This window comes from Hyperolius riggenbachi, chromosome 7 (assembly GCF_040937935.1).
Source record: "Hyperolius riggenbachi isolate aHypRig1 chromosome 7, aHypRig1.pri, whole genome shotgun sequence".
Classification (NCBI taxonomy): domain Eukaryota; kingdom Metazoa; phylum Chordata; class Amphibia; order Anura; family Hyperoliidae; genus Hyperolius; species Hyperolius riggenbachi.
Window position 1 is genome coordinate 120068449 of NC_090652.1, and position 288358 is coordinate 120356806.

Genomic DNA, 288358 nt, shown 5'->3' on the forward strand with positions numbered 1-288358 from the left:
GATCCTTTCACACCAGCCCTTTTTACCATTACGTCTTTCACTAACCATCCTACTGCTACATGATCTAACACTAATCTTCTTACCATGGCGCCTGACACTAACCTTCCTACCGCCATGCCTAACACTAACCTTTAAATCGCTACACCTAACACTAACCTTATAACCAATTCACATAAGGGACCATCCATACCAAATGTGAGTTTGGCTACACTGTAACCAAACTCTGTTATGCAGTCGTTGGCACCAAATGGGTCTTTGGCTACACTCAGTGTCCAACAGCCATAAAGTTATATTGCGGTCAATGGTGCTGCCTAAAATGCGGCAATACCTGTCCCACCAAACTGAACTGATTCATATTCCTTGCCTTGTATTTAGGCCTATGTGTACACAAGCTGGCATTGTGATGCTTAATTGTAACATTTAAAATTCAAAGCTAACCTTTCAGAACCACATAGGGTGCCTTGATCAAAGCAATATATGCTCTAGGGCTAGGCAATCATCTGTCTGCACATTAGATCAAAATGCTTAGTTAGCAGTTCTGGGTGTAATCACCCCCAAGCACTGAACTAGCGGCCTTACATTCTGTGCACATCACCTAGTGTGAGTGCTAGCAAGCTAGCAATGTGTTTGCTCACTATGGAGGTCGATATACAGACAATTTAAAGCACATGACAGAGGGGGCGGCCCAAGGGAAAAAGCAATAGAGTCTGGCTGTGTTCAGGATCTCTCGCCAACGTATCAGGATTACCATATATACACTAGATTCTCGACCATGGCGGTCTTTAGCCTTGGACAACTTTAATCCAAGTGTTACGGACCTTAAGTGGCTATGACTTTTCACTAGAGATGGCAGTCCCGAACCTCCGATTTTCGGTTTGCGAAGCGGGTTCGCGAACTTCCACGAAAGATCGGTTTGTGCGAACTTTCGCGCATGGCAATAGACTTCAATGGGGAGGCGAACTTTGAAAACTAGAAGAATGTATGCTGACCACAAAAGTGATGGAAAAGATGTTTCACGGGGTCTAACACCTGGAGGGGGGCATGGTGGAGTGGGATAGACGCCAAAAGTCCTGGGGGAAAATCTGGATTGGACGCAAAGCAGCTTTTTAAGGGAAGAAATCACATTGAATGCTAAATTGCAGGCCTAAAGTGCTGTAAAACATCTTGCATGTGTATACATCAATCAGGGAGTGTAATTAGAGTACTGCTTCACACTGACACACCAAACTCACTGTGTAACGCACCGCAAACAGAGTGGTGCGCACCATGGCCAGAGTGCAGGCCGTGGCGGTTTTCAAGCTCATATGGTCGCCGGGCTGAGGTAGCTGAATGACAGAACAGTGACTGTCCAGCTGATCAAATTTGGTCTGTTCACAATGAAGCAACAACCTAATTATCTTGGGTGTGTCCCCCCACCGAGACACTCATATAGCCGGCGGTCATTGCTTCATTGTGATACGCAAGCCCCTTCACCGCGGCAAGGTAATGATCACGAAGGAAAATTGGCACATGTACATGCCTTTTGGTTTGTTGTTGCAGCTGCAGTGCAACCAGAGAAATTAGGCAGGCATGTACAAGCACCAGAAAAATTAGTATAGCGGTCGCTGCTAGCAGCGGCCTTAAAAATTCAGGAATCCACCTGCAGTCCTGGACACTGTTGGTGGTGGCGGAGAAGGCAGTCAAGTGGCCTGTGGGCAGAGGTGCTGTGTGGGGAGCGACTTAGTCTTGGGGCAGGCAGTCACACAGCGTGCAGGCAGAGATGCTGTGTGTGGGGACTGACTTAGTCTTCTGGCGGGCAGTAGCCCTCCGGGATCCATGCCTCATTCATTTTGATAAAGGTCAGGTACTAAACACTTTTATGACTTAGGCGACTTCTTTTCTCAGTGACAATGCCTCCAGCTGCGCTGAAGGTCCTTTCTGATAGGACGCTTGAGGCAGGGCAAGACAGAATTTGGATGGCAAATTGGGACAGCTCTGGCCACAGGTCAAGCCTGCGCACCCAGTAGTCCAAGGGTTCATCGCTGCTCACAGTGTCTATATCCACACTTAAGGCTAGGTAGTCGGCTACCTGCCGGTCCAGGCGTTGGTGGAGGGTGGATCCGGAAGCGCTAAGGCGAGGCGTTGGACTAAAGAATGTCTGCATGTCCGACATCACCATGAAATTGCTGGAGCGTCCTGTCCTTGCCTGCGTAGACATGGGAGGAGGATTACTGGCAGCGGTACCTTTATTGCATTGTGCTGTGACATCACCCTTAAACGCATTGTAAAGCATAGTTGCCAGTTTGTTCTGCAAGTGCTGCATCCTTTCTGCCTTCAGGTGAGTTGGTAACATGTCCGCCACTTTGTGCCTATACCGAGGGTCTAGTAGCGTGGCCATCCAGTACAGCTCAACCCCTTTGAGTTTTTTTTATACGGGGGTCCCTCAACAGGCTGGACAGCATGAAAGACGCCATCTGCACAAAGTTGGATCCAGGCGTACTATCCATCTCCTCTTGCTCTTCCTCAGTGACGTCAGGTAAGTCCTCCTCCTCTCCCAAGCAACGAACAATACCAGGGAATGTTGAGCAGCACAAGCCCCCTGCGACACCTGCTGCGGTTGTTCTTCTGCCGCCTCCTCCTCATCCAAACAAACACCTTCCTCATCATCCGAGTCTGACTCCTGTTCCCCACATGACTCTTCCTCCTCCTCCCCCTCTGTGCTGCCACAGGTGTTGAGGAAACATGTGGTTCTGATGAGAATTGTTCCCACAACGCTTCCTCCCATAACTGTTGCTCTTCATGCTCCTCCACAGCTTGATCCACCACTCTATGCTCCAGGAATTAAGCGTGCGGGATCAAGTCGCTGATGGTGCCTTCACTGCGACTCACCAGGTTGGTCACCTCTTCAAATGGCCGCATGAGCCTGCATGCATTTCGCATGAGTGTTGTGATGATTTGCTCAGCTGCCTGTGCAGGCAGCCAGCCTTTTGACCATTGTGTAGGTTTGCATGCTGCAGGACTCTGGAAAGAAGAGCTTCTGTCAGTTTTGCAGCTTGTGCTTGCAGAGGAATTTGCATACGTTGTCATGCAAATTGCCTGGCCACATTCATTGGAGGCGTGTACTATAAGTACTATGTCTTTCCCACAATGCTTCGCTGTTCATAAGGATTTCGTCCTATGTAACACTCCTGGTGGGGTGTCAGCCTTGCTCTCTGTTTGAACATCAGCTTAGAGTAATTCCTGAATCTGTGCTAGGCAGATTTCCCTAGTGCAGTTAGGATTGTATTATCTGTATAGCCTGTTCTGTCTTGTCTTGCCTGTTGCCATTGTCCTGTCCCTATGGTGGTTGACAGGAAATGGTTCTGATCTCTGTTCTTGGAGTATAGCTGGTGCAGCGGTTGCTACCAGCTATCTCTTCTGTTCTGTCTACTGGGATCGCACTAGCTACTTTTTGCTAGCGCTGGGGATCCTTCTGTTCTGTCTCCTGGGATCGCGCTAGCTACTTTTCGCTAGCGCTGGTGATCCTTCTGTTCTGCTACTCTGTACCTGGATCGCGCTAGCCACTTTTCGCTAGTGCTGTGGATCCTATCTCTCGCTTGTCCCTGTTTTCGTGTGTCTGTCTTATCCGCTACGACCGCTTGCTGGAGGCTCGGTGAGGTACCGTTAAGCAAGTGTTCGCGTCCTCTGTTTCATGTTTGTCTGTCGATGGTTAGTTAGGCGTGCTTGTCTCTATTGTGCTTATCACGTGGAGACCGCGCATAACCGCGTGCACTGTTGCGAATGAGTGCGGTGTTCGCGGTTAGCTAGCGTTTGTTGTTTTCCGCATCTTCTCATTGTATTATTTACTGTGCCTTTGCTACCCTCGTATTCTGTCCTGATCTGCCTTGTATCACGTCTGGCGATCGCACCTCTCGCGATCGCGTTCCTATTTCATATCTGCTGTTGTGTGTGCGCGGTCGCGGGGTGGCGACTTGATTGGCGCACACACATACAACCTGTCCCTTTGCTCGTTCTCATTCGCAATCGCCTCTCTTGCGATTGCATTCTGCGCTTCGTACAAATTCCTGTCTGGCATTTGTGGAGGTACAGAGGATTGGTTCCTCTGCACTCCCCAGCGCCATCTGCCAACAGGAATTTTCCCTCTACGGGTGCGTAGCACCTTTTGCTGGGTGCCTGCAAATATACGCTTGTGGAGGATTTCCGCCGTATCAGCGCACGCGTTGTGCGCTGATCACGGAGAAAGTTCCACAATCGTTACAAGTGTCCAGTTGTTGGGCCAGAACATCCCCATCTCCCCAGATTGTGTCCTACTGAAATAGTAGAGGTACTGGGTGATGGCTTTCTCCTGTTCTAGCAGGCGAGAGACCATAAGGAGGGTCGAATTCCAGCGAGTCGGGCTATCGCAAATGAGGCGTCTCACTGGCAACTTGTTTCTCCGCTGAATCTCGGCAAAGTGTGCCATGGCCGTGTAAGACCGCCTGCAATGCCCACACAACTTCCTGGCCTGTTTCAGGAGGACGTCCTCTAAGCCTGGGTACTTTGACACAAATCTTTGAATGACTAGACTCAGCACATGTGCCATGCAGGGTACATGTGTCAGCTTTCCAAAATTCAAAGCGGAAATGAGATTGCTGCCGTTGTCACACACCACGTTGCCGATCTCCAGCTGGTGCGGGGTCAGCCACTGATCCACCTGTTTGTTAAGAACAGCCAGCAGAGCTGCTCCAGTGTGACTCTCCGCTTTGAGGCAAGACATGTCTAAGATGGCGTGACACCGTCGTACCTGGCATGCAGCATAGGCCCCAGAGAGCTGGGGCTGTGTAGCTGCAGAGGAGATCGCAGCACCAGTAGAGTTGAACTGCTACTCAGCCAAGAAGGAGGAGGATGACGACAGTGAAGAGGATGTAGCAGGAGGAGAGGAGGTGGCAGGAGGCCTTCCTGCAAGCCGTGGAGGTGTCACAAGTTGGTCCGCTGCACAGCCACATACTCCCTGCTTGCCATCGGTCACCAGGTTGACCCAATGGGCTGTGCAAGTAATGTACTTGCCCTGACCGTGCTTGGCAGACCAGGCATCCATGGTCAGGTGGACCCTTGACCCAACGCTGTGTGCTAGAGATGACACCAATTGCCTCTCAACTTCACGGTACAGTTTGGGTATCGCCTCTTTAGAGAAATAATTGCGGCCTGGCATCTTCCACTGTGGTGTCTCAATGGCCACAAATTTACGGAAGGCCTCAGAGTCCACCAGCTGGTATGGTAACAGCTGGCGAGCTAACAGTTCCACCAAGCCAGCTGTCAGACGCCGGGCAAGGGGATGACTGGCAGAAATTTGCTTCTTCTGCTCATAGATTTCCTTCACAGACACCTGGCTGCTGTGGGCAGAGGAGCAGGAACCGCTCAAGGTCAGAGGCGGAGGAGTGGAGGAGGGTGGCTGTGAAGGTGCAAGGGAGAAAGCGGCTGAAGATGATGCACCTGAAGGAGGAAGAGGAGAAGGCTTTTCTTTTGTGTGCTGATTTTGCTCAGGTGCTCTTCCCATTGCAGTTTGTGCCTTTTCTCCATGTGTCTTCGTAAGGCACTTGTCCCTACGTGGGTGTTGGCCATTCCACGGCTCAATTTTTGGAGGCAGAGAGAACAGATGGCATTGCTCTGATCTGAGGCAGACACATTAAAAAACTTCCAAACTGCTGAGCCCCCCTGGGGTGATGGCACTATGGTGGCATCAGTAGCTGACGTTGAAGGGCATGTTGGCTGGCTGTACATAGGTGGCGATACATGGCGCCGGACACTGCCACCAGCTGTTTCTGATGACGAGCTCCCCCTGCTTCTTTCAGGAACTTGTCTCCTTCTACTCCTCTCTGACTCCCCCTCTGAGCTGTCCCCCTGTTCATCTCCTCTATTGGGAACATACGTGGGATCCGTATCATCGTCATCATCATAATCATCCTGCCCAGCTTCGCTTGCCTCAGACACCTCCAAAACTGCACCAACAGCAGGTATTTCATCCTCCTCCTCCTCACACATTACGTCCATAGTGTCGCCTAACTCAGACATATGAGGTGGTGTAACTTGCTTAGCTCCTTCATCTGGTTGTAACAATAATGGCTGTGCATCCGTGATTTCACCACCAAATAACTCCTGCAAACTGTCAAATGGAATGGATGTGGTGCTAGTAGTAGCGCTGGTGGCTGCGGAAGATGAGGTGTTCTGTGTTAAATAGCCAACCACGTCCTGACAATCTTGGGAGTTGATGGGACGTGCCTTCTTCTGAGCACTGTACTTTGGTCCAGGGCCGCATGAAATCACATCAGCACGACCTCGCACAGACCTGCCGGGTGGCCTTCCTCTGGGTCTGCCTCTACCTGTTTTGTCCGTTTTGTCCATATCGGTGGGGGGATGAAGTGAAAGGTATGCACTGACTTGAGTAATACAATGTGCAGTCACACAGGTGCAGTTAACAGGTATGCACGGAGTGGTATATCACACTGCGTGCGCTCACGTAGGTAGGTGGGTGCACTAAAGTGAACAACAGGTAGTAGGTATATGCAGTGATGGGTATTACAATGTGCACCTGTCACACACACACACAGGTACCGGACAGGCACAGTAACACTGCGTGCACTCACGTAGGTAGGTGCGTGCACTGACTGAAGTGAACAACAGGTAGGTATATGCAGTGATGGGTATTACAATGTGCACCTGTCACACACACACAGGTACCAGACAGGCACAGTGACACTGTGTGCGCTCACGTAGGTACTTGGGTGCACAGTGAACAAAAAGTAGGTGTATGCAGTGATGGGTATTACAATGTGCACCTGTCACACACAGACAGGTACCGGACAGGCACAGTGACACTGCATGCGCTCACGTAGGTAGGTGGGTGCACTAAAGTGAACAACAGGTAGTAGGTATATGCAGTGATGGGTATTACAATGTGCACCTGTCACACACAGACAGGTACCGGACAGGCACAGTGACACTGCGTGCGCTCACGTAGGTAGGTGGGTGCACAGTGAACAACAGGTAGGTATATGCAGTGATGGGTATTACAATGTGCACCTGGCACACACACAGGTAGTCACTGAATGTGCTGGGCCTGGCAGTGGCACATACAGTAGGAATTACCAAGGCTGTCTATGCAACACAAGTGTCAGTGGGACACTCACAAAAAAAAATAGATCACAAGAACAAGATTTAGCTCTCAAAAGAGCTGTTGAGGGGTGCTTTTTTAGCAATAAGAATTAGCAAGGAGCAAGCTAAGAAGCCTACAAGAGCCTAACTAAGCTTTTCCTATGAGAGTCTGCAGCAGCTTTCCCTTCTCTAATTAATGCAGGTACACAAGTGAGTCCAATGCCTGCCGCTGCCTGCATTTTATAAGGGGGGTGGGGCTCCAGGAGGGAGTGTAGCCTGATTGGCTACAATGTGCCTGCTGACTGTGATGTAGAGGGTCAAAGTTGACCCTCATGATGCACTATGGGGGCGAACCGAACTTCCGGAAAAGTTTGCGGTTCTCCGCGATTGCGAACCCCGGAAGTTCGCCGGGTACCGTTCGCCGGCAAACCGTTCGGACCATCTCTACTCTTCACCAAAGCCTCCTTGCAAGGCTTATGGGCTGCTACTTCTAGTGCTGTCAGGTTGCAGATCTCTTCGAATTGCCCTACCAGTGACGAGAAGAAGAGTGAGTACCAGGATGCGGTTAACTGGTGGTAAGTGCAGATTTTCGAATTAAATCAATTTTTATTGATCATTAGAGACATACAAAAACAAACACATAGTGCACGTATAAAGCATGGAATGCACAACAGTATACACATATTACAAAGATAAGAACAGTCAATAACGTTCCACATCAAGGGTCTGAGCATAATTTGACCTCTCATTAACCAGAGAATATAAAGAAATCAGTGGGATGAGGGCGTACCGGCCAGCATTACTCAACCCCTTTCTGGTAGAGTAGTCCCATGAGTGGCAACAAGAGACTTGTGAAAAGTCAGAGTCCTCGTTTAGAATGCAAAACTACTATGGAACGCAAAGGTTAGATAAAAAGTGAGTGCAAATTTTTATCCAAAGTCAAAGCCAAAAAAAGTCAGGGCAGGCAGCAAGCAGGTGTAGTTTGATGTCAGGGCAGTTGGATTTCAATCAGAAATAACAGTAAGGTCGAGGTCAGGGCAGCCAAAGTTCAACTGAGGTCAAGAAGGCAAGGTAAAGCTGTCAACATCTTACAACTACCCTTATCAAGTGCTTCCCAGCACCTGGCAGGTGCATGGGAGCAGCTGACAGGTGAAGATTTCCCTGCCTTCTGCCTACCCTGTGAAGGAGGCCTACATAAGTTAGCTAAAAGATTTTTTGTGTTGAGAAACTATTAACCTCCCTGGCGGTAAGGCACCGTTCAGGCCCCGCTGGGCCAATCACAATTTTTTTTTTGCTACACGCAGCTAGCACTTTGCTAGCTGCGTGTGCAATGTGATCGCCGCCGCTACCCGCCGATCCGCCGCTATTCGTTGCGGCGCGGCCGCCCCCCCCCCCCCCCCCCCCCCCCGTGCACTGCCAGGCCAATAGGCCAGGCAGAGCTGTGGGGTGGATCGGAGCCATGGCGATGGGGGAAGCCTTCCAGGAGATCCCGTTCTTCGGGGCTGGGGGGATGCCGCTGAGCAGCGGCTATCATGTAGCGAGACTTTGTCTCGCTACATGAAAAAGAAAACATTTTTTTTAAAAACGCATTTGCTGCCCCCTGGCGGATTTTTAGCAAACCGCCAGGAGGGTTAACATATGTTCAATGAAGCTCTCTAATGCTGGGAATACACGGCTCATTTTTGAGCCATTTAGAAGACTCGATAGATAATTTCCGACATGTCCGATCTCCCGCTGGATCGTTTCGCCACTCGATTCCTGATTGCAGTGAATGGCAAAAGATAAAGAAAAACGAGCGGAAGATAGAATTGACTAAAGAATTGAGCAGCGAAGCAATCGAACGGTAGAATCAAGCGGCAAAAACGAGCCGTGTATGCACACCAGAAGGCCGGGTTTACACTGGCAATTAAGTGGAAAAGGGATCCGTTTCCACCCTGGTTGTCACTAAGCTGCTTCCATCCCATTTCCCCACATCCCCCCAGACCCTCATCACCAAAGTGAATTTTGCTGGCTAGAACGGTCCGTTTCTTCACTTGTACTCATTGTCCCCAATGCAGCGCTTCAGCTTCTGTTTCCGTTCCACTTGGCTCAGCAGTCCGGAAAAATTGCTGCAGAACAAAATTTGCGGACCGTTCAGTGGATCGTGTGGAATGGATTCATTCTAACAGACCAATGTAAATGGATCCATAGGTTAAGATTGGATCTGTTCGCATCCGTAAGGACCCACGAATGGACCTTTTTCCCGCCAGTGTGAACCGGGCCTAATTATCAGAAAGCTGTGGACTGGGTTATCAGCTTTATACAACATCGATGTGCCTTTGGTTTGAGCATTGTGGTGTTCCGTGTATCAGAAGAGTTAAATCATGATTATTATCAGGCACAGTCTTTTAGATTGGCGGTGAAATTATTAGTGCAGAGCAAAGCAGGAGCAGGAGCCCATTTGGATTTACCTTGGCATTGTCACTCTAATCCCTTCTCTGTACTGTTCCTCGTACATAAATTCTAAAGAAATATGTTATGATTACAATGAGATTGTCGTGTGCTTTTATTTCTCCCGGAGATTAAAATGTGAAAACCTATTAAATTTTTAAAATATATGTCAACCGGTGTATGTACTCACAGCGCATAATGCCGTATATAAATATCAGCAGCTATATCATATTTCTCCAGCAATGAAAACACTTTTTGTCACATCTTTGAAAATATATATAAATAAAAAGGTTTCCTTTCATCTCTGTGTACCTTATTATGACTTATTCAGCATACCTCTTCCATTGAGGGGTTATTTATTTAAGGTGTGTGCTTCTGTACCTGCCTTCAGTATGTCCAATTCCTAGAATCCTGCCATTAGATGTATCTAGGTCAGTGTTTCTCAAACTTGTCCTCTTGACTCCACAACGGTGCATGTTTTGCAGACAACCTCACCTTTGCACAGGTGGGGTAATAAGTGCCTCAGCTACATGGAATCCACTTAGCTGAGAAACGAATTACCCCACTTGTGCATAGGTGAGGTTGCTTGCAAAATATGCACCGTTGGGGAGTCATGAGGACAGGTGTAACGCTGGCTGTGATGCAGGCTATGAAGTGTACACTGAATATACGATAATCAAGATCAGATCGTCAACTGAGGTCATACACGAAGTCAGAGATATGCTATACACACGGAATGAGCCAGAGCAAGGTCAATAACAGACTAGGATCATACACTGGTAATCAGATGGCTAAAGTACTGTAGGCTTAAGACAGGTGAAAAAACGTTATACAGGCCGAAGTCATACACATAGGTCAGATGTCAGTCGTATTAGAAGGATCAAACAGGAGCGAAGTCGGGGACAGGCCGAGTCATACACAGTTATCAGATGGCAGTAATACAGAGGGGCTAGGCAGATTTGAGGTCAAGAGGCTGGCAAAGGTCGATACACAGAACAATATACAATATTACAATAATACAATACTGACTGACTAGAGTACATATATATCACGCTGATGTTCAATATATGAAATGTAGCTCTCCGGAACTTTAACTAGACCAAGTAGTAGAGCAACGTCCAGCGCTCAGAGAACTGAAAGCTATAACGGAAAGCAAGTAACTGAATGCTCAGGGTTTATATAGCAGGAATAGAGCACAGACCAAGCCCCCAGGAAAATCAGACCAATCAGCAACATCCCTGCAGCAAGTGTCAGCTGACTGCAGGAATCAGCTGACACACTTCAGACATGCCTCCTTAACCTATAAAGGCAGTTCTGAGCTGTGCGCGTCCTCCTAGAGAGACTGCTAGAAACAACATGTTGACCCACATCTACAGGGGAGCCGGGGATGCGAACATGCTGACTCACGTCTACAGAGGAGCCAGGGGGAGCGACCGACCAAAGAGGAAGCGGAAGCTTCCTCCAGCTGCTCAGAGCAGCCTCCAGAGACAACACCAGGTAAGTTTGTTCCAACAGGTTATGATGAGAAACACTCATCTAGGTGTTGGGCCTCACATTGGGAAAAGTGTTTAAGTGCATAATAAAAAAATGCATGTGTTGATATTTTTTAAGCGGACCCATGCGTTTTACATGCTCTTAAACGCGCTTGAATGCATTTTTGTTCAGCATGCGTTTTGCCTAGTTGATGTAGCAGTTGTCAATAAAGATATGTTTTCATTTGAAATTAAAAAAAAAAAAAATAGGGGTAAAAAATGACTTTCCAGAGCACATTGTTATGCACTTTTATGCACTAAAATGCGCACCCATTCATTCGCATTGCAGTGCGCTTCACAGGGCAATGTGCAGAAATGCATGCAACAACATGTTTCTCAAACAGACAGTAACGCAGCGCATACAGTAGATGTAAATGTGGTACATTGCAATCAATGGAAAACACTGTACCTAGCAAAACGCACAGCACAATGTGCAACATCTCTAGTGTGAACGAGGCCTTATGCATTAATGGGGAACTTTCGCCGAGATGCTCAGTTCAATTTCTCCGTACCCCAGGATTACCGGGTGTACACAATACTAGCAAATCTCAAATGTCCTGCTTTGCTCGCCTGTCCCGCTCTAGGCAGTACACAACTGCCCTTTCTTACTCAGATGCCCCCAATCAACAATTCAACTGTGCTGTTAGAGTCCAAGATGTCACTAGAATCTAATACATTCATACAATGGGCTCGATTCACAAAGCGGTGCTAACCCAGTTAGAGACTTTAGGCATGATAACCATTGCACCACGCTGGTGAAAAGCCAGTTTAGGTGTGATAAGTTTAGGCATGATAAGTTTAGGTGTGATAAGTTTAGGCATGCTAAGTTTAGATAAGTTTAGATCGCTTGCAAAGTCCCGCACGCAAAGCAGCGCCATTAAACTTTATACGAAGTGCACCAGTCTTTGCTAGCGCAAAACTTTTGATCAGCTGTGCACTGCGGTGCTAACGCAGTTGGCGCTTAAACTTATCATGCCTAAACTTATCACACCTAAACTTATCATGCCTAAACTTATCACACCTAAACTTATCACACCTAAACTTATCATGCCTAAACTGAGTTTAGGCGTGATAAAGGGCTTTTCACCAGGGTGCTAACTGTTAGCACCGCTTTGTGAATCAGGCCCAATGGCTTGTAAAATGGTTTCTGGGCAGAAGGGGAGGGAGTTATTAGCATATATTCAGAAACTAAAGATCAATTTGTATATTGTGAGCTATTGACAAGGCATTATTTTCCTTTTGAACCAACAGTTTAACCCCTGCAGCACTTCCAGGTCTCTTTAATACCTTAAAGAAAACCTGTACTGAAAATTAAAAGCCAAAATAAACATACACAAGTCATACTTACCTCCCATGTAGTCTACTCCTCAATCTCTTTCTCCTCTCCTGTGTCCTGTTTGTCCACTGTGATCAAAGACATTCTCTGTACTCCATTTTGAAAATGGCCATTACCCCATAACAGCTTTCTGGTCACCACTTTTAAACTGTAACATCGCCCACTTGAGCCATAGGGAAACATGGACACATCCGTACTCCTCTCAGCTGAAACTGACAGCAACTGATATATTTCAGTTCTGACAAAATGTTGTCAGAACTGGAAGGGATTATTGTCATGAGAAAATGGTGAGCTTCTGAAAGCAACTGATGGCAAGGTAACTATGTAATGTTCATTTGAAGTTACCTCATGTGTTTATTTTAAATAATTTCACTCAGTACAGGTTCCCTTTAAAGTGAAAATAAACAATTGTATCTATCCTGGTACGCTTGAAAATGACTTTTAGATATCCCACAGTTTTAGGTTATTTTTAAACATTTGCAGCCTTCTCTTTCCAATGTAGTAACTCCTATTTCATGTCCAGGTGCCTCCTTGGGCTCCTTTGTGGCCTTTCCAGAAATCTGGCCCTGATCCTCTAATGCCTAATCTTTTCTGTGTCACCTTCCTACAGTTTCATACTGACACTATTCACAACCAGCTCACCTTTTTCTTGACACTTTTGTCTTTCTCAATCATATCGTGTTCCCATCTTCTGAGCCTCTGAACTATGAGGAGGAAATAAGGCCATGCTCATCTACTGAATCAGCAAGGGATGTGATACACAGCTTACTATAACAACTAACCACCTCAGTCATTTATTTCCACCTCAAGCAGCAACCTTGGTTACTATGACAATAGAAATATGATTAGCATAACAATAGCATAGCAGGAGCTTTTAATGTGCTAATTAAACTATTAATTGTTTTATATTTCTCCTTTGTTAATTGTGTCAATATCTGGATTCCTAAGGTAATATTGAGCAAACTAGAGCTGTATAATCTTATGTTTTGGTGTCCTCGTAGAATAATGGAAAGGAGACAGTACGTTTCTTTCATAGGGCACATAGTTCACTAATGTCTGCACAATGCCCCAGCTGTTGTTTAAGAACTTGGCTATACAGTCATCTACCAGTGGGAGAAATTAAATGTCTATTTGCTAATGAAAGTTAAAGACGTAAAAAATAGTTTTGCTCTTTTAATGCACAGTCTGTTTGACAACCTGTTTTAAAAGTGGATGTACTTTGCTAGTACTACAATCCCTTTCCCAGATTAGATTTGCCACACCAGAGAAGTCAAGCCCTGTCAACCAATCACACCAGTGTTTTCAGAGGAAGTAGGATGTTGCGCTGCCCCTTCTCACACAGCTCCCAGCTGTCCCTCTTTTGGAGGGACTGTTCCTCTTTGTGAACCCAATCCCTCTTTCTTCTTATTTACAGTTCTATGTAAATATATGTATTTTTTCTACTGAAAAAATGTGTTTCATTAACTCTAAACTGTATTCCCTTCCTTTAAATAGTTATATTTCTTATTTTCAAATGTTAATTTGAAGGAAAATGAACCAGGATAGAAAGGACAAGTGTGGTTTGAATTAAAAAACAACATATTTTTCCTATGAAATCTTTATGGTATGCATGACTAGGGGGTGTAAGCACAGGTGCGATTAGGGGCGTGGCTTGTGTCCCTCTTTCTCATCTCAAAAGGTTGGGAGGTATGCGCTCGGTTGGACATTTTGAGACACTTCTGCACATCATTGTTACATGGTTACATAGTTAATTGGGTTGAAAAAATACATACGTCCATCGAGTTCAACCAGAGAACAAAGTACAACACCAGCCTACTCATTCACATATCCCTGTTGATCCAGAGGAAGGTGAAAACCCCTTACAAGGCATGGTCCAATTAGCCCCAAAAGGGAAAAAATTCCTTTCCGACTCTAGATGGCAATCAGATAAAATTCCTGGATCAACATCACTGGGCATTCCTAGTAATTGTAGCCATGGATGTCTTTCAATGCAAAGAAAGCATCTAACCCCCCTTTAAATGCAGGTATAGAATTTGCCATAACTACTTCCTGTGGCAATGCATTCCACATCTTAATCACTCTTACTGTAAAGAACCCTTTCCTAAATAAATGGCTAAACCATTTTTCCTCCATGCGCAGATCATGTCCTCTAGTCCTTTGAGAAGGCCTAGGGACAAAAAGCTCATCCGCCAAGCTTTTATATTGCCCTCTGATGTATTTATACATGTTAATTAGATCCCCTCTAAGGCGTCTTTTCTCTAGACTAAATAAACCCAGTTTATATAACCTTTCTTGGTAAGTGAGACCTTCCAGCCCACGTATCAATTTTGTTGCTCGTCTCTGCACCTGCTCTAAAACTGCAATATCTTTCCTGTAATGTGGTGCCCAGAACTGAATTCTATATTCCAGATGTGGCCTTACTCCAGATGTGGCCTTACATAATGTGATATTTATTGCAAATATTCTATGCATATTTTTAAATATGACTTTGTGAAGTGCTACAACATAAAGCAAAGTGTATTACATCCTACAGTAGAACAATGGATTCTCTCATTCATCTATAGTTATTACAATAATTAAATTGTAATTTAACCACAAAGGGGTCCAGCAACATTCAAGTTATGACTTTGTTATTTTTCTTTACACAGCTGCTGTGTGGTGCCAAAGACTAGTCTATAAAATACTGGCTAACGTTCCATGTAGGTGTCAAACTTGTTTCAGTCAAGAACCTCAGTGGCCAACACAGAGCCTTCCTATTGGATAGTGGAATCCAGCTGGTGTCAGGAAATTCCAGATCACAAATAGGATGGTTTGTGAGGAGTCGTTTGTGTGTTTTTTTCCATATTAATGGAAAACTGTAGACATAGGGATATTGTGACTGTTACTATTAAGAACTTGTTGCTATATTAGCCCCAGCATATTTGTGCTGCTTTACAAGGTGCATGGCAGAAAAGACAAGACATTGTACAGTACAGCTACACTGACACATTTGTAAGGATCGCCCTTCTCATACAAACAGTCTAAACAAATAAAGGTGTAAAACATTTGGTGAAGGGAGTCAGTTAGCTAAGGTGTCCTGACTGGTTAATAGAGAATGAGACGAAGCTGGATCAAACCTAAAGTGACCCTGAGCAGTACCTCTGCGTATGCAGTTACGCATACCCATGTATAATTAGATATTCCCCATGACTCACTCTGCCCCTGCGGTATTATTTGGGCCTGCCAGTTCTTCTGTGTCAAAATGCATTACAGCAGCGACTCTGTCAAAAGTCGCACTGTGATCCCCGGAACAGGAAGCCTGTGGGTCCTCTCTGCATGCGCAGGCTTCCTGGCTTTTTCCTCCCCTCCGCTTGTATAATGACGTGCAGTAGAGGGAGGAAGTAGAAGCCAGGAAGTCTGTGCATGCGCAGAGAGGACGCGCAGGCTTCCTGGTCCGGGGCACAGCACGATTTTTGTTCATAGTCGCTGGTTTCAATGGAATTTATAGCGGCCACCCGGGAAGCAGGAGCTCTTACTAAAGGGGTCGGTGAGTGTCTCCTCTTTACTAAATAGCCGTGGGTGAAAAACACTGTCCTTTCCTAACATCTCTTTATTCCAAAATGATGGCCAATACTTTAATTTTCACTCTGTTTATGCAGCTGTTATATGACTTAGCTACTAGACAAGAAACTTCACTCTTCTAGTTTAAAACCTGAGCCTTATAACTAATTCCTAAGAAAAGTGACACAGGAGATGCCCAAGGGATCCAACATGTCGCTGAGCTGGACAGGGGTTGCCAGGCAACCAGAGAAGTTGAACATGAAGATGACATGACCTGGGGGATACTGATAATCAGGTAACATCCTAACTTTGACCGGCAATGGATGAACTTTAGTAATGCATTTCTTAGTCTTGCTGATTGTTTTGTATCACTACAGTTATAGCTAAAGTATCTTAATGACTGAATTATTTTAAAGTGGCACTACAGTCTAACACACAATTAGAAACCTGTCTCCCACCTCCTTTCTAACTGATAAATGTATCCAGTCTGCCTCTGACCTAAAAGTAATATCATCTGAGTAAAACACAGAATTCCTCCTGGTCACGTTCATCTAGAGTGGATGCTGCCATCTCAAAACAGATCATGTAATATAATATTTATTTCAATGTGTAAACAAAGCACAGCACAGCTATTTTTAGTCTGTACAGCTTTCTCTTTGGACTCTTTTTCTCTAGCAACGTTTTGCAATGCGATTCTGATCTCTATTGGATCGCAAATGCTGGAAACTGCACTGGCATGTTTCCATTAGTGTGATGCATATGTGACTTGATTTTTCCTGATCGCAATCATTGTTCCTGCTACATTTTCTGTGCGCTTGTGCTAAGTTTAGGAGTGCAGGAAAATTGCATTGCAATCATGCAGCTATGTGATTTTTGTTTTTCCAAAATTCAGCAATTCAAAATATTGTTCTGCCTGTTTTTTATCTTTTCTTACCATTGGAAATTGCAAATGTTCCGCAATTGTGGCGTACAGTGGGTGGATCAGACGAAAATCATTGCCTTAAAAACATCCTTAGAGGTAACCCCGAGTCAAGCTCGGGCCGGAAATACGCAGCTCAGGTTGGTAACCCCGAGCTGGATCCATGGGAGGTGTGTAATGTGCAGGGTTGCCAAAGATCTATCTAGCATTTAGCAGTAGGATTTTTAGGGTCTAAAAGCTTGTGAAAAAATTGCACCGCTTTTAGACAATAAAACTTGGAAATAATCATAAGACCAGGGAGGTTAATGGAAAATAGGAGAAACGTGATCGAATTGCAGAGTGATTGCACGTTTCTCAGTGGAAAACAGCCCTTTTTACCTTGCACACACAAAGTCTAACTGAAACTCTCTCATCTCCTGTATTCAGAGATAAGAGAAATTTTAGTATCCTGGAGAGCTCTGTGAGCGTCTATCCCTACGCAGCATATTCACTAATAAGCATACATGAAAAAATGTGGTATATTCACAAAACCAGCAAATTTAATGTGGGCATATAATCCGAGTTATGCACGTTACAAAAACAACAACAACAAATAACATTTGTAGAGCGCTTTTCTCCCATAGGACTCAAAGCGCATAAGCATGGCTCAGACCTTCGTGGTACAGAGGAAGAATTTTATAAGTCCGGAAATGCCAGGCTAAACAGGTGGCTTATCAGTCTGGATTTGAATAGCTCCAGGGATGGTGCTGTCTTTACTGGGTGTGGCAGGAAGTTTCAAAGAGTAGGGCAGCATGACAGAAGGCTCTATCTCCAAATTTTTAAACGCACACATAAACGCAACGTGTTACGTAATTTACTTAACATGCACTTCTTAAACATGTTAAGTTTCTTATGGTTCAATAAGTAAATCCTAATGAAACTTAAATAATTATACTTTTTCAGACACTTAAAAAGAAAAAAAAACGGTTTGCGTTATTACTTATACTAGTAAATGGCCAATAGCTGAAAGGTATCTGGAAGATACTGGTGGTTAAAAAAAAACAGCAGTTTAACTTACTTGATGCTTCTTCCAGCCCTCTCCCTGATTCTGCGATCTTCTAGTTAGCAGGTGAACCCCTCTGCCAGCTGTGTGCGCAATCAAGGACTGCATGCCTCCTGGTCATGCTCCCGTAGCTGGGATCGCTCTCCACATGCGATTGAAGATGCGCACAGCCATCACCACGCATGCACAGTGGCCGGTGACTTGCTGACTTGCTCAGCTGGCAGGGGGGTGCTGACTGAAAGATTGCGTAATGTCAAGGGCATAGATGGACAGCAGGGGCCTTGAGGAAGCCCCAGGTAAGTTCAACTGCAGAGGTTTTTTTTTCATTTTAGGTTCCCATTAAAGGGCAGCTGAAGTGAGAAGAATATGGAGGCTGCCATATTTATTTCCTTTCAAACAATACCAGTTGCCCAGCAGCCATGCTGATCTATCTGACTGCAGCAGTGTCTGAATAACACCAGTAGCAGGCATGCAGGCTTTGCAGCTAATCTTTTCATATCTGACAACAATGTCAGAAACACCTGATCTGCTGCATGCTTGTTCATGGTCTATGGCTGAAAGTATTAGAAGCAATGAATCAACTGGAGAGCCAGGCAACTGGTATTACTTAAAAGGAAATAAATATGGCAGCCTCCATATCCCTCTCTCTTCAGTTGACCTTAAATAAGTCGTATAATAATTTCCCATTCCAACCTGACTATAAGTGATCAGACTGCGCAACAATCATCTAATATCTGTATGGAGCTTTAGGCTGTTATTTATACAGTAGCAAATGATGCTGCCACATCTATCACTCATACAAGATGTCTGTCTGTGCCGGGCCTTAGGCTGGCCAAACACTTGCAAATTTGGAATACATTTCAATAAGTTATGAGAAATCTACAAACCCTTCCCTCTGTAGTTCTCAGAGTAATAGTTTGTGCAGTTCAGAATCAGAATGTGGCAGAAGGATACAGAACTGCCAGAGGCTTTCTAGGAAGTGTGCTGAATCTCGCCGTTATGTGTTTTCAGATCCACTTTCATATCTTGTAAGCCTGTCAGCTGTCTTCCAAGGTCATATTTTGAGCACATATGCGTTTCCCAATCGGCTTAATTGGAAGGGTATTGGGGACAAATTACTGTCAGTGTATTGATAATGTTCAGGTTGTGCTGAACAACTAATGGCAAGCACTTTTAACAGCAAACTAAAAATGATTTTCATCAGCCCTCATTTTAAGTGATTATTGTCATTTTACCTGAAACTACTATTTAATGTGATTTTCAAATTTTCACTTACTTGTATTATGTATTCATAACCATATTTCATAGACAGACTCGCTATGGTGATCATCTGGGTATCAGGAAATGCTAAATTGCTGGGATCAAGTCAGATACTGTGTAAGGTTAGGTTCACACTGCGCTAAAAACTGGACCATTTTCTGCAAAAAAGATCAACGGATAAACAAAAATGTTGATGGTTTTGGATATGTTATCCATAGGATCCCTTGAGACATGTTCCTTTTCAATGTATCTGTTATCTCGATGTGGTAAAACAATGCGAAGTCCCACCTTGCACAATTTTTTTTCCAGACGCCTCTTGGAAAACGGGCAAGACAATGGAAGCATGTATGCAGAGCAACACATACCAAAATGGTAGTAAATAGATGGATTGTACATTGGATCTGGCATATTGTGAACTTAACCCAGGGCTGGGCAAATTTTGCACGACCTGGGCCATTGACTGCAGGCCGCATTCCTCTCCTCTTTTTCTCCCTGTTCCAAGCCATCAGTACGTGCCAGCTGGTGCATACTGACAGTGCGTCACGACGCCGCTGTGGTCATGGAGACTCGACGCTGGAAGAGGTGATTAGGTGAATTAACCTTCTTGTTTAAGCCTGCTCACAGCTCTGCATGGAGAAAGAGAGTGAGGAAAGGAACCCGGCCACCCAGTGGTGTGCCGGATTCACATCCTATGTGGACTGGATATGGCCCGCGGGCCATAGTTTGCCTGGCACTGCCCTGACCTAAAGGTGGCCGCACATGTTATAATTTTTTATATTTTTTTTAAGATTCGAGAATTCCTATCTTTTTTTTTCAGTCGACTCATTAAACCAATGTACCACACACGTGTATTCGATTTTAAAATCAACACAAGACAAAGGATCAAATAAATAAATAACATAAAAATTGGGTTAGAAGTAGAAATCTAGAGAAAAAAGTCTTTAGATTGGATCGGAAATGACGTTTATGCGAAAAGAGCAGTCTTTTTTGCATGCATCATTGGGAGTATCATATTTTTCGGATCATAAGATGCACTTAGGTTTAGAGGAAAAAAAACCTGGTGCTCCATGGTGCAGGGGCATAGTGTGGATTTTCTCCCCTCTATCCCCCCAATTATGATGTCCCCCTTATACCTCTTGTGTCCCGATTGTGCCTTCTTTGTATCTCTTGTGTCACTCTCTGTTCCTCCTGTGCCCCTTTATGACCTCCTCTGTCCCCCTGTGTCTCCTCTGTTCCCCTGGGGTGTCCTACTATGTCCCCATTTGCCCCTCTTATAACCTCTTCTATTCCTGTGTCTCCTCTGTTCCCCTGTTTTGTCCTCCTATGTCCCCCTGTGATGTCCTCCTATGTCCCCCTGTAATGTCCTACTATGTCCACTCAGTGCCCTCCTTTGCCCCACTTATGATCTCTTCTGTCCCCCTGTGTCTCCTCTGTTCCTCTGTGCTGTCTTACCTTTAAAAAGTCAGAAGTCTTACCTATTTTTGAATACTTGTGACCTCTATAGTTTGGCCTTGTGGTCACAAATCTATTCCCCATCAACTTTTCTCAAAACATTATATCTATCACAATGATCACATTCTTCTTTATTACTGTAGTGTGTTTCACTTCTACTACAAATTGTTTCTTTCAACTTGAATTTGGTTATACAAATTATTTGCTTGAAAGAATTCCATACAACCTTTCACACACCATTCACTTTCTGGACAAATTGAGAAAAATGGCAATTCTGATCAAATTTCTTTAATGAACAGAAAAAAAAATTCAATTTTTTCATGCCAATCATGGAATCCTTTTTAATGAATTAAGGAATTTAATTAATTAATATAATCTAATGTTTTTGGTTGTAACGTGTGTGGCCACCTTAAGCCACATGAAGTGTATAATCATTTCATCAAAGACCTCTGTTTAAAAAAGAACACAGAGTTAAAGCCCATCTACACTAAAATAAACAAAAATGTTAACAAGAGGCTGAGGCCTAGGGGCTGGATAGTACTGCTTTGGTCTATAATTCTTATCACCCTCAGCACCTATATTTTGTAGGTAAGTATATCGATCCGCTCTGCCTAGCCCTGGGCCGCCCATGAGGCTGGGTGAGGCAGGTTTATCAAGCGGCGGTGCCTGCCTGGCCGTGGGTGGGGGGGGGACACGCCAAACTGGAGGGGGTAGCAGCCAGGAAGGGGGGCAGCTACCTTCTCCCTCACCTGGGTCCCCCCCCCCGGTCCGCTCTCCCCCACCAGCTATTAGCGCAGTGTGCAAGTATCAGGCAGCAGGCGGGGAAGCGATGACTCACCTCCTTACGTTCCACCGCTTGTCACTTCCTGCAATGCCGCCCACTGTAGTTGCGGAAGTACAGTGGGCGGTATTGCAGAAAGTGACGAGCGGTGGAACGCAACGCTGGAACATGGAAGGAGGTGAGTCATCGCTTCCCCGCCCGCTGCCTGATACTTGTACACTGTACTAATAGCTGGAGGGGGAGCGCAGACCTGGGGACCCAGGTGAGGGGGGGTCCGACCCCCCTCCCCACTGCTGCAACCCACTGCCCCCCTTCCGGCTGCTACCCCCCCCCCCCCCCAGGCTACCTATACTGCGGGAAACTATACTACCTATCAGGGGGGAGCATCTTCACAAGTGTGCCTCAGGCAGAAAATAATCTAAAACTGGCCCTGGCTCTGCCTCACTGTCAGGACAAAGTTACTGTTTCTTTAGTTGGTGGCTCCAGTAACTCCAGTAGTTCCCTTAGGTGGCATTAGGTGACCATGCATCATCTGCCTAACAGTTATCTATGGGAATTGCTAGGAAGCATATTGAACAATTAAATTCTAAACATTATGCTTGTTCTTTTTTTACTTTCATTTATTTTCTTAAAAACTCCCTACGCTAAAACCAAGTTACCAGCAGATAAATCTGTTACATTTAATAAAACTGTAATAAAAATGCATAGTTGGATGTTTACCAACATGTTCAGGTCTAAATGGCAAATCTCGCCCACACACATCATTTCACGAGCTGGCATTCTAACTGAATCAAGTCTCAAATTGGCTGCAAATATCCCCAAAAAACCCCAATGTCTTCTTGTTAATTAAAACAGCACTGCAGCTAATATACAGTATCATCAAAAATAAAGGCTGATAGGAGAATCTTCAGGTTGTATTTCTACTTACTTTTCAGTGTTGCGTTCAACAGCAGTTGGACTATTTACATTTGCATACACAAAGTGTGTACATTGATTTAAATATGTGCTCCCTCGTAAAGCAATGCGATCAGGTGGAGGGGGCTTTTTAGTGGCACACAGAGACCGTTTATTGATTTAAATATTCCCTCTTCTCTCTCACTTTAAGCGCTGCAGGGGGGGGGGATCCAATAGTTTGGCATGGGGGACCCAGTGCTTTCTAGTCATGTCCTAAGTACCTCTGCCCTCCACAAGAAACAGCTCCTAACACCATGCATACAAGACTTCTCACAAACTCCTTCCATTTTCTGGAATTCCCTGTCAAAACACATTCATCACTCTCCAACCCTTAAATATGCATACACCTCACCTTTTTCAAGCCAACATACAATCTAAGCAAAGCCATTTCCTTACCCCACTGGTCATACTCTACTTCTTACAGTATCGTAATTCACACTACAATGCAGCCACAATGTGAATGCTCTAATCAAATCCACTGTAATGTAGTCACTGTGTCCTTTGTAACGGACATGTCATAGATATCATGTTATCTATGATATGTCTGTTTTCTGTGTGGTCTATGTAAAAGTCAGTTGGGACTTTACATTCTGCTACCGCAAAGGACACAACAAATAACTTTACAACAGACTTGTCTAAACGGATCCTAAAAATAACATAGTATCCGTTCAGTTGACATTTGTATGTTGGCGTACCTTGCAGAAAATGATCTGGTGTTGCCCCCAGTGCAAGTGTGGACCTTATTTCAGTACTCATTGCCTTAGGTATGAAGTTTTCTTACCCTTATTTTCTCCTTAGAAATGGTTTATAGTCCCTGTCACACTTACAATGTTTGCCACACCTTTCTATGTGTCTGTCACTTTGCACAACACCATGATAGATTATGATGTTATGTAAATTAACTCTTCCCACTGACACTGATGCACTTGGTCCTACGGTGGAGCGTGAGCGTACTCCCCAACACCCCAGGTGTATTTGGGCTGCAGCTGGCTGTGTTGCAGTCAAATCTGGTCTGACATAGTATCAGGCCACTCTGATCAAAATGTTGGACTTGGATCTAGTCTAAGAAGGCATCAGGTCCCTCTGATCAAATCTGATCCATTCCAGCAGCACACTGTGCAGCATAATTACCTTTCACTTTGCCGCATGTACACTGTGGAGCTACAGCACATGCCGGACTTTGCCCCTCCCCCATTTGAGTGAAAGACATGGTTTGTAGGGGTCAGGAACAGAAGTTGGCACAAGGGGAGGTAAGGAGGCACAAAGGAGGACAGAAAGTGGCAGAAGAGGGCAGAAGGAGGCACATAGGGGGACAGAAGGATGCACAGGGGGACAGAGAGACACAGTGGAGACACAGGGGACAGATGTGGCACAGAGGGACACAGAGTGTGATATTTGCACAACAGAAGAAACCATAAATCTCAGCTGCATCTTTAATTCCTACTGACCGATCCACACTACATTATCTGGGAAAGAGAGATGTACGAGGGACAAGCAGGAACATATTATCTGAATGTCTTTATGTATTGCTATCAGTGACTACACATTTGCCAGAAGGTTGTTCTACCTTGTCAGAAACAAACCCACAAATAAGGCTAGCAGAAGACAGAATCAAAGCTGAAGGCTGCTGTCATGCATTTAGATGTGATGTGATATGCCAAGCTATGGATGTGAAGCCTACTCATTAAATCCAGCAAAATGGTATAATATTTATGCAGGGATCTATTTTTAGACTCTATTTATCAGTTTATCTTTCATATGTCTTGGTTCTTACTTGGTAAAGGGCAATAGGTAAAATGCAGAACCCAACAGCAGCCAATTAGAAATCACTCTGAGCTGGCATTTGTGCCATGCTATCACTCAGTTAAAGTAGAACATTGGGCATAACAGTTACACTATTTAAAATTTCCTTTAGACTGTAAGGCCTTTTGGCCAGGGCTCTCTTCCCCTTTTGTCTCACAATGCTGTGTAATGGGTGTACATACCTCCCACCCATGTGTAAAAATATGTAGTTAATTTGTTCACTGCATTAGTTGTTATCCACTCGTCTTGTATCTGCTGTATTGTATACTTTGTATGCGTGCATGAAAAAAGGGGGCTGTGAAAAAAGGGCCCGACTTGATAACGAAATGGCGCCAGTGGATAACGAAATCTGATAACGATAAACATTGTTGTCAAACTTGGTTAGCGATAAATACCGTTGTAAAAACAGACGAGAAATAATAACGAAAATATATTAACGTTAAATATCGATACGTAATTCAACAATACAGCTTAACCCAACCCTACCCTCACACAGAACCCTCCCCTGGTGGTGCCTAAAACTAAGCACTCCCCTGGTGGCACCAAACTCTAACCACCCCACCCCCGGTGCCTAGCCCTAACCACCTCCCCCTGGTGGTGCCTAACCCTAACCTCCCTGGTGGTGCCTAACCCTAACCACCTCCCCTGGAGTTGCCTATCCCTAACTACCTCCCCTGGTGTTGCCTAAAACTAACCACCGCCCGGGTGGTGCCAAACCCTAACCACTCCCCCTAGTGGTGCCTAACCCTAACCACTCCCTCTGCAGAAACACCCTTTCACACATAAAAATGATAATATCTTTGAAAACATAAAATCTATACAAACAAATGAAATAATATGACAAAAACTATAACGTTGCAAGCTTCTAAAATGATAACACACTTCAAAAACTATAGTGTTCTAATGTTGTTAACAATATTTATCGCGGCACGCTTTTTTCTGCTTTTTTCGCTGTATTAACGCTGCATTAAAGTCTAAGGCAGCGCCCTTTTCGTCCACCCTCAGCCGGCGCCCTTTTTTCCTGCTACCCTTTGTATTGCTATACCCTGTATGCTATTGTACAGCACCACAGAAGATGCTGGCGCTATATAAATCAATAATAATCATTTAAAATGATGTAGGCCCTTTTTACACTTGCGTGGCAAGTGTGCGTTGAGTTACCTTGTTTTACCGCAGAGTAACACAGACAACAATGGAAGGCATTGGGGCCTAGCACACTTACCGCATTGTGTTGGAAGTGCCCAATTAGTCACCGCCATCAAGTCAACAGGACGTTACCATCGGACTTCCACAGTGATGCAGTTGCAGCAGAAGTAATGGAATTCAATGGGTGACACAGAAATGTGAAATGTTAGTTGTGGCGGTGGAGCACATGTGCAGAATATTGGGAATACGACAGGGAAACGCAGGAATCACTGTAACGTACTTCCTGTCCAGCAGGGTGCACTACACAAGGTGGGGGGCAAGGGGAGTGGGCGTCGCCATATATATGACCCTGTCAGCACACTCTTCCGCAAGAGTCATATGAACATCGCACCGCAAACGCAATGGCCAGGTGTAAAACCGGCCTAAATCTTTTAAATTAGTCAATAAATGCTGTTAGGCTGGATTCACATTGGTCCACTTTATAACGCACACGTTATAATGAATGTGAACTGTAATAGAGACTGGACATAGACTTTAATACAATACTTGCATGCAGCGAATTAGAATAACACGATCCGTTACAACTCAGTACTGTGACTAGCCTCATAAATTTGTATGGGCAATGGGTTGACATGCAGAATAATTCTACAATACAACTGAGCACTGTGAATTACCTAGGGGTGTTTCTAGCCTTTTTGTCACTCCAGGCAAGAAGTCCTGTGTCACACCCCCCCCCCCCCCCAAAAAAAAATAAAATAAAATAAAAATGGGGGGATGAATAATACAGAGAGTCCCTGATATACAAACAACCTGCCAATCCTGTCACATTTTGTTGCACACCCCCAGCTTAGTGTGTAAATGCAAAAGTTGTGCTCTCTTCTCTTCCCTCGGAGTCCAGTATTGCGCTTCCACTGTGCACTCACCACTCATCCTAGTGCCCAGCATCTCCTACCACATGTAGCGTGCTACGTGAGGAGAGCCAGCACTAGAGGGAGCAGAAAACAGACTCAGGATGGTCCCACAGGCACAGCACTGGATTCCAGAGGGGAAGTTAAAGGGAACCTAAACTGTGAAGGCTATGGTTTTTTCCTTTTAAAATAATACCGGTTGCCTGACTCTCCTGCTGATCCTGTGTCTCTAATACTTTGAGCCACAGCCCCTCAACAAGCATGTAGATCAGGTGCTCTGACTTAAGTCAGGCTGGATTAGCTGCGTGCTTGTTTCAGGTGTGTGATTCAGCCAATACTGCAGTCAAAGATCAGCAGAACTTCCAAGCAACTGGTATTGTTTAAAAGGAAACATCCATATTCCTCTCGGTTAAGGTTCCCTTTAAAGCACAGGATCTGCAGTGCTATACTCTGCATTTTCACACTGGACTGGGGAGGGCAGGAGGGGGACAGGAACAGATAGTGGGACAAGGGGACAGAAGGAGGCACAAAGGAGGACAGAAGGAGGCACAGTGGGACAGAAGGAGGCACAGAGGGATGTTCACAGAGCTGGATCATCCACAAGCCAACTTAGGCAGATTCCCAGGCCCTGGAGCGAGTCTAGGGCCCCAGTTTATGCTAGCCCCCAACAAATATTGCCAAAAAAGCTTGGTGGCCATCAAGGGTGGGCCCAAAATCGTTGCTTGCCTAGGGCACCATTTCACCTTAATCCAGCTCTGGACACACAGGGGGGCAGAGGTGACACAGAGGGCCACCCAGGGGGGCAGAGGCGGCACAGGGTGACTGAAGGGGGCACAAGGAGACAAAAGGAGGAACAAAGGAGGACAGAAGGAGTCAAACACCCACAGGAGGTGGGGCTTATTTTGGGGTGTGGCTTAGTTTGGGGTGGGGTTTAATCAGGGGCATGGTGCTCCCAGGACCAATGGCACTTCAGGCCTGGAGTGCCTATGCCTAGAAACGCCCCTGGAATTAGTTCTTATGGTTATTTTAAACTCCCTGCTCTAAACTGAGGAAAGGAAATCTGATTGGATGCTGGGGGAAGCCCTAGGCCATTTTTTTTTTCAAATTTTGTTTTTATTATTTTCCAAACAAATAACAAAAGTACAGCATTGTTCATTATACAATGGTGATATCATAGGTTTTTTAAACTTTGTTTTTATTATTGCCCTAGGCCATTTTTGTTGCTTTTTTTTTTTACAAATTAAAGACTTAAAAGGTATGTAGGGCTTGGTGCACAAACTTGCGGTAATATTGCACAGACAGGCTATTAGCCTGTGGTAGTCAACTAGCATGACCATTTCTATGGAAATGTGTGCTACTAATGGTACAGCCAGTTAGTAATGCACATTACCATAGCAACAGTTCCACTAGTAAGAGTTTGGAGGGTTGCAGTAATAGAGTAACCTTGGTACCGCCGGTAGTAAGGGTAATATTGCCATATGGTGCGATATACGTGCATGGCAATATTACCACAAATTTGTGCATCAACTCCGTAGTTCCTGATCATATAGCTGTTATGGGCTTCAGTTGGGTAATGCTTATTCCGGAAGCCAGAGATGGATTAAGATGTAATGGGGCCCTAGACAAGGTAGTAGATTTGGGGCCTCCTTATGGTCCTTTTCAGTAAGGAAAAGTGGAGAGAGGTCGAACAAGGTGGCAGGTAGGCCCCTTAACACCCACTAGGCCCCAAGCTCCTGCCTTGGTTGCCTGGTGGATGATCCTGCTCTGCTGGAAGCATTTGTTCATGAAATCATAGTCAAATAGTTATAGAGGGACCCTGCACTGCAAGGGTGGGCTGTAGGAGAATCTGTGAAGCCCAGAGCAGGGACAAGGTCCTCCAGCACCCAAGGCCGAGACACCAAAGTGCGCCCCTCCATCCCTTTTTCTTATTTCTCTCTGCTTCAAACACAATAGGGGAATGATAGCTGAGTGAGTTGTGCGCCCCCTCGTACACTGCGCCCTGAGGCTGGAGCCTCTCTCGCCTCTGCCTCGGCCCAGCCCTGGTGAAGCCTCCGACCATCTAGAGGATTCACACTACTAGTACTTAAAGCGGAATATAACCCTGCATTTCAACTTTGCTCTAAAACATTGCTGGTTGCATATAATATGCTGTAAATAATGTTTTAGAGCAAAGTTGAAATGCAGGGTTATATTCCGACTTAAGTAACTATCTAACTTTTTTTTATAATTCAGTTGAGGTACATTTTAGGCCCCTTGTATACCAGGCTAGTTTCACTGCGTTGTGTCACCCTTTATGGGTATAATACGCCTTAAGGGTGTATTATATCCAAAGAGTAGAGATGGCCCAAACTTCAGATTTTGGGTGTGGGAACTGCGAACTCGAACTTCCGAAAAAGTTTGTGTTCGTGCAAACCGGGACGAACCGCCATAGACTTCAACGGGCAGGCGCATTTTAAAACATACAGGGACTATTTCTGGCCACAAAAGTGATGGAAAAGTTGTTTCAAGGGGTCTAACACCTTTAGGGGGGCATGGCGGAGTGGGATACATGCCAAAAGTCTCTGGGAAAATTACGTATTTGACGCAGAGCAGGGTTATAATCCCTAAATGCAGAAATCACATTGCATTCCTAAATTGGAGGCATAAAGTGCTTTAAAACATCTTGCAGGTGTATACATTAATCAGGTAGTGTAGTGTACTGCTTCATACTGACAGACCAAACTCACTGTTTAACGCACCTCCGCAAACAGCTGTTTGTGTAGTGAAGGTCGTGCTGGTGCGCACATTGGCAAGAGTGCAGGCAATGGCGGTCTTCCAGCCCATATAGTCGTGCTAACTTTCTCTGTCTGTCTGTTGGCTGTATGCAGTCACCCACAAAGAGAGCTATGATATAGTACATTCAATCACAAATACAGTGGAAAGATATGCACTGGTGGTAATACAGTGTGCTGCCAGTGGGACTGTGGGCTGTATCTATGGAGTGTCACCCACAAAGAGAGCTAAGCTTTAGGAAGTTCAACAAAAAATACAGTGGAAAAATATGCACTGGTGGTAATACAGTGTGCTGGCAGACTACAGCAAGGGCCAGCTGAGACTGTGGGCTGTATCTATGCAGTGTCACCCACAAAGAGAGCTATGGTATAGTAAGTTCAATCAGAAATACAGTGGAAAGATATGCACTGGTATAATACACTGTGCTGCCAGTGGCAGACTACAGCAGGGGCCAGCTGAGACTGCGGGCTGTATCTATGCAGTGTCACCCACAAATACATCTATGCTTTAGTAATTTCAATCACAAATATAGTGGAAATATATGCATTTGTGGTATTACAGTGTGTTAGCGGACTATAGCAAAGGCCAGCAGAGACTGTGAGCTGTATATATGCAGTATCACCCACAAAAAGAGCGCTGGTATAGTATGTTCAATCACAAATGCAGTGGAAAGATATGCACTGGTAATACAGTGTGCTGGCACTGTACAGCAAGGGCCAGCTGCGACAGACAGGGCTGTATCTATGTAGTTTCAGTGTCACACACCAAGAAAAAAAAATCAGAAGAATATTAGCTTTTAAAAGAGCTTTTTTGGGGTGATTTCAGCAACAAATTTCAGTGAGGAGCAAGCTAACAAGAGCCTAACTAACGCTTTCCCTATCTCCAACAAGGTCTCTCACTACAGCAGCAAACAGAGACTGAAAACATGGCCGACGCTGCTGCATTTTTATAGGGGGAGGCGGGGGTCCGTGGGTAAGTGCAGTGTGATTGGCTGCAATGTGTCTAGTGACTGTGATGTAGGGGGTCAAAGTTTAGCCCAATGACGAGGTATAGGGGGCAGATTGAACCGCCCTATCTGTTTGCTATCCGTCGCAGACTCAAACAGCTGATATTCACCTGGAACTGTCTGCCGGCGATCTATTCGGGCCATCTCTACCAAAGAGATATCGCATTACAGCCAGAGCACTAACACCCTGTTGATAAGATCAGGAATGGCAGTCTCCATATTTTTCTCATGCCATATTTAAGTTAGGAAAGAAGGACAGAAGTACATACAATACCTATCATTCCTACAGAACCCATATATTTTCCACATATACAATACAGGTTCTCTTTAATGGCATCTCACACAAATAGTTCCTGTGCGAATAGCAGAACTGACAGCACTATCACAAAAGCAAATGATTTACTGCTGTTTGCTTTGATGTTGCCGAATATCTTAAAATCTTTCATTACAAGGCAATTTTTCCTTCCTCAGAAGAAAAGAGGAGACATTGGCGGCACATAACACCGCCACGAGAGAATAGCTCTGGAACTTTGTTTAGCGGAGCTGTGAGCGTCGCTCCCTGTGGCAATAAGTGGGGCCGAGCACAAAATAATTCAAGCATTTTCCCAGCTTTCATAAAGGAGAAGGAACAAGTTGTCACTCCTCACACACAACCTGCCCGAGGGAGTCCACAATCATTACAGTTATATGTATAATATATGTTGTGTTTTAGCCGCGTCGCAGCAAGGAATTAAAGAGCCAGGGTAAAGGATAATAGGCAATGTCACCTTAAACTAAGCAATAAGCCTGATGAATTTCTTTGTAGCGCCATCAGAAGTTGCCGAGCATTTTAATTCTTTCAGTCTGCAAGAGCCAAAAAACTGCCAGACACGGCGAGGTCTCAGCGGGACTCATTAGCAACATGCTGTTGTTGCTTCAGCAAATGCTGGTGCCTGCCTCTGGGCTCACGTGCAGAATTTAGCCTTATCCACTCAGGGACAAGGCTCTGATGACAGGTAGTGCAGTGTGGGAAAGGCTCTGGAGGCCGAAGCATTACAAACCTACTTGTTAGCATCTAGATCTGGATGGAAGCTGGGCAGGGGCTGTCAGTGGAATGTAAAATAGGTTGTGTGAATTGTCTGTGATGGAAGACCAGAGGGGCCCATGAGGGTTCGCACACCGGGGCGGGATCCAGCCACATTATTGGAGATTTAAAGCAACTTATTTATTATGATCTGCACTAAAAGCAAGAGTATTTCCGTTAGGAAATATGAGATGTGTCATATGAATATGTCATATTACTGCTTCCCATCAGCATGTGGTGAATTGAGATAGCCAATGACATGTTAATTAGGGATTGTCAATGAGATGCAAATCATTTTGAGTTGATGCAGGATTATGCAAATTGTGTATGCAGATTTATGCAGCTTGAAAATGGACCAATCAGATTTTACCTCAGAAGGGTTTGATTTGTTCATTTTCAAGCTACATAAATGTGCATCAAAAATATGCATAGCGCTGTATCAACTCGAAATTATTTGCATTTCATTGACCATCCCTAATGTTAACGTGTTTTGGTTTCTGGACGTAGAAACTACGTCCAGAAACCATGTGCGCTACCGCGCGCCCCCGCGGCCGATCGCGCGCGTGCACGCGCACTCCCGGCCGCGGATTCGGTAGTCAGGGAATCAATGTATCGGACTATGAAGTCCGATCACTGATTCCTCTCCCCCGCTGAAAAAGCGACAGCTTCTCTCGGAAGCTGCGCCTTTTCTGGCCATTCACTTCCTGATGCGCCACTCTAAGCGTGTGTTACGCTTAGAGTGACGTCATGTAAACAAACTCATGGCCGCCATCTTGTGGCCAAAAAGTAATACTACACCTGAAAATAAAAATGAATTAAAATCAACACACATTTACATTATAAATCTATTGTTTACCCCCCACCCTCCCAAAACTACCCAAATAAAATGTTTACTATAAATAAAAAAAACCATTACAATTAAAAAAAAAAAAAACATGTAAATATTTACCTAAGGGTCTAAACTTTTTAAATATCAATGTAAAGATGAAATATTTCTATATTTTTTTTATTTTAAACTTGTTAATAGTGATGGATGCAAAATGGAAAAAATGCACCTTTATTTCCAAATAAAATATTGTCGCCATACATTGTGATAGGGACATAATTTTAATGGTGTAATAACCGGGACATATGGGCATATACAATACGTGAGTTTTAATTATGGAGGCATGTATTATTTTAAAACTATAATGGCTGAAAACTGAGAAATAATGAATTTTTCCATTTTTTTCTTATTCTTCCTGTTAAAATGCGTTTACAGTAAAGTGGCTCTTAGCAAAATGTACCCCCCAAAGAAAGCCTAATTGGTGGCGGAAAAAACAAGATATAGATCAGTTCATTGTGATAAGTAGTGATAAAGTTATAGGCTAATGAATGGGAGGTGAACATTTCTCTCGTGAAAACCACGGAACCTGAATGGGTTAATGATTCCAGCTAACATGCAAGATAAATGCAAATCATATGCAACTCATAAGTGGACCAATCAAAATCAACAGCAAGTGCATTTGACTGGCTCCATTCCAAGCTGTGTACAGTTTTCATTAAATATGCACATGACAAAGAACTATTAGCATTTAAACACTGGCCAAAGATAAGCTTGAAATAGGACCAGCAACTATGTGCAGGCTAAGGCTACGTTCACAGTGGAGCATTGCGGTGCAAATCCTGCAGACTGTTAAAGGGGAACTTCAGCCTAAACAAACATACTGTCATTAAGTTACATTAGTTATGTTAATTAGAATAGATAGGTAATATATATTTTTACCCACCCTGTTTTAAAAGAACAGGCAAATGTTTGTGATTCATGGGGGCTGCCATCTTTGTCATGGGGGCAGCCATCTTTTTGGTTGAAAGGAGGTGACAGGGAGCATAAGACACAGTTCCAACTGTCCTGTGTCCTGATGACCCCTCCCAGCTGCACACACTAGGCTTCAAATGTCAAATTCAAAATGTAAAAAAAAAAAAATTGCACCAAAACAGCAGAACGAGAACAACAACATCAGAAATCCCATCATGCTTTGCACAGCATCAGGGGAAAAATGCCCGGGCAGTTTTCTTCTGTGCAGCTAAAAATGAGGCTTGTATAAGAGAAACAAAGTTCTGATGCTGTGAAACTGTTAAAGAAACACCAAGGGCTTGATTCACAAAGCGGTGCTAACCCAGTTAGCACGCCTAAAATACTTTAGGCATGATAACCATTGCACCATGCTGGTGAAAAGCCAGTTTAGGCGTGATAAGTTTAGGCGTGATAAGTGTAGGTGTGATAAGTTTAGGCATGCTAAGTTTAGATAAGTTTAGATCGCTTGCAAAGTCCCGCACGCAAAGCAGCGCCATTAAACTTTATACGAAGTGCACCAGTCTTTGCTAGCGTAAAACTTTTGATCAGCTGTGCACTGCGGTGCTAACGCAGTTGGCGCTTAAACTTATCACACCTAAACTTATCACACCTAAACTTATCATGCCTAAACTTATCACACCTAAACTTATCACACCTAAACTTATCATGCCTAAACTGAGTTTAGGCATGATAAAGGGCTTTTCACCAGCGTGCTAACTGTTAGCACCGCTTTGTGAATCAAGCCCCAAGCCTTTTCAGTGCTGCTGAGTCGATTTTTAGTCTGGAGGTTCACTTTAACCACTTGAAGTCCGTAGGCTTACACCCCCCTAGTGACCAGGCTATGTTTTACAATTCAGGCCACTGAAGCTTTCTCGCTGCAGGGCCGTACAACTCAGCACACCCCCTCCCCCGTTTCTGCCCGCCAACAGAGATTTCTGTTGGTGGGCTCTGATCACTCCTGCAATGTTTGTTTGTTTTTTATTTATTTGTTTATTTTTTTGAATAAATTTGTCTTTTTTTTAGTATTTTTTTTACACCCTCCCTACCCCAGCCTATGAGAGCCGATTGCTCTTGTGCCTCCCCAGGGGACAGCCGAGTGGTTTCGCCATCTAGCAGTCTGCTAGTGGCGATCGCTGCTGGTAGATTGATGAGGAATCCCCTGCAAACTACGCCCCCAGGGCTTAATTGGCGTTATGCAGTTCTGGGGTCGTAAGGTAGTTAAAGGACAACTAAAGTGAGACGAGTATGGAGGCTGCCATATTTATTTCCTTCTAAACAATACCAGTTGCCTGGCAGTCTTGCTGATTTATTTGGCTGCAGTAATGTCAGAAACAGGAAACAAGCATGCAGCTAATTCAGTCAGATCTGGCAATGTCAGAAACGCATTCAGTTTAGAGGCAGTGGGGGTGAGTTCCCTGGAGGTTAGAGGTCCAGTGATTGCCCGCACTTCACTCTAGGTGTCGCATGGTGGTTTGGGGCCCCAGCGAGTGAGAGAGACCTGGGGCCCCCGGCTGTCGTGCGGACCAGTGTTTGTGATATTAAATTTCTTTTTTGCAGCTTCCAGGATGCGGTTGACAGGTGAGTGGTTAGGGAGGGGACCGTGTGGGAGATGTGCCTACACGGGGCGTCCCTGTAACCGATGCAATCACCGATTGCGTCCATCTGAAGCCTCCCACCTGAATGCTAATTTATGAAATTCCTGCTAGATTTGGTACAGCAGGCAACGGGTGTATAATAGTACACCTGATTGGCTGACTGGTGTCTGCTGACCAGATAAAGGCAGGAAATTGCTCTAGCTGGGAATTAGCAATTGTGTTTGTTGCAGTTAGCATTCAGTTTAGAGGCAGTGGGGGTGAGTTCTCTGGAGGTGAGAGGTCCAGGGCTTGCCCGACTTCCCTCTAGGTATCGCATGGTGATTTGGGGCTCCAGCCAGTGAGAGAGACTGGGGCCCCCAGCTGTCGTGCGGACCAGTGTTTGTGATTTTAAATGTCAGAAACACCTAATCTGCTGCATGCTTGTTCAGGGTGTATGGCTAAAAGTATCAGAGGCAGAGGATAAGCGGGACCAAATTGTGCATTGTTTAAAAGCAAATAAATATGGCAGCCTCCATATAACACTCACTTCAGTTGTCCTTTAAAGAACACCTGTAATATTTCCCCTCGAAAAAGTTACTGAGCTCAGTAGGGGGAAATCTCTAGATGATCTAGAGCAGCGATGGCGAACCTATGGCACGCGTGTCAGACCCGGCACGCGTAGCCTCATCTGCAGGCACGCCATCGCTGCGCTATGTCCCGGGAAATTTAACTGGCCGCGGCGTCTAATAGACACTGTGCCAGTTCATAGCACGCAGCCCCGCTCCAGCCTGCATAGTCTTCCGGCAGGCAGAGCAGGGCTACGGGAAGATGGCGTCCGAAGCCCTGTACTGGAGACTATTTGTGTCTCCAGTACAGGGCTTCGGGTGCCATCTTCCCATAGCCCTGCTATTCTATTCAGCGCGGGTGAAATGCTGCCCTCATTGCGTTATTTTCTGCTAAAATGCTGCACTCATTGCGTTTATTTTCTGAAAAGCTGCCCCTCATTGCGTTTATTTTCTGGTGAAATGCTGCACTCATTGCGTTTATTTTCTGGTAAAAAGCTGCCCTCATTGCGTTTATTTTCTGGTGAAAAGCTGCCATCATTGCGTTTATTTTCTGGTGAAAAGCTGCCCTCAGTGAGTTATTTTCTGCTGAAATACTGCACTCATTGCGTTTATTTTCTGCTGAAATACTGCACTCATTGCGTTTATGGTCTGCTGAAATACTGCACTCATTGCGTTTATTTTCTGGTGAAAAGCTGCCCTCATTGCGTTGATTTTCTGGTGAAAAGCTGCACTCGTGTTTATTTTCTGATGAAAAGCTGCACTCGTGTTTATTTTCTTCTGAAAAGCTGCCCTCATTGCGTTTATTTTCTGGTGAAATGCTGCACTCATTGCGTTTATTTTATGGTGAAATGCTGCCCTCATTGCGTTTATTTTCTGAAAAGCTGCCCTCATTGCATTTATTTTCTGGTGAAATGCTGCCCTCATTGCGTTAATTTTCTGGTAAAAAGCTGCCCTCATTGCATTTATTTTCTGGTGAAATGCTGCCCTCATTGCGTTTATTTTCTGGTGAAAAGGAGGCATCATTGTGTTTAGTTTCTGGTGAAAAGCTGCCCTCAGTGCGTTATTTTCTGCTGAAATACTGCACTCATTGCGTTTATTTTCTGCTGAAATACTGCACTCATTGCGTTTATTTTCTGCTGAAATACTGCACTCATTGCGTTTATTTTCTGGTGAAAAGCTGCCCTCAGTGCGTTGATTTTCTGGTGAAAAGCTTCACTTGTGTTTATTTTCTTCTGAAAAGCTGCCCTCATTGCGTTTATTTTCTGGTGAAATGCTGCGCTCATTGCGTTTATTTTCTGGTGAAATGCTGCCCTCATTGCGTTTATTTTCTGGTGAAATGCTGCATTCATTGCGTTTATTTTCTGGTGAAATGCTGCATTCATTGCGTTTATTTTCCGGTGAAATGCTGCCCACATTGCGTTTATTTTCTGGTGAAATGCTGCCCACATTGCGTTTATTTTCTGGTGTCTGGGGTAACTGTTGCTGCATTTATTATTTAATGGTCATAGTTGGCTATATTTGCTGCTTTGGGGTTACGGTATACTAATAAATAGCATCACACAGTTTCTGCACACCCACGATGCGAATCCATAGCGCACAGGTTATAATGTGTGTGAACTGCAATGGACACAGCATGTTATAAGATACATGTCAATTTAAAGCCTGCGTGCAGCGAATTAGAATACTGCAATCCGTTACAATGCAGGTATGTAACTATGCCAGGCATGGGTAAGATTGGCCCTCCAGCTGTTGAGGAACTACAAGTCCCACAATGCATTGCAGGAGTCTGACAGCCACAGTCATGACTCATAAAGGCAAATGCATTGTGGGATTTGTAGTTCCTTAACAGCTGGAGGGCCAAGTTTGCCCGTGCCTCAACTATGCCCATAGAATTGTATGGGCATTGAGTTGACATGAAGAATTATTATTCAATGCAACATATTCTAAACCTGGTGCATCCATGGTGAAGGGACATCTTGTGGATTATGCCCCCTTTGTACCTCATGCCCCCTTGTACCTATTGTGTCTCCCTGTGTCCTCCTCTGTCCCCTTTGTGTCCTCCTGTGTCCCCCATGTGTCCGTCTTTCTCCTCATTGTGTCTTCATCTAAGCCCCTTTGTGTCCTCCTCTATCCTCCTTGTGTCCTGTTCTATGCCCCTTTGTGTCCCTGTGTGTCCTCCGTTTGTCCCCCTGTGTCCTCCTCTATGCCCCTTTGTGTCCCCCTGTGTCCTCTGTTTGTCCCCCTGTATCCTCCTCTGCATGGACGCAGTACAGGGCGTCCCCGACATTGCGGTGGGTTGGAGGTTCCTATTGGCAATCCTCCACAAGTCAGGAACTCCCTGCATTTGGACTATAAGACGTAGTGACTTTTTCCCCACTTTTGGGGAGAAAAAGTGAGTCTTATAGTCCAAAAAATACAGTATATATATTCCGAAAAATATGGGTAGTATGAATGCACCATTATAAAACAGCTGTCGCTATGAAACAAGCAAGAATCCCTTTCACTCTCAAGCCTTACTACTGTTTCTTCAAAGTAAAGCTGTACTAAGACTAGGCATTAGCTTGTATTTTCGCCAAAGTCATCCATTTTCACATCGAAATATAGAATGGAATTTTCTCAAGATACACATTTTCACAAAAATAAGAACTTTCTTGAAAATATGTTTTCTTGCACCCATTGGGCTTGATTCACAAAGCGGTGCTAACCTACTTAGTACGTCTAAAGTCTTTAGGCGCGCTAACCAGGGTGCTAAGTAGGTTAGCACCGGTTTTCTCAATCAGATTGCGCGCTAAGTACCGCGCGCAAAGTTTTGCGTGCGCTAAGTCCCATAGGCTTTAATGGGCACTTCGCGCGGAGCGTCCTGCGCCCTGTGCAGTGCGCGCATAAAGTTTTACGTGCATAAAGTTTTGCGCGAAACGCTAGTTTAGACGTGCTAAGGGGGTTTTCACAGGCGTGCTAACAGTTAGCACCGCTTTGTGAATCAAGCCCATTGACTTTAATACATTTAGAAAAAAAATTGTTTTTGCATGCATGGACATACATTTATGTGTGTTTACTCATGTGCGAAAATGTGTTTTCTCATTCCCATTGACTTGGATGCATTTGGTGAAAATAAGTTTTCTCATTTGCATGTAATTTCATAAACATTCACATTTTGTATGAAAATGTGACATTTTTGTCAAAATTATAGCCAAGCAAAAATGGCCATATGTGGTCATCACTAAGTGCATATACACTCTTCCTATTTTGATTGGCCAATTTTACCACTTCTATGTAGTATGCTATGAACAGATTGTGTAGGTCGAAGCAGGTCATCTGGGCGAATGCACGGAGGTGCGTAGCACTAGATGACAGCATGGCTATAGCTGCAATGCTATAGGCCACACCCCACATAAGAGTAATTTGGAGATCCAATGATGGCTGAACCCCAAATTACTACTCACTTCAAGTTGCTACAACTCGGAGGGGGAATAATATTTGACGCAGCCCGGTGATTCAGCGGCAGCATCGTGAGCTGTAACTCAGCTCGCCCTGAGCCCAACTGACCGGGCGGCACACTAAGATGTATGCTGTGTAGGTTACTGCTCATACTACATGGAGGTAGTAAAAATGGCCAGTGATTGGCCAAATAAAATTGGATGTGTGTAGCATACATAGGCTTCCATAGGAACACACATTTTAATAAATGCTCTCCTTCTGACTGTCACAGTGATTCCTTTGTGTCATTGGAACATGTGTGCAGCAGTGAGCAGCAAGTTGATTCTGGGCCATTGTAACAGGAAAATGGGCCAGTACACACAAGGTAATATTTTCTCCTGATTGATGAATGATACAATCAAAATGATCAAACTGGTCTTTGACCCAGAGTGGATTCCTTTGCCACTAGATTGCAAACAACACAGAAACAATTGCTTTCTAAGTCACTTTACAGTTGAATGTGACGGTTGATATACTATGTTGAACTTGTACATAACACGTCATGCATTCCTCCAAGGGATCAATCAATATAGTAGAAAAAAAAAACACAGACAGAACGTGCTGGTGACAAAAGAAAGGATAGGAGGGCCAATGCACACTTTTACTCATTGGTTTGGCAATCCTGCCAAACTGTTTACTGATCTAGCAGTGGCGTAACTAAGGAGCTATGTGCCCAAGTGCAATTTTTACATTGCCCCCCCCCCCCTCCCAAGAACTTTAAACATACAATTGACAACCACAGTGTCTGAGGTGCAAGAAGGGGTGGTGAACAGTCTGTTAAAGGGACTCCGAGCACCTCTCATGGGCATGCCTTTAAGCCAGATGACTTCCAACAAAGTCGTGCTATGACCCCTCTGGAGGAGCCTCTTGCAATGGCCATGTGTGTCACTTCCTCTTCCTGCTTCATTCAGTGATGCACTTCTCTAACAGGGGTGACACGGAAGTTATAACATAGCCTAGATGGCAGTCGTGATTTAAAAATTGAAATCAAATGAAAACTGTTTGGTGTAGAATGGTGATTCAGGCATCAAATGAAAGAGGAGAGCACAAGCTACAGAAAGGTATGCATCTTTAAGTACTTTGCATTACTGGTCGGAGTCTCTAGGCTTACCCATGAGAGGTGCTCAGAGTCCCTTTAATGATAACTACTATTCAAAGCATCTATAGAAGTTATTATTACAAGCACAGGACCAATAAAGAGCTAATACTGCAAGGGGGACCCTATGGGGCCCCTCAAGATACACATTTGTATTAAGGAAGAAAAATGCTTGCTGAAGAATTGTTAAAATAAAGAAAATTGGCTGTGTATTACTTTGTTTCAAGAACACTTTTTTTTGGATTCTCTTCTAAAATGATACCTAAGTGGGTACCTAATTCACAGGCTTACATCAGATAATTTTTCACCATTGTAAAAAAATAGATAATATAGATTAAAGAATATGTCATAATGAATGTGACTGAGAAGAGGAAGGTACTCTTTTATATCACAACATGAAAGATGCTATTGCTAAGATTCTTCTGAATGATGCCATTTATTTCTTGACTGTTTTGCAGGTCCGTGGTCATGGCACAGGTTAAAAAAAAATAATAGATGTACAGGTAAAGTTATAATGCCCTGCTGGGGATAGAGAAAAGGCCAAGGCCTTTTTCTTCAATGGGGAGGAGCTACAAATACAAATATATATGTATATATATATATATATATATATATACTTATATATACATAAATGCTTGATGAAGAATTGCTAAAATGAAGAAAAATTGGCTGTGTATCACCTTGTGTAAGTGTACCCAAATTAGGCCGGAAAAAATTGTGTTAAGGTAAGAACACTAGGTTGTTTGGAGGCTGAGCTGACTTTTCATTAGACCATAAAATACCAATAAGAGGCTATGTCCAATAAATCACATGCTCTCAAGACTGCAGAAAATGGCAAAAAAAATATAACAGCGTCTTCAGTGGTGTTGGATCATGGACCATAATATGGCTGTGAGTTAGCATTGTTCCCCTTGCCATTTTGGGATATAAGTTGATTCTCTGCCTTATCAGTTGAGTCCATGATCTATTGAATGAGAGTACTCAAATCTTACTTTTTTTTGTGTAAATTGAGTCTTCAAGTCATTAAAAATATTGCATAGCTCCCAACTGTCCCTCTTTCGGAGGGACAGTCCCTTTTTGGGAGCCCTGTCCCTCTGTCCCTCTTTTCTCCTCATTTGTCCCTCTTTCAGGACTATATCCCTCTTTCTTTATAAATATACAGTGGGTTGCAAAAGTATTCGGCCCCCTTGAAGTTTTCCACATTTTATCATATTACTGCCACAAACATGAATCAATTTTATTTGAATTCCACATGAAAGACCAACACAAAGTGGTGTACACATGAGAAGTGGAACGAAAATCATACATGATTTCAAACATTTTTTACAAATAAATAACTGCAAAGTGGTGTGTGCATAATTATTCGGCCCCCTTTGATCTGAGTGCAGTCAGTTGCCTATAGACATTGAATGATAAATGCTAATGACTAAATAGAGTGCACCTGTGTGTAATCTCATGTCAGTACAAATACAGCTGCTCTGTGAGGGCCTCAGAGGTTATCTAAGAGAATATTGGGAGCAACAACACCGTGAAGTCCAAAGAACACACAAGACAGGTCAGGGATCAAGTTATTGAGAAATTTAAAGCAGGCTTAGGCTACAAAAAGATTTCCAAAGCCTTGAACATCCCACGGAGCACTGTTCAAGTGATCATTCAGAAATGGAAGGAGTATGGCACAACTGTAATCCTACCAAGACAAGGCCATCCACCTAATCTCACAGGCCGAACAAGGAGAGTGCTGATCAGAAATGCAGTCAAGAGGCCCATGGTGACTCTGGACGAGCTGCAGAGATCTACAGCTCAGGTGGGAGACTCTGTCCATAGGACAACTATTAGTCATGCACTGTACAAAGTTGGTCTTTATGGAAGAGTGGCAAGAAGAAAGGCATTGTTAACAGAAAGCATAAGAAGTCCCGTTTGCAGTTTGCCACAAGTCATGTGGGGGACACAGCAACCATGTGGAAGAAGGTGCTCTGGTCAGATGAGACCAAAACTGAACTTTTTGGCCAAAATGCAAAACGCTATGTGTGGCGGAAAACTAACACTGCACATCACTCTGAACACACCATCCCCACTGTCAAATATGGTGGTGGCAGCATCATGCTCGGGGGTGCATCTCTTCAGCAGGGACAGGGAAGCTGGTCAGAGTTGATGGGAAGATGGATGGAGCCAAATACAGGGCAATCTTGGAAGAAAACCTCTTGGAGTCTGCAAAAGACTTGAGACTGGGGCGGAGGTTCACCTTCCAGCAGGACAATGACACTAAACATAAAGCTAGGGCAACAATGGAATGGTTTAACCACTTCCCGACCGCCCACTACACAGGGGCGGCGGGGAAGTGGAGCCCTTCAGAACGGCCTCACCCACAGAGGCGGCGGTCCATTTAAGGGCATGGGCGGAGCGATCGCGTCATCCGTGACGCGATCCTCCGCCGGCGCCTGTCACCGCTCGCTCGCCGCAACATCCCGCCGGCTATACGGAAGCGCCGGCGGGATGTTAACCCCGCGATCGCCGCATACAAAGTGTATAATACACTTTGTAATGTTTACAAAGTGTATTATACAGGCTGCCTCCTGCCCTGGTGGTCCCAGTGTCCGAGGGACCACCAGGGCAGGCTGCAGCCACCCTAGTCTGCACCCAAGCACACTGATTTCTCCCCCCCCTGCCCCAGATCGCCCACAGCACCCATCAGACCCCCCCCCTGCCCACCCCCCAGACCCCTGTTTGCACCCAATCACCCCCCTAATCACCCATCAATCACTCCCTGTCACTATCTGTCAACGCTATTTTTTTTTATCCCCCCCCCTGCTCCCTGCCCCCTCCTGATCACCCCCCACCCCTCAGATTCTCCCCAGACCCCCCCCCCAGACCACCCCCCCCTGTTTACTGTATGCATCTATCCCCCTGATCACCTGTCAATCACCTGTCAATCACCTGTCAATCACCCGTCAATCACCCATCAATCACCCGTCAATCACCCCCTGTCACTGCCACCCATCAATCAGCCCCTAACCTGCCCCTTGCGGGCAATCTGATCACCCCCCCACACCAATAGATCGCCCACAGATCCGACATCAGATCACCTCCCAAATCCATTGTTTACATCTATTCTCTCCTCTAAACACCCACTAATTACCCATCAATCACCCATCAATCACCCCCTATCACCACCTGTCACTTTTACCTATCAGATCAGACCCTAATCTGCCCCTTGCGGGCACCCAATCACCCGCCCACACGCTCAGATTGCCCTCTGACCCCCCCTTATCAATTCACCAGTGCATTAATTACATCTGTTCTTCCCTGTAATAACCCACTGATCACCTGCCAATCACCTGCCAATCACCTATCACCCATCAATCACCCCCTGTCACCCCCTGTCACTGCCACCCATCAATCAGCCCCTAACCTGCCCCTTGCGGGCAATCTGATCACCCACCCACACCATTAGATCGCCCGCAAACCCGCCGTCAGATTACCTCCCAAATGTATCGTTTACATCTGTTATCTTCTCTAAACACCCACTAATTACCCATCAATCACCCATCAATCACCCCCTATCACCACCTGTCACTGTTACCTATCAGATCAGACCCTAATCTGCCCCTTGCGGGCACCCAATCACCCGCCCACACGCTCAGATTGCCCTCAGACCCCCCCCCCCCCCTTATCAATTCGCCAGTGCATTAATTACATCTGTCCTTCCCTGTAAAAACCCACTGATCACCTGTCAATCACCTGCCAATCACCTATCACCCATCAATCACCCCCTGTCACCCCCTGTCACTGCCACCCATCAATCAGCCCCTAACCTGCCCCTTGCGGGCAATCTGATCACCCACCCACACCAATAGATCGCCCGCAGATCCGACATCAGATCACCACCCAAGCGCAGTGTTTCCATCTATTCTCTCCTCTAAACACCCACTAATTACCCATCAATCACTCCCTATCACCACCTGTCACTGTTACCTATCAGATCAGACCCTAATCTGCCCCTTGCGGGCACCCAATCGCCCGCCTACACGCTCAGATTGCCCTCAGACCCCCCCTTATCAATTCGCCAGTGCAATATTTACATCTGTTCTCCCCTGTAATAACCCACTGATTACCTGTCAATCACCTATCAATCACCCATCAATCACCCCCTGTCACTGCCACCCATCAATCACCCCCTGTCACTGCCACCCATCAATCACCCGCTGTCACTGCCACCCATCAATCAGCCCCTAACCTGCCCCTTGCGGGCAAACTGATCACCCACCCACACCAATAGATCGCCCGCAGATCCGACATCAGATCACCACCCAAGCGCAGTGTTTCCATCTATTCTCTACCCTAAACACCCACTAATTACCCATCAATCACCCCCTGTCACTGCTACCTATCAGATTAGACCCCTATCTGCCCCTAGGGCACTCAATCACCCGCCCACACCCTCAGAATGCCCTCAGACCCCAGCCCTGATCACCTCGCCAGTGCATTGCTTGCATCTATTCCCCCCTCTAATCACACCTTGAGACACCCATCAATCACCTCCTGTCACCCCCTAGCACACCTACCCATCAGATCAGGCCCCAATTTGCCCCGTGTGGGCTCCTGATCACTCGGCCAAACCCTCAGACCCCCTTCCGATCACCTCCCCAGTGCATGGATTGCATCTATTTTCCCCTCTAACCACCCCCTGAGACACCCATCAATCACCTCCTGTCACCCCCCTAGCACTCCTATCCATCAGATCAGGCCCAATACAACCTGTCATCTAAAAGGCCACCCTGCTTATGACCGGTTCCACAAAATTCGCCCCCTCATAGACCACCTGTCATCAAAATTTGCAGATGCTTATACCCCTGAACAGTCATTTTGAGACATTTGGTTTCCAGACTACTCACGGTTTTGGGCCTGTAAAATGCCAGGGCGGTATAGGAACCCCACAAGTGACCCCATTTTAGAAAAAAAAGACACCCCAAGGTATTATGTTAGGTGTATGACGAGTTCATAGAAGATTTTATTTTTTGTCAAAAGTTAGCGGAAATTAATTTTTATTGTTTTTTTTTCACAAAGTGTCATTTTTCACTAACTTGTGACAAAAAATAAAATCTTCTATGAACTCGCCATACACCTAACGGAATACCTTGGGGTGTCTTCTTTCTAAAATGGGGTCACTTGTGGGGTTCCTATACTGCCCTGGCATTTTAGGGGCCCTAAACCGCGAGGAGTAGTCTAGAAAACAAATGCTTCAAAATGACCTGTGAATAGGACGTTGGGCCCCTTAGCGCACCTAGGCTGCAAAAAAGTGTCACACATGTGGTACCGCCGTACTCAGGAAAAGTAGTATAATGTGTTTTGGGGTGTATTTTTACACATACCCATGCTGGGTGGGAGAAATTTCTATGTAAATGGACAATTGTGTGTAAAAAAATCAAACAATTGTCATTTACAGAGATATTTCTCCCACTTAGCATGGGTATGTGTAAAAATACACCCCAAAACGCATTATACTACTTCTCCTGAGTACAGCGGTACCACATGTGTGGCACTTTTTTACACCCTAAGTACGCTAAGGGGCCCAAAGTCCAATGAGTACCTTTAGGATTTCACAGGTCATTTTGCGACATTTGGTTTCAAGACTACTCCTCACGGTTTAGGGACCCTAAAATGCCAGGGCAGTATAGGAACCCCACAAATGACCCCATTCTATAAAGAAGACACCCAAAGGTATTCCGTACGGAGTATGGTGAGTTCATAGAAGATTTTATTTTTTGTCACAAGTTAGCGGAAAATGACACTTTGTGAAAAAAAACTATTAAAATCAATTTCCGCTAACTTGTGACAAAAAAATAAAAACTTCTATGAACTCACCATACTCCTAACGGAATACCTTGGGGTGTCTTCTTTCTAAAATGGGGTCATTAGTGGGGTTCCTATACTGCCCTGGCATTTTAGGGGCCCTAAACCGTGAGGAGTAGTCTTGAAACAAAAATGACCTGTGAAATCCTAAAGGTACTCATTGGACTTTGGGCCCCTTAGTGCAGTTAGGGTGCAAAAAAGTGCCACACATGTGGTATCGCCGTACTCGGGAGAAGTAGTACAATGTGTTTTGGGGTGTATTTTTACACATACCCATGCTGGGTGGGAGAAATACCTCTGTAAATGACAATCTTTTGATTTTTTTACACACAATTGTCCATTTACAGAGGTATTTCTCCCACCCAGCATGGGTATGTGTAAAAATACACCCCAAAACACATTGTACTACTTCTCCCGAGTATGGCGATACCACATGTGTGGCACTTTTTTGCACCCTAACTGCGCTAAAGGGCCCAAAGTCCAATGAGTACCTTTAGGATTTCACAGGTCATTTTGAGAAATTTCGTTTCAAGACTACTCCTCACGGTTTAGGGCCCCTAAAATACCAGGGCAGTATAGGAACCCCACAAATGACCCCATTTTAGAAAGAAGACACCCCAAGGTATTCCGTTAGGAGTATGGTGAGTTCATAGAAGATTTTATTTTTTTGTCAAAAATTAGCGGAAATTGATTTTAATTGTGTTTTTTCACAAAGTGTCATTTTCCGCTAACTTGTGACAAAAAATAAAATCTTCTATGAACTCGCCATACTCCTAACGGAATACCTTGGGGTGTCTTCTTTCTAAAATGGGGTCATTTGTGGGGTTCCTATACTGCCCTGGCATTTTAGGGGCCCTAAACCGTGAGGAGTAGTCTTGAAACGAAATTTCTCAAAATGACCTGTGAAATCCTAAAGGTACTCATTGGACTTTGGGCCCTTTAGCGCAGTTAGGGTGCAAAAAAGTGCCACACATGTGGTATCGCCGTACTCAGGAGAAGTAGTATAATGTGTTTTGTGGTGTATTTTTACACATACCCATGCTGAGTGGGAGAAATATCTCTGTAAATGGACAATTGTGTGTAAAAAAAATTAACAAATTGTCATTTACAGAGATATTTCTCCCACCCAGCATGGGTATGTGTAAAAATACACCCCAAAACACATTATACTACTTCTCCTGAGTACGGCAATACCACATGTGTGGCACTTTTTTGCAGCCTAACTGCGCTAAGGGGTCCAAAGTCCAATGAGCACCTTTAGGCTTTACAGGGGTGCTTACAATTTAGCACCCCCCAAAATGTCAGGACAGTAAACACACCCCACAAATGATCCCATTTTGGAAAGTAGACCCTTCAAGGTATTCAGAGAGGGGCATGGTGAGTCCGTGGCAGATTTCATTTTTTTTTGTCGCAAGTTAGAAGAAATGGAAACTTTTTTTTTTTTTTTTTTTTCTCACAAAGTGTCATTTTCCGCTTACTTGTGACAAAAAATAATATCTTCTATGAACTCACTATGCCTCTCAGTGAATACTTTGGGATGTCTTCTTTCCAAAATGGGGTCATTTGGGGGGTATTTATACTATCCTGGAATTCTAGCCCCTCATGAAACATGACAGGGGGTCAGAAAAGTCAGAGATGCTTGAAAATGGGAAAATTCACTTTTTGCACCATAGTTTGTAAACGCTATAACTTTTACCCAAACCAATAAATATACACTGAATGGGGTTTTTTTTTATCAAAAACATGTTTGTCCACATTTTTCGCGCTGCATGTATACAGAAATTTTACTTTATTTGAAAACTGTCAGCACAGAAAGTTAAAAAAATCATTTTTTTGCCAAAATTCATGTCTTTTTTGCTGAATATAATAAAAAGTAAAAATCGCAGGAGCAATCAAATAGCACCAAAAGAAAGCTTTATTAGTGACAAGAAAAGGAGCCAAAATTCATTTAGGTGGTAGGTTGTATGAGCGAGCAATAAACCGTGAAAGCTGCAGTGGTCTGAATGGAAAAAAAGTGGCCGGTCCTTAAGGGGTAGAAAGCCCTAGGTCCTCAAGTGGTTAAAACAAAACATATTCATGTGTTAGAATGGCCCAGTCAAAGTCCAGATCTAAATCCAATCGAGAATCTGTAGCAAGATCTGAGCACTACTGTTCACAAACGCTGTCTGTCTAATCTGACTGAGCTGGAGCTGTTTTGCAAAGAAGAATGGGCAAGGATTTCAGTCTCTAAATGTGCAAAGCTGGTAGAGACATACCCTAAAAGACTGGCAGCTGTAAATGCAGCAAAAGGTGGTTCTACAAAGTATTGGCTCAGGGGGCCGAATAATTACGGACACCTAATTACAAATAACTATTTATTTGTAAAAAATGTTTGGAATCATGTATGATTTTCATTTTCGATCCACTTCTCAGTTCTCACATGTACACCACTTTGTATTGGTCTTTGACGTGGAATTCCAATAAAATTGATGCATGTTTGTGGCAGTAATGTGACAAAATGTGGAAAACTTCAAGGGGGCCGAATACTTTTGCAACCCACTGTATATATTTCTATACTAAAAATGTGTTTATTGACTCTAAACTTTATTCCCATCCTTTAAATTGATATATTACTAATTTTAAAATGTTACTAGGAAGGAAAATGTTCCAGGATAGAAAGGACCGGTGTGGTTTGAATTATAAAACAACATATTTTTCTTATGAAATATTTATGGTATGCGTAACTAGGGGCGTGGTGGAGGCATGATCAGGGTGTGGCAGGGGCGTGGCTTAAGTGTCCATTTTTCTCATCTCAAAAAGTTGAGAGGTATGATATTGCCTAAGGCCTTGTTCACATTATAAATCGCCAGCACTATTGCAAGCGCTGAGCGATTCATTGAGCTTTTTTTTAAAGTGCTTTTCTGTACGCTTTGCACTTAGAAAAGCGCTTTTGTAAGCGCTTTTGCTCAGCGATGATTTTTTTTCACTTCCTGACGTCAGTAAAATCGAAACACACACATGTGAACACTGTCATAGGGAATCATTGCACAAGCGCTTTTGGGGCGATTTCAAAAATCGCCAGCGCTTAAAAAAACCTGCAAACGCTCATAGTGTGAATGAGTGTACCTGAGAGGAAGCAATGATCAGTATTTTTAGTTACCTGGGGCTTCCTCCAGCCCCATACGCTTGCTCGCCGTCCTCCAGTCCAGGTGGCTTCGTCTGTATTTGGGTCTCAGTCGCATCAGTCTGGCTGCACTGCGCATGCACCACTTGGCTGCGTGCCACCATTGCACTACCGTTGCAAGGTGCGTTCTACACCAGCGTAGGGGCAGAATGCTCCCAGTGACAGTAGTGCGCGTGGGCGGCCGGGAGACTCATGCACAGTCGGGCCTACTGGTACTATATGCTGTGTGTATATATATATATATATATATATATATATAATATATATCATAGTTCCGTTAGTAGCTAGTAGAAGGTGAGGTGTTTTTAATTTCATTTCTTCCATTTAGTTGACCCTTGGGCTTTTGACATGGTTCCCACTAGAACGCTGGTAATAACTAGCATTTTTGCCTGGTTAGAGTAGGACTCACCAGATTGGGGACACTTTGGAGCAGTTGGTAAGCTTAAAGGGAACCTGTACTGAGTAAAATTATTTAAAATAAACACAAGGTAACTTCAAATGAACATTACATAGTTACCTTGCCATCAGTTCCTCTCAGAAGCTCACCATTTTCTTCTGGCAATGATCCCTTCCAGTTCTGACAACATTTTGTCAGAACTGAAATATATCAGTTGCTGTCAGTTACATATCAGTTGCTGTCAGTTAAAGCTGAGAGGAGAACTGATGTGTCCATGTTTCTCTATGGCTCAAGTGAGCGATGTTACAGTTTAACTGTAGCCAGGAAGCTGTTATGGGGTAATGGCCATTTTCAAAATGGAGGACGGAGAAATCTATAGATCACAGTGGACAAACAGGACGCAGAAGAGGAGAAAAAGATTGATAAGTAGACTACACGGGAAGCAAGTATGACTTGTGCATGTTTATTTTGACTTTTAATTTTCAGTTCAGGTTTTCTTGAAACGCGTTAAAGCGTAACCAAGAGCCCCTGTCACTGTTTTCCTGTTGTGTGCTGCAGCCCCTCTGTGTTTGTATATATATATATATATATATATATATATATATATATATATATATATATCATGTCTCTTCTGCCCCTGCATCTCAGAATCATCATGGTCAGCAGGCAGCAGGAGTTTCCAATCTGCAGGCACTGCCAACTCTGCTTGTGGAGTGAAACATGGGGAAGGAGGAGTTGCTGAGCCATGAGCACTACTGGAGGTATATATTACAATATTGAAGGTACACTAGATGGGGATACTTGGTATTGAACTGCTTGGGCATCCTCTCCCTCCCTTCTTCACAGAACAGTACATGTTGCTTGGCCAGAAGCTAAGTCGCATCTCTGTGCAGCAATCATTGCTGAACTGTTGCGCAAAAGGTGGATCAGCGCAACACCAGGCCGCCTCCGAATGGCCTCAAATCAGAGATGCGCTGAGCCCTCCCAGGAACTACAAACGCACCTTGAACCCAAACAGAAGCTCTGCATATACACCATTTGGTGTATATGCAGAGCTTCTGTTTGGGTTCAAGGTGCGTTTGTAGTTCCTGGGAGGGCTCAGCACATCTCTGATTGGAGGCCATTTGGAGGCGGCCTGGTGTTGCGCTGATCCACCTTTTGCGCAATTTTCGATTTTTCAATTTTACTTGGTAGCGCACCCAGGCTATGCATATACATAGGTTAGGATTTAGTTAGTGTTAGGCCCCTCCCATGGAGGATTGACTTCTTCGCAGTGGGAGGGACAAGTACTTAATAGGTTGCATGCAAGCTGTTACAGGAAACCAACATCCTCCAGTGGTAGACAGGTCATGTGTATGCTCGGTGTGTATTCGACCCCACAAGTGGGGCTTGCACTCTTTTGCAGGTAGGCACTAGTCTGTTTTGAAGTAGCGCTGCTCATTTCCTTGCTATTGCTGAACTGTTGCTGAAATGATCAGGGACATTCACTTTGTGTTACAAATGTCCACCCTGGATTTAATAACAGCCATATTATTTCTACTGTTCAGCCGCCACAACTTTGTAATAGTCCATTCAGCTAGTATAGATAAGGACATAACATGTTAACGTGTTCTCATCATGAAAACAATTAACATTCTCATGTGTCAGCCCGTTCCACCTTTTGTTTTCTACAGAGCTCAGTTTTGACATTGTTCATTTCTCGCACACCCTGTTCTTCAATCGGTTTCCAATGGTAACCTCACATCTTTCCCTCCGCTCAGTTCTCGCTTTGTTTTCCCCACACAAAGCACTTTCAAGAGATGTAAGAGAAGCACATGGGAAGGTCTATGACAATATTTTGGCAGCTGCATTCAATAAAAAAACTGCAGCTGGAAACATTGAGACACAACCTTTGAAGCCGCATTCAATGGATCTGCGGAGAGGTGCTCTGTTACTATGGCAGCTCTCGTGCTAAACCTTGAACGAAGAAAACGGTTCCGTGTGTTTATGGAATTCATATATTTACTGGAAGCAAGAGGCCAAAGCGCTGCTATAATACTGTATGAAACGCCAGGAGCACAAGTTAGAGGTAACCTGCGAAGCGTGACGCAGTGCTGCAATATAAACCTGCTTTATTGACACGTTTCACTGAAGGACATGTTATTCTCTGCATTCTTCATGCGACAGAGATCTCAACGTGACTTGGTCAGGAGAGGCTAATGCTGACGCAAGGACACAGGATGTCCAGCAAAGCTGTACCTGAAAGCTAGCAATTTCAATTCCCGGTAAACTCCAGCCGCAGAGAAATAAATACCTTCCAGGTGAACTATACACATTGCAAGGATTCTAACCACTTCATGGTCTGGAGGTTTTTACACCTTAACCCATTCAGGTTCCGTCGTTTTCACTTGAGAAATGTTCACCTCCCATTCATTAGCCTATAACTTTATCACTACTTATCACAATGAACTGATCTATATCTTGTTTTTTCCGCCACCAATTAGGCTTTCTTTGGGGGGTACATTTTGCTAAGAGCCACTTTACTGTAAATGCATTTTAACAGGAAGAATAAGAAAAAAACTGAAAAAATCATTATTTCTCAGTTTTCAGCCATTATAGTTTTAAAATAATACATGCCTCCATAATTAAAACTCACGTATTGTATTTGCCCATATGTCCCGGTTATTACACCGTTAAAATTATGTCCCTATCACAATGTATGGCGACAATATTTTATTTGGAAATAAAGGTGCATTTTTTCCGTTTTGCATCTATCACTATTTACAAGTTTAAAATAAAAAAAATATAGAAATATTTCATCTTTACATTGATATTTAAAAAGTTTAGACCCTTAGGTAAATATTAACATGTTTTTTTTTTTTTTATTGTAATGGTTTTTTTTTTATATATTAAACATTTTATTTGGGTATTTTTGGGAGGGTGGGATGTAAAGTATAGTTTTATAATGTAATTGTGTGTTATGTTTAATTTTTTTTTAATTTTAGTTGTAGTTTTACTTTTTGGCCACAAGATGGCGGCCATGAGTTTGTTTACATGACGTCACTCTAAGCGTAACACACGCTTAGAGTGACTCATCGGGGAGGGAATGGCCAGAAAAGGCGCAGCTTCCGAGAGAAGCTGTCGCTTTTTCAGCGGGGGAGAGGAATCAGTGATTGGGCACCATAGCCCGATACATTGATTCCTTGGCTACCGAATCCGCGGCCGGGAGTGCGCGTGCACGCGTGCGATCGGCCGCGGGAGCGCGCATGGTTCCTGGACGTAGTTTCTACGTCCAGGAACCAAAATAGGTTAAAGTGAACTTCCAGACTAAAAATCTACTCAGCAGCACTGAAAAGGCTTGGCGTTTCTTTAACAGTTTCACAGCATCAGAACTTTGTTTTTTTCTACCCAAGCCTCATTTTTAGCTGCACAGAAGCTAAGCTCTGCCCCATTAAAGAAATCTGCCGGGGCATTTCTCCCTTGATGCTGTGCAAAGCATGATAGGATTTATGATGTTGTTGTTCTCATTGCCTATCGCGAGCAGCTGGGAGGGGTGATCAGGACACAGGACAGTTGGAACTGTGTCTCAAGCTCCCTGTCACCTCCTTTCAACTAAAAAGATGGCTGCCCCCATGAAATCACAAACATCAGCCTGTTCTTTTAAAACAGGGTGGGTAAGAGATTATATTACCTATCTGTTTTAATTAACATAACGTCTGCTTGTTAGCATCAATCTAGTCAGGGATATATTAGTAGATCATATAGTCAGCATGACCTTGGTCAGCAGGGTATAAATTTAAAGGGTATTCATTTTAAGGGTACTTTAGACAAACCGAATTATACCAGAATTATTAATCTACACTTGGAAATCTCCATGTTCATCTGTACTGACCTCATGACACTCTTCTCTTCCAGGTATGCAACTGATTGAATTTCCTGGCTGTATGCTTAAAATCTAAATTCTGCATCAATCTGCTTTATTGGTATGCAACTGATTGAATTTCCTGGCTGTATGCTTAAAATCTAAATTCTGCATCAATCTGCTTTATTGGTATGCAACTGATTGAATTTCCTGGCTGTATGCTTAAAATCTAAATTCTGCATCAATCTGCTTTATTGGTATGCAACTGATTGAATTTCCTGGCTGTATGCTTAAAATCTAAATTCTGCATCAATCTGCTTAATTATAAGTGTTATTAATTGGGGCTTCTTCCTGTGTTACCATTTGCCTACTTAATTTCATTAGTCACAATTTGCATATCTTTAGACTGGCCCTGCCCCTGTGTGGCTAGAGTCTAGTGTCTAGTATATTCACAGCTGCAAGCAGTCTGCTTGTTAGCATCAATCTAGTCAGGGATATATTAGTAGATCATATAGTCAGCATGACCTTGGTCAGCAGGGTATAAATTTAAAGGGTATTCATTTTAAGGGTACTTTAGACAAACCGAATTATACCAGAATTGAGCCAGAAGGGAACAGAAGTGAACTAGCACAGAACTCTGGGCTGTTGTTCATCTGCTGATTTTCTACACCCTGCATAGAAGTACCTTCAATACCATATTGAATATACACCAGCTAAATTTAAGCACTGCACACCCTCTTACCAAACTACTGATGGTTTCACCGTGCCTCACCAACCAATCTTCGCTAACTGCTCCACTGCTGAACTCCCTATCAGCTGATCCATCGCCGACCTCCAGACAAGCTACGTCATTACCAACCAGACACCCCATCTACCAATCACACACAGCTGGAATTTTTTTTTTTTTTTTGCCATCATTGATGTTCTGCCAACTTCACTGCTGATCTCCTGTGGACTACTCCTTACCAGATTGATTACTGATGCAACTTTGCTGAACCCCTTCAGCCACATCATTGGTGACATTTATCTCATCTTGGTCTAACTGCTGTCCCCCTGTCTATGCTTCCACTCTCCACACCCCATCCTACCTTATCCCATCAGTACAAAATGTTCCCTCCTATTCACTCCCTTACCCCTCCACCATTTCCAAGCTATCTCCCTCCCCATCTCGCTCTCCCCCATCACCACATGCTCTACCTCCACCTCCTTCTACACCTTGTCCCCCTTCTGTTTCCCCGCACCCTCTCCCCTTTTGTCCTTAGACTTCCTTTTGGCCCTCAACCCCCATGCACCTCCCTTCCCTCCCCCCCAAACTCTACCCACACACCCCCTTGGCATAACCTTATTTCTATCCATCCTACCCCTAGGCATTCGCTCCGTGTTTCCTGTGGCCTCTGGAATGCCAGGTCCACCCGCAATAAGCTGCTCTCTGGAACTCGCTCCCTCCAGCCACCGGACTCGCCCCCACCTTTAATACCTTCACACAAGCTCTCAAGACTCACCCTTTCATGCTCGCATACCCCCCTACTCCAGCACCATAATATGTTCTGTTAGACACCCTCTCAACAGATACACCTATTGTCTCCACCCCCACCCTTTAGATTGTAAGCCTCTGGCAGGGCCATCTCCCTTAGTGTTTCCAGCTTGATTATGCAATCTTACTGACAATCACCCTCTTGTGGACTAGAACAGTCTCTATTTTGACCTATGACACTGTATTATCAAATCATTTGCATGATCTTGTTTTGTTGTGAGTTTCCTGTATGTCCTACCTTGTATGTTAACCCTTTTATCTATTGTGCAGCGCTGCGTAATATGTTGGCGCTATATAAATACAATAAATAATAATAATAATAATAATAACATAACTAATGTAACTTTATGACAGTATGTTTGTTTAGGCTGAAGTTCCTCTTCAAGCTCCAAGACAATTCTGACATTTCAGCTGTGCTGATGTTGATACAATAATAACGGTTTCATTACTTATGACATCTAAGTGATATATAATGTTTTTCAGGGCAATCTAGGCTTACTTTGTGGTGACAGGAATTGGGGGAAGCAGAAGATTTGGGCGCATGAGACAAGTGGACAAAAAGGGCGCCCCATTCACTCCCATTATAAATATCGTTTAATGGGCGCCAAACAGGGAAAAAAAGGCGCCGGAGATTATTAACGTTTTACAAACGGCGCCCGGAGATTTTTAAGGTTTTATAACTATGTTTGTGATGATTTAACTTTACAAAATGAGCCCGTGACGAATAACGTTTATAAAGATACTAAATCACTATTTCTAAAACATTTCTAAAACATTATTATCCACCCAAAAAAATTATTTACATTTTTTTATTTACATTTTTTATTTATTAATGTTTGTAAAACATTATTATCCATAGGGGGTCTTAGGTTTAGGCACCACCAGGGGGGTCTTATGTTTAGGCACCAACAGGGGGGTCTTAGGTTTAGGCACCAACAGGGGGGTCTTAGGTTTAGGCACCAACAGGGGGGTCTTAGGTTTAGGCACCAACAGGGGGGTCTTAGGTTTAGGCACTACCAGGGGGGTCTTAGGTTTAGGCACCAACAGGGGGGTCTTAGGTTTAGGCACCAACAGGGGGGTCTTTGGTTTAGGCACCACCAGGGGGGGTCTTAGGTTTAGGCACCACCAGGGGGGTCTTAGGTTTAGGCACCAACAAGGGGGTCTTAGGTTTAGGCACCAACAGGGGGGTCTTAGGTTTAGGCACCAACAGAGGGGTCTTAGGTTTAGGCACCAACAGGGGGGTCTTAGGTTTAGGCACCAACAGGGGGGGTCTTAGGTTTAGGCACCACCAGGGGGGTCTTAGGTTTAGGCACCAACAAGGGGGTCTTAGGTTTAGGCACCAACAGGGGGATCTTAGGTTTAGGCACCAACAGAGGGGTCTTAGGTTTAGGCACCAACAGGGGGGTCTTAGGTTTAGGCACCAACAGGGGGGTCTTAGATTTAGGCACCACCAGGGGGGTCTTAGGTTTAGGCACCAACAGGGGGGTCTTAGGTTTAGGCACCAACAGAGGGGTCTTAGGTTTAGGCACCAACAGGGGGGTCTTAGGTTTAGGCACTACCAGGGGGGTCTTAGGTTTAGGCACCACCAGGGGGGTCTTAGGTTTAGGCACCACCAGGGGGGGTCTTAGGTTTTAGGCACCAACAGGGGGGTCTTAGGTTTAGGCACCAACAGGGGGGTCTTAGGTTTAGGCACCACCAGGGGGGTCTTAGGTTTAGGCACCAACAGGGGGTCTAGGGGTTAGGGATAGGTACAGGGAGGGTTTTTAATAAACGTAAATATAAGTTTCAGTTTAGAAACAGGGAAGATTAACGTTTTAAGAATTGCCGATCTCATACACATTATTTAATGATTTATAAATTCTTAAAACACTATTTGTAAGCGAAATTCTACACAATATTTCTATAAACGATAATACTGCTTATCGTTTACACCACGCGCCCTTTTTTCCCGACGCCCTTTTTTGATGTACGCAAATTGGGAGCTGTATGGTGTACAGTGGCTGTAATGATAGTGGAGGACAGCATCCAGTGCTGTGGTATGTCTGCTCTGCTGCTCACTGCTCTGCATACTTGAGATGGAGAGAGAGGCAGGGGCCGAGTGGATCAACACCACCTACGCACTGGCACTGTTCTATGGACCGGGGGTTGGGGACCCTGCATTAGGTAATGAGAAAGTCTATGGAGACTTTCACACTTACTGCGGTCCCTTGTGGTGTGCTGGGAGAATCCAATGCGACGCTAGGGCAACGGCGCGTTACCGAAAACACCTCGCATACCGCATGGTGCTTGGGGTAATGTTAGTCCATGGGCGATGCACATAGTGTACGCACATACTGTAGGCCTCAACCAAACACTTTATCGAACATTTGATAATTTACCTCATGGGCAAAATCTAATTTTTAATTCACTAAGGTGTTATAGATTTATCGAATGGTTTATCAATAAAACGTTCAATAAATCTATAACACCTTAGTGAATTCAAAATTAGATTTTACCCATGAGGTAAATTATCAAGCGTTCGATAAGGTGTTTGATAAAGCGTAGTGAATTGAGGCCATAGTGTGCCCCGCAAGAAGTACGTCACTAAGCGGGGGGCGGCGCTATGCATATGAGCCTGACGGCGCACTCTGCCGTAGAGTCATATGTTTGTCATGTTTTGCTCTGCGGTGGGATGCGTCAGGGGCATCGCAGCCGCACCGCAATGCAAAAAATAGATGCAAAACCAGCTTAAAAGTGGGTGTTGAGTGGCAGAGCTCAGTCCCAATGTAATAACAGGAAATGCTGAGGTTCCATCATGCTTGTAAAAATGCAGTGCAAGCAGTGGTGTAACTACAATCCCTTGGGGCCCCCCAGCGTGTCGCTGATGGGGCCCTCCCAATGTTCACACCCCTTCCCATGTATCCCCTTGGTGCCCTTCATGGCCTTGGGGACCACCTCACAAGGGTCATAAAACAAGTGTGGCCATCATGAGCTTAACACCTATAATCAGTGTAGCCACAAAAACATCTGATCGGAAGTATAGCCCCCTGTATCGGAGGAAGGGAAGGTTAGTAGTTGGGGCCCCTACAGCTCTGGGCTCCCCTGCGATTGCAGGAGCTGCACCCCTCTAATTCTGCCCCTGAGTGCAAGTATATGTAACTTGTCAATAAGATGTAAATAATTACAGCTTGCAGGCAAATTTAATGCAAATGATATGCAGCTTGGAATGGACCAATCAAAATGGACAGGAACAGCATCTCTACTTTTTAAGAAATGAAAGCCAAATTCCAGAAAAATGTCATATTGAATACCTTGAAAACAGTGGTGTAGCTAGGGAGCTTTGGGCCCCAGAGCAAGTTTTACATTAAGCCCCCCCAAGCACTCTATACATAACAATTCGTAAGGCACAACAAGACCTGCCAAGGACAACCACAGTGTTAGAGGTGTAAGCAGAGGAGAGAGACAGTCTGTTAATGCTTACCAATTTTCAAAGCATGTATAGAAGTGATCATTACCAGCATAGCACCATTGCAGAGCTAATACTGTGGTCGAGGGAAAGCTCCTAGTGGGGCAAAATGGCTGTGCTTTGCTGTGCACTGCAGTATTAACAAGCAGCCTCCTGTGCTTTCTGGTGGGAACAAGCCCTAATATGAAAACTGATAGTCCAAGGGATGGAAAATGATGGGCAGGAAAAAAAACTGGTCAGGAAAATCTTTATACTTTTTCTAGTTTCCCATTCAGAGAGATTTCCCTACTTCCTATCTGGACAGGAAGTGCTTGAAATTTTCACAGATGGGGACACAACAGCAATTAAAATCTAAAAGATGTTCTTAACGTTTACACCTCCTTTTTAAAACTAAAATATTTTATTTCCTGCACCTGGGATTAGGGATCATGTCCTCTAAATTGTCACTGTAGCTTGGTTGCAAGGAAGAGACGTTTGCAGTTTTGGCAAGAAAAGAAAATCATGATTAATCTCTGGAAAGGTCTTTCTTTGTAACACTGAAGCATCATGTGGATTAGGTGGCAGTTAATTATTATATATCTTTTCTCCAATTGGTGTTTCACTGTCAAAACTAAAGGTGCGATCATTATGATTGCAATGTAGCCACCGGATTGTAATTTTGATCAACTTCCAGCCTAAATCACTTGAAACTATCGGATGCACAGGCTGGAAAGCACAGTTCCATTTCCGGACTGCATGAACTTGAACCCTTGGCCAGTCTTCCCTTATCTAAAAAGTGCTCCCCCATGCCGAGCAGAGTCTATGTAGAGGAGTTTACGCTCCTCCTGTGTCTTCTCTCCATCGCTGCCGGGGTGCCTGTACCCTGTGACCTGACGGCATGGTTACATAATGTATGTGCCAATAATGTAAAGTGAAAACAAGGCTCCTGTTTATCCCCTGAAGACGGCATTAGCCGAAACTAGTCGGGACAGGAGCGGGCAGCACGGACACAGGTTCGAGTTGAGGGGTCATAGTACCACTTTAGGTGGGAAGCGATACCAGCCAGGGAGGGTCCTAAGTGGATTAGGACCCTCTTAGAGTAAGTGCCTATCCTCGGATTGCCTGTAATTGCCTATTTATCCAGTAATAAAAGTTCGTATACATTCCACTAAAAGCCTCCCTGTCTGTTCTATTTGCACATTGAGTGCATACAGGTGGAGGAGTGGAGAAGTATATCTTTTACCCAGAAGAGTATATATGCGCCGTGTTCACTTTACATTATTGACTGTTTGGATGCGAGGATTCGTCTACACACGGCAGCACTGTACTCATAAATAATTGGGGCGCCACGGTTATTATCTTTGAATAATGTATGTGCCGTCAGGTTAAGAGGTGCAGGCACCCCAGCACCAACGGATAGATGGCACAGGACACAAGAGAAATACACCGGTGGATGGGCAGCACGGTGGGCAGCACGGTGGCGTAGTGGTTAGCTCTCTTGCCTTGCAGCACTGGGTCCCTGGTTCGAATCCCAGCCAGGGCACTATCTGCAAAAGAGTTTGTATGTTCTCTCCGTGTCTGCGTGGGTTTCCTCCGGGCACTCCGGTTTCCTCCCACATTCCAAAAACATACGGATAAGTTAATTGGCTCCCCCTAAAAAAAATTGGCCCTAGACTACAGTACTTACTCTACATAATATAGACATATGGCAATGGTAGGGATTAGATTGTGAGCTCCTTTGAGGGACAGTTAGTGACAAGACAATATATATATATATATATATATATATATATATATATATATATATATACACTGTACAGCGCTGCGTAATATGTCGGCGCTATATAAATAATAAATAATAATAATAATAATAGGCATGGGAAACTCTGCTACAAAACTCTACATGCTGAAATCTATTGAAAATCTGTGTACAGTGTGTGGCAATAATGGACCCCTCTAGATCAGAGAGGGATCTATTTGTTGGTCGAATCTGGTGGCTATCTATAAGTGTATGGCCAACTTAACATAAACCAGCATAGGAAAACAATTTGCAGGTAGAATTACAGTTCAGTTTCAAAGCATCATTGAAACAATTACATAAACCATTTGGGGACCAGGTGATTTTTTTTCATGCAGGGGGGCGTTTGGGAGGGGGGGTCAGGCATCCTCACTTTTGATAGCTGGTCATGGTGTCCCCCCTATAGCCAGATGTCCCCCCCTTTAGCCAGCAGCATTTACTCACCTCCCAGGCTCCGGCAATGAGCCGCTGTGGACCCCTCCGCTCTGGCCGGCATCCCCGCTCGTACTGATGCTAAGTTCTGGGTCATAGCTTAATGACGTCACCAAGCCGGGACTCGGCACTTATGTCAGAGCAAGCAGGGATGCCGGTCAGAGTGGAGGGGAGCACCGATCGCCGGGGGAACGGCAGGAAGGGGAGTGTCTCCTCTTCTTCCCCATCCCCCCCCCCCCCCCCACATCAGTAACAGGGATCACTACGATCCGCCGCCGATCGTAATGATCAAGTGATCAGAAGCCATATGTGATGGCTTCTGATCACTGAGAGGATCACTGTCAGCTGTCATATGACAGCTTAATCTCCCCCTCGGGTGCGCACGATCGCGTCGGGAGTGGAAACAGCGGGTGGCGTAAATCCTACACCACATCAGCCTAGAGCAGCCACAAGTGCGGTGTAGGATTTTATTGCATCAGTCCACAAAAGATTAAAGAGAGATTGTCATCCACAGAAACAAATTCCATTTGCTCACTGCACTATGTACATTATGCAGCCTGGAGCATCACCTAAGCACTCCATTTTATTTAGGAATGTTTCTGCTGTAATAAATCTTATCTGTCAGCCTGGCTCTATTAGGTACATTATCGACGAGAAGGAAGCTTGTCATCACCCCTCCCACCTTCCTGCTCCTCAATGATTGGCTGAGGGCAGTTCAGTGTGACATGAGACTGAAATCTGATCTTGCTGTGCTCACATGTATACAGAGCAAGCAGCTATGACAATGCAGATTCTAGGAGGGAAAAAAAGAGTAAGGCTTAGTGCACACCGAGCGGTTTTTGGAGCGATCCGCCGGCCGCATCTGCCTGTAAAAACGCTTGGCTAATGTATTGCAATGGGATGGTGCACACCGGCGGTTTGAGGTTTTTGCCCAGCCGCAAACGTGCCTCCTACTGCACGTTTGCGGTTTTCTGAAGCGGTTCGCCCTCAATGTAAAGTATAGGAAAACCGCAAACTGTTCTGAAAAACGCAACTTCAGAGCGGTTTGCCAGGCGTTTTTGTTACAGAAGCTGTTCAGTAACAGCTTTTACAGTAACAATATTTGAAATCTGCTACCCAAAAACGCACCCAAAACCGCTAGGTATGTTTAGAAAACCTCTCTAAACATACCTAGAATCGCTCTGAAATCAGCTCCCAAAACCGCTAGCATATTGCGTATCTGCTAGCGGTTTTGGTGTGCACTGGGCCTAAGGGAGGAAATTACATCGGGATTGGATTCAGTCAGAGGGAACCAAGGTGGCAAATGCCTGGGAAAGAATTCTCTTTATTTACTAAATAAAATTCACTGAAATAAAGAAAAAATGGACACAACAATACAATACATATATTACGTAAGTACGTAGAATAATAATGAGTCTGACGAAGGCACAAAAGCTGAAAGCTTACTCTTATATAGATTTTTAAGTTAGTCAATAAATGGTTTTATCCTGATTCAAAACTTCTTGCTTGTAAAGAACAAGTAGTTATCTACTTACATATGTGTTTTTTTTTCCTGGCATAGTATGGCCGACCCTGCTGCTTTAATAACTGACACATCTATGCATTTCTACATGAAATATTTTCAGTTAACACTACTGCCTTGCCTTTTAATGTTATGCCTATATACAGTATATTCTCTTCTCTACTAGACTCTCCCCCTATCAGCATCCAGATAGAACCATGACTCTCTGCCTTTTTTCTTTCATTTTCCCCTTTCTTTTTCCTCCTGATCCCAGTCCACCCAAACCAACATCACTAGGCTATATTAATGTTATATTTATAGATCTCTCCATCTTCTGAGCTCCCTCTCCCTCAGTTATTGAGATGACTGCATGTCCACTGGTCCCATACTGAATTGCTCTGTATGTTTGGCTCATTGCATATAAAACCTAAATATCCATCATATCTGGTTTCTTCCTATTTTGCATTGGTCTGTTCTAGTGACAAGGTTGATTTGCGCAATGATATTGCTGTTGTCCATCGTGCTGCTGCTGTAATAGGGGAAGTCACTTTCTGCAGGGTTTTGATATGGTAAGATATGTTTATCCCTAGTATGGTGTTTGCAAGTATTCTTCAGGAGGGGAGTGTTGTGTGAACTTTAGTAATGGATAATGTCTAAAATGCCTCTCCTGTCAGTAGGTTCATTACCTTATTTAGCTCCAATAATTTCTACCATTTAAAGTCAACCAAAGGTGGACATAAGATCAAAAAAGAGATATCTAAGAAGAGGGAAACCTCTGGATCTTCCAGAGGTTTCCCACCGTGGGCGTAACAAACACCCCTGCGACCCCTGCCACCGCAGAGGGCCCAGAGGCTTGCAGGCTCCTCCTCTTCCCCCTCCCCAACCGCCAGTGCAGCCAATTAGCAAAAAAATCTCAGTGTGTTTACAAAAACTGTGTGCAGGAGAATGTGTAATGAACAGCAGAACACTCTCTGCTGCCATATGCAGGCTTCCGATCACGTGATCTGTATGGGGTTAAGGGACCAAGGGGGCCCCATGCTACCATTTTTGCAGGCAGTCATATTAAGTCTAGATACGCCTCTGCTTCCCACGTCCTTTCCCAAACAACCAGTGCTGCTCGAGACCCTCCTGAAGATTGCGACCGCACTCCTCATCACGCACGAGGGCAGTCGTGCTGCACCCGTGCAAGTATAGTCGCACCTGCACAGTAGCATGGAGCCGCTTGTGTACAGGATTTTTTTTAAATCAGGGCCACAATTGGTCACATTAAGCATCAGACATGCAGCAAGCTGTCGAGCCGCCGTGGTCGGTCAGGTGCATGGTGGTAACAGCGAGTGATATTGGGACAAGCGACAAACGTGACAAATCACCCAATGCTCCCCCAATGCTGCCCCATAATGTTCAGCGTGCCCCCTGCCTGGTGCCCAGAGCGTTATACATTATCTGTCCACATTCGCTGCCTGCTCTGTGATCTGTCCATGCATGTGCCCCACATTTGTTTTAACCCTTTGAATATGGCTGTATATTATATGCTCTAAATAATCTTTTAGAGCACAGAAGAAATGTTGGGTTTTATACCACTTTAATTTCAATCACGAATGGTGTAACAACACATGGCTCAATGCTAGCCAAAACTTTAAACAATGACCAATAATTCTGACTGTTACATTTTAAAAACAAAAGCCTTGAGAAAGCTTTCCCTCTAGGCATTTTATGCATTAAGGTTGGAACGACTAAGTGCATGGTAATGATATGTTGCAGTGACACACAATGAGACCCTTTTGGTAATGATACAGCGATGAAAGAGTGAAAGCATCAAATACTTGGAATCTATTATTACAGGTGATAGAAGCTATTTTAGCTTACAACACCTTCCACAATTACGTTTCCTCTAAAGAAAAAGTAAAAAAGAAAAACAGTTTACAAAACCATTACTCATCAAGCTGTCACCTACGACAGCAAAAGCAGCATTACCACAAAGAGTATGGAATGCAAAGTATTAAGAAGACTCTATGGACCTCTTCATAAAGCAATGTATGGTGAATTAGAATGATTGCTGAGCTGTTTCACCTATAGAAAGAACTTTAGCTCCCAAGTGAACCTAACTTGCCTAATATCCATGCTCCCATCCACTGACTGACTGAGCATTACCTGGTACTCATACTGTGCGATCTGGTTTTTGTTGTATTCCTCTATGTCTTATTGCTGTATGTCACCCCTAAATATTGTCTGTAACCTAAAATAATGTCCAGCGCTGCGTAATATGTTGGCACTTTATAAATACAATAAATACATAAATTAATAATAATGATCACTTATGTAAATAGTTCAGTAACTGCCCTAAAGCTCGGGCAAAAACCATAAGAAAAGTGACTTATTGAATAATCAGGGGTTGATGGAGTTGGTCTGACGATGAGACGAAAGATATGCAGTATTTAGGATTAGAGTGCGATGCTGGAGACAGGAGACCCAAGATAGGGGTCACTGGTAAATCTTGGTAGACCAGAGTCTTCTTGGGCTATAGTGTTATGGGGTAGTAGGAATAGTAATTTTATCATTGTGTCCATTGCAGGGCAGCTGCAGCAGTGGCGCCCCCCCCCCCCCCCCGACGATTGCTATGCCCCCCCCTTGTGCCACCCCACCAAGAATCAGAGTACTGCTCTGGACACAGCAGGGGCATATAGATGAAGTGTGGATGCAGCACACAATACCATGCTGCTGTCTACAGTGTGCCTGGCTGGCTGGCTGCCACCTCTCTCTCCCAGCAGAGGGGTAACATTTGAATGTGTGTCTCTGACACACAGCCTCCTGCTTGTCTGGACCATCACTTCTTGTCTTCAGCGTACCACCAGCAGATGGGGAGCAGAGGAGGTGCGGCTGCCTGCAGCATTGCTGACCATGGAGAATAAGGTCAGTGTACCCCTGCTCTGTTCAATTCAGCTAAAGAGTCTCTAAAGCTGTAACGCTGACACCATCCTCAGGGCCCAGATCACGTCATATCGTGTGACTGGAAGCCAGAAGGCATACGAGAGATAACGGCGCGGGAGACTTGGGCGCAGGATACAGCCGGTATATGGCTGATCCTGCTACCGCACAAGTCCCGGCCGTATTAAATACTATTCCCCCTCCAGGCCGCCATGGATAGTGGGGAATGAAGCCGAATTATTTTGTTTTAAGTAACTTCAGCTCCGTCTTCTGACGGCGCTGAAGTTACTCCCTGTGCCTGCTATAGCCGTAATCCCTATTACGGCCTAAGGCGGCGCCGGCTGCGCCCAAATCTTCTGCACTGCGCCCAAATCTCCTGCACTGCGCCCAAATCTCCTGCGCTGGATTCAGCGTGTTCGGCTAGAAGATGATGTCGGCATTGCAGTCAGTGCTGCTCCGGATGGAGGAGAATGAAAAATGATCCAGCTGTCTGGACAGATAATTATGACAGTTCCCTGTTTAGCCAGTTTAGCTGGCAGTGGATGCCCTGCCACGAGTTGTCTAAAAGGAGGCAACTCTAGCTGGCCAGCAAAAAGGTTAAACATAAAACTTTGCTGCAAGTGAGTAATGTTATGTCAATAAATGATTCTTCATGTTGTAAGTGCCCACTGATTAGTCTTTAGTGTCTGGTATTAAAGACGACCCCTTGAGTGCTGCTCTAGAATCACTTTTGCCTGACACCATGCCATATGCAATTCACCTTTCACCCTAGTTTTCTCCTAGGAGATCATTTTTCAACTTCTATTTAAAACAACTTTCCAGCACTTTTCAACTAAAAAAGTACCAAAAAAAGTAAATGAAAAAGTACTATCAAAATTAATTTGAGTATTTTCTTGCTTTCTGGTAGCTTAAAAGGCATTTTATTGACAAGTTTAAAAATATCACCTAGGAGAAAACTCAGGAGAAAAAGTTAATTGCATATGAGTCGAAGGCACTATTGTCACAATCTTACCACTTTTATAAGATAAATCGTCACCTCCTCTAACAGAGCTGTCCACAACTGCAGTTCTTTGGGCTGTAGGCAGGTTCATCATTTGGAAGAGTTCTGATTGTTATACTATGCACCATCTAATACACAGTATGCTAATGAATGGAGTGTTCAAACTGAGGATACTTGTGGACTGGGGTGTACCTCTCTCCAAGAGCGGCTCCAACCTATGCAAGTATCACCAGTGCATGCCGTGAATCACAGGGTAAGCTAGTCCCCCATGTCACCCCCCAACTTAGTTGTGGTCTCCTGGACCCAAGCAGAATCATGAGCAGAGTAGCATCTCACTTGTCCTGGCGGACATGTTGATCCTCTGTTAGTCTCTGGTAGAGTTGGGCCGAACCTCCGATTTTAGGTTCGCGAACCGGGTTCGCGAACTTTCGCGGAAGGTTCGGTTCGCGTTAAAGTTCGCGAACCGCAATAGACTTCAATGGGGATGCGAACTTTGAAAAAAAAATTTATGCTGGCCACAAAAGTGATGGAAAAGATGTTTCAAGGGGTCTAACACCTGGAGGGGGGCATGGCGGAGTGGGATACATGCCAAAAGTCCCTGGGAAAAATCTGGATTTGACGCAAAGCAGCGTTTTAAGGGCAGAAATCATATTGAATGCTAAATGACAGGCCTAAAGTGCTTTAAAACATCTTGCATGTGTATACATCAATCAGGTAGTGTAATTAAGGTACTGCTTCACACTGACACACCAAACTGTTCACTGAACAGAACAGGTATACAGTGGCGGGTTCACTGAACAGAACAGGTATGCAGTGGCGGGTTCACTGAACAGTACAGGTATGCAGTGGCAGGTTCACTGAACAGGTATGCAGTGGTGGGTTCACAGTACAGGTATGCAGTGGTGGGTTCACAGAACAGGTATGCAGTGGTGGGTTCACAGTACAGGTATGCAGTGGTGGGTTCACAGAACAGGTATGCAGTGGTGAGTTCACAGTACAGGTATGCAGTGGTGGGTTCACAGAACAGGTATGCAGTGGTGGGTTCACAGTACAGGTATGCAGTGGTAGGTTCACAGAACAGGTATGCAGTGGTGGGTTCACAGAACAGGTATGCAGTGGCGGGTTCACTGAACAGGTATGCAGTGGTGGGTTCACAGTACAGGTATGCAGTGGTGGGTTCACAGAACAGGTATGCAGTGGTGGGTTCACAGTACAGGTATGCAGTGGTGGGTTCACAGTACAGGTATGCAGTGGTGGGTTCACAGAACAGGTATGCAGTGGTGGGTTCACAGTACAGGTATGCAGTGGTGGGTTCACAGAACAGGTATGCAGTGGTGGGTTCACAGTACAGGTATGCAGTGGTGGGTTTACAGAACAGGTATGCAGTGGTGGGTTCACAGAACAGGTATGCAGTGGCGGGTTCACTGAACAGGTATGCAGTGGCGGGTTCACTGAACAGGTATGCAGTGGTGGGTTCACAGAACAGGTATGCAGTGGTGGGTTCACAGAACAGGTATGCAGTGGTGGGTTCACAGAACAGGTATGCAGTGGTGGGTTCACAGAACAGGTATGCAGTGGTGGGTTCACAGAACAGGTATGCAGCCAGGGACAAGCTAAGCCTAACTAATCTTTCCCTATGAGAGAGAGTGTGCAGCAGCTCGCCCTACTCTCACTAATGCAGGCAGGCAGTGGCACACGAGTGACCGTAATGGCCGCCGCTGCCTGCCTTATATAAGGGGGGTGGGGCTCCAGGGGCTAGTGTAGCCTAATTGGCTACACTGGGCCTGCTGACTGTGATGTAGAGGGTCAAAGTTGACCCTCATGGTGCATTATGGGGCGAACCGAACTTCCGCAAAAGTTCGCCTGCGGGACGCGAACGCGAACCACGGAAGTTCGCATGGAACCGTTCGCAGGCGAACTGTTCGGCCCAACTCTAGTCTCTGGTTCCATGACCATGTGCTCCCATCTTCTCTGTGACCTGAGGCTTGTTATTACGTAATAATATGTGCCAGGTCATGGAGGAGAGGCGCCCCTATAAGGATGAAGACGGTAAAAACACAGAGCCACGGACTGACAGAAGAGCAGCAGACACCCGCTGACACGGTGAGACGCTACTTTGCCAAAAATTCTGTGGAGGGGCTGGCAGCTGTCTCGGGCCCTTGGGCAATTGCCCAGGTTGCCTTTATGGTAGTGTCAACTATGCATCGGTAACAGTTCCTCTCTGTATTCTCCTGTCATAGCATGTGGCTGCCTAGTTTATGACCTGTGACCAGCACATCACCAATATTCTACTATTGCCTATTCTTACCTCTAAGGCCCGGTTCACATTAGCGTTCGCTATCCGGATTTTCCGGATCTGATCCGGGCCGCATATTGTACAAACGGAACGTACGTTCCGCATAGCAATGTAAAGTCTATGCGGACGTTTACACGCGTCCGTCCCGTACAGTACGGAGCCGGATCGGATCCGGAATCCGGACTCTTTTCCAACATGCGCTATTTTTTGGGTCCGGATCTCCGGCCCACGCACCCGGACCGGAGCCGGACCGGAGCCTGACAGCACCATCAGGAACACAGAAACCAATGTGGAACAGAAGGCACAGAACACACTGCCTACAAAAACTTGACGTTCTACCCCACTTCCTATGCGTATGCAAGCGGCCATTTCGGATGGGGACACATGGGCCAAGCATGTCTGGAGTGGAGCAGCAGTGACAGACGTGCTGGAGCTGTTTGGCAGAATGTCGGAGGTGGAGGTGAGGCCTACAGCGGAGGAACCTGATTCTACACGTGCACCAGGTGCACCTTCTGCTGGCCCCAACATTTTTTTTTTCAAATTTCGCTATTTTTTGCCCACGGATCTGGATGGCAGCCTGATGCATGCCTGATACAAACGGACCGGATCCGGATCGGAACCGTACGGTTCTGATCAGGATCAGGTCAGGATCCGATCAGGATCCGGTCCGTTTATTTGCCAAAACGCAAGTGTGAACGGGGCCTTACATCAACCCTGCCCTAGCACTCCTAACACTAAACCCTCCCACATACACACCTATGCCTAACACTTCCCCAACCCCCCCCCCCCCCCACACACACACACACACACACACACCTAAAGTATGCCTAACACTCATTATCAGTGTCTAACACCCCCCCTCCCCCCCCCACACACACACAAACACACCTATGCCTAATATTAATCCCCCCCCCAAACACACGCGCACACTAACCCCCACCAGCATCCAACACTACCTCCCCACCTATGCTTAGCACCCCCCCCCCCCCCGCGTTTAACACTACCACACCCAGACAGGGTCTAATACTCCCCCTCACACATACATATGCCTAACACTAACCCCCTCCCACTAGCATCTAACAGGACACCACACACATACATGTGCCTAACACTAACTCCACTAACTCCAGACTTACAAAGAAGAAATGTTTAGCTATAGATAATTTAGAAAATTTGTTGCTGGCCTCAAAATTGGAATGGAAACATACTTTGTAATAACATTAATTACTCAACTAATTGTTCAGCACTGACATAGGAATGCTTATGCAATGAGAGCAGAGGTTTACTTTAAGCTTTGTCTTTGGATGAGTACCTTGAACTTGCTCTGTTGTGTACGCTTCTCAATTTTGTTCGCATTAGTCAAATACATAGTTAATATCTGTTAATTACACTTATATTACCAGAGAATGTCTGTCAGATACTGACGTGGCATCTGTTAATAGCTACAGATGATAGGTTCAGTTTCACTTTGTCTAGACAGTATTGATGTGACAGATCATACGTCAACATTCACTCAACTTAAATAGCGCAAACTAATTTCACATGAAAAAAGAGGTTATGCTGACAACACAATGTCAGAATGAATTGATATTAATAGGCTATTAGTAGAAAACAGAACACATAGGAAAATAATGGTACGAGGAACCATTTTTTTAAAGCATACCTCCCAATCTGAAAATTATAATGTACAATACCTATACCCCCGCCTCTAGTAAGCTATATCCCATTCCAGGGTCAAGGACAATTCTACTTAAGGACAGGTGGGAGGTGTAAAAAAAAACAAGTTCTACTTACCTGGGGCTTCCTCCAACCCCTGGCAGCCAATCTGTCCCATAAACCCCTCACCAGGTCGGCATCTTCTGTGCCTGCACGAGCACACGGCCTGACGCATTCTTCACAGGCATAGTACTTCTGCACCTGTGCAGAATGCTCCAGGCCACGTGAGCACGATCACAGTGACAGAAGATGCCAACCTGGCGAGGTTAGCATCTGCAATGAAGGGGTTCCTTGGACACTGGAGCTGCACTAAGGGACAGATAGGCTGCCAGGGGCTGGAGATAGCCCCAGGTAAGTAGAACTTTTTTTTTTTTTTTTACACCTCGCACCTGTCCTTTAAGGCACCTCTCACACATAATGGGTTTGATTCACCAAACTGTGATAACTCATATCACGGCCATTTTCGTGCGCATTTTTGTGTTTTCCCACGATCGTGAATTATTGTGCGCAATCGCGAATTATCACATGAAAATTCGCGATTGCGTGCGATAATTCGCGAAAATGCGCAGGAAATCACTAGGCACATGCCCACAATCGCTACTGCAAATCGCTAAGCATTTGCAATTACGCCTTTTTTGAGGGGGGAGGGGCACTAGGCCTGAGAGACCATTTACTGCCATGGCAGAGAGGGCAGATAAGCTCATTTGAAAGCACAGGATGTTAACAATATAGCCATTTCAGGGGAGCCTCTAGGCATAGGCAGTACAGGCCATTGCCTGGAGTGCCATTGGTCCTGGGGGTCGCCATGTTGCTGGATTAAGCCCCGCCCCAAAAATTCAGCTCCTCCCGGACTAAGCCCTGCCCCATGGGTGTTCTATTTCTTGCTTCTGCTGCATCTACTTAGCGTAAGTTGCAGGCAGCTGCCACCTCTGTGCCTTGTGCATCCTTCTTTCCGCACTTGGGCCTCCTTCTGTCCCTTTTGTGCCTCCTTCAGTCCCATGTGCCATGTCTGACCCCCTGTTTGTCCTTCTGTCTCCCTTTTTGCCTCCTTCAGTCCCCTGTGCCACCTCTGCCTCCTTCTGTGCCTCTTTATGCCTCCTTCTGTCCCCCTATGCCTCCTTGTGTCCCCTTTGCCTTTATTTGTCCCCTTCTGCTACCTCTGCCCCCTGTTTCTCCTTCAGTCCCACTCTGCCTCCTTCTGTGCCTCCTGTCTCCCTTTGTGCCTCCTTCCATCTCCATGTGCCACCTCTGTCCCCTGTGCCTTCCTCTGTCCCCCTGTGCGCCTTCTTCTGTCTCCCTGTGGCTCTTTCTGTCCCCCTCTGCCTCCTTCTGTCTCCCTGTGCCTCCTTACATCCCCCACTGCAATCTTCTGTCCCCCTTAGTGCATACTTCTGCCCCCCCTTTGTGCCTCCTACTGTTTCCGTGTTTACTTCTGCCCATCTTTGTGCTTTTATTCTGTCCCCCATTGTGCATCCTTCTGTCCCCTTTGTGCCTCCTTCTGTCCCCTGTGTGCCTCCTTCAGTCCCCCTGTGCCTCAATCTGTCCCCATTTTGCCACCTCCTGCCCTACTTTGTGCCTCCTGTCTCCCTGTGTGCATCCTTCAGTCCCCCTGTGCCTCCTTCTAGCCTCTTGTGTGCCTCCTTCTGGCCCTGACACCTTCTTCTGCCCCCTGTACCTCCTGCTTCCCCTCTGTGTACTTCCTTCTGTCCTCTTTTGTGTCTCATTCTGTCCCCCATTGTGTCTCCTTTTGTCCCCCATTGTGCCTCATTCTGTCCCCCTGTGTGCCTCCTTCTGTCCCCTTGTGTCTCCTTCTGTCCTACTTTGTGACTTCTTCTGACCCTCGTGCCTCCTTCTGTCCCTCTGTGCCTCCCCATGTGCCTTCTTCAGTCCCCCTTTGTACCTCCTTCTTTCCCCCTTTGTACCTCCTTCTGTCCCCCTTTTTGCCTCCTTCTGTCCACCTGTGTGCCTCCTTCTGTCCCCCCTGAATGCCTCCTTCTGTCCTCATTTGTGACTCCTTGAGTCCCCTTTGTGCCTCCTTCTGACCCTCTTGCACCAGGCCGACCAGGCGGCCACGAGTGCCACCCCCCCCCTCCCCCCCCAAGTTTAACAATTGATATGGTGCACCAAAACCTGCCAAGGACAACCACAGTGTCAGAGGTGCAAGAAGGGTATGGGAAACAGTTTGTTAATGATTACCACTATTCAAAGTATCTATAGAAGTTATTATTATGAGCACACAGAACCAATAGAGAGATAATACTACTGCGTTGAGGAAGGGTCCATCTAGGCCCCTCTGGCCCAAGGGCCCCGATGCGGTTGCAACCTCAGGCAACCCCTGTTGCTACGCCCCTGCATACACAACCCTTTTGGAAGGCAACCCTGGTATTATTTGAGAATCCCCTGGATTGTAATTTTCCCTTGGGTTTCCCATATTTACTGTTTTTATGTCTAAATATTGTGTGTTTTCACCCTTACTGCATCTGTAGCTTATTTATTTCCAGCAGCCATTGCTGGTGAATCATCTGGCTTTAGTCTTAATAGTATTTCAGCTGATATAAAGCATGATTACTAATAGAATAAACAATGTAATAAAAGGCCCTTTTCCGCTGAACATTACAATCACGATCGCTAATGCACTACGATCTCTGTTTTATTAGATCAACAATCTTGTGATTGTTCATTTTTGTGTTTTGTTTGCATTTCGCAGTCAATTCTGCTAAAAATAAATACATTACAAGAATATTGGACAGCACCATGGTTGATTTGCGACTGTCTTGCACTCGCTTTGACTTTAACCCAAATGCAAAGACATAAGAAATCAGCATGCGCTAGGTTTGTGCTTGCGTAAGATCACATCAGTGGAAATGGGTCGTTGCGATAATGATCATTTTGGTGCCCTTGAGATCAGCAAAGCACAGGCATTGGAAAAAGAGCTTTAATTGCCTATTCTCTCCAGATCTCTTCACATAACTACTGCTGTTTTTTGCAGCCAAACCTGAAAATCCAAGCAATCTCCAGTGCAGACTGGGACCCTGACAGTCGGGGCCACGCCCTCTCCTATTAATTCCCACGGGGCGTGGGTCACACTTCCATTATCATGATTGCTGCCCTTAAAGGGAACCGAAAGTGTCTTTAAAAAAGCAAGTTTACCTTACCTGGGGCTTCTACCGGCCCCCTGTGCCAGCATTGTGAAAAAAATGATCCTCCGGTCCCGCGCCGCAGCTGAGTTTCAATTTCCTGTGACTGAGCCAGTCATTGGCCACTGTGCCTGCGCGACCACTGTGCCTGCACAGCCCTGGCCTCCAGGAGGGTCCCGCACAGGCGCTGTACGAGAAAATCTCTTCTGCGCCTGCACAGGACGCTCTTAGCGGCAGGAGCAAAAAGTAGGACGCGTGCGGCTAAGGTCGGGCAGGGGCAGTGGCTCAGTTGCAGGAAAATGAAACTCAGCTGCAGCAGGGGACCAGAGGATCGTTTTTTCATGACACGGGGACAGGATGGCTGCAGGGGGCGGTAGAAGCCCCAGGTAAGGTAAACTTGCTTTTTTTTTAAAAAAACAATTTAAGTTCCTTTTAAAGAGCCTCGGGCAAAAATAAATGTAAAATAGCTGCTTGGTCATTCCTTAGGCTCTTAGGACACTTGTTGGCCCCCTTGTGGCCAGCCTCTCCTACGTGCTCCCGCCGAAACACCCAGGGGCGAAGTAATAGGGGTTGCAAAGGTTGCGACCGCATCGGAGCCCGAAGGGCCCTCCCTCAACTACAGTATTAGCTCTCTATTGGTCCTATGCTTATAATAATCACTTCTATAGATACTTTGAATTGTGGTAATCATTAACAAACTGTCTCCCACCCCTTCTTGTACCTCTGACACTGTAGTTGCCATTGGCAGGTTTTAGTGCCCCATATCAATTGTTATGTATAGAGTGCTTGGGGGGCCCCATTGTAAAACTTGCATCGGGGCCCACAGCTCCTTAGCTAAGCCACTGGAAACACCCATTGTTTCCACTCCACACATCCTCTTTGTGTGCACTCCTGCATGACTGTGCACAGCGACCGCTGCCAGGAGCATAACAGGTATGTGCTGCTACTACTATTTCCGAACTGTGCATGCCCAGAATGCTCTTGGCTGCTGTACACTGCCATTCGAATTCCCAAGAGCTGCCCACTTCACAGACAGAGATGTAAACGGGGGCTACAGCAGCAATACAGAGGGGAAGACGTGCACCTGGAATAGAATAAAATAAATATGGAAGCCTCCATATCACTTTAACTTCAGGTGTCCTTTAAAGGAGGTGAGAGGTATATAAAGGTTGCCATATTAATTTCCTTTTAAGCAATACCAGATGCCTGGCACCCGGCTGATCTTTCATGTATCAGTAGAACCTGAATCACACACCTGAAACAAGCATGCAGCTAATCCAGTCAGACGTTAGTCAGAACAGAATTGCCTACAATCGTCTTACCAAGAAAAGGGAGGATGGAGGTTTGACTGCTCCGGACCTGATGAGATACTATCAGGCAAACCTCCTACGGTTTGTGCTGGAATGGGGTATTTTGCAGGAAGAGAAGACATGGGTTGGGATGGAGGCTACGTATGTAGACTTTAACCACTTTGTCCTCCTTGACGTATAAAAACGTCAAGGAGGACATGCGCGCTCCCGCGGCCGATCGTGCGCGTGCACGCGCACTCCCGGCTGCGGATTCGTTAGCCCAGGAATCAATGTATCGGGCTATGGTGCCCGATCACTGATTCCTCTCCCCCGCTGAAAAATCGACAGCTTCTCTCGGAAGCTACGCTTTTTCTGACGCTATGTCCCTCTAAGCGTACATTGTACGCTTAGAGTGACGTCATGTAAACAAACTCGAGATTGCCATCTTGTGGCCAAAAAGTAAAACTACATCTAAAAGTAAAAAAACATTACAATACACAAATATTTCCCCAAATAAAACACTATTTATATCCCACCCTCCCAAAAATACCCACATAAAATGCTTAATAAAAAAAACAAAACATTACTATAAAAAAAAAACATAAATATTTACCTAAGGGTCTAAACTTTTTAAATATCTATGTAAAAATGAAATATTTCTATATATTTTTTTTTTTATAATCTTGTAAATAGTGATGGATGCAAAACGGAAAAAAAATGTTCTTTTACTTCCAAATAAAATATTGTCGCGATACATTGTGATAGGGACATAATTTAAACGGTGAAGTAACTGTGACAAATGGGCAAATACAATACGTGGGTTTTAATTGTGGAGGCATGTATTATTTTAAAACTATAATGGCCGAAAACTGACAAATAATGAATTTTTTCATTTTTTTTCTTATTCTTACTGTTAAAATGCATTTACAGTAAGGTAGCTCTTAGCAAAATGTACCACCCAAAGAAAGCCTAATTGGTGGCGGAAAAAACAAGATATTTATCAGTTAATTGTGATAAGTAGTGATAAAGTTATAGGCTAATGAATGGGAGGTGAACATTGCTCAGATGCATAAAGTGAAAACGACTGAGGGCAACAAATTAGATAATGATATTAGAATAATGCATCTTCTTAATGGCTCTGCTGTGCCAGCTACACCATTGGGTAAACTATAGGTAGGCAATTTTATTATGATAACAAAAAAGAAAGCAATAATAACATGAAGCCTGAATGAATTTGAGTCATATTGCATGGTGGGTAAAGTGCCAAGTAAAGTCTTGTACAGGGTATGTACGTTTTTAGATCATTTTGAGGAGGGGAGTCCATCTAAAACGCTGATTGGGTGGGGGGAGGAACAACAGTGTTGCCCATAATTATTCATACCCCTGGCAAATTTTGACTTACAATTACTTTTATTCAACCAGCAAGTAATTTTTTGACGGGAAATGACATAGGTGTCTCCCAAAAGATAATAAGACGGTATACAAGAGGAATTATTGTGGAAAAAAAAATTTCTCAGCTTTTACTTACATTTGTGCAAAAAGTGTCCAGTCCAAAATTATTTATACCCTTCTCAATAATCAATAGAAAAGCCTTTATTAGCTATTACAGCAATCAAACGCTTCCTATAATTGCAGACCAGCTTTTTGCATGTCTCCATGGGTATTTTTGCCCATTCAAGTCAAGTCAAAATTTGCCAGGGGTATGAATAATTATGGGCAGCTCTGTAGGTCCAAGGGCAAAGAATGTGGATTAGCTGCGTGTTTATAGGGACATCTGTCTCCGGCCAGTACCAATGTTCAATTACCCCAGTTTAAACTGGCGTCAAGCTGGTACTTCATACCTCAGAGATATGAAGTCCAGGGCAGATGGGATAAGAGGGGCTGTTGGAGATGCGAGAAGAAGAAACAACGGAGCGCTCCTTGGTGCATTAACTTTTTAATCTTGAAAAACACGCAACATAAATACACTTACAATGTGTTGATGAAAAGTGCGCTTGTCAGGCCTGCGGGCGGTCCTCTCTCTGCTCCTGTGCCTGGCCGGGACAGCAAGAGCGGTGGTATCGGCGGGAGTGACACGCGGTGAGCGGAGCCTGGTGCGCTGGAGCCGTATGACGTCACGACGCGATCTCTGTTGGAGATGCGGTATACCTCTTACACCCATTGGTTTTGGGTTTGCAAAATGATCTTCCCCTTCTGGGCAAAACTCAGAATGGAGGTCTAAAATTACATTCTTTCTTAAAGAGAACCCGAGGTGGGTTTGAAGAATATTATCTACATACAGAGGCTGGATCTGCCTATACAGCCCAGCCTCTGTTGCTATCCCAAACCCCCCTAAGGTCCCCCTGCACTCTGCAATCCCTCATAAATCACAGCCACGCTGCTGACAAACAGCTTGTCAGAGCTGGCTGTGTTTATCTCTATAGTGTCAGTCTGCTGCTCTCCCCGCCTCCTGCAGAACTCCAGTCCCCGCCTGCATCCCTTCCCTCCCTGCTGATTGGAGGGAAGGGACGGGGGCAGGGACCGGAGCTATGCAGGAGGCGGGGGAGCAGCTGAGACTGACACTACAGATGTAAACACAGCCTCACAACACAGCTGTGATTTATGAGGGATTGCAGAGTGCAGGGGGACCTTAGTGGGGTTTGGGATAGCAACAGAGGCTGGGCTGTATAGGCAGATCCAGCCTCTGTATGCAGATAATATTCTTTAAACACACCTCGGGTTCTCTTTAATATAGAAACTGGTGCTGAACTTAGCGCTCAGAAAGATTCAGCCATGGAGCAGGTTAGGGATATGTGGGTTAGCGTGTGTGTGCCTGCCTGTGGCCTAGGCCCTATTAACCCTTTAAGAGACAACATAAAGCGCCAATGACCCGACTTAGCTCCTCTTTTTTTCTTGTCCTTTTGTTAAATAGGTGACTAGTATACAAGTTTCTTTTTCTTTCTTTTTCTGTTTCATCTCTGTCATTTCTGTTTTTATCATTTCTATTGCTTCTCTTTCTTTTTTGTTTTTTCTCCCTCTCCCTTTTTTTCCCCTTCATTTCTCTTTTCTCTTCTTTTGCACATCTACTGTTAAAGGGGCACTCTGGCGAAGATTTAATAAAAAATTAAAATATGTGCAAACATAGACAAATAAGAAGTAATGTTTTTTCCAGCGTAAAATGAGCCATAAATTACTTTTCTCCTATATTGCTGTCACTTACAGTAGGTTGTAGAAATCTGACAGAAGCGACAGGTTTTGGACTAGTCCATCTCTTCATAGGGGATTCTCAGAAAGGCATTTATTCTTTATAAAGATATTCCCTAAAAAGGATTTAAACAATGAGGCTGGCCAGCTTCCCTGCTCGCTACACAGTTTTTTGGCAGTTGGACAGAGCAAGTGCCATTCACTAAGTGCTTTTGAAAATAAATAAATCCCTGAGAATCCCCCATGAAGAGATGGACTAGTCCAAAACTTGTCGCTTCTGTCAAATTTATACTACCTACTGTAAGTGACTGCAACATAGGAGAAAAGTAATTTTTGGCTCATTTTACTCTGGAAAAAAACGTACTTCTTATTTATTTATTTATGTTTGCACATATTTTAAATTTTACAATTTTTCGCCATAGTGCCCCTTTAATTACTTTTCTTTCGCTGCTCTATGGGACAATGATGTAAGCGTTTGCCTAGGGACGCAGGAGCATGGCTGTGAAGTTATTAATTTCTAGTCCGGGCTAAGACAAAGCTGATGTAGCCCCCCCTTCCTCCCCCTCCCCCCAAAAGACTTTAGTCAGAGCACCTGATCTGCACGCCTGCTCAGGGTCTATGGATAAAAGTATTCAAGGCAGAGGATCAGCAGGATAGCCAGACAACTGGTATTGTTTAAAAGGATATAAATATTCCAGACATTTAGCAGGTAAGACCCAATGTACCTTACACAGTTTAGGACCATTTCATTTTGCCATACAAGGCAAGACAGCTGTTGCTCAACTAAAAAAAAATAAGGACCGGAAAACATATGCATAGGAAATCTGTAGCCTACATTAATATGCTCTGCAGACAGGAATGACAAATTGCTGGATAAGATACAAAAATATTGTTTCTCAAAGCAAGTCTGTAAAGGATATACACATTATTATCAGGCCAGATAAACTTCACTAGCTCAGACACACTCAACCCACAGAACAAATCCTTCCTATACAGGTTAACCACTTCGGTACCAGCAGCCTCTACCTCCTTAAAGGGACACTTAAGTCAAACAAAAAAAATGAGTTTTACTCACCTAGGGCTTCCAATAGCCCCCTGCAGCTGTCCGGTGCCCTCGCCGTCTCTCTCCAATCCTTCTGGCCCCGCCGGCAGCCACTTCCTGTTTGGGTGACAGGAGCTGACAGGCTGGGGACGCGAGTGATTCTTCGCGTTCCCAGGCACATTAGCACCCTCTATGCTGCTATATGGTATATGATATATGCTATAGCAGCATAGATTGCGCTATTGTGGCCAGGAACGCAAAGAATCACTCGCGTCCCCAGCCTGTCAGCTCCTGTCACCGAAACAGGAAGTGGCTGCCAGCGGGGCCAGGAGGATTGGAGGGAGACGGCGAGGGCACCGGACAGCTGCAGGGGGCTATTGGAAGCCCCAGGTGAGCAAAACTCATTTTTTTTTGTTTGACTTAAGTGTCCCTTTAAGAACCAGAGCCTGCTGGTACACTAAAACTCCACTTCCCGAGGAATCGCCGCAAAAATCACGCTGTTCTGTCCCAGGCGCAGGATCCTCTCTCTGCCGTCTCTATGACGGCAGAGCGCTGTGCGCCTGTCAGGAGCCGCTTTCATTGGCTTCTGACCCTGTCAATCAATGTAAGCCAATGGGGTTGGCTTATAGTGATGACAGGGCCAGGAGCCAATGAAAACAGCTCCTGACCTGCACACGAATTGCGGCTGGGTCAAAGCAGTAAGGTCGGCAGTAACGGCGGGAACACGCGGTTAATGGGACGTTGAACCTACGTCCAGTCAGGGCCACAGCGCCACCTGCTGGACGTAGATTCAACCTATGTCGGTCCGGATCCGGTTAAGTGAGTAGAGATGTGGTGAACGGTTCCCGAACCGTTTGCTGGCGAACATCTCTGAATCCCTAGGGGTTTGACTACTTCCAGGTCGCTCTAACCCGGAGAAGCTGCCCGCTGCCTGCACTGCCCGTACGCCTGCACGTCACGCTCATGCGCAGAAAGTGCCCAGCAAAAGGAGTGCGATCTAGGACGCGCTCCGCCGGGCAGCGCAGGCGTACTACTCCGGGTCAGAGCGACCTGGAAGTAGTCAAACCCTCAGGGATTCAGAGATGTTTGCCGGCGAACGGTTCGGGAACCTTTCGCCACATCTCTAGGATAGATCACTTTAACCATAACCCAGAAAGAAATACATTCCTGCTTTCTCTGTAGCAAGGAAAAAACTTTCACTCCATTTACTGTAACTCCATAGCTTTGTAAATAAAACTAAATACGATCATTGACAAAAAATGTTAATGTCACGGTGAAGATGTACTTTCACAGAGAACTACTCTATTTACTGACATCTCTCTCAGCAGAAGATTGGAATGTTTCCCAAGGTCTCATATAAACCAATGCATTGGGCGCCATCTGCTGGAAAATGTTATGAAATAACCAGAAAAGCAACAGTATTCGTCCAAGATCAGCACCCACTCACTATACACCAGTCAAAACTTTTGAACCACCTACCTAATATAGTGTAGGTTGAATAAGTTCCCCATGTGCTGTTACAGACTACACAACACTGTCCAGGAATTAACTTCCAATTCTGCTGCAGAATTACTGGATACTGGATTTTAATAAATTAGTTATAACCACTTTACCTCCAAGTGTTTTCCCCTTAAAAAACAGAGCAATTTTCACCTTTCAGCGCTCCTTCAATTCATCCGCCTATAACTTTATTACTACTTATCACAACGAAACAATCTATATCTATATCAATCTATAAGCTTTCTTTGGGTGATACTTTTTGCTAAAAATTATTTGGAGGGGTTGCAATAGGAGATGGGACACGGGAGAAAAATACTGACAGCGGATGGAGCAATCTTGGGCATTTCAGACCCGGAGGATAATAGAGCTGTTAGGTTTGTTTCTAAAGGAAATCATTGCTTGTCCAATATAAAAGTAGCCTAATCCCAACTATAGAGGAATGGTGTAATTATATGAATAACACCTTGGGAACTCATGAGGAAGTGGTGGCAGGAGAGGGGTGTAGAATGAAGGAATCCAGAGAAATTTGGGAAAAACTGCTGCATGATTGAGGGGTTGGCAAGTAATAAAGAGACCGAAGAACATTGGTAGTCTAAAACAAAACCCATTAATAAATTAAGATTCTGTAAAAAAAAGAAAAAAGGGGGGGGGGGAGAGAGAATAGGTCCTTGTGTGTGGGTAGAGGGTATTTTCACTCTCCCCGTTTCCCACGTTGAATAGGTTGGCAGGCATGGTAGGCAGCAAACTTAATGCATAGTCTGTGATGGATGGAAAATACAGTGGGATGTGAAAGTTTGGGCAACCTTGTTAATCGTCGTGATTTTCCTGTATAAATCGTTGATTGTTACGATAAAAAATGTCAGTTAAATATCTCATATAGAAGACACACAAAGTCATATTTGAGAAGTGAAATGAAGTTTATAAGATTTACAGAAAGTGCACAATAACTGTTTAAATAAGATTAGGCAGGTGCATAAATTTGGGCACAGTTGTCATTTTATTGATTCCAAAACCATTAGAACTAACTATTGGAACTCAAATTGGCTTAGTAAGCTCAGTGACCCCTGACCTACACACAGGTGAATCCAATTATGAGAGAGTATTTAAGGGGGTCAATTGTAAGTTTCCTTCCTCTTTTCATTTTCTCTGAAGAGTAGCAACATGGGGGTCTCAAAACAATTCTCAAATGACCTGAAGACAAAGATTGTTCACCATCATGGTTTAGGGGAAGGATACAGAAAACAGTCTCAGAGAATTCAGCTGTTTCCACAGTTAGGAACATATTGAGGCCACAGGCTCAGTTCAAGTTAAGGCTTGAAGTGGCAGACCAAAAAAAATCTCGGATAGACAGAAGCGACGAATGGTGAGAACAGTCAGAGTCAACCCACAGACCAGCACCAAAGCCCTACAACATCATCTTGCTGCAGATGGATTCACTGTGCATCGTTCAACTATTCGGCGCACCTTACACAAGGACATGCTGTATGCGAGAGTGAAGCAGAGGAAGCCTTTTCTCCACCCACAGCACAAACAGAGCCGCTTGAGTTATGCTAAAGCACATTTGGACAAGCCAGCTTCATTTTGGAATAAGGTGTTGTGGACCAATGAAAATAAAATGAAGTTATTTGGGCATAACAAGAGACATTATTCATGGAGGAAAAAGAACACAGCATTCCAAGAAAAATATCTGCTACCCACAGTAAAAAAAGGTGGTGGTTCCATCATGCTGTGGGGCTGTGTGGCCAGTGCAGGGACTGGGAATCTTGTCAGAGTTAAGGGCCGCATGGATTCCACTCATTATCAGCAGACTCTGGAGACCAATGTCCAGGAATCAGTAACAAAGCTGAAGCTGCGCCGGGGCTGGATCTTTTAACAAAACAACGACCCTAAACACTGCTCAAACTCCACTAAGGCATTCATGCAGAGGAACAAATACAACATTCTGGAATGGCCATCTCAGTCCCCAGACCTGAATAAAATTTAAAATATGTGATGTTAAAGAAAGCTGTCCATGCTCGGAAGCCATCAAACCTGAATGAACTAGAGATGTTTTGTAAAGAGAAATGGTCCAAAATACATTCAACCAGAATCCAGACTCTCATTGGAACCTACAGGAAGCGTTTAGCGTCTGTAATTTCTGCAAAAGGAGGATCAACTAAATATTGATTTCATTTCTTTCTTGTGGTGCCCAAATGTACAGTATGCACCTGCCTAATTTTGTTTAAACAATTATTGCACACTTTCTGTAAATCCAATAAACTTCATTTCACTTCTCAAATATCACTGTGTGTGTCTCCTATATGATATATTTAACCATTTCAGCCCGTGGGGATTTTTCACCTTATGCATCGGAGCAATTTTCACCTCCCATTCATTCGCTAATATCTTTATCACTACTTATCACAATTGATCTATATCTTGTTTTTTCCGCCACTAATTAGGTTTTCTGTGGGTGGTAAATTTTGCTAAGAGCCACTTTTCCGTAAATGCATTTTAACAGGATTAATAAGAAAAAAATTCATTATTTCTCAGTTTTCGGCCATTATAGCTTTAAAATAATCCATGCTACCATAATTAAAACCTATGTATTTTATTTGCCCGTATGTCTCGGTTATTATACCATTTAAATTTTGTCCCTATCACAATGTATGGCACCAATATTTTATTTGGAAATAAAGGTGCATTGTTTCCGTTTTGCGCCCATCACTATTTACAAGCTTATAATTTAAAAAACGTTTGAAGTATACCCCCTTCAAAAGCATATTTAAAAAGTTCAGACCCTTAGGTATCTATTTATGTCCTTTTTTTTTTATTGTAATTTTTTTTTCCATTAACAAATTTATTTGGGGAATATTTTGGTGTGGGGCATAAACAGTTAATTTTTAATGTTGCCATGTATGTAAATTGAAATGTAAAAAATGTGTAGCTGTAGTTTTACTATTTGGCCACAAGATGGCCACTTTCATTTTTGTTTACCCTCCTTGTACTTCTCGCTAAGCGGAAGTACAAGGGGGATGCGGAAATCTGTCCGGGCAGAAGAACTGAAGCCTCACAGGTGAGCGCTTCGGTTTTTCTGCGGGGAAGAGGGATTGGTGATCGGGAACCATGTTCCCTTTCACTGATCCCAGGGCTACCAGGGGACACAACGCGAACACAGGGGCGCACCCAAGCGGGAGCGCGCCCAAGCACGCCCGGACGTGAGCTTCACGTCCGGGCGGCGGAAATGGTTAACTGACATCATTTTTTTATCGTAACAAACAACGATTTATACAGAAAAATCATGATGATTAACAAGGTTGCCCAAGCTTTCGCATCCCACTGTATAAGGGGTTTGCTTCTCGAGTCCCTGTTCCCTTGATCAAGGGATATCATTGCTTGGTTTTGGCTGGGTTAAATTGGTATTCTGGATGATGGATGGGTTTTGGAAGTTAAAGGTAGAGTGCTTGAGATCTACATGTTGTATAGCGTATGAAATTTATGAGTGTGGTATGTTGGTACCTTTTGGAGAGCGAGAGGGGGAAAAGACCTATTAATAGGATTATCTATATTTTTTCATTTTCGTTTTGTGCTTTTGTATGTATTTAGTACGTGTTCTGTATTATGAAAAGGAAAGTAATAAAAGAAAAATCAAACGATGATGCAAACTATACCCAAATATGGGAGTGCTTCAATGAAGCATATAATTCTCCTGGGTGCAGTACCATGGGTATGCTGAGTTTGAAAAAAAAATTACTATTTTATTCTTACTGCATTGTAGAATAATTAAAAAAAAATGTGGAAAAAAAATCATTATTTCTCGGTTTTGCCCATTATAGTTTTAAAATAAAATGTTCTACTGTGGATGAAACTGACGCATTTTATTTGTCCATTTGTCCCGGTTAATGCAATGTTTAAAATATTTCCCTAGTACAATGTATGGCACCAATATTTTATTTGGAAATAAAGGTGCATTTTTTTCAGTTTTGCATCCATCACTAATTACAAGGCCATAATTTAAAAAAATAACAGTAATACCCTCTTGACATACATATTAAAAAAAGTTCAGTCCCTAAGGTAACTATTTATGGATTTTTAATGCATAAATGTATTTGGGCACTATGGGAGAGTGTGGGAGGAAAGGAGTTCATTTTAAGGGCTTGATTCACTAAAGCGTGATAAGTGCTATCACAGCAGTTATTATGTGATAAGTGCTATCACAGCATTTATTACATGATAAGTGCTATCACAGCAGTTATCACATGATAACTGTTATCACATATCATAGCACTTATCACGTGATAACTGCTGTAATAGCACCATATGCCCAGTTTTTGTCTCACCGCATGCGACGTTATTGTCGCATCGCGTGCCGTTTTCGGTGCACCGCGGTACCGCGCACAGTGTGACGTTTTCGGCACATAAAGTCGTTTGCACTGCAGTTGGACGTCTTAACCTTTAAGACATCCAAACTGCCATACCGCTGCTTTGTGAATCGAGCCGTATACCTGTTGCATTGTGTAATAATTCTGATTGTGAACTCACTGCACACACAATAGCATGATGGGCATGTGCACTTCTCTGTGTTTGAATGAATCACGTTCTTCTCACTTGCTGTATGCAGTGGGTTTCTGGATAATGTATACAGATATGTGCCCATTGCAGGGACATTGACTAGGCTTTGGAATAATGTGTGCCTTATAACCCTTGCAGTGTCCATTACAGAACATGCACATTATAACACCCATATTATGCAACGCGCTTAATGTGAACCCAGCCTTTGTGCTGGGACCCACTGGCAGCTCTTTTAGGGCGCACATCACTCAAGTGGGATCACACCCATAGCATTACATTACCAAGAGCTTTTCAAATCACAAAGCGCTCAGAAAAGCTCTCCTAGTGGGTTCCAGGCTTAAGAATTGCTGATTCCTGGCAATTGGCAAAAAGCTGCAACACTGAAACCCTCTGAAGGTGGTTCCACTTGCAGCATTGCAATTGTAGAGCGATCATACAGCATTTTGAAAAGAATTATATTTAAAAATGTGGGACATTAGTCAATCAAAAAGCTTAAGCATTTTTGCGCTTTCCAAATAGTACTGCCAGGGGGTAGGTGAGGAAGAAATGAGAAGCTAAAAGCACTGAGGCAGAGAATCAGCGGGACTGCCAGGCAACTGGTATTGCTCGAAAGGAAATAAATATGAGAGCCTCCATATCCCTCTCGCTTCAGTTGCCCTTCAAAGTGAGCATTCAGTGAGCAAGAATAATTGCAACACAGAAGTATGAACAGCCCTTTAGAATTTTATCGGCAGTTAGCATTCCCTCATACTTGAGACGTTAAATTCCAGCTTCAGAGGGTCAAATATTGGGGTCGACTATACATAAGGTCGACTTATATTCGAGGATATACTGTAAATTTTTTTACATAACTGCTCTTCTAAAGAAAGTTTGTTATCACTGCATAATGCCTACGCTTCGGGCTCATTAAAGACTTACGAGGCCAAAATGGCTAAAAAAAGCCAAGTACCTGCAAGATGTTTCAATGCACGGAGGACGCCGTCCGTGCAGTTCCGTCGGGTCCCCTTCCTGAGATCTCCCCCCGTGCCGATCGCGACCCCACAGGCCGGGTCGGGCTCTCGTGCCGCTCCCAATATGGCCGCTTCCTCTGGCCCCGGCTGCGCAGTCCGCCTGGCCGCGAGTGCGGCTGCGCAGCTCTAGGGCCAACCCCCCGAACCACGCACTGTAGCGTGGATCGGAGGGGTTGGCCCTAGAGCTGCGCAGCCGCACTTGCGGCCAGGCGGACTGCGCAGCCGCGGCCAGAGGAAGCGGCCATATTGGGAGCGGCACGAGAGCCCGACCCGGCCTGTGGGGTCGCGATCGGCACGGGGGGCGATCTCAGGAAGGGGACCCGGCGGAACTGCACTGAGGGCACGGACGGCGTCCTCCGTGCATTGAAACATCTTGCAGGTACTTGGCTTTTTTAGCCATTTTGGCCTCGTAAGTCCTTTAAGGAACACACTTGTCTTTCAATTTTCTGCGTATGTTTTCTGCACACCAGGGGCTTAATTCACAAAGCCGTGATAACTCATATCTCAGTCACGCTAGCGTTTTCCGTGCGCTATAATGTGCATAACGGTTTTGAGCGCAATCGTGAATTTTTGCACAAAAATGCGCATTCATTTTCGCGGAAAAATGTGTTTTGCATGTGCATTATTATAGCGCGCGCAAAATGCAAGAGACCGTAATATGAGTTATCACGGCTTTGTGAAACAAGCCCCAAGTGTGTTTCTATGAAGAAAAATGCACGTGTTTTTTCACAGCAGCTAATGTAATTGATACAGAAAACTGACAAAATGTGCAGAATCATGATGCATGTCAGTTTTTTTTGTGTGTGTGAAAAACACAATGGCCTCAATTCACTAAGCTTTATCAAACACTTGATCAAACGTTTGATAATGTACCTCATGGGCAAAATCTAATTTTGAATTCACTAAGGTGTTATAGATTTTTTGAACGTTTTATCAATAAAACGTTTAGTGAATTCAAAATTAGATTTTACCCATGAGGTAAATTATCAAACGTTTGATAAAGTGTTTGATAAAGCTTAGTGAATTGAGGCCAAAAAGTGTGAACTAGCCCATTAGTTAATGATTTCTCAGTTTTGTTGAGCAGGAAACGCGCATAAAACAGTCAAGTGTGTTCCCTGCCTCACGCTGCATAACGCATGCACAAACGCGTTTTGGTGCAAGCGCTTGCGATACACGTGCAAGTCACAGTGTGTTAAAGTGCACATGTCGGCAGCCACAAAACAATAAAACCAAAAGGGAAATTGCATGTGTTGTGTGATAAAATGTTCCCGGCTGCATTACATTGCAAAGTGCAGGAACATACAACTGTACTGTGAACGGTAATGTTTTCATGTTACCATGAGGATCACACACTATGGGGTTGATTCACTAACCAGTATAATAAGCGCTACATCAGCAGCACTTAATAAACAATTAGCGGACGCTATAGAGGCTACGTTCGCTCCTAGCATAGTACCCTGATAGTATTATGGTCGCGATACTTCACAGAGGTGGCCGCTATTAGAACGAGCATACGTTGCTAAGGAAGCAATGCACGTTACCAAGTATAAGGCACGCTATGCTGCAAGCAGCGAGCGTAGCCACTAATTGTTTAACGAGCACTGCTGAAGCAGTGCTCGTTATGCTGGTTAGTAAATCAACCCCTATGTGTGGTGCATCGTGACTGATAGCATCACACAGTGTGAATGAGCCTTAGCAAGATTTATTTTTGTTATTTTGTCGGTTTAACTCTTCTGTCAATTTACAAGCACTGCAGTCTGGTGTGACTTGTACAGGAGGAATGTCTCAGTTGGGTATAATGTGAATGTCACACACATGTGTAGTCTGAACTAGATGTGAACGCGTGCAAGTCATGTGGAATTCAATCAGCTTGTGGTCTCTTATTTACTCACCTTCTCTGTATATCATGCAAACCACAGGCTACACCAGAGATGTTCCACAATTGCTAAGATACTCTCCAGAAGTCACATTCTCATATAATGGTTTGTTATGATTATCTGCCTACCAACTTAACCACTTAACGACTTCACCACTGAGGGGTTTTACCCCTTGAGCACCAGAGCAATTTTCACCTTTCAGCGCTCCTTCCATTCATTTGTCTATAACTTTATTATTACTTATCGCAATGAAATTAACTATATCTTGTTTTTTTCGCCACCAATTAGGCTTTCTTTAGGTGGGACATTATGCCAAGAATTATTTTATTCTAAATGTGTTTTAATGGGAAAATAGGAAAAAAATGTGGGAAAAAAATCATTATTTTTCAGTTTTCGGCCATTATAGTTTTTAAATAATGCATGCTACTGTAAATAAAATCCATGAAATGTATTTGTCCATTTGTCCCGGTTATTACACCGTTTAAATTATGTCCCTATCACAATGTTTGGCACCAATATTTTATTTTCAAATAAAGGTGCATTTTTTTCAGTTTTGCGTCCATCCCTAATTACAAGCTGTAATGATCTGCTCAGCTGCCTTGTAGTGCTGATGGACATGTTTCGGTGGCTTCTGTTTCCGATGAGGTCGGTTTCGGGTGGACTGACTCTGGAATTGGACCTTGTCGGGCTGTCCCGACCTTCATGAGTCTTCAGTTGGAGTCTTTTGCTAATAGCAGTTTTGAGGGTCGTCTGGAATTCGACCCTGGAGGGGGGGTACTGTAATGATCTGCTCAGCTGCCTGTGCAGGCAGGCAGCTTTTTGACCATTGTTTAGGTTTGCATGCTGCAGGACTCTGGAAAGAAGAGCTTCTGTCAGTTTTGCAGCTTGTGCTTGCTGAGGAATTTGCATACGTTGTCATGCAAATTGCCTGGCCACATTCATTGGAGGCGTGTACTATAAGTACTATGTGTTTCCCACAATGCTTGGCTGGTCATAAGGATTTAGTCCTGTGTAACACTCCTGGCGGGGTGTCAGCCTTACTCTCTGAAGATCAGCTTAGAGTAATTCCTGGAAAACTGCACTAGGCAGGTTTCCTTAGTGCAGTTAGGATTGCTTATCTGTTTGTTTGTTCTGTTGCTATTGTCCTGTCCCAGCGGTGGTCGACAGGAAATGGTTCTGATCTCTGTTCTTGGAGTATAGCTGGTGCAGCGGTTGCTACCAGCTATCTCTTCTGATCTGTCTCACTTGGATCGCACTAGCATCTTGCGCTAGCGCTGTGGATCCTTCTGTTCTGTCTCCTTGGATCGCACTAGCCACTTTCCGCTAGTGCTGTGGATCCTTCTGTTCTGCTACTCTGTCTGCCTGGATCGCACTCGCCTAGCGCTAGTGCTGTGGATCCTTCTGTTCTGTCTTCCTGGATCGCGCTAGCCACTTTCGCTAGTGCTGTGGATCCTATCTCTCGCTTGTCCCTGTTTTCGTGTGTCTGTCTTGTCTGCTACGAACGCTTGCTGGAGGCTCGGTGAGGTAACCGTTAAGCAAGCGCTCGCGTCCTCTGTTACATGTTTGTCTGTTGATGGTTAGTTAGGCGTGCTTGTCTCTATTGTGCTTATCACGTGGAGACCGCGCATGAACGCGTGCACTGTTGCAAATGAGTGCGGTATTCGCGTTCAGTTAGCGTTTGTTATTTTCCGTATCTCCTCATTGTATGATTTGCTGTGCCTTTGCTATCCTCGTATTCTGTTCTGATCTGCCTTCTCTCACTTTTGGCAATCGCCTTTCTTGCGGTTGCGTTTCTGTTTCGTATCTGCTGTTGTGTGTGCGCTGTCGCGGGGTGGCGACTAGATTGGCGCACACACATACAACCTGTCCCTTTGCTCTGCTCCCTGTGGGCTATCCACCCCTGCCTGATTGTACCTTGTCCTGGATCTGTACAATTCCCATTTGGCATCTGTGGCTGTGCAGCGGCTGTGTTTGCCTGCACTCCACAGCGCCATCTGCCGACAGGAATTTCCCTCTACGGGTGCGTAGCACCTTTTGCTGGGTTCCTGCAATTATACGCTTGTGGAGGATTTCTGCCTTATCAGCGCACGCGCTGTGCGCTGGTCACGGATAAAGTTCCACAATCGTTACAGTATGACCAGCCCAACCCAAAACCCCAGTGTAGACGGAATTTCTGATTTGTACGATTTTGTCGAGTTTGGGTCCTGTGTCTTTAAGAGCTTTAAAAGGCTAAACTCAGAGACCAAAGCGGAATTTCTTTCTGAATGTGTGAGGTTTTGTCTGAATCCCACCTTTCAGATTACTGATCCGTCTACGTCGGCCCTTCAGTTTGCCTATGTGCTCTTAAAAGACGATTTGTTCATCTGGGCATATGATGTGCTAAAAAATAATTCTTGGAATGGTAATCTGTATCAGTTGCTTGCAGTGATATTCTCTCACTGGTTTAAACTGCCTGGCTTACCACCTGCTCTGATTGAATGTGTAGCTGCTGATAAGTCAGCTGATCTTTCCCTTCCATGCAAAACTTTTCAGTATGACAATCAGTTCAATGTGTCTGTTGCCACTTCAGGTTTTAAACAGCAGACATGCAAAGTGGCCCTGCCTGATTGTACCTTGTCCTGGATCTGTACAATTCCCATTTGGCATCTGTGGCTGTGCAGCGGCTGTGTTCGCCTGCACTCCACAGCGCCATCTGCCGACAGGAATTTCCCTCTACGGGTACGTAGCACCTTTTGCTGGGTTCCTGCAATTATACGCTTGTGGAGAATTTCCGCCTTATCAGCGCACGCGTTGTGCGCTGGTCACGGAGAAAGTTCCACAATCGTTACACAAGCCCATAGTTTCTAAAGTAACAGTGTTGTACGCTCTTGACATAAATATTTAAAGAGTTCAGTCCCTAAGGTAACTATTTATGTTTTTTTTTTATTGTAATTTTTTTTTCTTTTTATTACAAAATAAATAAATAAATTGGGGAGTGTGGGAGGTAATGAGTTAATTTATAGTGTAAAAGTATGTATTTGTATATGAAAAATGTTTTGGATGTAGTTTTACTATTTGGCCACAAGATGGCCACAGTAATTTTTTGTTTATGCGACCTGTAAGCGTCGGAAGTACGCTTACAGCACGTTCAATGAGGCTGGGAAACTTTTTTTTTTCTCACAATGATCGCGCTGCTTCTCATAGAAGCAGCCGATCATTGCTGGGGGCTGAGATCAACGAACGGGAACAGTTTTTCCCGTTCATTGATCTCCGGGCGATTGGCCGGCGGCGCGCACGAGCACGGAAGCACGTGCACGAGCGAGTGGGAGTGCGGACAGCGGCGGGAGGTGCGTATATCTACGCTCCTGGTGGGCGAAGGGTGTAAAAAGGAGCGTAGATATACGCAGCGCTGGTGGTAAAGTGGTTAAAGAAAAGAAATATGGTGGCCTTCATATCTCTCTCACTTCAGGTGTCCTTTAAAATAACTTTTCAGGACTCTATAATTGAAAAATCATCAAAAACTAGGTGACAAAGAGAGTTCTTCCTGGAGAGGTCATACACAAGTGAGCATGTTCATACACAAGTGAGATGTTCCATTCATCTAATCTTTACAATCACCTGTGATGTGTACAGTATAGTCACTGCAATCTGATGCTACACTCAAACCTGAAACACACAGACACGTAATCTCTATTATTTAAATGCACTACTTACCGGTACTTCTCAAGGTCTCTTCCATTACTACCAGAGTTGACTCATTTCCGATTCCATTGTTCACAATACTATTGATGCAGTAGTATAGGAATATGCGTCAGTCACTATTCAGTATTTCCAATACAAAACATTGTATCATACTTAATCTATTCAAAATGCATGTCCTCTCGACTGATGCTTTTTTATTGGTTGATCATTGACCAGGAAAGGGGGTGCCTCAATTCTTCGGGTGGACGAGTGTGTGCAGCCAGTAACAATATGTGACAATATGTACTCATAAGCTGTATTATCTTTGTACCGCATTTGGCAGCTAAGTGAATAATATGAGATGCTGAGACATTATTTAATACTGAGTGATACCATCTTGCATGGAGGTAAACAATGAAAATCAGGTGCATATAGCATACAGTAGCTCATAACCCACAAGTGAAGGCACTGGATATACATTCTAAAGCCCTTCATTTAGACACCAGCCAAAATAAGGTAAGTGAGCAGAGGGTATGTTGGAAACCAGACCTGACCAGAGATGGTCAATGAGATACAAATAACTTCAACTTCCATGTAACTTCCATTTAATCCAAACTGCTTGTAGTTTCAAACTGGACCAATCAGTTTCACCGGGAAAAGAATCTGATTGGTCCAATTTCATTTGGCATACAATATACAGTACATAGAATCTGAATGAAAGCTGGAATTGTTTGCATCTTATTCTTCTGTTTGCGTCTCTTCAGGTGGCCACACACACCATACAATAAAATGATCCGATTTTACGGCAATTCGATAAAAACGATCGGATCTCCCGAAAAAAATCGAAAGCTTTTTTTTTTCATTCAACTGAAAAATCCGCTCGGATTTCCCGCTTTCTTCGATTTTTATCGATCCGGAATGCCAGATATTTTTCTTCAATCTTTATAAAGATTGTACGGTGTATGTTAGATTGTCAATTTATTTCTATACACACCCTAGCAATTTTCACCGCGTTTCCAATCATTTTTATCATAATTGGGGAAAAATTAAACACAGGTGTGTGGTACATTGGTCATATTTTTGAAATGTTACAATCAGTCAGAAAAATTGATTGCAATTCTTAAATTGAACAGATTTTTTAAAAATTGTATGGTGTGTGGCCACCTTACTTATGACATGACAGTTTCCTTTCCTTGAACCTTGATGCACTGTGGGAAATAACGACTGTTTCCAACTCCCAAGCAAACAGTATCTCCCTCTGTGCATATGTATGTCTATAAAAAAAAGACCTTTTAGCCTATCGCAGCGTTAGTGGGTATGGTTAGATAACGGCAGTTGGCAGGGGCGGATCTACCATGAAGCCACCTGAATCACATTAGTCAGGCGGCAAAATCTAGGGGGCGGCATTTAGTCAGTTTTGGCCACCTGGCTACTGCCTTCTCTTCATTTTTCCACCCGATTTTCTGGCACACACACTACCCTCCACATCCACCCATCCCTGTCCTCATTCGACCGGTGGCACCTGACCCCATTCCCTATTACATCATAGGGCATGCTAAGGTAAAACCCTATCACCGGCGAGAGGGAAGCTTTGGCATGTGACCAGCAGGTGGAGGTGCTGGCACCAGACCAGCCAATCTAACTCGCCCACTGCTCCTTTTGCAGATTGGTGCCGATGGTCTCGCAGGTGAGACCACGGCAATGTCATTGGGCCAATCACTGCACTGCACTCAATCAGTAGTAGTGACTGCTACTGATCAAGTGAAGGCTACTGATCGAGTGCAGTGATTGGCCCAATGACGGTGCCGTAGTCCCGCCTGCGAGACCATCAGCACCACTTAGCAAAAGGAGCAGAATGAATGAGATTGGCTGGTCTTGTGCCAGCACCCCTGGCTGATTGGTCATGTGCCAATTTCCTACTCCAAAGTTTTTTTACTTCAGACTGCTGAAAGTCTAGAACCAGCCATGGCAGTTGGTACTGTTTTCATTTTGTCTGCCAGTAATAAATATGATGTATACAGTGGTCGACTAGCACTCCTGTAGGTAGAAACTGTGATGTGCCAGGCTAATGGGGCTCACAGCACTTGAGTCCCAATCACGTCTTCAAACAAGGATTCAGGCCGGCACCATCATTGTATTCTGCTCTTTTAGTTTATTAAAAGACACAGACACTACTTGATAAAGGAGGTTCACCTCCGAAACGTTGTGCATTTCATGTCTGTTTGTCTTTTAATCAACTAAAAGAGCAGAATACAATGATGGTGCCGGCCTGAGTGCATTGGGCAGCATATACTTTCCGTATAAAGGGGAACATGCAACTCTTTTTTAATTGTAAGTCTAGCGTTGTAGCTAACTGTCCCTCAGAGAAGCTCACAATATATTCCCTAGCACAGTCATAGTTAAATGTCCCTATCCAGGACCAAGGACAATTTTTTGGTGAAACCATTTAACTTCTCTGCGGATCAGTTAATTTCGGGGCGCGCGGCTCTGAGAGGCGAGCGCCGAAGCTGGGCGCCCCATAGCGGCAATGTTATGCTGCGCGAGGCGCGTAGTATTAATTCGGGGCTCCGGCGGCTGCCAGAGCCCGAATTACATCTCCCTCCGAGTTGCGACAACTCGGAGGGGGAATAGTATTTAACGCCGCCTCAGAGTTTTGCGTCAGCGGTAAGAGCCGTCATTCGGCTCTCCCCGTGCCGAACTGAGCGGCGTTGAGTGCCATCCAGCTCACCACCGTGCCACCCACAAGTTTACCTCATCTTCAAGTTTATATCATTCAAATCATTCCCATAAGAAGTCTAATTCGAACTCCATTAAAGTCAATGGGAGAAATGATTTAGGTTAGAGTTTTGGTCTCTGTGGAGTTCGTAAATCAGGAAATAAAATAAAAAGACATGGAAAGACCACTACATGTGTGAAGAACGCTATGCTACTATAGAATCCCTTTATAGTAAACTCCAAGGGAAGTTGTTTATTATATCAGAAGTTTACTATATCAGGATGCGTCATACACTGTATATTCACTTAGCCTAGTGGCTGGGACCTCGGGACTGACTTTCCTATACCAGAGGTTTACTATATTAGAGTTTACTAGAACCATATTCTACTGTATTTCAAAAAATTGGCAATTTACAGTTCAGTAAAACAAAGATCTATAGAGAACGACAGGACCCAGTTCAGTTTTCTGGGGACCTGGCTCTTGTAATGTAACAGACCTGTAAACTCCAACAGTAAAGAAACACTCTCTTCTGCCCACAAAACATTAACAGGTTGAGCTTAAAATTATTATTTAGCATTAAAAACAAATAAAATGCTACAAAAACACTATGCATTCCCTTTAATATATCAACAGTAGTAATATGTAATCTCTTGTCATTATCCATGTTTAATCACAAGGTCAAACATACATTTATTGTACATTGAGTGAGAAGAGTACTGGTTTGTCTGTAAACACTGAGCTCATTAAGGCAACTCTGGTACACATGATGCAATTTTCTGTCAGATTGACAGTTGAATCAATTATTTCCAACAGGTTTCCAAACAATCGGAATTCTGACCGTTTTTCTAATCAATTTTGTATGGAAGGGATCAGGAAATAGATCAGAAAAAAACGATCGGAAATCACATCGGAGCTGTCATAAATAATCAATTCGACTATCAATCTGATGGAAAATTGCATCAAGTCTACCAGGCATTAGGCTGGGTTCACACTGGGTGTGTCACATAAGTTGCACATTATAATATGTGTGTACTGCAATGCACACTGCACACACAGGGGTGTATTCTTTAAACCGCTGTAAGCAGAATAACATTCTTAAAGTTTTACCACACGATGAGGAGAGCTTAATGAAATACATACATACATACTATACGCATGTTCTTCTGCTTAGCGCAGTTTAGTGAATATGCCCAATAGTGTGAACCCTAAAGGGAACCCAAAGTAAGAGGTGCTGTGGAGGCTGCCATATTTATTTCCTTTTAAACAATGCAATTAACCTGGCAGTCCCCCGATCCTGTGTTTATAATACTTTTAGTCACAGACCCTAAACAAGCATGCTGATCAAATGTTTCTGCTTCCATATCCCTTCACTTCAGGTGTCCTTTGCATGCAGATCAGGTGGCCTGACTCAAGTCTGACTGGATTAGCCACATGCTTGTTTTAGGGTTGTGACTCAGACACTACTGATACAATTAGATCAACAGGACTGTCAGGCAACCGGTATTATTTCCAAGCAAACAAATATGGCAGCCTCCATATCCTGCTCACCTCAGATTCTCTTTAAAGAGCACCACCAGCATGTTCAAGAATAAATTACCTGCACGCTTAGTGTCCCTATAAAGCATAATGAACAATTACAAGAAAATGTACTCACCCGCTAGCCTGTTAGCACCTTGGCGGTTTTGCCCGAAGCATTTCTGTAAAAGTCTAGAGCTCTGAAAACCACGCCCACCTGTGTTGCCGCAGCTGGCCCCTAGCTTGGTGGCTGCCTATTAGGCCTTGGCTGCCGAGCTGGGGACGGGCCAGGACAACAGGGGAGGGCGTAGCCACAGAGCTTCGGACTTCTATGGAAAGGCTTCAGGAAAAAACGCTACAGCAGTTTTGTCAACAGAAGGGAAGGGTTTCAAGATGTTAATTTATGACAAGAGTGTGAATAGATTTACTTTTTAATCGCCTATATTGATTTTTTTAGGACACTGGGCAGGAATTTATTCAAAAGCATCCTGAAGGTGCTCATTAAGGTGCCCATGCATGGGGAAAGAAGTATACTAAATGCCACTGAAACGTTTGTCTGACTATTTCCACTAAGTGCAATTGGATGTGCTTTTTGTAACACAAGCAAATTGCCAGTTGCTGGGACACTTGCTTTATCAGGCAAATCGCAGCGCTCCCTTTCCAATGCTGGTGTTGCAATAAGATGCAATGCTAGTTGAATCGCAGCGCACTGCCTGCAGCATTCTGGTGCAATTGTCTGTCAGTGCAATTGAATGGGACTTTTCAATTACTCCGCAGAGCAAAAATAAATAGCAAGTGACAATGACGTTCTTCCCTCTGTACTGTGCATGGGAAAAAAGGAAAACAGAGAAATGCACCCTGTATGTATTTAGAGAGTTTAGCCTGTTTAATTCCCCCTCATTTGTGCCTAATCACAGGTTGTAATTTGATCTCTCCCTGTGTCACATGACTGCCAATGGCAAATAAGCCCATTTGAAAGCACAGGCTGTTAACAATATGTCTGCTTCCATGAATCAGGAAGTAGAAACAGTGCAGATTTATTGTAGAATTTGTATCAGCTGTAACAAAGAAACTTGTTTTATGTAAAGGTAATTATGCTGTTGCGTATCTTTTAGAGTAGAGAGGACGTTCTAAGTTTAGGTCCACTTTAACCTATTGGGGACCGGCTGCCTAACCCCCCCTTAAAGAGACTCCGTAACAAAAATTGCATCCTGTTTTTTATCATCCTACAAGTTCAAAAAGCTATTCTAATGTGTTCTGGCTTACTGCAGCACTTTATACTATCACTGTCTCTGTAATAAATCAATGTATCTTTCCCCTGTCAGACTTGTCGGCCTGTGTCTGGAAGGCTGCCAAGTTCTTCAGTGTTGTGGTTCTGCTATGAACTCCCCCTTCCAGGCCCCTCTATGCACACTGCCTGTGTGTTATTTAGGATTAGAGCAGCTTCTCTCTTATCTTTTACAAGCTGGATAAATCGTCCTCTGAGCTGGCTGGGCTTTCACATACTGAAGAATTACAGACAAGGGCAAAGCTGTTTGCAGGAAGAAACAAGCAGCCTGAAACTTCAGTGCATGAGGACAGGGGGAAAGAAACACACAAATGATCTCTTGAGATTCAAAATGAAGGCTGTATACAGCCTGCTTGTGTATGGATGTATTTTCTATGTGTGGACATACTGTACATCAACCTACTTCCTGTTTTGGTGGCCATTTTGTTTGTTTATAAACAAACTTTTTAAAACTGTTTTTAACCACTTTTAATGCGGCGAGGAGCGGCGAAATTGTGTCAGAGGGTAATAGGAGATGTCCCCTAATGCACTGGTATGTTTACTTTTGTGCGATTTTAACAATACAGATTCTCTTTAAGGACCAGGCGAATTTGCGTGGGGGGATGGACGCATTTGGGGGGGTCAGGCAGCCAGATCCCCAGTGTGGCATGCTGGGCCAGATGTCCCCCCTTTAGCCAGATGTCCCCCCTTTTGCCAGAAACATTTACTCACCTCCCAGGCTCCAGCGATGAGCCGCAGTAGCCCCCTCCGCTCTCGCTGGCTTCCCAGCCGGGACCCGGCACTGACGTCAGAGCGAGCGGAGATGCCGGCCAGAGCAGAGGGGGGCTCCGATCATCAAGGGAACAGAAGGAAGGTGAGTGGATCCTCTTTCCCCCCCTACCGCCGCAGCTGTAGCAGTGGTCACTACGATCCACCGGTGACCGTAGTGATCACGTGATCAGAAGCCATACACTATGTGACAGCTTAATCTTCCCTCTCGGGTGCGCACGATTGCGTCGGGAGCGGAAACGGTAGGTGGCGTAGATCCTATGCCGCATCAGGCTAGAACAGCCACAAGTGCGGCATAGAATCTAATAGAGGCGGTCCCCAAAAGGTTAAAGAAAACCTTCTATGACATCCCAGTGCTACACAAGTCATTAAAGCGGAACTGTAGATACATTTTAAACACACTGGTTTACTTACCTGGGGCTTCTGCAAGCCCCCAGCAGCCGTCCTGTCCAGCGCCGGTCCTACATGAGCCTCCTTTCTCCCGCTCAATACAAATTATATTAGCGCTCACAATGTAGGAATCTAAAAGTATTATAAATAAGCATCAGAGTAATATAAGCAAAACACCAATTCATAGAATGCTGGGATGCGCACAGCTCTGTGGCAGCCTGCTAGCCTGTGAAGGCTGCTCCGGCTCAATTCCCCGCAACCGCCGCTGATGTATATGGAACGCGTGTATCAGTAGTCACCGCGTCCGGTGACGTCACCCACACAGCGCCGCTCTGTAGCTCCGGCCAATGCGTTTCGTTGCTATGGCAACTCATCAGGGGCCTGATGAGTTGCCATAGCAATGAAACGCATATACATCAGCGGCGCATTCTATCATTCCTCATGCAACATCTGATGTGGACTTTGCACATGTTTTTAACTTTTTAAATAAATGTGGGTGTAAATCCCTTGCACTTTTACGCTATATTGAGGCATTCTTTTTGGAGGTGACGAACACTGGAGTACAAGTGCCTGCTGTGGTTGCCTGAAGTGGCTGAGGGGTGGCCAATACCCCTACTGCGCAGACGGGCCCATTTGGCCAGCTGATCCGGTGTGTCCTTTCATATTGGGGGGAGTGTTTTGATCTAAACCCCCCCTATGCCTATGAAGTGTCAACCATTGTATATTACTTTACAGAGAGACTGATATACGCTGAGCGCTGTACCCAAAAAATGTTCTATCCTTTCTCCCGCTGCCGCTCCGTTCCTCGACTTGTAAGTCAAGGCTAGCGCAGCCCTGCCACGTGTATCTTTTCTTCGCGTTCCCCGCTGCAATAGCGCTATTGCGGACTGGAACGCGAAGAAAGGATACGCGTGGCCAGAGCCGCGCAGGCGCAGTGGCCCAGCGGCAAAACCGAAAGTACCTGGCAGCCGGAGAACGGAGGCTCATGGAGGACCGGCGCGGGACAGGATGGCTGCTGGGGGCTTGCAGAAGACCCAGGCAAGTGAATCAGTGTGTTTAAAATGTATCTACAGTTCCACTTTAAGTATTTTACCTTAGATAAAACAATTTTTTTCAAATTTCTATAAATGTTTACAATTGCTGGAAAGCTTAAATATTTGTTTTCCCCAACCATGAAAAAAGTACTTTTTTGGTGTACTCCTTATTCCACATAAAAGCGCTTAGAAAAGTGCTTAGAAAAGTGCTTTTCTAAGCGCAAACTGCTCTGAACAAAATCGCTCAGAGCGATTGCGCTGGCGATTTATAATGTGAACAAGGCCTAACAGCAAAACAGATTGCTGTATTAAAGTAAACCTGAAGCTATAAATAAAAGCTTCATACTTATGTCAGTAGGAGGAAGGCTCTATATGCTCCAGAGGCTTTCCCAATCTACCATGACCCCTTTGCTGCAGGCCACAACCCTCTTAAGGGGCCCATACACCTAACAATTTTCCCGCCGATATACAGCAGATTTGATCACTGTGATCGAATCTGCTGTGAAATCGTTGACCGAACGATCGATTTCCGACCAAAATCGATTGTTCCTGTCGATTCCCGTCGTTCCTGTCCATGCGGAAGAATTCGCTTGATCGCCGACGGCTCGGGAGTGTGTCGATAGTGGAGTTCGAATGCCCGAAGGCCGACGCAATACAGCGGCAATACATTACTTGTTCCGCCGACGTGTTTCCCCGCTGCTCCTTCTCCGCTGGGCTCCGAGTCCGGCAGGCTTCACTTCTTTCTGTCCTGGCAGGAAGTTTAAACAGTAGAGCGCCCTCTACTGTTTAAGCTTCCCTGGACAGGAAGTGAAGCTGGAGCCGAGCGTGGAGAAGACAGCGGAGACCGGGGTATTTGCACCGGAGGGATCAGGTAATGTATGCAGGGGGGGTGGCGGCAGCTTCACTGATGGTGATCGGTTTCATGCTAAAATCAATTCACAATCTGTTTGCAGTAAAGGCAGCCATACAATCCCTCTCTGATCAGATTCGATCAGAGAGGGATCTATCTGTTGGTCGATCTGATGGCAAATCGACTAGTGTATAGCCCCCTTTAGTGTATTAATGGCCGCGATCCTTCCCTCCTCCATGTATGAGCACAGCTGCACTGTGCATGCACACTGACGGCCACGCCTGTGCAGTAACTCGGAGTCGCTCATGCATGCAGAAAAACAGTTTTGTACAAGTGGTTCTGTGATACTGCACAGTGCAGCCATGCTCATACATAAAGGGGAGCAGGGCCACGAGCAATCTTCGACCTTAATGTTAAAGAGTTCAAAAGGGGTCCTAGCGCAGAACTTTGGAAGAGAGTGGAAACCTCTGGACCACCCAGAGTCTTCCACTTACTGAGGTAAGTATCTAACTTTTTAATGTGACCAGGGGCATAGCAATAGCCATAGCAACTGCTATGAGGCCCTGGAGCATAGGAAGCCCAAGTGGTGATGTATTAACTATTAATTTTCCTGTGTTTCTCCACCCTCTGACTTTATGTTAGTGCCTATAGACTGTTGGCAGTGTACATTGTATAGGAATGTACATTGCCTAGTCAGCTCATATCCCACAGGGTAGAGGCAGGTGGCATTGTTCAAGATTGCCTAGATCTGATGGCCCCATCTAAATTCTGCTATGGGGCCTCATAATCTCTAGCTACACCTCTGTATGTGACTTTAGGTTTACTGTAAAGGAAGTCTGAAGCTAAAATAAAAAAAACAGATTCTTACCTAAGGAGATGAAAGGCTATGGGTCCTATAGAGCCTTCCAGTTCTTCTCACGTTCCCCTCTTTCCAGAGCTGGCTCCCCACTCAAATCTCTCAGCGTGGGAGGCTTCGGAAGTCTTCGGGAGCCCGAGTGCTTCCAAAGACAGGCAGTTCCATATTGCCCATGCCCGAGCGAGCGTGAGAGGGCGCTTGCGCATACATACTATGGAGCTGTCCATCTTCGGGAGCACTTGGGCCCCCGAACGCTTCTGAAGCCTCCTGTGATGGAAGTGAGCAGTCGGGACACAGCGCTAGAACGAAGGAACCGTAGGAGGTACTAGAAGTCTCTATAGGACCCAGAGCCTTTCCTCTCCTTAGGTAAGTATATAAAGCTAACTGTCAAGAAATATCTCTTCCCTCACTACATTTGTGAACTGTGCCATTCAGCCAGCAGGCAGCTCCATACATTGCCAGCCACAAACAAACATCTCAAATTCCAGCTGGTCCTAGACTCTTCAGTGCTTATGCTCTGATGACTGCACATGCCTACACAGTTAGGTAGCCATCCTGGATGATTCAATTTGTCCATACTGGACGTACCTTCGTACCTCATGCATGAGTACCTTTATATAAGCAGAGGCATTAAACATGAGTTACATCATGTAACTTCTGATTGATGGAGATAAAGAATGTAATAGTGGCTTTGTCTCAGCTCCCCCCTCACTGTCATCCACAGTTCTGTCATTTCTGCAGTAAGTACTTTTCCTTCTTTCAGGGATTTCCTTGTATTCTGGAAATGGCTCATACTTAGCAGATTCTGGGGAGAAATCAAAATTTGCCGCCTGCAAAGAGAGAGAGAGAGAGAGACAAAAAAGTTAGAACCACATAACTCTAATGCCAATGACTTTCATTGTGTAAGGAAACCACACCAGCATGCCATAGAGATCGCATTCACCTTATATACTGACCACTGCACCGGTCACTGACTCAGGAAGACATACAGTGGGTTGCAAAAGTATTCGGCCCCCTTGAAGTTTTCCACATTTTGTCACATTACTGCCACAAACATGAATCAATTTTATTGGAATTCCACATGAAAGACCAATACAAAGTGGTGTACATGTGAGAAGTGGATCGAAAATCATACATCATTCCAAACATTTTTTACAAATAAATGACTGCAAAGTGGGGTGTGCGTAGTTATTCGGCCCCCTGAGTCAATACTTTGTAGAACCACCTTTTGCTGCAATTATAGCTGCTAGTCTTTTAGGGTATGTCTCTACCAGCTTTGCACATCTAGAGACTGAAATCCTTGCCCATTCTTCTTTGTAAAACAGCTCCAGCTCAGTCAGATTAGATGGACAGCGTTTGTGAACAGCAGTTTTCAGATCTTGCCACAGATTCTCGATTGTATTTAGATCTGGACTTTGACTGGGCCATTCTAACACACAGATATGTTTTTTTTAAACCATTCCATTGTTGCCCTGGCTTTATGTTTAGGGTCATTGTCCTGCTGGAAGGCGAACCTCCGCCACAGTCTCAAGTCTTTTGCAGTCTCCAAGAGGTTTTCTTCCAAGTTTGCCCTGTATTTGGCCTCATCCATCTTCCCATCAACTCTGACCAGCTTCCCTGTCCCTGCTGAAGAGATGCACCCCCCCCCCCCCCCCCCAAGCCTGATGCTGCCACCACCATATTTGACAGTGGGGATGGTGTGTTTAGAGTGATGTGCAGTGTTAGTTTTCCGCCACACATAGCGATTTGCATTTTGGCCAAAAAGTTCCATTTTGGACTCATCTGACCAGAGCACCTTCTTCCACATGGTTGCTGTGTCCCCCACATGGCTTATGGCAAACTGCAAACGGGACTTCTTATGCTTTCTGTTAACAATGCCTTTCTTCTTGCCACTCTTCCATAAAGGCCAACTTTGTACAGTGCATGACTAATAGTTGTCCTATGGACAGAGTCTCCCACCTGAGCTGTAGATCTCTGCAGCTCGTCCAGAGTCACCATGGGCCTCTTGACTGCATTTCTGATCAGCGCTCTCCTTGTTCGGCCTGTGAGTTTAGGTGGATGGCCTTGTCTTGGTAGGTGTACAGTTGTGCCATACTCCTTCCATTTCTGAATGATCACTTGAACAGTGCTCCGTGGGATGTTCAAGGCTTTGGAAAACTTTTTGTAGCCTAAGCCTGCTTTAAATTTCTCAATAACTCGATCCCTGAACTGTCTTGTGTGTTCTTTGGACTTCACGGTGTTGTTGCTCCCAATATTCTCTTAGACAACCTCTAAGGCCCTCACAGAGCAGCTGTATTTGTACTGACATTAGATTACACACAGGTGCACTCTATTTAGTCATTAGCACTCATCAGGCAATGTCTATAGGCAACTGACTGCACTCAGATCAAAGGGGGATGAATAATTATGCACACACCACTTTGCAGTTATTTATTTGTAAAAAATGTTTGGAATCATATATGATTTTCGTTCCACTTCTCATGTGTACACCACTTTGTATTGGTCTTTCACGTGGAATTCCAATAAAATTGATTCATGTTTGTGGTGGTAATATGACAAAATGTGGAAAACTTCAAGGGGGCTGAATACTTTTGCAACCCCCTTACCTCTTTGGCATATCCAGGACCCCTTTAGCCTGCTACAATCACAACAATCACTAACCTGAAGTAAGAGAGATACGGAGGCGGAAACAATTAATAAATTAAATTAATTTAATCTAAACAATACCAGTTGCCTGGCAGTCCTGCTGAACCTCTGACTTCAATACATTCATGCTGGGACTATACGTTGAATATATACGTTGAAGTGAAAGAAGGATAAGTGATGCATGGTGCTGAAGACAGCTCCACAAAAGGAATAGAAATCTCCAAAAATCCCCCATCACCTTACCTACTGCCAACACTAAAACCGATCAGCTGCCAGGCATAGTAAAATTTGCACCGGCATTGGGACCGTTAAATTTGGAATTGAATTAGCTGGTAACATTTGTGCAGGTTAGGCGCTGTACTGCTACAGCACATACACAATCAGCTGAAAGCACTGTATTTGGAAGATTAACAAAAAACAGTAGCCAGTAACCACAACTACAATTGAGATTAGCAGCTAATTTATAATGTGAAAAGCTCACAGATGAAGTCAGTTTGCATTTAAAGGGTACCGGTTTAAGGATAAAGCAATGGAATCAAATGAGGAACTTACTACATTGTGTGACAGACAGGACTGCTGCATTTCATGACTCAACAACTCTTCACATCTCCTGACCATCTCGACCTCTATCCTCACAGGTATGTCATATACCACCTGACTGCACACAAACCAACTGCACGTTACAAGAAATGCCTGTGTATGTCCCATTTCATCTGTTATGAACATTCTTAGCCATATTTATCAATTGCTGAATTGTGTACAGTGATTTTCACTACTAACTGTGATTTTTAAATCTGGCATTCATTTGCTTCACACTTATTACCTAGCAGCTTATGTGTAACTTCTAAGCTATCCATACACTGTGTCGTTTTCCCGCCGATATACAGGTGATTCAATCACTGTGATCAAATCTGCTGTGAAATTGATAACGCAAATGTTGAACAATTTCCATCCAAAATCGGTGGATTCCATCGATCTGAAGATTTTGCTTGATCGCAGACAGGTCGGGAGAGTGTTGTTAGCGGCGATCGTCCGAAGCAGCATAGCGGCAGTGATAGATTACCTGTCCGCCGGCGTGAGTCCCCAGTCCCTGCTGACACTTTCTCCGGCTGGCCTGTCTCCTCAGTACTTCCTGTCTCCTCCTGTGACAAGCCGAAGTTTAAACAGAAGAGCGCCCTCTACTGTTTGTATTTCTGCTCGTCGCAGGACAGGACAGGAAGTGAAGAGGAGACATGCCAGGCATAGAAAGTGTCAGCAGGGACCAGGGGCTCACGCCGGCGGACAGGTAATGTATCACTGCTGGCCAGGGAGCACACGGGGGTGGCGAGCACGCGGCAGGCAACAGCTCCACAGGTTGTGAATCGATTTCAAGCTGAAATCGATTCAAAATCTGTGTGCAGTAATGGGCAGCCAATAGATCCCTCTGAAATCAGATTCGATCAGAGAGGGATCTATCTGTTGGTCGATCTGGTGGCAATCGACCAGTGTATGGCTGCCTTAACATAATAATAAGTCTGTTATCACTACAATACTGATTGTTATGCATGAGCCTTGTAGAGACTACCTCCCACTGCTGATATGCTAACTCACTCAGCTGAGTAGACCATCCTGATCTGCTCTGGCTGTGTGGCTGTGTACATAAGGAAGGCCTATAGTCAATTTCTCAGCTGGCGTCAGTTCGAGTTTAAAGGGTAGCGGTTTAAAGGTAAAGCAATCGAATTTACCAGAATTCACCAGCCATTTGACATTACACCATGGTAATTTCCACTCAGCCCCCTCCTATTGTGTTACCACCTCCTCCTTTTAGATTGTAAGAATTTGGAAGGACCCCCCTCCTTGTGTGTCTGTGCACTCTGCTCACAGAGTAACATGAGCCTGAATTCCTGAGAATATTACTCCAGTGTATGATCTGGCATTGTGTACCATATTGCTTCTTGTCTGTAGTGTGTTGACTGTCAGCCCATTGTCTGTAACCTTTGTTTATTGCACAGCACTGCATAATATGTTGGAGCTATATAAATCCAATTGATCATAATAAGCTATATTCAAAATTTGCAAAGTAGGTGGATGTCTTAAACTAGCTGATAAATAGTGACGTCCGTGACCAAATTAGCAACGAGTCATTTAGAATGCTCATGAAGTGTTGAAGTTGTTTCTTATTTGTTAGCTGTGTGGATATTAGTGTTGAGCTGTGCTCTGGAAATTATGATTTGAATTGCACTTCAAGCATGCTCTTTGTATTCTGCTATGTTTTCCAACAATGTCTTCAATTTAATAGGCTCCTTCTAAAAGCATGTCAACCGAACGCATAAATGCCTTTGTTCCTGAAGTGAATAAGCATAGCTATTTGCATAATCAAAGCAATCCTCAGCAAGTGTCAGCCAATTTGTGTCAAATCCAGCTTTTATTTAGCTGCGTTTGAATAATCAAGGCTGCTGCCTCTTTAAAGGATACCTTAGCCTATAAAAGACATCTAAAGCAAGCAGGCATGTGTGGTGGGCTCTCCTCATGCCCACCGCTCCCCCATTATCCTCCTTCACCCTCTGTTTTCGTGCATCCACCCTCTGAAGCTACTTCCTGGTCAGGAAGGTTGGTGAAAACTGCTCAGGTACTGCCTGGCAACGCACATCCCTGATCATACGCCCACAACCGGGAGTGCTCTGTGCACTACGTCACAACTAAGTAGTGCGCATGCGCAGAGCACTTCCGGCCGCGCGATCGGGGATGCATGCGCAGTCTTCACTAACCCTTCTGACCAGGAAATAACTCCGGAGGATGGTGCATGAAAACGGATGGGGACGGAGAACGGGGGAGCAGTGGGCATGAGGAGAGCCCATCACACGCTACCCCCCGTTTTGATAGGCTAAGGTACCCTTTAAATAATTAGCACTGTAAATACAAATCAGATAATCCACTACTGTTTGCCATCAAACTTTGATTGCTTACCTTCTCACAATAAACTCTCTACTGTCATAAGCGTGACCTTGATAAAGCTGAATGTTGTAACTGCTGCAGTATATATTTATGTATGAAAATTACATATGGTGCGTTTTTGAACATAGCCATCTTTATTTCAACCCACATAAATTGTCACCTCCAGCAGTACAGAATGAAAACTAGTAATACAGCATCCTTTCTCCCCCGGTGTTGCTCAGCAAGTCAGAAGTTTGGAACCGCCTGTACTCATTATAGAACAAAAGGTCCAAGCACACAGCTGTGAGTTTTGTTATTTTAGCAAAATCTGACACATTTCTTCTCTCCATTCAACGCCTTCACAGATATGAACAATCCGTCCCCACACTGCCAGCAGATGCGCACTGACAGAATATGAAAGGCTCGCTTGTTAATATTCCACGCAGAGCTAGGATCAACCTTTACAATAACACTGTACAACATATGGCAGCTTCTTACTGAGATATATATACACATTTGCAGCAATGATAGCATGTGGGAACACTATGGGACATGACTTTTAATCTAAAAACCGTTCAGTTTTGCATCCCATACATAGAGTGATTTACTAAAAGAAGCTAAACTATGAAGACCAGAGATCTCAGACTATGTATAGTTTGAACTAGCAATCACATGAAAGGAAATTCAAGACACAAATAGGCAGAGCTCTTCTAATGTGACTTCAAATACCGTATTTTCTGGACTATAAGATGCACTTTTTCTCCTTTTCTCCCCCAAAGAGTGGGAAGAAAAAGTCCCTGTTTCTTATAGTCCAATAGTCCCTGTACTATCCCCGGTGTCTTCCTTTGCTCCCTCTGTGGGATGTAGTTAGCAGCGACAGCCGCAGGTTCACTCATCTCATCCTTGGAGCCCGTGGCAATCAGCTGCTGCCCCCCTCCGTGTCCTCGGTGTCCTCCTCTGTGTCCCAGCTCTGCTCTCCCTCTGCAAATGTAATTAGTGGCAGCAGCCGCGGGTATCACTCAAGCAGCGATCATCTGCCTCACTCACTCCTTCCCCCTAGTGCAGGCACTTCCTTGTCGTGTCATTACACATGTGACCAGCACAAGGGGGAAGGAGTAAGTGAGTGAAGCAGCTGATTGTTGCTGGCTCCCAGGATGAGGTGAGTGATACCTGCAGCTGCCGCCGTGGATTACATCTACGGAGGGGGTGCGGAGCAGGACAATGGGGATACGGAGGAGAACACAGAGGTTTGACAGCAGCAGATTGCCGCATGCTCCCAGGATGAAGCGGGTAATACCCATTTACAGAGGGGGAGCACCGTAGACACGGAGAGAGGTAGGAAAACACCCCAGGGACGTGTGACACCACAAGGTTGCACCTCAGACTGTCTAGGTGCTGATTGATGCCATAGTCTAGCTCTGGGAGGAGATCCTCCAGGACACCACCCTCCATCTCATTAAAAATTTGGGCAAAGTGGACTACCCAGCCGCATAATTTTTTTTGTACTTTCAGGCTTCTTTTTAATTTAGTACTTTGTAGGTTGATAATTTTCATTTCCATCAAATGATTCGGCATCCTTTTGATCCCATCACGTCACCCCTAACAGTTTTTTTTTCTATCATTGAGATCTAATGCGTTTTCAAAGTGTTCTTTTCAAATTTTTGAGCAGTGTATATAAGGGTATACCCTCTTGCTTCTTGCTTTGTACATAAAAAAACATAAATTTGCTTATTGACAGCAAGGGATCAGTCTCATGTCAGAATGACTCCGTGGATTTGTTGGGTTGCTGAGTTTGTAAGCATTCACTCAAATGGAGGTAATACATTTTCACATCAAATGAAGTTTTATATAAAAAAAAATAAATTTTAGGATAAAATGAGACCAAGTCTTCAAAAAAATTATTTGTGGAGAATTCTTATTAATATTCTACCTCTGTTCCATCTACGGTGATAGCATCAATGTATGCAACACAGACTCACTTTTCTAATTTACTTAATTTTCCATGTTTGGTTCTCAAAGTCCATTTCTTGAATGTAAGGGAAAGAGGGAAAGGAATCAGTATCCTGTTCTTATATCAAATTATGTGAGAAGCACTGGTAATTTCCACCAAGGATATTTCTTTATTAAATAATCAAAATTATAATAAAATTAGCATATCAGAAGAGCAATCCATATAGTTTTCACACACACTCTTTTCATACATTCACACATACACAACCCTGGGAGTATGTTGATGAGCTTTCCAAAAAATTGTTGTGTGCACCTAAAAAATGGGAATATTTATAAAAAAAACCCTCTACAATTGGTAAAAAACGTATTTGCATAAAAGCTGGACAATCCCTGTTTCCTGTTTCAACAGTCCCTGTATCAGTTGCAATAATATCCAGGGTAGTATCCTGTTCTTCTGGGTGTGCATGTTATGTTATCCTTCTACTCCTCTGTGTTGAATGAAAAAGTTGAGGAGTGCTGGAATATTCCAAATTGGACTGTTACCCCATAAAAATAGGACGAGCCATCTCATGGCAACTCACAAGTGCAAAAAATGTGAAAAACCATGGATGTCTACTACAACAGATACCACATTTTATTGATGAACAACAAGAATTGCACAACCATAGAAAACCCCTTATCCCCCCTTAAAAATGTGACAACACGGCCATGTGTCAAAACAGACATCAGCTGATATGCAAAAAACCTCACCACTCATGCAAAACCATAACTACACATACACTTCTCATAATAACTAGGAGCATTGCTTGCAGGATCTCAAAGAAACACAGCTAGGATGCTGATAAATCCATGCTTTGTGTAATTGCTGAAGTCCAACAATATGCCACTGGAAGCAGAGTAGCAGTTAAGCAGCATAGGTTAGTCCGTATCAATTGCAAATAGTCCACATACTCTGCTCTGAAATAAGCCACAGGCTGTTAGGACACTTAGAGGCACAATCCCCAAACCTACATCATTTGTATCATTAGACAATGAGTGATTATTGTCCCAAGAGGGTTTCAAACTTCAAACTGGCCAGTAAACATGGCACGCCAGCCGGATGGTGCACACGCCAGCCAGAAAATGTCCATAGGAACAGCTGCCCAGTGGGCTCTCACCAGTACTTGGCCACAGTGTCCTGGGTTCCTGGCCACGCCAGAGACAGCATAATTGGTGGTCCGTTTCCACTACAGTGTTCGTGTACCAATTCAGTGTTAGATGTATGCTGGATACATGGGCTCACATGGATAGGTGTAATGCCTGGCAGATCTCCTGCTTTCTTTTCAGCTGCTATGCCCCAATCTATCACCACCTTTTTCACCCTATGTGGCGCCTCCCCGCTTGAACGGGAGGTGAGGAAATTGGGAGGTATGGTAACATTGTTTGGACAAGGAGCTTTTTTTTTTACAGATTTATTGCTGTGTTTATAGAAACTGAAATGTCCAAGTGTTTTCTGTAGAGGGAAGGTGGTCAGATAACATATTTATCAAGACTAAAGCATGGTCAGATATAGTATATTATAATATATTATCAACAGCAAGAAAAGCTCAATTCAAGAAAATGACTTATGTGGCAGTGAACGTTAAGGTGGCCATACATCAGGCAACTTGGCGGCTGATCGACCATCCATTTTGATTGTTATAAAATAATAATATTAGAAAATAGGTGCTGCCAAAAAGAAGCATGCCCAATCGACGCTGCGACCAATTTCAGGCCAAAATTGGTGGCATGTATTGATCAGACACGCTGCAAGATGTAGGGCTGACACGTTCAATCAGGTGCGCGGCAGTAATGGCATGCTATATCGGAATGATCGATGAACACGATGGAATCCCCTATGCTCTCCCCCCAGTGTAAAATGTGCCTCTCGATGCAGTATACTTTACTTGCCAGTGGCTCCTGCTGGCTCCGTCCGCATACATGGCCGGCCACGTGTGGTTGTCGGCCTATATGTGGGCAGGAGGAAAATTTTACATTGGGGGGGACAGCGCCGGGCCGATGTATGCGGCCTGCAGTGTATGGGCAGGCAACATATCTCTCTCCAATCAGATTCGATCAGAGAGAGATCGGTTTCTTAATCGATCTGCCCATACATCGTCTGATGTATGGGCATCTTTAGAGAATGATGGATGGATGATCTCTATATGTCAACTCAAGTCATAGGAGTTCATAAAGCAATGAAAATGATTTTCATTTAAAGAAAAAGTAGCACTATTTGATGTGCTTGGGGATATGTCAGGCGTTATATACAGTATGTGGTCCCTTGGAGGTGCTGATCCTGGGAGATTTCTTGTCTTCAATACTATTTACAATAGCACTGAAGTCACCTTCGATTAAATTGATAGAATGATGTATAATGTACTTGTTAAATGCAGTCCTGTAAGAAACGAGTGTTGTTACAGCTGGGTCTATAGATACTGAGAATATTCCCATTTTGAAGTTAAAAAAATAAATTAGATTAGAGCTCTGCAATACTCTTTTCTATCAAAATGAGATTTAATAAAGGTATTTTGAAGTGATTTCCTGAACATGGATGGCTACATCAGCTTTTTTACCACAGGATGGAGATCAAATAGCTTTGCTGACCCAGGATTTCTTGTAGAATTTGTATTCTTCTAAGTTTACATGGGTTTTCTGAAATACAGAATTATGTGTTCTCAGTTACTTGAGGAGGCAGAGAATGTGTGATTTTTGTAGAGAGTTCTACAGCCTCATACATCTGTTAGATGGTTCTTGGCAGGGGCAGCTGCTGTACGAAGTGCCTGATTGCCATGGCTGAGTGCTGTCTGAGCCTGAACTTCTATTTACTCTCTCCACTTGCTTAAAATCGCCCTATAATGCACCCCGCTGTCGTCTTTCCTCAATAACAACAGAATGCAGCACTGGTCTGTTGGCTGGACATGCATCTGTAAAGCACTAGGGCCTGAACAGTTGCCAAGGGAACAAGTCAAGATCACTGTCGGTGACAGTAATAGTGTTTCTATATGCATCCTAATCCATTAGCAGCTTCAATAGTTATCTCATTTGAGATAAGTGCATTGCTTTTGACCTCAGTTGACAGAACTCGTTGTGCTGTAAATTTTTGGAATGCTTTGATCTCTCTCTGCTAGTAGAAAATATAGAAACTGAAAGCAGAAGTCCTCTGTTATTGTCTCACACTGCCCCCTAGTAACAAGTGGCCATAAATACATGTTACAGTAGTACTAATTAGAAGCAGGAAATGTAACAAAAATTAAAACATGTGCTAAAATAAATTGGCCTGGAGAACTTGCACACTTTTAAATAAATTGGCTGCTAAAGGGTTAAGTCTCTTCACATTGCAGGTGGTGATATTTAGATGGCAAATGTTTATTTGTTATTAAGAAGTGAGTAGTATGGTGATAAGAAGGATGGAGGCAAGTTCTCAGATGATTCTTTTTCAGGAAAAGGAGTGGACCTGAGCTCCCACCGGATGATATATTTCCCATAGCTTGATGTAGCATTTAGCAGGACAAGCAACACAATGATTTGCTGTATATATGGAAGGACAATAGAAAAAAGTTCCATACAAATAGTAGTAGTCAACTTAACATCAGGAGTATGAGCTGGATAGCGTACTGGTAAGGCTGCTGCTGCTGATGCAGGAATTAAACCTTTAACCAAGTCTCAAGCCAGTACATATAACAACACACCTTAGTTAAAATATTCAGTGGCATACCTAGGGTATTTGGCAACCCCCCCATTCAAAATATATTTTTTAGGGGGACGCTAAGTGCATTATGGCATAATTTTCTAGAAAGGGAGTGAGTGCATCAAAAAATTGGTGTGACCGGATGTAGGTGGAAGCTAGCTGTAATGTAACAGAGTCACCCATGACCAGGGAACCTAATCACAGTAAGCGGCACCATGAAGAAAAGAGTAATACATGGGGATTCTCAATGGCAACATCAGGTAATCTACAGAGAAACTTGGCCGTGACCACCAGTGGACATTTCAGCATGGCTATGACACAAAACACACAGCAAAAGTGGTAAAGAAATGGTTATAAGACAACAACATTAACGTTTTGGAGTGGCCCAGCCAGAGTCCTGACTTGAATCCAATTGAGAATCTGTGGAGGGGGCTAAAGATCAGAGTGATGGCAAGAAGACTCTCCAACCTGAAAGATTTGGAGCTCATTGCTAAAGATGAATGTGCAAAAATACCCGTGGAGACATGCAAAAAGCTGGTCTGCAATTATAGGAAGTGTTTGATTGCTGTAATAGCTAATAAAGGCTTTTCTATTGATTCTTGAGAAGGGTAAGAATAATTTTGGACTAGACACTTTTTGCTCAAATGTAATATGTAAATAAAAGCTGAGAAATGTTTTTTACACAATAATTCCTCTTGTACACCGTCTTATTATCTTTTGGGAGACACCTATTTCATTTACCGTCAAAAAATTACTTGCTGATTGAATAAAAGTAACTTTAAGTCAAAATTTGCCAGGGGTATGAATAATTATGGGCAGCCCTGTATGTTTTAATGGAAGTATGAAGTTTGTTAAAATCGGGGTGACCCTTATACAGTAGTTATTTAGTTATGTAGCACTATCTTCAACCGCTGAATTAATTTCAATAAGCTGTTCCTTGTCTTCATCAATCACCATCTGTCCTACCTACAAACCTCTTTCCAATGCCTTTACATGACATTTTCTACAAAACGCTCAGTATGTACCAGCTGGGTTGACTCTCTCCCTCAAGCCATAATTCCTGCCTTGTGATACGATTCCAAAAAAACAATATTCCATTTACGTTTCACCTGCTTAATCAATAAGTTCTGATGGTTCTTAAAGAGACCATCCATTTCTGCTCCATCAACCACCCCTACATTAAGTTTAAAGATCGCCGTTACATTTTGATCTGAATCATAACAAATAACATAAGTCATGGTTTATAGTTAGTTTGAGATCACAACAGAGTTGCTGGATAGATCTAAAGACACATTTGGCATTCTTTCATAGGTAGCAGATCAAAAATATAGGGTGGAGCATATAATAATTAGAGAAAGGGTAAATTGGAAAGTGCATGTTTCATACTAGTCCAACCACACTTATGAGAAAGGACATTTCTCAAGGTATAAAGGTCTCAATTTTATTGGAATCAACGGAAGGTTTACTCATTCTCCCTGCAGCATTCCCGTACAGTCAGCTGACGTCACTGTATTGGCCGGGTGGGTAGGAGAACTGGATGCTCCCGGCCCCCCCATATGTAAGCAACTGGAAAGATTGTTAATTATCTCGCTAATGTGTCAAGACGCCATACCGACGCAAAACGGCCCTAGTAACTACCACTCACCTCCTACACCGATGACTTTGCTACTGGACACGTAAGCTATGATATGGTATTACGTTGCTGTTGCACCTGAAATATGTTTGGCTGTACGCCGCGGTTTGTATTATAGACTGTCACATCACCTAAATACATCTGTGGGATGGAAGGTGCACGCCTGTTCTACTTTTTCTACGCTGTGCTGTGATGAACTATTTGTTCTTTCTATGTGTTGTGTGGCACATGTCCAAGTGACTGTCTATTACAACAATATGGTGCTGCAAGGTCACGGAATATAAGTACCTGTGCTTTTTGCTAAGCTCACGAAGAAAATTAATAGGAAGTGCCACACAAAACTGCTCTCTTCTTGACTTATAAAATATGTATGCCACTGCATGCATTTTATTTTTGTCCAATAAATGATTGTAACTTACCTGTTGGTACCAATAGCCCATGATTTACTAATATCCCAAACCAGCGGAGGACTCACCTGGAGACCTTCAATAGCTTCCATATTGGAACCCTATACTGTGCTTCCAAACAGACAGGACGATCGAGGACAGATCAACAGTGGTGTATTCCTTAATATGCTTGTATGCTGAACGGTCAATATTGACATTTTCAGCCATCTAACAAGGTGAGCCGCTCTCTGCATAGAGGTGAGGATCTAGTTTACAATTGCCAGGTCAATGAGCTTTGAAAGAGCTGGGTAGACTGACATATTGTAATTTCAAAACATGTTTTTTTAGCTGCAGCAGTCTAATTTCGCTAAAAAGTGTGTACTCTAAAGTATTCATGCAAAACCGGCACTGAGAATTTGGGCACAGGGTGAAGCTGAAAAGCGTCTCACACTGTTCCTGCAAAAGTCCTGGCAGCGTTAATTATTATTCCTCCTACAGGTCGTCATAGACTCGGAAGTTAGGTGTAATTCGGCCGCCAACAATAGCAAATTACGCCGTTTTTAATGTAATTTGGGCACCATTTTTTAACAGCGCCCAAATCGCTTTCTAAGCCTCGCTATAGCTGTAATTCACATTACAGCCTATGGTGGCGCATGGTGCACCCAAATTTCCCAGCACGATTTTGTGCAATTTCATACTCTGATACTTAGGCTATCAGATGGTATTTTTAGATCTGTGCCTGTAGATGGTTGGGTTTTAATTAAACCTACTAACCCCAGGTTTCTTGTTCTTTTCCACCACAGATTGTGATAACTACATTTTTCGCCGATAAAGATGTCTCAGATTTTTAAGCAGGTCTAAACTTTTTCTACACAATCAAAAGACCCCACATGTACAAATGAAATCATAATACCATTGCTTTTCTTTCATCCCTTGTGTTCCTTGTCATTTTTTCTCTGCCTTTGATTCAGCGCAAATCTACGTCATTCCAATTTGTTTTTATACCCGCTGCTTCCTGTGCGAACATACAAGCCTATTCTTCCAATAATAACGTTCAGATTCTGCAACGGCTCAAACCACAAACTGTCTTTTCTGTACATCACATCACAAGTGTAAATTACTTTCCGCTACTGTGAAGAGACCTTCTCATTCATCTCCCTGCCATGCCAGCCTGAAAACGCGTGGTGCTGTGTGCTGTACCTACGCGTTTATCCACAGCCAGGAATATCAGAACGGGTTTCATGAAATGATGTTGTAATTGTAGGGAGAGGGCATGTTGTCTCAAAGCAATGTTACATCCCGAAAAACTAGCCTGACAAAGAAAGGAAATAACAGCTAGCATTCAAATTATATACTCCAGCTTTAATTCGTTGCTGTTGGTTCATTGTAGCCAATTTCAAACTATTTATGCTATTCATTGGTCTTTCTATGCGATGACTCATGCCAGAACACGGAAATATGTAGGGAGGACAATTTAGGGGCAGTAGTGACTCATTTCTGTAAATTGGAAAGAGACAAGTGAATGGATTCTAAGCTGTGAGTGTAAATAAATGTTACTCCGATGTTATATCTCATGTTCTGACCTTTTGAAAACGCCATTCTATTAAGTCGTGTTGCAATCAAATAATGGAGTTTTTTTTCTTCTTTACTTCCCTTTTAAAACCAATATGCAGTCCCTGAATATCGAGTGACATTTTCATGTCACGCTTCCATGAGTGGACATCTTTAGGTACCATTCACATCTTCATGTTGGATTTGCATCACAAATGAAAAACATTACGGCAAGAAGATCAAGGCAACGGTATAAGTGGCTGGTGGGTTTCGTCAGCACAGAACGCATTCTTTAAAGCTAGCATACTTATTGGATTGTATTATCTGTAGAAGATGTAAGCTAACATTTAAAAATTGACTCATCAGTAAGGTTGTTTGATTTCTTTATCTTCCTAAACACAAAAGCACTCGTACACACGCCTGACATAATTTGACTGGGGAGGCAGATAACGCCCGCCTCAGCTGACAATCAGGCGTGTGTACGACACCCGACGAGCCCCTACGCCCAACCCCGAGCGACCCCCTTGACGGATCTACCCAACCCCAGCAATGCCAACCATACCACCAAATCCCATTGTTCTCGCCACTCCCTTGACCTCTGCGTGACGTCACACATACACTGCTCATCATCCCTCCATTGTCCCCCTGCCCCCCCCCCCCCGATAGCAACACAGCACATTGTCACCTACACTGTAGGATGTACAGTATGTGGCCCAGCCCAGCGATGCCGCCCAAGGGGATCAGCTCCTGATCCCCAATTGGCGACATCAGTTAAGTATGTGTATGGGCTCTTAAAGGAAACCAGAGCTAATCAACTCTTACAATTTTATACATACCTGGGGCTTCCTCCAGCCCCATGCACAAGGATCGCTCCCACGCCACCATCCTCAGTCTTCTCCCTCTTCAGTCCCGGGTCCCGTCACTTTAGCCAGTCGCGGCCATTCTGCGCAAAAGAAATACGCCCTCTGAGATGCGTAAAGAGCGCACTTCTTTTACGTCAGACTGGCCGTGACTGGCTTAAGTGACGGGACCCGGGACTGAAGAGGGAGAAGACTGAGGACGGTGGTGTGGGAGCGGTCCGTGTGATTGGGCCGGAGGAAGCCCCGGGTATGTATAAAACTGTTAGAGTTGCTCAGCTCTGGTACACTTTAAAAGGAAGCCTGAAGTGAGAGGGCTAAGGTGGCTGCCATACTTATTTCCTTTTAAACAATACCAGTTGCCTGGCAGTCCTGTTGATCTATTTGGTTATAGTAGTGTCAGATTCACACACCTGAAAAAGCATGCAGCTAATCTAGTAAAACGTCAAGCAGAGCACCTGATTTGCATGAATGTTCGGGTGTATGGCTTAAAGAGGAACTGAAGAGAGAGGTATATGGAGGCTGCCATGTTTATTTCCTTTTAAGCAATACCAGTTACCTGGCTGCCTTTGTTGCAGGGTTTGAACCTTTGACAAGGGTTGGAATCCCAGCTTAAAGAGACACTGAAGCGAAAAAAAATGATATAGTGAATTGGTTGTGTACTATGAATAATTACTAGAAGATTAGCAGCAAAGAAAATATTCTCATACTTTTATTTTCAGGTATATAGTGTTTTTTGTAACATTGCATCATTCTATAATATGTGCAGATTACACAACACTCAGCAGTCAAAATGAGTCTTTCAGAGCAGTCTGGGAAGTAATGACCTCTCCTCTAGCAGAGGAAAAGTAAATAGTCCAGGAACAGTTGAGATAATAAAAGTCAGATAACAGCCCTCTCCATGACCTACTTAGTCGGAGAGCTTAATGGCTTGTTTGCATAGAGATAACAACTGGAGTTTCTCAACTCTTCCTGTACTGGAAACAATTACACTGATGTATCTGATCTTAATGTTTTATTTCTTAGCTGTGTTACACATACAAATCAAAATATCATCATTTTTTTTTTCCGCTTCAGTGTCTCTTTAAGCCAGTATGTAAAACAGTAAGGGCAAGGCTCTCTAATAATCCTATTTTCAAATTTCCAGTTATAGCCACAAGTCACAGCCATTAACATGAGCAGCTATGGTGGCACTCAAACTTCCCCTGCAGCTATTTAATGGCAAATTGACATGGATATTAGCAGGGATTGTGGTTGTGAATTTTAACAATGTTTAATTGGCCCTAGGGGGCCCAAAATGTGGTAGAGATATGTCTCATCCACCATAACACCACCACAAGCCTAAACTGTAGGTACAAGGCAGGATGGATTAATGCTTTCATGTTGTTTATGCTAAATGTCTGTCTCCCAACATCTGAATGTCGAGATTCATCAGACCAGGCAACATTTTTCCAGTCCTGTAACTGCAAAATATATTGCTTTACTCTACCATTTATGAATTTGCACACAATAAAGATATCACAATAGGGAGAAGAGGCATCCAGGGTTATATAAAACTAACTATATATAAGCACTAAAATCGAAAAAGGGGCTTACCTCAATAGCGACAGTCACATATGTTAATAATATTTAGTAAGCACAGGCAATGCATTTCGTAGGTCTAAGTCAACTCCATCATAGAGTGCCAAAGGGTTAAAGAGCCCGGGTATTGAGCGCCTCAATACCGGGGAGGCGATCAATACCCTGGCTTTTTTCAATTTTAGTGCTTTTAAGCTAGTTTTATATATCCCTAGGCACCTCTTCTGCCCATTGTCCTATTACACCCCACAACCTTCCAAGTTTGGAGGGGTACTTCCTAGCCCCACCTGGGTTATACCACAGTGTAGGCCAGTAAGTGTATTTTTTTTTCCAAGAGAGCGACCGTATCCAGTCCAGGTTGGACACCCCGAGTGGAGTCGGGTAAAACATCTCCACCTGCTTCAAGCAGTTGGTTGCCCCTTATGCAACCTACCTTTGTGAGTATTTTTCAGTTACACTTATTACATCTCCTCTGATACAGGCAGGGCTGAGCGGATCAGGTAGCCGCAAAAAACTGCTGCTCCCCACCGCTCCTGCGGGCCGCACTGGCCCACTTTCGCTTTTGTGACCTCTGGGGCACGACGCTGGAAGGAGAGACTGTCTCTCTTTCATAGCATGCAGGGAGGCGGTGGGGCAGCAGGGGGCATGGCCAGGGAGAGAGAGCTGCCCGATGGCAGCTCAGGAAAACCTCCAGGAATGCCCCTTTTGAACAGGGAATTGATCTCCTTAATGTTTACCTCCAAGATAGCAACAAAAATTGTTGCTAATCTCGAGGGGCTACAGCACGGCGGTGGGGGGCATAGAGCGCCGTCTGGAGGACACTGAGGCATATCAGGAGGCAGAGTAGGGCTTGCTGGCAGCTGTGGTGCTTCTATGAAGGGGGAAAGGGTAGTCCAGGGGCTTCCTGTATATTCCTATACCCCACCTTTCCAGTGGTGAGTTTCTCTGGTTAAAAAGGTTTCTTCAGTATGCAACTGCGACAGTGGGCGAGTGTATCTGTACTGGGCATGGCTGCACAAGTAAGGTCCGCACATGCCCAGTAATGTGCACAAAAAGTAAAGTAAAATAAAAAGCCTTGCACAAGTGCCTTAGTTCTACAGGGCATGCACAGACCTTACTTGTGCATGATCTGTATGGACACGCTCGCCCATGCCTGCACAATGAAGAAACCTATTCAAGCAGAGAGTGACCCAGTGCTGGAACAATGTGGTGTAAGACGTTTCCTTTAGTAGTTTTAGGTACTGTTCTTTTTTATGCTGGGGAGGGGAGGGGGGGGGGGGGGCGGTGGTGGAATTTGTTGTGTACTGATATATATATGGGGGGGGGGGGGGGGCGGCTGGTGACAGACGGCCTAGGGCGGTAGAAAGTACAAATCCGGCCCTGCCCGCTAAGGTCCACAAAAGTCATTATCAGGACTGCTCCTGCTCCTATATTTATTGTTACAGCTGCAGAATGTTATATTACTAGAGTACTCAGTGTTATGCCCACACTGCTGTATTTGATTGCTTTAGTATCGAGTTCACTGGCACAAAGAAAAAAAATATTTACTGACTTTTTGGTAAATCCCCGAGGTCTTCAGGTTTTGGGACAAATGGAAAAACAATGCATGCAAGTTCTCTTTAACTGCTTCCCAGGCTCTCTTGTATACTCCCAATGATGATGTCCCTGGTACTCATCGCCAGGGCCGGCCTTAGGTTTCACAGCGCCCTGAGCGAAACCTGATTGTGGTGCCCCTCCTTCATCATACACACACACACTTTGCACCGTGTGTTATAGCCGCGGTCTGTCTGTCCCCCCCCCCCGCAAAAAAACCCCACCCTCAGACTCAGGTAGGTAACCAGGTATAGGTGCTCTCAGTATAGGATCTCATTTGTAGATGTCCTAAATATAGGTAGCAAAGCATAGGTGCTCCAGTATAGGAAGTAAGGAGTAGGTCCCCCCATAGGTAGCCAGGCGTAGGTGCCACCAGTATAGGTAGCCAGGTGTTGGTGCCCTTAGTAGAGGTAGCCAGGTGTAGGTGCCTCCAATATAGGTAGCCAGGTGTTGGTGCCCTCAGTATAGGTGTAGCCAGGTATAGGTGCCCCAAGAATAGGTAGCCAGGTGTTGGTGCCCTCAATATAGGTAGCCAGGTGTTGGTGCCCTCAGTATAGGTAGCCAGGTGTTGGTGCCCTCAGTATATGTAGCCAGCTATAGGTGCCCCCAGTATAAGAAGTCAGGCATAGGTCCCCTCTGTATAGGTAACCAGCTATAGGTGCCCCCTGTATAGGAAGTCAATGTGTAGGTCCCCCTCAGTATAGGTAGCCAAGCATAGTAGGCACAGTAGGAATGAACATGATAACACGGTACCATAAACATGAAATATATACTATATATATATATATATATATATATATATATATATATATATATATATATATATATATATATATATATACACACACATACATATATATATATATATATATACATATATACACACACATACATATATATATATATATATATATATATATATATATACACACACATACATATATATATATATATATATATATACATATACACACACATACATATATATATATATATATATATATATATATATATACACACACATACATATATATATATATATATATACATATACACACACACATACATACATATATATATATACACACACATACATATATATATATATATATATATACACACACACATACATACACACACACACACACACACACACACACACACACACACACACACACACACACACACACATATACACACACATACATACGTATATACATACATACATATATACACATACATACATGCATACATACATACATACATATATATATATATATATATATATATATATATATATATATATATATATATATATATATATATATATGTATGTATCACAACAATCCCATAATTAAGGCCAAGCAGGCAAGCAGAAAAGGGTATAGTGACTAACAGCAGAAGTGAGGTAAGATGTATGCAGAGGATGCCTAAAGGAAGCAAACAGTGTGTGGAGATGCCGAGATGGCTAAGTGTGCAGTAGTTACTGCATGACCTGTGAAGGCAGAGGAAGAGCAGAGGAGCAATCATGTGGGGAGGCATAGGGGCTTACCGGCAGCAGGCACGGAGGAAGAGTGGACCACCCAACGTCAATGTCACTCTTCTCTCGCTGATCTCCACGCCTCCTCCATCTGTAGTTTGAGTAGGTCTACAACAAAATGGCCGCCGATGTCCGCATTTGTGGACATCGGCGGCCATTTTCTTGCAGTCCTGCTTTAATTACAAACGGAGCGACGGTAGCGGGGAGAGACAGAGTGGGCGGCAAGAGGGCGGCGAGCGGCGGCTGTACTGTGTGCCCTTGTAAGCTGGCGCCCTGAGCGAACGCTCCGGTTGCTCAGGTCAAAGGCCGGCCGTGCTCATCGAATTTTGTATAGATACATGCTTCTTGCTGCTCAGTGGTGTATTGCCTTCCAATGGAAATCCTCTAGTCTAGATTTTGCTTTGGTATTGCATAGGCTAGATATACTTATGCTCATGGACAGAGTATATTACTATAGTGTTGATAATTTGGCTAGGTTTGAGTCTATCTGGGATAACTGGAAGTCCTACAGTTACAGTAAACCTATCTGCTGCTCTTTGCCATAGGTGATCAATGTTTCCTGGACTTCTCTTTTATTTTATTTTTTCTTTCCATGTTCATTTGATTTTTGTTAGTTGTCATCATTCCAGGGCCCATATGTTGCTCTGTTTGTTATGTTCTGTTTTTGTTTTGTTTTTAACCTTTTCTTCTACACAGGTTGGTGGGACTTAATGGACTTTGTAGGACTTGGTGCTGGTGGATCTCCCTGAAATCTCAGTAGGGTGGTCTGGAACCCCCATTTTCCAGGTTGAGATCCTTGACACCTCATTTTGACATGTGGAGCTTGCCACAGCTGTGACTGTTTAGCTGTATGTGTTTGCCTTCTGTTTTAGGCATATTTTTGACAGTTTGTATCCAACACATTTCCTGTTGTTCCTACTTTGCTATGTGTACTGCTTTTCCTAATAAAAAAAAATAAAATAAATAATTACTGACATCACTTAAGACACTGACTGTTGCACGCACGTCACTCAGTGTGTATATCTGACAGCTAGTGCAGCAGCATCTGATTGCCTACCATATTATTGAGCTCACTCTCGCAAAAAAAACCAAAAAACATTACAGATATCACTAGTTTTGTGAGAGCAACTGTTGCAGGCACATCACTCCTGGGGCCTGATTCACAAAGCGGTGATAACTCAGTTATCACGCCTAAAAGACTTTAGGCGTGATAACCTTTGCACCACACTGGTGAAAAGCCAGTTTAGGCGTGATAAGTTTAGGTGTGATAAGTTTAGGCATGATAAGTTTAGGCATGCTAAGTTTAGATAAGTTTAGATCGGACGCAAAGTCCCGCACGCAAAGCAGTGCCATTAAACTCTATGCGAAGTGCACCAGACTTTGCTAGCGCAAAACTTTTGATCAGCTGTGCACTGCGGTGCTAACCCAGTTGGTGCTTAAACTTATCACGCCTAAACTTATCACACCTAAACTTAACATGCCTAAACTTATCATGCCTAAACTGAGTTTAGGCATGATAAAGGGCTTTTCACCAGCGTGCTAACTGTTAGCACCGCTTTGTGAATCAGGCCCCTTGTGTTGTATATTTTTCTGGCCTCTGCTAGAGTGGTTGCAACTACAACTTAATGGCATGTTCCTGCGTTTAGGCATAAATAAAAAATAAAGATAAGGGGTTGCCTTATCTGCGAGTCAGTCCTTAATATCTCCACTTACAGCCAGGATGGGGGGACTGCCTCCCTTTCTCCCCCTCCCTGCAGCGCTTGCGTTGGACTGCACAGCGTAGCTCCCAATGTCACATTACATCGGCAACCAAAGGCACGCTATGCAGTCCAGCATGAGCAAAGGACGTAAGAGGGTTCAGACCCAGCACTAGAGTGGTGAGCGACAGGACTCCCGTGTTGGGCACACTACGTTGTGTTACCCAGGGGGGGAGAGTGAGAGGCAGACACTATTAAGTTTGTGGTGGGTGGGTGGGAGGAACGAGGCATAGAAGCTAATGGCTTCAGCGCCTCGGGGAGGGGGGTTTCCATGGGGGGGGCGGGGAGGTTTAGCATTCCTTTAAGTATAGGAAGAGAGGGGGTCATAAAAGCTCACAACTGGCACCGCTGGGAGGGGGATTTGCACAGGGGCACAGTGAGAGACAGCATTCCTTTAAGTGGCAGGAGGGGGATCAGAGAAGCTGACAACTGGCATTGTGGGGGTGGAGAGTTTATACGGGGGGGGGGGGGGGGACAGCAGCACAGCAGCACCCCTTTAGGTAGTGGTGGCTGGGAGGGGCGTCAAAACAGGATAGGGTTAATGGCTGCATATGGGGGCCTGGAGGCGTTATAAGCTGCACTTGGGGACTAGGAGGGGTTAATAGCTGCAATACTTTATGAAGTGCAGCCATTAACTCCTCCTGGTCCTCAAGTGCAGCCATTAACTTTGCTAGATAGACTTATATTTGAGTCATTAATATATTCCAGCTTAAGAGGGTCAAATATTGGGGTCGACTTATACACAAAGTTGACTTACATCAGTATATCAGAGTATATATGGTACGTATTTTGGGGGGAAACTTTTACCATTGATCCCCCTTCCCCCATGCCACTGCCTAGGCTTTTGGACACTTAGTACGCTTTTTTTAAAATAAATTGTGGCTGCAAATATGCCCTACCGGTTTTGCAGAAATGGTCAAGAACAAACGTTCCTTCACTGAAGAAGCAGCTTTTGGCCAGAAAAATTGCATCAGTGTTTGTTTAATGACCCACCATCACATTAACTATATGAAATGGTAAAAATGGAAAATAGCAAGAATTCCTTCATACTCACAATATTGCGGTTTTCTATTTGCAGGCAAGTAATAATAACTAAAATCAGTACCTTTAATTGGATCCAATTAAGAGTATACTGTATAAAGATATTTGTATAATTAAAGGATACCTTAGTTCTAAAAATATGGCAAACATAATGCCCTGTGTGTGTATGGGGAGTAGTGCAGAGGCTTACCGCACCTCCCTTGCCCCAGCGTCAGCCTCCATTTTCCTGCAAAGCAGCCCGTTCTGAAGTCCTCGTCCACAGGAAGACATACCAGTCGCATGCATACTGGACTTGAGGTCAGCGGGAAGCGCGGTTACAAGGTGCACAAGCAGACATGCTGCACATGTGCAGCATGTCCAGGTCAGACGACACAAGTGTCCCATACGTCTGCGGGAGTGCGCACGTACTCCTGCGGACATACTGCACATGCGCCGACCACGACTTCGGAAAGTGCCGCTTTGCTGCAAAGGCAAGGGAGATGCCAGGGCAAGGGGGGTGCGGTAAGCTTTGGCACTACTCCCCATACACACACAGGGTGTCATTTTTGCCATTTTTTTAGGACTAAGATATCCTTGTGTCCATCCCATTTTACATTTTAATTTTTTGCTAAGGTTTATTATATTTACATTATGCACACTGCCATATATCAGTACTTTGTTCATTCATTTAACAATTATACAACAAATAAGCCTGTCTGAAAACAAAGTCAACATGACTGACAACGTTGCTGCAATGGTTGGCCCAAAATCAAACGCTGCTAGTGATGCGCTTTTGACCACCAGTCAAGCAAAATACTTCATCTGGCTACTGTATTTTCGGACATATAAGACACACATTTTCTCCCCAAAAAATGGGGAGAAAAAGTCCCAGCGCCTTATACGGCAGAGGCAAGGAATCCCCGACTTGCCTGCCGACACAAACTGCCAACACACCGCCACGTCCGGTATTCCCTGCCTGTGTGCGCCTGCTTCCCCGCGTGCCTCCACTCACTCCGCATGTCTCCTGGCCCCCCATGGGTCCACCTGTGTCCCCTTCTGTCTGTTGCCCTCCAAAACTGGGTGCATCTTATATATTGGAGCGCCTTATACGGCGGAAAATACGGTATCCCCTTTTTTGTTGCATATAGCTGTCAGCTCCAACATCTTGTAAGCAAACAGGATTCAGTCTGACAAAGTCTGCCTGGCCGAAAGCTTGCTTACTCTTATGCTGGATACACACCATGCGTTTCCGCGTCGAAAGCGTCCGTCGATACGCGTCGATTCGATTATTTCCGAGCATTTCCGAACGAATTTCGATGATTTTTAGGTCGATTGCCATGTAAAGTATGGCAAATCGACCTAACAATCCATCGAAGCTTGAATCGGACATGTCGGAAATAATCGAATCGATGCGTATCGACGGACACATCGGACGCGGAAACGCATGGTGTGTATCCACCATTAACCTCCTTGGCGGTAATCCCGAGCTGAGCTCGGGGTATGCCGCCGGAGGTCGCCGCTCAGGCCCTGCTGGGCCGATTTGGATTCTGAAAAAAGCAGCACACGCAGCCGGCACTTTGCCAGCCGCGTGTGCTGCCCGATCGCCGCCGCTCCGCGGCGATCCGCCGCGTGCAGCGGCGAAAGAGGGTCCCCCCAGCCGCCCGAGCCCAGTGCAGCCGGAACAAACAGTTCCGGCCGGCGCTAGGGGCTGGATCGGGCGGCTCTGACGTCAGGACGTCGACTGACGTCCATGACGTCACTCCGCTCGTCGCCATGGCGACGAGGAAAGCGAAACAAGATAGGCCGCTCATTGCGGCCTATCTTGTTACTTTCGATTGCCGGAGGCGATCGAAAGTACGCTTCCGGAGCGCCCTCTAGTGGGCTTTCATGCAGCCAACTTTCAGTTGGCTGCATGAAATAGTTTTTTTTTAATTTAAAAAAAACCCTCCCGCAGCCTCCCTGGCGATTTTAATAGAACGCCAGGGAGGTTAAGGTGACCACACACGATACAATAAAATGATCCGATTTTACGGCAATCCAATAAAAACGATCGGATCTCCCGAAAAAATCTAAAGCTTTTTTTTTCATTCAACTGGAAAAGCCGATCAGATTTCCGGTTTTCTTCGATTTTTATCGATCCGAATGCCAGATATTTTTCTTCAAAGTTTGTAAAGATTGTATGGTGTGTGTTAGATTGTCAATTTATTAATATACACACCCTAGCAATTTTCTCTGATTTTCCAATCATTTTTATCATAATTGGGGACAAAATTGAACATAGGTGTGTGGTACATTGGTCAGATTTTTGAAATGTTACAATCAGTCAGAAAAATTGGTTGCAATTCTTAAATTGAACAGATATTTAAAAAATGGTATGGTGTGTGGCCATCTTTATTCTTTTAAGTTAGCCAATAAATGGTATAATCCTGATTCAAAACTTCTTGCTTTGAGAATCTGTCATCCATCTCTTAATATGGTCAGTTTTCTTTTTTAGTATTACACATTTCAGTGACTCAAATCCCCTCCACTGCAGTATTATCATTACTACTACTACTACTATATACTGTATATTACTGTTTATTTTAACACCACACATCTATAACAAAGGCAAATCCCTTTGCCAGGATTTAACCTCTTGCTGACCGCGTAACGCCAACGCGACGGCAGCCCCAGGACCGCTCCACACCAATTTGCGTGAAGTCCTGGGGGCGTGTTTTGCAGGAGATCGCATGCTCTGCTCCGTTATCAGTCTTCCAGCAGCGATCGCCGCTAGGAGACTGTTATACTCTGTACACCGTTGCGATCTACAGCAGTGCTGTACTGGGGACAGCCGTGTGACACAGCTGTCCCCCTGGGCCACAGGGAAGCGATCCACTGAAGCCTATGACAGCCGATCGCGCTGATTGGCGGGCGGGGGAGGGAGGAGTAAATTAAAATAAAAAAAAAAATAGGCACATTTATTTTAAAAAAAGAGAAATATTTATAAAAAAATAAATAAAAATCCTGGGAGCGATCATAGCCCACCAACAGAAAGCTCTGTTGGTGGGAAGAAAAGGGGGGGATCACTTGTGTGCTGAGTTGTGTGGCCCTGCAGCAAGCCCTTAAAGCTGCAGTTGCCTTAATTGTAAAAAATAGCCTTGTCACTAGGGGCGGGGGGATTAAGACCGAGGTCCTCAAGTGGTTAAAACACCATGCAAGGTAAAAGATAACAAGATTAAATATTAAAATCACACACATATAACTCACTGTTTACTGTAAATGATGTGCTATAATGTATTGCAATTGGGACATACCTCCACCAAGGCCTTTGGATGTGTTTTTTTAGTGGGTGCTCTGAAAAGTCTGAAGCAGATGATGCCAAGAACCAAAACTAAGAGGGTGACGCATGGAAGGACAAACCACAGTGGGTGCACACCTGCAAAGCAGAACAATACATTACTGTGACAAGCTGCAGAGTAATAAAACGTTATGCTATGGATAAGAAGCACAAATGACCCTTTAGGTCCGTACACACGCCGGACTGCAGGCAACGACGGGTCCGTTGTCACCTCCCGCTGGGTGGGCGTTCCAGTGACAGTCCGGCGTGTGTACAGTCTGTCTGCAGACTGATACGACTGTTTCTGATCGATCCGCCCGGCGTATCAGTCCGCCGACAGACTGTACACACGCCGGACTGTCTGCTGAAAACCCACCCAGCGGGAGGGGACGACGGACCAGTCGTTGCCTGCAGTCCGGCGTGTGTACGGACCTTTTAACTCACCCGCATAACAAATCAGTTTGGGACACAGAGAGACTATGTAAATCATTCCATTAAGTTCGTGATAAGCCAGGCATGGATTCAGAACCACTGGTTTATAGCTAGTGATGATCAATGATGTGCAAATATTTCTGAGTTTATGCAAATGTATGTAAATTTGTATGCACATATATGTAGCTTGAAAATGGACCAATCAATTTAAACCTGGGTGGGACTTGATTGGTCCATTTTCAAGCTGCATATATTTGCATAAAAATGTACATAAAGTTTCAGAAACTCGGAAATATTTGCATTTCATTGATCATCCCTATTTATAGCAATCTCTAGCTAAATTATTTCACAGAGCCATACTGTATAATCCATGACAGCTGTTTCAGGCTGTTTTGGCCTTCATCAGCGATAAAGTTTGAAATGGGCTCTATGATAGGACTTGCAAAGTAAGGGCTGATTTATACTGGAAATCGCTAAACACAAGCGCCTAGCGATTTTGTGAATTTTCTAGCGCTTCCGGGGTGATTTTGTGTCCAGTACAAAAGTGATTTTTGAGCGATTTTAGAGTGTAGCGATCAGCCAGTGATTGGTGGGTAGTAGTTTTTATTTGAAAAATGATGGGAGAAGCGCTCAAAAATTGATGCACTTAAAAAAAATAAAAAGCGATTTTGAAGTGATTATATAATTATAATGGAAGCGCTATTGCTTCAAAAATGCTGCATGCACCGCGTTTGCGATTCCTAAAATCGCAAATCGCTTAAATAAGAACAGCTCCATTGAAATATATTGATGTGGCGCTTTTCCAGCGATTTGCCTGATCGCCAGCATCTGAACTGCTGCCAAAATCGCTAGAAAAGCGCCCAGTGTAAACTAGCCAAAAAAGAGGTTAAAGAAGAACCCAGACAAAGCAGAAAATAATTTAAATAATGTAGTCCTGTCAGGTATTCTCTGCAAAATGTTTGTTTACTGAGAGTCAGTACAAAATATACCTGGCCTTCTAGAATGCCTGGGGGGAGGGGGGGAATTCCACATAGCTAATCAGCCTAGGCTAAACATCACTGGAAGGCAAGGGTTTCATTCACTATAAAGCAATATGTACTGTAGATATAGGTAGTGTTTCTCATGCTGAAACCAGGAAACTTACAGTAAAATTAAGTATCCTGAATAATTTACTGCATTCTAATATAAGTCACTACAGTGCCTCTTAGTTTAGTTTAGTGAATGTACCCCATTGTGAGGAACCATGAAAACGATGTCTTTGTTCTCCTGTTCAAGATATGGCCTACACCTATGGGATTTGGAAACCCTGGCTTCTGTAGAGTTGCAAGTAGCAAAGCAGAGGATACAAAACGCTAAATTTTATACTTACCTACCTCTAATTTTCCTTTCCTGGTGCATCTCCATGGCAATATACTAATAGTTGACTCTGCCCTCCTCAACCCTGATAGGACCATGTCTGTAAAAGTTTTGAACTGTCGGCTCTAGGTAATTCTTTTGAATATTATTTCTCCACTAGGGAGGGTAAGTATATTGCCATGGAGATGCACCAGGAAAGGAAAATTACCGGTAGGTAAGTATACAATTTTCTGTTTTCCTGGTGCCTCCATGGCAATATACTAATGGGATATACATAGCGAACAAATAACGGTGGGTAATGCTGAAAACTTATCATAAATTTTATTGACTAACAATGTCATTTCACAGACAATACAGCTTTTCCAAGCTCTGCTCTAGTTAAGGCCATCGGGTCCACCCAGTAATGAGAAATTAAAGTGTGCACTGTTGCCCAACTTGCTGCTTGACAAATAGTGTCGGCCAGCACTCTTGCATGCGCTGCCCAAGAAGCAGTTATTCCTCTCGTGGAATGTCCTGTTATTTCTTTAGGAGGTTCCAATCCCTTTGCTTTATAAGCCCTCTGAATAAGCTTTACTATCCAATTTGATAATGTGCGTGTAGACGCTACTTGTCCTTTTTTGTAACCCAAAGGTATTACAAAGAGTTGATCTGATCTTCTGAAATCTTCCGTCTCTGCAATATAAGTCTTCAAAACATGAGCAATATCTAACAGATGATTTCTACCCAACAAATGATTTCAAGCTTGTAAATCTAAATCTTCTTCTATATGCAATATCGGTAATGAAATTTCTCGATTGACATGAAAGTTCGGCACTACTTTAGGCAAAAACTGTGGGCAAGGTCTGAGTACTACACGATCATTGAAGAATGATGTATAAGGCTCCTTGACCATGAACGATTGTATTTCGGAAACTTTACTGGATGATGCTATTGCCACCAAAAATACAGCCTTTTGTGTCAAATTATATAGCGAGCACTCCTCCATGGGTATGAATGGTTCTTGTTCCATAAACCTTAGTATTAATGGCAACTCCCACTTCAGAAACATATTCTTTTTTGGAGGTCTTATCTTGATCACAGCTCCTAGGAATTATTGTATTAACTGATCTTTAGACCATTCCATTCCTGGTGCCTCTCCACCAAGATAGGGATGCTCTCATCGGAGGCGTAATTTGTATTACGTAATTGCTGATAATCCGTTTTCTTCCATTGTTGTACAAAACCAAACTGGAACGGTCTGATGTGCCATCTGCTCCATCTGATTATTGGAATTGTAGAAGTTAATACTTCCGGAAGGTGAAGGCATTGGGCCTGATTCACAAAGCGGTGCTAACAGTTAGCACGCTGGTGAAAAGCCCTTTATCACGCCTAAACTCAGTTTAGGCATGATAAGTTTAGGTGTGATAAGTTTAGGCGTGATAAGTTTAGGTGTGATAAGTTTAGGCATGATAAGTTTAAGCACCAACTGCGTTAGCACCGTAGTGCACAGCTGATCAAAAGTTTTGCGCTAGCAAAGTCTGGTGCACTTCGCATAGAGTCTAATGGCGCTTCTTTGCGTGCGGGACTTTGCACGCTATCTACACTTATCTAAACTTAGCATGCCTAAACTTATCACGCCTAAACTGGCTTTTCACCAGCGTGGTGCAATGGTTATCATGCCTAAAGTCTCTAACTGGGTTAGCACCGCTTTGTGAATCGAGCCCATTGTCTTGCCGTCATCGATTGTAACCTCTGTACCTCCTTCTCTCGACCAGGCTTATTATCTTGTCTGACGGTAAAGCCACTATGTTTCTTTGCGTATCGAACTGGGCTCCTAAGTATATCAATTGTTTTGAAGGAGACCACTAACTATGTAACTGTCAGGTTAGCTGCTCCCAGCCCCTCCTCCTGAGTTTCCTGTTTGCATGATAAGTAGTAGCAGATTTGCATATGATTTGCATCTGAATTGAATGCGAAGTGTGTAGAAAGTCTATATAGGTGTTACACACTGAGCTGGTGGTCATTTCAGATGCAGCCTTAGTGGTATGCGCTGGCGTTCTCCTCCCTGTTCTATCAAATGTAAGTTACACATTTTTTTCTGCTTAGCTGCTCCCGAGGTTTTAAATTTAGGTTAGGTCACTTGCCCGGAGGTCTGCCTCACTGTGGCGCAAGTGTCTAGTATAATATACTTTGCATGCAAACCATATTGGAGGCTAAAGTACCTCCTAGTTTAATAAATGTTAGCACTTGTCTTGGATGCAGGGCATGCATTTTTCAGTCTGGCAGAGGCGGTGTATGCCTGTGCGATTAACCATTCAATTGCAGCATGTGTTTAGGGATGCGCAGCTTCCCCCCCCCCCCCCCCCCCCCCCCACCTTTCCTTAACTTTGTAACTTTGTAACTATGTAACTGTCAGGTTAGCTGCTCCCAGCCCCTCCTCCTGAGTTTCCTGTTTGCAATGATAAGTAGTAGCAGATTTGCATATGATTTGCATCTGAATTGAATGCGAAGTGTGTAGAAAGTCTATATAGGTGCTACACACTGAGCTGGTGGTCATTTCAGATGCAGCCTTAGTGGTATGCGCTGGCGTTCTCCTCGCTGTTCTACAAAATATGTATGGTCACTATTTGTGCATACAGATAGAGGTATTTATACCCCCTCCTTTGTGAATCAAGCCCATTGTATTTATTCATTTCTGGCTGAAAGTGTTCAATGAAAAAAAGAATTGCTCTGCAAAAGCGCCCAGAAAAGCACTTTATTAAAAAATCGCAATACGCAAGTAAGCACCAGGAGGCCATAAAAAAGTAACACACAAAATTGCAAAACGCTGGCATCAGTGATTGCGATTTGTGATGTGAACAATGCTTAAAAGGGAACTCAAATGAGCAACATACGGAGGGTGAAATATTTATATTTATTTTCTTTTCAACAATGCACATTGCCTAGCTGTCCTACTGATCCACTGCCTCTGATACGTTTAGCCCTGAACGAGCATGCAGATCGGGTGTTACTGACTAAAGTCTGACTGGATTAGGTGCATGCTTGTTTCAGGTGTGTGTTTAAGACACTATTGCAGCCAAAGAGATCAGGAGGACTGCCAGGCAACTAGTATGGTTTGAAATGAATTAAGTATGGTGATGCAAAGCAGTAAACTAAAATGTAATTAGATGATGAGAGTTTTTCATTTTGCAAATAATCAAATTTCTTAACAGCTCGTGTGGATGTTTCCATTGAGCTTTCTCTTTCAAAATACGGTGAGTGTAAAGTTGTAAAATTGTGACTTACCTGTAGACTCCACATCAATGTCATAATGCTTCACCAGCATGCTGACTTCATTGCTGGCTTTCACACTCAGACAGTAACTTCCTGCTGACTGGAATGTGTGATTTATAATGTAGAAGGTGTCATTTACTACCACTGGGTGGCACTCTTCTCCATCCAGAGATACACAGTCAGCCTTTATAAGCCAACATACAGTCAATGGTGGGCTGAAACAGAAAAAATTATACAATTAGTAGACACTAAATAAAAAATAATTATAAAAAAATGTTAGACCGTATTTGTTTTATTAATATTTTTATTTCAAATAATCTGCTTTATTTCATGCAGCCATTCATTTTAAGGGAAACTAAAGCGAGAGCTATGTGGAAGCTGCCATATTTATTTCCTTTTAAACAATGCCAGTTGCCTGGCATTCCTGCTGATCTATTTTGGCTACAGTAGTTTCTGAATAACATCAGAAACAAGCAGGCCCGGATTCTCCTCACAGGAGCCTATAGGCACTGACTCCTGGCACCCTAGACTTTGCCCTCCACGAACCTACAAACCCCCGCCGAACTGCACTGCAAGTGTGCTGGCTGTCCCAGCAGTCACTTCTCCCTTACTTCCCTTGTCCATCTTAGGTAGCTACAGGTGCCCCATAATATTAGGTAGCCAGCGGTACTCTCAGTATTAAGTAGCTAGAGGTGCTTCCGACTGAAAGGAGATCTCATCAGTGGAATGCCGACACCCGGGTTAGTAACCACTCATTTACTCTCTGCTCAGGACTCTGCATAGGGAAGGCGTGAGGGAGGCACTCGGGGAGGGTAGTGATCCGCCTTTCCATCATCAGGCGCATGTAGGCACGTGCCTGCAGTGCCTTATGGTAAATCCAGCCCTGGGAACAAGCATACGGCTAATCTTGTCAGATCTGACAATGTCAGAAACATCTTATGATTGAAAGTGTGACCATATGAAATCATGTGGTACCTGCACAATCTTTGAATAACCAATGGACTTTTGATAATACTCTATAAAACAAGCTTTAGGCCTTTTACACAGTAAGGCCTCTTGCACACTGCAAGCGATTCCGATTCAGATTCCGCTTTTTAATCAGTTTTTACATCCGATTCCGATTTGCAGTTTGCTCCCTGCACACTGCAAATCTGAATCTGAATCGGATGTAAAAACAGATTAAAAAGCGGAATCTGAATCGGAATCGCTTTCAGTGTGCAAGAGGCCTAAGACATTGCGTTTGATGCGATGTGTGCCCCTAATGCAACGCATTGAAAGACTATAACTTGGACGTTATTTAGCCCTGCGTTTGGTGCGCCGTTTTCGCCGCACAGTGATAGAACGAAAACGGCGCATGCGTTAAAAAAAAATTACTGAGCATGTGCAAACAGTCTAACGCAGCTAAAAACGTGTATAACGCATAGCATACAGCACTTTCATTTAACGTGCAGCATTAGACACCAACGCAACGTCTGCACTGTGAACAGCCAATTGATTTTTCATTGCTGTAAGTTATTGTGCGTTACATGTTGTTGTAACGTGCAACTTTAACGTCGCACTGTGAAAGAGCCCTTAAAGGACACCTGAACTGAGAGATATATGGAGGCCATATTTATTTCCTTATAAACCGTTCCAGTTGCCCAGCTGTCCTGCTGATCTCTTTGGCTGCATCTGTATTTGGATCACAGACCTGAAATAAACATGCAGCTTGCAAATGAAGTCTGGCTAGATTAAGTTGGACTTCAGTCAGATATACAGTATCTGCTTGCTTGTTCAGAGTCTATGGCTAAAAGTTATAGAGACAGAGGATCAGCAAGACAGCCAGGCAACTGGTATGGTTTAAAAGGAAATAAATATGTCAGTCTCAATATGTGCCTCACTTCAGGGGTCCTTTAACTTTCCTGTCTTGGAGCTACTCCCCACCCTACCTGCCCAGTAGTCCAGTTTGAGAGCCCCCACTGACTGGGGCTGGGCTTAGCTGCAGGTTGGGCAGAACTAGTCTCCATGTCATACAAGTCACGACTCTAATGTATAGTCCTGAAAAGCCAGTCATTATTAGTTGCACACAAATCAATCTGAAGATTAACAGGGTCTCTCAGAAACTTCAAGGCACTAATTTTAGCAGTTGTGTATTGTATGGTCATATTTTATGACATGTTTTATTGCAATCTATCATTAGGCACTAATAGTGTCACCTGTTTCATCTAAGTATGGGCACATAACAATTACACAGATTATATCTTGGCTGAATAGAACTGGTCATAGAACGTGTACATCTCTAATGGATATACAGTATCAGTGATTAAAGACAACCTGAAAATAGGAAGCCTGTGGACGCTGGTTGCTCATGCTATATTTGCCATAGTGAAGAAAGAGCGGCACAGAAGAGAGAGATTATATTAGAAAATGAGAAATTGATAAAAGATACATTTATGGAGTTTTTCCCCACATTTCCTTTCAAATCTCCCAGAAGAAGGGCTCAGACTATACCTTCAGCCTGGGGCCTTTGTCATGCATTTGTAAGCATTCCTAAATTAGGCCCTCAGTGCATTGTTACCGCACTTCTCCACACTGCACAGTGAAAGGAATAGTTACAGTATATTGGCCATTACAAGCCTAGCTTCTGGCTCCACATTCTTCGACTTTAGAGAAATTACGTTCAGAACTCTAACCACAAGCTTGATTGGCACTGAGCATTGTCCAAGGAATACTGCAGCTCTGCTCTCGTTGTTAAATCTCTGATCGGTTTATTGGTACAGGAATCTAGGGAGGTTGCAACCACTTTTCTTATATATTTTCTTTATGGTTTAATTTTAAAACAACTATTTATTTAGGTCAAGTAATTATCAAAGTGTACGTAAAATTTCATATATAAACCACCTGCACTAAGCAAAGGAAGAGCTATAAGTAAGATCAGCAGTAGTTGCGGTTGAGTAAACCTTTCACACTTATGTGTGGTGCTGTCAGTAATGGCGCACCGCACATCCTTCGACATGCGTGGTGACTTGAAAGTCCATTGGCTTACATGTTACCCTTCATACTACAGAAAACATTCCTGCACGTTGTACTGTCACGCGCTTGGGAACATTTTATCACAGGACACGCGTGATTTCCCCTTGGGCTGTGTTAGATCTCATTTTCATAGTAGACGACGCTTGCACAAATGTGATTTTGATCACGCCATGTGCAGCGGGGTCAGGTTGAGTGCGAACACTGACAGCTCTAACACAATTAAACCAACAGGAAATCAAGTGCATAATGCGATATAGTGTTTCCGGGTGTGTTATGTTGCAATGTATGGACTGCTTTCTGTACTGAGTACGGTAACATGAAAGCCAATAGACTTTCATGTTACCATGCCTGTCGCACACAATGGGGTTGAGTCACTAAACAGTGCTATTTCATAACACGCAGCGCTATTTCATAACACGCGTACGGCGTAACGATGTGTGCGCTATCGGCATAACGATACAAGTGCTATCAGCGCGTTCATTAGATAGGGGTTGGTAGGGAAATAATCAAGAGTGGTGATGTTTTCAATGCACGTAATACTTTGCGCCATTAAAGAATTACGGGCATACAAACTGATGTGTTATTAATGTAACCACTTACCGACCGCCCACTGCACAGGGGCGGCCGGAAAGTGGATCCCGCAAGGACCGCCGCATGCACAGAGGCGGCGGTCCTTGTAGGGGCATGGGCGGAGCGATCGCGTCATCCGTGACGCGATCCTCCGCCGGGGACTGGCTCCGCCCCCTCGCGCTGTAACCCGCCGGCCGTTCGGAAGCGCCGGCGGGTTACTAGCACCCGGATCACCGCATACAAAGTGTATAATACACTTTGTAATGTATACAAAGTGTATTATACAGGCTGCCTCCTGCCCTGGTGGTCCCAGTGTCCGAGGGACCACCAGGGCAGGCTGCAGCCACCCTAGTCTGCACCCAAGCATACTGATTTCCCCCCCCCTGCCCCCTGATCGCCCACAGCACCCCTCAGACCCCCCCCCTGCCCACCCCCCAGACCACTGTTTGCACCCAATCACCCCCCCTAATCACCCATCAATCACTCCCTGTCACTATCTGTCAACGCTATTTTTTTTATGCCCTAAACTGCCCCCTGCTCCCTCCTGATCACCCCCCCCCCCACCCCTCAGATTCTCCCAAGACCCCCCGCCAGACCCCCCCCCCCCCCCCCCCGTGTACTGTATGCATCTATCCCCCTGATCACCTGTCAATCACCCATCAATCACCCCCTGTCACTGCCACCCATCAATCAGCCCCTAACCTGGCCCTTGCGGGCAATCTGATCACCCACCCACACCAATAGATCGCCCGCAGATCCGACGTCAGATCACCTCCCAAGTGCAGTGTTTACATCTGTTCTCTACCCTAAACACCCACTAATTACCCATCAATCACCCTCTATCACCACCTGTCACTGTTACCCATCAGATCAGACCCTAATCTGCCCCTTGCGGGCACCCAATCACCCGCCTACATGCTCAGATTGCCCTCAGACCCCCCCCTTATCAATTCGCCAGTGCAATATTTACATCTGTTCTTCCCTGTAATAACCCACTGATCACCTGTCAATCACCCATCAATCACCCCCTGTCACTGCCACCCATCAATCACCCCCTGTCACTGCCACCCATCAATCAGCCCCTAACCTGCCCCTTGAGGGCAATCTGATCACCCACCCACACCAATAGATCGCCCGCAGATCCGACGTCAGATCACCTCCCAAGTGCAGTGTTTACATCTGTTCTCTACCCTAAACACCCACTAATTACCCATCAATCACCCCCTGTCACTGCTACCTATCAGATTAGACCCCTATCTCCCTCAATCACCCGCCCACACCCTCAGAACGCCCTCAGACCCCAGCCCTGATCACCTCGCCAGTGCATTGCTTGCATCTATTCCCCCCTCTAATCACACATTGAGACACCCATCAATCACCCCCTAGCACACCTACCCATCAGATCAGGCCCTAATTTGCCCCGTGTGGGCTCCTGATCACTCGGCCAAACCCTTAGATCCCCCTCAGACCCCCTTCCGATCACCTCCCCAGTGCATTGATTGCATCTATTTTCCCCTCTAACCACCCCCTGAGACACCCATCAATCACCTTCTGTCACCCCCCCTAGCACTCCTATCCATCCGATCAGGCCCAATACAACCTGTCATCTAAAAGGCCACCCTGCTTATGACCGGTTCCACACAAAATTCGCCCCCTCATAGACCACCTGTCATCAAAATTTGCAAATGCTTATACCCCTGAACAGTCATTTTGAGACATTTGGTTTCCAGACTACTCACGGTTTTGGGCCCGTAAAATGCCAGGGCGGTATAGGAACCCCACAAGTGACCCCATTTTAGAAAAAAAGACACCCCAAGGTATTCTGTTAGGTGTATGACAAGTTCATAGAAGATTTTATTTTTTGTCAAAAGTTAGCGGAAATTGATTTTTATTGTTTTTTTTTTTCACAAAGTGTCATTTTTCACTAACTTGTGACAAAAAATAAAATCTTCTATGAACTCGCCATACACCTAACGGAATACCTTGGGGTGTCTTCTTTCTAAAATGGGGTCACTTGTGGGGTTCCTTTACTGCCCTGGCATTTTAGGGGCCCTAAACCGTGAGGAGTAGTCTAGAAAACAAATGCCTCAAAATGACCTGTGAATAGGACGTTGGGCCCCTTAGCACACCTAGGCTGCAAAAAAGTGTCACACATGTGGTACCGCCGTACTCAGGAAAAGTAGTATAATGTGTTTTGTGGTGTATTTTTACACATACCCATGCTGGGTGGGAGAAATCTCTCTGTAAATGGACAATTGTGTGTAAAAAAAAAAAAAACAATTGTCATTTACAGAGATATTTCTCCCACCCAGCATGGGTATGTGTAAAAATACACCCCAAAACACATTATACTACTTCTCCTGAGTACGGCGGTACCACATGTGTGGCACTTTTTTACACCCAAAGTACGCTAAGGGGCCCAAAGTCCAATGAGTACCTTTAGGATTTCACAGGTCATTTTTGTTTCAAGACTACTCCTCACGGTTTAGGGCCCCTAAAATGCCAGGGCAGTATAGGAACCCCACTAATGACCCCATTTTAGAAAGAAGACACCCCAAGGTATTCCGTTAGGAGTATGGTGAGTTCATAGAAGATTTTATTTTTTGTCACAAGTTAGCGGAAAATGACACTTTGTGAAAAAAAAAACAATTAAAATCAATTTCCGCTAACTTGTGACAAAGAAATAAATCTTCTATGAACTCACCATACTCCTAACGGAATACCTTGGGGTGTCTTCTTTCTAAAATGGGGTCATTAGTGGGGTTCCTATACTGCCCTGGCATTTTAGGGGCCCTAAACTGTGAGGAGTAGTCTTGAAACAAAAATGACCTGTGAAATCCTAAAGGTACTCATTGGACTTTGGGCCCCTTAGCGCAGTTAGGGTGCAAAAAAGTGCCACACATGTGGTATCGCCGTACTCAGGAGAAGTAGTATAATGTGTTTTGGGGTGTATTTGTACACATACCCATGCTGAGTGGGAGAAATTTCTATGTAAATGGACAATTGTGTGTAAAAAAATCAAATAATTGTCATTTATAGAGATATTTCTCCCACCCAGCATGGGTATGTGTAAAAATACACCCCAAAACACATTATACTACTTCTCTTGAGTACGGCGGTACCACATGTGTGGCACTTTTTTACACCCTAAGTGCACTAAGGGGCGCAAAGTCCAATGAGTACCTTTAGGATTTCACAGGTCATTTTGCAACATTTGGTTTCAAGACTACTCCTCACGGTTTAGGGCCCCTAAAATGCCAGGGCAGTATAGGAACCCCACTAATGACCCCATTCTAGAAAGAAGACACCCAAAGGTATTCCGTTAGAAGTATGGTGAGTTCATAGAAGATTTTATTTTTTGTCACAAATTAGCAGAAAAAGACACTTTGTGAAAAAAAACAATTAAAATCAATTTCCGCTAACTTAGGGTGCAAAAAAGTGCCACACATGTGGTATCGCCGTACTCAGGATAAGTAGTATAATGTGTTTTGGGGTGTATTTTTACACATACCCATGCTGAGTGGGAGAAATATCTCTGTAAATGGACAATTGTGTGTAAATGACAATTTTTTGATTATTTTTACAGAGATATTTCTCCCACCCCAAAAATACACCCCAAAACACATTATACTACTTCTCCTGAGTAGGGCGATACCACATGTGTGGCACTTTTTTGCAGCCTAACTGCGCTAAGGGGCCCAAAGTCCAATGAGCACCTTTAGGCTTTACAGGGGTGCTTACAAATTAGCACCCCCCAAAATGCCAGGACAGTAAACACACCCCACAAATGACCCCATTTAGGAAAGTAGACACTTCAAGGTATTTAGAGGGGCATGGTGAGTCCGTGGCAGATTTCATTTTTTTTTTTTGTCACAAGTTAGCAGAAATGGAAACTTTTTTTTTTTTCTTGTCAAACTGTCATTTTCCGCTAACTTGTGACAAAAAATAATATTTTCTATGAACTCACTATGCCTCTCAGTGAATACTTTGGGATGTCTTCTTTCCAAAATGGGGTCATTTGGGGGGTATTTATACTATCCTGGAATTCTATCCCCTCATGAAACATGACAGGGGGTCAGAAAAGTCAGAGATGCTTGAAAATGGGAAAATTCACTTTTTGCACCATAGTTTGTAAACGCTATAACTTTTACCCAAACCAATAAATATAGGCTGAATGGTTTTTTTTTTAATCAAAAACATGTTTGTCCACATTTTTCGTGCTGCATGTATACAGAAATTTTACTTTATTTGAAAAATGTCAGCACAGAAAGTTAAAAAATCATTTTTTTGACAAAATTCATGTCTTTTTTGATGAATATAATAAAAAGTAAAAATCGCAGCAGCAATCAAATAGCACCAAAAGAAAGCTTTATTAGTGACAAGAAAAGGAGCCAAAATTCATTTAGGTGGTAGGTTGTATGAGCGAGCAATAAACCGTGAAAGTTGCAGTGATCTGAATGGAAAAAAAGTGCCTGGTCCTTAAAGGGACACTTAAGTAAAAAAAAAAAAAAAAAAAATGAGTTTTCCTCACCTGGGGGCGCTTCCAATAGCCCCCTGCAGCTGTCCGGTGCCCTCGCTGTCTCCCTCCGATCCTCCTGGCCCTGCCGGCAGCCACTTCCTGTTTCGGTGACAGGAGCTGACAGGCTGGGGAAGCAAGTGATTCTTCGCGTTCCTGGCCACAATAGCGCCATCTATGCTGCTATAGCATATATCATATACCATATAGCAGCATAGAGGGTGCTAATGTGTCTGGGAACGCGAAGCATCACTCGCGTCCCCAGCCTGTCAGCTCCTGTCACCGAAACAGGAAGTGGCTGCCGGCGGGGCCAGGAGGATCAGAGGGAGACGGCGAGGGCACCGGACAGCTGCAGGGGGCTATTGGAAGCCCTAGGTGAGTAAAACTCATTTTTTTTGTTTGACTTAAGTGTCCCTTTAAGGGGGGTAAAGCCCACGGTCCTCAAGTGGTTAAAGAGTGTGTAATTTAATAGTGTATGCTTTAAAAACATAGCAAAGTTAGCATTCATTACCTAACATGCACTAACAAACCTCAAACGGTCCCATCACTGAAGGAAAATTTAAGCAAAAATATATAAAAAAAAATATTAACATTTGTCCACTATTATTCATACTTTTTAAATGTCATAAATACTAATTTATGTGATCAAGCACATTAGAGCATCTGTAAGGGGCCAACAACACCATGTAAATACATGTTCCCTATGGGGGGAACCTGTGGTGCAGCAGGGGGAGGGAGAGGCAACTTGGGGTCCAGCAGTGCAGGTGCCCCTGCAGAGCTCAGGGACCCTGGGCCAATTGTCCCCTTTACCTCTGTCAGCTCCAGCACACACTGTGTCCCAGCTTCACAGTGTCCCCAGCAGTGTGCTGCAGCTTCAGTGTCCCCAGCTTTGTGCTGCAGCTTCACAGTGCACACACATTACACAGCACACAACACAAGTCACACTACACAGTATCCACATGTTACAATGCATACAGTGAGATACAATTAATAAGTTATGGTTGCTTGGCATTGTACATATGACCAACACAATTTAATTACTACTTTAAAAAAAAATGAAAAGCTGCACAGAGGCCAAAAACAGCTGAAAATTGTAAAGGACACATACAAACTAATTTCTTTTTTTAATTTATATAGCGCCAACATATTCCGCAGCGCTTTACAAAGCACAATAAGACGACAAGGGAAACATAGATACAACTAACACATGTACAGCAGAGTTCCAAGCAGCACAAATATTGTTACAAAAACAGTAAACATTAGGAGGATGACCCTGCCCTTGCGCTCTTACAATCTAATGGGTAGTGGGGGACACACACTAGGTAAGGGGGTGGAGGATGGATGAGGCAGTGACCCTTTGCCTCTGATTACATTGTGACAGATAAGTAAATAAGGGCTATAGAATGTTATAAGCTTGTCTGAAAAGGTGTGTTTTAAGAGTGCGTTTGAAGATGTCCAGGTTTGGAGCATGACACACAGGCTGTGGAAGAGAGTTCCAGATAAGGGATGATGCTCGTGTAAAGTCCTGGATGCGAGCATGAGAGGAGGTGATCAGCTGAGAGGCCAGGATAATTTCTTGGGAGGAGCGAAGGTTGTGGGAGGGACAATATCTTGAGATTAGTGAGGAGATGTATGGAGGAGACAACTCGTGGAGGGCTTTGTATGTTAGAGTCAGGAGTTTGAACTGGATCCTCTGGGTAATGGGTAACTAGTGGAGAGAACGGCACAGTGGGGCTGCATCGAAGAGCGTGTGGAAAGGTGAATGAGGCCGCTGAATTTAGAAGGGATTGGAGAGGTGCTAGCCTGTTTTTTGGTAGACCACAGAGCAGGGTGTTGCAGTAGTCTAGGCGGGAGATAATTAAGGCATGAACAAGCATTTTGGTGGCCTCTTGTGTGAGGAAGGGATGGATACGGAATATATTTTTGAGCTGGAAATAGCAGGCGGTGGTTAATGAGGCAATGTAAGGTTTAAAGGAGAGCTCTGAAGTATAACCCCCAAGCAGCGGGCCTTAGTGGTTGAGGTTATTGGGGTGTTGTCTACAGTTATGGTTGCAATTGGTGGGGGTGTAGATAGCGATGGTGGAAAAATCACAATTTCCATTTTAGTCATGTTGAGTTTGAGGAAGCGGGAGGACATGAATGTAGAAACGGCACGTAGACAGTCGGGGACTCTAGATAGTAGTGATGACAGATCAGGAGCTGAGAGATAGATTTGGGTGTCATCCGCATAGAGGTGATACTGGAAGCCAAAAGCGTTAATTAGTTGTCCCAGGCCATGAGTGTAGCTTGAGAAAAGAAGTGGCCCAAGAACAGAGCCTTGAGGTACACCAACAGACAGTGGGTGTGGGGAGGAATTCGTGTTAGAGAAGGATACAGTGTAAGAGCTCCAGAGAGATAAGAGGAGATCCAGGAATGTGCTTGTCCCTTGATTCCTAAAGATGACAGTGTCTGCAGAAGCAGAGCATGATCAACAGTGTCAAAGGCAGAGGAAAGGTCAAGGAGTATTAGAATGGAGAACTGGCCTTTGGAATTAGCTACCAGTAGGTCATTAGCAACTTTCATGAGGACAGTTTCAGTGGAATGGTGTGTGTGGAATCGAGATTGAAAGGGGTCAAGTAAGGAGTTGGTAGAGAGAAAGGCAGACAATTCTGAATGGATGTGACGTTCCAGCAGTTTAGAAGCAAAGGGGAGGAGCGAGACAGGAAGGTAATTGGATAGAGAAGTTGGATCAAGAGAGGGTTTTTTGATAAGTGGTGTGATGTCTGCTTGTTTGAATAAGGAAGGAAAAGTGCCAGTGGAGATAGAAAGGTTGAATAGAGTTGTTAGAGCGGGATTAAAGGAGGAGGAAAGCTGGGGGATTAGATGAGAGGAAATAGGATCCAGGGCACAGGTAGTGAGATGCGCTTTGGAGATTACTGAGGAAAGACACTGGTCAGTGAGTGTGGTGAAAGATGTTAGAGTGGGAGATTGATCTTGTGGAGCGGGGGGAAGGCAGTTAGTAGTGAGCGAGGGTGCAGGCGGACAGAAGGAATTTACAGGTAATGGTTGAGCTGGTAAAAATGGTTGCGTGTTGAAGCTATTACGTATTGCATCAATCTCGCTTGTAAAGTATGATGAAGTCGTCAGCTCACAGACATGTGGTAGGGGGAGGAGGTGGGGGAAGAAGTAGGGAGTTAAAGGTGTTGAACAATTGTTTTGGGTTGTGGGACTGTGAGGAAATGAGCGAGGAGAAATAAGACTGCTTAGCAGAGGTGAGGGCATCCCTGAGCTCCTGCATAGTTTGTTTATAGTGATTGAAGTCCTCTACAGCAGTGCTCTTTCTCCAGCACCTTTCTGCCACCCTGGAGCGCCTTTTCAGCTGTTTGATCTGTTCAGTGAGCCAGGGCTGCCGGTTAGTTTGGCGGGGGCAGGTGGTGGTGAGTGGAGCAGCTGAATTCATGGCAGAGGAGACTACACTAAATAAGTAACTGGATGCTGCTTCAGGGTCAGTGTAGGAAGACAGAGTACTTAGAGGTTACAAGGCCTCAGTCAGGGAATTCAGATCCAGGTTGCGGTAATTCCTGTGCGTGACTGTATGGTGTAGTGTTGGAGGAGTTGACGGTAGAGAAGAATTGATTGAGAAGGTAAGAAGGTTGTGGTCTGAGAGGGGAAGCGGAGTGTTATGGAAGCTTGAAATAGAACAGAGGCGGGTAAAGACAAAGTCAAGAGTGTGGCAGTCTTTGTGGGTGGAAGTGGAGGACCATTGGGCGAGGTCAAACGAGGAGTTGAGAGAGAGCAGTTTGGTGGCAGTAGGGCAATTAGTATCGATGGGTATATTAAAATCTCCAATGATGATAGAGGGTATATCAGTGGAGAGGAACTAGAGAAGCCATGCTGAAAAGTGATCAATAAAAGTAGAGGCTGGACCGGGTGGGCGGTAGACAACTGCAATCTGGATGTGGTATGGATAGAGACGGACAGCATGAACTTCAAAGGATGAGAGTGAGAGTGCTGGCAGTGGTGTGAGTGGTTTAAAGAAACAGTGTTCAGAGAGGAGGATCCCCACCCCGCCTCCATGTTTGTGGCCAGGTCTAGGGGCATGACTGAATTTTAGACCATCATATGATAGAGCAGCTGGAGACACCGTGTCTGATGAAGTTAGCCATGTCTCAGAGAGCCCCAGGAAGGTGAAAGTGTTGGAGATAAACATGTCATGAATAAGAGCCAGTTTATTACAAACGGAGCGGGAGTTCCATAGAGCCCCAGACATGGGGAGGGGAGAGCTGGGAAGAAGGGGGATGTCAATAAGGTTGTAGGTGTTCTGGGAGGGGAGGTGGTGAGGTTTGTTATTGGTGGAATGAGTTGTAATCTGAGCAGTGTGAGGTCTAGGAGTGGGCCCTGGGTTTGGTGATATGCCCCCAGAAGCCAGGAGGAGTAGTAGGCAGAGCAGAGAGATGTGAGGGTAGGACTTGTGTGTATGCAAGTTAGGTTTAGTGAGAGCAGAGGAGGGGAAGTGTGAGCAGAGAAATAGGAATAGTTCGTGCCTAGAGAGAAGGAGAGACGATAGCAGAGAGGGAGCAATGTGTATGGTGTTGCTGACAGTGGGGGGATGAAGTGACATGTGAATTTTCAGGAACAGAAGGCAAAAAGAAGTGGTTGAGAGAGACATTTTAAACATTCTGAAGTGGTCTATAGGGAGATCGATAGCTAACACCAGGAGGGTGGAGTGTGTTTAGATACAGGAATTGCAGAAACAAGCAAGCATATGGTGAAACAGATAACAGTTAAGTAGCAAACCATGTGACTGAAGTGCAAATAACACTTACTTGCCCAGTCTCAAACTATTCTGAAGCAAGTGCTGTTGAGCAAAGCTTATATAGGCAAACAGCTGACAAATGTTAACATTACGCTGTAAACTTCTACGCTCTAATTAATGCGGGCTATCAGTTTTACCGCGTTTAAAGTTTTACGTGCACAATGACGCGTGTAATTCATGTAGCGGTATTCAATAGCACTGTTTACTGAATCAACCGCGTGTATGAAAAAAGGGCGCCGTGAAAAAGGGCCCGACTTATTAACGAATTTGGCACCAGGTATTAACGAAATTTGATAACGAGAACCATCGTTGTTAAGCTTTATTAACGATATTTACTGTTGCAAAAAATGAAAAAAAAATGAATATTAACGTTAAATGTTGTTGCGTTTTTCGTCAATACTGCTTAACCCAATCCCACCCTCACACAGAACCCTCCCCTGGTGGTGCCTAAAACTCACCACTCCCCTAGTGGTGCCTAACACTAACCACCCCCACCCCTCCCCCGGTGGTGCCTAACCCTAACCACCCCCCCGATGGTGCCTAACCCTAACCCCCTCAGTGGTGCCTAACCATAACCCCCAGGTGGTGCCTAACCCTAACCACCACCCCTGGTGTTGCCTAAAACTAACCGCCGCCTAGGTGGTGCCTAACCCTAACCACTCCCCCTGGTGGTGCCTAACCCTAACCACTCCCCCTGGAAGAACACCCTTTTATATATATTAACGATAATACCTTTGAAAACGTAAAATCTGTACTTATTAACAAAATAATATGCCAAAAACTATGATGTTTGAAACTTCTAAAACAATAACTACTTCAAAAACTATAATGTTTTAATATTATTAACAAAATTTTTCGCGGCACTCTTTTTCTGCATTTTTTCGCCCTATTAACGATAATTGCATTAAATTCTATAGAGGCGCCCTTTTCGTCCACCCTCAGCCGGCACCCTTTTTTCCTGCTACCAATCAACCCCAATGTGCAGTACGTCATAACTGACAGCACCGTACATAAGTGTGAAAGGGCCCTCGAAAGTCGCTGATGTTGATATTACACCAGACCGCGATACGTATGGCGTTTATCAGGGACGTGTTCACAGAATTGCGTTTGTCCCCACGTCTAGTATGAATGAGCCCTAAATATCAGATTATGTTTGCTGCAGGCTATCGGACACAAGATGTGCCTTATTGCCTGCTCCTAGCAAAGTAAACCAGATGATCCATAGTGGCTAATTAAAGCGATCCACAGAGAGACTCGATGCATGTAGGCAGAAATGATACCAGTATGCTTACAGTAGGGATGCTTTGTGTAGTAAAGTGCCTATGCTTTGTCTAGGTGTGCAAGCATGTGCAAACTGTGCAGCTACCTACAGGTCCCTGAAAGTTCCATTTCCTTTTACAGCATCTTAGCAGTCCCTAACCCGGGTGCCCTGATATACAAACTCCTTTTTTCTTGAAACATGACCATGGTCCTTCTATCATGTCTATAGGGGAGTTCTGGTGGCAGACACCTGTGTTACAGCTTTAGTGGTGCGGATACAACTAGCCGTCCTGGAACCTATCCATTTGAGCATTGATGATAAAGGGAACTGGCTGGAGAAATGGAAGTGCAAGTAGTTTTGCAAGCAAATATATAGAACTTGGTTTCAGACACCGGAATAAAGCAGAAATCATTTGAACAATTCAGTTTTAAAGCACACGTATCATATGTTTATACATTAGAATCTCAGTTCAGTAAACGCTGATATAGTAAACCTCTGGATAAACAGAATAATCTCGGGTATAGTAAACATCTGGTTATAGTAAACTACCTCTCCAGGTCCTGGCCAATGTCCATCATAAGTCTATAGGAGCAATGCCTGGTATAGTAAAGTCAGATATAATAAACTAGGTTTTGGCCTCTATGTGACGCTGACTCGGATATAGTGAAAAGTGGGCAGTGCATGTGTCATATGTTAGTGTGAAACCAATGAACTTGGCTGCTCTCTTCAGGCTGGCAGGTGATCTGATGCCTGAATGGGTTGCAATGAATACAGCCGCTGTTACTATTTAGCAAGGATGCACATGTGGTAGACAGACTACAAGGTCTAGAATACTTTAAGGCTGCATAGCCAGGGGAATCCCAATACGTATCCAGGCTGGACAAATTCAAGCATGGGTCTGATAACTTAGCACGGGTTGGACTGCATGATAATTGGCTGCATTTTGGAGAGAATCAGAATCACTTTATTTTGCCAAGTACAGCAAGAGCTGTAATCGGAATTATTTGTGGTGCACATGGCATAGACAGAGTGTGAGACAGACATACACATGGCATAGACAGAGTGTGAGACAGACGCACAACACGTACAATAGAAATGCATTAATCAGTTCGTATCTCGTATCGGCCATTTCACTGCTGTGCAAATACAGTCCTAGTAACTGGTAATAAGGTGCAGGTAATGGCCCAGAGTCCATTTTGGGTATCAGTCAGTCAAGGCAGGCATCAGCGGGCACCGGGTGACCGACCCGGCTGGAGCACGCTGGTGTGCGGGCCAGACAGGGGGAGGTTGGAGTTCAGTAGCCGAACAGCTTGGGGGAAGAAGGTGTTCCTCCGCCTGGTGGTTTTGGATGGTATAGTCCTGTAGCGACGGCACAGCGGGAGGAGCTTGAAGTAGTGGCTGCCTGGGTGAGAGAGTTCACGGGAAATCATGGCGGCTCTCTTCCTCATCCTAGCGGAGTGGAGGAGATCAAGAGGTGGAAGAGGAGATCCGATGATCTTCTCCATGTCCATTATGACTCTCTGCAGTTTGCGTTTGTCGCTGGCCGATGCGCCAGCGTACCAGACAATGACTGGTACGCTGGCCGATGCGCCAGCGTACCAGACCATTCTATGGTGGTGGTATAGAAGCTGGTCAGCAGCTCCCTGGGCATGCCAAATCTCTTCAGTTGCCGCAGGAAGAACAGCCTCTGCTGGGATTTCTTCTGAATTCTGATGGTGTTTGCCCCATTTCAGGTTGTTTGTGAGAGTCGTGCCGAGGAACCGAACAGATGTCACCGTAGAGACTTCTGTACCTCCAATGAGGACTGGAGGGAGGGGAGGGTGGTTCCTCCTGAAATCAACGACTAGTTCAACAGTCTTTGCTGCGTTGAGGACTAGGTTGTCTTTGCACCAGTCACATATTCTCTCGACTTCGCTGCGGTACTCCTGCTCCCCGTTGCTTCCAATTAGGCCGATGATAGTGGTGTCGTCTGCAAATTTGATGACTCGCACAGAGTCAGTGGATGAGATGCAGTTATTGGTATAGAGGGAGAACAGTAGAGACAGAACACAGCCTTGTGGAGCCCCTGTATTGGTGGTTCGAACGCTGGAGTGATGGTTGCCGAGCTTCACATGTTGCGTTCTGTTTGTCAGGAAGAGGCTGCACGATTGGCCTAAGTGTGAACAGGAAGTTATTTCTTATCAGGACGCATGCTGTGATTTCTTGCCAGGGATTAATGTTGCCAGGCTAGTCCGCCCACCAAATCTGCATCCTTGCTAAAAAGAGTAACAGCGACGCTATTGTACGCTACAAGTAAGGCAAAGCGGGCCACCCAGCCTGCCCAAAATGTCAGAGCTCTGGCCGGCTGCCACCTGCGTATCTCTGTGTGTGGTCTGACTGACTCTGGGGTGCCGATTGCTGGTGGTCCATTTTTGCCATTGTACAAGAAAATAATGTTTGTAAAACAGTTGTTTTAGGTTTTCACTTTCAATAAATGCCGTAAGAAAAGAAAAAATGACTCCCAATTATTGACTGAAATAAAATCCAGTACTACAGTATAGTAGAAATCCTTTATAGTGAGCTCTAAAGCCTAGGTTCTCAACATGCGGTACGCGTACCCCAGGGGGTACTTCTGATGGGTCCAGGGGGTACTCGGGCTTGATATGCTTAACCAAGAATAACAAATTTAGAGATTTAGAAAATTATAATTCTTATTTAAACAACATCAAATTAGTATTTTAGCTAATTAAAAGCAATAATAAATGCTTGCACATTGTTTAGAACCAATTATCATGTACTACGATTAAATATATATTTGTCAAGGGGTACTTGTGATCATGTTTACTATGCTAGGGGGTACTCGATGAGTACAGGGTTTTAAAAGGGGTACACACTTATAAAATGTTGAGAAACACTGCTCTAAAGGACTGGAAAAAGTTTACTACATCAGAAATAGATTCCAAAAGATATATCCCGCTACACCAGATGGCAGTAAAAACGTCCAAATCTTTATTCAATACATCACAGGACACACAGGTGCAAGCTCACGTGTATCGGAGCTCTAAATGGCTCCTTAATCATAGCAAACAAACAGGTGTATACCACGGGTTTATATAGGCAGGTTCCCGCCCTCTAAGAGTATGGTTCCTGTCTTAAAGCAGTACATACATTCAGTGGGTTGCAAACGTATTCGGCCCCCTTGAAGTTTTCCACATTTTGTCACATTACTGCCACAAACATGCATCAATTTTATTGGAATTCCACGTGAAAGACCAATACAAAGTGGTGTACATGTGAGAAGTGGATCAAAAATCATACATCAATCCAAACATTTTTTTTACAAATAAATAACTGCAAAGTGGGGTGTGCGTAATTGTTCGGCCCCCTGAGTCAATACTTTGTAGAACCACCTTTTGCTGCAATTACTGCTGCAAGTCTTTTAGGGTCTGTCTCTACCAGCTTTGCACATCTAGAGACTGAAATCCTTGCCCATTCTTCTTTGCAAAACAGCTTCAGCTCAGTCAGATTAGATGGACAGCAGTGAATAGCAGTTTTCAGATCTTGCCACAGATTCTCGTTTGGATTTAGATCTGGACTTTGACTGAGCCGTTCTAACACAGATATGTTTTGTTTTAAACCATTCCATTGTTGCCCTGGCTTTATGTTTAGGGTCATTGTCCTGCTGGAAGGTGAACCTCCGCCCCAGTCTCAAGTCTTTTGCAGTCTCCATGAGGTTTTCTTCCAAGTTTGCCCTGTATTTGGCTCCATCCATCTTCCCATCAACTCTGACCAGCTTCCCTGTCCCTGCTGAAGAGATGCACCCCCGAGCATGATGCTGCCACCACCATATTTGACAGTGGGGATGGTGTGTTCAGAGATGTGCAGTGTTTTCTGCCACATATAGCGTTTTGCATTTTGGCCAAAAAGTTCCATTTTGGTCTCATCTGACCAGAGCACCTTCTTCCACATGGTTGCTGTGTCCCCCACATGGCTTGTGGCAAACTGCAAACGGGACTTCTTATGCTTTCTGCTTTCTGTTAACAATGCCTTTCTTCTTGCCACTCTTCCATAAAGGCAAACTTTGTACAGTGCATGACTAATAGTTGTCCTATTGTAACGATTGTGGAATCGTCTCTGTGGTCAGCGCACCAGACGTGCGCTGATGCGGCGGATTTCCTCCACAAGCGTATAATTGAGGACACCCAGGCTAGGTGCTATGCACCCACAGAGGGCAATTCCCACCGGCAGATGGCGCTGTGGAGTGCAGGCGAACACAGCCGCTGCACAGTCACAGATGCCAAATGGGAATTGTACAGATCCAGGACAAGGTACAATCAGGCAGGGCTGGATAGCCCACAGGGAACAGAGCAAAGGGACAGAACCAATGTGTGCCCACCAAACCAGTCGCCACCCAGCAACGGCGAACACACAACGGCGGAAACGAAGTAGGAAACGCAATCGCAAGAATGGCGATTGCCAATAGCGACACAAGACTGAGCAGGACAGAGCACAAGGGTAGCAAAGGCACAGCAAATCATACAAAGAGAAAGATAAGGAAAATAACAAACGCTAGCTGAACGCGAACACCGCACTCATTCGCAACAGTGCACGCGTTCGTGCGCGGTCTCCGCGTGTTACACACAACAGAGAAAAGCACGCCTAACTAACCAAAGACAGACAAACACGAAACAGAGAACGCGAGCTCTTGCTTAACGGTTACCTCACCGAGCCTACAGCAAGCGTTCGTATCAGACAAGACAGACAAACGTGAAACAGGAACTAGGCAGAAAGGATCCACCGCTCTTCCGTCAGAGCAAGTGTGATCCAAGCAGAAACACAGATCAGAAAGATCCACAGCCGCTACCGCTAGTGGTTAGTGTGATCCAGGAAGACAGATCAGAAGGATCCACAGCACTAGCGGAAAGTGGCCAGCGCGATCCAAGGAGACAGAACAGAAGGATCCACAGCGCTAGCGCAAGATGCTAGTGCGATCCAAGTGAGACAGATCAGAAGAGATAGCTGGTAGCAACCGCTGCACCAGTTATACTCCAAGAACAGAGATCAGAACCATTTCCTGTCGACCACCGCTGGGACAGGACAATCACAACAGAACAAACAAACAGATAAGCAATCCTAACTGCACTAAGGAAACCTGCCTAGTGCAGTTTTCCAGGAATTACTCTAAGATAACTTCAACAAGAAGTAGCATGGCTGACACTCTCTAGGAGTGTTTACTACAAACCCTGAAGGAATGACCAGCAAAGGACTGTGGGTAATCCCAACCTTTATACAGCCAGTCATCACAGGAGGCAGGTAGGGGATTTGCATAACGAATGTATGCAAATTCCTCAGCAGCAAGCTGCAATACTGACAAAAGTCTCTCTTAAAGAGACCTGCAGAATGCAGACCTGAACAGTGGTCAAAAAGCTGCCTGTCTGCACAGGCAGCTGAGCAGATTCTCACACCTATGGACAGAGTCTCCCACCTGAGCTGTAGATCTCTGCATCTCGTCCAGAGTCACCATGGGCCTCTTGACTGCATTTCTGATCAGCGCTCTCCTTGTTCGGCCTGTGAGTTTAGGTGGATGGCCTTGTCTTGGTAGGTGTACAGTTGTGCCATACTCCTTCCATTTCTGAATGATTGCTTGAACAGTGCTCTGTGGGATGTTCAAGGCTTTGGAAATATTTTTGTAGCCTAAGCCTGCTTAAAATTTCTCAATAACTTGATCCCTGACCTGTCTTGTGTGTTCTTTGGACTTCATGGTGTTGTTGCTCCCAATATTCTCTTAGACAACCTCTGAGGCCCTCACAGAGCAGCTGTATTTGTACTGACATTAGATTACACACAGGTGAACTCTATTTAGTCATTAGCACTCATCAGGCAATGTCTATAGGCAACTGACTGCACTCAGATCAAAGGGGGACGAATAATTATGCACACACCACTTTGCAGTTATGTATTTGTAAAAAATGTTTGGAATCATGTACGATTTTCGTTCCACTTCTCACGTGTACACCACTTTGTGTTGGTCTTTCATGTGGAATTCCAATAAAATTGATTCATGTTTGTGGCGGTAATATGACAAAATGTGGAAAACTTCAAGAGGGCCGAATACTTTTGCAACCCACTGTATAAAATGGCTAGGCCAAATACAAAAATGTAGCGAATTTTAAAAACCATAGATAAACAGTATACAATTAAGTACCATAACAATGAGGAGACAGCAGCATAAATAAGTGTAGTTTCCATGAACTTGAAAAATCAGCATTAAGGAAACATGAAAATGAAGTTGAGGAAGATAAGCAAAGGAAGGAAACAAATGGAGCATATAGTCGTACACAGTTATGTGAGGCCTTCTGGATTTGGAAGTTAGGTATTCGGGTTCCAGCTGGACTCAATTCTAGGCTGGATATTACCTTGACCTATGATATAAGATCTTCATAACTGTGTACGACTATATGCCACAGATGATGGGCAATTCCCTCAGTAATCAGGCAGCAGCTTACACAGGAAGTATAGGTCTCAGCAGCAGGTGCTTTTGAGGTAATCCAGGCAGGCCCAGAGTTGTGTGCAGATAGCGAGCAGGCTACAAGCCTGCCCATGGCTCATGGGTCTCTGACTGATGTATGATGCATGTACCATTTTCCACTATAGCCGGATGCAGAATACCAAAGGGGCCACAAAACAGGTTTACTATAACAAATGTTCTACTATATCAGAGTTTACTATATTAGGTGTTGCTCCCATATACTCATAAAAGGAATTATCCAGGACCTGTACATTTAGTTTACTATACCCAAATGTTTACTTTATCAGAGTTTACTATAACAATATTATACTGTATATTTTATGTGCATGAAAATGACCATTTCTGATATAGTAAATCATTTTTCCTGGTCCCTTGTCTTGTAGTTTACTATAACGAGCTTCTGCAGTAGCAAACTCAGTCCTCAGGTCCCAGCAACTGCGTCTGTATAAATATGCAACGTATGACCAATTCTGATATTATAAACTTATGGTATAGTCAACTACTGTACTTTCTCTGGTTCCTTGGAGTTTACTATAAATAGATTCTACTGTAAAAATCAACCAATGATCTAAAATTCAGAGGTTCCTAAACTGCCTAAAGGTGCCCATTAATGGTGCCATTTTTATGACATTTTCCGATTTCTCAGATCAGAGAAGCTGGTGGGCCTAATCAATCCATAAAGATCCCATGTCGTTTGGCTTGAGGGATTTTTACTTACAGTAGATACGATCACAAGTTTTTTTCATGGTGTAGGTCAATTAAATACGATTTTTTCTTTAAATCTGAATGGCCTTATTGAAATTGCATTAATTTACTAAACATTCCAATGTTAATAGGCACCTTAAAGGAAATCTAAAGTAAAACGTATTTTTCCAGTTTAACTTAATTGGGGCATCTTCAACCTCCTGTAGTTCTTCAGGTCCCACACGGTCATTCCGTTCCCTTCAGCAGCTTTACCCCTTCGACAGCTGCATGAGCGACCTTGGGCTGCGTGCCACCTCATTCACACTTCTGTGGCTGGGTGCAGTTCATAAAAATTCCAACTGTGCATACACTGAACTCTCCTGACTATGGGAGCTCTATTGAGGAGGCGTTTGGCCTGAGGCCACATATACGCAGCAGCTGGCAACTGTCGGACAGCTTTCAGAGGGAAACAGCTGCTGAAAAAGGCCCAGTGAACACCAAAAACTGCTAGCATATCCCGCAAACCCTTAGCGCTTTTTGAAGCATTTTTTCAGAGCAATTCTAGGCATGTGCAGAGCGATTTTTTACACATGCCTAGTGTTTTTTGGAGCATTTTGGTGTAGTATATTTTATTTTTTGTCACAGTAGAAATGTTACTGAACAGCTTCTGTAACAAAAATGCTTGGAAAATCTCTGTGTTGTAAACTTTCCTAAACTTAAGAGGCAAAATCGCCTCAGAAATTCGCAAAAATGCTGCAGGACCCGAGTTTGTGTTTGGGGAAAAAAATAATTTCTCTGGTGAGCACCATCCCATTGAAATACATTAGCCAATCGCTGTTTAAAGCGCAAGCGTTTTTACGCGGCCATTTTCGCGCAAATGTGTGCAAAAATTCGCGATTGCACACTGTCAGGAACCGGCCCACGGCACACCTGAATATACGGTTCCCGACTGCGGGTTTGACCAGAGGGGAAGCAGCCTTAGTTGAGCTACCACAAGGCTGTGACCCCTCAAACACTTCTCACTGCCACCACTAGCTGTTGCTAGACACGTCCACTCGGCTGCCGAGTTACTTGCACTGGCGTTTTCGTATGTTGGGTCAGCTGCGCGCTTTAGGCCAACGTATGACAAACGCCCCACACACACGCACAATTGCAATCTTACACTGTAGTGAAGCAAAACCACTAACAGTCGTTCCGAACGACACTGTTAGCCACTCCGAGACTTCCCACTCTGCTGTCGAGCGCAGAAGTGCCCCATACACACAATGCAATTACAATCTTATACGGTAGTGTTGCTCAATCATACAATCAGGCATGGACTCTGTGCAAAAGGGGGGTTCTGGTGGGCCTCCAGGGGCTACGGACTGTATACTAGGAGCCAGCCCTAGTGAGTCTCTAGTGCCTAGGCCTGGAGTGGGACCTGGTGATACCGAGAATGCAGAAACTGATGATGTCATTTATGATGCATGGACTATCGAAGCGATCGATGCAGGAACTGTTGATGCTACTTGTGAAGTGCTGAGTAGCAATGTGTGTAATGATACAGATAATGTTGATGTTTCAGGTGATGTTCCAAATGACAATACATGTAGGGCTGATAATGCTGATGTCATATGTGTTGTGCTACATAATGCTGTATGTCATGTGGACACTCCGTCAGCTGCAGGAGTAACCAGCAGTGTTCGTTGGGCTGCAACGTATACGGTTCCCGACTGCGGATTTGACCAGATCGAGAGGGGAAGGAGCCTTGGTCGAGCTACCACAAGGCTGTGACCCCTCAAACACTTCTCACTGCCACCACTAGCTGTTGCTAGACACGTCCACTTGGCTGCTGAGTTACTCGCTCTGGAGTTTTCGTACGTTGGGTCAGCTGCGCACTTTAGGCCAACGTATGACAAAAGCTCCACACACATGCACAATTGCAATCTTACATTGTAGTGAAGCAAAACCACTAACAGTTGTTCCGAACGATACTGTTAGCCACTCAGAGACTTCCCACTCTGCTGTCGAGCGCAGAAGTGCCCCATACACACAATGCAATTACAATCTTATACGGTAGTGTTGCTCAATCATACAATCAGGCATGGACACAGTTACACTTCAGTCTCTTCTAGGCTATGGGCCTGATTCACAAAGCGGTGATAACTCAGTTATCACGCCTAAAAGACTTTAGGCGTGATAAGCCGTGCACTGCTGAGTTAGCACCGCTTTTGCTCTTTATCGCGCGCAAAGTCCCGCGCGCAGCGCCCATAGGGTTTAATGGGCACATAGCGCAAACTGCACCGTGTGCCGGGCGATTGCGCGTGCAAAACTTTGCGCGCGGAATTTCGCGTGAGTTTCATTTTATCACACCTAAACTGAGTTTAGGCATGATAAAGGGCTTTTCACAGGCGTGCAAACACTTTGCACCGCTTTGTGAATCAGGCCCTATGAGTGTTAGTTTAGTACAGCAGAAGTCAAACTTATTAAATAACGATTTAATATTCCAGGAAAAAAGTGGAACAATGCAGAAAATAATATACACAAAAGATTTACAAAACCAAAGTAAAAAAGTTACAAAATAAAAGTTACAAGGATACACACAAGGATATTTGCATAAAAACAACGGGAATCAAAAACGTTACCAACTTGAAGGTCTAATCATTGTTTGCGGGAGAACGCAGCTTCTGGTCAGACCAGGATAGCTGTAACGATCGGTGTCAGCACACAGAGAGAATCTGATCGTTGATGATCTGCAGAATCATCAACGATACAGATGTATACCTGATTATGGATGATCTGCAGAATCACCAATAATACAGGTATGACTAACCTCTGGACACCTGGGGCTTGATTCACAAAGCGGTGCTAACCTACTTAGCACGTCTAAAGTCTTTAGACGCGCTAACCAGGGTGCTAAGTAGGTTAGCACCGGATTTCTCAATCAGATCGCGCGCTAACTTTGCGCGCGCAAAGTTTTACGCGCACAAAGTTTTATGCGCGCTAAGTCCCATAGGCTTTAATGGGCACTTCGCGCGGAGCGCCCTGCGCTCTGTGCAGTACGCGCGTAAAGTTTTACGCGCATAAAGTTTTGCGCGCGTAAAGTTTTATGCGCGAAAAGCTTGTTTAGCCGTGCTAAGGGGGTTTTCACAGGCGTGCTAACAGTTAGCACCGCTTTGTGAATCAAACCCCTAATGAGTAATGTGTTGGATGAACTGTAGGCTATCTCCTGAGGAGCAGGAGATAAAGGACTAGGCCAAGAGCCACCTGGGAGACAGGTGGCTCTGGGCAGTGCGGAACCTATCTCTGGATAGAAAGGACCTGGTAACCATGGAAGCAGTATTAGATGGTGAACTGTACTGCAGCCAAAGGAGAAGACCACTGGCTGCTAACAGACCGGACTCTCTGAGGTGCAGGAGTCCTGGTTGCAGCTGACACCTGGTGGAATTGTGTCACTGCTAATACTGATCAGCTCTCAGGGAGAGTGACAGCTAAGATGGTCGGGCAGACCAGGTCGGCAACACACAAGCAGATGAGGGACAGAGACAGGAGACTGATTCGGTAACCGGGTACAGGCCGGGTCTGGCAACAGATAGACAGATATGCGAGGTACCGAATCAGAAAGCAAGAGAAAGGTCGACAGAGCAAAAGGTCATAACATATAACTATCACAGAATCCTAGACTGGGGTGTGAGCTCCTTGATCTCGACACTTGGGAACTAGTCTAGAGTATAACACAGTATAGACACAAAGTCCCTAAGCTTGGGTGTGAGGTCCTTGGTCACAACACCCTGGAACTGGTCTAAGATATAACACAGCAATGACACAGTATTCCTAAGCTTGGGTGTGAGGGCCGTGGTCTCAACACCCCGGAACTGGTCTAAAGTATAACACAGCAATGTCACAGTATTCCTAAGCTTGGGTGTGAAGTCCGTGGTCTCAACACCCTGGAACTGGTCTAAAGTATAACACAGCAATGTCACAGTATTCCTAAGCTTGGGTGTGAGGTCCGTGGTCTCAACACCCTGGAACTGTTCTAACATATAACACAATAGTAATCTGGCTCCGTGTGAATTCCCAGGTCCTCCTGGTTCTAACACACTGTGGGATCTGGCTGGTCTGAGTGTTCACACGTTAGTATTCGCAACGGCAGACAACCAGCAACTGACAGGCAAGAAGTATATATAGAGCAGCGCTCCTCAGCGCCGCCCAGCCCCACTCAGCCAATCACCTACTGCGCTGGGATCAGCTGATCGTCCTGATCAGCTGATCCCTCTCCTATTGGCATAAAGGGCCTGCCTCCTAGCGCGCGCACGCGTAGCTCTCCATCTGTGTGCACTACTAGGCTCAGACACACCAGACGCATGCTGCTGTGCGGAAACCGCCGGTCTGAACGCGGAGACAGCCGCCCCGCTGCCAGACCGCGCGGCGGTGTCTCCGCAATCCTTTACAATAGCCCTAGCGTTTGCTATCTCCAAAGAGCTACAAGTTGTGAAGGACCTGTGCAGGTTCTTATAGGCACATTTGGGGCCTGAGGGTACAAGTCCCAAAACTAATGCAATCTCTCAGATCGTCATATCCTTCCTGTGATATGCGACCTTCAAAGCTTTCCTGTTTTAGTGTTTAATCTTTTCAGAGATTTCAGAACACTTCCATAAAATCCAATTTCCACAGGTAACCATAGTCTAGTCCATACATCAAAAGATTGTATTTTGGTTACAGGTAGCAGTTTGCATGTAATTACCTGTAAACAGACACAGGCAATCACATCTGAGACAGCCCATCCAAGGTGAAGACCTGACTGCTATTGTTCCCCCTCAAATGCAAATGTACTACAGGAGATTCAATTAGCAGTATCCAACTTCCAGAGGAACTGAATGCAAAAGCTCAAAGTACTTCATTCTACCATACAAACAAACACAGCTTTCCCCAAAGCCAGAATGGCTGTAGCCGACATCACATATGATACAGTCAGAAAAATGAAAAATATGCTTCTGTATTATCCCAACATCATAACTAGCTGCCATATTCCTGACACACATGGAAAACGCTACGTGCGTTAAAGAGAATCTGTATTGTTAAAATCGCACAAAAGTAAACATACCAGTGCGTTAGGGGACATCTCCTATTACCCTCTGACACAATTTCGCCGCTCCTCGCCGCATTAAAAGTGGTTAAAAACAGTTTTAAAAAGTTTGTTTATAAACAAACAAAATGGCCACCAAAACAGGAAGTAGGTTGCTGTACAGTATGTCCACACATAGAAAATACATCCATACACAAGCAGGCTGTATACAGCCTTCCTTTTGAATCTCAAGAGATCATTTGTGTGTTTCTTTCCCCCTGTTCTCATGCACTGAAGTTTCAGGCTGCTTGTTTCTTCCTGCAAACAGCTTTGCCCTTGTCTGTAATTCTTCAGTATGTGAAAGCCCAGCCAGCTCAGAGGACGATTTATCCAGCTTGTAAAAGATAAGAGAGAAGAGAGAAGCTGCTCTAATCCTAAATAACACACAGGCAGTGTGCATAAAGGGGCCTGGAAGGGGGAGTTCATAGCAGAACCACAACACTGAAGAACTTGGCAGCCTTCCAGACACAGGCTGACAAGTCTAACAGGGGAAAGATACATTGATTTATTACAGAGACAGTATAAAGTGCTGCAGTAAGCCAGAACACATTAGAATAGCTTTTTGAAATTGTAGGATGATAAAAAACAGGATGCAATTTTTGTTACGGAGTCTCTTTAAAACACGCACAAAATGCTAGCGTGACCGTGATGTCAGTTATCACAGTTAATGAATCAAGCCCTTGGTGTGTACCAGCCCTGAAACAGAGTGGAATGACTACGTGGTAAGAAGCAGGGCTGTAAAGTCGGTAAAAAAATCATCCAACTCTGACGCCTCCATTTATGAAACCCTGAATCCAGGTACCCAAAATGTGCCCTTGCACTATGGAGTGAGTACAAAAATCATCCGAGTCAGACGCCTCGGTTTATGTAACCACCGACTCCAAATCCAGGTACCCAAACATTGTTCAGACTTCTCAGCCCTGGGAGGAAGCCCTGGTTAAGATAAACTGGGCAAATTTGTATTACTTGTTACCCTTTAAGTTTTTTAGCATTGTCTGCACTGGAAAAACAACTGTTCAAAGAAAGATCATCTAACAATTCTGCAGAAATGAAAGTTATTTAAAAAAAAAATATGAATATTCTGAGAAAGGCTGAGAACTGTCAATATAAATCAGGCTTACCTGCCAGAGAAATGCAGAGATATGCTGACATTTTGCTTAGCGGTGGTTTCTGAAGGACCAGTAATTATGATATTGCGTATAATATCTAAAAATAAAATAAAGAGAACGTCCCAAAGAAGTATTAATATAGGAATAATCTTCTAAAACTATTTCATAAGTTATTCATCAGTCATATGAGCCGATCATAATGCCTCTGACTATTGTAAGGACCTGCTGGGAATAACAAAGTGATTTTCTCGATTAAAATATTATTTCGTAATTCTACCAATTCAAGCAAGACAAAATTCTGCATTAAAAGTTTCTCCCAACACTCTGAGTCTACATGGATCTCTCTTTAACCCTCCTGGCGGTATGAAAAATTCCGCCAGGCGGCAGTTTTTTTTTTTTTTTTAAATCATGTAGCGAGCCCAGGGCCCGCTACATGATAGCCGCTGCTCAGCGGCATCCCCCCGCCCGCTTCGATCGCCTACGGCGATCTCCGATCAGGAAATCCCGTTCCTGGAGGGTTTCCCCCGTCGCCATGGCGACGGGCCGGGATGACGTCATTGGGAGTCCCGATCCACCCCTCGGCGCTGCCTGACACTGATTGGCCAGGCAGCGCACGGGGTCTGGGGGGGGGGGTGGCGCGCCGCAACGGATAGCGGCGATCGGGCACGGGGCGGCGGCGACGAGTGTGCTGGCGCAGCTAGCAAAGTGCTAGCTGCGTCCAGCAAAAAAAAAAATTATGAAAATCGGCCGAGCAGGGCCGGAGAAAACCTCCTGCGCGGCTGGGGTTACCGCCAGGAAGGTTAAAAGGGAATCTGAGGTGAGAAACATATGGAGGCTAAGGCCATGTTTACAGTGACCGTTGTGTTCCCTGTGACAACAGATCGGTACCACGTTACTTGCACGTTGTGTTGTGTACGGTGAAGCATACAGTCAATAAAAAGTATGCTTCACTTTTACTGTTTAACACATATGTTTAGCAGTAACACACAGCCATTATACTGCACTGCAAGATACCACTGTGAATGTGGCCTGACCTATTTATTTTCTTTTAAACGATGCACAATGCCTGGCTGTCCTGCTGATCCACTACCTCTAATACTTTTTATCCATAGACCCTGAGCAAGCATATGCAGATCAGTGTTTGTCAAAAATCTGACATTAGCTGCATGCTTGTTTCAGGTGTTTGATACAGACACCACTGACCAGAAAGAACAGCAGGACAGCCAGGCAACGGTTATTGTTTAAAAGGAAATACATATGGCAACCTCCATACCCTTCTCACTTTGGGTTTCTTTTAAATGCCTTCCCTCCTATCACAAATGATCATGGCATAATGTGTACTATATAATGTTGTGCGCACATAGAAGATAACAGGCCAAGGTGGTTAAACTTTTGAGCCTCAGTTCAGGCTTATTTTGTTATGCATATTACTGTACATATCATGATTTACAATGCACATAGTTTCAGGCATTGTACAAAAAACAGGTTTGCATTATTTTTTTTTTATTACCTGGCTGGCTAGGTGGCATTCTGCTTGCTGTTGAATTCCTGCTGAAGGCAGCATTGTTAACTTTACATGAACTTCCGCTGTCCACCAGCAGAGTTCTCACCTCATGTTTGGGACTCTGTGAATACCTGACCATTGTGCAGTATTTAATCCCCTTGGCGGTAATCCCGAGTTAGGGTCAGGACGGAAAACTGCAGCTCAGAGCGGTAATCCCGACCTCTGCTCGGGGTAGCTGCTGGAGGCTCTGTGCAGATCAATGCGCACAGTGGGCGTTTCTACATACCTCCCGGGGATCCCGACGTCGGACACCATTCTTCTTCCACTCCTCCAAGGCTCTGCTTCCTCCTGGTGAGATTGCCGGGTGTCGTCATGACTTTAGAGTTCCAGCGCCATCTGGAGGATGGAGGGATAACAGCAGCGCTGGAGCCAGGGAGGTGAATGATTGTGGAACTGCTGCAGATCTCCTTAGCAGCATGATTTTTCCAGGTTTTGGGGTCTGAAAGGGTACAAAAAATTGCACCACTTTTGGACCCTAAAATCTGGAATGAATCATAACGCCAGGGGGGTTAAAGGAAACCTAAGCCGATAAAAAAATCAAAGTTTTATACATACCTGGGGCATCCTTCAGCCCCATGCGCACAGATCGCTTCCATGCCGCCGTCCTCAACCTTCTGTATCACAGAGCCAGCGTCAGCCGGCGGAGAGATACGTAGAGTGCGCACTTCTCTTGCGCAGACTGGCCACGACTGGCCGAAGTTACGGGACCCGGTACCAGCAATACAGAAGGCTGAGGACGATGGTGTGAGAGCAATCCGTGCGCATGGGGCTGGAGGAAGCCCCAGGTATGTATAACACTTATAGTTTATCGTCTCTGGTACACTTGAGGCCTCTTTCACAATAGGACGTTGCGTTTTGATGCGACGTTTAAGTCACAACGCAAATTACAATGCACCACCCCAAAAAAGTCGCACCGCAATTTAATGCCCCGTTATCATCGCATACAGTGGAGCATACAGGCAATGAAAGCTATGCTTTACGTCATTACTGAGCATGTGCAAACAGTCTAACACAGCTAATAACGTGTATAACGCACTGCATGCAGTACTTTCACTTAACATGCAGCGCTAGACACCAACTCAGCCTGTGCACTGTGAACAGGGCATTGATTTTTCATTGCAGTGAGTTATCCTGCGTTAAATGTTGTTTTAACGTGCGACTTTAACGTCACACTGTAAAAGAGGCCTTAAGGCTGCTAGCAAAAGAACATCACTAGACCATTTTGTCCTAGCAGGCCTTGTGTTCTGGTCACCTTTCCTTGTTCCTTGCTCCTAGCCTCCTGTATTTTTGCATTGATTTCCTGGTATCGACCTCCTGCTTTGTCTGACCACTTTCTTGCTCACTTCCTATATTCAACACGTTACAAATAAAACCAGATAGTGCAGTTCCACCCCTGAGTTAAATGCCAACTTTCCAAACACATAAATATGGGGCTTTAAATGAACAAATACAGTCTTTTTATTCTTGTAATCAAAAGTCTTCACAGTTGCGGACACACGGTTAAGCACAGTTTCCAGAAATCCAAATCACAGATACACGATTGCCTGACACGTGTTTCACGATCAAAGATCGCTTCTTCAGAGGCATACAGTATACATGTACACTTGTGTAGCATGGAACCGCAATCTGCGGTTCCTCCGCACTTGTGGAGTCGGCGGTGGCGTTGTTTTGGATCCGAGTCTTCACGTCTTTACAGATTGCGGTCCCATGCTACACAAGGGTCCATATATGATGTACATGTATACTGTATGCCTCTGAAGAAGCGATCTTTGATCGTGAAACACGTGTCAGGCAATTGGTCACTTCCTATATTACTTCTGATATTCTGATTACTGATCCTGGCCTGTTTGACGATTCTTCTGTGTGCTGATTTTGTTGATACGTTTCTGTGTGTGTGTGTATATATATATAAATATTTATATACATTATCATATAATGCTAAGCTACACCTCTGAGATCAGCCCTTTTAGTTTACCCTGTAGACAATATTAAAGTGAAACACCACTTGCTTCATTAAAGGAGCACTATGGCGAAAAATTTTAAAATATGTGCAAACATAGACAAATAAGAAGTATGTTTTTACCAGAGTAAAATGAGCCATAAATTACTTTTTTCCTATAATGCGGTCACTTACAGTAGGAAGTAGAAATCTGACAGAAGCGACAGGTTTTGGACTAGTCCATCTCTTCATAGGGGATTCTCAGCAAGGCTTTTATTCCTTATAAAGATATTCCCTAAAAAGGATTTAAACAATGATGCTGGTCAGCTTCCCTGCTTGCTACACCGTTTTTTTGGCAGTTGGACAGAGCAATTGCCATTCACTAAGTGCTTTTGAAAAATAAATGAATCCCTGAGAATCCCCCATGAAGAGATGGACCAACCCAAAGCCTGTGGCTTCTGTCAGATTTCTACTACCTACTATAAGTGACAGCAACATAGGAGAAAAGTAATTTATGACTCATTTTACTCTGGAAAAAACATACTTCTTATTTGTATATGTTTGGACATATTTTAACTTTTACAATTTTTCACCATAGTGCCCCTTTAAACTGCCATAATTATAGATAGGTGCTACTCAAGTATTTTAGTAATGTAATTTGAATAAAAATGATCTCTCCATTCCAGCAAGATATAAACTGTTCTTCTTAGCATCCATGACAGCAGTACCCCGGAGCTACCATAAGATGGACCGGAATCTGCCGCAGGAGAAGTTATCTGCATGGAGCAGCAGGTATTGTTGTTCATTATCAACCCCCGCATTAATCTATTGACTGGAAGCAAACTTTGACATTCCTACCCACTAGTTTTTGTTAAGGTGGCCATACACTTAGATTGCCACCTGATGTAAAAAAAAGGTTGATTTTATCCTTATTCCTACCACACACAGGACATACATTTTCATAAAATTTCAGCAGGGAATCCATTGAAAAAAATCAATGAACTGCAGTGCTGTACTGTTCAATGTCATGCAATGCTATGATCTATTGATACACTACGACTCTTCCCCCACCCCCAGTCGACATAGATTTTCCAACCTGTTCAAACAATACTTTTTGGTCAAAATCAAATTAATTTGATTTATTCATTCGACTCTGCTGGGAATTGAGTGCAACATTTGATGAGTGTATGGGTATCTTTAGACCCACATTGGAAAATATGTTTTTTGTATGCACATAAACACAAAGGTGAGCAGAGTGAAATCTTTGCCGTTAAACATTGCAATATATAGAGACAAACTCGTGTTTACAATAAAAAGTGCCATTTCCCCTTATTGGGTAGCTAAACTTTGAGGAATACAGGGTCGGCCATGTTTATTTCAATTTATAAACAGTCAGTGTTTTGGATGTCTCCCATCAAAGGGACAGACCAGTGTGTGGTGGTAGGATTCACCATTTATTTTTTCTTTTATGTTCAGTTTCTGTTGGATGTACTTCATTTACAAACAGTAATTACTAGTAGTAAGTACCTTGTAATATTAATGTGGCTTGGAAGGTCCCTGTTTTCTTCCTCGGATGCCATTCATACTGAGAGTGGAGGTGAGCAGTGACTTGGAGTACAGCACTGTAGTTCCCTGGTTTAGAGTAGCTGTGATTGGTAAAAGGCTCCGCGGTCATCAATGAGGTGCTGTTAAATAACGAAAGCATTAATAAAATTAAAGAAAATCTCTATACTGAGGTGAGGTTCTGCTACAAGAAATCAACCACACTAATAATTTTAGGCTCCATGCAGACTATGTTTATTTCTATGCCACCCTCACTGTGTTGCTGCAGCCCACCCCCAGCTCAATGGCTGCCTATCGGACTGTGGTTGATGAGTTGGGGGCAGGCCACAGCAACACCGTGGGGGTGGTCACAGAGTTAAAAACTTTTTGTCAGGCTTCAGACAAAAGCTGCCACAGTGGTTTTTTTTAGGTGGGGGCGGGGTTTACCAAATATGGTCATTTCCTGTCGAACAGGTGATTTACATGCCGATTAATTTGTTGGACCTACTTTAAGGTAGTATATAGGGAAGATTTGTTGCACTTTAGTTTACACTGGAGGTACTCTAATCTAGTTAGAAACAGGCCTGGTATCTCGACATAACATCATACAGGTAGTTCCCGGTTAACAAACCAGATAGAGACTGTAGGTTTGTTCTTAACCTGAATCTGTTCTTAAGTTGGAACACATTTCTGTCCGCTGTACCTCCTCTGTACCCCTTGTGCCACTAGTGTCCCCCTCTGAGCCACTTCTGCCTCCCCACCTTGTCAACTCCTTCCCCCTGCGCCCTCAGTATGCCACAGCAAAATGTTATTTTACTATTTTAAACATGTTTTCTTTGAATTTTTTTTAATTGATTTTCTCAAAAGCTTCAAAGAATTTTTGCAAAAAAAAATAATTTTTGGCTCGTTCCAACAGAATCAAGTTTCACATTTTCAAACCATTCGTATTGGCAGGTCATTTGTAAGTTGGGGACTACCTTTTTTTTTTTAAAACCGACATCCAGACTAGCAAGTGTTCGTAATAGCCCTGCCACCAGGCTACATTTTTTGGAACTCGCAAATCACTAGGATAGCATCTTGTTAGAGAATTACCAATTTAAGGGACGCTCAACTACCATATGCTTGTACAATGCCCATGGCAGCAGAGTATGTAAATAGTAAGCAGAAAGTGCACTCAAAAGTATTTCATTTTACAAAAATCATTACATTATAATCATGAAAACAAAAAGGACATCATCAATACACAGTAACAGAAATGTCCATATCTTCGGTAATATCACACAGTAATATGAAACACCGCAGTGTGGTATGATGCACATACTGGCAAATCTGCACAAATAGCTCTGGTTTGGCTCAAGAAATGAAAACTGCGCAAAGCATAAACAATTGCAAAGTTAAAGCACAGTAAGGGTAGTGGACTATAACAAGCAATACACTAACAGACAAAAGGAAAGGGAATATTAGTAGGACAGATACAGTTATGATGTCAATGAGTAACTATGCTTGAACTGCACTGGAAATCTTTGTGTAGAGACCTGCCAGTGTGTTGATGTGTTTCAATAATACACATTTGTCTACCTGTGAACCATACACAGCTCCTCTATTTATAGTAAGCAGTATGACTGGTATTACTGAAGAACTGATGTCACTTTTATTAGGTATTTTCAATATCCTTTAGGCCTTGTTTCAACTACAGGCTAGCGTTTTTACACGCAAATTTTCACAAGGAAAGAAAGACAAATGTGCAAATTTTATGTGAATTTCCGCATGCTGCTAGCAAGAATGACAATTTTCTCCTCCTCTATTTTCATTGCAGAAACGTATGAGAATTTTCGCATTTCACATGCAAAGCCATTGAGAACCATTATGTGCAGTTCAGACATTAATAGGTACGGCATTCGAACAAAAATGCAGCAGATCGTCATTTTTTATACCACAGAAAAAGTGAATGAAAATTTGACTTTCATTAGCATTTGAATTTTAGTTCCAGAAAAAAAGCTAAATACAGTAACACATAAATGGAGACTAGACCTTTAAGCCTGGTACACACTTTCAATTATGATTGGTCAATCACTGACCAATTTCACCATCTCCATGTAGTATGAGGGTCAACAGATATTAAATACTATGAGCAGATTGTGTAGATAAACCCTCATACTACAGGGAGGTGGTAAAACTGGTAAGTGACTGGCCAATCTGCACATCCAATTACACACATCCAATTTTGATTGCCAATCAATGGACAGTTTTACCACATCTATGTGGTATGAGGGCTTATTAACATAATCTGTTCATAGTATTCAAAATCTGTTGGCCATCATACTATGGAAATAGTAAAATTGGCCAGTCATTGGCCAATCAAAATTCTTAGGATCCTAATATATGTGATTGGGTGGATGGCACCTCTCAAACTTTTAGGTTTCAGATAGGCTGTAGTGAGGTACACCTACACTATTCGACCAATCACAGTCAGCAAACTTGCTGTGTCGGTTTTATCTCAGTAAAGGTTCATACACTTTTGGAACATTGTGCGGAACCCCACTTTTTGATTTCTGCTGTTCAGTGACTGAGTAACCTGGTTCCTGCACTAATCATCTCAAGCAAAGGTTGAGCGGATTTCACCTTAAAACTTCTTGGCCAATGACAACACTTCAAGCTGTATAGCTTGCTGTGATTGGACAACTGTCCCTATGAGGTTTCTTGCTGGGTCCCCTGAAGCAGACTAGCCCCAAAGTTGCTTTCCTATGAAAACACAGACTCAGCTACAACACTTTCCCCAAAAAAACTTGCCTAATTACAATATGCTATCATGTATCCCAGCATTCCCTGCCACAAAGCTGGGCATATAACACAGCTAAGTATTGATAACCATGTCATTTAAAAAGACCTATAGGGGCCCAGTAGGGGTACTCCTTCAATGGGTTTATTAGCTCTTATTGGCGCTAAGCTGGTGATGATCACCTCTATATGTCCTTTGATTAGTTGCAACCAAACCATTAATAGACTCCCCAGCCTACTCCTCTCTGACACTGCAGCGGTCCTTGGCATGCTCTGGTTCTCCATATCAATAACAGTTAAGTGCTTGAGGAGGCCCAAAGTAAAACTTGCACTGGGGCCCAGAGCTCCCAAACTACTCTACTGCTCTGATTTCAGGATGTGTCCACAGGTGAGCTGTGGGACGTATTAACTAGGGCTTTTCAACCAATGGTACGTGTACAACCAGTGGTACTTTGCTGTTGGCCAGGTGGTAAACTCCAAGTTTGCCTGCCGCTTAATTGCCTGCCTGCCTGCCACTTGTCAAGTCCTGCCTCCACAAAGTTTGGCCACCCCTCACTCACTCCTCACTGTGCTGCCCTGCAGCATACTTCAGACCTCAGATCAACGGTGAGGAGACAGTCAAGCTAATGTTGTACAGTGACAATGGGTATACTTCAAACACAGGAAGTGACATCACTGCTCACTTCCTGTATTTGTAGTATACGTGCCGTCACTGTGCGCTGTTCGCCTGGATGTCTCTTCACTGCGGCCGGGTTACTGCTGATCTGAGGTCTGAACTATTCCGCAGGGCAGCACAGCGAGGAGTGATCGACGGAGAACCGAACTTTGTGGTGAGTCACTGCCTAGCTCTTTATTGGTAGGTGAGGCTACCTATATTGAAGCAGGGGAGGGAGGAACTGGAAAAGCTACCTATACTGACAATCTACCTACAGACTGACAATAATTACAATCTGTAGGCTAGCAATCTACTGTAATTTTAAACCTTTTCCCCACCAATGCCTGCTGCTATTCCCCTCCCATATGCCCCCCATTTTCTTAAAGTGTACCTGTAAGGAAAAAGTGCTCTTGGGAGGTACTTGCCTTTAGAGGGGGAAGCCTCTGGATCCTAAAGAGGCTTTACCCTTCCTCCTCAGTAGAGGGGATCCAGCGCTGGGACCCCTCAAAGATCTCCTTGTCAGCGTGCTCGCATGCGAATTAGCCGCTCTCTGGCTCTGGTGGAAACAGCCGAGCCTGATCGGGTCAGATCTACTGCGCAGGTACACTGGTGGTGTTTTACATTTTTCAAGTAGCAAAAGTGGTACAATTAGTGAAGAGGTTGAAAAGCCCTGGTATAAACCACTGAGCTGCTGACTCTATGCAGCCTAAGTAGCTTGTCTAGGAGCTGTCCAGCTCAAGCAGACAGTCATTCCTCTAGCTCAGGGGTGTCCAAACTTTTCAGGCCAAGGGAAATATCGCTGTTCTTGAGAGTGCTAGGGGGCCCGCACTAGCAAAATTAAACACAATTTTTGCTGATTGCCATTACGTACACTATGCCTGTGACATTTTGTCAAAGAATACATTTCCATGGGAAATAACCCATATACCATGTGCAGACAGAACATTGGTGGCTGCTATAAACAGTGTATGTTACTGTTCCTGGCAAAGTGGCAGCTGCTAATAAGTGGCTGCTACTGCTACAGTGGTGGCTGACAGCCTACAGGTGAGCAAAGGGAGAAGTAGAGTGGCAACACACGGTGTCCCCTTTCATGCGGCACAGCAGCTATGGCCTGCAGGCCACATGGAATTAACAACTGTAGAGAGCTTTGGGGGTCACTAGAAAAGGCTTGGCGGGATGCATTTGCCCCCCACCACCACCTTTTAGATAGAAAGATAACAAAAGTGATGGGAAGTAAAAATGTTGATAAACATTATTGTGCAGTACATAGCAGTGGGTACAAAAAATGTATTTTACCACTTTCCACCCCCTTTAAAAAGGCGACAGGTGCTATTCTAAAGTAGGGATGCAACGCAGCATTTATAAATAGCAATGTGGCATTTTCTCACATTAAGAATGTGACCCCATTATCAGATACTTTTGGGCAATCTTTTGGCTGGCTGAATATTAATAAAATGCTACCTTTGTTCTGAGTAACATAGATAATCATTATTTGGATTTCCGTAAAGAGGTCATTTTTGGTCTCCATGCACTTTCATTACTAAAGGTATTCTTCTCTGTCAACTTTTCTGCAGAAGCATGAAAGCATTCATTATTAAATATTAGAATTTTTACCGATCCCCAAAGTTCCAAGCGTAGCTGAAGTCAGCTGATCTGAAGAAGTGGCTTGGGTCATGAATCAGGAAGTAAAATCTCACGGTGCTGTTGGTGGCCAGGAAAATGCCGCTTTGTAGAGACGTGCCATTATTTTGTATCTGTGTTGCTGTGAGTTGTCCTACAATGTCTTCTGCAGGAGGAAATTGCAATTTTGTTACTGTTTTTGCTTTTCTGTAGCACTGAGAATGAAGACATTAAATGTATAGACAGTTTTATACAAAACAACCAACACGTTCTATGCTATTAAAGTGAGCCCGAGTTTAATAAAAAAAAAAAACAGATACATACCTAAGGAGAGGGTAGCCTGGGTCCTATAGTGCCTTCCTGATCCTCTCACGGTTCCCGCGTTCCAGCCCTGGCTCCCCCGTCAGCAGTCTCCGACTGATGGGTCGGAGGCGGCTCTCTGCTCCTGTGAGAGGCTTTGGAAGTCTTCGGGAGCCTGAAGTAAGAGGGATATGGAGGCTGCCACATTTATTGCTTTTTGAACAATGCCAGTTGCCTGGCTGTCCTGCTGATCATTCTGGCATCAAGTAGTGGCTGAATCACACACCTGTAACAAGCATGCGGCTAATCCAGTCAGATTTGTGTCAGAAACTTCTTATCTGCATTCTTGTGCAGGGTCTATAGCTAAAAGTGAATGAGTGAGTCAACTGAGCACTATGAACTAGCTCTTAAAGGACAGCTGAAGTGAGCGGTATATGGAGGTTGCCATATATATATTTCCTTATAAGCAATAGCAGTTGCCTGGCAATCCTGCTGATCCTCTGCATCAAATACTTTTAGACACAGACTCCGAACGAGCATACAGCAGATCAAGTGTTTCTGACATTATTGTCAGATCTGACAAGATTAACGGAATGCTTGTTTCTGGTATTCTTCAGACACTACTAAAGCCAAATAGATCAGCAGGGGTGCCAGGTAACTAGTATTGTTTAAGAGGAATTAAATATGGCAGCCTCCATATTCTTCTCACTACAATTATCCTTTAAGGTGGCTATTAATGGTACAATTCCATGGCCGATCGATTGCTTTCGAAGAAATCGGCCATGCCCATTAACAGACGAATACCCGCTAATCAATCTGATCAGATCAATAGGATCGATCCAAAAACTAGACAGATTCCATTAATCTGATCGAATTAGCCATCAATGGACATGACTGACTGATTACAGCGGCAATCGGAAATGATCAATCGCCTGTGGAAATATACCGTTAATGGACTACGTTAAGGCCTATTTTTAAAAGGGAACAATTAAATGTATTAGGAACCCACGCACCCGGAGGAAACCCATACAAACACAGTGAGAACATACAGACTCTGTGCAAATGGTGTCCTGGCCCAGATTTGAAGATGAGAATTTGGCACTATCTACTATGCTACCATACTATTGCATATACAATGTTAAACAAAAGCACATGCACTGGTCTAAGTGGCTCTAAATGCGCTAAAGCAAATATTTTTCCCCAGTTCTGCTAACTAGGAAGGTACTGGGAAGAATACCTTTGTCCAAGCCATTGCCCTAGTGTGTATATAAAAATACACAGTCCAAAGTGAGTGAGTGTTCAAATAAAAAGTGAGTGATACAGTTTTAAATCATAAAGAGACCATTACATTATCTGCTATCTATAACCAAGAAAACAAGGAAATACCTTACAAAGCTAATCTCACAACACTATGACAGGCAACTAGGTATGAAGGGAAAATAGGAACACACATTGCAAACTGCCCTACATTGCAATACACACACACAACAAAAGTATTCCCCGGGAATCCGTGAAGGCATTAATTGATGAAGTTGGTCCTCTATACACTGAAGTCATTGTACAGTTTACTAACAATCTTGTTGCTCAGGAGTATGTTGAGATTGATACTCTGGAAGTCACCGCTGGGCATCTCTCCCTCTTCATCTCCTGAGATGTGACCTCTTTACCAGATGCATTGCCGGCTATCTATCCTCCTCTCTGCTGGGGAGCACTGCAAGATCCAAAATATGGTAAATGACTTCCAAGATGGATTACTAAAGAAAGAGCTGTCCGAAATGCTCAAACTGCTTGCAATTTCACCATTACAGGGAGTCAACCAGTCTGCACCTGGATCCCACAGGGTGTGAAGGTTCACAACAGGAATAGAAATTGGTCTTGGTCTCTACCTTGGTTTAGCAGTTATGGCTTAGTTAACTAAGCTATAACGGCTAAACTCAAGTAGAGACCTAGTGGCTGGAAAGTGTAATGGTTAAGGGCTCTGCCTCTGACACAGTAGACCAGGGTTAGAATCTCAGCTCCTCGTTTTCAGTAAGCCAGCACCTATTCAGTAGGAGACCTTGGGCAAGACTCCCTAACACTGCTACTGCCTACTGAGCGTGCCTAGTGGCTGCAGCTCTGGCGCTTTGAGTCAGCCAGGAGAAAAGCAGGATATAAATGTTCTGTGTCTGTCTTTGCTACTGTTAGTCGATTTTTTTCCGGTTGCAAGAGTGATCACAAAGATGTCTAATAAAGACACAGCACTGGTTTGGATAGCTGGAACATGCAATCATAAAGACCAGCAGGGAACAGAAGTGAATGGGGTAAATTTCATCTCTTTCTTAGAAAACTCTATATAGACGATTATTGGCCAACACACGTCATGGCATAACATCTAGCTGTACCACATGATGGCCCTTTGATGACGTTCCAGATGAACGCTACGGATGGAGAAATGTACTGAGAAAAAGTGGACATTCTCCCATTTGAAGATCTTTCCACCAAATAAAAAATCCCAAATAATTATACCTTTCAGTAAATACTATTTACACACAATTACCTAACTGGACCATACAAATCCCCTCCTTGCCCATTCTAGAGCTTTCAGTACATCCAGAAAGTATTCCCCGCACATCACTTTTTCCACATTTTGCTATGTTACAGCCTTATTCAAAAATGGATTCAATTCATTTTTTCCCTCAGAATTATACACACAACACCCCATAATGACAGTGTGAAACAATTTTACTTGAGGTTTTGGCAAATTTATGAAAAATAAAAAAAATTGAGAAAGCCCATGTACATAAGTTCACAGCCTTTGCCATGAAGCTCAAAATTGAGCTCAAGTACATCCTGTTTCCCCTGATCATCCTTGGGTGTTTCTGCAGCTTAATTGGAGTCCATCTGTGGTAAATTCAGTTGATTGGACAGGATTTGAAAAAACACACACCTGTCTATATAAAGGTCCCACGGTTATCAGTTCAGCACAAACCAGGAATCGTCTGTAGACCTTCGAGACAGGATTGTCTCGAGGCACAAATTTAGTGATGGGTACAGAAACTTTCTGCTGCTTTGAAGGTCCCAATGAGCACAGTGGCCTCCATCATTCATAAGTGGAAGACGTTCAAAACCACCAGGACTCTTCCTAGAGCTCGCCGGCAATCTAAACTGAGCAATCGGGGAGAAGGGCCATAGTCAGGGAGGTGACCAAGAACCCAATGCTCACTCTGTCAGAGCTCCAGAGGTCCTCTGTAGAGAGAGAGAGAACCTTCAGGCCCCATTCACACTAGAATGTTTTGCCACAATTTCGGCAAAACACTCAAACACTAGCGCTTTTTAAAAGCGCTAGCGTAATGAAACCCTATGGGCCCGTTCTTACTTGGGCAGTTTGCACTAATCGCCGCAAATCGCCCAAAAACGGGAAAAAACGCCAAACTCAAATGCGTAGCCTGCACCATTTTCAGGTGATTTCCCGGCATCACGTTTCAGTGCTATAGAAGCGCTAAACGCGATCGCCACAAAATTGCCGCACTGTTCAGTGATTTTTCCGCATGAAATCGCGGAAAAATCACTCCTGCAAGATGCCGGCAAAAATTGCCGGCGTTTTGAAATCGCAGGTGTGAATAGAGCCTCAAGGACAACCATCTCTGCAGCAATCCATTAATCAGGCCTGTATGGTAGAGTGGGCAGATGGAAGCCACTCCTTAATAACTACACGGCATCCAACCTCAAGGAGCTTGAGAGGTGTTGCAAAGAAGAAAGGGTAAAACTGGCCAAGGATTGGTGTTTCAAGCATGAGGCATCATATTCAAAAAAACTTGAGGCTGTAATTGCTGCCAAAGGAGCATCGTCATATTGTGATAAAGTTCATTATTTTCTGTAATGTACTGATAAACATTAGACTTTCATATATTTTAGATTCAAATACACACAACTGAAGTAGTTCAAGCCTTTTATTGTTTTAATATTGATGATTTTGGCATACAGCTCATGAAAACTCAAATTTCCTATCTCAAAATATTAGCATATTTCATCCGACCAATAAAAGAAAAGTGTTTTTAAAACAAAAAAAGTCAACCTTCAAATAATTATGTTCAGTTATGCACTCAATACTTGGTCGGGAATCCTTTTGCAGAAATGACTGCTTCAATGCGGCGTGGCATGGAGGCAATCAGCCTGTGGCACTGCTCAGGTGTTATGGAGGCCCAGGATGCTTCGATAGCGGCCTTAAGCTCATCCAGAGTGTTGGGTCTTGCGTCTCTCAACTTTCTCTTCACAATATCCCACAGATTCTCTATGGGGTTCAGGTCAGGAGAGTTGGCAGGCCAATTGAGCACAGTAATACCATGATCAGTAAACTATTTACCAGTGGTTTTGGCACTGTGAGCAGGTGCCAGGTCGTGCTGAAAAATGAAATCTTCATCTTTTATAAAGCTTTTCAGCAGATGGAAGCATGAAGTGCGCCAAAATCTCCTGATAGCTAGCTGCATTGACCCTGCCCTTGATAAAACACAGTGGCCCAACACCAGCAGCTGACATGGCACCCCAGACCATCACTGACTGTGGGTATTTGACACTGGACTTCAGGCATTTTGGCATTTCCCTCTCCCGAGTCTTCCTCCAGACTCTGGCACCTTGATTTCCGAATGACATGTAAAAGTTGCTTTCATCCTAAAAAAGTACTTTGGACCACTGAGCAACAGTCCAGTGCTGCTTCTCTGTAGCCAAGGTCAGGCGCTTCTGCCGCTGTTTCTGGTTCAAAAGTGGGTTCATGCTTCCATCTGCTGAAAAGCTTTATGGAGATGAAGATTTCATTTTTCAGCACGACCTGGCACCTGCTCACAGTGCCAAAACCACTGGTAAATGGTTTACTGACCATAGTATTACGGTGCTCAATTGGCCTGCCAACTCTCCTGACCTGAACCCCATAGAGAATCTGTGGGATATTGTGAAGAGAAAGTTGAGAAACGCAAGACCCAACACTCTGGATGAGCTTAAAGAGAACCCGAGGTGGGAATCTTAGAGTTAAATCTATACACAGAGGCTGGGTCTGGCTATAGTGCCCAGCCTCTGTTGCTAGTTGAATATTCCCTAAATCCCCCCTGTGCTCTGCACGAGCCCATAAATTACAGCCGCGCTGTCTGGCTCTGTTTACTTTTCTAGTGTCACTCACGCTGCTCCCCCGCCTCCTGCAGAGCGCAGTTCCCTGCCCGAGTCCCTTCTCTCTAATCAGCGGCGAGGGAAGAGACGTGGGCGGGGATCGGCGCTCTGCAGGAGGCGGGGGAGCGGCATGAGTGGCACTAGAATGGTAAACAGAGCCTGCTGCGACACGCTTAGTGTCGCCAGCGCGGCTGTAAATTATGGGCTTGTGCAGAGAGCAGGGGGGATTTAGGGAATATTCAACTAGCAACAGAGGCTGGGCACTATAGCCAGACCCAGCCTCTGTGTATAGATTTAACTCTAAGATTCCCACCTCGGGTTCTCTTTAAGGCCGCTATCGAAGCATCCTGGGCCTCCATAACACCTGAGCAGTGCCACAGGCTGATTGCCTCCATGCCACGCCGCATTGAAGCAGTCATTTCTGCAAAAGGATTCCCGACCAAGTATTGAGTGCATAACTGAACATAATTATTTGAAGGTTGACTTTTTTTGTTTTAAAAACACTTTTCTTTTATTGGTCGGAAGAAATATGCTAATATTTTGAGATAGGAAATTTGGGTTTTCATGAGCTGTATGCCAAAATCATCAATATTACAACAATAAAAGGCTTGAACTACTTCAGTTGTGTGTATTTGAATCTAAAATATATGAAAGTCTAATGTTTATCAGTACATTACAGAAAATAATGAACTGTATCACAATATGCTAATTTTTTGAGAAGATCCTGTACATGTAATTTCTCAGTTTTTTTATTTTTAATACATTTGACAAAACCTCAAGTAAACTTTTTTCATGTTGTCATTATGGGATGCTGTGTGTAGAATTCTGAGGAGAAAATGAATTTCATCCATTTTGGAATGTGCTTTTTAGAAATGTGGAAAATGTGATGTGAATACTTTCCAGATGCACTGTAGCAAAGAAGGTCCATGCAGACACCTCACCAGACAGCTATATGTTCCGCACTTACTGGGGTGAATGCTGATGAAATAGTCCTCCCATGTGGAAGAGTGGGATAATGCTTTATTAGCAGTTAAACTTTTCTCTCCAAATTTAAGAGAATGCCTCATCCAACTATACCATCAGTATCATTCTGCCATTAATCCTACCTCACTCATTACAGAATTTACAAAGAGAAAAGCCTCTCTAATGTCCCATATATATTAGCAGAACTCCTCCTTCAGGGGTGCAGGAAATAGAGCCGCTGTGAAGAGTGCAGGAATCATTATTTTTCGGTAAGGACTACAATAATATCGATTCACAAAGAAATATGGTTAAAAATTAGCAATTGTTTCTAAAGGGATTTTTAATGATTTTAAGTATTGCAAAGCCATATATTTTAGGTGTAATCCTGTATATGTCTTACATGTGGCTGAAAAAGATTACTGATATCTTACTACTACTAAACCTATCCCTACTCTCACACAGAACTCTCCCTCTACTGATACCTAACCCTAAAGGTGGCCACACACCATACAATTTTTAAATATCTGTTTAATTCAAGAATTGCAATCAATTTCTCTGACTGATTGTAACATTTCAAAAATTTGACCAATGTACCACGCACCTATGTTAAATTTTTCCCCAAATATGATAAAAACGATTGGAAACTCTGAGAAAATTGCTTGGGTGTATATATTAATAAACTGGCAATCTACCACACACACCATTCAATTTTCATAAAAATTGATCAGAAAAATCAAGCACTCCCATTCAACTTTTATCGGATAAAAATGGGAAATCCAATCGGATTTTTCGCTCGAATGACAAAAAAGCTTTAGATTTTTTGGGAAATTTGATCTTATTTATCGAATTGCTGTAAAATCGGATCATTTTATTGTATCATGTGTGGCCAACTTTAGGCCTCCCTACCCTCCCCCCCCCCCCCCCCCCCCCGGCGTACCTAGCCTAATACACCCCTGGTTTTGCCTAACCCTAAGATCCCCTGGTGGTGACTAAACCTCCCCTGGTGGTGCCTAAACCTAAGACCCCCTGGTGGTGCCTAAGACCAGCCCCTCTGGTGGTACCTAGCCTCACCCCCCCCCCCCCCTCGGTGGTGGGTAACCCCCCTTCCTAATGCCTCTTCATAAAGGCCCCTTTCTCCGCTGTGTATAATGTAAACACAAAAAGTGATACATTTCTCTGATAATACATTTCAGAACAAAAATGAATGAATTATGATTCTCAAAACGATTGAAAAATGACTTTTTATAAAGTCGAATTTCAAAAACGATAATTTGCAAAAATGATAATTGTCAAAACAAATTTCATAATAATATTTTTCAGACCACTAATTCTGAAAACAAAAAATTCTGGTTTGACGGCCGGGGTGCCTGGCACCCAAAATCGTCCAGTTTTGCGCCAAATAGCCGATATTTAACATTAGGGTGAATGGCGGCGCTCCATTTGTCCACTCCTCATATGCGCCCAATTTTTCATATGCTTCACAAGCCAATCAGTGGCTACATGACCTAGTGCTGAAGAAGGGGACTCGCTCTGGGAAAGGTAACAGCATTCCCACTCCTGTGGGGTTATGACGAAATGTTACAAATGTTTAGTATAAGGTCATGGTGCTTACTTGTAACTTGCAGTTCTGTAAAGCTCCTGGCAACTGGCTCACACTGAGAACAATGTCTTTCAGTAACCCAGACTGAAACGGTGTAAGCTCCTGGGGTATCACACTGCACTGTGATGGAAGAGCTGGAGTCATTCTCAGAGCGATGGGTGAGCAGCAGTGGTGAGTACTCCCAGTGAAAATGGTAAAGTCTGGGATCTGGAAGAAAAGTCATACTGCCATTCACTAGCAGCAGACTGGTGTTTATATTAGCCAGGGCCCCTGAGGTCACTGGACCATCTGATGTCATCCTTAGGAAGTAAGATTCATCTGAAAACAAAAACACAGAAAATTAGAAAACAATAGATGTAAGAGAAAAAAAAGTTGTCTTGAATGATTGCTTAATTGTGTTAAAAATGCACATTATTCATGAAATCTTTAGAATGAAAGAACAAGAGTGGTTTTACACAGGTTAGAGTTTACATCATCAAATAAAGATTATTATCTTAATTGTCATGATGCTCTTCCAACCATGTAACCCAACTGAGGCAATGTTACATATCGGAACTTGAAGAGTTTATATATACGCATTAAAAAAGATACATGGATGCTAAAATTGCTAAGCTCCTAAAGCTGTAATCTGCATCCATTCCTCACTACTCAGCATGTCACTGACCTGAAATAAACATTCATAAAATGAACATACAGGCAAAGTGTCCAGACCTTAGACAGAAGTTTCTTCTGGCTAATGGGGCCGGAGCAAGCGTAATAAGCAGTAGAGCAAGGAAATGGTGTCAGACCAAGAGCTTGAACTTTAAAAATAATTTTAAACTTTTCTCCACTGAAAACTTTTTTTTATTTAGCTTTGGACAAAATGAAAAGGTCTTATAACCATAATTTTGTATATACCAGTATATCTCTGTTGATGTCCCTAATAGCAGTGGAAAAAATGTTCCACAGAGGTGTTTAAAGGGGCCCATACACTCAGCCGATTTTTGGCCGATCGATCGATCAAAATCGATCGATCGATTGCAAATCGATTGACCAATCGACCGATTTGCGGCCGATTTCAATCGATCTGGCAGGCTGGAAAATCTAGGTCGATCTGTTGAGATTGCTTATCATTTTGCATTGGCCCTAATGGAAATCTGATGGCAAAAAAATGCCAACAGATCGATTTTCAATTGATTTCAAACTAAAATCTATTGGAAATCTGTTCCTAGTATAATATGTTCCTAAAAACATCAGATAGATCAGAAATCTATCTGATGATCTATCTGCTGCTAATCTAACGAGTGTATGGCCACCTTAAATGTCAACAGAGAAAGAAGCAGCACTGAAGAACATGTTTTTAAAGTAGTCGGGGAAGAGTTAAAATCTCTGAAGTTTTTCTTCTGGTACTCATTTCCTTCCTGTGTGGAACCACAGGCTGAAATTCAATTATGTGACACAGGGCAGGAAGTCAGTGTATTTTTCCCAATTCAATATACAGTCCATGCGGTGGTTTCCAATCCTTGCCCTTGCAGTCTTTGTGGTGGTCTCTTGTCCTGGCCATTGCAGTCTCTGTTGTGGTCTCCTGTCCTGGCCCTTGCAGTCTCTGTGGTGGGCACCTGTCCTGGTCCTTGCAGTTCCTGTCGTGGTCTCCTGCTCTGGTCATTGCAGTCTCTGTAGTGGTGTACTGTCTTGACCCTTGCAGTTTCTGTGGTGGTCTCCTGTCCTGGCCCTTGCAGTCTCTGTGCTGGTCTACTGTCCATGAACTTGCAGTTCCTGTGGTGGTCTCCTGCTTTGGCCTGGGCAGTCTCTGTGGTGGTGTACTGTATTGACCCTTGCAGTCTCTGTGGTGGTCATCTGTTCTGGCCCGTGCAGTGTCTGTGGTGGTCTTATGATAAGGCTATCACAGGGACTGAAAACATCAGGACATTAGACCACCATAGAAGCCGCAAGGGCTAGGACAGTGAACACAAAAGAGTAGAGACAGCAAAGCCCAGAACAGGAGACTACCAGGCAATGCAAATCCTGGACAGGAAATAACCACAGCAGCTGGCAGCATTGCATCGTGCACAGTGAGATTTTTAACTACACTTAAACTCACTGTGAGGTAAGCCAATGCCAGGCCAGCTGCTCTCCTGCTGAGCTCCGTACTTACTCTAGCACTGGCTGGCTGCCCTCAACTCCCCAGTGATGTAGGAACATCCTCCTTCTCACTGTCTGGCTGCAGATACTGGGCCTGGGCTACAAACCTTATACTGAGAGTCTGGATGAGAGGCAAGAAGCTGGTCTGGCACACACAGTGAGACTGAAGTGGTGGCATGGGTGCTTGTGTCAAACAGCTAATTGACACACTGCCGCCCAAGCAGAAGAAATGGGGCAGGCAGTGCGGCCTAAGGTTTAGTCAGCACACAGCGCCTCTTTGTAGGAATTTGGTAAAAACTGGAGGAAAAATGTACAATACACTAGGGATGGTCGGAAAATTCCACGGAATTATTAATTCCGTGATTCCGGCCAGAATTAGCTGATTCCGGTGGTCGGAACGGAATTCTTATACCTCTTAAACGGAATTCCGCGAAAATTTTATAATTCCGACGGAATTTTCCGGAATAACACCCAAAAAATCTCTCTCTCTCTCTCTCTCTCTCCATCCATCCATCCTCTTATATAATCAAGTAGTAGCAGTAGGGTATTGTACCGTGTTAGCCATCAGTAAAAGCAAGAAGTTTTAAATCAGGATGATACCATTTATTGGCTAACTACAAATGAATAAGAATGAACAAGCTTTCGGCCTTGCAGCCTTCGTCAGGTTTACATCCTGTTAGTTTGCAAGCTGGTGGTACAGACAGCTTATATACATGCAACATCAAAAGGGAAAACAGATATTTTTTTCAAGCATAAATACATCATGAAGATGCCTTAAAGGGACTCCGAGCTCACGAAAAAAAGAAAAGTTGTACTCACCAGGGGCTTTCTCCAGCCCAGTGCTGGTCGGGAGGTCCCACGCCGGCGTCCTGGCTCCTCTCCTTCTCCCCGCTCCGGTATAGCTGACAGGCCGCAGCCCGGGCGACACTCGGTGGAGTGTCGGGCTGCAGCTTCCGCGTATGACGCGGATTACGTCACACGCCGGCCGCCTCGCGTCATCACGGCGGCCGGCGTGAAAGTACTGCGCATGCGCGCTTTAATCGCGCATGCGCAGTACTTTCACGCCGGCCGCCGTGATGACGCGAGGCGGCCGGCGTGTGACGTAATCCGCGTCATACGCGGAAGCTGCAGCCCGACACTCCGAGTGTCGCCCGGGCTGCGGCCTGTCAGCTATACCGGAGCGGGGAGAAGGAGAGGAGCCAGGACGCCGGCGTGGGACCTCCCGACCAGCACTGGGCTGGAGAAAGCCCCTGGTGAGTACAACTTTTCTTTTTTTCGTGAGCTCGGAGTCCCTTTAATACAAACAGACCATCTAAATGGGGTAAGATAAGGATCCTTGTTTACTTTATTGCTCACAGACCTGGTACTAGGATTGACCCAGAGGTATCGTAAATTCTTAGTTCACAAGTTCAGCTAGGGTGGCTGAGACAGTTCATATATCATCAATCTCATACCAATATAGAAAGTTGTTGTCCTTATTCAAACCCTTCTGTACAGCTTTGAAACAATTTATGAATTTTGTTTCTGCTATTAATCGGTCATTTGACGTTTTGAAGCCGCCCTTCAGGGCAGTGACACGAAGATCATCCATGCTGTGTCCGTTGGACCAAAAGTGTGTAGCAACTGGGAGTCCAGATTTGGTATCCATTCATGTGTCCATTCATACGTTTGCGCAGAGTTTGTCCAGTTTCTCCCACGTACATAACATTGGGGCATTTAGCACACATGATCAGATATACCAGATTGGTGGACCCACAAGAAAATTTACCTTGTACTCTGTACTCCTGTTGTGAACCTGGTATCGTTACCCTGTCAGTGGAGTAAATGTGTCTGCAGGTCCCACATATTTTTTGTCGGCAGGGTGATGTTCCGTTTTGTTGAGGCCTATTCAAAGAGCTCCTGACAATCATCTGTTTTAGATTGTGTGGTTGCCGATATGACAAGAGTGGAGGTTTAGGGAATATCGTTCTCAGTCTGTGATCCTTGTGTAAAATGGGATGAAGTTCCTTAGCAATCCTCCTTAAAGAGAATCTGTATTGTTAAAATTGCACAAGAGTAAACATACCAGTGTGTTAGGGGACATCTCCTATTACCCTCTGTCACAATTTTGCCGCTCCTCGCCGTATTAAAAGTGGTTAAAAACAGTTTTAAAAAGTTTGTTTATAAACAAACAAAATGGCCACCAAAACAGGAAGTAGGTTGATGTACAGTATGTCCACACATAGAAAATACATTCATACACAAGCAGGCTGTATACACCCTTCCTTTTGAATCTCAAGAGATCATTTGTGTGTTTCTTTCCCCCTGCAGTTATCTTCCACTGAAGTGTCAGGCTGTTTCTTCCTGCAGAGTGCAGACAGCTCTGCCTGTATGTAATTCCTCAGTATGTGAAAGCCCAGCCAGCTCAGAGGAGGATTTATCCAGCTTGTAAAAGATAAGAGAGAAGAGAGAAGATGCTCTAATCCTAAATAACACACAGGCAGTGTGCAGAGAGGGGCCTGGAAGGGGGAGTTCATAGCAGAACCACAACACTGAAGAACTTGGCAGCCTTCCAGACACAGGCTGACAAGTCTGACAAGAGAGAGATAAGTTGATTTATTACAGAGATGGTGATAGTAGAACGTGATGCAGTAAGCCAGAACACATTAGAATAGCTTTTGGAACTTGTAGGATGATAAAAAACAGGATGCAATTTTTGTTACGGAGTCTCTTTAAGATTTCCAGGTGTGGGTTGTAGGTGACAACCAAAGGGACACGTTCCTCTTTCTGGTTTTGCTTATATTTCAGGAGTTCAGTCCTGGGGATGTTGCTGGCTTTCCTGATTTGGGCCTCAGCCATGGGAGGACTGTAACCTTGTTTAATGAAAGTGTTCTTAAGGTGATCCAGGTGCTTGTCTCTGTCCATCCTGTCAGAACAAATCCGGTTGTACCTTATAGCTTGGCTGTAAATTATAGAGTTCTTAATGTGCTTGGGATGAAAACTGTCATATCTTAGGTATGTGGGACGGTCTGTAGGTTTGCGATACACAGAGGTTTGTATGTTGTTACCCCTGATGTATATGGTGGTGTCCAGAAAGTTAATCTCTGTGTGAGAGTAGGTAAGTTTCAATTTGATTGTAGGATGGAAGGCATTGAAGTTCCTGTGGAACTGGAGAAGATCATCCTCACTTGCGGACCAGATGATTAAGATATCATCAATGAAGCGGAAGTAGGCCAAGGGTTTTATGCCACATGCATTGAGGTATTCCTCTTCGATTTTGGCCATGAATAGATTTGCATACTGTGGAGCGAATCGCGAACCCATTGCCACGCCCATCTGCTGTAAATAGAGGTCCTGTCCAAAAGTGAAATAATTATGAGTGAGAATGAATTTGATCAGTCCCGTAATAGGCTTTACAGGTATGCCCTGACCCTGAAGATATTTACGGCAGGCCGCAATACCATCATCATGGGGAATGTTCGTGTACAGGGACTCCACGTCCATCGTGGCCAGTATGGTTCCCTCAGGTACTGGGCCGATGGCTGACAGTTTGTTCAGGATGTGGGTGGTATCCTGTAAGTAGCTGGGTCTTTTACAGACAAGAGGTTTCAAGATGTTTTCCAGCCACCCTGAGATGTTCTCTGTAAGAGTTCCGCTCCCTGAGATTATGGGCCTGCCTGGGTTTCCCTCTTTGTGGATCTTGGGAAGCATGTAAAAGCAGGCTGTTCTAGGCTCTTCAGGGATAAGGGTCCTTACATGTAGTCTGATGTTTGCAGGCAATCTGTTAACCATCCTATTAAGTGCCATCCTGTAGCCTTTTGTGGGGTCCCCCTGTAATTTGGCATAGTGAGCGGTATTGGATAATTGTCTTTGTGCCTCCTGGATGTAGTCACTGGTGTTCATTATGACTATGGCACCACCTTTATCCGCTGGTTTAATAATATTGTCCTTATTCTCCTTAAGGGATCTGATGGCCTGTCGCTCTTGTGGTGTTACGTTCTGGGCCAGTGTCTTTCTTTTACTCAGGATCCTGTCAGAGATTCTGCGTCTGAATTTGTTGATGTATTTATCCAGGGCCGGGTTTTTTCCTTCTTTGGGGGTCCATCTTTTTTTCTTTTTTTTCTTTTTAGATCTGGTGCGTTTTGGTCCATTATCCATTGTATCACAGGCTTCCTTATCATGGTAGTGTTCCTTGAGTCGCAGCTTTCTGAAAAATTCCTCCATATCTCCACAGAGTGCAATCCTGTCTATGGGTCTCGCAGGGCAGAATGACAGGCCTTTGGAGAGTACTGACATTTCAGCTTCAGTAGCCTGATAAGAGGAAAGATTCATTACACCTGTGGGTTGCTCTTTTTCTGCTGCTTGTGCATCCAGGCGTCCACTCTTAATTCTAAGTCTCTGAAGTTTTTTCTTTTTGTTGTTAATTAGGAATCTCTGTAGTTTCCCATAGAAGGTCGGTAGTTGATCCCATGTATATCCAGTGTGGTCATCATTCAGAGACAGTTTCAGGCTTTGTATCTCATCCTTTGTAATCCTTTTACGGTTATAGCAGACTCTTAAAAGGTTATTCCGTATTCTCTCCGAGCTCCTCCTGCAGATTTCTTCCGCAAACCTGCTATTGTATGTATGCAGGGTGGGATTCTGTATCCTTAGTCCTTGAGGTATAAGTTTTTCCTTTTTGCATGTAGTCAAGAAAAAGATGTCGCTGTCCAGTTGTGCAAGTTTCTTCAGGTCTTTCTTTAGTTCCAGGAAAGTGCGATACATTGCGGTATCTTCAAGCATAGTAGTAGCAGTAGGGTATTGTACCGTGTTAGCCATCAGTAAAAGCAAGAAGTTTTAAATCAGGATGATACCATTTATTGGCTAACTACAAATGAATAAGAATGAACAAGCTTTCGGCCTTGCAGCCTTCGTCAGGTTTACATCCTGTTAGTTTGCAAGCTGGTGGTACAGACAGCTTATATACATGCAACATCAAAAGGGAAAACAGATATTTTTTTCAAGCATAAATACATCATGAAGATGCCTTAATACAAACAGACCATCTAAATGGGGTAAGATAAGGATCCTTGTTTACTTTATTGCTCACAGACCTGGTATTAGGATTGACCCAGAGGTATCGTAAATTCTTAGTTCACAAGTTCAGCTAGGGTGGCTGAGACAGTTCATATATCATCAATCTCATACCAATATAGAAAGTTGTTGTCCTTATTCAAACCCTTCTGCACAGCTTTGAAACAATTTATGAATTTTGTTTCTGCTATTAATCGGTCATTTGACGTTTTGAAGCAGCCCTATATAACTATACTACTATAATCAAGTAGGGAATCATGCTACTTTTTCTATTGAATTGATCATAATGGAAGTATGGTTTATGCTAGGCCAGCTTTAGCATGTAGTGTGGTTCATGGTCTAGAGGGTAAGACAGAGACCTACTACACACTGAGTCCTGGGTTCAAATCCCAGCTATGGTATATAAGCTGTTTTGAAAATCTGCAATTCCCTACTTGATTATATGGATGGATGGATGGATGGATGGTTGGATGGTGAGGAGGAGGAGGAGGAGGAGGAGGAGGAGGAGGAGGAGAGAAAGAGAGAGAGAAAGAGAGAGAGAATAGAAGCGATACACACCCTCTGCAGGCCCCCTGCAGGCTCTGTACGACTTACACGCTCTGCTTATGTGAGCCTATCACAAGCTGGTTAGTTTGTTTGTAAACACTGCCTAAAACTGGCAATTACAAGCCATAATTGCAGCAGGGAGTAGCAGAAACAGCACAGAGGGGCCCAGGAGAACATAATGAATAGAATGGTATGCTTTTTATTGTAAGAATTTTAGAGTACAGATTCTCTTTAAGCATTAATGGCATTCTTTGCCTGGAATGGCTGTCTGAGTACATTTGAAATCGGCGCCGGTAGACTTGGGCGCAGGATACAGCGGTATATGGCTGATCCTGCTTCTTGCACAAGTCCAGGCCGTTTTAATTACTATTCTCCCTGCAGGCCGCCATGGATAGTGAGGGAATGAAATAATTCGGCTTCCAGCGATTGCTGGAAGCCGAATTATTGTGTTTTTTAAGCAACTTCTCACTGAGCGCCGCTATAGACTGATTGCCATTACAGTCTATGGCGGCGCTGACTGCGCCCAAATCTAGCAGCACTAAAAAACACTGCTCCGGGCTGTCTTCTCTTGCTCTGCATAGTAGTGTGCCAAATCTTGATGGTCTTGTATTGGGACTATAATTTACCACTTGCCAACTAGAAGTTGTTTTCACCTTACAAAAATCATTTGGACAACGAGTGGTAACTGAGCACTTGAATATTCAACCAATATTCAACCAACTTCATGTTGGGGAGTGCCGAGAGTTGACCTTTTTAACCACTTGAGGACCGTAGGCTTACACCCCCCATTGACCATGCAATTTTTTACAGTTTAGCCTTCTGTAGCTTTAAGGCCTCACTGCGGAGCAGTACAACCTAGCACACAAGTGATTCCCCCCCCCCTTTTCTGCCCACCAACAGAGCTTTCTGTTGGTGGGCTCTAATCCTTGTCAGCATGTTTTTATTATTATTAATATTATTTCTTTATTTGTCATAATTTTTTTTTTTAATTCCTCTTTTTTTAAATTATTTTATTTCCCCTCCCTCCGCCAGGCAATCACAGTGATCGGCTGTCGTAGGCATCAGCCTATGACAGCCGATCCCTTCTGTGCCTCCCTGGGGGACAACCGCATCAGCGCGCGCAAGCGCCTGCAAAACACGCCCCAGGACTGCACGCCAATTGGCGTTAGGCGGTCCTGGGGCTGCGGCCGCTTCCATGCCGCTTGGCGTGCAGCGGTCTTTAAGTAGTTAAAATCAGAGGACAACAACAAGATGGAAAAAAAATTCAGGTTCCCCCGCATGTCTGTGAAGGCAGTGGATGCACTGACACATTTTAGGCCTGCGGGTCTTTTCTACGCCTTTCCTCCTGTTCCGCTGATGCACAAACTGAAGAGGGAGCAGGAGACAGTAATTGTGATAATTCCCTACTGGCCCAAAAGGGTTTGATTTCCACTGCTTGTCTAGTTGAATGCTTGTCAGGCAATGTTACTATCAGTGTTTCGGGATCTACTAGTCCAAGGCAAAATTTACCATCCACATCCAGAGAATCTACATTTGAACCCTTAGCTATTAAAACATTAGGATTAGAAGTGATAGGATGTCCTCAAGCAATCATTGTGGCAAGTGATTGATTGCTAACCTGATTATGTCCCTATCAACCCATGTATGGCAAAGCTTTGGACCTTTCCTGGCACAGACTATAGGGTTGATTTCCTGGATATCTATTTTGCCTTCCATTTGTATCAAACAGTGATAGAGAACCATCAGGTGGGCTTGTCTAAGCCCACCAGTGACCTGAAAATGAAAGGGGACACATTGGGAGAGTGAGAATTCCATAGCCTACCCTTGGCGGTAACACAGCATGCAGTGGTCTAGCATTGGGGAAGTCAAGTAATACTTCATGTAATAAAGCTATTCTTGTAACAGGCAGCGGGGATACCGCCGCGGCGGAGAGCAGCATGTCTGCCTCTTCCACACCTCAGCCGGCGGCGATCCCCGTCGCACACTCGCATGGCACGCTGCGGCCAGGTCCTTCGGCCGCACATAGGGTAAGGGCTGCAGGACCTTTATGCCAGCAGAAGGGGAGTCAGCTGACTCGCCGTTCAGCTGACTCCAGCTGGCTGTCTGATTGGCTGGGTGGCTCTGCAGAGCGTTTCCAGCATAAAAGGAGCTGGCTGTCAGTTGCTCCTTGTCTGCTGTTGCAAATACTTCGTGTTAGCGCTCAGACCTTAGATAGTTCCGGTGTGCTTTGATCCGGGAGGAAACCGGGGATTTCACACAAGATAGGAATTGTTTGATAGCTGTAAATATACTGTATATTATTGTTGATTTATTGTGTATGATCCTCTGCTCGTTTTTTCTGACTCCGACTCCTGCCTCCTGATTCTGTACTTAGCTATCTGATCTGTTGCCGAATTCCTGCCTGTACCTTTGACTCTGATTTGTGCCTCCTTATTCTGTACCTTATCTGTCCGACCCGTTGCTGACCTCAGCTTTCCATTGCCTTACGATTCTGTACTGCTGCTGACCGATCCGTTACCGACTTTGCCTGTACGACCATTCTCTGAGTGATAGTCCCTACTGTCAGGGGGCTATCACATAGGAGTACTCCTGCATACTGTGCACTAATCATCTGTGATCACACTCTTATTAAAGTACTGATTTGGTGCTAGTGAGCCTTCCGCTGATATACTATCAGGAAGATACTGATTACTTTGCTTAGGATATATCTGCATTAGTGGTGATTCTGCAGATCACCACGTAATCAGATATTTGTGCTCTTGCTGACACATTGTCACAATTCTATTTAGAAGAGTATGGTCTGGGAATCTAGCTGGCAACCAATGGTGTGAACAGAGGAGGAGTACATGAGCAACCTACTCTCAGACCATCAGTAGCACAGTGGTGATACCCTCAAGTACAGTCCTTCAGGGCTGGGGGACTTAATGCACACAAGAAACAAAATGCAGCACCACTGCATCTGAATTTCCCAAGGCTGATTTCCTGATGGGTGTTGCTGCAGGTGTGTGTTGTTTCTTACCCAAAACACGTACTTTACCTGAATTGAAGATCAAACCACCGCTTTACACTTTTTTTATTTGTGCAAGATTTAGCATATCAGCGCTGATTAAATATGGGCATAAATGGAAATCCTAAACATAAAGCAAATAATAGCATATATGCCCATGTTTAAATTCTAGCTCAAAGATGCAGAAATAAAAATAAATAAAATTTAAAAAGCGCGGTAAACTAGTAGTTAGAGTAGACCTTCAATACAGGCAAACGGCTATTAGAGCAAGAAAAACCTAGCCACACGAAGCCACAACACTATTCCTGGAAATGTCTTTGGCTAGCAAGTCGGTCCCTGTATATATGTAAAGGGCTTCCTGCAATTTACCAGAGCATCACAGCACAGTATTGTGCAATTATGTACTATACACAACATACACTGCTGTGCCATAAAGAAATATCATTTCTAGGTGCACTAACCCTTTGAGGACAGAAGGCAGGACAGAAGAAGATGAGCAGCACAATAACATGAATGAGCTCTATCTCTGCATCATGTACCTGCAACAGAACAGAGACACCCTCTGTGGCCTGCAATAGGCATACATCAGCAGTACAATGAATTAATCATCCACTTACTTGCGAACGCACAGGAAGCGGTAGCAATAAGAAAAAGAAGGGTTCGAGTCATTGGACCGGTGCATGGGGCCATGTGAGCCCCCTACAACGCGAACACCGGAGAGTATTCAGGGCTGCTTGCTTTATTTCATCGTGACAGCATCACCTTGCCCTTCCTGGAGCCTCTGTAATATGGGACTTGGAACCATATCGCCATCTAGTGGGTGACAGATGCAATTGCTCTAACCTGAATTACAGTAACAAACGCTGCAATGTACAGAATTGGCAATGCCAATTCCATACCTACAGCATAGTTTCCAACTGTCCCTCTTTTGGAGGGACAGTCCATCTTTGGGAGCCCTGCCCCTTTGGCCCTATTTCCTCCTCATTTGTCCCTTTTGTCCCTCTTTCTATGTAAACATTTGTATTTCTCTACTAAAAATGTGTTTGATTGACTCTAAATTTTATTCCCATCCTTTAAAATGATATATTACTAATTTTAAAATGTTAATATGAAGGAAAATGAACCAGGATAGAAAGGACCAGTGTGGTGTAAATTATAAAACAACATATTTTTCTTGTGAAATCTTTATGGTTTATGGGTCTGACAGGGGGCATGATCAGGGGTGTGTCAGGGGCATGGCTTAAGTGTCCCACTTTCTCATCTCATACAGTTTTGGAGGTATGCTACAGAACCCCAGCATCTGTAGCTCCATATTCTGACCCCCGCTGTTTCCTCCGCCTGTAGCCTTTACAATAGCCGTACCCAGCTTCCCAAATTACTCGGTGCCGCCATAGCTGCAAATTATATGACGGTACCCATTGTACCAAAATTCGCTGTACACCCAAATTATCTGCTTATGTTACAGGAATTTGAAGTTCTTTCCCAATTGAAAACTTATAGATTCATTTAGGCTCCCTACAAAAGTTCCTGGTGGTACTAGATCTTAATCACTTATAAATTGGGCCAAGATAAAGTCTTCCAGCACAGAAGGCAGAGATGTTAAAGGGCAACTGTAACGAGAGGGATATGGAGGCTGCCATATTTATTTCCTGTTAAGCAATACCAGTTGCCTGGCTGTCCGGCTGATCTTCTGCCTTTGTATTAATATTATTATTATAATTATTATTATTATTTTATAAATCAAGTGTCTTGTCATACCTCTTCTAAAAACATTTGGAGTGCGACCATTTAGTTTGTATTACATAGATTTAGCCATAGACCTGAACAAGCACGCAGCAGATCAGGTGTGTCTGACATTATTGTCAGATCTGAGAAGATTATCTGTATGCTTGGGGGCAGAGATCAACGAACAGGAACAGTTTTTCCCGTTCATTGACCTCCGGGCGAGCGGACGGCCACGTGCACGAGCGCAGGGAGCGAGCGCACGAGCGAGCGCGGACAGCAGCGGTAGCGGCGAGAGGTGCGTATATCTACGCTCCTGTTGGGGAAAGGGTGTTAAAAGGAGCGTAGATATACACTCCTGTGGTGGTAAAGTGGTTAAGCAAGAAGTGTATGAGATCTCCAGATATTTCTTAACTGCTGTGTGCACTCGCATGCATGAAAAAGGAGGAAGTGAAAACACTACAAAAGCATTTTTTTTGATGTTTTGCATAAACTCATCTTTTACATGTGAACAGAACGCTAAAACTTTCAAACCTTCCTGACAAACCTATGCGACAGATTCATTCCTCAGTTTTCAAAGATTTTTATCTGATGTGTGTACTCAGCTTTAGAAATATGTCCTGTTGCCACCTTCATTTTCTACTATCCTCACCAGCCCTATCAACACTTACATGCTGTGAACACCTGTTCAATCACCACCTCTGTCTGCACTATTAAAGTGAACCCGAGTTGAGACACATATGGAGGCTGACATATACAGTATATATATCATTTTAAACAATGCACATTGCCTGAATGTCTTGCAGATCCTCTAACCCAAAACCTGTAGATAATGTCAGATTTCTACTACTTACTAAAAGTGACAGCAACATAGGAGAAAAGTAATGTATGGCTCATTTTACTCTGGGAGAAATGTACTTCCTATTTCTATGTGTTTTAAATTTTAAGATTTTCGCAACAACTCCTCTTTAACCATTTTAGCCTTTTGGACGTGACTTTCACGTCCAAAAGGCTGCTGCTGTGCCGCTCCCGCGCACCCCCGTGCCGCCCCCTGTTAGCCCAGAGATCAATGAATGGGAACATTGGTTTTTTTTCAGAGGCCGCGGTCTTTCTGAAAAAAAAAAATCACATCCTCCTTGTAGTTCCTGTAAGCGAGCGTGCTCGCTCATAGGATAGAAAAACAAAAAAATCACTGTGGCCATCTTGTGGCCAAATAGTAAAACTACATGCACATGCATTTTTATTACAAAAAGACACAATCAATTACATTTAAATTACGGTACATTAACTGTTTACCTCCCACACCCAAAAAATACCCAATTAAAATTTTTAACTAAAAAAAAAAAAATTACAATTAAAAAAAACATAAATAGTTACCTAAGGGTCTGAACTTTTTTTAATATGCATGTGAAGAGGTTATACAACTAATATTTTTTAAATTATAAGCTTGTAAATAGTGATGGACGCAAAACTAAAAATATGCACCTTTATTTCCAAATAAAATATTCGTGCCATACATTGTGGTAGGGACATAATTTAAATGGTATAATAACCAGGACAAATGAGCAAATAAAATATGTAGGTTTTAATTATAGTAGCATGTATTATTTTAAAACTATAATGGCTGAAAACTGAGAAATAATGATTTTTTTTCCATTTTTTTCTTAATATTCCTGTTAAAATGCATTTAGAAAAAAATAACTCTTAGCAAAATGTACCACCCAAAGAAAGCCTAATTGGTGGCGGAAAAAACAAGATATAGATCAATTCATTGTGATAATTAGTGATAAAGTTATTGGCAAATGAATGGGAGGTGAAAATTGCTCGGATGCATAAGATGAAAAACGACTGAAGGCTGAAGTGGTTAAAGCGGTATTGTCACCATAAAAATCAAATTTCAACAGCAACTGGTCTGAGTGTATTAAGTGATAAAGATGCTAATCCTGCATTCAAAACTTGCAAAACTTTTTCTGCTGTTATGGTTTGGAGTTATCACATACTTTAGGAGCACTGGCCCTAGCGCCAAACAGTGCCAAAGAGTTGAATGCTGGGAGTTCTTTTTATCTATAATATATTCCTCCTCTTACATTTATTTCCCTGCCTTGCTGCTTATCAGAAACACCCTCTGATCACTTGTGTTTGCAAGCAAGGCTGAGGTGACTCAGTGATTGGATGTGTAAATAAAAAAAAGACAGTGCAGTTCCTAGTATACACCTCAGTGGGAGTGTCTGAAGACTCTGGGAGGAGGGCAGCTAATGAATACACAATGAGCAAGAGAAGGGAGGGGAGGAAACAAGAGTCAGGGAGGATATGATGTCAGCATTAGCTTGGCAAGATGCCCACTGCCTAGAATAGGATTTTCTGCTTTTCCTTCATAAAATTCACAGGAATCCTTACGTGGATAGCACAATACATCTTTTATGTAAGTAGAACTAGTATTTATCTACTTACATATGTGTTTTTTATTTCTAGGTTAGCATGGGTGTCGCTTGTTCTTTAAGTACTACAAAGCCTCTCAGGTGGCCCAAATTCCATTAATATATGCAAAACGTCATACGCCAACATGGGTTAATATTGAAAATTTCCTCCTACAACCACTCACTTGGAAGGGCCTTATATGGTCTCTTACCACCAATCTGGTGTCCAGAAATCCTTGCTTATAACCGCCCACACCCTACGTTTTTGGCGCAGCATTAGAGTCCAACATAATCTCAAACTTTCCCTTAACAAAGTTTTTGGGCAATTTTGACTTTGTCCTCGGCCTGGATCTTCAGTTTTTTCTCTGGTGGAAAATTTCTGACGTACCCACGATCTCCAAACTCATGCAAAATAAAAAATTCCCCTCAATCGATGTGCCCCAGTAGTTGAACTTTTCCATTGCAGACAATTTCATCACTTTATCCACTCTCTCGCTAAACCTTTTCCCAATGCCACTCCCTCATACTACAGTATGAAAGCCTATGCCTTCATGATCCGCTGATGAAAGGAATAGAGTCCTATTTGTATTCTGCCCAAAATCAACCTCAGGAATCAGTTAAAATTGCCTTTATACGTTCCTGGGAAAATGATGTGGGAGAAACTCCACCCCTGGAAGGAGTGGAGAAAGTCCTTTGAGTCTCTCTTCAAAGGTAGCCTACAAACCACTGTCATGGATGTATCACTCAGACTCCTACACCATACGTAGTCCCTCAAAGACTCTCCACGAGTAGTGGATTGGCAGTGAAATGACTGTCAAATTCTCACAACTGCTTGCTGCTGCCTGGTAACTGCTAACTGAGCACACAGTTCAGCCGACTGTGGAAAAGGGACCTTAATTGAGCCCACAGTATAATCTGTTCAACCTTTGCTAGACCTGATACAAGTGCACTTGCTGTGCCTTTAAATTTGCTGACAGGCTTTCCCTGTGGGCCATTTAGAAGCCAGATGCTGCTTGGTAGTGAGCACTTGCCATTCTTTGTGCCAGATAGTTACATATGGGGAGCATATTTATTTTTGCCCAGGGCCTCACCTACAACCAGCCCTGAGAGAAGCAGCTTATACATGAACTCAATTTAAAAGTAATTGTCGTACTAATACCAGTTACTTTGTATGAACTTCAAAAACTTATGGATAGCTGCCCTGTATATTTCTACTCAGTTAAAGAGACTCCGTAACAAAAATTTCATCCGGTTTTCTTCCATCCTACAAGTTCCAAAATGTATTCTAATGTGCTCTGGCTTACTGCAGCACGTTCTACTATCACCATCTCTGCAATAAATCAACTTATCTCTCTCTTGTCAGACTTGTCAGCCTGTGTCTGGAAGGCTGCCAAGTTCTTCAGTGTTGTGGTTCTGTGATGCATTTCCCCCCTCTAGGCCACTCTCTGCACACTGCCTGTGTGTTATTTAGATTAGTGCAGCTTCTCTCTGCTCTATTATCTTTTACAAGCTGGATAAATCCTCCTCTGAGCTGGCTGGGCTTTCACATACTGAAGAATTACATACAGGCAGAGCTGTCTGCACTCTGCAGGAATAAACAGCCCGACACTTCAGTGGAAGATAGCTGCAGGTGGAAAGAAACACACAAATGATCTCTTGAGATTAAAAAGGAAGGCTGTATACAGCCTGCTTGTGCATGGATGTATTTTCTATGTGTACATCAACCTACTTCCTGTTTTGGTGGCCATTTTGTTTGTTTACAAACAAACTTTTTAAAACTGTTTTTAACCACTTTTAATGCGGCGGGGAGCGGCGAAATTGTGACAGAGGGGAGTAGGAGATGTCCCCTAACGCACTGGTATGTTAACTTTTGTGCGATTTTAACAATACAGATTCTCTTTAAGCAATGTGGGGACAGTAGATTTTTGTAGCTCAGCATAATTGAATGTGAATGCCTCAGGTGAAAATCTACGGTTAGTACAGTTATCCCTTGACCCTAATAGTATTGTAATTGAATGGGCCATATCATTAACCTTCCCCTACTATTGTTAGCTCATTGAAGTCTTCAATTTCTCTCTGGCCCCACCATAGAATGGAACATGCTGATCGGGATTAGCAAAGCACGGTAAAGTTCCTTCAGCTGCCAACCCAAACTGGGTGACACTTATTGAGCATCTGTGTAGAGGCCTTTATATAACAGCAGCAGTGATGGGGCCATGTTTCTTGAGGCACTTTTAGGGCTCTTTTCCACAGGCGGCTGAACTGTGCGCTCAGTGAGCAGTTACCAAGCAGAAGCGAGCAGTTGCTAGGCAGCAGCAAGCAGTTGTGAGAGTTCAACAGTCTTTCCACTGCCTATCAACTGCTCGTGGAAAAGGGCCCCTTATTGAGATTATTTTTCCTGCCTTAAAGAGAATCTGTACTCTAAAATTTTTACAGCAAAAAGCATACCATTCTATTCATTATGTTCTCCTGGGCCCCTCTGTGCTGTTTCTGCCACTCTCTGCTGCAATCCTGGCTTGTAATTGCCAGTTTTAGGCAGTGTTTACAAACAAACTAACCAGCTTGTGATAGGCTCACATAAGCAGAGTGTGTAAGTCGTACAGAGCCTGCAGGGGGCCTGCAGAGGGTGTGTATCGCTTCTATCCAATCACAAGCAGCCCTGCACATTCCACACATTCAAGCCTAAAGCTGGCCATACACTAGGCCGATTCCCCGCCGATCGACAGCAGATTCGATCACTGGGATCGAATCTGCTGTCACATCGTTCACGCTAAATTTCGATCTATTTCGTCCCGAAATAGATCAATCCCGGCGATCGCTCCGTGCGGGAAATTACCATTGATCACCCGCGGGTAGGGAGCGCATCGCTAGCGGCGTTGAGTGCCCGACGCAATAGAGTGGCAGTACATTACCTGCTCCGCCGGCGCGACTCAACCCGGTCACCGCTGCTCCATCTCCGCTCTGGTCTGGTCTCCGGGTCCGGCATGCTTCACTTCTTCTAGCCCGGCAGGAAGTTTAAACAGTAGAGGGCGCTCTACTGTTTAAACTTCCTGCCGGGCAGGAAGAAGTGAAGCATGCCGGACCCGGAGACCAGACCAGAGCGGAGAAGACAGCGGAGACCTGGGGACTGGAGTCGCGCCGGCCGGAGCAGGTAATGTATGCGGGCATGCGGGCGGGGGGGAGCGGCGGCAGCACCACCACCACAGATTGTGAACGGTTTCAGGCTGAAATCGGGTTACAATCTGTTTGCAGTAAAGGCAGCCATATGATCCCTCTCTGATCAGATTCGATCAGAGAAGGATCTATCTGTTGGTCGAATCTGATGGCAAATCAACCAGTGTATGGCTACCTTTAGCCTGACAGAGCCGACAGAAGGAAACAGATTAGATCATATAACAGGGATAACACAGCCACTGTGCAATTAGGAAAGGATGCAGTAAGCCAGAGCACATTAGAACAGGCAAAGGAACTTATAGGATAGAAGAACTAAGGCTGAAAATTTTGTTACAGAGTCTCTTTAAAGAGAGCCCGAGGTGGAGAAATAAAATTTAATAAAAAACTATGCTACCTGATCTGGGGGGCTAGGCGGATCAGGTAGCCACCATTCACACCGCTCTCTGACGCTCCGTTGGCCTGCTTTCTTTTAGTTTCTTTCGTGACCTCTGGGGTCACGACGCTGGAAGGAGAGTGAGATGCTCTCTCAGCATGCAGGGAGGCAGGGGAGCGGCAGGGGGCGTGGCCAGGGAGAGACAGTTGCCCAATGGCAGCTGGGGAAAGCCTGCAGGAACACCTCTTTCCTCCCATTACCCTCCTGAATAGCGACAATCATTGCTGCTAATTTCGGGGGGCTATAGCGTGGAGGGGCAGAGAGCAGCGTGGGGGACACACAGAAGCATGTCATGCAGTAGTGATGTATTGATACACACTGCTGGAATATGGGTCCTTACAGTACAATATGCCCCATCTCCTCCCTGTGTGTAGGCTCCCAATGAACACTTGCAAAAAAAAAAGAAAAAAGTTGCATCATCACGGGGGAGGTTGCAGCCACAGAGGATTTAAAAGTAGAAAAAAGAGAGTGAAGGGTGTCCTTGATTTTTATAGTACACTTGAATTTTAGCATTTTTTTAGGTGATAATTAGTGAATAGTAGGAATGAAAACTTTAATACAGCAGGAAGCATAGATAAACCACAACCTAAAGCAGGCATGGGCAAACTTGGCTCTCCAGCTGTTAAGGAACTACAAGTCCCACACGGGGGCGGACTGACCATTAGGGCACTCGGGCACGGACCGAGGGTCCGTGGTCAGGGGGGGGCCCGCCACCCGCCAGAGAACCCGGAGCAGGAGGGGAGACAGCCAGTGAAGGAGGGCGATGGGCATAGCAGCGGAGAAGGGGGGGGGGGAAGTTTCCCCTCCCTTCTCTCACCTTGGGGCCCCCCTTCCTGGCTCTCCCCTCCGTAATCTGCAAAGTGTCGCACAGCTGGAAGCGGCTGACAGCGGGCGGAGACTTACCGCTGTTCAGCCACCGGAGGGAGCGCTGATCTGTGTGCTGCTAGACTAGCGGCACACAGATCAGCGCTCCCTCCAATGGCTGAACAGCGGTAAGTCTCCGCCCGCTTCCAGCTGTGCGATACTTTGCAGATTACGGAGGGGAGAGCCAGGAAGGGGGGCCCCAAGGTGAGAGAACGGAGGGGAAACTTCCCCCCTTCTCCGCTGCTATGCACATCGCCCTCCTTCACTGGCTGTCTCCCCTCCTGGAGACACCTACAAGCCAGGCTGCATATACTGGGGGCACTTACAGACCTGGCTATACTGGGGAGACCTATACACCTGGCTGCATACACCTGGCTGCATATACTGGGGACACCTATACACCTGGCTGCATATACTGGGGAGACCTATACACCTGGCTGCATATACCGGGGGCACCTATACACCTGGCTGCATATACTGGGGGCACCTATACACCTGGCTGCATATACTGGGGGCACCTATACACCTGGCTATACTGGAGAGACCTATACACCTGGCTATACTGGGGAGACCTATACATCTGGCTGCATATACTGGGGGCACCTATACACCTGGCTATACTGGGGAGACCTATACACCTGGCTATACTGGGGAGACCTATACATCTGGCTGCATATACTGGGGGCACCTATACACCTGGCTGCATATACTGGGGGCACCTATACACCTGGCTGCATATACTGGGGAGACCTATACACCTGGCTGCATATACCGGGGGCACCTATACACCTGGCTGCATATACTGGGGGCACCTATACACCTGGCTGCATATACTGGGGGCACCTATACACCTGGCTATACTGGAGAGACCTATACACCTGGCTATACTGGGGAGACCTATACATCTGGCTGCATATACTGGGGGCACCTATACACCTGGCTGCATATACTGGGGGCACCTATACACCTGGCTATACTGGAGAGACCTATACACCTGGCTATACTGGGGAGACCTATACACCTGGCTATACTGGGGAGACCTATACATCTGGCTGCATATACTGGGGGCACCTATACACCTGGCTGCATATACTGGGGGCACCTATACACCTGGCTGCATATACTGGGGGCACCTATACACCTGGCTGCATATACTGGGGGCACCTATACACCTGGCTACATATACTGGGGAGACCTATACACCTGGCTGCATATACTGGGGAGACCTATACACCTGGCTGCATATACTGGGGGCACCTATACACCTGGCTGCATATACTGGGGAGACCTATACACCTGGCTGCATATACTGGGGGCACCTATACACCTGGTTGCATATACTGGGGGCACCTATACACCTGGCTGCATATACTGGGGGCACCTATACACCTGGCTGCATATACTGGGGGCACCTAATACACCTGGCTGCATATACTGGGGAGACCTATACACCTGTCTGCATATACTGGGGGCACTTATACACCTGACTACATATACTGGGGGCACTTATACACCTGACTACATATACTGGGGGCACTTATAGACCTAGCTACATATACTGGGGGCACCTATAGACCTGGCTGTATATACTGGGGGCACCTATAGACCTGGCTGTATATAATGGGGACACCTATAGACCTAGCTATACTGGGGACACCTATACACCTGGCTACATATACTGGGGACACCTAAAGACCTGGCTATCTATACAGGAGACACCTATAGACCTGACTATCTGTACTGGGGACACCTATAGGCCTGGCTACCTATTCTGAAGACACCTGTAGACCTGGCTACCTATACTGGGGACAGCTATAGACCTGGCTATCTTAACTGGGGACATCTATAGACCTGGTTATCTATTCTGGGGACACCTGTAGATTAGGCTACTTATACTGGGGACACCTGTAGATTAGGCTACTTATACTGGGGACATCTATAGACCTGGATACCTGCACTGGGAAAACCTATAGACCTGGATACTTCCACTGGGGATACCTTTTGACCTGGTTACCTATACTGGGGGCACCTATTTTGGGGGAACTGCTGCCAGATTAACTATTTTTGGGGAACTGCTACTGCCAGATTAAGTGTATTTTGAGAAACAGCTGCCAGATTATGTGTATTTTTGGGGAACCACTGCCAGATTGTGTATAATGGGGGAACTGCTGCTTCCAGATTCTGTGTATTTTGGGGGAACCACTGCTGTTACATGCATTTTGGTGATCCGCTGCCAAATTATGTGTATTTGGGGGAACCGCTGCTGCCAGATAACGTCTATTTTGGGGGAAGGACTGCCATATTATCTGTATTTTGGAGGAACATCTGCCAAATTGCATGGATTTTTGGTGAAATGCTGTCAGATTACATGTATTTTGAGGGGGAAACACTATGGCCTCGATTCATAAAGCATTCCCGCATGCGGGAATGCTGAAAACGGCACACTTTACCGACCACACAGCAGAATCTTTATTCATAAAGGCTTTTTCCGCATGAAAAGCCGACTTTCGCGAGCAGAGTGATAAATCACCGCCTTGCGCGGTGATTATCATAGCAAAAGTAACAAGTAGTCAATTCATAAAGATTAGAGGTAGCGGTATGCGGACGGGTATTACCGCTACGCTACCTCTGATGTGGCGAGAAGCGTGCGGAATACATTGCAGTGAATGGGACAGACCTCCCAAGCAGCTGCAGAGAGAACACCGCGCGGAGGGACTCCGCCTGCTTCTCCTGTTTCCGCATGTCTCCCGACAGCCTAACGCCTGCCTACAGCGGAATATCTCCGCACGCCTATCACAACTAGCAACATTTTTATGAATTAACACCCTGAAGGCGGAAATACCGACAGCGGTGTTTCCCCGCTCGACGTTACCTTCCCGACAGCACTTTTATGAATCGAGGCCAATGGCAGAGTTCATACTTCCCCGGCAGACCTTTTACACCACTGCTAAGGTCATGTATATTTTGCCCCACCCATGACCACGCCCACATTCTGTTGCATGACCACACCCATTTTTTGGCGCAGGGGTTTTTGTCAGTGTACAATATCACAATATAACATATTTACTGTTGTCAATAAATTATTATATCTTAGTCTGTAAAAATAGAACGTGAAAGGTGGGAAACACTATTATGGGGGCCCCATAATCTCCTATTGCCCGGGGGCCCCATGAGTTGTCAGTCCGCCCCTGGTCCCACAATGCATTGCAGGAGTCTTACAGCCACAGTCATGACTCATAAAGGCAAATGCATTGTGGGACTTGTAGTTCCTTAACAGCTGGAGGGCCAAGTTTGCCCATGCCTGACCTAAAGTCTATTTAAAGTGAACCTCCAGACTAAAAATTGACTCAGCAGCACTGGAAAGGCCTGGTGTTTCTTTAACTGTTTCACAGCATCAGAACTTTTTTTCTCTTATACAAGCCTCATTTTTAGCTGCACAGAAAAAAACTGCCCAGGCATTTTTCCCCTAATGCTGTGCAAAGCATGATGGGATTTCTGATGTTGTTGTTCTCAAAATACATTTTGAATTTGACATTTGAAGCCTAGCACGCGCAGCTGGGAGGGGTGATCAGGACACAGGACAGTTGGAACTGTGTCTCCTGCTCCCTGTCACCTCCTTTCAACCAAAAAGATGGCTGCCCCCATGACAAAGATGGCAGCCCCCATGAATCACAAACATTTGCCTGTTCCTTTAAAACGGGGTGGGTAAGAGATTATATTACCTATCTATTCTAATTAACCTAACTAATGTAACTTAATGACAGTATGTTTGTTTAGGCTGAAGTTCCCCTTTAACCAGTTCCCCTCCCCCGGGACTATTAACTACGTCTCTGCAAAATCCCATATCTCTGTGCAGGGACGTAACTACTATGTCCCTTCCCACTTGCCCCCACGTGCGCTCCCGCGATCGTTACTGTCGCTAATCATTAGCCGGGAGACCAACGAATGGGAACACAGTTCCCATTCATTGATCTAAGTCACGTGTGAATGACCGCAGCCTTCTACTAGCCATTAACAAAAAACGATACTTACACATACATGCATTACTTCCTCTTTGTGTAGTAATACTATGCATATGGAAGTTATGCGCAAGGACATCTTGTGGCCAAATAGTAAAATTACATCTACACACTTTGTTTCATCAAAAGACATTTTTAACACCAAAAATACACAGTATGCTTTGCACTGTAGCCACTTGAACTTGAAAACATTTAGAAATGCCCTTTCTTGACTTGTGAGCAGTCACAATAATACAAAATAGGCAATTATATTAAAAAAAAATAAGAAAAATATTTGTAAAAACAGAGAGAGCTCTGTTGGTGGGGAGAAAAGGGAGGGGGGAATCACTTGTGTGCTGAGTTGTGCGGCCCTGCAGCGAGGCCTAAAGCTGCAGTGGCCCAATTTATGAAAAAAGGCCTGGTCACTAGAGGGGTCCGGATTTTCCGTTTCTGGATCTGAAAAGTTTGGAAAGTTCCATTCTTGACTGAAGTGAAATGAACTTGCTACTTTTGGAATGAGTTCCTGCACTGGTCTTAAAGGGAACCAGAGATGTCCTTTTGCTGAAAAAATGAAAAAAGATTCTATACATACCTGGGGCTTCCTCCAGCCCCATACGCGCTGATCGATCCCACGCCACGTCCACCGCTGCCCGCAACTACGAGAACGGGCTCCTGTCGCTGACGTCATCGGAGCCAGCTACGCAGGAGAAGTGTGCCCTCTACGTATCTCTCCATACACTGCTGAAGAGATACGCAAAGAGCGCACCTCTGCAACGCTTAGACTGGCTCCGACTGACGGAACAGCGTGAAGCCGGTTCTCGTAGCTGCGGGCAGAGGAGGATGGTAGCGTGGGATCGATCAGCGCGTATGGGGCTGGAGGAAGCCCCAGGTATGTATAAAATCTTTATTTTTTTGATCTCTGGTTCCCTTTAAGGTTACTCTATCTGGAAAGAATTCCATGTAAGGAGATTCACAGCTAAGTGCTTGTAGCTCAGATACTCTTCATGCCATAAGGAATACTACTTTAAGTGTTAGATTGAAGAGGTTACAATCTGCAAGAGGTTCAAACGGTTCTTTGCACAAACCTTTGAGTACAAGAGGTAAATTCCACTGAGGGTACCAATTTTTCTTAGGTGGTGTAACGATCGGTGTCAGCACGCAGAGAGAATCTGATTATTGGTGATCTGCAGTATCACCAAGAATACAGATATATAACTGATTATTGATGATCTGCAGAATCACTGATAATACAGATATATTGCTAACCTCTGGACACCTGGATAATGTGAGTGTTTGGTGTAACAGTAGTACTTTGAGTATAGCACAGGTAATTAGAGACAGTATGGGCAATAGTTACATAGTTACATAGTTATTTTGGTTGAAAAAAGACATACGTCCATCGAGTTCAACCAGTATAAAGTACAACACCAGCCTGCTCCCTCACATATCCCTGTTGATCCAGAGGAAGGCGAAAAAACCCTTACAAGGCATGGTCCAATTAGCCCCTAAAGGGAAAAATTCCTTCCCGACTCCAGATGGCAATCAGATAAAATCCCTGGATCAACATCATTAGGCATTACCTAGTAATTGTAGCCATGGATGTCTTTCAACGCAAGGAAAGCATCTAAGCCCCCTTTAAATGCAGGTATAGAGTTTGCCATAACGACTTCCTGTGGCAATGCACTAGAGACAATACTGCTCTAAAGATAAGGAAACCTTCCAGTAGCCTGAGACTCCCCAAGGGGCGGAGTTAGGCTGGAAGAAGGAAGGTCCAGAGAGTGAGTGACAATAAAGACAAATGTCACTGAGTGATCTGGAAACTATCTCTTAATAGTAGAGATAGCTCTCGAGGTCGGGCAAGCCAGGTCGGCAACGCACGGTCAGATAAGGTACATAGACAGAAGGCTGATTCGGTATTCAAGGCAAGCAGGGTTTGGCAACAGAGTATCAGATGTGCGAGGTACCAAATCAGAGATCAGAGGAGTAGTCAGGAAAGCAATAAGTCATAACAGATATCAAACAATGCCTAGTCTGGGCGTGAGGTCCTTGGTCTCGACACCCTGGAACTAGTCTGATGTATAACAGAATGGTAACACAAGTTCCCTAATATGGGTGTGAGGTCCGTGGTCTCTACACCCTGGAACTAGTCTGATGTATAACAGATTGATAACACAGGTTCCCTAGTCTGGGTGTGAGGTCTGTGGTCTCTACACCCTGGAACTGGTCTAAGCATAAACAGAATACAATACAAGTAATCTGGCTCAGTGTGAATTCCCAGGTCCACCTGGTTCAAACACACTGCAGGATCTGACTAAGGTCTGAGTGCTTCCACGTAGTGTTCGCAACGGCAGACAACTTGTGACTGGCCAGCAGCAACTATATATAGTGTAGCGCTCTCTGGCGCCACCTCTAAGTGATGGACCAATAGAAACTTGCTCTGGCGTCAGCTGACCAGCCTGGTCAGCTGGTCCCCTCTTGGCCGTCATAAAAGTTCTGCCTCTCAGCGCGCGCGCGCATTCCTAAACCTGTGTGAACTAACAGACTCAGCCACACCAGAGGCACGCTGCTGCATGCAAACCGCCGCGCTGGACGCGGAACCAGCCGCCTCGCTGTCAGTACATGCGGCAGCTTTTCCGCGTTCTGCCATGTTACCAAACGCACGCCTCCATGTGCAAACCGCCGCGTCGGACGCGGAATCAGCCGCCTTGCTGTCAGAACGCACAGCGGCATTTCCGCGTTTTCTCACAGGTGGCTTTATTTTGGTTAGAGCTTGCATGAATTGGATTACCAATGGTTCTAGTGTCCGCTTTTTCAGCATGACTGCTGAGATAGCTGATATCTGTATTTCAATTGTTCTAAGGCTTAATCCTAACCCTACACCTTTCTGAAGAACGTCCAACAAGTTTGTAACTTCTACCGTCCTCACTTGTGTTTTTCTTGTAAAAATTCAAGGAATTGTTTCCAAGTTCGGTGGTAGGTTATGTTAGTAGCACTCTTTCTGGCCTTTAGGAAGGTATTAATCACTTCCGGAGAATTTTACCATGTGATAGTAGGTTTTTCGGACATGGCAGTGCCATTGGGGGTGCAGTCATGAGTGACTGGAGTAGCAGATGCAAAGCCCTGCAATGCCAGTGTGGAAGTATTACGATTACTTCCGCCTCCTCCTGCTGTATTTTCTTCAAAAGTCTGTGGATAACTGGAATTGGAGAAAAGACATACGGTAGCCTAGACAGAATCTCCATGTTTTGGTCACAGCATCCTAACCTGCTGATTGATGTTTGTGTCTCAAGCAGAATGCTAGGCATTTGGCATTGATAGTTGTTGCCATAAAATCTATTTGTTTTCCCCACTTGTCGCAAATCATTCTGTAGACCTCTGAGTGCATCTGCTACTTGATTCTGTATTCCAGGTATGTATACCGCTTGTAACAATGTTAGATTCTGCTGATACTTCTCTGAGTAGAGTCCAGCTGCGTGTTCCTCCTTGATTTTGAATGTATGCCACCTCTGTGGTCAGTGGCGTAGCTAAGGAGCTTTGGGCCCCGATGCAAGTTTTACAATGGGGCCCCCCCAAGCACTCTATAAATAACAATTAATACGGCGCACCAAAACCTGCCAATGGCAACTACAGTGTCAGAGGTGCAAGAAGGGGATGGGGAACAGTTTGTTAATGATTACCACTATTCAAAGTATCTTTAGAAGTGATTTTTATGAGCACAGGATCAATAGACAGCTAATACTGTAGTTGAGGGAGGGCCCTTCAGGGCCCCTCTGGCCCAAGGGCCCCAATGCGGTCGCTACCTCTGCACCCCCTATTGCTACGCCCCTGTCTGTGGTGTTGTCCATTCTGAGTGTCACTGCCGAACCCTTTAAGTACCTTGCAAGGAATGTAAATGCTTTGAAAGCAGCCCTCAGTTCTATGATGTTGGCTGGTAAATCTTGTGTCTTCGATTTCCATCTGCCCTGTGCCAGAATTTGTTCCATCTGTGCTCCCCAGGCCAATTGACTCGCATCTGTCATAATAATCTTGGGATCGTCTGTCAATAATTTGTGATGGTTGAGTAGGTTTGATTTCATTGTCCACCATGATTATTGTTTCTTCATCACAGGAAGTAATACTATGTTTTGGTAATAATCTATTCCCTTCCATTGTTCCAAGAAGGATTTCTGGAATGGCCTCATATTCCATCTCACCCATTTTACCATGGGAATTGTGGATGTGAATGTTCCTATGTTCGCTAAACAGTGCTTAGCTGTCAGGACTTTGGTTTGTATTGCTATGTTCACTCTGTTCAAAATAGTCTGTATTTTGTCCTGTGGTATCTTCACCCAGTTTTGTTTTGTGTCCAATTCCGCACCAAGAGAGATTGTATTCTGGGATGGTTCCAGTTTGCTTTTTATTTTTGGTTTATTAACCAACCAAACCGACTCAATTATTGTGGCAAGTAGTTTCTCTCTGTGCTCTAGTAATTGTTTTTTTGATGATGCTATTATCAAGATGTCGTCCAGGTAATGGTGCGTACGAAGTCCTTCCTGCCGCAGTAAGGCTATCAGTGTTACAAGCACTTTTACGAATGTTCTGGGAGGGTAGTACTCAGAACGGAAAGTTAGAGTGGCCATTGCAAAACGACGATACTTTTGGAAATTGTCCTTGATCGGTATGTGTGGGTATGCATCTGAAAAATCTACGACAATTACCCAGTCGTTGTACTGGATAGATGGTATTATACTTTGCAATGATTCCATCTTGAATTTTTCCTGCGTTATTTGAGTATTGAGCATAAATCCATTACAGCACCTAAATCGCCTGATTTTTTCGTGACAAATAATAGGGGGGGGGATATAGACCTTTGAATCTTTCGGTAAATGGCACCTTTATGATTGCTCTCTTTTGTATCAACTCTTTTACGTACTGGAAAAGTACCTCTTTCTTCTGTGTCGAAGCCAGTATGTTTGTCGTCACAAAATAGCTTTCCAGTGGTTGAGTCTTGAAAGCCCAGGAATGACCCTTTGCCAGGGGATTTCTAACCCATGGGTCTTTGATCTTGTTATTCTTATTTAATGAACCTTATAAAAAATAGAGCCTCCAAAATGTGTTATGTGGGCCCTTACCAATTATTTTGTGGCTGGTCTATTCAACGGCAGTAGCACTATCCATCTCTAGGTGTATAAGAATGGTCTGCAGAGAGGAGAAAAAATAATAGCAGTGAGCAGCAACCTAACACTGTATGCAAAAAGCTAAAGTAAAGTTTATTTACCTTATGCTGACTCCCCTTTGGCTGGGGTTTAAAGTTCGGAAGAAAACAGATACTGCAAAGTAAATAAATACATACAGATTAGACTACCGCAATCCTGATCTTCAGCTGATCCATAGCTACTGCCTTTGCATGTCACTGACTGAATAGATTTGGGGGACTGGCAGGCGAGACAGCTCCACAGATTTTCAATAGATTTAATTCTGAAATCTACTGGAAATCTTTGTGCAGTGTGTGGCAGGTAAAGATCCCTCTCTGCTCAGATAGGAATGTATCTGATAATTGAATCTCCTGGCCCCCTGCCAATGTATGGGAACCTTATGAAGATCCCACTGGCTGCAGGGCCTGCTTCCTGTGTAGTTTATGCTACCAACCATATCTCATGACAAGCATCCACTGTTCTAAGTTCTTCTATTTATTGTCTATCATTCAAATCACCACTAGATGGCTCCAGACAATTACAAACACATACAGTACTACATAAAATAATTGGAGGAGGACACATTCACAACCACTGATTGCAGTTACCTTTGAACCTACAGTATCTTACAAAAGCGACTACACTTCTCACATTTTTGCAAATATTTTATTATATCTTTTCATGTGACAACACTGTAAATACGGCACTTTGACACAATGTAGTCAGTGTACAGCTTGTATAATGGTGTAAATGTGCTGTCCCATCACATCTAAACTGCTGTCAACAAAAGTGAGTACACCCCTAAGTGAAGAATGTCAAAATCCTGCCCAATTAGACATTCTTCTTCTCCAAAGGTCATGTTACTCCTCAAGCAGGGGTCACACTTGTCTGTTTTCGTAGGCTTTTTCTGCACAAAAAAACACATTTAAACTGAGAACTCATGTTATTCAATGGGCTAGTTCACACTTGAATGCGTTTTTCACATGCAGAAAAAAATGCCATCCTACAGAATAATTCTGCATATTATGTGCATTTTTCTCTATCAATTACATTAGCTGCTGTGGAAAAAATGTGGGTTTTCCTGTATACTAACTCACATGGTGTACAGAAAACACATGCAGAAAAATGTGCACAGAAAACTGACAAGTGTGATCACTGCATAAAGCCTGGTACACAATTTCAATTATGACTGGCCAATCACTGACCAATTTTACCTACTCCATGTAGTATGAGAGTCCACAGATATTGAATTCTATGAGCAGATTGTGTGGGAAAACTCTCATTCTATATGCAGGTGATTGGCCAACCATAATTGAAAGTGTGTACCAGGTATTAAGCTCAACACACACCATACAATCTTGGTTGTACAGATTTACCAAATCTATGTAGTACAAGGGCCAATAGATTGAAAATACCTTGAATGATTGATTGGATAAGCTCCTATACTACATGAAAGTGGTAAGATTGAACAACCAAGATTGTATGGTGTGTGTTGAGCCTTAGTCTTCTTTCTTTCTATCTTTTTTATACAATGAAAGTCCCCATAAGCGAGGTCTGTAACGCAGTATGCCACTGGGGGGCCAGGGGTAGGGGGCGAGCCATTGCTTACCTACGTCTTTGTGGAGTGTGGTGTGCCATCAGCTTTAGCAGTTCAAAGATTCCACCTTTGAAGGTTACTCGCAGCCGCAATAGGGAGGCTTCTGATTTTTTTTGTTTAAGTTTGATGGGTGCTCGGTGTCCTTTAACCTCCCTGGCTGTAATCCCGAGCTAAGCTCGGGCTTGCCACCGGGAGCTCTATGCAGAAAATAGCACACAGCAGGCATTTTTCCTAACCTCCTGGGGATCCAGACGTCGGTCGCCGTTCTCCTTCTTGTCCTCGGAGGCTCTAAATCATTCAGGTGAGATCACGGTCATTGATCTCACCAAAGAGTTACAGTGCCACCCAGAGGATGGAGGTAAAATTGCAGCGCTGGAGCCAAGGGAGGTGAGTGAGAGCAGGGGCTGCTGCTGGCATTCTGGCGGCATGATTTTTTCCTGATTTTAGGGTCTGAAACCTTTTAAAAAGACCCTAAAATCCAGAAATAATCATACTGCCAGGGGGGTTAAATTTGGTGTTATTGCTCTTACAGTCTCTCATACTGGTCACTGGAAGTTCAACATGGCACCTCATGGCAAAGAACTCACATAAATATGGCCAAGGCTAAGAAAATTGCCAACACTCTGAAACTGAGCTGCAGCACGATGGCCAAGACCATACAGCACTTTGGCAGGACAGGACAGGTTCCACTCAGTAGAGGCCTCGCCATGGACGACCAAAGGAGTTGAGTGAATATCAATTATTTATAGATATTCTATCATTGAGAGCTGGCTAACACCAATAGTAGATTGTCAGTTATTTTACAGATATGCTATGACTCTACCTAACCATCCTCTCATAATAAACCTCTCCCCACCTACTCCTAACACCAACCTAACACTACCCCCCCCCCCCCCCCCCAACTATGGCTAACACTTTATTAACGATGGTGGGTTCGGCTACAGTAATAGCCCAACCCCATGCCCCTGATCACTTACCCCGCTAGCTGTCCTTCCGCTGCTAATGTCATGCCTTACTGCCACTATCTGCCCCTCCAGAGTCAAACACTTCAACTATCTCCCCACCTCTGGTGGCCAAATTGCCCACTAGATGCTGCTATAGCCACATTTAGGGCTGGAACCCACTAGACTGTTTTGAGCGTTTAGGGAGCGCTTTAAATCGCTTGCGATTTCCCTAAACGCTCTGCCAATGTAAATGGATGGGACAGATTCCCCTAGATCTATTGCAATTAAGGAATTCGCAATTGCAGGACATGCAGAATTTTGGGAGCATTTCCATTCTAATGATTTGTATAGGAGCAGAGAAAACGCTCCCAAAATCGCTTGCAAAACTCTACCACAATTGCTAGCGATTGCGATAGCGCTTTGTAGTGGGTGCAAGGCCTTAGGCCTCTTGCACACTGCAAGCGATTCCGATTCCGCTTTTCTGTTTTTACATCCAATTCAGATTCCGATTTGCAGTGTGCAGGGAGCAAACTGCAAATCTGAATCTGAATCGGATGTAAAAACATATTAAAAAGCGGAATCTGAATCTGAATCGCTTGCAGTGTGCAAGAGGCCTCAAACTGTCACAATCAAGTGGGATGGTAAGTGCTCATTACCAAGAAGCAGCTGGCTTATAAATGGCTGTAGGGAGAGCCTCCTGGCAAATTTAAAGGCATGGGATGTACAATTGCATCTGCGGTACCAGAAATGGCAAGGGTTGAAACCAACTACACTATTTCTTTTTCCTACAAGAAGACATTGGTTCACATAATAATGCAAATTCATGTTGACAGGCCACCTGGTGCCACCACCTAACCTCCTAACATTGGGAACACGTTTCACACTTTATCATAAAAGCAGGACAAATAGCACATTTATAAAAGTACATTTTGCAGGAAGTGTATAATGCTGCATGTAAAGCTTTTTAAGTGTCCCATTCACATGATGGAAAATGCTAGTACTATAGGTGGTGTTATCACTGGGCCCCCCTGAGAATCTTTGGATGGGGCCCCCTCCCCCCCCCCCACACACATGGTGTACAGAAAATGCATACAGAAAATCGACAGACAAGTGTGCTCCTAGCCTCAGCTTATTACACTCACTTTGTCCATCTCTGATAGAGCAGAACTGGCTCTGCAGACTTCTCCAGCATCACTACAGCACAGAGCACTTGGGGAGGGGTAGAGAGGGTGGGGGCTGGGCGCTATACGCAAAACCTTGCTGTACACTGAATAGGAACTATCTACAAATCCTTGTATGCAAAACTTTGTACGATTCCTTATCGGTGACTGAGCAGATGCAGTCATTAAAACACTTGTGCAGACAAGTGCCCTTTCTCGCTGTGCCCTTAGTTGTCAGTGTCTCAGGGCAGGGAAAAGAAACTTCTCCCCCATGGGGCCCCCTGCTGCTTCTAGGCCCCCCTGCGGCTGCAGCTCTTGCAGGGTCTATTGTTACGCCCCTGCACCCCTGCTATATACTATTCTTTCTTCTGGCAAGTGATGTAGTAAACCTGCATCCCAAATGTCATCCTTTTCTTAGGAACAGTGACAGTACCTATGTTAGTCCCTTTTTTGGGTATATTCAGAAAGTGGTTATAGTTTTCATGCAACCTCTACATTGTCTATTTTAACCACTTGCGTATCAGCAGTCTCTGGTCCCATTGTCGCAGATTGGCTGACAGTGATCACGGGGAGAGGAGCCAATGATATCGGCTCCTGACCGGCTCACAGTGCTCTGCTGTCATAGCGACAGCAAAGTGAGGGCCTTGCATCGATGGGAGAGCGGCCCAATCTGCGGACGAGCAGTTATTGAAGTCTACGCCCTGGTAGGAATAAGCAGCCACAAACAGGGCAAAGAGTTCAATTACCACAGTCAGGAAGCAGTTAAAGAGCAGTGTGCAGGGCCGGATTTCTGGCAAGGCCACATAGGCCATGGCCTAGGGCACCAGAAATTTAGGGGCGGCTCAGTGAGGGGCAGTAAAGCGGTTTTATGCTGCCATCCCTATCTACAAGGACAGCTTTAACCTTTGAACTCTCTGTCCTGTACTTGTGCCGTCCCTGCAAGACCTGTAAGCTCTATCCTGCATCAGCCTAACTCACATGGAGACACAATGGGTCCATCATTAATGAGATGGCAAACATAACATAAAAGTTATTAAGGAAAACATAACTAATAATCTATACACGTATTACTGAAATAGTTATTGTCTGTGACATCCAATGATGTAAAGTAAGTAGAATTCTCATTGGGGCACACAGAGATAAAAACCATACAGATGGTATACTGTAGTTGGCCTTGGGCGGTAAAAAGTACAAATCCGGCCCTGGCAGTGTGTATTTATAGTATTTTGTACCAATTGAAAGGGTCTGTAGTACTGTAATGTGAAACACTTTTTGACAACAAAGGAGCGACCACACTTCTGTCTGCAAGCCCCTTTCCGCACAATATATGCATTTAAACAAAGGCTGTTTTTTTCTTTACAGTAGCCAGTTAATTTAAATGAACAATTACATATGTGGTGTGAAAAGTAGTGCAGTTTGCATCTTTTTTTATAAGCTATACAGAATTAGGCCCGGTTCACATTAGTGTTTTTTTGCAGAACGTAACCGGAACGTATACTGTACAAATGGAACGGATGTGAAAGGATCCAATGTTACCCTATGGATCCATTCACATGCGTCCGTTGGTACGGATACGTTCCATACGTTCTATTCTCCGTACCTAAAAAAATGCTGCAGGACCTAATTTTCCAGGCCGTTCTGCCTAGCGGAACGAAACCGGACAAAAAATGCAGCAGCATTGGGGCAATGGAAAACGGAACGTTTCTTCACGCTAGTGAAGAAACGGACCATTCCACGGGGGATGGGGGGACGCAACCCTGAGCGGCGGGAGGGTGCAGCAGCCGGGCGGGTGGGTGAGGGTAACATGCATACCTAATGCTCTTTTCAAGCCGGCGGTATGTTTCCACACAAGCAATGCAGAGGGAGAAATCACAGTCTATTGTAATTAATAGGCTACCGTCAAATTTGCATGCAGGGGAAAACGGACAGCATGCAGCAAAGTTACATCACGCATGCGAGTACCTATAGGGCCTGTTTTCACTGCGTACAAATATTCCACGTTTTCCCACATTCGAGCCAGACGGCATGCAGTCTGAATTGCTTGTTGGTGCGATTATGGACAGCATGCAGCAGTTTTTATAGCACACATCCAAATAGCTATAACCACACACGGCTATGGTGATTTGGCCATGGTGTCACAGCAGCACGGGTACTGCGTCCGATTTGGAAATGGATGCAGCACCAAGTGGAAATAAGCCTATAGCTGTGCATTTCACGGTTAAAGGGATTCTGATCTCGCATCACAGCAAGTACAGGCGTCATGTCTCGCAGAAATGCATGCCAGTACAGTATAAACGATCCCTTATGTTTCAGGATTGTGGTAAATCCCATGGATGAAATGCTGACATTTGCATATGAATTCTTCATGGTCCCATGAATATGAAGTGTTGCAGGGTTGTTGAATCCAGTTGACCAAGATCCATATAACCTAAACTATTGAACTATGTCACGCAGTTAAACACACCCCATTGACGTGCAGCATTATCCACCCTCAGTTAACACTCTCAGAACAAGAAGGGCAGGCCAAGAAACAAATGATGCAACAACACAGCAGCCAGACGATCGCAATATACATAACAGTAGGGACGCAGAAGTAGAGCAGCTATGTGTAAAAATACACAGAATTACATTTTGCGATCCTACGCAGGCGCACTGATATATATGAAGCCGCGCCGCAGCAGACAGCATGGGTACGCATGCGTAGTAAAGAGTTTCAGATCCACGTGTTCTCATTGGCAGAGAAGGGCACAGGAAGTGACTTCTACTGTAAACATGTCTACGGCTATGAACTTCGGGACAAAAACCTTCAAACCTCGACCTCCAGAAAAAGGATCTTTTCCTCTGGATCACTATGGTGAGCTGAGAACTGGTGCTGACGGAATTAATGAAACCTAGAATAAAATATATGGAGACTGTGTTTTGCATCGCCCAATAGGATTGTCGTTCCTCAGATGCTGGAATAATGAGATGGTTGTGATTCATTTCTTATTTTACTTCAGTTTTGTTGCTGATTGCATACAGCTTTGAAATGATCGAAATCTGCAGCAACTGCATTTGGCTTACTTCTAAACCGTATGCAATTTGCAACAAAATGTTTTAACTAGGAAAACCAGCATCCCAAGGATCATCTGTAGACCTTATGCAATTCAGTAATTGCTACTTTTTAAAGGATACCAGAGCCAAAAGGCTTTAGTAAAAATGTAAGATGCAGTGCTTAGGGGGTTAAAAGTAGTCATGGGCTTACGAGTAATCACGAGTGCTTACTTGTGATTCAAATGAGCCTTAATTGCTGCAGCTGAGCGGCTGGATTACAAGGGGTTAGTTACCCACAATTCTGCCATCCGCCCTGCGTTCCAAACAGCTTGCACGTGTCCTATTGGTCGCGTTGCAAACCTCACCACGGTGCACTTCCTCCTTCCGGCTTGAAGGAGGAAGTGCACCGTGGTGAGGCTTGCAACATGACCGATAGGACGCATGCAAGCTGTTTGGAGCGCAGGGCGAACGGCGGAATTGTGGGTAACTAACCCCTTGTAATCCAGCCGCTCAGCTGTGGCAATTAAGGCTCATTTGAATCACGAGTAAGCACTCATGAGGCCATGACTAGTTAAAAGTCGATACTTACCGTGCCTCGGTATGGTCTTCGGATAGTCTTCGCTTCTGCCCGGCGCATAATTACGGGCAGAAGTATGCACACTCCACTGCCACCTCCGTTCTAGCATCTGCACTCCACTGAAAAGCAAGCGTCAGATGCTAATCACTTAGTATCTGACGTTTGCTTTTCAGTGGAGCGCAGACACTAGGACGGAGGAGGCGGGGAAGTGTGCTTACTTCTGCCCGTAATTATTATGCACTGGGCAGAAGCGAAGACTATCCGGGTTAAAGGTCAGCCTCAATTGGTTGCCTCAATCGGACATCCACTTGGCGGCTTTTGCGTTTCAATGTAAAAGATATAAACACTTGCGTAATTGCTCATGAATCGCTACACATAGCAATCTGAGAGTGATTTTAAATTACTGTAAACTGTAAAAAAAATGATGATACATTAAAAGGACCAATCAGAATTAAAATCGCTACACAATCGCTGGCAAAAAGCTTACACTTTTTTAAATCGCTCCCAAAAGCGCCGTAAAACACTCATAAAATAGTTTACAAAACAATAATTAAAACCGCTAGCGATTTGTAGTGGGTTCCAGGCCTTAGCCATAGCTTTAGATTCAATAATATAATGCTCCTGGATACATCCAGTAAATAACAGCAACTTTTTTGAGTTCTCACAATCTGTTTATAAAGCAGATCCCAGGACTAAATATCCTCCAAGGCCCCATTCACACTGGGAATCGCAAAACACTAGCAAAATCACTAGCAATTTTCCTGCGATTATAAATAATTTTTTTTTTTTTACCCTGTGTGGGAAAGCAATTTCCAAATCGCTAAAAAATGCTGTATGCACCACTTGCTGGAGATCCCTACAGTGTGAACACTACCATTGATTTGCATTGTCATATTGCTTTTAACAGACAAAAAACACTCCAGTGTGAATGAGGCCTGACCCCATTCACACTTTTAAATGCAACTCCCGATTTGAAATTTCCTAACGATTGAAATCGCAATTTTGCATTTACCTTTTTCTGTGATAAATATGGAAGCCTTCGTATCTCTCTCACTTCAGGTTTCCTTTAACCTCCCTGGCGGTTAATTTTTTTTAAAAAATGGTGAAAAAAACTTTTTTTTTATTTATTTATTTTTTGTTTCATGTAAAGCTACCAGAGTGGTAGCTACATGAAACACCACTAGAGGGCGCATGTGGCCCTCTAGTCCGATCGCCGCCGGCAACAATAGCAAACAGAGGAACGCGTATATAACGCGTTCCCCTGTTTGGCTTCTCCTGTCGCCATGGCGACGATCAGTATGACGTCATGGACGTCAGCCGACGTCCTGACGTCAGGCGCACTCGATCCAGCCCATAGCGCTGCCCGGAACTCATTGGTCCGGGCAGCGCAGGGCTCTGGCTGGGGGGGGGGCCTCTTCTGCCGCTGCGTGCGGGCGATTGCCGCAGAGCGGCGGCGATCAAGCTGTGCGCGCAGCTAGCAAAGTGCTAGCTGCGCGCACAGCACTTTACATTGTGAAAATCGCCCCACCAGGGGCTGAGATATCTCCCTGTGCGGCATAGCCCGAGCTCAGCTTGGGCTTACCGCCAGGGAGGTTAACCATAAGGCCTCTCTCAGTATCACCAATTGACTTGCATTGCTGCATGTATCCGTGCAATAGGCACATACAGTGGAGGAAATAATTATTTGACCCCTCACTGATTTTGTAAGTTTGTCCAATGACAAAGAAATGAAAAGTCTCAGAACAGTATCATTTCAATGGTAGGTTTATTTTAACAGTGGCAGATAGCACATCAAAAGGAAAATCGAAAAAATAACCTTAAATAAAATATAGCAACTGATTTGCATTTCATTGAGTGAAATACGTTTTTGAACCCCTACCAACCATTAAGAGTTCTGGCTCCCACAGAGGGCTCTATTCATAAAAAAGTTGTTGCGAGAAAACTCCTGGAGGGAAAATACCGCAGCGGTATTTTACACTTCTGGGTGGTCATTCAAAGAAATCTTGAAAGCTGCGATGCAAGAGCGGAGATCTCCCGCTGAAAGCTGGCGGTAAGCTGTCGGAAGGCATGCGGAAACACTTCAGCCGGCAGAGTCCCTCCGTGCACTGCTCTCTCTGGGAGGTCTGTCCCATTCACTTGTATGTAATCCGCAAAATCAGAGGAAGCGGTATTTTCCGTCCACATACCGCTTCCTCTAATCTTTATGAATGGCCATTTTGTTACCTTTTTCTAGATAAATCTAGAAAAACACTGGAGAAGGCGGAAATTTCTCGCTCTGCTGGGGGATTGTAGATTTTCATGCGGGAACAGCTTTTATGAATGCCCACTTTGCTAAATGGACGTGAAAATCCGCTGTTTTGAGCGGAAAACTTGCGGTAAGGTTTTATGAATAGAGCCCTCAGTGGTTAGACACTTCTACTCAATTAGTCACCCTCATTAAGGACACCTGTCTTAACTAGTCACCTGTATAAAAGACACCTGTCCACAGAATCAATCAATCAAGCAGACTTCAAACTCTCCAACATGGGAAAGACCAAAGAGCTGTCCAAGGATGTCAGAGACAAAATTGTATACCTGCACAAGGCTGGAATGGGCTACAAAACCATTAGCAAGAAGCTGGGAGAGAAGGTGACAACTGTTGGTGCGAGTGTTCGAAAATGGAAGGAGCACAAAATGACCAATCGACCTCGCTCTGGGGCTTCACGCAAGATCTCACCTCGTGGGGTGTCAATGGTTCTGAGAAAGGTGAAAAAGCATCCTAGAACTACACGGGAGGAGTTAGTGAATGACCTCAAATCAGCAGGGATCACAGTCACCAAGAAAACCATTGGAAACACATTACACCGCAATGGATTAAAATCCTGCAGGGCTTGCAAGGTCCCCCTGCTCAAGAAGGCACATGTGCAGGCCCGTCTGAAGTTTGCCAATGAACACCTGAATGATTCTGTGAGTGACTGGGAGAAGGTGCTGTGGTCTGATGAGACCAAAATAGAGCTCTTTGGCATTAACTCAACTCGCTGTGTTTGGAGGAAGAAAAATGCTGCCTATGACCCCCAAAACACCGTCCCCACCGTCAAGAATGGGGGTGGAAACATTTTGCTTTGGGGGTGTTTTTCTGCTAAGGGCACAGGACAACTTAATCGCATTAACGGGAAAATGGACGGAGCCATGTATCGTGAAATCCTGAACAACCTCCTTCCCTCTACCAGGAAACTGAAAAAGGGTCGTGGATGGGTGTTCCAGCACGACAATGACCCAAAACATACAGCAAAGGCAACAAAGGAGTGTCTCAAGAAGAAGCACATTAAGGTCATGGAGTGGCCTAGTCAGTCTCCAGACCTTAATCCTAAAGAAAACCTATGGAGGGAGCTCAAGCTCAGAGTTGCACAGAGACAGCCTCGAAACCTTAGGGATTTAGAGATGATCTGCAAAGAGGAGTGGACCAACATTCCTCCTAAAATGTGTGCAAACTTGGTCATCAATTACAAGAAACGTTGACCTCTGTGCTTGCAAACAAGGGTTTTTGCACTAAGTATTAAGTCTTTTATTGTTAGAGGGTTCAAAAACTTATTTCACTCAGGGCTCGTTTCCACTGTAGCGGTGCGGAATCGCCTGGATTCCACCGCTGAAGAAATCGCATGCGGATTCGCGTTTTTTGTGAGGGTATATGCGAATTTAACCATGTCACTGCCTGTTTGAAGTTACATTGGTGCCTATGCGAATTCGCATGAAAATTCGCATACCATAGCCGCATGCGAATTCCCTATTAAATACATTAGCGGCGATTCGCATGCATTCCACTCGCAGGCGAATTCGTTGGCTCTTTTGTGCGTTTTTTTAACGCTGAAAAAACGCACCTCAACAACGCTACAGTGGAAACAGGCCCATCCACTTGCATTACATGTGCGAATCCGCATGCGTTGGACGCATGCGGATTCGCGATAGTGGAAACGAGCCCTTAATGAAATGCAAATCAGTTGCTATCTTTTATTTAAGGTTATTTTTTCGATTTTCCTTTTGATGTGCTATCTGCCACTGTTAAAATAAACCTACCATTGAAATGATACTGTTCTGAGACGTTTCATTTCTTTGTCATTGAACAAACTTACAAAATCAGTGAGGAGTCAAATAATTATTTCCTCCACTGTATCATGAGACAACGCGCTGCTGACTTTGCATCAGGAATGTGGTGGTAGGGATGCTTCCAGCGCACATGTATCACATCGTGTTAAGTGTGCAAGTCTCCATAGACTTGCATGGCCCATGCGGCAGGGAAGTGTAACGTGGGGGGACACAGTGGCCAAGTGTAAAAGGGGTCTAAACTGTTATAGGAGCCTTGAGTTCCCCAGTTCCTTCCTTCCAGAATAATTTACAGCACTAACTGGGAACCAGTCAAACAGAAGTGATTACATTCTGTAAACTAGAGTATTTGAACTGGGCATGCGCAAGATCATGGCTGCTCATACCCAATAAAAGCACATCCTTTTTTTTTCTGTGGCTGTAAACTTACGCTTGCCCAGTTTAAATGCTTTTTCACAGCAGCAAATGCTTCCACTTGATCAGTAACCAGTTGGCGCTAGTGTTTATAATCCTTGAATGGGGGAGTGAGATACAGCTAGGGGATCTGTAAGCAATAAAGTGAAGCACACTTAAAGTGAACCTAAACCGAAATGAAAAAAATAGTTTCACTTTCCTGGGGCTTCTACCAGCCCCCTGCATCCGCCCTGTGTCCACGCCATCACTGTACGATCCTCTGCTCCCCCGCCATGGCTAAGTTTTGTTTTTGAAACTTAGCCATGGCGGGGGCCCGAAGGATCGTACGTAGATGGTGCGGGCACAGAACGGATGCAGGGGGCTGGTAGAAGCCCCAGGTACGTGAAACGTTTTGTTTCATTTCGGTTTGCGTTTCCTTTAAAGGACAACTATTGCAAAAAATTGTGAAAACGGGTAAATAAAAGACACGTTTCTCCCAGAGTAACATTTGCTATAAATTACTTTTCACCTATGTTGTCACTTACAGTAGGTAGTGGAAATCTTGGCAGAATTGACAAGTTGTCAACTAGCCAATCTCCTCATGGGGGATTCTCAGGGTTTAGTGTGTAAACCCAAATTTAAACTGATGTGCACTGCAACAGGGGGGTTAAAACTGCAGCGAAAAAAGTAAGAAGTTAAAATCTGACAGAACTGACAGGTTTTGAACTAGTCCATTTCCTCATGGCGCATTGTCAGGGTTTTCTTTGTTTTCAAACGCATTTCCTGAATGCCAGTTGCTAAGTCCAACTGACAAAATGGTGTGCATGTGAGTAGGGAGGCTGGCTGGTATCTTACTATGTCCGCAGTTAAACTGCCATTCAGGAAATGCTTTAGCAAACAAAGAAAACCCTGAGAATCCCACACGAGGAGATGGGCTAGTCCAAAACCTGTCGGTTCTGTCTGATTTTAACTACTTACTTTTTTTTTTTTGCTGGAGTGGTCCTTTAACTCACTGTTGTCGTTGTCTCTGTGTGCTGCCTTTCACATGGCTTTTCAGCTCTCCAGTTATTGCCTCCTACCGGCTGTAAAGGAGGAAGTAGCTGGAGGGTGCAGCGCACAGAGGCGGCAACTAGGGTCAGTTAATACCCTTTGCAGCCAGGGAGATCAGCAGGCTTGCTAGGCAACTGGTATTGTTTGAGGCCCATTTTACACTTGCATTGTAAGCGTGCATTGTTACCCTTTTTTTTCCTGCACGGTGATGCAACGGCAATGCAAGTAAATTGGGCCATTCACACTTATGGCGTTGAGTCGCAATGCGCCGAAAGTATCCAATTCCCACAATTCCAACATACAGCCTGCAGAGTGCTACCGCAAGCACTGCGCTTAACGCACGGTGCTTGGGGTAACGGAAGTTTATGGGCGACGCAGTAAGTGTAAACTATGGGAGAGAGATGCGGAGCGCATACGCTGGCTGACGGAAATCCCAATGATGTACTTCCTGCCCAACTGACGCCACACTGTGGCGCTGGGTCATATTATGAAGGCTGGTTTCTGCAGTGCGAGCACCACTAAACTCAAATGTAAAACTGGCCTAAAAGGATATAAATATGGCAGCCTCCGTACTCCTTTAACTGCGGGTGTCCTTAAACAACTCCTTCACACAGGTATTGTTTCTGCTCACTTCAGAACACACAACAAACAAATGTTCTGCAGTGAGGCATCTGCCAGCAGTAAAGATGTTGCCACCTGTGGTAAATTAGGGGAGGAAAGATTTTAAAGTGTACCTGAGACAAGTCTCAGGTACCATACTTACCCGGCGCTTCCTTAAGCCCATTTAAGGCCGCTTGCCCCTTACCCTCTTCTTGGGTGGCTAAAGTCCCTCGTAATTGATCCAGAAAGCCTGGCCCTTGTCACGCATGCACAGTCAGGCTCGCTCCCGCGGCTGGGGGCGTTCTGCGCAGACGCAGAATGCTCCAGGGGATGGGAGCATGACGGGGAGCCACCTTGCCAGACTGCGCATGCGCGATGAAGCCGGACTCGGCCAGGCTTTCGGGATGAATTACAGGGAACCTGGAGCCACCCAGGGAGATGGCAAGGGACATGCAGCCTTAAAGGGGCTTAAAAGATCACTGTTGTGAAAATCCTAAATGTTTAAATATATGTAAATGCATAAAAATAAGAAGTACATTTTATGCATAAAAATAAGTACATTTCTTCCAGAGTAAAATAAGCCATTCATTACTTTTCTCCTATGTTGCTGTCACTTACGGTAGGTAGTAGAAAATCTGACATTACCGACAGGTTTTGGGCTAGTCCATCTCTCCATAGGGGATTCTCAGCATGGCCTTTATTCTTTATAAAGACACTCTATGAAAAAGGTGTATATAAAGATGCTGGCCAGCCTCCCTGCTCATTGTACACTTTTTTTTGGGCAGTTGGACAGAGCAACTGCCTTTCATTAATTGCTTTTGAAAATAAAGAAAACCCTGAGAACCTCCCATGAGGAGATGGGCTACTCAAAAACCTGTTGGTTCTGTTGAATTTCTACTACTCACTGTAAGTGACTGGAACATAGGAGAAAAGTAATTTATGGCTCATTTTACTCTGGAAGAAATGTACTCCTTATTTTTATGTATTTACATGTATATTAAATTTTTAAGATGTTCACGACAGGTAATCCCCAGGTAAGTATGGAACCTGAAATGCTTCTTTTCTCTGGTCCCCTTTAAAATGGGCAAACATTGACTAAATCATTTTATTAATGAATATGTAAAATATACGGTAAGCAATTTATGGTAAATTCCATTTAGTAAAGTTCCTGTTTGAGATGTCCAGTAATGAAGGGATCATCAGCACAATAACACTGTGACATATGAGCAAGTCCCATAATAATGACATCATTGGGGAAATTGCTTGAATGTTCCTTACATTAGCCAGGGTTGCAGCCCCAGCAACAGGCGTGTTAGCTGAAACATTGCTGTGTTGCTAGCGACAGTCTGCCAGCTAATGCAGCCTTTACACGTTTTTGTTTAGCTTAGTGTAAATGATGTAGTTTAATCTTAGCTGCTTTTCTTGCAGGTGAATGTAAACCGTTCAAGGAGCAGTTCATGAAGTGTTTACGGGATAACTCTTACCAGAGCAACCTATGCAGGGAAGAATCTAAGGAATATTTAGAGTGCAGAATGGAAAGGTCAGTGCATGGTCATGAAGAATAAGAGTGCAGGATTGTTACAAAAACCATGTACTAAAAATGCAATTTTTAAAGGGAACCTGAAGTGAGAGTGATATGGAGGCTGCCATATTTATTTCCTTTCAGGGCCCTTTTCCACTAGCTGCAAATCCACAGCATTTAGTTTGCGATTTGAAAACCGCACTCACTTGACTGAGATCCCGCGGCAAAATCGTTGTGCTCGATTTTTTTCCGCTATTCTCATTCAAGTGATATGCGTTTTTCGAAACACTCTTAGTGAAATAGGTCCCTTAGACCCTAGGTTCTCAACATGTGGTATGCGTACCCCAGGGGGTACTTATGATGGTTCCAGGGGGTACTCGGGCTTGATATACTTAACCAAGAATAACACATTTAGAGTTTTAGAAAATGATAAAACTTATTTAAACAATGCCAAATTAGTATTTTAGCTAATTAAAAGCAAGAGTAAATGCTTGAAAATTGTTTAGAACCAAATCTCATGTACTACGATTAAATATATATTTGTCAAGGGGTACTTGTGATAATGTTTACTCTGCTAGGGGGTACTTGGTGAGTACAGGGTTTTAAAAGGGGTACATAACAATAAGATGTTGAGAAACCCTGCCTTAGACAATGCAAATTGCCTGGCTGTCCCCCTGATCCTATGTCTTTATTACTTTTAGCTTTAGACCTTGAACAAGCCTGAAGATCAGGTGCTCTGACTCAAGTCTGACTGGATTAGGCACATGCTTGTTTTAGGTTTGTGGTTCAGACATTACTGATGCCAAAAGATCAAGAGGATGGCCAGGTAACTGGTATTATTTAAAAATAAATAACTATGGCAGGCTCCATATCACTCTCACCTCTGGTTCACTTTTAGCCCATCTATAGACACAGATCTAAATATAAAAGTTTAGTAATCAAAATTCCTTAAAGAAAACCTGAACTGAAAATTAAAACTCAAAATAAGCATACACAAGTCATACTTACCTCCCGTGTAGTCTACTCCTCAGTGTTTTTCTTCTGTCCCGCGTCCTGTTTGTTCACTGTGATCAAGGGAATTTTCCGTCCTCCATTTTGAAAATGGCCATTGCCCATAACAGCTTTCTGGTCAGCACACAGTTAAACTGTAACATCGCCCACTTGAGCCATAGGGAAACATGGACATTACCTGGTACATCAGTTTTCCTCTCAGCTATAACTGACAGCAACTGATATTTTACTGACAGCAACTGATATTTTACTGACAGCAACTGATATTTTACTGACAGCAACTGATATATTTCAGATCTGACAAAATATTGTCAGAACTGGAAGGGATTATTGTCAGAAGAAAATGGTGAGCTTCTGAGAGGAACTGATGGTGAGGTAACTATGTAATGTTCATTTGAAGTTACCTCATGTGTTTATTTTAAACATTTTTACTCAGTACAGGTTCTCTTTAAAGGGAAGGCTCAGGGGCACTAAAAAAAAATAAAAATCGAAATCCACTTACCTGGGGCTTCCTCCAGCCCGTGGCAGGCCACTCCGCAGGTTCCCGGTGGCCGACCCGACCTAGCCAGGCCGGCGGCCAGGTCAGGCTTCTTCTGCGCTCCATTATGTGTGTCACGCCGGCGCGCTGACGTCATCGGACGTCCTCCGGGCTGTACTGCGCATGCTCCGCAGAAGAATGACGTCCGATGACGTCAGCGCGCCGGCGTGACACGCATAATGGAGCGCAGAAGAAGCCTGACCTGGCCGCCGGCATGGCCAGGTCGGGTCGGCAACCGGAGACCACCGGGAGCCTGCGGAGCGGTGCCGAGGGAACCTCCTGCCTGCCACGGGCTGGAGGAAGCCCCAGGTAAGTGGGTTTCGATTTTTCTTTTTTTTCTCTTTTTTTCAATGGTGTCCCTGAACCTTCCCTTTAAAGTGTACCAGAGACGAACAATTCCCTATAAAATATACATACCTGGGGCTTCCTCCAGCCTGATCGCTCCTACGGCTTCCTCTTCTTCCTCTCCGTTTGCCCGATACTGACCCTGATAAATGCTTCAGTCGGGGCCAGTCGGCGCATGCGCAGTTCGGCCAGGCGTGTGCTTCACTGTCTCATTCACGTTGCCTGGAGCGTTCTGCATCTGCACAGTAGTACGCCGTGAGAGTGATGTTAATGAGGCAGTGGAACAGGAAGTCAAATTTAGCCCTGATTCTTTTGAAAATAAAATACAAAACACATTTAAGGACGTGAACCCACTAGCAGTGCTTTCTAAGCCCCATTTTTTTTTTTTTAAATCATGTAGCTAGCCTAGAGCTAGCTACATGATGCCCCCCTCCCTGCGGCGTCCGGCGTGTACCTCCGATCGCCGCCGGCGCGTACCCACATAAGGATTTCCTTAAGGGCTTCCCCCGTCGCCATGACGACGATCGCGGTGATGTCATCGACGTCGTGACGTCATACGGAGTCCCGATCCACCCCTCAGCGCTGCCTGGCACTAAATGGCCAGGCTGCACAGGGGTCTCGGCGGGGGGGGGGGGGGTAGTTACGCGGCGGGTAGCGGCGCAGAGAGCTGCGGCGATCGGGACCAACACGCAGCAAGCAACGTGCTTGCTGCGTGTTTTAAAAAAAAAAATTGTGAAAATCGGCCTAGTGGGGCCTGAGCGGCGCCCTCCAGCGGTCATGGACAAACTGAGCTCGTCCATACCGCCAAGGAGGTTAAATCACATCCCTTAAGTGGGATCATAAACCTAGCATTACATTAGCAAGAGCTTTTCAAATCACTAGCGCTTAGAAAAGCACTGCTAGTGGGTTCCAGGCCTACCTGGCTGTGCAAACTATCCCTGCTAACTTGAGAGTTCTGTCAAGCTCAAAGCTAATTATTTATTTTTTGTTAAAGGAGTACTGTAAGGGTAAAAATAAAAGTTTAACTTACCTGGGGCTTCTACTGGCCTCCCACAGACGTCCTGTGCCCGTCTTGGGACAAAACGATCATCTGGTCTCCCACCGCGGCTCACTTCCAGATTTTGTGACGTTAATGTCTCAAACTACCGCGCTTCCGCGGTCCTCACTCCCGCTGGCGTCGCCGGGAGCTTCCTGCGCAGGCACAGTATGCGTACTGCACCTGCGCAGGAAGCTCTTGGTGACGTCAGCGGGAGCGAGGACGCGCGCGCAGTACTCTGCGATAGTCACGAAATTCGGAAATGAGCTGCGGCGGGAGACCAGAGGATCGTTTTGTCCCGGCGCGGGCACAGGACGGGTGCCGGTAGAAGTCCTTGGTGAGTTAAACTTTTATTGTTACCCTTACAGTACTCCTTTAAGCTTCATACACACTAGATGAAATGTGGATGGTAATGACCGCATCTGCCAGGAATCAAGCATGTGTACAACGACCCCCACTGCTTCTCAATGCCTCGGCCAGTGATCAGCCTGCCGGATCAATTCTGTCTACAGCATTGTTCTCCCCACTCACTCCGACCACTGTGTGACATCAATCCAGCGTTGCTCCGTTGGCCATCCACCCCCATACAAGAACAGAACATGTTTTTAGCCTCCGAATCGGGGACAGAGGTTAGGAGCAGCGAAGGGAGCAAGGAGAAATGCAGAGGGGGCAGAAGTGATGAGTTGTAGAAGGCGTACAGAGAAAGGCAGAGGAGGACAGAGGAAAAAAGCGGCGGAGGTGGCACGGAGAGATGCAGAGGGGGATAGAGGCAAAGAACAACGGAAAGGGCGCCGATAAATGCAGAGGGGGAAAGAGGCAAGGAGCGGTGGCACGGAGGGAGGCGGGGGGGGGGGGGGGGGACAGAGGCAAGGAACGACGGAAAGGGCACAGAGAGATGCGGAGGTGGACAAAGGTAAATAATGGTGAGGGGTTACAGAGAGATGCGGATGGGGACACAAATCTCAGCTCTGCTTCCCCTCACTACAATTTACTGCAGGTGGGATCTTGGCCACAATCGCTCGGCCATATCAGCAGAAGGGCTTCTGATCCTGTACCCCTTCCCTCCTTCAATGCAGGGCACATGCCACTTGGCAAACTCCCGTGTGCATTTCTGTACAGGTATCCCTATCATCTTATATCTGTGCCCAGCTTGTGGCAGGGGTTTTAAAGTTAGTTATTTATAAGGAGCTAACATACTACACTGCCCATTATGGCAGTGCAGACTAGCTAAGCCCTTACTCACAGCTATCAGAATGTGAACTGTTCCATATGTACCAAATATGTATTCCATTGATGACCTGTTCTCTTTTTTTTTTTATTTTATTTTATTTTTATAGACAGCTAATGGCCAAAGAACCCCTGGAAAAGCTTGGATTCAAGGACATTATAGAGGCTCAAACGACAGAAGAGCAAAACAAGTTATAACATACATTTTTGCATATATGGACTGGAAGGATATTCAATTCCAACCCGCAGAGATATCTGGATATCTCTCCACTCTTGAGGAATATAAGATTGTTTTTTTGTATTTATTAAGTTGGAAGTACTGTATGTACCTCTACATTTATCTGAATGAAGGACTTTCTGTATTGCATCTACAACAGCCAATCAGCTGTTCACCTTTCAATTTTTCTACTGCAGGTGAAGCCTAATAATGGGATTGATGTGATCTGACATATTAACTGCTATCTCCAGATTATCACCAATAAATTGTTTCCTTGTTTTCGTAGTTATTTTGTCTTTATCTTGTGTGTTATATATATTAAGGACAAGAGGCCCTCTAAAGAAATTAATCTGGCTATATACCTAAATAATCAGATCAAGATGTGTACAGTATATAGTCATATATATACATTTTTATTGAACAGCAGAATCACATAACATCATTAAAACCATAAAAGATCATAAAACCCCTCATGTATCTACAATATGTAGATCACCTGTCTAGTACAATACAATTCCATAAAAAGTGCAATCACTGGTTCATATCAATCAGGCAGTAAGCATGAGAAGTGTAATAAATACTTGGGTAAAAAATAGGGCAAAAAATTTTTCAAAAAATGTGCAAAGTTGTGCCAAAAAATGTGCAAGGGATGAAAACAAGTGGCTCTGACCCACTAAAAAGTGCTTAGTGCCTCATTAATCAATCAATAAATAAACAATAAGTGTTATTACAAGTATATTATTACAAAAACCTGTGAAGAAAAGAAGAAGTCATTACAGTTTCCTGAGGGCTGCAGTCCACACCCAGAAAAAAACGGGATATCTGCTGCAATCCACAACAAAGTGCCAATAGTGCAATATTATATAAATGCAATGTGTGTAGGCAGGAACTGGTTTCCAGGTCTCCCGTCTAAAGGCCCATACACACGTCTGATTTTTCCGAACGACTGGTCGTTTGAACGTCCCGTCGTTCAGTCGTCCGCACGCCAAATCAAGCGTGTGTACAGACTGTTGTTCGGGTGATAAGACTTGAGCGATCCGCCCGGCGACCGTCTGTACACACGCCCGATTTGGCTTGCGGACGACTGGACGTTCAAACGATCTGTCGTTCGGAAAAATCAGACGTGTGTATGGGCCTTATGTGCATAAAAGTAACACCGTTGCAAAATAGTAGTGGTACCAATAATGCCTGTAAAAAGATAATCTGCCTGAGAGAATGTTTACTTGTTAGTCAAAGGACCAGGCGTGGGGATGCTGCCTTACGCGCTCGCAGACTCCAATCTGCTTCAATCGAGGCTAGTTTGTGTTGTGAGCCTCGCTGTTTAAATATGGATCTGGTGACGTGGGTGGGGATCCTCTATTCAAAGTACGTGGCCACGTACTAGACTCATTCCAAAACAGCGCAAGGTATCTGCGCCGATGGTATGGTCTTGATGGGAGACTGGGCGGGGTTGTGTTGCGTGGACACGGTTGGTTGTTTGCGTCAATGACGTATAGTACTGTCACCGCATGCGACTAAAACGTTGCATGCAAATGACTAAATAACAGCGTGCGTCCATAGGGTCGCACGTAACAGTGCCTCTGAATGGCGCTGCGTTCCAGTCGCACCACAGTACGTCATCATGCGTTCCAAAAGGCCGGCTCACCATGTCTTCCATTTTCACCTATCCCTATATAAATACCCATATATGCAATAAAACATGGTTAATCACATAAAATCTGTATATACATAATTGCATCAAAAATAACATAATTTATATATACATGAATGCAACAAAGACCCTAACATTTTTGGACACATTTATATAGATTCTTAGTTCTTGATATTCTGTTGCCATCTGGTGGTGGAGGCTGGAAGTGCATCTTCAGATTTTTCTTTGTCTAGAGAAAAAATTCTTTAATACAATTTTTTTTTTCCCAGTAGAGACCATCTTTTATTAACAAATATTATATTGTTCTTTTAAATAATTCCTGGGGGTCTGCTACTCAAACAGTCCCCCAGGGAATATATTGAAAACAGAGGTGCCAGACAGATCAAAAACCCCAACCTCAGTGCAAATATTACATACACTGTGTAGGGGGAAGTGTACCACTCAGGACTGCCCAAATCGAAAAGATACAATGAGCAGTTATGGAGAAACCATCTGCTACTCACTTGCAGATGTGTGGCCACTGTACTTACTTTCAGTGACCACATGAATACCTGTAAACTATTGCGTGTAACACACTCCATACATAACATAATATACTTACCCATAATTTCTTATCGCCGCTCATTCATTTCTCATTAGTTCTAAGTGAGGCAACATGTATATAGAGAGAAACACATTTTGATCATTTCAAAAAACAACTGTAATTATAATCCTCGTTTAATCCCCATGGTTTTTGGGTCTGAAGTTCATGTATCCATCTAAGTTCTTTCCTTAGCAATATGAAACATGATATATTGCCCCCTCTTTCACTATTTTTTACATGCTGGATCCCCATAAATTTCCATCCTTTTAGATCACCATTGTGATGTTCAAGGGCGTATTCTGCTACTGAGGTTAAAGAGAATCTGTACTCTAATATTCTTACTATAAAAAGCATACCATTCTATTCATTATTTTCTCCTGTGCCCCTCTGTGCTGTTTCTGCCACTCTCTGCTGCAATCCTGGCTTGTAATTAACAGTTTTAGGCAGTGTTTACAAACAAACTAACCAGCTTCTAATAGGCTCAGCTAAGCATAGTGTGTGAGTCATTCACAGTGTGCAGGGGGCCTGCAGAGGGTGTGTATCGCTTCTACCAATCACAAGCAGCCCTGCACATTCCACACAATCAATCCTTAGCCCGACAAACAGGACAGAGGAAAGATACATTGATTTATTACAGAGACAGAGCAGTTAGGAAAGACTGCAGTAAGCCAGAGCAGATTAGAACAGGCATAGGAACTTATAGGATAGAAGAACTAAGGCTGAAAAATTTGTTACAGAGTCTCTTTAAGGTCTTGTCCTCTTGCCTATCTCTCTCTGCCAATCTCACTGTTGAAATGTGTTTCTGTAACCAAAGTTTTAATTGGTTTTTGGTTTGTCCAATGTATTGCTTATGGCAAGGACACTCCAACAGACATATCACTCCCTTCGTTTGACAATTAATGAAATCTCTGATTTCATATGTCTTACCTGTTTTGGTACTTTGGAATGTCTTGCTGGTAATCATCCATGGGCACACGGAGCAAGTTCCGCATCTGTGACTTCCTTTCAAGTGTGATATTCTGGTCTCTCTGGAAAAATGACTTTGGCTTAAGATGTTTTTTAGGGTAGGAGCAGTTTGGCTGTTATGCTTGGATGAGTGGTAATGCATTTCTTAAGAACCGCATCATTTTGTAAAATGTTCCAATGTTTATTCAGCACTCCATGGATCTCGTTCCATGCATCGTTATATGGTGTAACAAATCGTGTTATATTTTGATTTTTGGTTTAGTAATCAGAAGTTCTTCTCTGGGTGTTGCTCTTGCCCTTCTTATTGCTTTTTCAAGGCACTTCCTGGGATAACCTCTCTGCTGGAATCTTCCTTTTATCTTCCTACTTTCTGCTTCAAATGCATCCATTGTTGAACAGTTTCTTTTAAGGCATATAAATTGGCCTGTTGGAATGTTTACCTTCAAGTTCCTTGTGTGGTGGGAGTCAAAACTCAGGAGACTATTGGTTGCTGTGGGTTTCCTATAAATAGTAGTCTGTAAGTTGCCATGCTCACCCTTCTGTATCCTCAAATCCAGAAATTCCATCTCACTCTCAGATATATTATAGGTTAGTTTAATATTCAAATCGTTAGTATTGAGAATACCCAGATTATCTTTTACAGGCATTATTGGTACCACTACTATTTTGCAACGGTGTTACTTTTATGCACTTAGACGGGGGACCTGGAAACCGGCTCCTGCCTACACACATTGCATTTATATAATATTGCACTATTGCCACTTTGTTGTGGATTGCAGCACATATCCCGGTTTTTCTGGGTGTGGACTGCAGCCCGCGACCCTCAGGAAACTGTAATAACTTCTCCTTTTCTTCACAGGTTTTTGTAATAATATACTTGTAATAACACTTATTGTTTTATTAATTGATTAATGAGGCACTAAGCACTTTTTAGTGGGTCAGAGCCACTTGTTTTCATCCCTTGCACATTTTTTGGCACAACTTTGCACATTTTTGGGCAAAGTATTTACACTTCTTATGCTTACTGTCTGATTGATATGAACCAGTGATTGCAGATACATGGGTTTTTTTTATGATCTTTTATGGTTTTAATGATGTTATGTGATTCTGCTGTTCAATAAAAATGTATATATGACTATATACACATCTTGATCTGATTATTTAGATATATAGCCAGATTAATTTCTTTAGAGGGCCTCTTGTCCTTAATATAGTCAATTTGGTTCAGCCCTGCAGTGATGAAACTGTGATTATTCTAATGCTTGCATGTGTAAGATAGTTTATGATAGTTTATGTTGTGTGTTGACATGGACCAAAAGAAAACTAAATCTAAATTCTACTGTCCAGTGGGGCAGAATTTTCTGACCCCGCACTGGAAGATTTTAGAAAGATCTAATAAACTATTTTCTTTGCAGTTGCGTAAATCAAGTATTTACAAAGTATTGTGAATTATTTTTTCTTCAAAATTCAGTCTATTAGATTTTATCTTTTTAGAAACATCCAACATGACACATATTTTATTACCACTAGTTTTGCAGAGATCTCAATTGTTTATCTTCAGTTGTAAAAGAGCATATATTTGAAAGAGGCGCCTAATAATTTGGGTGCCAGACAATGCTAACCGAATATCTAGTAATGTTATTGATTAGTCTACTATCGCCTCACCTAACCTATGCCTCATGCTGATCTTCCTCTATCTAAACCTTAACCCCCCTGGCAGTATGATTAATTCCAGATTTTAGGGTCTTTTTAAACTGTTTCAGAACCCAAAATCAGGAAAAAAAAATCATGCTGCCAAAATGCCTGCAGCAGCCACTGCTCTCTCATTCACCTCCCTGGGTTCCAGTGCTGCAATTTTACCTCCGTCCTCTGGGTGGTGCTGTAACTCTGGTGAGATCGATGACGGCGATCTCACCAGAGTGATTCAGAGCCTCGGAGGACAGGAAGAACGGCTACCGACCTCTGGATACCCCAGGAGGTGAGTAAAAACACCTGCTGCGCACTATACTCTGCATAGAGCTCCCAGCAGCTAGCCCAAGTGTAGCTCGGGATTACCGCCAGGGAGATTAAGGTGGCCATACATCTGCCGATTTTGCAGCTGATGGACAAATTATCAAATTGAATTAAAGTCAGTGCATGCATGATCAATGTATTGATTGGACATGCTGAGAGGTCTCAAGCTGACCTTGTAGATCGGGTGCATGGTGGTAACTGCGTGCGATAACACAATGGACAAACGTGACGGAACCCCCAGCCATTGTTCCCCCTGGTGCCTGTGCATTGAAATATCTCACCTGTCCACTGCCATCGCAAGTCCACCAGCTCTTCCTCCACATTATTCAGGTTCCAGGTGGCTTTTGCATACAGCACTGGGACGCATGTGCCATCACGCTCGCACCGCATGCTATGTGCTGCAGTCACAAGGGACACAAATGCGGAAGAAGAGCAGGTGGACTCGCGGTGGCATCGGACAGGTGGGATATTTAAATGCACAGGCAATGTGGGGCAAATATAACATTAGGGGGATAGCAACTTTGGCGGCGTTGCAAGGCCGATTCCCAAAATATTTTATGCTGAAATTAATAGGGAATCGGCCTTCAGTGTATGGGCAGCCAACCTATCTCTCTCTGATCAGAGAGATCTGTATCTTGGTCATCTGCCCATATATCGCTATGTATGGGCACCTTAACCACTTGAGGACCTAGGGCTTTACCCCCCTTAAGGACCGGCCACTTTTGTTTCCATTCAGACCACTGCAGCTTTCACGGTTTATTGCTCGCTCATACAACCTACCACCTAATTGAATTTTGGCTCCTTTTCTTGTCACTAATAAAGCTTTCTTTTGGTGCTATTTGATTGCTCCTGCGGTTTTTACTTTTTATTATATTCATCAAAAAAGACATGAATTTTGGCAAAAAAATGATTTTTTTAACTTTCTGTGCTGACATTTTTCAAATAAAGTAAAATTTCTGTATACATGCAGCGCGAAAAATGTGGACAAACATGTTTTTGATAAAAAAAAACCCATTCAGCCTATATTTATTGGTTTGGGTAAAAGTTATAGCGTTTACAAACTATGGTGCAAAAAGTGAATTTTCCCATTTTCAAGCATCTATGACTTTTCTGACCGCCTGTCATGTTTCATGAAGGGCTAGAATTCCAGGATAGTATAAATACCCCCCAAATGACCCCATTTTGGAAAGAAGACATCCCAAAGTATTCACTGAGAGGCATAGTGAGTTCATAGAAGATATTATTTTTTGTCACAAGTAAGCGGAAAATGACAAAAAAGTGACAAAAAAAAAAGTTTCCATTTCTTCTAACTTGCACCAAAAAAAAATGAAATCTGCCATGGACTCACCATGCCCCTCTCTGAATACCTTGAAGTGTCTACTTTCCAAAATGGGGTCATTTGTGGGGTGTGTTTACTGTCCTCACATTTTGGGGGGTGCTAATTTGTAAGCACCCCTGTAAAGCCTAAAGGTGCTCATTGGACTTTGGGCCACTTAGCGCAGTTAGGGTGCAAAAAAGTGCCACACATGTGGTATTGCCGTACTCAGTAGAAGTAGTATAATGTGTTTTGGGGTGTATTTTTACACATACCAATGCTGGGTGGGAGAAATCTCTCTGTAAATGACAATTTTTTTATTTTTTTTACACACAATTGTCCATTTACAGAGATCTTTCTCCCACTCAGCATGGGTATGTGTAAAAATACACCCCAAAACACATTATACTACTTCTCCTGAGTACGGCGATACCACATGTGTGGCACTTTTTTGCACCCTAACTGCGCTAAGGGGCCCAAAGTCCAATGAGTACCTTTAGGATTTCACAGGTCATTTTCAGACATTTGTTTTCAAGACTACTCCTCACGGTTTAGGGCCCCAAAATGCCAGGACAGTATAGGAACCCCACAAATGACCCCATTTTAGAAAGAAGACACCCCAAGGTATTCCGTTAGTAGTACGGTGAGTTCATAGAAGATTTTATTTTTTGTCACAAGTTAGCGGAAAATGATACTTTCTGAAAAAAAACAATAAAAATCAATTTCCGCTAACTTGTGACAAAAAATAAAATCTTCTATGAACTCACCGTACTACTAACAGAATACCTTGGGGTGTCTTCTTTCTAAAATGGATTCATTTGTGGGGTTCCTATACTGTCCTGGCATTTTAGGGGCCCTAAACCGTGAGGAGTAGTCTTGAAACAAAATTTCTCAAAATGACCTGTGAAATCCTAAAGGTACTCATTGGACTTTGGGCCCCTTAGCGCAGTTAGGGTGCAAAAAAGTGCCACACATGTGGTATCGCCGTACTCGGGAGAAGTAGTACAATGTGTTTTGGGGTGTATTTTTACACATACCCATGCTGGGTGGGAGAAATATCTCTGTAAATGACAATTGTTTGATTTTTTTTACACACAATTGTCCATTTACAGAGAGATTTCTCCCACCCAGCATGGGTATGTGTAAAAATACACCCCAAAACACATTATACTACTTCTCCTGAGTACGGCGGTACCACATGTGACACTTTTTTGCAGCCTAGGTGCGCTAAGGGGCCCAACGTCCTATTCACAGGTTATTTTGAGGCATTTGTTTTCTAGACTACTCCTCGCGGTTTAGGGCCCCTAAAATGCCAGGGCAGTATAGGAACCCCACAAGTGACCCCATTTTAGAAAGAAGACACCCCAAGGTATTCCGTTTGGTGTATGGAGAGTTCATAGAAGATTTTATTTTTTGTCACAAGTTAGTGAAAAATGACACTTTGTGAAAAAAAAAACAATAAAAATCAATTTCCGCTAACTTTTGACAAAAAATAAAATCTTCTATGAACTCGTCATACACCTAACAGAATACCTTGGGGTGTCTTTTTTTCTAAAATAAGGGTCACTTGTGGGGTTCCTATACCGCCCTGGCATTTTACGGGCCCAAAACCGTGAGTAGTCTGGAAACCAAATGTCTCAAAATGACTGTTCAGGGGTATTAGCATCTGCAAATTTTGATGACAGGTGGTCTATGAGGGGGCGAATTTTGTGGAACCGGTCATAAGCAGGGTGGCCTTTTAGATGACAGGTTGTATTGGGCCTGATCTGATGGATAGGAGTGCTAGGGGGGTGACAGGAGGTGATTGATGGCTGTCTCAGGGGGTGGTTAGAGCGAAAAATAGATGCAATCAATGCACTGGGGAGGTGATCGGAAGGGGGATCTGAGGGTTTGGCCGAGTGATCAGGAGCCCACACGGGGCAAATTAGGGCCTGATCTGATGGGTAGGTGTGCTAGGGGGTGACAGGAGGTGATTGATGGGTGTCTCAAGGTGTGATTAGAGGGGGGAATAGATGCAAGCAATGCACTGGCGAGGTGATCAGGACTGGGGTCTGAGGGCGTTCTGAGGGTGTGGGCGGGTGATTGAGTGCCCTAGGGGCAGATAGGGGTCTAATCTGATAGGTAGCAGTGACAGGGGGTGATTGATAGGTAATTAGTGGGTGTTTAGGGTGGAGAACAGATGTAAACACTGCACTTGGGAGGTGATCGGACGTCGGATCTGCGGGCGATCTATTGGTGTGGGTGGGTGATCAGATTGCCCGCAAGGGGCAGGTTAGGGGCTGATTGATGGGTGGCAGTGACAGGGGGTGATTGATGGGTGGCAGTGACAGGGGGTGATTGATGGGTGATTGACAGGTGATCAGTGGCTTATTACAGGGAAGAACAGATGTAAGTAATGTGCTGGCGAATTGATAAGGGGGGGTCTGAGGGCAATCTGAGCGTGTGGGCGGGTGATTGGGTGCCCGCAAGGGGCAGATTAGGGTCTAATCTGATGGGTAACCGTGACAGGTGGTGATAGGCGGTGATTGATGGGTGATTGATGGGTAATTAGTGGGTGTTTGGGGTAGAGAATAGATGTAAACACTGCGCTTGGGTGGTGATCTGATGTCGGATCTGCGGGCGATTTATTGGTGTGGGTGGGTGATCAGATTGCCCGCAAGGGGCAGGTTAGGGGCTGATTGATGGGTGGCAGTGACAGGGGATGATTGATGGGTGATTGATGGGTGATTGACGGGTGATCAGGGGGATAGATGCATACAGTACACAGGGGGGGGGGGGGTCTGGGGAGAATCTGAGGGGTGGGGGGGTGATCAGGAGGGGGGAGGGGGGGGATAAAAAAAAAAATAGCGTTGACAGATAGTGACAGGGAGTGATTGATGGGTGATTAGGGGGGTGATTGGGTGCAAACAGGGGTCTGGGGGGTGGGCAGGGGGGGTCCTGATGGGTGCTGTGGGCGATCTGGGGCGGGGGGGGGGGGGGGGGAAATCAGTGTGCTTGGGTGCAGACTAAGGTGGCTGCAGCCTGCCCTGGTGGTCCCTCGGACACTGGGACCACCAGGGCAGGAGGCAGCCTGTATAATACACTTTGTAAACATTACAAAGTGTATTATACACTTTGTATGCGGCGATCGCGGACTTAACATCCTCCGCCTGGCGCCGCTCATCCGCTGCAACATCCCGCCGGCCATACGGAAGCGCCGGCGGGATGTTGCGGCGGGTGAGCGGCGCCAGGCGGAGGATCGCGTCACGGATGACGCGATCGCTCCGCCCATGCCCCTACAAGGACCGCCGCCTTTGGGCATGAGCTGGTCCTTGTGGGGTCCACTTCCCGGCCGCCTCTGTGCGTTAGGCGGTCGGGAAGTGGTTAAAGAGAATCTGAGGTGGCTTTGTGAAATCAATATTAGGACACAGATGCACATTTTGCATACAATCACCAGCCTCTGTGTCCTTTTATTCTGCCTCCAGCCGCCCCCGTGCTCTGGTGTCCCTCCCCATTATAAAAACCGCCAGGCTAGCGACACGCAGATTGTCGCTAGTCTGCTGTTAACCTTCAGGCTACCACTCACCGCCTCTCCCCCACCTACTGTATAGCGCGGCTCCCCGCCTGTGTCCCTTCCCTCCCCTGTAAGCCGATTGGAGGAAGCTTACAGAGGCGGGGAGGGAAGGGACTCAGGCGGGGAGCCGCGCTATACAATCTGCGTGTTTTTATTATGGGGACAGCAGAGCACGGGGGGGGGGGGGGGGCTGGAGGCAGAATAAAAAGACACAGAGGTGGATGATTGTATGCAGAATGTGCCTCTGTGTCCTAATATTGATTTCAGAAACCCACCTCAGGTTCTCTTTAACACAAATCCTCCCCACCTATGTCTGACTTTAGTCTCCCTCTACCCTCCCTCTACCTATGCCTGACAGTAACCCCGCACCAATGCCTAATAATAACCTCACCCCGATCTATGTTTAAACTAACCCCCACCACCACCACCTATGCCTTAAACTAACCCTGCACCTACGCCTAACACTAACCTGACCCCTACCTATGCCTAACACTAAACCCCGACCACCACCTATGCCTAAAGTTGAAGAGAAATCGAGAGCCCTACGGTGTAGTGTGTCAAAATTGATTGAATAAATGAAACAGTGAGATGGTAATACTCACTCTGTCTACAGAGGTGCTCTGCTTGCTATAACTGAATTGCTGTTGTTTATCCCCTGCTTATTGCCTGAAGAAGTGGGCTGTGCCCGCGAAACGCGTTGCATCTTTGGGGTATTTTCAATAAATGTGTATATCTATATATTTACAGTCCTTGGTGTCTGCTTTAACGGAGGCGAGTCCACCACTTCCTCCCAGCAATTTTTTAAAAATTTGCCAGTTTCTGGAAGACACCTTCTTCAAGCAGTGGTACAGGAAGAAGTCTGCATCCTTCAAGAAAAACATAATTTGATGCAGGACAATGCTCCATCACACACGTCCAAGTACTCCACAGTGTGGCTGGCAAGAAAGGGTATAAAAGAAGAAAAACTAATGACATGGTCACCTTGTTCACCTGATCTGAACCCCATTGAGAAACTGGTCCATTATAAAATGTGAGATTTACAAGGAGGGAAAACAGTACACCTCTCAAAACAGTGTCTGGGAGGCTGTGGTTGCTGCTGCACGCAATGTTGATGGTGAACAGATCAAAACACATAATCCATGGATGGCAGGCTTTTGAGTGTCCTTGCAAAGAAAGGTGGCTATATTGGTCACTGATTTGTTTTTGTTTTGTTTTTGAATGTCAGAAATGTATATTTGTGAATGTTGAGATGTTATATTGGTTTCACTGGTAAAAATAAATAATTGAAATGGGTATATATTTGTTTTTTGTTAAGTTGCCTAATAATTATGCACAGTAATAGTCACCTGCACACAAAGATATCCCCCTAAAATTGCTAAAACTAAAAACAAACTAAAAACTACTTTGAAAAATATTCAGCTTTGATATTAATGAGTTTTTTGGGTTCATTGAGAACATGGTTGTTGTTCAATAATAAAATGATTCCTCAAAAATACAATTTGCCTAATAATTCTGCACTCTCTGTATCTATCTAATGTATGGTGGCACTGGCTGCGCCCAAATCTCCTGAAATGTACGTCCCCCTTCCTACACCTAACACTAATCGATTCGCAGCCATTATGGAGTTTAGCTAGCCAAACCCTGTGCCCGATTACTCACCCTCCTTTCCTACTCCACCAGTATCCAAAGTTTGGCTAATTGATAACACATGCTCTGTGCGCTGCATAATAACCTCTGCTGCCGACATCCAGGGGTTGGCTACATGACAGACGATTCCTCCGGGCTCCCCTTATAGACCCCTGCCACTCTCTGGAGTTTAGCTATACGACAGCCGAACTCCAGGTGCCGATATCTTTCCTGCTGTTTACTGAAGACTAGCCATAATGAAACAGCCACAGCGGTGGACCGGATAATCGGTGAGTGACGGTGCGGGCACAAGACGTCTGCAGTGGGTGAGTGGAAGCCCCAGGTAAGTGAAATTTCTTTTTGCTAGGTTCGATTAAGGTTCACTTTAATAGTGCCAAATCGGGTGTGGCCCATGAATCAGAATAGCTGTCAACCTGAGCTAGCAGGCAGCGTCACAAGGCCAATTCCCCAAAAGATTTAATGCTGAAACCTATTGAAAATCGCCCTGCAGTGTATGGTCAGCCAACAGATCTCTCTCTGATCAAATCTGTCTCTTAGTCGATCTGCCTATACATTGCTAGATGTATGGGCACCTTAACAATAATTCTCCCTACATTTTCCTGACACTAGTCTCTCCATACCCATGTTTGACACTAACCTCTCCCTTCTTATGCTAACACTAACCCCCACCTATGGCTGACACTAACCCTACACCTAACACAAACCTTATCCCTTTCTATGCCTAATACTTACCCCCTACCTACACTTGACACTAACCTCACCCCTTTCTATGCCTAACACCAACCCCCCACCACCTAACACTAATCTTACCTCTTTCTATGCCTAACACTGACCCTACACCTAACACTAACCTCACCACTTTCTATGCCTGACACTAACCTCCTCTACTTACATCTAACAATAACTCTCCCACTCTGACACGTACCTCCCGCATGCGCAGTACAGCCCGGCGGACGTCCGATGACGTCAGAGCGCCGGCGTGGGACGCAGAAGTACAAGGACTTGGAGCGCAGAAGAGCCCGACCTGGCAGCCGGCCTGGCCAGGTCGGGTCGGCCACCGGAGACCACCGGGAGCCTGCGGAGCGGCGGCAAGGGCACCTCCTGCCTGCCACGGGCTGGAGGAAGCCCCAGGTAAGTGGAAATTGATTTTTATTTTTTCCCCACCCTCCCTGAACCTTCCCTTTAAAGCGGAATATAACCCTGCATTTCAACTTTGCTCTAAAACATTATTTACAGTATATTATATGCAACCAGCATTTTTTTTACTACACCAGCATTGGAAGAGTTACACAGAGCTTTCAATTTCCTGGAGATTTCTGCAGACGCATCCGAAGCTGACATAGATACATTTATGTAAACAAAATGTATCTAAGTGTTGAATGTGACTCACTCTCTCTGACTGAGAAGGAGCTGGAGGACAGCCAAAGAGTGTGTAACATTTCTCAATAGATACATTTAACTAAATAGAATGTAACAATCTGAACTTCTGCATATCTCTCCACGGAACTTTAAACCTCTGTGTTTAACCCTTTCAATGCTGGTCTAGTAAAAAAAAAAATGCTTTTTGCATAGATATAATATGCTGTAAATAATGTTTTAGAGCAAAGTTGAAATGCAGGGTTATATTCCGCTTTAAACAAACATGCTGTCATTAAGTTACATTAGTTATGTTAATTAAAATAGATAGGTAATATATTCTCTTACCCACTCTGTTTTAAAAGAACTGGCAAATGTTTGTGATTTCATGGGGGCAGCCATCTTTTTGATTGAAAGGAGGTGACAGGGAGCATGAGACACAGTTCCAACTGTCCTGTGTCCTGATCACCCCGCGTACATTAAAAAAGGGCGTCAGGAAAAAAGGGCGCAGGGTTTTAAACGATAAGCATGAATAACGTTTAAAAAAAATGTGCTATATTTCGTTTAAAAATAATGTTTAATAAAGTTATAAATTATTAAAAAATGTGTATGAAATCGGCAATTGTAAAAACGTTAATCTTCCCTGGTTTAAAAACTGAAATGTATAATAACGTTTTATAAAAGATTAATAAGATTTTTACTAAAACTATACCTAACCCTACTCTCACACAGAACCCTCCCTGTACCTACCCCTAACCCCCCCTGGTGGTGCCTAAACCTAAGACCTCCCTGGTGGTGCATAAACCTAAGACCCCCCTGGTGGTGCCTAAGCCTAAGACCCCCCTGGTGGTGCCTAAACCTAAGACCCCCCTGGTGGTGCCTAAACCTAAGACCCCCCTAGTGGTGCCTAAACCTAAGACCCCCCCTGGTGGTGCCTAAACCTAAGACCCCCCTGGTGGTGCCTAAACCTAAGACCCCCCTAGTGGTGCCTAAACCTAAGACCCCCCCTGGTGGTGCCTAAACCTAAGACCCCCTGTGATAACCATTAATAACGTTGTAAAATATTATTGTGCTGTTTTTCGTTTAAAAATATATTTTTAAAAATATTGTACTGTTTTTCGTTTAAAAATAATGTTTAAAAAATTATAAATCATTAAATAATGTGTAATCATGAGAAGCAGTTATAAAACATTAAAAGTCTCCGGGCGCCGCTTGTAAAACGTTATTTTTCTCCGGCCCCCTTTTTTACTGTTGGGCGCCCATTAAATGATATTTATTATGGGAGTGAATGGCGGCGCCCTTTTTGTCCACTTGCCTCAGGCGCCCAAATTTACTGTTTCCGATCACCCCTCCCAGCTGCGCGCGTTAGACTTCAAATCTGAAATTCAAAATTTAAAAAGTTTTTTTGTGCCAAAACAGAAGGAGAACAACAACATCAGAAATCCCATCATGCTTTGCACAGCATCAGGGGAAAAAGGCCCGGGCAGTTTTCTTTTGTGCAGCTAAAAATGAGGCTTGGGTAAGAAAAACAAAGTTCTGATGCCGTGAAACTGTTAAAGAAACACAAGCCTTTTCAGTGCTGCTGAGTAGATTTTTAGTCTGGAGGTTCACTTTAAGCTAGATCTTGGCAGTTGAGCATATTCTTGCTCATCTCGAAAACAACACAGGAAGAGGAAGCTTAAGTTTCCTCCTTCTATGTTTAAAGATTGTTACTTTTATCTATGTTGAACTATATTTATTGGGTTAGTGATTTTCTAGACCTTGCAAACCAGTATGCACTATAGAGACTATATTTTGGCTTGTAGCTGTAGAGTCTTTAACAGTGCCAGTCAGGTGTAGCCCATGAGTCAGAGTAGCGGTCAGTCTGAGCCTGCATTAGAAATACTGGCCAGAATTTTGGTGTCTGGAAAACAAATAATTAGATATCATTTATTTCTGAAAATATGGGTTATTTCATCTGTACGTGTGGTGTTAGAGCAAACATGCTTAAACCTTGGAAACTACACACTATTTGTCTTGAGGTGAAAATCTGCAACCTTTATTATAGCTTGGGAAAGGATTCACTGCTGTTTTTTATTTTTGTCAGTTTGATTAGCCTGTAAGGTTGCTGTCAGATTTGATTGGTTTATGGAAAATTTGTTGCCACTAAGTGTTTTGATAGGCATTGTTTGCAAGTCAACACTTTTTGCTGGATTTAATAAAGTGGAACTACCAACCCTGGATGCCATGGTGCACCTGTGTGTGTTGTGATTGGCTGGGTGTATGGCGGAGTGGCCACCCCATGCGCTTTTATTTTATTTTAAATTGTGTTATATTTTGTGTTGCTTTATTTGAAAAAAATGATTTTGTACAATTTAAGTATGCTGAGACTTTAGTAATTATTTTGATATTGCCACATATGTCAATCCATCCCTGTCCACTTCTTACATACACTGAACATACATTTAGTACTAAATAAATACACAAGAAGCAGAACATCTTTCAGACCGGTTTTACACTTATTTTTGTGTTGCTGTGGGGATGCAATGTTCCTGCCAACAAAAAATGGCAAACATATGACCTTTCGGCATTGTGCGCGAACAGGGTCATATTCATAATGACACCCCACCACCACTCAATGACGTACTTCCTGCTGAGCAAGGATGCACCGCGCTCTGTCAATTTCACTACGTGTGTTGCCCATAGTCTTACATTATCTCAAGCACCATGCGATAAGTGCGGTGCTTGCGATAACACACTGGTGCCCTTGCATCAGATTGGCCACGTCCTGTGCACCACAAGGGACAGCAATCAGTGTGAAAGTCGCCAAAGACTTTTAATGCTTTTGCGGCCCCTTGCAGCAAAATAGGGTAACGAAGCGCAGATTTAACCGGCATGTGTAAATGGGGCCTAAAGCATACCTGAACTGATGTATGATATGATGAAATAAACATGGGTACATATAGTACCAAGCCTATGTGCAGTTTTGCAATGCTTTATGTATCTAAAGGGGTTTGGCAGAGCCGGGACAAGGTCCTTCAGCACCCAAGGCTGACACAGTAAAGTGCGCCCCTCCATCCCTCCCACCCCAGCCGTCACACACTAATTGCCATTAGACTAAGAGGCGCCCCAGGGCCCCCAACATCCCCAACACCTTAATCTCTAGTTATCTGGCTTGCAGTCACTGCTATGTATGCCCTTTTCTTATTTCTTTGTGTTTCAAACACAATTGGGAATGACAGCTGAATGAATTGTGCGCCCCCTCCTACACTGCGCCCTGAGGCTGGAGCCTCTTCAGCCTCTGCCTCGGCCCGGCCCTGGGTTTGTGGAATGTAGACATGGTTCTCCTGAAAAATAATTAGACAATTTTATCTGGCTGTGCAAACAATGCTAATAGTAAGAAAGTGCTTGCAAGCAGGGCCGCCATCAGAAATTTTGGGGCCCCTTACACATTATCAGGCCTGGGTCCCCCTCCCTGGGCCCACCCACTGGTTGCTGTTCCTGCCCACTAGCCACCACACCCCCGTGTCCGTGCGCTGCGGCAAAAAATGTGCATGACTCCAACACTGTAGAAAGTGGCATGCACAGCGTGATGTGGCAAAAAGTGGGTGTGACCATGGCATGTTGTGGGTGGAGCCAAATACTAGCAAAATACAGGTAGTCCCCGGTTAATAAATGAGAAAGGGATAGGGACTTGTAAGTCCGTTCTTAACCTTTATCTGTTCTCTTTTGTCCCCCTCGTTTCTTACTGTGCCTCTTTTGTCCCCCTCTGTCTCACCTCAGTTTGTGCCTCTTTTGTTTCCCTCTGTGTGACCTTATGTTCCCGTCTATGGCCCAGTACAGGTAGCCTGTAGCCAGATATATGTGGTGCCCCAGTATAGAAAGTCTGCTGTAGCGGGCTAACTCATCTGCTCCCCGCGTTATAGCGCTGATGTCACTCTTCTCTCAGTGCTGGAACGTGGTGTGCTGGTTAGTGAGCCACATGCCCGCAGCCAGCACATACGGCTCTTCCAGCACTTTGGGGGGGGGGGGGGGCAGGGCCCCCAGAAGCCCTGGGCCCCTCACTGCAGTGTCAGTTGTCCCCCCCCCCCCCTGATGGCTGCCCTGCTTGCAAGGTCCAAAGTTAATCATTTCTTTTTGTTAGGAGCCAAATGGACCAGGTTTTATGTCACACTGATTTTTACACCTACATAGACAAAAAGTAACCCCTGACAGACAAAACAACAATATGAGACACCAGGACAGGTCTATTTACCATTTTTACTAAAGATACAAATAATGACGATCTCTTGCTGTTATTTTCAGCTCAGGTAGCCCTAGCACACCTGACATCCCCCTCCCACTTATTTGCGCAAACTGCGGTGAACCGCGAACTTTATGCGAGTTTGACCCGCCCCTATATTACATCATTAGGGTCAACTTTGGCCCTCTACATCACAGTCAGCAGGCACAGGGTAGCCAATCAGGCTACACTCCCTCCTGGAGCCCCTCCTCCTTATAAAACGCAGGCAGCGTCAGCCATTTCACTCACTCTTGTGGCTGCAGTAATTAGGGAAGGGAGCGAACCTTGCTGCTGACAGGTAAAAGCTTAGTTAGGCTCTTGTGTTAGGCTTGTTAGGTTGCTCCTTCTTGCATTTCTTATTGCTAAAAAAAACACTCTTCATCTTCAACAGCTCTTTTGAGAGCTAATGTTGTTCTTGTGATCTATTTCTTTTTTTGTGTGTGTGTCCCACAGACACTTGTGTTGCATATACAGCACTGTCAGTCTTGGTAATTCCTACTGTGCCACTGCCAGGCTCAGCACATTCAGTGACTACCTGTGTGTGTGAGACAGGCAGCTGCACATTTGTAGTACCAATCACTGCATACACACCTGTAGTTGTTCAGTGCACCTACCTACCTACCTACCTACGTGACCGCACGCAGTGTCACTGCACCTGTTCAGGGTACCTGTGTGTGTGTGTGTGACAGCTGCACATTTGTAATACCAGTCACTGCATACTTGTTCACTGCACCTGTGTGACCGCACGCTGTTTTATATACCAGTCCGTGCATACCTGTTAACTGCACCTGTGCAACCGCACATTGTTGTACCAACAGTCACTGCAACCTATTCACTGCTCCTGTGTAACCGCACATTGTTGTGCCAGCAGTCACTGCAACCTGTCAGTGCATACCTTTCACTTCATCCCCCCCAATACAGACAAAACAAGAGTCAGAGTCAGAGGCAGGCCACCTGGCAGGTCTGTTTGAGGTCGCGCTGTCATGATTTCGTGCAGCCCTCGACCAAAGTACAGTGTTCAGAAGAAGGCCATCAACTCCCAATATTGTCAGGACGTAGTTGACTATTTACCACAAAACACCTCATCTTCCTCAGCTTCCGCATGGAAGCATGACATATCTTCCTCAACCTGCTCTGATTCTGGCACCCCACTTAACACTCCGTCGGCAGCCATCACCAAAGTGCCATCATCACAGGGCTCAGCGGTGTGTACATTTTTTGTGTGTCTGCCTCAGATGAGAGCAATGCCATCTGTACTCTCTGCCATCCAAAATTGAGCCGTGGAAAGACCAAGACCCGCGTAGGGACAATTACCTTACGAAGGCACATGATTACAAAGCACAAACTGCAATGGGATGGCCACCTGAGGAAAAGCAGCACACAAAAGCAAAGCCACACACCGCAGTGGAAGATACCAGGCGCAATTATTTCTCAAAAAAGGCGATACCTAAACTGTACCGTGAGTACATCTCTGGCACACAGCGTTGGGTCAAGGGTCCATCTGACCACAGATGCCTGGTCTGCAAAGCACACTCACGCCTGCCCGAAGACTAAGTCAGTCCCCACACACAGCATCTCTGCCTGCATGCTGTGTGACTGCCAGGGGCGTCGCTAGCCCTGTTTTAGGGGGGCACGTGCCCCCAATCTTTCCTGGGGTGCCACGGATCTCCCGGCCGCCGCTGCCCCCTCTGTCAGCGGCTCCCTCCAGCCGCCGCCGCCGCGTCTCAGACCTCAGGATCAGGCGGCGAGCCGGCGACCAATCGTGCGGGCGCTAGGACCCAGCGCCCGCACTGATATGCGGAAGTGACATCACTTCCGCATATCGAGCGGGTGCGTCCAGCGCCCGCTCGTACATCTGGTCGGGTCGCCGCTGATCCTGAGGTCTGCTGAGAGGTAGGGGGGGGGGGAGCGGCGGCGGCTAGAGAGGGGGCCTCCCTGTCACTCACTCACTCACTCACTCACTAAAGGGGCTCCCTGGCACGCACTCACTCCCTAAAGGGGCTCCCTGGCACTCACTCACTCCCTAAAGGGGCTCCCTGGCACTCACTCACTCCCTAAAGGGGCTCCCTGGCACTCACTCACTCCCTAAAGGGGCTCCCTGTCACTCACTCACTCCCTAAAGGGGCTACCTGGCACTCACTCACTCCCTAAAGGGGCTACCTGTCACTCACTCACTCACTCCCTAAAGGGGCTCCCTGTCACTCACTCACTCCCTAAAGGGGCTCCCTGTCACTCACTCACTCCCTAAAGGGGCTCCCTGGCACGCACTCACTCCCTAAAGGGGCTCCCTGGCACTCACTCACTCCCTAAAGGGGCTCCCTGTCACTCACTCACTGCCTAAAGGGGCTCCCTGTCACTCACTCACTCCCTAAAGGGGCTCCCTGGCACGCACTCACTCCCTAAAGGGGCTCCCTGGCACTCACTCACTCCCTAAAGGGGCTACCTGTCACTCACTCACTCCCTAAAGGGGCTCCCTGTCACTCACTCACTCCCTAAAGGGGCTCCCTGTCACTCACTCACTCCCTAAAGGGGCTCCCTGGCACGCACTCACTCCCTAAAGGGGCTCCCTGGCACTCACTCACTCCCTAAAGGGGCTCCCTGTCACTCACTCACTCCCTAAAGGGGCTCCCTGTCACTCACTCACTCCCTAAAGGGGCTCCCTGGCACGCACTCACTCCCTAAAGGGGCTCCCTGGCACTCACTCACTCCCTAAAGGGGCTCCCTGGCACTCACTCACTCCCTAAAGGGGCTCCCTGTCACTCACTCACTCCCTAAAGGGGCTCCCTGTCACTCACTCACTCCCTAAAGGGGCTCCCTGTCACTCACTCACTCCCTAAAGGGGCTCCCCTGGCACTCACTCACTCCCTAAAGGGGCTCCCCTGGCACTCACTCACTCCCTAAAGGGGCTCCCCTGGCACTCACTCACTCCCTAAAGGGGCTCCCCTGGCACTCACTCACTCCCTAAAGGGGCTCCCCTGGCACTCACTCACTCCCTAAAGGGGCTCCCCTGGCACTCACTCACTCCCTAAAGGGGCTCCCCTGGCACGCACCCACTCCCTAAAGGGGCTCCCTGGCACGCACCCACTCCCTAAAGGGGCTCCCTGGCACGCACCCACTCCCTAAAGGGGCTCCCTGTCACTCACTCACTCCCTAAAGGGGCTCCCTGTCACTCACTCACTCCCTAAAGGGGCTCCCTGTCACTCACTCACTCCCTAAAGGGGCTCCCTGTCACTCACTCACTCCCTAAAGGGGCTCCCTGTCACTCACTCACTCCCTAAAGGGGCTCCCCTGGCACTCACTCACTCCCTAAAGGGGCTCCCCTGGCACTCACTCACTCCCTAAAGGGGCTCCCCTGGCACTCACTCACTCCCTAAAGGGGCTCCCCTGGCACTCACTCACTCCCTAAAGGGGCTCCCCTGGCACTCACTCACTCCCTAAAGGGGCTCCCCTGGCACTCACTCACTCCCTAAAGGGGCTCCCCTGGCACTCACTCACTCCCTAAAGGGGCTCCCCTGGCACTCACTCACTCCCTAAAGGGGCTCCCTGGCACGCACCCACTCCCTAAAGGGGCTCCCTGGCACGCACCCACTCCCTAAAGGGGCTCCCTGGCACGCACTCACTAAAGGGGCTCCCTGGCATGCACTCACTCACTAAAGGGGCTCCCTGGCACGCACTCACTCACTAAAGGGGCTCCCTGGCACGCACTCACTCACTAAAGGGGCTCCCTGGCACTCACTCACTCCCTAAAGGGCCTCCCTGTCACTCACTCACTCCCTAAAGGGGCTCCCTGTCACTCACTCACTCCCTAAAGGGGCTCCCTGTCACTCACTCACTGCCTAAAGGGGCTCCCTGTCACTCACTCACTGCCTAAAGGGGCTCCCTGTCACTCACTCACTGCCTAAAGGGGCTCCCTGTCACTCACTCACTGCCTAAAGGGGCTCCCTGTCACTCACTCACTGCCTAAAGGGGCTTCCTGTCACTCACTCACTGCCTAAAGGGGCTCCCTGGCACTCACTCACTGCCTAAAGGGGCTTCCTGGCACTCACTCACTGCCTAAAGGGGCTTCCTGGCACTCACTCACTGCCTAAAGGGGCTCCCTGGCACTCACTCACTACCTAAAGGTGCTCCCTGTCACTCACTATCGGGGTCCCTGTCACTCACTACCTAACTGGAGGCGCCTGTCACTCACTAGCTAACCTGGGGGTCCCTGTCACTCACTACCTAACTTGGGGGGGCTACCATATTCAGGGGGCATTCTGCCTATTTATGTGAAATGCTGTCTATTTATGTGCCTCATGACTGCTGAATGTGTCTTGTTGGGAGCCTTATGATTTGTTGGGGGCCTCATGATTGCTGAATTTGTCTTCTTGGGGGCCTCATGATTTGTTGGGGGCCTCATAATTGCTGAATTTGTCTTGTTGGGGGCCTCATGATTGCTGAATTTGTCTTGTTGGGGGCCTCATGATTTGTTGGAGGCCTCATGATTGCTGAATTTGTCTTGTTGGGGGCCTCCTGATTTGTTTGGGGCCTCATGATTGCTGAATATGTCTTGTTGGGGGTCACATGATTGCTAACTGCGAGACTATGGGAAAAGCTGAATCCTTATCATATGAGACAATAGCATTAAACCTACTTTTTTAGCGTTTTAAAACAGAAAATAAAACTGGGAGGTTCTAAAAAATTGAATACATTTTTCAGGAGTAGGATGGATGAAATTGTTTATCTTCACAGTTTATTTTCAACTTGGATTTTCCATAATGTTCATGTATGAGTTAAAACGTTTGTACAGTATTTAGTTTAAATTGCTGTTGCCACTTTGCGATAGATACCGGTAAGTGACTTTTGGGTTGCAGTTTGGGCACTCGGCCTCCAAAAGGTTCGCCACCACTGTCCTAATCTGATGTCCCACCATTGCTAGGTTCATGTAAATTTGTCTCCACCCGTTACCACACCTATATTCTGGTCCATGGCCCACCCATTTTTTGGTGCGGCGCGATAAGCACGCCACACAACGTGATCGTCATATTTTTGGCACGCTAGCTGCAGTGTGCTGAATTCTGCTGCCTACAGTATGTACAGTATACGCTGTTCTCTAGTGCTTGCACTGTGTGCTGATTTACCTCCAGTGTGTACAGTGTAAGGTGTTACTCTGTGCCTTTATTGATTGTAAACCAGCTGTATTGTATGCTGATCCCTGCTACTTTCAGTATGTACAGTATTAGCTGTAAAGCCTGGTACACACATACAATTTTGATTAGCCAATTTTAGCTCTGTTCATAAAATTCATTGTCTGTTGGCCCACTTACTGCACGGGGGTGGGAAATTGGGGGTCAGTGATTGACCAATCAAAATTGTATGTGCGTATACATCTTTGATCTATGCCTATACTGATTGTAAATGATCGAAATAAAGGACAGGGGGCTCCGTCCAATATTTCGATGGGCAGGCCCGTTATCCGTAGCTTACACCGCTGCTAAGTTCATGTACATTTGGCCCCACCCATGGCCACGCCCACTCACCGCATGGCCACGCCCATTTTTTGCCGCATATACCTCCCCTCCTGGTGCCCACAGGTGCCACTGATCTCCAGGGACCCTACAAACGCCCCTGGTGACTGCCTGACCCAAGACTAAGTCGGTCCCCACACAGCATCTCTGCCTGGGGGGGGGGGGGGCACACCCAAGATAATAAGGTCGTTGCTTCATTGTGGACAGACCAAATTCGATCAGCTGGACAGTCACTGTTGTTCTGTCATTGAGCTACCTCAGCCCGACCATATGGGCTGGAAAGCCGCCATCACCTGCACTCTCGCCATGGTGCGCACCAGTCTAGCACGGCCATCACTACACAAACAGCTGTTTGCAGTCACTGCATCTGTGACTGCACATTGTTTTATACCTGGCAGTCAGTGCATACCTTTCACTTGAATGAATGGCAGACTTGCCCCCCATAAGATTCTCGTTGTAGGAACTGCACAGACAGGAAAAAAAAGTAAGAAAGTAATATGGAAAGATTATCAGTCACACAGTTGAATGAATGGCAGACTTGCCCTCCATAACATTCTCGTTGAAGGTACTATAGAGCCAGCAGAAAAACTAATTTTAAAAAATTTCTGTACGCTTTAACAATGGTAGAGAAAAAAACCATCGAAAGTTGATAAGGCAGTCAGACATTACCTGACATCACTGAGGAAGAGCAATCTCGCCATGGTGCGCACCAGTCCAGCACAGCCATCACTACACAAACAGCTGTTTGCAGTCACTGCATACCTTTCACTGCATCTGTGACTGCACATTGTATTATACCTGGCAGTCAGTGCATACCTTTCAGTTGAATGGATTGCAGACTTGCCCTCCATAACAGATTGTCGTTAAAGGATTTAAAGTTGATTCGTCTCATATACAGCAGGGCCTCGAAAGTCCTCCTGTATTATTATTTTTCGTCACTACCTCTTTGAGTCGGGACTTGCATGCCATGCCTGCTGCCTTCCTTGGATGTGTGGTGGTGGTAGCCGTTTCTCAGGCTCCCACTCCGGACCGGAATCGAACCCTGATTCCCCGGCCATTACCGTAGTCACCATGGAACTGAGAAAGTAATATGGAAACTTGTTTATCAGTCACACAGTTGAATGAATGGCAGACATGCCCTCCATAACAGATTGTCTTTAAAGGCAAGTGGTGTCATCTCTGGCACACAGTGCTGGGTCAAGGGTCCATCTGACCACAGATACCTGGTTCGCAAAGAACGTTAGGGTAGGTACCAGGCATGGTCGGAATAGCCAATTTCCGATTCCGTGGTAATTCCGCATACCGCCACTACCGAAATTCCGCTACCGTTTCATTCCGAGGGAATTCCTAAGCCGTTCCGCGGAATTCCGAGATACACGGAATTCCGTCAGAAAATTTTAAAAATCTCTCTCTCTCTCTCTCTTCCTCCTCCTCCTCCATCCATCCTCTTATATCATCCAGTAGGGAATTGCAGATTTTCAAAACAGCTTATATACCATAGCTGGGATTTGAACCCAGGATGCAGTGTGTAGTAGGTATCTGTCTTAACCTCTAGACCATGAACCACACTACATGGTAAAGCTATCCTAGCATAAACCATACTACCATTATGATCAATTCAATAGAAAAAGTAGCATGATTAAGGATTGGTACTTTTTGAAAAGCATGCTTATATACCATAGCTGGGATTTGAACCCAGTATGCAGTGTGTAGTAGCTAGTAGGTATCTGTCTTAACCTCTAATACGGAGGAGGAGGAGGAGGAGGAGGAGGAGGAGGAGGAGGAGGAGGAGGAGGAGGAGGAGGAGGAGGAGGAGGAGGAGGAGGAGGAGGAGGAGGAGGAGGAGGAGGAGGAGGAGGAGGAGGAGGAGGAGGAGGAGGAGGAGGAGGAGGAGGGAGAGAGAATTTTGATGTGATGTAATCACGGAATTAATAATTCCGCGGAATTTTCCGACCATGCCTGGTAGGTACATTACTGATACAGCACAATGGGCCCTTCCTTGGAAGTGTGGTGGTAGCAGTTTCTCAGGCTCTCACTCTGGACTGGAATCGAACCCTGATTCCCTGGCCATTACCCGTGGTCACCATGGTACTGAGAAAGTAATATCGAAAGTTTATCAGTCACACAGTTGAATGAATGGCAGACTTGCCCTCCATAACAGATTCTCGTTAAAGGTACTTAACAGCAAGCAGAACAAGTATTTAAAAAAATAGATGTAAGCTTTAACAATGGTAGAGAAAGAACCATCGAAAGTTGATAAGGCAGTCAGACATTACCTGACATCCCTGAGTGAGGAAGAGAAATCTCACCATGGTGCGCAGTAGTCCAGCATGGCCGTCACTACACAAACAGCTGTTTGTGGTGCGTTACACAGTGAGTTTGGTCTGTCACTGTGAAGCAGTACACTAATTACACTCTGATTGATGTATACACATGCAAGATGTTTTAAAGCACTTTAGGTCTCCAATTTAGCATGCAATGTGATTTCTGCCCTTAAAACACTGCTGAGCGTCAAATCCGGATTTTTCCCCAGGACATTTGACGTGTATCCCACTCCGCCATGCAAAAACTCAGATGTTGGACCCCTTGAAACATCTTTTCCATCACTTTTCTGGCCAGCATAAGTGTTTCTAGTTTTCAAAGTTCGCCTCCCCATTGAAGTCTATTGCGGTTCGAAAGTTCGTGCGAACCGAACTTTTTTTTCGCATGTTCGCGTTCGAGGTTTGTGAATCAAAAATCGGAGGTTCGAGCCATCTCTAATTACACCATGAGCAACAAACAGTATTTTCAATATTTAGACAGCACTGGTCCTTTGTGTCATCTCCACTTTCCCTGCACGATAACATTTGAAAATATACAGATAAAATATAACAGACAAATATAACATATTTTCACAGCACACATTTTTGCATACACAAATGTGTATATCAGACGTAACATAGGGGCAAATGAGAAAGAAGGAGGGACATGGGAACTTAGTTCTGAAAGATGGACAATTGGGAGAGCTAGTCAAAAACGGTGCTGGAAATTTGGGTTACAGCTATATCGGCGCTTTGTCAGTTATTTGGGCACCGTCAAGAGACATAGTTACATAGTAAATTGGGTTAAAAAAAGACATACGTCCATCGAGTTCAACAAGAGAACAAAGTGTAACGATTGGTGTCAGCAAGAACAGATTTTCTGATTATTGGTGATCTGCAGTATCACCAATAATACAGATGTTATACCTGATTATGTGGTGATCTGCAGAATCACCAATAATACAAGTATAGCAAGACACAGGACACACAGGTGTAAGATAGTGTTTGGTGCAACAGTAAATATTGATAGAGATATCCCCTTTTACCAGCTCCTTTGGGATGATGGGTATCTCTAAAGCACACAGTAATCAGTACTCCAACAGGCTGGAGACAGAGAGGAATAGTGATAGTTTCACCCGAGGAGCGGGTGATGCACAGTGAGACAATGTAGAGTGATCACTCGAGGAGCGAGTAATTCAGACTGTACTGCAGCAGGTGGTCAACCTGAGCTATCAACCTGAGGAGCAGGTGATTAAGACTGTACTGCAGCTATCAACCTGAGGAGCAGGTGATTAAGGCTGTACTGCAGCTATCAACCTGAGGAGCAGGTGATTAAGGCTGTACTGCAGCTATCAACCTGAGGAGCAGGTGATTAAGACTGTACTGCAGCTATCAACCTGAGGAGCAGGTGATTCAGACTATGCTGCAGCTATCTACCTGAGGAGCAGGTGATAACTAAACTGAGAGTCCCTCACCAGGACTAAGCTCCCTGGTGAAGGCAGAAGAGTCAGACAAGCAGGTTCGGCAACACACGGGCAGATACAGTACAGAGACAGGAAGCTAAATCAGAGTAGTAGTTCAGGCAGAGTCAGCAACTTATATCAGATAGGCAAAGGTACCGAATCAGAGAGCAGAAGAATAGTCAAACTAGCAGAAGGTCATAACAAATAATACAATTCAATTAGTACTTTAAGCTATCAACAGAATCTGGCTAAGTGTGGATCCCCAGCTCCAGCTGGTTCTAGCACACTTTGGGATATGACTAGGTCTGAGTGCTAACACATAGCATATGCAACAGCAGACGCCGAACAACTGATAGTCAGGTCCTATATATACACTAAACGCGCTCTATAGCGCCGCCCCAGTCACTCAGCCAATCCAGAGCATAGCTGGAGTCAGCTGACCGAATGATCAGCTGACTCCCCTTCTAGATGCATAAAGGTCCTGTCGCTCGGCGCGCGCGTGTGTAGCCCTTAGTCTATGAGCGATAGAAGAACCAGGCAAAGCACCAGCATGTAACTGTGCAGTGGAAACCGCCGGCTGCGACGCGGAGATAGCCGCCATGCCGCTAGCTGTTGCGGTGGTATCTCCGCTATTCATTACAGTACCCCCCCCCCCCCCGAGGAGTGGACCCCGGACACTTCCTACCCGGTTTCCCAGGGTGTAACTCATGAAACTCTTTCTTCAACTCCTCTGCATGCATGCGACAATCCGGCACCCAAGTTCTCTCCTCTAGGCCATAGCCCTTCCAATGAACCAGGTACTGTACAGACTTCTGCACTAATCGAGAATCCAGAATCTTCTCGATCTCATACTCTGGTTGATCGTCAATCATCACAGGGGGGGGGGGGGGGAAAGAGGAATCCACATGCACAACAGGTTTAAGCAAAGAAACATGGAATGATCTCACATCTCTCATGCTGGCTGGGAGATCAATCACATACGTCACATCATTAATTTTCTTAGACACAGGGTACGGGCCTATAAATCTGGGTCCCAATTTGGGAGACGGTTGTTTCAAGGCCAACTGTCGAGTAGACACCCACACCTTATCTCCTGGGGAAAACTTCCATTCCACCGACCGCCTTTTATCTGCCTGTTTTTTCTGAACCTGGAAGGCTTTCACCAGATTTCTCTTTAGCAGGACCCAAATCCCCCTTAAAGCCCTTTGCCAATCTTCTAGAGCCGGAAAGGGAGAAGATGCTACTGGCAAAGGAGAAAACTTGGGAGATCTCCCCGAGACCACCTGAAATGGAGGGAAGCCTGAAGATGAGCTCTTCAGGTTATTATGCGCAAATTCTGCAAAAGGCAGGAACTTCACCCAATCTGATTGCACATCCGCCACGTAACACCTAAGAAATTGTTCTAGTGACTGATTAACCCTTTCGGTCTGACCATTGGTCTGTGGGTGGTAGCCTGATGAAAACGAAAAGTCCATATTGAGCTGACGGCAAAAGGCTCTCCAGAATTTCGACACAAACTGGACTCCCCTATCTGACACTACATTTTCCGGAATGCCATGCAGCCGGAAAATGTGCCGGATGAAGAGATCAGCCAATTCCTGGGCCGAGGGGAGTCCTTTCAGAGGTACGAAATGAGCCATTTTACTGAACCACTACCACGCAGATGACCGTCTTGCCTTCGGAGCTAGGGAGTTCCCCTACGAAGTCCATGGACAAATGAGTCCAGGGTTCGTTTGGTACTGGCAAGGACAGAATGGTACCCACAGGTGCCTGGCGAGATGGCTTACTTCTGGCACACACAGCACATTCTCTTACAAACTCCTTGCAATCGAGTGCCAATGATGGCCACCATACACATCTAGCTAACAAATCCTGAGTTTGAGCAGCTCCAGGATGCCCTGCATTCTTATGGGTATGGAATAGTTGCAAGATTTGTAAGCGGAAGGGAAGTGGCACAAAAAGAACCCCCTCAGGCTTCCCCTCAGGGATGTCCTGTTGGTAAGGCCTTAACGTACTCGCCCAATCTTCCCAGGTCTCCGCGGCTGCTACCACTAATCTTTGAGGTAGGATGGTTGCAGGGGCTGTAGGCGGAACTGTCTCAGGCTCAAAGCACCTAGAAAGTGCATCTGCTTTGACATTCTTGCTCCCTGGAGTATACGTTATTATGAATCTGAACCTTGAAAAGAACAGGGACCAGCGGGCCTGTCAGGGATTGAGTCTTTTGGCCCCTTCAATGTACTCCAAGTTCTTATGATCAGTATAAACTGTAATAGTATGTTCTGCTCCTTCAAGCCAATGATGCCATTCTTCAAAGGCTAACTTAATGGCCAGAAGCTCCCGATTGCCAATATCGTAGTGTTACGGCTGCTCTTAGCAGCAGACTGATAGATCACAATGTGCAGCAAAACTGAGACGGAAACCAATGAATGTGAAATAAACAGTTTTATTATCAATCAGTGCAATTATATACAAATTAGCAAATGGTAAATCCCACAGTGCAACCCACATAAACACAGCAATCCTAACTAACTATCTAACTATACAACAATATACAGAAATATTTACAGACCAGGCGGAACAGCAGACAAGGGCAAGGCAAATCAGAGTCAGAGTAAGCAAAGAACATAAACCAGGAGATCAGATCAGAACAGAGCTTCTCAAAGCAGGGAGCACTTAACACAGCGGTCAGGACAGCCAAGCTGAACTGAGGTTCTGGCAAGGTTCTGAGGCGGGTGGAGTCCTTAAATGCAAATCCCATCAGATGATGAATAATTGTCCAGGATAGATAGCATGAGGGCCACCTGCTAGTGAATGATAGAATTACTGCTGTCCAGATGCAGAGAGCCACCAGCAGGTGAACCAGGAAACTGCAGGCAAAGAAATGTCCATGACATGCTGCACAATGCCACCTGCTGGTGATAGATGTTAGCACAGTCCCGAAACCAAGTGCCACCAACATGTGCAACCACACAGAGCCGGATTCCTAACACGTAGTTCCTCTCAGCTGGAGAGAACCTACGAGAAAAGAAGGCACAGGGATGAAGTTTGCCTTGTAAGTCAGAGCGCTGAGATAGTACAGCCCCAATCCCAACCTCTGATGTATCATCCTCAACGATGAAGGGGAAGGTGACATCCACATGTCTCAGAATGGGAGCAGAACAAAATAGCTTTTTAAGCGTAGCAAAGGCAGACTGTGCCTCTGCCGACCAATGGTAAGTGTCAGCCCCTTTTTTGGTAAGGCTGGTTAGGGGTGATACCACAGAAGAGAACCCCTTGATGAATTTCCTGTAGTAATTGGAAAAGCCAAGAAATCTTTGGAGTGCCTTCAATCCTACAGGTTGAGGCCACTCCAATACAGCAGAGACTTTTTCAGGATCCATGGAAAGGCCTGAAGTGGAAATGATATATTCCAGAAAAGGGACTTGTGTGACCTCAAAGAGGCACTTCTCTAACTTTGCGTACAACGAGTTCTGCCTTAGTTTTCTTAACACATACTTCACATGTTTACGATGTTCTGTCAGGTTGGGAGAGAAAATCAGTATATCATCCAAATATACTAAGACGAATTTTCCCAGAACCTCCCTAAAAACTTCATTAATCAATTCTTGGAAAACGGCGGGCGCATTACACAACCCAAAGGGCATAACCAGATACTTGTAGTGCCCATCGGGTGTGTTGAACGCCGTCTTCCATTCATCACCGTCCCTAATGCGTACCAGGTTGTATGCCCCTCGAAGATCCAATTTAGAGAAAATACTGGCATTGGTCACCTGAGCAAACAAATCGTCTATCAAAGGCAGTGGATAACAATTCTTTACTGTGATTTTATTTAAACCCCGATAGTCAATGCAAGGTCTGAGCCCACCGTCCTTCTTTTGCACAAAGAAGAACCCAGCTCCCGCTGAAGATCTAGAAGGACGGATAAAGCCCTTGGTCAGATTTTCTTTAATATACTCCTGCATAGCCAACTTCTCTGGTCCAGACAAATTGTAGAGATGGCCTCTAGGAGGCATACAACCTGATCTTAACTCAATGGGACAATCGAAACTCCGGTGAGGTGGGAGTTTGTCTGTTGATTTGGGACAAAATACATCCGCAAATTCTGCGTACTGCACTGGCACCCCTTTGACTTGAACCTTGGTGGCACAAACAGCAACTCTCTCCAGACAATGATGATGACAATGGAAAGACCAGCTCTGTAGCTGACCGGACGCCCAGTCAATCTGAGGGGAGTGTAGTTGCAACCAGGGCATACCGAGGATAATGGTAGAAGTTGCCATCTGCAGGTAAAAGAACTGTAATTTCTCCTTATGTAGCACCCCCATAATACACAGCAATGAGGGAGTCTGAGATAGAGGCTGTCTACACTGTAACAGAGAATCGTCTACTGCTGTAACCAAAATCTGACGGTCCAGGGGGAGCAAAGGAATGCCCAATTTTTTCACAAAGTCAAAGTCTATAAAATTGGCTGCAGAGCCCGAGTCCACAAATGCCTCTGTGGCCGTAGCCCGACCCTCCCAAGTGATGGAACAGGGGAGGAGCAAACGATTATTATTTAGAGGTAGAAACGGCTCGCCTAGGGTATTACCTCCAACTACACCTAGGCGGCAGCATTTCCCGACTTTTTAGGGCAATTCTGGACAATGTGACCCTCCTCAGCACAGTATAGACAGAGTCTTTCTGACCTTCTGTGATTCCTTTCCACTTGCGTCAGCCTCGAGTGACCGATCTGCATCGGCTCGTCTGGAGATGACGAGGGTGGAGAAGAGGCGTAGGAAACAGATCTTATAGCGTTCTTCCCACGCGTTTGTCTCTGATAGCGAAGGTGGCGATCAACCCGTACCGCCAACGCAATTGCTTCGTCTAGAGATTTAGGCTCAGGATGCCCTAACATTAAATCGGAAACTGCATCCGATAAGACAGGAAACAGTCTAACATATGTTCCCCATCTAGCCGACACAGCCCACTTCCTGAACTCAGTGGCGCAAACCTCCACCGGATTACGACCCTGCCTGAGCATTTTCAGTTTCCTCTCAGCAGTGGTAGCAATATCCGGATCATCGTAAATAACGGCCATGGCCTTAAAAAACTCCTGAACTGACGATAACGCTTCATGCTCAGCATTCAGACTATATGCCCATGTTTGTGAATCCCCTGACAGAAGGGTCTTTATGAATGTTACCCTCTGGTTCTCAGATCCTGACAGATTGGGCCTCAACTCAAAATAAGACAACACACGATTTCTGAAATTCTGAAAGTCAGATCTATGGCCAGAAAACTTTTCAGGTACGGACAAGCGAAGGTCCGTGACTGGAGGGGATCGCACTGCATCAACGGCTGTCTGGAGTACCTGTACAGTGCCAGACAATTGAGTAATCTGAGTCTGTTGGGTATTAATCACCCCGGTAAGATTGTTTACCGCGGTGGTCAGGACTCCGACTTGGTCACGCAGTGCGTCCATATTCATTGGTCTGCTGTTCTGTAAGGGTTGGTGTCAGCAAGAACAGAATTTCTGATTATTGGTGATCTGCAGTATCACCAATAATATAGATGTTATACCTGATTATGTGGTGATCTGCAGAATCACCAATAATACAAGTATAACAAGACACGGGACACACAGGTGTAAGATAGTGTTTGGTGCAACAGTAAATATTGATAGAGATACCCACTATCCCAGAGGAGCTGGTAAAAGGGGGTATCTCTAAAGCACACAGTAATCAGTACTCCAGCAGGCTGGAGACACAGAGGAATAGTGATAGTTTCACTTGAGGAGTGGGTGATGCACAGTGAGACAATGTAGAGTGATCACTCGAGGAGCGAGTGATTCAGACTGTACTGCAGCAGGTGATTGCCTGAGGGGCAGGAGATCCAGACAGTACTGTAATAGCTAGTCACCTGAGGAGCAGGTGATTAAGATTGTACTGCAGCTATCAACCTGAGGAGCAGGTGATTAAGACTGTACTGCAGCTATCAACCTGAGGAGCAGGTGATTAAGACTGTACTGCAGCTATCAACCTGAGGAGCAGGTGATTAAGACTGTACTGCAGCTATCAACCTGAGGAGCAGGTGATTAAGATTGTACTGCAGCTATCAACCTGAGGAGCAGGTGATTAAGACTGTACTGCAGCTATCAACCTGAGGAGCAGGTGATTAAGACTGTACTGCAGCTATCAACCTGAGGAGTAGGTGATTAAGACTGTACTGCAGCTATCAACCTGAGGAGCAGGTGATTAAGACTGTACTGCAGCTATCAACCTGAGGAGCAGGTGATTAGGACTGTACTGCAGCTATCAACCTGAGGAGCAGGTGATTCAGTCTATACTGCAGCTATCTACCCGAGGAGCAGGTGATAACTAAACTGAGAGTCCCTCACCAGGACTAAGCTCCCTGGTGAGGGCAGAAGAGTCAGACAAGCAGATTCAGCAACACACGGACAGATACAGTACAGAGACAGGAAGCTAAATCAGGAGTAGTAGTTCAGGCAGAGTCGGCAACTTATATCAGATAGGCAAAGGTATCGAATCAGAGAGCAGAAGAATAGTCAAACTAGCAAAAGGTCATAACAAATAATACAATTCAATTAGTACTTTAAGCTATCAACAGAATCTGGCTAAGTGTGGATCCCCAGCTCCAGCTGGTTCTAGCACACTTTGGGATATGACTAGGTCTGAGTGCTAACACGTAGCATATGCAACAGCAGACGCCGAACAACTGACAGGCAGGTCCTATATATACACTAAACGCGCTCTATAGCGCCGCCCCAGTCACTTAGCCAATCCAGAGCATAGCTGGAGTCAGCTGACCGAATGATCAACTGACTCCCCTTCTAGATGCATAAAGCTCCTTTCGCTCGGCGCGCGTGCGCGTAGCCCTTAGTTTATGAGCGATAGAAGGACCAGGCAAAGCACCAGCATGTAACTGTGCGGCGGAAACCGGCGGCTGCGACGCGGAGATAGCCACCATGCCGCTAGCTGTTGCGGCGGTATCTCCGCTATCCATTACACAAAGTACAAAACCAGCCTGCTCCCTCACATATCCCTGTTGATTCAGAGAAAGGCGATAAACCCTTACAACACATAGTCCAATTAGCCCCAAAAGGAAAAAAATCCTTCCCGTCTCCAGATGGCAATCCGATAAAATCCCTGGATCAACATCACTGGGCATTACCTAGTAATTGTAGCCATGGATGTCTTTCATCGCAAGGAAAGCATATAAGCCCCCTTTAAATGCAGGTATAGAATTTGCCATAACTACTTCCTGTGGCAATGCATTCCACATCTTAATCACTCTTACTGTAAAGAACCCTTTCCTAAATAAATGGCTAAAACGTTTTTTCCTCCATGCACCGATCATGTCCTCTAGTCCTTTGAGAAGGCCTAGGGACAAAAAGCTCAACCGCCAAGCTTTTATATTGCCCTCTGATGTATTTCTACATGTTAATTAGATCCCCTCTAAGGCGTCTTTTCTCAAGACAAGCGCTTTTCCAGCGCTGCGTAATATGTTGGCGCTTTATAAATACAATAAATAAATAAATAATAAATAAGACTAAATAAACCTAGTTTATCTAATCTTTCTTGGTAAGTGAGACCTTCCATCCTACGTATCAATTTTGTTACTAGTCTCTGCACCTGCTCTAAAACTGCAATATCTTTCCTGTAATGTGGTGTCCTGAACTGAATTCTATATTCCAGATGTGGCCTTACTAGAGAGTTAAACGGGCAATATTATGCTAGCATCTCAAGTTTTTATTTCCCTTTTAATGCATCCCAAAATGTTATTAGCTTTAGCTGCAGCGGCTTGGCATTGAATACGATTATTTAACTTGTTGTCGATGAGTACTCCTAAGTCCTTCTCCAAGTTTGATGTCCCCAACTGTATTCCATTTATTTTGTATGGTGCTAGACCATTGGTATAACCAAAATGCATGACTTTACATTTTTCAACATTGAATTTCATCTGGCTATATGTGCCCATATAGCCATCCTATCCAGATCCTGTTGCAATATGACACTATCTTCCTGAGAGTTGATGATTCTGCACAATTTTGTATCACCTGCAAAAATAGCAACATTGCTTTCTACTGTATCTACTAGGTAATTAATAAATACATTGAAGAGCACTGGACCCAGTACAGACCCCTGTGGGACCCCACTGCTAACAGTCACACATTTTTAATTATGATCCATTGACCACAACTCTTTGTTTTCTGTCCATTAGCCAGTTCCCTATCCATGCACACAGACTCTTCTCCAGTCCTTGCATCCTCAACTTTTGCACCAGACTTTTGTGGGGAACAGTGTCGAAGGCCTTAGCAAAGTCCAAGTATATCACATCTACAGTGGATTGCAAAAGTATTTGGCCCCCTTGTTTTCCACATTTTGTCATATTACTGCCACAAACATGAATCAATTTTATTGGAATTCCACGTGAAAGACCAATACAAAGTGGTGTACACGTGAGAAGTGGAACGAAAATCATACATTATTTCAAACATTTTTTACAAATCAATAACTGCAAAGTGGGGTGTGTGTAATTATTCAGCCCCCTGAGTCAATACTTTGTAGAACCACCTTTTGCTGTAATTTCAGCTGCCAGTCTTTTAGGGTATGTCTCTACCAGCTTTGCACATCTAGAGACTGAAATCCTTGCCCATTCTTCTTTGCAAAACAGCTCCATCTCAGTCAGATTAGATGGACAGCGTTTCTGAACAGCATTTTTCAGATCTTGCCACAGAATCTCGATTGGATTTAGATCTGGACTTTGACTGGGCCATTCTAACACATGGATATGTTTTGTTTTATACCATTCCATTGTTGCCCTGGCTTTATGTTTAGGGTCGTTGTCATGCTGGAAGGTAAACCTCCGCCCCAGTCTCAAGTCTTTTGCAGACTCCAAGAGGTTTTCTTCCAAGATTGCCCTGTATTTGGCTCCATTCATCTTCCTATCAACTTTGACCATTCATCTTCCTATCAACTTTGACCAGCTTCCCTGTCCCTGCTGAAGAGAAGCACCCCCAGAGCATGATGCTGCCACCACCATATTTGACAGTGGGGATGGTGTGTTCAGAGTGATGTGCAGTGTTAGTTTTCTGCCACACATAGCGTTTTGCATTTTGGCCAAAAAGTTCCATTTTGGTCTCATCTGACCAGAGCACCTTCTTCCACATGTTTGCTGTGTCCCCCATATGGCTTGTGGCAAACTGCAAATGGGACTTCTTACGCTTTTCTGTTAACAATGGCTTTCTTCTTGTCACTCTTCCATAAGAGCCAACTTTGTGCAGTACACGACTAATAGTTGTCCTACGGAAAGATTCCCCCACCTGAGCTGTAGATCTCTGAAGCTCGTCCAGAGTCACCATGGGCCTCTTGACTGCATTTCTGATTAGCGCTCTCCTTGTTTGGCCTGTGAGTTTAGGTGGACGGCCTTGTCTTGGTAGGTTTACAGTTGTGCCATACTCCTTCCATTTCTGAATGATCGCTTGAACAGTGCTCCGTGGGATGTTCAAGGCTTTGGAAATCTTTTTGTAGCCTAAGCCTGCTTTGAATTTCTCAATAACTTTATCCCTGACCTGTCTGGTGTGTTCTTTGGACTTCATGGTGTTGTTGCTCCCAAGATTCTCTTAGACAACATCTGAAGTCGACACAGAGCAGCTGTATTTGTACTGACATTAGATTACACACAGGTGCACTCTATTTAGTCATTAGCATTCATCAGGCAATGTCTATGGGAAACTGACTGCACTTAGACCAAAGGAGGCTGAATAATTACGCACACCCCACTTTGCAGTTATTGATTTGTAAAAAATGTTTGGAATCATGTATGATTTTCGTTCCACTTCTCACGTGTACACCACTTTGTATTGGTCTTTGATGTGAAATTCCAATAAAATTGATTCATGCTTGTGGGAATAATGTGACAGAATGTGGAAAACTTCAAGGGGGCCAAATTCTTTTGCAAGCCACTGTACAGCATTCCCAATATCCACATTAGCGTTCACTGCCTCATAAAAGCTGAGCATGTTAGTCAAACAGGACCTGTCTTTAGTAAACCCATGCTGATGCTTAGAAATAAGATTATTTTCTATTATGAAGTCATGTATAGTATCTCTTAGTAACCCCTCAAATGAGTTTGCATACAACTGATATTAAGCTTACAGGTCTTCCTGGATCTGATTTTTGCCCTTCTTAAAGGGACTCCAAGCTCAAGTTAAAAAGGAAAATAGTACTCACCTGGGGCTTTCTGCAGCCCAGAGCTGGTCGGTAGGTCCCACGACGGCGTCCTGGCTCCTCTCCTAGGCCCCGCTCCGAAATCTGCTGCCCGGCGGTAGCCCGGCGACACTGGGCCGAGTGTCGGGCTCCTTCTTCCGCGTATGACGCGGCTGACGTCACCACGCCGGCCGCCTCGCGTTATCACGGCGGCCGGCGTGACAGTACGGCGCATGTGCGATTAAAGCGTGCATGCACCGTACTGCCACGCCGGCCGCCGCGATGACGCGAGGCGGCCGGCGTGGTGACGTCAGCCGCATCATATGCAGAAGAAGGGGCCTGACACTCGGCCCAGTGTCACCGGGCTGCTGCCGGGCAGCCATTTCAGAGCGGGGCTTAGGAGAGGAGCCAGGATGCCGTCGTGGGACCTCCTGACCAGCACTGGGCTGCAAAAAGCCCCAGGTGAGTACTATTTTCCTTTTTAACTTGAGCTCGGAGTCCCTTTAAATAATGGGTAAACGTGGGCTGTACGCCAATCCACTGAGACTCTGCCAGTTGAAAGAGAGTCACAAAAGATAAGATAAAGGGGTTTATCTATAACTGAACTTAATTCCCTTAGGACCTGAGGATGCATGCCATCCGGGCCAGGTGCCTTGTCTATTTTTAAATTTATTTAGTCTTGCCTTCACTTCTTCCTGCGTTAAGTATTTAATATTACAGTTGGAAGATTGAGACTCTTCTGCATCTGTAATTTGCAACAGTGATGTTTCCCTTGTGAAGACAGAAGCAAAGAAAGCATTTAATAACTCTGCCTTACCTTGGTCATCCACCATTGAGTTCCCACCCTCATCCTTTAGGAGTTTAATGCAGTCAACCTTTCTTTTTTTAGAGTTGATGTACTTGTAAAACTTCTTTGGGTTAGATTTGATATCCCTAGCGATTTGATTTTCAGCTTCAATCTTTGCCAGCCTAATTTCTTTTTTACAACTTTTATTTTACGATAAAAACAACATAATTCAGCCGCTAGCAATAGCTGGCAGCCGAATTGCACCAGCCTGGAGGGGGATTACTAATTAACAGTAATTGAGCTTTTTTGGGGGTCTTCACCCTGCGCTGAAATTTCCTAGCGCCTTTATTTCACGCAAACCAGTTGTGAGCTATGGGATTAAAGCAAAACTGTGGATAAAAATCCCCACCCCCAAAAATGCTAGATACTTATTGGAAGCTCTTGGATGACACCCCCAAGGCTGAGACACCAAAGTGTGCCTCCCATCCCTCCCACCCCAGCCGTCACACACTCATTGCTATTAGACTAAGAGGCGCCCCAGGGCCGCCAACCTCCCCAACACCTTACCAGATTTAATCAGGCATATTGGAAGCAAAAGATTCCCAGCAGATTTGATAAAAGTAATAAAATCAACTGGTACATATATGGTCATCCTAAAGGTGTCCATCAATTATACAATCTTGATTGTTCAATCTTACCACAGATGTAGTAGAAGAGTAAACTAAGTGGATTTACTTTAAAGGGAACCAGAGATGAATAATGAAAAATGTATACATACCTGGGGCTTCCTCCAGCCCCATCCTTCTGGATGGCTCCCACGCCGCTGTCCTCCGCTACCCGCAGCTACGAGACTGATGTCATCGGAGCTAGCCTACGCAGGAGAAGTGCGCCCTCTACGTATCTCTCCAGCAGCTAGCCGGCTGCTGGAGAGATACACAAACAGCGCACTTCTCTTATGCTAGACTGGGTCCGACTGATGGAAGTGCGGGGACCTGGTTCTCGTAGCTGCATACAGCGGAGGACGGCGGCGTGGGAGCGATCCAGGCGTATGGGGCTGGAGGAAGCCCCAGGTATGTATAAAACCTTTTTCATTATTCATCTCTGGTTCACTTTAAATGGGTATTTTAGCTAGTCCCTCATATTACACAGAAGTAGCAATATCAAGAGTGAATCATTGATGAGCATCTTTAGAATACATACATGGCTTTTTCTCAGCTTGTCAGAAGAAATAAAGGAAATCTAGCCTGAAATCCCCTTTTGAATTTATACCTAGTCAGCTAGTGTAGGCTAGGAAGTCCCAGGTCCTTATAAGGAAATAGGAATGATGTAAAGCCTTTCCAACGTAGAGCAATTCTTAGAAGTCTATTTGGAAAGCTCAGAGCCCGCACTGCGCACATCGAACAGCAGGTGGCGCCCATGAGCAGCACATCAGCACATTACTTTCTTAACATTTTGAGGAATGCGGAACCACAATAAGTCAGACAGTCAGTGGTTTGCAAAAAGCAGAGTCCAGTTTGAATGGGAGAGAAAGGAGGAGCTGAGGCAGCTCTGCTCCCCAGACACAGACTAGCACTGCATACTGCTCTGGAGACATCCACCTGCAGTCATGAGAACCACGTGAATCCCTGCTGGCTGCTGGATCCTTTCCTTGTCTGTGTCACTGTGTGGCCAAAAGGGGAGCTGAGATAACAGGAAGATAAAAGGATATAGCTGGGCACTATGGCGGAAGAAAGGAACAGGAGAGCACTGCTGGAACTGGCCCAGAAACCTGGCAACACTGTCTGTGCTGACTGTGCTGCCCCAGGTAAGGACACTCATACTACCCTTTGTCTGCCTGGCTGTGCCCTCCAGTGGAGAGATATGGGGGGATGAATGATGATGGGGTCATTCATAAAGGGGTATTCCTTCCATCTGCAGAACTACAGAGTTCTCTGGCATCCACAAAGCTTATTCTTTCCCCATTGTCACACTTGCCCTGGGACAATGACAGCTGGAATCTGACTGGTTGCCCAGGGCAACCTTTTCCACGGTTACTAAGGACACTGAGGACCACAGTAGTCGCTATCCAACAATAAATAACATGTTTGTTAATATGTGCTATTAATGTTGTGTTTGCTGTTAATCAATAACCTTAGAGTTCAAAATGAGCAGAAATGCAGAAAAGCTGGAGTACAAGGTTTAACGTTGTAAATTAAAAATGCCTGGACAGTGTTGTAAAAGCTGGGCTTGTCCCTGGAAATAGAGGACTACAGAAAAAAACTATATCTCTCACTTAAGCATTGTGTTGTATTTTCAGAACAGAGCACATATGATATGGTCTGAACTTTTCTCATTGGTGTCACATAGCATGTAACTGAATCAGCATTTATAGTGATGGTATGTGTTGTTTAGCCCAGGTGTTGTGCGGAATGTAATGCTTGGGGGTGAGAGTATAGTGTCATACCTGTCAAAGCACCTAGCTGCACAACACTGAACCTTGGCATTCACAGAGGGTAAAACTAGTAACGTCACTGTACAGAATCGACACACTCTGCACCCTGATCAATAATGTGCTAATTATAATGCATTACTTTATGTCCTCACTGTCTGGGTGTTGTATGCAATGTCTTACTGAGGACAGATGAATAGACTCATACCTGTTAAAGCAACTCTTCTAATGTATGCATTACACAGCGCAGACACTTGTCATTGCTAAGATGGTCATTACTGATACAATTCTTCAGATGATCGGTTCAATCATTCAGGGCCACTAACTTGATCGATATTACGATTGAATTGGAGAATTGATCAATTGTCTGAATTGTATTGTTAATGGCCACCTTTAGAGGATAAACTTGTAAAGTCAGCATACAACATCACTCCAGTCTCCAGTCTGCACCCCATTCAGTAATGCCATTTTACCAAACACCTGATCCCATGGTGGGCGAGATGACATGCTGCTGAAGCAGTTCTTGCTGCTCGTTGGCTTCAGGGTCATACCGTTCCCTGGTGCCAACCTCTTTCATATTTGACTGGCCCCTTGATTGAATATTCTCCAGGAAGTGACTTGTGCAGGAAAGAAGGAAGATGTCCGATTTCTTTCACTGAGCATGTGCGGTTCAGAACTTGCACATGCCCAGTTCAGAACCGATTGTTCACTGTCTGGTAAACTTCCATTAGGCTGTGGAGAAAAGAGCGGAAGGGACCCTGAAGAGGGTGAGCAGCAGAAAGAAGGTCAGTAGTAGGTATTCTGCCCACCATGTTTTTTTTAAAGAGGAGCTGTTAGGTATAAGGTCTCAGAGAAAATAAACACATATATCAGTAGCTAAAGATTGGCTGTACTTACATTACATATGCATTTCACTGTCCACGTTTGGATTTCACAGAATTTGTATATAGTATATGCAGAGATAGATGCTCCTGACAGCTCATGGCAGGCTCCATGTTTTTCTGTCAAATGTGTCGTCATGTCCTGCCTGCTTCCTGATCACAGAACAGATCGTACTGAATAACACAGTGTGCAGTGAATATTAATGAGCCATGTGGCTAGGAACAATAGCTGACTCCTGCAGTGTACTCTGCCCGGAGATTTATCAGTGCTACGCGCTGGACTGATTACAAGCTGCTGTAACGTCTCATTAGCAGCCGAGGGGAGGGCCCCAGAATGCTTTGCAGTATACTATGCGGCTTGCGTCCTCTTGGGTCTAACAGCTTTGCTGATAAGCACACATCAAAGGTAAGAGAGGTTTTTATCTTCACTAATGCCTTTTTGGCTTCCCTCTAAACTGTTTAACACAGGAGAATAGAGGTTTAAATTAGCTTCTGCAGCCTGACAGTTACTCTTTAAGTAAGATGAAACTCCATATTGACTGAAATTAAAATTCACCAATAAGAAGTTACTCATCTAGCTTACCTATCCTCTTGTTTTTAGTGTTTACTGTCTGATTTCAGAGGAATGCGATATGAAAATATTTTTTAGCTCTTTTTTTATTTTTTATTTAACCCAGCTCAGTGTTGAACACTCCTCCCCCCAGCTGACTGACCTTCCCACAGAAAACATCACCTAGTCAACAGGTTTTCATCAATGTGTGAACTCTTCAAATGGAGAGAGTGTTTCAGTTACCTTCTGGTCATAGTGTCCTTATCTTATCCAAAATAGGAATCTTTCTGTTCTTTGCTGCTTATGATCTACCTCGTGAGTTTGTACTTGAATCTGGGTTCTCCACCTAGGGGCGTTTTAACACTAGGTGATATTACTTATTGCACTTTGGTCCTGGGTTATTTCATATAGTGTGCAAATTTGGGCTTGTGGCAGTATTTTTATATATGAATTGATTATTGAATCATGTCATGTTTTCTATTGGTTTTATTGCAATTGCTGTGCATTATACTGTTACAATAGCCCCAGTACACCAGTCCTAAGTAGTGCTGCAGATATTTTACATTTTGTTCTCATTTAATTGGCCATCTCTACTCACCACTCTCAGAGGTGTAACCCCACTGGAGCTCCCATAGATTCTGATGTAAATAATGGCAGCACCCACCATTATCCTCCCCTAGGGAACGGGAGCTATCCTATTTTCTTGCCTACATTTGAAGTGGAACTGTAGTGAAAATAACATGAAATTTCTCTCTTTTTTTTTCTTTTTTTTACACAATATTGATTTATAAATGATTTAGTCAGTGTTTGCCCATGGTAAAATCTTTACATTCCCTGATTTACATTCTAAAATGTACCACAAGTGACAACATCTTTAGTCCTGTCAGGTCATACCTGCAGAATGTTGTTCCTGAGAGTTCTATGCACAGAGGGAGATACTGTTTACTTGACAGTTGGAAACCACTGTTATTTCACACAATACAACAAGGTTTACAGGCAAGGTTTTTTTTAGGCAGGCCATAGATTAGGATGTTACAGCAGTCAAGACAGGAAATGATTAGGACAGGGGTGCCCATTGGGTACATCGCGATCTACCGGTAGATCGCGAAGGACTTCATAAGCAAAAAAATACAGAGGCGCAAGCAGGATAAAAATAGAATAGAGATGCAAATTAAAACCAATTAAAATGTGGGTGGCGAGGGTGGACTCGTCTCCCCAGCAAAAACACAACCGCTGTGTATGATGCAACAAGTTTAATTTAATCAAATATAGTTAGTACTCCAAGAAACAAACTGCAACGCGTTTCGCGGGTCTCAAGCCCGCTTCCTCAGGCAAAAATACATACAGGAGCAACAATGCAGTAGTGTGTGCTAGTGTAGCGCCTCCGCCCATTGGGTACATCGCGATCTACCGGTAGATCGCGAAGGACTTTATAGTAGATCCCGTCCGCACTACATTTTCCATTCTGTATATACAATTGTGCTCCTAAAATTGCACATAGGTAGATCATTTTGGCTTGCTAATTTTTAAAAATAGCTCACAAGCCGAAAGAGTGTGTGCACCTCTGGATTAGAGCATGTACAAGCATTTTGAGGGCCCATTCAAACTAGCAATCGCAAAGCTTAGCGCTAGTGTTTTGCGCAATTGATTTTACCGCAATTAGCACAGTAAAATCACTGTACACTCTCACGATCCCCAAGTGATCTTGATCAGCGTTTTTTTAAGCACTGTATTGGGATCGCTCAAGAATCATGGCAAAATGCTACATGCAACACGTTTTGCAATTGCCGCTAATCGCAAATCGCCCATGATCGGAGGCAATTGCGGCAGTGAGATCACTGCCATTAAGTTTGTATTGCGCTAGCGCTTTAAAAATTAAAAACAAATCGCCCAAGTGAGAATGCACCCGACACCTGTTACGTAAGAAAGGAACACATTCTGGAGATATTGAGATTTGATATTATTATACCTCTGTTGTAATAGTTGTAATGCTCACCAGCAGATGAAGGGTCTGCAATGTGGCTCCTGCAGCACCTCTTTAGGCCAAAGCAGGTAAAAAGGCACCACCATATGCTATAAACGTTAAAGAGACTCTGTAACAAAAATTTCATCCTTTTTTTCTACCATCCTAAAAGTTCCTAAACCTATTCTAATGTGCTCTGGCTTACTGCAGCACTTTCTGCTATCACCGTCTCTGTAATAAATCAATGTATCTTTCCCCTGTCGGACTTGTCGGCCTGTGTCTGGTAGGCTGCCAACTCTTCCATGCTGATCTGTTATGCACACCCCTCTCCAGACCCCTCTATGCACACTCCCGTGTGTGTCATTTACATAAGCCAGCAGGTCTCTGATATCAGTGACAGAAGAGAGCTGGATAACGGAAAATTGTATACTTACCCGACGGTAATTTTCCTTTCCTTTCGATATCCATGTCAGCACACTACGGGTTAATCCCGCCCCCCCTAACACCTCCAGGACATGTCTATATAAATCTTGAGCCCTCCCCTAGTCGGTGCTTTTTTTGATAGTCCCAACATATCTACTGACATGCTGGGTGGGAACTCCGTATGCTGACATGGATATCGAAAGGAAAGGAAAATTACCGTCGGGTAAGTATACAATTTTCCGTTTTCCTTCCAATATCCATGTCAGCACACTACGGGATTTAAATATACTTCAACAGTGAAAAAAGGGAGGGAGACAGCATATGATTATTACTGAATTTTAATGTACATCTCCATAAGTCTTTACACGATAAATTAAGTCACAGTTAACTTTACTGTAGACAACACTTCCTTTCCAAACTGCATAGTGGACAACGCTCCTGGGTCCACCTTGTAGTGCGTGATAAACGTGTTCACCGAGGCCCAATTAGCAGCTTTACATATCGTCTCCGGTGAAACTTTATTGAAAGCCGCCCAAGATGCTGAAATCGATCTGGTTGAATGTGCCGAAACTTCATTTGGTGGTTCCTTGCCCATTATGGTGTATGCCATCTTTATAGTTCTCACCAACCATGACCCTATTGTTTTGGTCGTGGCCGACTCCCCTCTCCTGTATCCTTCTGGGATAAGAAATAATCTCCTGGATTTGCGAATGTCATTGGTTCTGTCTATATATATCTTGAGCAAGTGTGGTAGATTCCATGCATTAGGATCTTCTTCTGCTGGGTCATGAAAAGATGGAAGACTCCACTCTTGATTAAAATGGTAGCTCGTCGCGACCTTGGGGATGAACTGATCTATTGGCCTGAGGGATACTCTATCCGGAAAGAATTGAATATACGGATGGTCGCATCCTAGAGCCTGTAACTCAGATATTCTTCTAGCTGATGTTATCGCAGTAAGGAAAACTACTTTCAGAGTTAGATTAGTCAACGTACAGTTTGCAGTAGGTTCAAACGGCCCCTTTGAGACTGCTTTAAGGACTAAAGGTAAGTCCCACTGGGGGTACCAGTTTCTTTTGGGTGGCCGGATCTTGGTCACTGCTTGAATGAACTGAACCACTAACGGTTCAACTGCCCATCTCTTGTGTGTTATTGCGGATATTGCCGATATCTGTGTCTTAATTGTACTAAGACTCAATCCTATGTTAACGCCTCTTTGCAGGAACTCCAGTATGGTTGTAACGGTAACTTGTTCTAACGTAGTTTCCTCTTGATCCAAGAATTCCACAAACTTGCTCCATGTTCTATAATAGGTAATATTGGTAGTTGCTTTTCGTGCCTTGAGGAGGGTATCTGTAACCTCCTTTGAGCAACCTAGTGCGATCAGCTTTTCCCTCTCAGCTTCCATGCCGTCAGGCTTAACAGCTCTGGGTGCGGATGCAAGATTCCGTTCTGGGACAGGAGGTCCTCCGGGCAAGGCAGGTGCATTGGTGGTTGTACAGACAGCTTCTGCAGCAGGGGGAACCAGGGCCTGCGAGGCCAGTAAGGTATAATAGCAATGGTCATTGTTTGTTCTTGTTCTATCTTCTTCAGCGTTCGATGAATCATCGGTGTCGGAGGGAATATATACACAAGTTCGAAATTCCATGGGATCGATAGCGCATCCCACTCCACCGCCTGCGGGTACTTGTACCTCGAAACAAACTGGGCGCATTTCGTGTTGCTTGGCGTCGCCATTAGGTCTACCTGGGGCGTCCCCCAGTTGTCGCATATCATCATAAAAATTTCCTTCTTCAGGCTCCACTCCTTGTGGTCGATCCAATGTCTGCTCAGTGAATCCGCTACAGTGTTTTGTATTCCTGGAACATGCACCGCGTGGAGGGATGTTACATTGCCTTGTGCCCATGTCATGATCGGCTCTAGTTCCTGTAGTAGAGTATGACTCTTCGTGCCCCCTTGGTTCTGTATGTAGGCAACTACTGTAGTGTTGTCTATTCTCAAGAGTACCCTCCTGTTTCTGACTTCCGTTGCAAAGTATTGCAGAGCTTCCCACACAGCTCTCATCTCTAGTACATTCGACGAGACGCCTGCTACCGGTAGGCTCCATCTGCCCTGTGCAAAGTCCTTGTTCAGATGTGCCCCCCAGCCCCATTGACTGGCGTCTGTCGTTATCACAGCCGGGCTCTCCACCACTATGTGATGATGATTGAAGAGGTTTCCGGTGTCTTTCCACCAGCGAAATTCTTCCCTCATCTGGCTCAAAATCCTGATCTCCTGATCGTAGTTTTTCCCGTTCCATTGGTCGAGAAAAGAGCTTTGGATTACTCTGATGTTCCACTTCGCCCATCTGACCATTGGGATTGTGGCCGTACACATTCCTAGTAGTGCCAAGCACTCCCTTGCTGAGATTCTCGTTCTTTTTTCCATCTCGGTGACCTTGCGAATAATAGAGTCTGCTTTTTCCGGAGGTAAGCTGACCATGTTGTCCTTTGTATCCAATATTGCTCCCAAGAATAAAAGTCTCTGTACTGGTTGAAGCTTGCTCTTCTGCCAGTTTATGATCCAGCCGAATTTCTGTAGAGTCTCTAGGAGGATCTTCCTGTGCTGGGTCAGGATGTTTTCTGAAGAGGCTATTAGCAATATATCGTCCAGATAGTGATGAACATGCAACCCTTGACATCTTAGGGATGCAATAACTGTGATCAGCACCTTTGTGAACGTCCTCGGGGCTGTGCATATCCCAAAGGGTAGCACCTTGAACTGGTAGTGAACATGCCCCACCGAGAAGCGGAGGTACTTCTGGAACGAGTGTCTTATTGGTATATGTAGATAGGCATCGGCCAAATCTACTGACAACATCCAGTCCTGTAGTTGAATTGTTGGAATTATCGTCTGGAGTGATTCCATCTTGAATTTTTCTTGAGCTATGTGGTCGTTCAAGAAACGTAGGTCCAGTACTGGTCTGAGTTGACCTGTCTTTTTTGCCACGAAAAATAGGGGGGAATAGAGTCCCTGAAACCTTTCCATCTCCGGCACCTCCATTATTGCGCCCTTTTCCAATAGTTCTTGAACATAAGAGTGAAGGATTTCCAACTTTTGAGGGGATTTTGGAATGGCCGTGGCCTTGAAGTATGGTAGGTGAGGTTCTGTGTCGAAGTTCCAACAATGTCCCCAGCGCAATGTGTTTATGACCCAAGGGTCCTTTATCTCCTGTGCCCACAGCTGTACAAATTTCTGGAGCCGTCCCCCTACCGGCTCTAGGTGGGCAGGGAAAGTTTCAGAAGGTTTTTGTTGGTTGTGAAGTGGAAGTTGAAGCTTTCTGTTTATTAAACCTTGACAGACTGGACTGCGTTCCTCGCCAGTTCTTACGAAAGGACTGGTTCGATCTTGAAGTCCTATAATCTCCTGCCCTTTGAAAAGATCTTCTATCATTTTGTCTGGTCCTCTTTGGACGTCTGTCCTGGGGCAGTAATCCAGACTTGCCTCCGGTCACTCTTGCTATAGCCGTGTCCATTTTAGCTCCGAACAGGTTCGTTCCATCATACGGAATTTTGCACCATGACGTTTTTGAATTGGTGTCTGCTGACCACGGCCTCAGCCACATTGCTCGCTTAGCAGTGATGGTGTGTAGAATTGCCTTCGCCGCGCATCTAATGATGTCTATGGACGCTTCACTTACAAAGTCTGAAGTTAACCTGAACTCTTCTAATGCTTTTACTAGCGTTTCTCGGTCAACGTTTGCCTTAATCGCACCCTCCAAATTGTCCGTCCAGACCCTCAATGCTCGGGATACAGAGGTCAAGGCAATGGCGGGTTTGCACAGTGTACCCATGGTAGAATACGCCTTTCTCAAGTCCATGTCTACCTTCCTTTCTAGCGGCTCGCGAAAAGATACCGCGTCTTCTAGAGGTAGCGTCACGTGTTTGGCTAAACGCATCACTGAGGCGTCCACTGTCGGAGGGGAACTAAGCTGTTGTATTATGTTGCCATCAACTGGGTATAACTTTGAGAATCGGTTAGACATGGACACCTTTCTCTCCGGTTTAGACCACTCATCCTGCACCAATTCAGTTATTTCCTCCATTAGTGGAAACATCACTGGTTTTCTTTTGAGGTGCGGAAAAAAACGTTTTTTTGCCGGAGGTTCTTCTTCTTCCTCCCATTCTAGGGCCTGCCTAACAGATCTGACAAATGGTGCGACCAGTGAAAATTCAAATCCTACTGGTAGATTGTCCTCTTCATCCGCTTGGTCGGGGTCTTCTGATGTCTCCCCATCCTTATTTGATCTTGCCGGTCTACATGCATTGGAGTGTTCAGCTAGTGACTTCTGAACAATTTCCTTTACTATGGCAGTTAGATCCTCCCTAGGTTCCTCTTCTACAGGAATCGAGTAGAAGCATTCAGTGCAAACTAGTTTTCCTGGCATGCATTTTTTTCCGCAAGCCCAGCATGTTTTACTTCTGCTCTGAGGTTGAGCGGGGTTTTGAGCGCCTCTGATTGATCGAGATTTACTCGATCCTGATGCAGCATCCTCCTTTGAAGGGTTTTCTTCTGGTTGGGAGACACTGCAGAGGGAGAGCATAGAGGAGAAAAAGAGAGAGAGGAAGAGAGAGAGAAAAAAAAAAAACATGTATAAGGAAAAAGATTCCTATGTCTTCTAGCCTTGAATTATAAGCACTGCAAAAATACAAAAACATTCTCTTCGTGTCCTACCTATCTTCATGTGGCTGGTCTGTTTTATGGGCAGAGGAGGCCATACTGCTTCCTTCCATAGGTGAGAATAGAACCTATGTGAAGATATAAAAATAATCTGCTTTGTCTCTTTAAGAGAATATACATATATTGCATGCATAGCATTAAAGTCAGCAGTTGTACCTTAATTAAGGTAGTTGTAAAGCTTTGAAGCTTTTTCTGTAGCTTGTGCAGGTTCACTGACCACTGCAGCCCCCTTGGAGCAGCACCTACAATAATACATAAGTTTGGCATTCAAAACTCAAGTAACGACATTGACCCGTGCAGTCTGCTACAGGCATTGCACTGTCCCACCTACTTGTTGCTACGATTAGCGGTGGTGTCCTGGACGCACCGAATCTGAGAGCGCACTCTCCTGCTGCTCCCTCTGCGAGAACAGCGCTGCAGCGTCCCGCACGCCGAGTCTTGAAGGCTTCCGTGTCGGCTATGACTTCCCAGCCGTGACGTCACTTCCTCCCGGAAGTTACAATGCGTCCCAGGCTGATGCGCATACAGTGCGTGATGCTGCCCAATCAGAAGTACGCCGGTTTACAGCGTATGCGGCCTCACAAACAGGATGCCCCCAGAAAGACCAGCAAAAAGAGGGGGACCACCGCTTATACCTTTTTAAGGTAAAACAGCGGGGCTTCACGCTCAAGGCTCAGCGTGGTGGCTGCCAAGAAAGCAGCAGGTAGGACACAAAAATAATTCCACAAAAACTAAAAAAGAAAAAGGAAAAAATAGCAAAAACTGACAGTCCTGGAGGAGGACAGGAAAAAAAAGCACCGACTAGGGGAGGGCTCAAGATTTATATAGACATGTCCTGGAGGTGTTAGGGGGGGCGGGATTAACCCGTAGTGTGCTGACATGGATATTGGAAGGAAAAACATCCTCCTCTGTAAATAGGCTGTGAAAGGAGCTGGCTGACACATACTCAGGAATTACAGGCACAGGCAGAGCTGTCTGCAGGAAGCCTGTCACTATTCAGTACATGAGAGCTGCAGGGGGACAGAAGGTAAACACACAAATGATCTTTTGAGATTTAAAAGGAAGGCTGTATACAGCCTGCTTGTGTATGGATGTATTTTCTATGTGTGGACATACTGAACATCAACCTACTTCCTGTTTTCGTGGCCATTTTGTTTGTTTATAAACAAACTTTTTAAAACTGTTTTTGACTACTTTTAACCACTTTGAATCCCTTGCTACGCTTATCTACTCCCCACAAAACTTCATCTGAAGCTCAGGGGAGTAGATAGGCGTACTTGTGGTAAACAGTGTGCTGTATGCCCAATAAGCTATCTGATTATGTATATAGGGTATCATTTTAACTGTGACAAGTGAGAGAATAGATTTTGTGTTGTTTGACAACTGAGGGCTAAGTCATGTGATTTTTTTTTACCGGAAAACTGAATGAAAAGCAAAAAAACTGTTATTTTCATGTACTCTATACCCCTAAATAAATACTTGTAAAAAAAAAAACAAAAGTGACAGCATTGAAAAGAGAATACGTAGTTACCCTAGGGATTTAGCTTTTAAAATATGTATGCCATGAGAGTGTATTACTGTTAATCATGAAGATAAGGGCTTTTAAAGGGAAGGTTCACGCAGGAGCTGTAAAAAATAGAAATCAAAATCCACTTACCTGGGGCTTCCTCCAGCCCGTGGCAGGCAGGAGGTGCCCTCGCCGCCGCTCCGCAGGCTCCCGGTGGTCTCCGGTGGTGATCCCGACCTGGCCAGGCCGGCTGCCAGGTCGGGCTGCTCCTGCGCTCCAAGTTGCGTGTCACTTGTGCGCGCTGACGTCATCCGACGTTCTCCGGGCTGTACTGCGCAGGCGCAGAACTTCTGCGCCTGCGCAGTACAGCCCGGAGGACGTCGGATGACGTCAGCGCGCACAAGTGACACGCAACTTGGAGCGCAGGAGCAGCCCGACCTGGCAGCCGGCCTGGCCAGGTCGGGATCACCACCGGGAGCCTGCGGAGCGGCGGCGAGGGCACCTCCTGCCTGCCACGGGCTGGAGGAAGCCCCAGGTAAGTGGATTTTGATTTCTATTTTTTACAGCTCCTGCGTGAACCTTCCCTTTAATTACTGATAGAGTACAATGAGAAAACAAAAAACACAAACCAGAAACTAATATATTATCGCCATACATTGTACTAGAAACATTATTTAAATGTTGAGATAACCAGGACAAATTAGCAAATACAATGTGTGGGTTTTACCTATGGTAACATTGTTTATTTGAAAACTGTAGTGGATGGAAATGGAGAAATAGTGTATTTTTTCTTTTTTTTCTCTCATTTTTCCCTTTAAAATGCACAGATAATAACAATTACTAAAAGCAAATATCACTCTCACAAAGCATAATATGTGGCAAAAAAAACCAAGATATACTGTATTTCGCGCCGTATAAGACGCTCCGGCATATAAGACGCACCCAGGTTTAGAGGGCAAAAACCAGGGAAAAAAAATATAAACTAAACCTGGTGCGTCCATATTTCAGGAGCGTCTTGTACATGACCTCCCCCAAATGGTGCCCTCCTGTGTCCCCATGTCTCCCCCAGGTGTCCTCCTGTCACCCCCAGTTGTCCTCCTGTACCCCCATGTGTCAGTGCTGTACCCCCAAGTGTCCTCCTGTCCCTCCCAAGTGTCCTCCTGTCCCCCCCAAGTGTCCTCCCAAGTGTCCTCCTGTCCCCCCAAGTGTCCTGTCCCCCCAAGTATCCTGTCCCCCCAAGTATCCTCCTGTCCCCCCCAAGTGTCCTCCTGCACCCCCAAGTGTCCTCCTGCACCCCCAAGTGTCCCCCAGTGTCCTCCCAAATGTGCTCCTGTCCCCCCCAAGTGTCCTCCTGTCCCCCCCAAGTGTCCTCCTGTCCCCCCCAAGTGTCCTCCTGTCCCCCCAAGTGTCCTCCTGTCCCCCCCCCCCCAAGTGTCCTCCTGTACCCCCAAGTGCCCTCCTGCCCCCCAAGTGTCCCCCAGTGTCCTCCCAAATGTGCTCTTGTCCCCCCCAAGTGTCCTCCTGTCCCCCCCAAGTGTCTTCCCAAAGTGCTCCTGGCCCCCCGAGTGTCCTCCCGAGTGCCCTCCTCACTGTGTATCCCACTGTGAGTCCCCCCCCCCCTGTTGCCGGGTCCCTCCCCCCTCTGTCGCTGGGTCCCCCCCTCTGTCGCTGGGTCCCCCCGTGTCGCCGGGTCCCCCCCTCTGTGAGAAGCGGCAGCGTCAGAAGCTTACCTCCTTCATCTTGCCCGCGGCGACTGAAGGCCTCCGGCACCTGTGGGCGGCTTCCTCTAGTGCCGGCTTGTAATGACGCGTCATTGATGACGCGTCATTACAAGCCGGCACTAGAGGAAGCCGCCCACAGGAGCCGGAGGTCTTCAATCGCCGCGGGCAAGATGGAGGAGGTAAGCTTCTGACGCTGCCGCTTCTCACAGAGGGGGGGACCCGGCGACACAGGGGGGGTGACCCGGCGACACAGGGGGAGGTGGAGACAAGCGGGGAGGACTCACAGCGGCAAGGCAGGGAATACCCGATGGCGTCGGGTCGGCGGTTTGTATCGGCGGGCGTCCGTAAGTCGGGGATTCCCTGCCTTTGCTGTATAAGACGCAGGGACTTTTTCTCCCCATTTTTTGGGGAGAAAAAGTGCGTCTTATACGGCGGAAAATACGGTATATCATTTACATCTGATGAGTAGTAATAAAGTTATTGGTGAATGAATGGGAGGAGCGCTGAAATGTGAAAATTGCTCTGGTTTTTAAGCAAAAAACCCTGTGGTGCTGAAGTGGTTAATGCGGCGGGGAGCGGCGAAATTGTGACAGAGGGTAATAGGAGATGTCCCCTAATGCACTGGTATGTTTACTTTTGTGCAATTTTAACAATACAGATTCTCTTTAATTTGGATGCCCGGAGGAGCCCAAGGTTGTAGCTGCTCTTCACCAGTTATAGCCACTAATAGCGGCTATTTACCGTTTATAGCCATTACATCAGGGGTTAAGAGGTGGGAGTCCTTAGTGTTAGGAGTGTGTTGGAGGGGTCTTTAGGAGTTAAATTTAGGCGCCATGGGAGCAAGGAGGGGGGTTTAAGGTTAGGCACCAGGGTGGGTTACGCATCAGTAGTGGGAGGGTTCTATGTGAGAGTAGGGTTAGCTAAGATAATAGTAAAACAGTGGTAAAGATTAGTAATATTTTGCTACAGTATCATAATTAAGTTGTAGAATATTGGTCATTTTACTCATATTCTACTATCGGCTATCTCTGTCACCCTTTTTCCATGGATGTCTTTAGGCTCGGTTCCCACAAGTAGTGGATGCGTAAGCTGTCCCAGCACTGTGTAGGTTTTGTGCTGTGGCTGCTGCAGCACCTCTATGGGCTAGGTCAGGCATGGGCAATCTTGGCCCTCCAGCTGTTAAGGAACTACAAATCCCACAATGCATTTGCCTTTATGAATTATGGCTCTGGCTGTCAGACTCCTGCAATGCATTGTGGGACTTGTAGTTCCTCAACAGCTGGAGGGCCAAGTTTGCCCATGCCTGGGCTAGGTTCTCACAAGCATTTGACACATAAGCTGTCCCAGCACTGTGCAGGGTTTGCGCTGTGGCTGCTGCAGCCCCTCTTTAGGCTAGGTTCCCACAAGCATTGGACACATAAGCTGTCCCAGCACTGTGCAGGGTTTGCGCTGTGGCTGCAGCACCTCTTTAGGCTAGGTTCCCACAAGTAATAGATGCATAAGCTGTCCCAGCACTGTGCAGGTTTTACGCTGTGCCTGCTGCAGTGCCTCTTTAGGCTAGGTTTCCACAAGCATTGGACACATAAGCTGTCCCAGCACTGTGCAGGGTTTGCACTGTGGCTGCTGCAGCGCCTCTTTAGCCTCGATTCCCATGTGTACATCTTGAGTCTCCGTGTGGGTCTAGTGCCTGTGTGTCCAGTTGTATCTCTTAGGCCCAGTGCACACCAAAACCGCTAGCAGATCCGCAAAACGCTAGAGGTTTTTGAAGCAGATTTTCAGAGCGATTCTAGGCATGTTTAGAGAGGTTTTCTAAACATGCCTAGTGTTTTTGGGAGCGTTTTTGTGTAGCAGATTTCATATATTGTTACAGTGAAGCTGTTGCTGAACAGCTACTGTAACAAAAACGCCTGGAAAACCGCTCTGATCTAGCGTTTTTCCGAGCAGTTTGCGCTTTTCCTATACTTTACATTGAGGCAGAAACTCTTCTGCAAACCGCAAAAGTGCTGTAGGACCCACGTTTGTGGTTATCTAAAAACTTCAAACCGCTGGTGTGCACCAGCCTATTGAGATACATTTTTGTAACAAGGCTGTGGAGTCGGAGTTGGAGTCGGAGTCAAGGAGTCGGGGCAATTTTGGGCACTCGGAGTTGAAGTTGGAGTCGTTGATTTCATAAGCTGAGGAGTCGGAGTCGGATGATTTTGGTACAAAATCCACAGCCCTGTTAAGTATTAGACTAAGGAGTCGGAGTCGAGGAGTCGGAGTCATTTTGGGTACCCGGAGTCGGAGTTGGAGTCGTGGTTTCAGAAACTGAGGAGTCGGAAGATTTTTGTACCGACTCCACAGCCCTGCAATTTTTCCTTATTTGTATGGCCTTTATCACATGCTTATTTTGTTATAAACAATAGTGTGGGCCGGGTTCTACATACCCCTTATCCCCTCCCCATTCCCCATTATACCAGGTTCCCATTCCCATATGCTGTCCCAGCACTGTGAGTTATCTCAGGAGGGATCATTTTCTCGGAATGAGTGATGAGGGGGGAAATGGGAGTGTGTGAGCCTGAGCAGTCTGCTTCAGCCTGGCTGGTTCATGCAGTGCTTGGATCAGTACAGAGAACAGCTTATACTGAGGATCTGAGCCATTCATCTCTGGACACTGGCACAGACCTGGCATCCGAGGTGCAGGCAGTCAGCCAAATAATGTGCATTGTAAGCATCAGCACCCGACACACTACAAAGACTAACTTCACAAAACCGTCTTCTCTGTGCTCACAATGTACTGCGAACCTGCTATAGAGGGACAAGCTTAAAGTGAACCTGGGAGTTTAAAGCAAAAAAAAGGTATATACAGTTCTTACTAATGTAGAGGGACACCTCTGGATGGTCCAGATGCTTTTCTTGTACATGGCTGCAATTCCCTCTGTAAAAAAGTGGCTTCGGCTCACTGGACAGGTGTGGCCATACTCTAGCTGGTGAAGTACTGCTGCGCTCATACACGAAAGGCAGTGCTGCAATGAGAATATATCCCACAAGCAGCTCTTGTCGGATATGTCCGGAGGGATCCTGCTCAGCAGAGGTGGACTCAAGCATCGATCGGAACACCTCTAGACATCTGCTCACTCATGGATGGATGGATAGGGTACTGGTTAAAGGATACCCGAAGTGACATGTGACATGATGAGATAGACATGGGTATGTAATGTGCCTAGTACACATATAACTATGACATGTTCCTTTTTTTCTTTTTCTGTCAGGAAAAGTTAAATATCAGGTACGTAAGTGGCTGACTCAGTCCTGACTCAGACAGGAAGTGACTACAGTTTGACCTTTACTGATAAGAAATTCCAACTATAAAGCACTTTCCTAGTAGAAAATGGCTTCTTAGAGCAAGAAAGAGATAAAAATGGGAATTTCTTATCAGTGAGGGTCACACTGTAGTCACTTCCGGTCTGAGTAAGGACTGAGTCAGCCACTTACATATCTGATGTTTAACTCTTTCAGGCAGAGAAAAAAAAAAGAAACACAGCATAGTTATTTGTGTGCTAGGCACTGTACATACATGTCTATCTCATCATGTCACGTCACCTCGGGTATCCTTTAAAGGCACTGCCTTTGACACAGGAGACCTGAGTTTGAATCTCAGCTCTTCCTTTTCAGTAAGCCAGCACCTATTCAGTGAGGAGAACTTGGGCAAGACTCCCTAACACTCCTACTGCCTAGTGGCTGCAGCTCTGATGCTTTGAGTCCGCCAGGAGAAAAGCGCAATGTAAATGTTCTGTGTCTTGTGTTGTCTCTATGTGGGTAAGAATTTCCTTTTTTGTGTCACAGGTTTCCTTTAAATTCATCTTTTTTAACAGGGCTGTGGAGTCGGAGTCGAGGAGTCTGAGTAATTTTGGGTACCTGGAGTAGGAGTCGGTGGTTTCAATAAACTGAGAAGTCTGAGTCTGATGATTTTTGAACCAAAGCCATAGCCTTTGTAAAAATTAGACTAAGGAGTTGGAGTCAGAGCAATTTGGGTAACATGCTCAAAATGCCGCATGTCCTGCGATTACCCCAAATCACAATTGCACTAATGTGGTTCCCTCTCACCCAATTTCATTGGCAAAGCATTTTTGGGAATTGTCAGCGATCCAAAAACGCTGCTAAAAACCGCCCTAGTGGGTTCCTACCGTCATGTCAGTTCAGTTCTGTACATTAGTACAAATGTTTCAAATTTTTTTTCCGTTTTCTTACCTAATGCTGGGCATACATGGATGCAATTATGCACTGGATCGAGCCGCCGGCATCACCGCTTGTCCCGCCAGCGCCTGTATTGATCCCCGCGGGCGCTCCTTATCTTCCGCTCGATTCCCCACTATTGTCCGCCCCGCGGGAATCGACCGGGGAATTTATCCTGCGGGTCATCGGACCTGTCGGGTATTATCAATCGAGCCATCAGCAGCTCAATTGATAAGCAACAAACTTACCGTGTATCCCCAGCATAAGGCCTGGAGCCCACTACAAAATGCTATCGCTAATCGCAATCGCTAGCGTTTTCTATGAGCAGTTTGCAAGCGATTTCATGAGCATTTTCATGAGCGATTTTAAAAAGTGTATTCAATTTGCCAGGGGTTGTGTAGCGATTAGCGTTTTCATTCTGATTGGTCCTTTCAATTAATTTTAATTTTGTTACAGTGTGCAGTAACTTCAAAAAGCTAGCAAAATTGCTCTGTGCAGGTTTTGATGAGCAATTACCCAAGCGTTTATATACTTTACATTGGAAAAACGCTAACGCTAAACGCCAAAAATGCTGCATGTCCTGCATTTTGCGATTTGGCAATCGCAATTGCTCCAGTGGAATTTGCCATCCATTAACATTAGCTGAGCGTTTAGGGAAATCGCTAGCGGTTTGAATCGCTCCCTAAACACTCATAAAATCTCTCTAGTGGGTTCCAGCCCTGCAGAGACAGCCAGCTAAGGGCTCTTTCACATCAGAGCTTGCGTTGGAGAACGCTCAAAGCATACGTTTTGTTGTATGCGTTTTAATGCGTTTTGCACTGCAGTGCACTGCAGTGAGTGTGCGTTTTTAATCCGTTTTCAATGCGTTACAGGACATAGGAAAACGCAGGTAATTTTTTTTTCTTTTAGTTTTCAACTTTCTACATTGTTCCCCTGTTGCATTCTGGGACTGATTGCCTGCGTTAACGGATTAAAAACGTGCATAGTGTGCGTTTTACATTGACTAACATTGTAACGCATAAAGCTAGCGTTGGCCGAAAAACTGCGCCTGGGTGCAGTGTAACGCAACGCACAAAAAGGCTGCGTTATATGTGAAAGCTAAAATGAAAGTCTATGGACTTTCATTTCACCTTGGGTAACGCAAACTTTATCCTTTGCGTTGAAACGCAGAAAATCTGCCCTAATGTGAAAGAGCCCTAACTAACTCAGCCTTCCTGCAAGCAAAGTATTTGGGTGTTCTGATTAGAACAGATGATTGCAGTGAGTTTCAATGCAGTCTGCTCTTTGCATCTGATTATTAGGCCACATACACACATCAGACCAGTCTTTTGAAAATGAAAGATCACAGACCAATTTTACCCCATTCCATGTAGTATGAGAGCCATACCTTCACAGTCTTTTCTATGGAGCTGAACTCCCCATCAGAAAAAAATCTTTGCAAGATGTTGCACACACAGATGCTGTACAGACACAAAAGATCAGTATCTGTGAAAGATCTGTTCCTGCCAAAGATCCGTTCCTGCAAAATGCATTCATAGTCTATGAGATCTGCTGATCATCATACACACCTTGTTTAACTGACATTCATCTGCAGATCAGACAATCATCTGCAGATCTGAAAATCCATCCTGGTGGATCTGATCTGCAGATGAATGTCTGTTAAACAAGGTGTGTATGATGGTCTGCTGATCATCTGATGATCTCATAGACTATGAATGCATTTTGCAGGAATGGATCTTTGGCAGGAACAGATCTTTTGCAGATACTGATCTTTTGAATGTCTACAGCATCTTTGTGTGCAGCATCTTGCAAAGATTTCTGTCTGATGGGGAGTTTAGCTACATAGAATAGACTGTGTAGGTATGGCTCTCATACTACATGGAAGGGGGTAAAATTGGTCTGTGATCTTTCATTTTCAAAAGACTATGGTCTGATGTGTGTATGAGCCTTAAGACATAATCAATAAGATGCAGAGAATTCCAACTTGCTTGCACATTAAGGCCCAGTGCACACTAAGCGGTTTCAGGTGCGATCCGCCGGCCGCATCCGCATGTAAATACGCTTGGCTAATGTATTTCAATGGGATGGTGCACACCGGTGGTTTGTGGTTTGTAGCAAGCCGCAAACGTGGGTCCTGCTGCACGTTTGCGGTTTGCAGAAGAGTTTCTGCCTCAATGTAAAGTATAGGAAAAGCGCAAACCGCTCTGAAAAACACTACTTCAGAGCGGTTTGCCAGACGTTTTTGTTACAGAAGGTGTCCAGTAACAGCTTTTACTGTAACAACATATGTACGGTAATCTGCTACACAAAGACGCACCCAAAACCGCTAGGCATGTTTAGAAAACCTCTCTAAATATACCTAGAATCGCTCTGAAATCAGCTCCTAAAACCGCTAGCGTATTGCAGATCTGCTAGCGGTTTTGGTGTGCACTGGGCCTAAGTGTAAAACTGAAGGTGGCCACACACGATACAATGATCCGATTTTACAGCAATGCCATAAATACGATTGTTTCTACAGAAAAACGAAAGCTTTTTTTCTTATTTGAGTGAAAATTCTGATAGGATTTACCGTTTTTTTTTTTTTTTTCAATCTGTAGTGGCAGAAATTTCTGATCAATTATTGTAAGATTGTATGGTGTGTGTGTGGTAGATTTCGTAATGTAGACACACAAGCAATTTTTTTTGGTACTTATCCGTTAGCTGGGCGCATCCTCTAGGTGGCGACAAAACTCCACCAGAGTTACATCTTTCCCGACTATCCATGTCGGCCTGGAGGGGGAATAGTAATTAGCGCCACCTGCCGGATGCGCCCGGCTATTTTTTTTTTTTATTTTTTTTCCATAATAGGGGAAACATTTAACACAAGTGTGTGGTACATTGGTCAGATTTTTAAAACGTTACAATTAGTCAGAAAAAAATGAATGTGAGTCTTGACTTGAAAAGAAATGTAAAAAAATTGTATGGCGTATACGCCTTTAAATTGGGCTAATTTACATGCAAATAATTGCATGTAAATTGTATGTGTCTTGTAGGTAACATACAATTTACATGCAATTATTTTCATTGCACATCTCTGCTGATTTATGTATGTATGATATGTAAGAAGAGAGGCGTTACCCAGGCATTACAGGCCGGGCCATGTTTTACATACAGAGCACTAAAAAGTACAGATTTCATGCTTGGAAAATATTGCTGGATGAGCAACTAGGCCCGTTATGATATGTACAGGTAGAGAGAATGTTTAATAACATGAAACTACAAAATGGCGCGTGGAGAAAGGGTAGTCCTGTGCCCAATAGGAACAGGAGGTATCATCCGTCCTTTCTAATAGCACTGGGATATTTAAAGCAAACCTGTGATATTCTACAAAGCAAAAGTCACATACTTACCTTGGTAAATAGATCTTCCAACTGGAACAACGTGGCACAAGGAATCTAGCGCAGGTAGGATTGCCACCTCATGCCTTTAAATACCGCCACATATGAATTATACATGCCTTGTGTCTAGTTATATGCAGTTTAGACACTGATTGTGTGAGTAGCCCCAGAACCTGTATAACTCAGATGTGCTGGTATTTAAAGGGATGAGGTGGCAACCCTGAGCGCAGGAGATTTGGGCGCAGTCGGTGCCACCATAGACCTTAATAGGAATTACAGCTATAGTGGCGCACAGTAAGTAACTTTGGCACCGTCAGAAGACTGAGCTGAAGTTACATTTAAAACACTGTAATTCGGCCGCTAGCAATATCTGGAAGCCGAATTACATCATTCCCCACTATCCACGTGGACCTGGAGGGGGAAGAGTAATTAACTCCGCCAGGACTTGTGCAGCCGTAAGAACGTATATCGGCTGTATCGTACGCCCAAGTTTCCAGGCGGTGATATCCTTTGTACGCCACAGTGGAAACCTCTGGAGGAGTCAGGAATGTAAAGGGAAAATGTAAGAGACTGGAGTATCTCAGCTGTCCAGTTCCAGAGTGGCCAGGAACCCACAGGAGCTGTTTTAGGTCTGGAACCCACTACAAATCGCAAAGCACTATCACAATCGCTAGCGTTTTTAGTTAGTGTTTTGTAAGCGATTTCATGAGCATTTTCCCGGAGATTTTGGTAGTGATTTAAAAAAATGTAAGCTTTTTGCCAGCGATTGTGGTAGCGATTTACGATTTTAATTCTGATTGGTCCTTTCAAATAATCACACGTGTCCCCCTGTCACTGTTCACAATACATCTGGCCGCAGCGAGACGGCCACTTAAAACACAATACCATCGTTTACATGAACACTTTTGTTACATGAAGTATGAATGGAATTAGCGCCACCTGCCGGATGCGCCCAGCTAACGGATAAGTACCTTTGTTACATTTATTTACATTGGCAGAGCATTTAGGGAAATCGCTAGTGATTTAAAGCGCTCCCTAAGCCCTCTTTCACAGTAGGACGTTGCGTTTTGATGCAATGTTAAAGTCACAACACAAATTACAACGCAACACCCCAAAAAAGTCGCAACGCAACTTAATGCCCTGTTATCGTCGCATACAGTAGAGCATACAGGCAATGAAAAGTATGCTTCCAAGTCATTACTGAGCACGTGCAAACAGTCCAACGCAGCTAATAACGAGTATAACGCACAGCATGCAGCACTTTCGGTACTTATCCGTTAGCCGGGCGCATCCGGCAGGTGGCGCTAATTACTATTCCCCCTCCAGGCCGACATGGATAGTAGGGAAAGATGTAACTCTGGTGGAGTTTTGTTGCCACCTAGAGGATGCGCCCGGCTAACGGATAAGTACCGCACTTTCTAATAACGCTACACGTTACACACAAACGCAACGTGTGCACGGTGAATGTCGCACAGACTTAGTATTGCTGTGCGTTAGTCTGCATTGAAACATTTTCTAAGGTGTAACTTTTAACGTCACACCGCGAAAGATGCCTAAATGCTCAAAAACAGCACTCTAGTGGGTTCCAGGCCTCAGCCACACTTTGTATTTCGGCGATTCCACAGACGCAATTACAGTTTCCCCAAATTGCAATTGTGGGTCCTGCAGCATTTTTAAAGTGTTAGCGCTTCAATACAAAGTATAAGATCGCTGCATATGCGATTTTGCAGCAATTTTACTACCCAGAACCACATAAAAATTTTGTTCAAATCGCTAGCTTTAAGTTCAAAAGTGCTATTGAGCCACACTGCAGGGCACTTTTCGATCTGTCAGCGCTGTGTTTGCATTTAAAAAAACACTCCCATTGACTTGCATTAAAATTGCATTAAAATTGCTGCAAATGCGATTTTTCCCCCAAATCACAATTTTATTGAAATTCAACGGGAATGTGTTTTTAAAAATGCAAACGCGGTGCTGACAGATTGAAAAGCGCTTCACAGTGTGTCAGACTTAAACATGTGACAGTGATCTGTTTCACCTTTCAGAATGTTGTGAATCTAATGAAGTATACTTTTTTCCATTTTTCTTCTTTTGAAGTATGAAATGACCTGGGGATACCTGACAGCCCAGTGACGATCCCACACTCCACCCTGTGGCTTATGGGTAGGGCTGGGTGTATTGACAGCATTTGCTGGAGCCAGGTGATCAAGGCTTTTTCTTAGCTGGCTTTTGTTTGTAGCAGGTGGAGAGAATGTGAGGTATTGATTTCTGGGCAGCCTGTCTGCTGTGTGGTGTGATTTGTTAGGGCCCGTTTCCACTAGTGCGACGCGATTTCGCCGGCATTCCGACGCTTGTAAAAACGCATGCGGGTGCGTTTCCGCATGCGTTTTACCCGCGATTTCGCGTGCGATTTCGCATGGCAGGGTGCCATGCGAAATTAACCATGACACTGCCAGGGCAAAATAACATTGAGAAGGGTGCGAAATCGCGGGTAAAAACGCATGTAACAAACGCATGCGTTTTTACTATTAAATACATTAGCGGCGATTCGCACGGATTCCCGACGCAGGCGAATTCTGCGGGTCCCACCGTGCAGATTTGGCCCGCCGCCAAAACGCTCCCGCACGCTGCACAGGTGGAAACAGCCCCATCCACTAACATTAACTATGCGAATCCGCATGCAGTGCCCGCATGCGGATTCGCCCTAGTGGAGACGAGCCCTAAGAGGAAATGCTTAGCAGTGAGCCCTAGCCCAGTACAAGCCTCACACCTCTGTAGAGTGTGTGTGTAAAACTGGTCATTGTAAGCATGGGGAAGATGAACAGTTTATATATTGCTTGCATAATAGACTGTATCCAAGCCTGAGGTATGATTGAGGCCTCGTTTCCACTATCGCGAATCCGCATGCGTCTTGCGTATGCGGATGCGCATAGACAATATAAGTGAATGGGCCTGGGTACTTATCCGTTAGCCGGGCGCATCCGGCAGGTGGCGCTAATTACTATTCCCCCTCCAGGCCGACATGGATAGTAGGAAAAGCTGTAACTCTGGTGGAGTTTTGTCGCCACCTAGAGGATGCGCCCGGCTAACGGATAAGTACCTGGGCCTGTTTCCACTTATGCATCTGCGGGAGCGTTTTATTGTGGAGAAAATCTGCACGGAACACCCTGCAGAATTCGCCTGCGTGTGGAATGCAGGCGAATTGCACACAATGGGCTCGATTCACAAAGCGGTGCAAAGTGTTAGCACCATGGTGAAAAGGCCCTTATCACGCCTAAAGTCACTTTAGGCATGATAAGAAGAAACTCGCGCGAAGTTGCCGCGCGTACGCGCGTAAGTGCGCGCGCAACACCCGACGCTTCGCGCGAAGCTCCCATTAAGCCCTATGGGACTTTGCGCGCGCTTACGCGCAGTAACTCCGCGCGAAGAGCAGGAAAAATCGGTGATAACTCAGTGGTGAAAAGGTCATCACGCCTAAAGTCTTTTAGGCGTGATAACTGGGTTAGCACCGCTTTGTGAATCGAGCCCAATGTATTTAATAGGGAAATCGCATGCATTTTCCCCATGCATTTTTGCCGCGATTTCGCGTGCGAATTCGCATAGGTACCAATGTAAATTCACACAGGCAGTGACATGGTTAAATAGCATATACCCTCACCTATGCGAATTCGCGGCAAAAAACGCATGCGGAATCGCATCCGCATGCGATTTCATCAGCGGTGGAATCCAGGCGATTCCGCACCGCAATAGTGGAAACGAGCCCTTATACCCCCATGTCTTACACAGCTTGTCTTGAATGCATTTTCACATATTGTTTCAAATTAAAAGGTACCT

The 288358-nt window shown here is 44.8% G+C and overlaps 3 protein-coding genes across 10 annotated transcripts in view; 2 read left to right on the forward strand and 1 right to left on the reverse strand.

Annotated features, from left to right (window-relative positions):
* Nucleotides 1-100186: 100186 nt before the first annotated feature.
* TMEM130 (transmembrane protein 130) lies at nt 100187-205769 on the reverse strand. Of its 4 annotated transcripts, none has more exons than XM_068244580.1 (8): nt 205738-205769; nt 177305-177610; nt 169288-169459; nt 164226-164383; nt 159208-159292; nt 131649-131851; nt 126574-126695; nt 100187-100977 (listed from the first exon to the last, which is right to left on the reverse strand). In XM_068244580.1, the coding sequence occupies exons 2-8, from the start codon at nt 177588-177590 to the stop codon at nt 100789-100791; spliced, it is 1215 nt and encodes a 404-aa protein (XP_068100681.1). In that variant the 5' UTR covers nt 177591-177610; nt 205738-205769; the 3' UTR covers nt 100187-100788. The 4 variants fall into 4 exon arrangements, with proteins under 4 accessions (XP_068100681.1, XP_068100680.1, XP_068100682.1 ...); XM_068244579.1 differs by lacking the exon at nt 205738-205769 and adding an exon at nt 188636-188763; XM_068244581.1 differs by lacking the exon at nt 205738-205769 and adding an exon at nt 186834-186882.
* Nucleotides 105543-225415, forward strand: COX19 (cytochrome c oxidase assembly factor COX19). Of its 4 annotated transcripts, XM_068244584.1 has the most exons (6): nt 105543-105661; nt 163409-163490; nt 166057-166129; nt 177368-177463; nt 220663-220774; nt 225024-225415. In XM_068244584.1, the coding sequence occupies exons 4-6, from the start codon at nt 177418-177420 to the stop codon at nt 225109-225111; spliced, it is 246 nt and encodes an 81-aa protein (XP_068100685.1). In that variant the 5' UTR covers nt 105543-105661; nt 163409-163490; nt 166057-166129; nt 177368-177417; the 3' UTR covers nt 225112-225415. The 4 variants fall into 4 exon arrangements, with proteins under 4 accessions (XP_068100685.1, XP_068100686.1, XP_068100687.1 ...); XM_068244585.1 differs by lacking the exon at nt 166057-166129; XM_068244586.1 differs by lacking the exons at nt 163409-163490; nt 166057-166129.
* A 38798-nt stretch (nt 225416-264213) lies between these two features.
* ADAP1 (ArfGAP with dual PH domains 1) overlaps nt 264214-288358 on the forward strand; it is a 326339-nt gene continuing 302194 nt past the window's right edge. For both annotated transcript variants that reach the window (XM_068244589.1, XM_068244587.1), the window contains exon 1: nt 264214-264544. In XM_068244589.1, coding sequence (XP_068100690.1) covers nt 264460-264544 — 85 coding nt within the window. In that variant the 5' untranslated portion in view covers nt 264214-264459. The remainder of the gene's footprint in view (nt 264545-288358) is intronic.

Coding starts and splice junctions, on each gene's coding strand:
- COX19 (XM_068244583.1), top strand. CDS start 212,274: ATGTCTACGGCTATGAACTTCGGGACAAAAACCTTCAAACCTCGACCT. Junction 212,356..220,662: donor TTTTCCTCTGGATCACTATG/GTGAGCTGAGAA, acceptor CTTTTCTTGCAG/GTGAATGTAAACCGTTCAAG. Junction 220,775..225,023: donor TTAGAGTGCAGAATGGAAAG/GTCAGTGCATGG, acceptor TTATTTTTATAG/ACAGCTAATGGCCAAAGAAC.
- TMEM130 (XM_068244579.1), bottom strand. CDS start 188,708: ATGGCCCCATGCACCGGTCCAATGACTCGAACCCTTCTTTTTCTTATT. Junction 177,611..188,635: donor CGCTTCCTGTGCGTTCGCAA/GTAAGTGGATGA, acceptor TTTTGTTTTCAG/ATGAATCTTACTTCCTAAGG. Junction 126,696..131,648: donor CATTGATGTGGAGTCTACAG/GTAAGTCACAAT, acceptor TCTGCTTTGCAG/GTGTGCACCCACTGTGGTTT.